The sequence below is a fragment of the Eutrigla gurnardus genome (genome assembly GCF_963514095.1).
Source record: "Eutrigla gurnardus genome assembly, chromosome: 17".
NCBI lineage: Eukaryota > Metazoa > Chordata > Actinopteri > Perciformes > Triglidae > Eutrigla > Eutrigla gurnardus.
This window is the reverse complement of record NC_139928.1, coordinates 2,090,171-2,378,528: the sequence shown is the minus strand read 5'-3', so window position 1 is coordinate 2,378,528 and position 288,358 is coordinate 2,090,171. Positions and strand designations below refer to the sequence as shown.

Sequence of the window (288,358 nt, the reverse complement as noted above, 5' to 3'; positions counted from 1 at the left end):
GTAACCAACAAACAAGCTGAGCAAAGCTCAAATAACAAGGTAGAAATCAAGTGACACATATGAAACGACAAAAGATGCCACTGATGTTGTCAGACAATTTATCCTCAAGTCCGTTTTCTTTTCCGTGTCAGCATATGCTCAAACTGGTACACATGGCCACACATTCAATTCAAAGACATGCAGCACACATGAAAAATACATTTAAAAAAAACGGATATATACACCAGTGAAATGTTTATCTGGTACATACGGAGTGTAGTCATGATAAGCGAAACATGCGAAACAATCACAACCACCATTACAGTCCCATGTGTCTCGTGTTTCTGGAAACTGTCTGTGGTTGCTCCCCTAAACCCAGTTTTAGTTTGCAGACGGTGACAGAATCACATTGTTTTGTGTTAAAGGTGAATAAGAACTTTGCCATCAAATTGGTAGCAGAGGAGCCAGTGAGTGATATCAAGGCCAGAGTGGTGTCATGCGATGGAGGTGGAGGAGCCCTGGGTCATCCCAAAGTCTACATCAACCTGGTGGGAGCTTGCACATTTTGAAATGGTTCATTCTGACAAAAATAATAATAATAATAATAATAATAATAATCCTAGGTTGATTTGCATTTATTTGATTAGGATACTTGAGATCCAGTGATAAGTTTTTTCCAGATTCTGTTTGATTTTTTTTTCTCCAAATACAGTTTTCCCTTTTCATGTTTTTACAATTTTAGAGCATTTATTTTATAATTAGTTCTCTGCGTGTGCGTGTGTGTGTGTGGTGTGGGGTGTGTGTTCTCTCTTCCTCAGGATAAAGACACTAAAGTGGGCACATGTGGATACTGTGGATTACAGTTCAAGCAGAAGCATCATCACTGAAACATTTCCTCCATCTTTGCTTCTCTGTATAAATTACCATATTGGTTAATAAATTATATGTGTTAATTCTTGTCTAAAAGTACTTTTTCTTTGAATGAAGCCTGTTGAAGTCAATGTTACTGTGTAGTACTGTGTGGACAATGCATTAGCTGCTACGTCAGTCAAGTCTAGGTGGCTGGTCGTGCTGTTATGGGAACTCTGGAGGGTGCAGTTCCTCTTGTGACCAGCAGAGGTCAGCACTGGCGTGTAGATGGTTGGTCTGGTCTACAAAGACAGAAAGGCTCCATGTGCAAAGAGAAAAGCCTGTGTGTGTGTGTGTTTACACTTTGTAACACACAAACCAAAGCAATGTATGTGCAGAATGGTTGTATGCAATACAACTATATTTGGTCTGAAATAAGAGCTGCTGAAAGTCGCACACTCTGCTGCATTGTGAGTCGTACTTTCTTTCCTGCAACTTGGGACACAGATATTGAACAGTCCTTGTATCAATAAGCAGGCATGATGTGGCTCTGGGAGAACCTTTCAGCCTCTTTGTGCATCGGCCCCACGCAATCTGCAATGTGGAGTCTCGCTCTGCCAAGCCTGGAGGACGTCAGGAGGGAGCCAGCCTGATAAGACACAGTAGCGCGGAACAATACATGTTTGAAGAAGATCATATATATATTTCATCGGGCGTATTCTCCACAGACCTCTGCATGCCAAATTGGCCCACGCTTGGCTCGGGCTCCAGACAGCACTAGCCTGTTCTGTCCCCAGTGATGCGAGCCAGTGGAACTGCATTTTCCACTCCATAGAGCTCCGGTTGGGAGGAGTAGTCAGGCTGATATAATTGGCCCCGGTGACTCCTGGAAGTGAGGCTTATGCTGTAGGTAACCTCATCTATAGTCAGACCACTTTGGATGATTGAAGGGGAGAGGGGCGCATTGTAAAATGAGGCAGGCGAGCCAGGTCAGTGTCAGAGAGCTGACTGGCTGCTCCTGCGGTCGGTAAGTCTGAAGTGGTGGTTGGTTGAGTTGGAGGCATCGCCGGAGGCAAAGTCTTCAGATGAAACTGAGCATATGAATTGTGCTGAATTAAACAGCGCCGTGTTTTTGTGCCGGATTTAACTGCACCGTTTAATTATTCACCGCTCTTAAATGCATCAGCCGGCATAATAGAACGTTCTTGAACATCATATATGTCAAGCTCCGGATTATGAAGTTGGATTCAACCAGTTTCCAGACGGACTCGTTCATGGGTTCAACCTTTGACTGTCAGATAATCATATTGAGAATCTCCTCACCACCGAGCCACAATAGATATTGGAGTTAAATGCCATTGAATTTCTGAACACAGCGCCCCCTCCACAACAATCACTCACTCCACGCAAAACATTCCTCCTCGTCGCTGTAATTGCCCTATTAAAATATTTCTCCTTGAAGATGTGTCATATTACAGACCCTCAGGCTCATTATGGAGCTCCCTGCAGCCAATTATCTGAACCTCCGTGTCTGGAAGCCACTGCGACCAAAAGGGGCGCGCAGGCAGATCTGGGAGCAGCCCGCTCCTCCTCAAATCCACTCACTGTGTTCGAGGCAAAACAGCAAACTGACCTTTGGTCATTGTCTCGGGGCGATTCCACTCAGCTGCACTTTAGAGTCAGGTGACAGAGCTTCTGACCTTTACCATGGAAATAATGACTTGTACTTGTGCCAGCAGCTCGGAGGGTTACCGCGGGGAGCGACACACCTCTGGTGACATGTGACAGTTTTTGGAGGAGAGAGTTTGCACTCAGCACTTTGATAGCCCCGGGAAACCAAAGTGTGTGTGACAAGACGCAAGAGACTTCGAACTGTGTGTATGTATGGCAGTCTGTGTGTGTGTGTGTGTGTGTGTGTGTGTGTGTGTGTGTGTGCGTGTAGTATGTGACAGAGGCAGACTGTGTTGAAAGGAAATGGGTGTCAGACGGAGGGTGCAGAGAGGAGTAATTTAAAGTTGTCAGTACTTCCTGTGCAGACATTCTATCTGAAATCTTTTAGGAGGTGATTCATGAAAAAGGGGACCACAGAGTATAGAATGAATAGCATGAAGAATTCATTAAAAAAATATTACTTTTGCCTATCACCACGGTGTCAATTCCCCCACAAGGCACAAAAGGCCAAATAAGTGCTGGTGGTGGGCCAGACACGTAAACAGTGGCTCTAACATCCCGACCTGCACAGCAGCACACTGAGGCTTAATCACATGACATGGCCCTTCGTGTCAGACTGCTGCCGAGTGGCGAGAGCACACAGAGGTGAGGCGAGACGAGTTGAGGGAAGGAAGGGGGGGTCGGGAATGAGATGTGAGGTTAGGGAAGGTAAAGAGGAAGAAGAGGAGATGGGTGATTGCTGGAGGAGTGGGGGGGGGGGGGGGGGCAGTGGGAAATAGGGAGGTGAGAGAGACAATGGAAAACTGTAAATTAAATCAGTCATAGTTTTGACAGCATTTTCCTTTACAAACATCTGCACTCGTTTGAATCAACAATGTGATGAACATTTAGCAGCTAAAGAGTCAGTTAGTTGTGACCAAAGACAGAGTTGGATATTAGATGTTTTTGATCTGTGGTTTCATGTCTGCTACACATAAGAAACAACTCCACAGTGTCTGTTCTTAAATCTGTTAGTACGTTTTAAAGTGCATTGTTAAACTTGCTCTGACTTTAAAAACACACTTTAAGTTGATTATTGATCTCAAACGGTGTGAAATACTCACATGATTACAGATTTGAGGAATTCTCTTGTCATCGTTTTTGAAAACTGAAAAGGAATTTCCAAAAATAATTCTCCGTCAACACCGTAAACAAGTGCTTTTTTTGTTTTACTCTTTGAGGCAAAGTGGGCTTTTGCAGTTTTTCCAAAGAGACGAGTCTCAACAGCTGGAAGTGAAACGAGTAAAACCTCATATCTCTTAACCCCACTCAGCACCGTCAACCTCGTATCTGACTGCATCCTTCATGACACCACCACCTCCTCCTTCGCAGCTCAAGACTTGTTGTTGTTGTTAAAAGCAAAATACAATTGTGTAATTTCTAGAACTTTAAATAAAAAAAAAAACAGTAAAAATCTGAGCCAAGAAAGGAAAAATCTATCTGCAGCCGACCACAATGAGATCCTGTCAGACAGCTGCTGGAAGAAAGAAAACTTTACAGAAATAAGAAGTCAGATGTCATTATTTATCATCCTAAATCTTACTTATTTATGATGCAGAAACAGAATGAAATTCTCAGATGAATTCATCCTGAATTATTTAATCTGAAATGGTTAATTCCATACAAAGCCCAGGAAGATCCCTCCTCTGTTCTGATAAATACTTAATCACTGTTCCTAAATCGAAAACAGGAGGAGGAGAAAGGTGGGGGTGAAAAAAAGCAACTTCTTGTTTCTTGTGATGCTTTGTTTAATGAAGTGTTGCTTTAAAAATGTTTTTCAGTGTTAATTTGTAGTTTTCTTAAATTGATATAATAATCTATTTTTATAAAAACATTTTACTCCTAATGATGCCCTCCTTTATTCCTCCGTTTATTGCTACGATGTTCCTTATCATTGGCTGGATGAAATACTCGCCAAAGTGATGAAGTTTGACACTTACTTAAAATTGCTTAAGAGGTCTTATGAAGCGTTTTGCGCCTCGTGGATTTCCTTGCAGTCCCAGGTTGACAAAGTCAAAAGCCGCCTAATGAAAAGGGACGCATCGCTGATTGCAGCTATATCTGGAGCCGAGGTGGAAGTGGCATCGATTTAACAATTTAACAGCACCCTCCTCTGTGTGTTTCCATTAGTCACGGCTGAATACCACCCACTTCCCCCCTTTCACTCCCTCAACACACACACACACACACACACACACACACAGTCAAAGCTGCGGAGGTATATTCCACTATCCCAGACAACATTTACATCATCTAAACTGATACCAGCGGCGGTGCCGGCACCACGGACGGCAGATGTAAGGGCACACTCTGAGAACTTCGCCATTCTACACAATACAACCTTTTTATTTTTGTGACTCAGTGTGTGTGCAGGCTATAGCAAGTGTACAATATTGTAGATTTTTTCATGTGTGTGAACTGTACAACCTTGCTGCAGGGGCGTGTGTGGGGACACTTGTTTTTTTGGCCGTGGATGGCTCCGTAAAGAGTTTGTAAGTTCAAAGGAGAGTAGGGTCTGTCAAAACGTCGGAGTAGCATCACAGGTTTTTTTCATTGACTGTTTCCCCAAAACGCTAACCCCGATCTGAGCGGCTGTGACTGGGCTCACCAGCTCCGTCAAACTATTTCTACACACGTGCATTTGGCCGTCCGTCAAATCATGTTAACGTCTGGCTAGCTTAACTAAGTCACCAAGCCAGTAACCAAGGACCACATCATTAACTCCACGTATTTGTGGTGTTACAATGTTTTTCATTACACAACATCCACCCATTCTTGCTAACACAAACGTTACTGATAGCTCGGGAAGTTTCACTCCAGCAACCCCAGGCCACATTACCTGAGATAGCATTGCATTTGCCTTCTACGTGGACCCTCCACTGAGGAGCATATGCTAACGTTTTGTCCGGGACATGAAGCTTCAGTCTCAGTCTTTTAGCACAATATCACATATGGAGCCAATAAGTGCATATTAAAGAACAATTAAACACGTTAAAAAGTCAGCAGGGGTCAAGTTTTCTCATGTACTCACTAGCTTAATTAGAAAGCTAGCTACAGCTCATGAAATCTGCCAGCAACATTTGTCATTTCAGATAGAAATGTGAAGCTTTTTTTCTACCTCTGTCTGGAATCAAGAGACCATTTACAAAAAGTTACAGTTGGCCCCAAAAACACATTACAAACATTTTCTGATTAGCGCTGTGTTTTCATTGCAAACGGCATACAGTGCTGTGCTAGAATGGAAATCTTGACAGGTGTAGATAGCAACAGTAACTAAGGGATGCAGCGCTTAGCAAACGGTCAATTGGTCAAGTCCCAACAACAAAATATTGACCTTTTCTTTCTTTTTTTAAGTCCAGCAGTCTTATTATATTCCGTTGATGACGTGTTGGTCGGACTACAAACTTGCCGTAGATCTAACAAGTTCAAAGGACGGTCCGTGTGTTCTGCTGTCCATCGCACCGTCGCTCAAGCCTTTCCACGCCTCGGCTGGTTTGGGCTGTTGGAAAGGAGGACCGTGGAAAACTCCATCCACCCATTCTCTGAGCGTGGCGACCGATGACTCCTGCTCCCTGTCTGCCTTGGTAAGTGCCATGTTGGATGGATACCCGGGAGAGGAGGACCTGGTTGCCGACAGCATGCAGGGAGGGTACTCTGGCTGCAAGCTGCCTCCCAAAGACACGGCAGTGTGCGCAATGGACCAGATTTTGGGCTTGGCGTCTGTACTTCGAGGGTCTGGATTGAGATAGAAGGCGTTACTTTGCTGTTGGGCCGGTGTGAGTTTGGGGCAGTCCGGAGACAATCTCTCTTTTCCATGCAGCGGGTCTGGGTTGTGCGTGAGATGCCCGTGTGGGAGGTCTGTGTTTGCGTCGCTGTCCTTGGGTCGAAACTGCGACTTCGGTTCACAGTCGGAGCCATCCGACTCCAGCAGGTCAAAGTCCTCAAGGTCACTCTGCAGGTCTGCACACTGTGGATCTGCAATGGGGAATCGTACAGGTAACACCAGGTCTGTGCATGCTTATTGAAGTACTGCAAACCCCCAGAACAAGCTCAATGTGCTGACTGATTCAGGCTGCCCTGCTTACCGGGAAGGTCTTTGTCGTTATTTAGTGGCTTCTCAGCTTCGTCACTGTCATCGTCACAGCCCCGATCGTCGGAGCTCTTACAAGCCCGCGGTGACCACGTCACCTTGTTCTCCTTCTTCAGCCTCCTGCGGGCATTGGCGAACCACGTAGACACCTGAGGGAAGGAGTAAATTCATCTCAGAGGGGGACATCAAATTATACAAATGGGACATTACAAAAGGAGTGTGGAATAAGTTAAGCAAACACACACAAAAACACAGATGATAGAAATGATGGAAGGAAAACAAAACGGATTATCAGGAAAGTAAACTTTACAGTAAATCTATGATATTTGACTAAAGGCTACCTGTGTGAGGGTCATCCGAGTGATGATGGCGAGCATGATCTTCTCTCCTTTGGTGGGGTACGGGTTCTTCTGGTGCTCCTGCAGCCAGGCCTTCAGGGTGCTGGTCGTCTCTCGAGTGGCATTTTTACGACGGGAAGCGCCGTCAGAGCAAGAATACCTGCGGTGACCATCAAAATGATATTCAGCTAAGTCACGCCAAAAATAAGTGACTTAATTTTGCTATAAAGAGAGGCCTCCCTCATTTATGGCTTGCCTTTAAATCATATATTAATGACGTCTTTAGAGAGAGACCACTCCGTGAAGTACCAAGGAATTACACACATGACCTTCTACTAGTGTAGCACTTGCAATAATGCCAAGACATAAAATAATATGAGGTCACTGTAAACGAGCTGCACATACTAGAAATATATATATTTTTTTTTTACGTGAAGTATTACATTTTTGAAGTGATAATTTAAAGGCAATAAAATGTCTCGGCCAACATGCAGACTTTAACTTACCCATATCTGTCGTATGGATATTGTCCAAATGCATATTCATAGGGGTAATAGGCTGGAGTCTGAGAGGTCCCCACAGAAGCAGCTTCATCTTTGGGATCTAGTGGCCCCTGAAAATATTTGGAAATAACTGATATACATCTCAAATTTTTTTCAAAACATTTTCACATGAATTAAAGAGTGACTTTATTTAAATAGATATTATATTAGCATTTATTTCTATAAAGTCTTACAGAAAAAAAATACCGGGTCACTTTTAGACAGCGTGTGCACAATTATAGACATCTTATAATAAAGAGCAAAACGATAGTAATAAGTGAACTCTGAAACTCACCCTGGGATAGAGCGCGGTGGCGTCGCCGGTGCAGCTGCTGTAGTAACCTTGGCTCTTTGGGTAAGTTCCGCTGTAGACTCCAACGCCGGTGGCAGAGGCGAGCTGGTGGCCCGGTGCGCGCAGCGCCGGGTGCGACGGAGGCGTCCCCGGCTCCAGACACCCGGCCAGAGAGCTGGAGGTCATCAGAAACTTTGGCCCGGAAAAAAAGAACAATTTGTCTTTTAAATGTCCCATTACATTAGCAGTGAGAAAGTTACTGAAATGTATTTATCGAAAACCAGTAAAGTAAAGTAAAAAAAAAAAAGACAGGCAAAAAAAGTCGAAAGCACAAGTTTAGTACTTTAAGCGGTGTTTGGTAAAGTGCTTCTTTTTTATCCTGGTTTTCTCATAGAAGCGAAGCTGATTTCAGTTATTTCTAGAAGGTGGAAAATACGCACAGAACCAACACACACTGCTGCGCTACTGGATGTGTCCCATCTGAAGAAAACAAGTGACTTGTTTGAGTTTCCTCGGATACAATCTGCCAAGCTTGAAAGGAAAAGGAGAAGCCTGTTCTAATGTAGGACGCGAGCGTACCTGCGGCGTGGTGGAGTAGGAGTATCCCAGCTGAGAGTAAGCCATGGCTCAAAGAAGATCAGAGAGGCAAAAGCAGGGCGACCTCCAACAGCATCCGTGCAAAAGGAAGACTTTTCTCCTGTGACACTGTACTTCTCAGCTAGTTTTCACTTTGTTTATCTCTTGGATATCATCTACCGCTGACACATTTACGCGCCACCTTCATTTTACGCACCGCGACGGTCTTCAAAAGTCACTTCTTGGCTTCTCCTTCCAGTCCCGCCTCTCCGCCGAGCTGCTGCAGCCTCCACAGGATCCCCGCTATCACAGGCGAGTGCGTGCGCGTGTGTGCGTGTGATAAAACCATGCGTCTTCCCTGTGATGCTCTCTTTCATTTTAAGGCGCGTCCCTCTGACGTCACTACACCCGGACTCCGTGTGTGCGCCCGCGCGCGCCCGTGTGTGTTCGTATCAAGACGGAGAAACTCACCTAATTAATTCCCTCCCAGGTTTCTTTCAGCTCTTATCCAGGAGAACAACCACCAACAGTCTCCAGGCTTAATGACAATGTGATCAATTCTCCTTCCAAATAAGCATTAACAGCTGAATACGCACGCACGCACCTGCACACACACACACACACACACACACACTCACACACACAGTGTGCTGTGGCCAGGGGGGGGGGGGGATCAGGAACGTGCCTTGACACCACATTGACACAAGATGATTGATGACTACAACCTGGCATTAGCATAATCGTTTTGCCCTGTAGTTTAGATAACTTGTCACCGCGGAGAAATCTCCCTGTCATCCACATATTCATGAGTGGGGGGAAAAACTCAGGTCTCCTCCAAGCAAATTAATCAAAGAATAAACACTCTGCGTTCCCTTGAGTAAGCACCTTTAGCAACCGAACGGCTTGTCATGTTTTTAATAACAAAGTCTTAAGCCGTCCCAGTGAGGTGGAAACATTCCCCCCCATTTCTTCTCAATCCACCCGAAGATCTTTATTCATTTTTTATAGGGGAGGATGACGAGTAGGGCAAAAGGGAGGGGGGGTGTTAGAGGAGTTTGTGGTGTTAAAAATAATTGGATGCTTTTGTGCAAAAGGGGCAGAAGTGAAGGATTTTACAGGTTTAATGATAGATAGAGAAAAGGAGTTGGAGACTGAATGGAAATGATTAGTGAGGGGAGGAGGAAGAAAGAAGGTATTTTTGGTGAATTGTTTGGAGAGAACTATTCTTTTTTTCTTCTCTCACATTCTTGATAGTTTGTTGAGATTTGTTGTATTGTATTGATGGAATAGTTGCATCCCAAAACGTGGCTTCCATAGACGTGTGGAAGAAACTTCTCCAACACTTCCGACCAGGGACGTCACAAGGGTTTAAAGACAGGTTTACTTTCAGTGGCTGCCGTCCCTTTAACTAGTCTGGCTTTGCCAGGCCCATCTCCACATAGAAGGGTCTGGCTACAGGATATCACATCTCTGGGATCAGGGACACAAACGCTGATACTAACCACTAGCCTTGAGAAACAGTTGAATGTTTCTTCACTAAAAGTGAATTTTATTTGGCAGAAAACAGATGGAATACATTTCACTGATATGTCAACATTTGGTTCAACTTGCCCATAGTTAAGGAGCAGTGTTTCCTCATTACATTGATAAAAAAGGGAAATCTGGTTGTTACTTCCAAACATACGTTGCAGGTGGAAATTGGTGGTTTGCTGGTTTGGCTCAGAGCTGCTGCCTTTTTGTCTCCTTCTGTGGTTGTTTTAACCTTTATAACCTTTATAACCTTTTAGTTAGCAGCTATTTTGTGATGATTTCTATTTTTATGAGATATCTTCTGGGGAGTGTATTATGGTTTCCTTCTATAGGTCGGGGGCAGCTCCCGAAGAAAATGTTTCCATAAAAATGATATATAAGAATCATTCCACCTCCCCTCCCCCAAAACCTGTGTACACTCCCTCATATTGGCAGAAATGGAGTGGAGAATAACAATCCAGGAGATATTATGGTGTGAAAGAAGAGAGCGATCAGAAACTTTATGTGCAGGAATCCCAACATGAAGACACAAATGTTGAAAAGTGTGTGTGTGTGTGTGTGTGTGTGGGGGGGGGAGCTTTGGGGAGCAGAAGGAATCGTTAATAGCCAGGGGATCTGCAACGGAGCGAGGGGATGTGGAGGGCTAAAAGGACAAAAATATTCCCAGTGCACCCAGAGTAAGGCTAGAACAACAGAGCCGCATCACCGGAAAGCATCTCGGCACCGCCGGGAGACGCATCTGTGTGCCGCCGCTTGATTGACATTCCAATTGTCCCGTGAAAGGTGCTCATATCCCGAACACGGCCGGCCGTCTCCCTCATCCCTGCTCAAAGCTGGGAGATGAAGTTATCTCCCAGTGCCGGCGTCACACGTCTGCACACAAGAACACGTGTCACTCACAGAGGATGGAAGTTTGTTTAGCCGCTGACAATGAACACGGCGGTGTTGAATCCGGGTGTTTCGAGTCCGCGGGGAGGAAGGACCTGGAGGTGCAGCGACGAAGGAGCAGGCCGCAGCCTGACTTCCAAGCCTTTCTTCCCTTCTTCCTGGGTGCACATGGAGGAGCATATATTATGTTATTTCCCTCTATTTGAATATTCAATAGACTACTTATATATTAATATATGGTGCGTTTATAAATTTATGGCATTCCTCCAGTATATATTTCTTACGGCTCTGCGTTCGTTAGACCGTGATTATATCTTTCTGATCTCGCTCCCCAAACATCAATCATTCATTCAAGATGCTCCTCAAGAAAAGAAAAAAAAGGAGGGAGAGAAAGGAAACACATTCTTCTCCTCTCCTTCCTGCCTTCAGCTCCAGCTATAATGCAGTAGGTGGGGCGCCGGGTTAATGATAGAAGCATGTTAATGTGGGAGGAGAGGAGGCGCAGCGCTCACAAAGTGTTTGGACGTGAGAGGCAAACAACTCCAATCACAAGTTCCTTCAATCACCGTGCGCCGCATTTGAATATTTTTTCGACCCTAAAGTCTGAAATCTATGCAATTTTAATCACTGTTTAACATGTAGATGCTTTTTGAGCCCTCGTCTTTGGTTTAAGCTATTTCACCTTGACAACATTCCCCAGCAGCTCCTGCTGAAAGGCTCACACTGTGAAATGCTGAGTGAAAACATGACTTTATTGTTTCCTCATTGTTTTTGTTTCTTAGTCAGAGTGGAGAGGAACTTGTTCTTTGTGTAATCTCCTATTAAAAAACCCCAAAGAGGTTGACATGTGGGGAAAATATGCGCAGGCTAATTCACATTGTCCTTCATATCTGTTAGCAGCTTAGCTTAGCATAAAGACTGGAAGTGGGGGACGCAGCTAGCCTACCTCGAGCGGTGCAAACAAAGAAAATTAAGGTTTTCACACAGAGAGTTCACGTAGGCCTAATCTCAGAAAAAAGAGCCCTCGATACGCCGCGGCTGCACATTTAGATAGAACTGCACATTTACTTGACACTTCAACCGCAAACCAAGTCACTGTGCATCATAAACATCCTGCTGTGGCCTCGTGGGAGCAACTACCGGCTTTCTATCTTCTTTGGGTCCACCTTCAGAGCTCGTAAATCCTCCGGTGGTACTCTTCAAAACGCCGCCGTCTGTTCCCAAAGAAGCCGGTTCACCTCGTTCCCTCTCAGTCGTGGTTTCTGTCACAAGGCCAGCGCCATGACAGTTTGTGTTGCATGTTTTTCTGTTTTGTTTTGTCACCCTACCTGTTTGTATGTCTGTCTCCTTCCCCCTCCCCCTTGCACTCTGTCACCTCTCCTGGGCCTGCCTGCCTCCCACTCCACACCTGCCCTGCTGCTGCAATCAGGCCACCTGGTTCCCATCAGCTCGTCACCCAGTCTGCACTTCAGCCCTGCTCAACCGTCAGTCTCTGCCGGATCGTCACTCTGTCCACACGGTTTGTCGTAGTCACGTTCGAGCTAAGCCAAGCCTCAGAATTTCGACTAGAAAGTTTTTGTGCTTTTTCTGACTGCTAGTGATGGCGAGATGAAGCCTCATGAGAAAGGGTTCATTTCTCGAAGCTTCATGTGCACATGAAACCACCTACTGGCCAAGTGTATAATCACAGGCAGCTGTATCTGAACCACATAATGTGTGATGCATTGAATTTTTGTGTCTGTTATGTCTGTTGGGAATGACTATGAATTACAAAAAATGGATAACCAAATAATTACTCAAAGATCATTCAAGCTGTTCTATTATTCTATACAGACAGTGTGGTAACAGGGAGAAGACATTGGGGGAAACTGATCCCGGGCCGGTAGTCGAACCCGTCATCGCCGCGTCGCGGACGTTGAGCCTCTGTCCATGAGGCGGGTGCCCTATCCACTACGCCACTGGCCGCTCCATGGTGAAATAATTTCTGTACATAAATTATCACATATGTGTATAATAAATTGTTTGAACGTATTCTGTGTGTGTAAATTTTCCCCAAAGGGTAAAATCATCACTCTCCTAAATCTCTCTCTCTCTCTCTCTCTCTCTCTCTCTCTCTCTCTCTCTCTCTCTCTCTCTCCCTAAACTCTCCAAACTATCTCCAAATTATATAAACGCTATTCAACCTCTAGTATCCAACTCCCCAAACTATCCAAACTCTCAACTGACCGCAACTCTGCTTCAAACCCCACATTTTGAATGGAGCCTGAGGGTTCTATATAGCTGTAAAACCTTGCGGCAAACTCTGAACCACTTTCCAAAGCAGTCACGTGGTACAGCCGGGCAGCGAGGCTTCGGACGTCATCATTTTTGGCCCCTCCCCTAAATGAAGCAAGCCTCGATACGCGCTTCGCGGAAACGCCCCCTCCATTACTCGACACACGCTTCGAAGCCTCGGCGCATCTCGTAACATCACTACTGACTGCTGCCTTTTCCTGCCGCAGTTCTTGCCCTGCCTGCCTGCCTGCCTGCCTGCCTGCCAGCCTGCCTGCCTGCCTGCCTGCCTGCCTGCCTGCCAGCCTGCCTGCCTGCCTGCCTGCCTGCCTGCCTGCCTGCCAGCCTGCCTGCCTGCCTGCCTGCCCAACCAGCACCTCACAACTTCCAATAAAACTTCTCAATTCTGCCAGTTGGTGTCTGAATCATTGGTTCCTAGCAGAGTCGTGACAGTACGATCCGGCCATGCAGGACCAAAAGGACACCAACCCGTTCCACCAGGCAGTTTCCCACCATGGCCAGCTGCTTGGACAGCACACCCATGCACTGAAGGAGCTAATGGAAGGCCTCCGAGAGCTCAACACCAGTGTGATGGAGATTCGAGACCACATGAATCAGCCCACAACCTCTGAGGTTCAGCCTCCAGCCCCAATGCCAGCGGAATCCAGTTCCGGGCCCAGTTCTGTACCTGTTAAGGAGCCATGGGTTCCTCCCCCTGACCGGTATGAAGGAAACTTTGGTCAATGTCGTTCCTTTTTACTGCAATGTAATCTTGTGTTCAGCCAGCAGCCCCAGTCATACTCTACAGAGCAGTCTAAGGTTGCCTACGTGATGGGGCTCCTTCGTGGAAGTGCCTTGGCCTGGGCTGCGGCCCTGTGGGAGAAGGAGTCTCCCGTCACTGCTTCCTACGCTGCCTTCACCTCTGAGATGAGGAGGGTTTTTGACCACCCCATCCGTGGCCAGGATGCCTCGAAAAGGTTACTCACCTTACGCCAAGGTATGCGTAGTGCTGCTGAATTTTCTGTTGAGTTTCGTACTCTGTCCCTGGAGAGTGGCTGGAATAATGAGTCTCTTCAAGCTGTTTTTTGTCAAGGATTAAATGATGCAATTAAGGATGAACTTGTTTCTTACCCGGAACCCTCTGATTTTGAGGGTCTAGTCTCCTTAGCTATTCGTATAGACAACCGGCTGCGGGAGCGGCGAAGAGAGAGGCAGCGGCGGCCACCCACTGCTTCCCCAGGGCACCCTCCATCAGCCTCAGGCTCCCGAGTTCACCAAGGTGGTGGAGGCTCGGCCACAGAGGAGCGTCAGCGCCGTATTAAGACCAACAGCTGCTTGTATTGTGGGAGACCCGGTCATTTCCTGGCCTCATGTCCACATCGCCCGGCAAACTACCAGGCTCGCCAGTAACAGGAAGAGTCCTGGCGAGCCACACCTCCATTCCCCTCTCCCCTCAACCCCGAGCACAGGTGCGAGCAACATTGTCATGGAAAGGTCAGTCCATTGATATTTTTGCCGTTGCGTTATCACTACGCGGAAGCATAATCAGGCCTTTAGGCCTGTGCTCTGTCTCTGCCCCCTCACCGTCCCTATGACTGTGGGATAGATCTCCTTCCTGGTGCTCCCCTTCCCAGCAGCCGCCTTTACAGCCTCTCCAAACCGGAACAGGAGGCCATGGAGAGGTATATTAAAGACTCCCTGGCCACTGGCCTCATTCGTCCCTCTTCATCACCTCTCGGGGCAGGGTTTTTCTTTGTTGGCAAGAAGGATGGGTCCCTCCGCCCGTGTATTGATTTTTCAACGTATCTGCTGTAAAGCCTGTGGTCTCCAGTCCATTGGTCCCCCCTCCTCCCCCCAGAATCATCAACAACCACCCCGCCTTCACTGTCCGTCGTCTCCTCGACAGTCGCCGTCGTGGCCTTGGCATCCAATACCTGGTCGACTGGGAGGGCTATGGGCCTGAAGAGCGGTGCTGGGTGCCCCGCCGCCTCGTCCTGGACCATACTCTTGTTCGGGACTTCCACCGGGCTCATCCGGGGAAGCCCAGGCCTGGTGGGCCACCTGGGGGGTGTCCGTCGGGGGGGGGGGGGGGTACTGTCACAAGGCCAGCGCCATGACAGTTTGTGTTGCATGTTTGTCTGTTTTGTTTTGTCACCCTACCTGTTTGTATGTCTGTCTCCTTCCCCCTCCCCCTTGCACTCTGTCACCTCTCCTGGGCCTGCCTGCCTCCCACTCCACACCTGCCCTGCTGCTGCAATCAGGCCACCTGGTTCCCATCAGCTCGTCACCCAGTCTGCACTTCAGCCCTGCTCAACCGTCAGTCTCTGCCGGATCGTCACTCTGTCCACACGGTTTGTCGTAGTCACGTTCGAGCTAAGCCAAGCCTCAGAATTTCGACTAGAAAGTTTTTGCGCTTTTTCTGACTGCTGCCTTTTCCTGCCGCAGTTCTTGCCCTGCCTGCCTGCCTGCCTGCCTGCCTGCCAGCCTGCCTGCCTGCCTGCCCAACCAGCACCTCACAACTTCCAATAAAACTTCTCAATTCTGCCAGTCGGTGTCTGAATCATTGGTTCCTAGCAGAGTCGTGACAGTTTCATCTTTCACAATGAAGACGGTGCGGAAAAAAGGAATGATACTCCCACAACCAAAAGTCATCAGAGAAGGTGTTTAGGTCCTTTAACATCAGCTGTATTATGTGTTAAGTGTTGATATTGGATTTTTTGTTGACACATGTGATTTCCTCTTTAGAAGATATCACAACTCGATATGATATCTCTCCCTGGGAACAACATCATCATAAATTGGAGGCTTATGTGAAGTTTTTTTCCCGCTTGGCTGCTCGTAATCCCAGTTTGAATGAAAGGACTTGAACGGGGCGTCGTGCCGGACTATTTCTTGGCTGGAGATGGTGACTTCCTTGCCTGTCAACCTCCCAGAGCCACAATTGTTCATTTTTACACTTTGGTTTTTGTTCTGATTAAACACATGAGATACAATGTGTAAATGAGTGAACAGTAGACGAGTTACTTTTGGACAAAGCTAGCTGTTTTCAACACGTCATACCAGCCGTCACATGTTGACAGGGTTGCCAGGGTTTAGAAATAAGTGACGTCCAGATTTTCTTTCTTTTAATGGAGCTTATTCACTCTATTCACTAATTACCGAGGTCCGGACCTTGGTGATCTTATAGCTGGCTACGGTCATGAGGCTGACGCTTAGCAGAATCACTGTCTAACGCACTGGGAAACCCAAGACACTCGCTTACATTCCAGCAACAAAAGAAATACATCTTAAAATACCTATGTAAGTAACAACTGAAATGTTTTTTGTCTTTATACATCATCACACTGGAACATTTTCCCTGAGACTGTGTTAAAGCAGCTATTATGAAGATGATTCTAAAGCTGGTGGACAGACTCCCTTTAGAAACGCTCTCGTTTTCCTGTATCAGGGTCTGACAACTGCCTCCTACAGTCCTGGTTCTGGTTCTGGTCCTGGTTCTACCGTGCCTTCCTTCCCCCCAGAAATACGGTCTCCAGCAGCGTGGTGTCAGTGTTGGTGGAGTGGCCAAGTGAAATCAAATATGGAGAAAAGTAATTTCTGTGTGAGACCTCCTCCTCACAGGGGTAACACAAGGTAACTTCCTGCAAGCCTGAGAAACAGGAGTGATAGTCGGAGAGAGAGGAGAGTAGAGGGCTGGACAGGCAATACATGGATCATGAGGAAAGAAAAAACGCCTTTTTTTTCTTTGTGTCACCACATGACACGGCTGCCTCAATAAGCACAATAGCACCGAGCGAGTACAAGTGCAAACCAGGGCTTCCAGCTGATCCGCCAACAAGGCCGACCAGCACCAGCACCGAGTGCCTGTCTGACCAGCACCAGCACCGAGTGCCTGTCTGACCAGCACCAGCACCGAGGGCCTGTCTGACCAGCACCAGCACCGAGTGCCTGTCTGACCGGTGGCCGCTCCCTCTGCTCCGTCTTAATGAGAGACTGTGGAGGATCTGCAGCTGCTGAACTCTGAATGAGATCCTATAAATGCCCTGGCCGTCCTCATCAATGATGTAGGACACGGGGAACAGAGACAAGCTAACCCTCTTATCCGCCGTGCGTGCACGTAAGCGTGTGTTTGAGGAAGGGGTGGACGGAGACAGACAGGCAGAGAGGGAGACAGGTTTGAGGCTACAAGGCAGCTCTTAAGAGTGTGTACAGTTTGCGTTGAGCCCTGGGAGGCCAGCCGTATTCCTCCCTGTTACTTCCACTTCATTACTCCGGGAGCCGACATACATTATTCAGCTCTTCAAGCCTCAGTCCACAGGGACCGATAGAGCCTTTAACAAACACTTTTAACCTCAACTCTCTCACCGATCTTCTGTCTGCTGCCCTCTCTGTTCATTTGCTGTTAATCTCTCTCCATCTGCCTTGATTTATGTTCATTTTCTATTCTCTCCCGTGGCTTATTTAGCCTGTTTTCTGACCACTTCTTCATTGATCTCATTAGTGTTCCCACAAACCCAACTGCTATACAGTATGTGTACAAAAATAATAAGAAAATGCTAAATACCTTCTCTTTTTAAACATGCAATAACAGGCCACCTGGGAGCAACATTGACATATCACATTCAAATCATACGGGGTTCTCGATGAAGGAGGAACATTAAAAACAAAAGAGGAGTAATGTTCTCATACATGCATGTATACTGCTTTTCTGTTCCCTGTCATTGATGTAAGTAATACTCTGAAAATAAACATGTGTACAGGGGACATTTGTAGCAAAAGAATGTGCTTATTTCCACACGGCAGATGTAGCATTATCATTCATTTAGTGTTTCTGGCCACATGGTGAATATAAGTCTTCACTCTTTTTTGAGTTTGTTTTTTGTTTCTACCAACTCCTTAGGGAAATATCCTCTTCTTTAGCTGCTAAAAACGGTTCCACCGTGTTCACGAGTACTCACTAAGCGTGTCAGTCTGCTGTTTGCTGCTGAGCAGGTAGTGTGTTTCTTCACTGAAAACAGCTGGCTGCGTCGGCCGAAAACAGAGCTATGAGACATCCCACATGTCCCTTCAGGGGCTCCGTATTACTGAACGCCAGTGTGTCGAGTAAGAAAGAAAGTAATCAGGTGATAATCCTTCCTACACTGGGCTTGCAGATTTGAAGAAGTGAGATAATAGAGAAATTAACATTAAAGAATGACTGATATTTGGCCTCCATTTGAGAGCCTTTATCTCTTGTATATAAAGCTCCCACAACAGAAATCAACTCGGATCTGGGAGGGAAACCAATCACAGATATAAGAGCATGTGAATTTGCATAACCATGTTTACAGCTGACAGGAGTATTGTGTCAACTTTCATTTACTGAAGTACTATACTTACAATATAGTAGTACAGTTTTGAGGTACTATTGCGGAGGTAAATATTGTACTTTTCTCCTCCACTACACTACATTTATTTGATAACTTGGGTACATCACAGATTAAAGGTCTTAACACAAATATAATGAACAAATACATCGACATAATATTACAGGTAATAAAGTCTTTATTGATCCCAGGGAGGAATTAACAAGCTACAGTACTTAAGTCATTCAAAACTAGCCAACCTTCATCAGCTGCAATATCAACAGCACTTTAAATGTAATTTGCTGTTAATATTTTTGTATTTTAAGTGACATTCTGAATGACTCTCACTTGTAACAGAGTATTTCTACTGTGGCTGTTGCTAGTTTTACTGAAGTAAAATACATTTTCGTCTGCGACTGTCTGCAACACGCCGCCGAAATCATGTCCACAAGCATAAATGAGGAAAAGCATAAATGAGGAAAAGTGTCAAAGTGATAAAACAACGTTACGTGAGACATGTTTGATGGAACATGTGTTGAGTCACTTATCTTTGTTATTTATTTGCTTCATAAAGACGAAGAATATTATAAGTGAATGTTTCTTAAAAAAACAAAAAAAAACAAGAAAACTGGGCTTTAATCTCACATCATTCCACCTTTAGAGTGTTAGATCAGGGTCCATCTCTCCCCCCAGCGTTTCACATGACCACCTCAGCACCGCTGCTTAGACCTCAGGTGCCATCCTCTGGTGGTTTAGGGAACTGCAACCTCATTGTGGCGTGTGTGCGTGTGTCTTTGTGTGCGTGTGTGTGTGTGTGTGTGTGTGTGTGTGTGTGTGTGTGTGTGTGTGTGTGTGTGTGTGTGTGTGTGTGCGTGTGTCTGTGTGTGTGTGTCTGTGTGTTATTGACCGGGGTGAAAAGGTCTCCCACAGACCGAAGACGCTGCAGACGGTCCGCTGGTGTGCACGCGCACCCCGGGGTGTGACCGTCATGTTGTCACTGACTGGACCCCCAGTACTGGGCTGAGTCAACTCCGTTTGTTTGTTGTTAGATTACAAAATAACTTTTCTCCTTGGCATAAAAACAAAGTGACGATCTATTGCATCAATCTTCATTCTCCGGTGATTATCTCGGTGTCGCTTCCGCCCGGCAGACGCGTCTGATCTCCGGATCCCGCAGATCCCGCGAGCCTCTTCACGTTGTGCCCATGACTGATCACGCATCATCACACGCGCACGACTCCACAGTGTTAATCCGCGGCAAAAAAAAAAGAAGAAAAAAAAGAGAGGAAACGCTCCAAAAAGTCATGCTATGCGGTTGACAGAGAGCTGCGTGTGATAAGTGCTTCTTGCCGGAGCGCCGACATTCCCCGGGGAGCAGCGGGCCAATCATCTCCTCAGATTGGCCCGGTGGGAACGGAGCTGCTGGTTTTCTGTGTCCGCTCCAATCACATCACTAATGGAGAGGCGGGTAAGCATCTGTGACAGGGAAACCAGATCTCTACCCTCCCAGCGCACGCGCGCGCGTGTGTGTGCGTGTGTGTGTGTGTGTGTGTGTGTGTGTGTGTGTGTGTGTGTGTGTGTGTGTGTGTGTCTTGCAGATAAACAGTTGGCAGGTTTTCCACTTTTTCTGTGCACGTGCATGAAAACACACACACGCAAATGTGATGGAGGGGGAGAGCAAGCTGGACAGGGTTAATATACTCCATTAAGCTCTATTACCTTAAACGACTTGGGCAGATGAATGAGGACTCACATTACTCTGCGACCGCGTGCGTTCAATGACAGTGTGCGCGCGCTAGCGTCTCGTGTGTAATTACACTGTGAAGATATGTGACCCGCGAGTCATCCATCATTATCAGCGGGGGGAGAGACAGCAGAGGATTGGTTCCGGGTTTTTTTTTTGTTGCACTCTGTGTGACTGTACACAGACAAAAATATATTATCAGTATATATTTTATTATTATAATTATTATTATTATTATTATAATAATAATAATTATTATTGTTATTATTATTATTATGTAGCCATTTCTTGCAAAAGCATGTTTTTTACACGTCTTCTGCCTAGTGGGAATAAATAAAACAAACAAATAAACTAAAATACAGATGTTTATTTGACTAGTTTGTCTATTTGTGTCTCTAGATTTCCCCTAAATTCACCCCAAAATGACCATTACATAATGTATAATTATCATATTTAAACATAACATTAAACAACAACATGTTAATGCCAATAATCAGCTGGGGAAGTTTCATGGTGATATCAATATGAAACTTTACAATCCAGATGTTTGAAGGCTGTTTTCTCAAAAGGAGTTTTGTCTCAGACTCTGAGTCAGATATCTCCACTTCCACCAAGTTTACACTTTCACTCCTACCTGACTGTTTTTACAGAGAGGTTTGTTCAAACATCATTTTTTATGGCTGTTGACAGTATTTTATGATTCATGAAGCGGTACAAAATAAATCCATTAATATTCCCTCTGTAAAAACATTTGACTGTAATATTTCGACAAAATGAAACAAACATTTTTGAAACTGTCTGAAAATGATCATCTGCATACTTGAACACAACATTTCAGAAAACTTGGGACGGGATACGTTAGTAAAGCCTTTTACCTTCTTCACCTGTGTTGACTTAAAACAAGTAAAAAAACTAATGTTTCTCATATAAACTCAATTTATTTAAATGTTCTGCAATAATCAATCATTGTTCAAATTATTTTAGTTCAGCGTTCTTCTTTATTTTGTGTTTGTTCAAAATACGGACATTTTCCTTCTTCTTTTCAGTAAATTACAAGCTGATTTGTTTTTGCAATAAATATCACTTTCTTTTTGTATCAGTTCTTTTTAAATGCTCATTTTAAATACCACGTATTGAGGTCCCAGTTGCTTTTAATAAACGTTGTTTACGCACCTGTAAATTAGTTTATCCACCTTTACGTCTTCCTAAATATTTTTTGCGCTGCATTACGGTACGTGTCTGTGACCAATCACTGGCTGTGGCAGCTACCAGGAAGCGACAGGTTGTCTATTGATCAGTGGCTCAATGCACGTTGATGTGGTTTGTAGAATGGACTGTTACAATGATATGAGGTGATTTATGAAGCGTCCTGCAGTGTCTCACCTCCTACAGACACAAGCACAAGGCCTCCATTACAAAGGAAGTCCAAAGAGCATCACTTCACCTTTTTAATGTTGTTTTGGATCGTATAACATGAAGCATTCAGTCAGTGACAATGACGTCACCACTATTGTACTCTTTGCTAGCGAGTTCTGTTGAATGCGTTGCTGTCCAGCGTGGAATAGGTCTTTTAGCGACGGGGAGATCAGCCAGGAGGCGGAACAAAGGGACAGGCTGCCTAACAGCTGTACCCAGGGAGAAAATATAAAGGTAACAAAAAATATAAACTTTAAATTTCAATTTACCACCTCTGATTTCACCACTACAGCCCTGAAGGTCATGTGAAGCTGTAGCTGATAGGAATGTCATGATTCAGGTATTTGCTCATAATGTAAGTATATATGGAAGTTGATGGTATGGCATATGGACAGTTAAGGCATCTCAAAAGTTATTAAAATTCATCCTCAAGGGACGAGACTTTGTTTAAGTTGATGAAAGTGTTCTTGTGCTTATTTACACATCAGCAGTTCTGGAGAACCTTTCTCCACTTGCTTCCATCATCATGCTGTTCTCCTGTCTGCTCTTTGGTTCTCCCTATGAACACTGGATGTTTAGAGCTTTTGTCCCTGAGAACAGCTAAATCCAACGTCACGAGGATGGTGGGAGTCAACTGAAACAGTCACGACATGGTCGGACGGCTGAACGTTGAGTTGGAACTCTGTAAAGAGATTCAAACGATTCAATTAGCTTTCACGTTGTCATTTGATACAAGATTGGTGTAAGAAATATCAATTAAGGCCGATTTAAAGTCATGGACGTTCACTTTTTAGAAATCCCTTCCCCGTAGCCGCGAGCTGATTGGCTTTCTCACGTTCCCTGCATGAACGTCTTTGAGCACATTCCCCACAATGTTTCCCAGGTGTCTCGCAAGTTTTCAGAAATGGCATATGAATGAACGTTGCAGCGTCTCCGCCCCGCTCTAATACACCAGCGCGTCTCAATGGAGGCCGAACAAAGACGCAGTGAGTCCTCAGCCCCCTCAGGACTCTCACAGCAGTACACTAAGCTAAGTTGCTACGCTTTACCAAACCCAGTGGATAAACATTGTTTCAAAATGGCTGAAAGGAGCCAGCGATGCGAACACTGTGCCACGAACCCTCCCTCCGTCCTAATCTGCTTCTTCCCTTAGATTGTTGCCGTGAATGGGGCGGGCAACAAGAGAAAGGACTTCTCCCTCGCACCCTTTCATAGTATTTGTTGTGTGTATTTTCCCTGTATATTAAAATTGTCTCCACTAAAAGGCGTTGACACTGTTTGCTGTTTGTCTGCGCGGTACGCAGCTGCAACGCCACAATAACGATGCGGCTAAGAAGCAGCGCTCGGTGAACTCAGAATAGTGGAGCTTGTTGAATTACTCATGAGTTTTGATACGTTGCTTTTGTGGAAACGCTTAATTCCACTAATCCCCATGGAGGAACAGTGAATGGCGTAAATTCCCTATGATATCTTGTCTAGGCTAAACATTTGCTCACTTACGTATACATTGGGGTACAGAAAATTATTCTTTTGACAATATTACAACAGATTTAACCCAGTGGCCTGTTTATCCCGCAATGACACGTATTAGCGTCATTGAGTTGGGAGGTACATTTCCATTTCAAATTACAGCTCAGCGACTAGCATGCACACACACAAGGATCAAACATCCTTCTTTATGGGACTTTGTTCTTTTGCTCCATAGAATCAGTCAGAATAGAATCAATAAAAAGGGTTGTTTTGCAACATTTTTTTGCAAGTGCAGAAAATCAATTAGAAATTCAAGAAATATGAACTGGCATGTTCATTATTTCTTCCACTGGGTATCAGGCCTTTTCTTCTCCGAGGCCTCGAGGTCAAGCTCCGCAAAGCCTATTTGGCAATCAAACACTGTCCCTCCCTAACCCTCTCTTTTCCTCCTTTCTCCACAAACACCTCTCTTGCCCTCTTTCTCTCCCCTTGGCCCTTTCTCTGCCCCCCCACTTCTTTCTCCCCGCCCACGTCTCTTTCTGTCCAACTGGCCTTCTCAGCGGGGGCTATAGAGGCCTAACTTGTCTACATTTACCCCCTGCGTTGGCCGACCAATGAGGCCGTTGCGCAGAGAGTCCCTCCTTTAGCGTCCCGCCATTCTCCCCGAGTCAGCTCATGCTCTGTGTTTTCCCAACCTCTGACCCCAGGCCATGGCAACGGGGGCAGGAATGTCAGGAGTGATTGGCAGGATAAAGAGCGCAGCCCCTCTCTCCCGCACAAGCGGATTTGAGACACTTTGAGGGGCGAACAATGGCGGATTTGGGCTTGATTGGATCACTGATGAGCTGATGACTGTCAAAAGAGCACGTCGTCTTTACATAAGCCTGATTATCTCTGCGTGGCGGAGGAGCGGAGAAGAGCAGGAGGGGTAGCCACCAAGGTGGGAGGAGGGGAGGGAGCTCACCCCCATGCAGGGCGCCTCGAAAGGGGGGATAGATCTGCACACGAGGGCCAGGCTACGGGGGCCTGGGCCTCTCTCATCCACTGGGGGGCCTTTAACAAATCTATTCAGGCAACCGGGGGCCCTCGCACATGTGGAGGACGGCTGAGGGTGAGGGGGGGGATGACACACGGAGGCATCATTGTTCACTCCCTGACCATCCCATCAAGACGGACAGCGAAGCAGAGAGAGAAAGAATGAGGGAAGGGTATATATATATATAAAGAGAGAAGGGAGAGAGAGAGAGAGAGGTGCTGACAGAAAAGAGCAGTGGGACAGGCAAATCAAAGACAAATCCCTTCCATAATCTAGCTCTTTAATAGGGATTAGAAATCACCAAAGGGCTCTATATCAGAATACCAAAGCACCAATGAAGACTCTATTCACAGTGAGAGTTTGAGGGTCGACACAACTCTAAAAGAAGAGTGTTATTCACAAGTGTTTATGGTGGCTGTTTAGCTCACTCATGGCTTGTTTTCACGGTGCCGTAGCCGTCCCACTTTGTGAAAAGTTTTGGGGCAGCTTGGGTGACAGACAACACCAACATGAAGCGTAAACTTTGAAAAAAGTTTTCCGGCAGCGCCCGCCAGAATACACTAATCATATTTTGGATCTGCTCACTTTTTTCCACTCCTTTCATAAAAAAAAAAAAACATGTTTTGGACACGCTGTGATTGAACAGCCATTTGATGTCATTTTCAGCCCCATCATGCTAAGCTCACTGATATCCAACTCTGAAAGAATAACATATTGTTATTGGGTACTTGGAAGAACAGTAGCTGATCTGGCCGGGATGAAGTGTGGAAAAAGTGTGTATAAGAGAGAGAGGGAGAGAGAGAGAGAGAGAGAGAGAGAGAGAGAGACACAGAGAGAGAGAGAGAGAGAGAGAGAGAGAGAGAGGCTGATATTCTCCTCAGTGGTGCTGATGGCAGTCTGTCAGATTTGGCACAGGAAGTGAAAATGGCCTCAAGTGTCTGGCTTCCTTCCATGCTGTTCTCACATCAATGACTCTCACTCTCACTGCATCATCTCTCTCTCGCTCTCTCTCTCTCTCTCTCTCTCTCTCTCTCTGTCTCTCTCTCTCTCTCTCTCTCTCTTTAGATTCCAGTTTGCTTTTTCTGTCTCTGCTTTTCGGACTCTGTCTCAGTGAAAAGGATGGATGGTTGGATGAATTAAGAAATGCATTTTTTGAGTGAAGACAAAACACTAGAAGTCAGAACACTTGTGTCAGGCGATAGTTCAGCAGTTATGAAATCTGATGATTTGTTTGTTTTTCTTGCTGAGAGTTAGATGCCTGCGTCAAAGAGTGGCATTTGGTTAGCAGTGCTCGGCCTCCAACGTGACGCTCTACTCGTTTCGTGTCTTTTCAAAATAAACGTACATCTTCACAAGAAGTTAGGTTGAGCCAACAAAAGCAATTAGTTTTCTTCCGGGAAAAGAGCGTGGCTGACATTGGCTAGCGAGTGACAAACACTCCATGTGACTGACGAGTCACGTGAGTCACTTTTACTTTTGCATGTTACCTGTCAGCGGTCTCCTGGGTGAAAGTCCTGTGTTGTTTGCACCTTTCCACCTGCCCCGGACTATCTCACTCTTTATATGTCAGCTGCTCTGATAATAAAGAGGCTGGTTTTACTTTGGAATTAGTGAAAAAAACACTATTACAATTCTTAAGCTCACTAATTAACACTTTATATTCTTTTTGTTTAATCCACACAAAAACACAACATTTCACATTTTTCACCGGGGATTGTGTAACATCGAACTTTTGTCAAATTACTCCTTTAATACAGGATTAAAAGAAACGACCATAAAGTGATCAATACGAGGACATATCCATTATCATAATAAACATATACTTAACTGTTATAGCCCTGTGATAGACTGGTTACCTGTCTGTCTCTACATGTCTCCCTGTGATAGACTGGTTACCTGTCTGTCTCTACATGTCTCCCTGTGATAGACTGGTTACCTGTCTGTCTCTACATGTCTCCCTGTGATAGACTGGTTACCTGTCTGTCTCTACATGTCTCCCTGTGATAGACTGGTTACCTGTCTGTCTCTACATGTCTCCCTGTGATAGACTGGTTACCTGTCTGTCTCTACATGTCTCCCTGTGATAGACTGGTTACCTGTCTGTCTCTACATGTCTCCCTGTGATAGACTGGTTACCTGTCTGTCTCTACATGTCTCCCTGTGATAGACTGGTTACCTGTCTGTCTCTACATGTCTCCCTGTGATAGACTGGTTACCTGTCTGTCTCTACATGTCGGCCCTGTGATAGACTGGTTACCTGTCTGTCTCTACATGTCAGCCCTGTGATAGACTGGTAACCTGTCTGTCTCTACATGTCTCCCTGTGATAGACTGGTTACCGGTCTGTCTCTACATGTCTCACTGTGTCTCACTGTGATAGACTGGTTACCTGTCTGTCTCTACATGTCTCCCTGTGATAGACTGGTTACCTGTCTGTCTCTACATGTCTCCCTGTGATAGACTGGTTACCTGTCTGTCTCTACATGTCTCACTGTGTCTCACTGTGATAGACTGGTTACCCAATGTCAGCTGGGATTAGCGCATTAGGTGGATGCTGCAACCTGTGGTGTTCACAGTTGTATTTAAGTCATAAATCACTTAAAAGGTATTCATTTTTTAAATGATTATTCAATAAAAGTTGTGTTGTGCCTACGTTATCCTTTGTTTTTGGGTTAGAATTAAAGTAATCACACCTTCATTAGCAGCATGAAATCATTTCTGTCCTGTGAAATCGTCAACGTTTCATGTTTTGGCATTGCAATTATTTTATTTTAAATAATCCACTGGATTTGTAAATGATTCCTTTTGTTTAGATTTTTTTGTGAATTTTAACCCAAAATAGGAATCAAATCACCAAATTTGGAGATACGTGGTTTTCAGAATGCAGCGACAACATTCAGATTTAGCAACGGCATCGGGTTGACGTCTATGTTTGTCAACCTAATGGTAAGTAAACACACATTCACAAGCCTAACCCCAACCCTTGCAGAAAGTGAATTGTTCCTTACCGGGCAGGCACGTTCACAGTTCCATCAAGTATAATTGTGCTTTACTCTTTCTGAGAGTGAGGTGGCAGCAGTGAGTAATTCTGTTTATCAAATCACCACTTCACTGTATACTTTCTTCAGACTGCTGACCTGCCCAACCAGATCCACACCCAAACAAGTCCCCATTATATTGTGGCAAATAATAATAAAGGAAATGATGAGGTGCCCTTCATTTGAGGTGTATGTATTCAACACATTGCCATAAAATGATTTGTAGAAAACTGTCAATTTTGTGCAAACCTGACCCACGTTTAACTTATTTCTAAACATTTCACTAATCTAATCTCATATACTGAACTTTGCTGAGAGTCCTTAGTCTTTGATTATCACACTGAAGTGTGAACCTAAAACAGTTGCTTGGGATGCAGCTTTTAAAAAGATGTCTAGCGTTGTCCACATGCCGACTTTTAATTTGCAATTAAATCCAAATTGTGTGTGTACATGAACCTGAGGCCCCTCGAGAGGCCGGAGGACTCCAATCATGCGGCATGCATGACCTGCTGCTAATCCAAGCGTGTGTATGGGACCACAGCTTTGAGAAACATTCACTGTTACCGGCCCTAGAACCCCCGCCAGCCCCTCTCTCTCCCCTTTTACCCCGTCTTTGGGCCTGTGAACGTCAAGGATGTCTCAGTGACACACAACCCCCCCCCCCCACCCCATCCACCTCCCCCTGAGCTGCCGCCCCCATACTGGCTGCTGGCCTTTCCTGCCGACTGATCCATATTTCAGAGGCGGCAGTGGTGGCACTGAGGGGGTATAATCCAACATTAAAGCAAGGGGGCCTGGGCTGAAAGCACAGTGCAGGTTCATAAGGTCCTGGAAATCTTCAATTTCAATTTCCGCAGCGTTTGCAGTGGCTTCCAAGGCGCTGGCATAAGTCTCAGAGTTTCGGCGAGGGTGCAGATTTCAATAAGGGTGACTTTTCTTGCTTTAAAAAGGGGGCTGACACTGCACGGTTTGGTTGGCAGGGGGAGAAGGAAAACTGGACGGGTGACGAAGGGGTCAATTCAAAAGTGGATGCACTGTGATCATCATTTTGGGAATCAATTGTGTTTTCTATGTGTGTTTTTTTATGTAGATTTCTGAGTCGCCCTTAAAGTATCAAAGGTGGCAAATGTAAAAAATAAGAGAGAGCTTCTATGATGGGACTCATTCTAATGTGCACATTAAACCTGACATCTGTCAGAAAAAAATATTACACTGTGAATTAACATTTATGAATCTCAATCAACTCAAAAAATCTCTCTCTCTCTCTCTCTCTCTCTCTATATATATATATATATATATATATATATATATATATATATATATACTGTATTGTAGCGACCTTGCAGTAATGTTACTGTTATAATGTGTTCTGTGTTCTAAAGTTCTGTGATTTCAGACTGTCAGTGAATGTGTTTGGTAGAGACAGGTATGTGGTTGGATGAGTAAGCAAGGGGGGGGGGGGTGTAGGAAGGAGTGTGTGTTTGCATGAAAAAAGTGTGGGAGCTCTTGAGGAAGGAGAGCTGTAAGATAACCTCAGCGCTGTTGTTTTTTTGGCGTAGTTACGGCCGACAGTAACTGTTGCGTTTCTAATAAATGAGAAAGGTGAGACCAACTCCTCGTCATTCTTCTGACGTCCGGTCAGACGTTACAATATATATATATATATATACATAAATATAAACCCGTTGCACCATTTTTGACAGAACATAAAATATTTCTAATTTGGGGAAAGAAATTCTCCAATAATAAATGACTATAATGACATTTATTTAGTTCCCAAAAAAATATAATCTTTAAAGACAAATTCATATCCTGTATTTACAATTTTTCAAGGTTTCCATTCACAACAGAAGAGGCAAAGAAGAAGAGAAAACATAGGACATAAAGGAGAGATACAAGCAAAACCTGTGACAAAAAAACAACCATCTCTTTTTGCATGTAGAAGCTAAAACAGTAATACTATGACAGGTGGCACTGTCCGAAAATAGTCTTCATTAAACTGTTCTCCGTTAAATAAAATGATTCCTTTCTTCTTCTTTTTGTTTTGTGTTGTTTTGTTTCTTTGTCGTCTCATAATGTGGTCGTGAGAACGCGCTGTGGCGCTGTCCCGTGGTGAGGTCTGAGGGAGAGAAGAAAAACGGATATTCTAAATGCGTCAAATAATACATCAGCTTAACATTAGTTCCATTTTTAAGGAACAGCTAAAACAATGTTCAAATATATTTATATTTAATATAGGATATATATATATATATATATATTGTATATATGTCTTTTCACACTCTACTGCATCCCTGATGTTGCTATCAGCGTTGTCTTTGACATACATTAGCTGCATTCACTGAGGGAGGGGGCGTGAATAAATAACGGCAGATTATTTAAATGACTTAGGTGGCGATAACTCAGCGTTGTTGGGGGGGGGGGGGGGGCGGATATATTACTGCTGCCTGACGAAGCAATAAAGTGGGGACTCAATCACATGATTTATGTGCTGGTCTGCCTTCCATGCAGTCAGGTGTGACGGAGTTTACTCAGCTCTGAGCTTCATTTAGCAGAGGACACGCGGGGGGAAATTGAAGTTGATAATGTCATATTGCCAAATTGATTTCAAATGCATGAGGTTACCTGTCAGTGATCAGCTGGAACGGGGACTTCAGGGAGTCGGGCCTGTGGTCGCTCTCTTCGTCTGTAAAATGAACAGAGACAAAAACAAAAAACAAACAAAAAAACAATTTATTCGTAAGACTCATCTTGAAACGTCCCGCGTGTCGGGGATTATTGATCAGGATTGTTGTTGGATGAGTTGTCGGTGACGCGCCGCGGCCCCGCGCAGGTCTGTCATGGATAGGTGGAGACATTACAATACAATCAAACGCGCTCCGTACCGTCTCTTTTTGGACTGAAACTTCCCGACGACTCTACATCGCTGTCGTCCTCTGTCCCCGAAGTTCCGGGACCCGCCGCAGCCGATGGCCGTGCGTCGTGACGCGCGACCGGCACTGCGCCGTGGAGAGGCAGGTGTCCGGCCGGCGCCCCTCCGAGGAGAGACCTCATGTTCAAAAGAGAGTTGGCGTTCAGAAAAGCCGCGTTGGCCCAATTGTGCAGTTTGCCAATCTGGCACGTGTAAATCCCATGACCCGGGAGCAAGGCCGGGTGGCCGGCCGAGGCCAAAGCCGGGTGGTGCGCGTGGACCGCGGGGGTAAGTTTGTGAGAGCTGTCGGGGGCCGTGGCGGTCTCAGCCAGGGACCAGATTTTGGGTTTGCTCTGCGGCGGTCTCTGGCACTCCTGTCTGCTGGGAGAATGATCCACCGCGAGTTTGACAACAGGCGATCTATTGAGAGAAATGGCCGCCTCCACGCCTCTCAGGCCCTCCACGGAAAGCGTCCTGCTGCTCTCTGAGCTCTTCGGCTCAGAGGCCTGGTCCCTGTCGGCCAGGCCCGCCTCCGCCTCGCCCTCGCCCTTCCCGGAGCCCCGCTCCCCCGCTCGCTGCTCCTCGGGTCTCTCGATATCGACCGTCTCCAAGTCAATTTCCTCCTCTTCGTCCTCGTCGTCGCTGCCGTTCTTGCCGTGCTCGTCCTCGTTGTCGCTGCTGAAGATGCGGCCGTCCCGGTCCTCGGCGCTGCGGCCCCAGGTCACCTTGTTCTCCTTCTTCAGCCGTCTGCGGGCGTTCGCGAACCACGTCGACACCTGCAAGAAGGAAAGGTGGATTTATTTCACGCGTTGTAAATCAGAATAATGACAATTTGTTCTTAAACATGTAAAAACGAGAAATCATAATGTCAGATATCATATTCAGTAATAATAATGAACCATGAGTGGAAGTGAACCAGGCCGCACTGCCCACCTGTGTGAGCGTCATCCGGGTGATGATGGCGAGCATGATCTTCTCTCCCTTGGTGGGGTACGGGTTCTTCTGGTGCTCCTGCAGCCAGGCCTTCAGGGTGCTGGTGGTCTCCCGGGTGGCCGTCTTGGCCCTCGACGGGTCCCCGTACGGGTACTGGCCGTATGAGTAGAAGCCTTGAGCGGCGTGGACCGGTAGAGAGGCCGGGTGGGACCCGGGGCTGTCCTTCAGTTCGTACTGGGAGCCCTGATAAGTGATCAGAGAGAGGTGACAACTTGTTGAGCGATTCGTCTTTACAGTGATTTCCTCTCCAAATTCAGAGGAAACACAAATCAACGTTTGAATTATTATTTATGCAGCAGGAAAGTTTTGGAAAAGTTTCCATATCCAGTCAGTTTGACGCCAAATAGGCTGATTATCAAGTAATCAGTAATTACATACTACATCCTAAATTAAGAAAACAGCCAATACGATCTTTATTTTTGCACATTATTGTATTTCCTTAAATGATTGTCTTTTAAAATGATATATTTTCAAATAATTTTTGTTTCGATTTAACAAACAAATCAGGAAACAGATTAATTTCTAAACGACTCTGAACATGGCGCATCTCACATTATGAATTATTAATTGTGTTGTCTCTTATTAATAAGCCCTGTCTGACACACATACAGTAGAATACGTTGGAATGAGATATTCCCTTTGAAATTTTCACGCAGAAAAAAAAATCGGAAGATTCAAATAAAATTTTAACCTTAAAGATGAGTCGATCATTTTGACTATTTACATATATTAAACATTTAAGCACAAATAAAATAAAGTGTCAACTGGCAATAGGCGGTTTGGACTCCATCAAATATATTTATTAACGTTTTTAAAGCCGCAAATATCCCAGAAAAAGACTGACGTGTATTCCGTTATGAATCACTCCACAGCGGTAGATAATGGCGCATTAGTTTAATATGAAGGCAGCTCGGGCGGACAGTGAGCGGTGATATCGACTATTAACACCTGAACAAGTAACTCTCACCATCTGGGAGATGAGAGCGAGGTCTGTGGCTCCGCTGTACGGCAGGAAGGCACTGTAGTTGTGAGCCGCCCATGGGCTCCCGTACATCCCCAGCATGGAGCCGACAGCCGCGGCGGTGGCGGACGAGCTCACGCCGCCCTCGGTGCCTCCTTCCCGGGCAGAGGCCGGCCGCTCGCCCCCGTACACCTCATGGGAGGCGCTGAGGAACTGGGGGTACCCCAGCTGAGGGAAAGACATGTCCGGGGAAGAAAAACACGCGTACTGTAAATCTCTCACAGCCAAAGTCACACAACAGCAAGCGGAGGCAAGAAGAAGAAGAAAAAAAAGAGAAAGTAGCAATCCCAAGAAAGAAGTGAGGATGAAGGGGTGTCTAAATCACCAGAGTCCCCCTTTAAGAAACTGTCAAGCTTCCCCACTTCCAGCGACCCGGAGTTGTGTCACAGCCGCAGTTTGGCACCTCGAGTGCGGAGTGATGCGTGTTTCTGGCCGCGGGAGCTTCTGGATGTGGAGCTGACTGACTGATTGGCAGCCTACTTAAGCACCAAGCTCCTCCTATGCCCGGGGCAGGCATTAGTGCATTGGTTAGCCTAGGTCGTGTGTGTGTGTGTGTGTGTGTGTGTGTGTGTGTGTGTGTGTGTGTGTGTGTGTGTGTGTGTGTGTGTGTGTGTGTGTGTGTGTGTGTGTGATCTATTTTCTGCAGTCTTCACTTTGTCTATACAGAAAAGAAAACCTGTGAAGTGTCTACGTGTGTGCAGTGTGTATTGGCATTTTTATTATTTTACAAACACTGTCCTTATAAAAATACATCACATATTGTTGTGCACAGATTTGTATACTACTATATAAAATCAAATCAACAATTATAATACCAATAACAATAGTAGTAGTAGTAATAATAATAATAATAATAATAATAATAATAATAATAATAATAATAATAATAATAACAATAATAATAATAATAATAAAAGTGTATTGGTTTAAACAACTGTTGAAATTACGACAGTTAACAATTGAATTACATTTTAATTTCAACGACTTAAGCGCGTTGAAGGCGCCGTTCGTGCTCTACGCGGTGCCGGGACATTGTGTCCAGCAGGTCGGTGCTCGGCCGGAACCGGGAGGGACGTCCGTGATTGTGGACGGAAGTGAGCGGGGCATCGTTTCGGGGAGCAGATAAAGGAGTGTGGAGGCAGCGACAGAGAGATTGACGAGGATAAGAGATGGCAGAGATATGGAGCTCACAGGAGCTGCGGAGTGGAAAATGACAGATGTTTATTGAGAAGAATGGACCCCTGTACTCTGCTGGGCCCGGTGTAAAGTCTTGGGGGGGGGGGGGGGGGGGGGAGATAAAAGAATCGAGTTTGAGAAGTAAAATTATTTGTATGTGGGAAAGCATAAAACATGTTTTTCCTCACTGACAGGCATCAAAACAACAACTCTGTTTGAATCTGCTCCTTTGAACACACACACACACACACACACACACACACACACACACACACACACACACACACACACGTGCACACAGATACGCGCACACGCACGATCGGGGCAGTGCTAATGAGGTTGAGCACCCTGCGCCCTGCTCGGTGGCCCTGTGGCCCTCCTGGGTTCCCTCAGAGGTTAGCTGCGTAATTACTCCATCCCCATAAATACAGATTCATCATTTCACACTGGAGCCCCTGATGAGCTTGGCTGAGCTGAGAGAGAGAGGGGGGGGGGGAGGAAGGGAGGAGGGGAGGATCTAATGATTTAATTACAGTGCTTAAAGCCCACTCTGGCTAAGTGATGGTCCTCTCTGTCTCTTCTCCCTTCTCTCCCTCCTCAGTGCTGGCACCTAAAGGGCTTTACTCATGAATCTCAAAGCTGTTTTCCTAAACACATATTATGACGAGCACCGCCGCCGCCACTGCTGCTGCTGTGTGTGTGTGTGTGTGTGTGTGTGTGTGTGTGAAACAGAGAGAGAGAGAGAGAGAGAGAGAGAGAGAGAGAGAGAGAGAGAGAGAGAGAGAGAGAGAGAGGATGCTTAATCTCCATGGCATTTTAAATGGCATTCATGGAGAGCGACTCTCTCCTCATTGCCAAGGTAAATGGAGCCAGGGGACTCTCCATTTCAGCTCGATAAAAGAGCAATGTTAAAGACCCTCACCATTTCTCCCACTCTCTCTCCCTCTCCCTCTCTCTCCCTCTCTCTCTCTCTCTCTCTCCATCCCTCCCTCTGTCTCGTTCCTCACTTAAAATTAATGTTTTTCTCATGACAGGGAAGGGAAACGAGACATATCCACCATCTAATAGGATAATATAGCCCCATTCACCACCCCCACCCCTCCCTCCCTCTCTCTCCCTCCCTCTCTCTCTCTCTCCCTCTTTCTCTGCCTTTGTAGCTGCCTGATTTCCATAGTGTCTCTGTGGAGAGGCAGTTAATGAATTCCTCTGAGCTGGAGAAAGGGGGAGAATGGTTTGGCGGTTTAGAGAGAGAAAGAGGCAGGGATAGGGGGAGGAAGGCTTTGAGCTATGCCATTCAACTTCACAGCCTCGGCCTGCTTGTGCATTCACCGTGTGTGTGTGTGTGTGCACGCGCGTGCTAGTGTGTGTGTGTGTCTTTTAACATGAACCTGCTAAGACTACCAAATATTTAGACTGGCCTCAGACCTCTTTTTATGGCGACAGTGGATTGAGGGATCTCAGGAGGCAGCTTGACTCTATTTGAATCCCATTCCCTGCTATTAGCTCGGCCCAGACAAAGGAATAACTTACCGCAGGAAACATTCAAATAAAGTCCCACAATCCACTCGCACTGGCCATTTCCTCTCGGGTAATTTGCAGGGAGGTAAATGAAGTAACCCCCCCCCCCCCCCCACATACACACACACACACACACACACACACACACACAAAAACGATTTTTCATGCTTTTGTTTGCTAACAATTCAACAAAGTAGAGGTGACAGCAGTAATGCAATTAAATAATAATTGTCGTTCATAGTTGCAGGGTCTCAGTTCTTCTTTGTGTGAAACCTTGGATTTGCAGTGTTTAATCAGAAACCATGGTCCTCTGGCAGTGATGGACATTATTAAGTATTATTAAGGCATGTGAAAACATGATTACAGTTTCATCCATCCATCCATCCATCGTCTACCGCTTATCCTGTATTCAGGGTCGCGGGGGGGCTGGAGCCGATCCCAGCTGTCATTGGGCGAAGGCGGGGTACACCCTGGACAGGTCGCCAGTCTATCACAGGGCCGACATATAGAGGCAGACAACCATTCACACTCACATTCTATGGGAAATTTAGAGTCGATTACAGTTTCAGAATTAGTAAAAATATTACTAAGCACCGTAACGCTCTGTTACTTTCTACAGGTTGTAGGGTTGTTACAGTAACTGAGCAAGAGGGCTGGAGGGTAGCGTCCTAGGCACTATGTGTATAAATACTAGGGCACTGCATGTACTGCCATTTTCTAGATACGGAAATCCCAGTTGTAAGACACCTGTCAGTGACGACGCAGGAATGACACCAATTTTAGATTTTTCCAACTTTTCCAACCAATTTTTAAGATGTTTTCATTGGATAGATAGATAGATATCGATATTATTTAAATGTAAATGAGGATATCAATCAAACTCACTGGAAGACTAATAACACTATTAGATCCCAAGATGGAGACTGTTCAGCCCAGTGAGAACTGTTCGCCTGGTGCATAAGCCAAAGAACAGTTGGCTTATCATTACCTCTGTCTGCGCCCCCCTAACGATGCCCCAGACTTTACACGGTGATGACATCACAGATTATGAAATCGCTTTTCTCGGCTTGAGAATATAATTAATTCATAAAAGAGTCATAGTTGAACCTTTTCACAATTTCCAATAGTTTCACAGACATCTCTTTTACAATGGTGCTCTACGGGGAAAGCGCTTTTTGGTTCCGCAGTGGGGGTTTTTTTCTGTTGCTATACGGCAAACAGCAGCAAGGCAGAGCGACGCTGTTATATCCAAGCCAGGGACCCCTTACAGGGGAGAACTTTTTCCAAAGACCCCATCATCATCGTAAGACAGATGAAGCACATTTCAACAACCGCTGGAAGTAGGAGTTCTTGTAGGAACCTTCTGGGCTTCCTCTGAAGTTGTGTCCAGGTTCATCATCGTGTTTTCTGTATTCCTCGCTCTCAAGACTGGAATATGATTTAGTTTTGCCTGAAATTGCGGCTGCTTTGTAATCAGATGTGGTTTTAGCTTGGCTGGCTTCATGCCTTCGTTCGCTAGCACCTGAAGACGCATGACGCATTCTGCTCTCCCGTCGATGTTTTCAATAAAATCAAACTCATTACATACATATTTTCTCAGTTTGGCTCAGTGTAACGTGACGATGTGGACTGACTGGGCCGTCCAAAACACGTTTTTTTTATCTCCGTTTTTCCTTGGCATCAATTCAAGAAAATCTGCATCCACACGAATCCATTGTAAACGATGCTGTAGTACATATTCCAGGCCCCTATGTGGCGCTGTTTCTGCTACAAAAATACACCAAAAATGGAGGAGAAGAGACGCAGCATGTGCAGAAAGCTTGTATAAAGCTGCATACAAGCTGTCCGTAATCCTTTCAGCTCAGCGTAGTGGCAGAGGTACGATGGCTTATTAGGGCCACTGTAGTTAAAAAAAAAAAACGTAGTCGAGAGGTGCCAGTATTCAGAGAAAAAAGTCGCAAATATTTAGTAGCAATTTTGTTACGTTATAAAGTCGCAGATTTGCTAGTTTTTAAGTGGCAAATGTGCTACTTTATTATAGCGGTCATAGAGGAAGTAAACATGATGCTTGACCGGATGTTTGCCGTTGCTATGATAACTAGTGAAAGCTACGGCTACATCTTAGCCTAACCATCCGATCAATAAACACCCATTGGATGACAATTTGGCCTCATATAAATAAAACCAACAATAATCATAAACAGCCGTCATCCTAAGGACCTTAATGAGGCGTTGTCACACATTTGATGGATTAATTAGAAAAATAAATGCAACATTCATGGGAAGTTAGCTCACACAAATGCCGGTTGTTTGTTAGCATCGTAATAAAGTAGCAAATCGCCGTCTTTTTTTCCTCCTTTTTATTGCACCCTCTCTCGGCTCTGTTTTTTTCATACAGTGGCGCTAATACGCCATCGTACAGAGGAGCAGAATATCTGCTGCAGCACGATTACAAGCACGTAGTCCGCCATTGTTGTTGTTGTTATGAGACGGGGGAAGAACTCAGGCAAGAGGGTCGAGGGGCGGGGCGATGACATCATCGTATGCATATTTGCCATCTCCACGAACATGAAACAGAGGGGCGTTTTTTTTTTCTTTTGCAATCTGGGACCTGGTTTCAAAAAAGTGTGTTTACAGGCAACAAAAAGCCGTATCCGAGTGGACGTCTGTGTTTACACACAAAAATACGTTTACGTGTGGACGGGGCCCCTCAAATATATCTCCATGGTCACCAGCTAGCTAGCCAGCTAATAGGCCTCTGCCAAGCAAAGCAGCAGTCGGAGTGAAGTGTGATTGACAGATTGGTGTCATGTGTCACAATCATATCAGAGTTTCTATTGGCCCAAAGTTAATGTGGGTGGGAGTAATGGACACAATAAACACTCTCTTAGTGGCGCAAATGGCCCCCATCTGTAGATATGCATTATTTAATGATACAGCACAATTATTAAGCGGACCCATACCTTGGACCCCACCTTGGACCCCCACTTTGAGAACCTCTGCTTTAAAGGCCCACTTCACAGTTTGGCCGATTAACGAAAACAATGTAATGCACGTTGAAACGTATAGTATTACTTTTGCGGTTAAGTAATTAGTAACGTAATTACTGATATTGATTCCATTTTTCAAGTACCTGCTCTCCAGTCACGTATACACTCATTTTTAATCTCCGTGAACTTGTTGAGAAATCTTGACGTTAAGGTCAAATAATACAAATTGGTTTTACTGTCGTTTCCCCAAAACAAAATGTTAATTTCTTGCAAAAGCAAGCAGAAAAAGAGTGAACCATCCACCAAAGACACTTGATAAGAGCTGGCATGCTTTGCAAGTACATCAAGCTGTTGTTTTATTTCGCTCAATGAATTGTCTTTGTGATCGATTCCAGGTTATCAGAGATTGTGGAGAGAGAGAGAGAGAGAGAGAGAGAGAGAGAGAGAGAGAGAGAGAGAGAGCAGGGAAGGAAGGACAATCAGCAGAGATAAAGAAAAAAAACACCTCTCTTCACCTACTTGACAGCAAAGATAAGCGGTGATAGATTCAGCTCTGACCTGATGTTAAAACAGATGGATCGCTCTGACGCATAACGGATAACCTGCCAACCTGAGGTAATACACTCGGCTGCCCGGCGCTTTACAGTCCCTCACACTGAGCCCGCACTGTAGCGGCATCACTCTCCAACACTTTTTTAATCACTATGATATTTGACATACGGCGCGGGAGATGTCATTTACAGTCTTAGTGGCTTGTATATCGCCTATTACACCGACGGCAGTGTGACCTGACAGCCGCTCGCCTGGAGGTGGATCCTGTAGGTGGACCCGAAGGGGAAACACATAGACAAAGAGCCTATCATTAGCAATTAATGGGCGTGCCAGTGTTTGTTTGTTAATAGCTGCTTTAGAGGCCTGGCGGGACTCATTTACAGTGGATGGGGGGCTGATAACAGACCCTGACCTCTGGCGTGGGTCACTTTGAATTGCTTAAAAAGATGGTCGCCCCACCGCTTGTGAAACTTGTCTTTTTAAATCGATTTTTGATTTGCTGACTGCGGCTAAGAGCTGCTGTTAAATACAGTTCTATCATTCCCCGTAGAGAGAGTGATGAAAACAAGCAATGTTCAACAAGATTGCTGACTGAAAAAAAGGTGAATTCCCACCTCCTCCTCTTTACAGAAAGACTTAGCGGGGGGCTTTTCTCATGGCCAGGGATCTGATTGTTTTCTAAACGGATTATTAACTCTTTTGTTACAGTCAGGGTCACTTTAATGCTTCTTAGGGCCCATTAGCATTGCTTTAAAGAGCATGCACACACACACACACACACACACACACACGCACACACACACACACATGCACACACACACAGATTGCCGCGTTCTAGGACTTGGCGTTTCTTGTCTTTGTTGTTCACAGTGGGAGCGGAATGATACCGTTATAATGCTGTCAAAGACAATACCTCAACTTAAAAGGAGCAGTGTTAGGGAAGGGATCTGTGTGTGTGTGTGTGTGTGTGTGTGTGTGTGTGGGTTGTGATGAAAAGGTGCCCTTAGGAAGACCAGTAAGCTTAATGCAATAGTGCTGACTTCAATGGATACCTCAAAGAGAAGTGGCATTACACAGTCCTCTCCACCGAAAATCCCCTACAAGTCCTTGACTGAGAGGCGGATCAGCTCGGTCTTCTCTTCGGGACTGACAGTGATCAGCGAGCTCGAGGAGTTATATCCGATCGAAACCTGTCACCTGTGATAGATATTGTGTAGCTTTTTATTAGCGACATTTGCTTCCTGCTCATCTATTCAGGTAAAAACAAGTTAAAGCTTCAAGATACCCTTGGGAAAATCAAAGACACTCATGGGGTCTCTGAGGGGTTTTGCTGTGTGGCTCATGTTGACCATATGAATGCGATGCTGGTGGTGATGGTGGTGGGGGCCTCCCCCCAGAGACACTCAGAGACCTGGCTGGGTGCCTCCCCCAGCTTTGAGCTCCTGTTCTGGGGGAAGGATAAAGAGGGTATCCCTTACAGGCCTGACCTCCAGCCACCCCCTCCATCACAGTGAGGGTTCAAAGGTCAGATCAATTGGCTCCCCGTGGCCCGCTGTCTGCAACAGGGCTTAATCACCTATTAACTGCTAGTGAGAAGGAGATGGCTCTTTCATCCAGTTCAAAGTGAACCTCCTGGATTTTATAATCATATTCTGATTGTGTGTTTCAAAAACCTTCAAGTCTGATGTTAAAGGCATATTTTGCAGATATTGCAGTGCTGCCTGATTACATTATGACTGAAAAAGAAATCTTTGAAATAAACTCACCAGTATAAGCGATAGTGGTCTGATGAGATGAATTGCTGATATGAGGCAGTGAAGATTGTCTTTATGTACATTTAGAATCTTTACTGTCACATATTGGACTTGACCTGGAGACTTTTCAGAGGTCAAACGTATGGTTTCCTTTTTGTGTTTCTTTGTCATTTGCAAGTCATTATTTCAAGTGTGTATTGACCCTTTGCTAAGACCCGCCCCTTCACTTCTACTCTAGCAAGCTGTCGGAGCTAACACGGAGCCCACACTATTACTAACTGCACTCCCCCGAATATAAATATGAATAAATTCAATCTCATTTTGGAATAACGAGAGAGCGACTCAGAGGGAAGCAGACAGAAGGATATATCCAGGATGTGAAACCGATTCAGCACAAAAACATGTTGAAACGACAGAGACAAGTGAACCGCCACATCACCTGACTGAGACAGAAGGCACTGAAATGAAAGCCGGGTAGGTTTTCACTCGTGGTCGACCGATTGTTCGGTCGGCCGATTAATGACATTCCTACACCAGCAGAGCGCACGTCCCACGGATCAGATGGCTAGCGGCGGCGAGTGCAGGGGCGGCTCTCACGGGGCCAGCAGCGCAACGAACGGAGTGGAGCGGACGCCATTTTTATTCTAAAAGGACCGGTCCAGTTCCGCTTACACCCGAGTCTGAAGTGAGGTCCCACCACTGGTCAGTTATAGGTCTGTAGCATCAGTGGGCCCCGCTCCCTATAGCAATAATGTGTCTAATTTTTTGTTATTATTAATTAAATTGTTGTATTTTGATGCAAAAAAACAAACAAGGTTCAAGGCTCTTTATTTATCACGTGTACAGAGATGCAACATAAAATATGATAATAACAAATCATGATATCGGCAGATACCCTGCTCTCTAAATATCAGCATCAGCTATGGAAAACCCCATATTGGTCGACCGCTAGTCTTTACTCACAGTTATAGTCATTAAAAAGCGAAAGCAGCATGTGTCTACGTTGGATGGCGTAGCATAGATGTGCTAATGCTAGTTAATGATGCGCTTACTTGCTTGTTCGCCAACATCACTCGCAATCTTTATTAATCTGTAGAAATGTTTTTGTGTGTAATGAAGTCTTGCACATTTGGCCCGACCGTCCACTCTTCAGTTCTTACCTCTAACAATTATTTTGAAACCCGGTCCCAGGGTGTAAAAGAAAAAAACGCCGCCTTGTGTTTCATGTTCGTGTACGGCAAATACAGCACACCATCACCCACGCTACTTTAGAAACTTTACTTAAAAATATTTTTTTCTCTGAATACTGCCCACCTCTCTTGGCGTCGTTCTTTTTTCATACAGTGGCACCTCTGCCACTTTGTAGCAGAAACAGCACCACATATAGGCCTGGAATATGTACTACAGCATTACTACACCATGCTGTCATGAGTCAATTGTGTGTAGATTTTCTTGAAACGACACCAAGGAAAAACTATAATAGACCGTAACTTTTTATTTATGTTTATTTAATTAATTAATTTATATTTTATTGTCTTTTTGCATTAGCTCTGCTAATGTGTTTGTTGTATTTGTGTACCTAACCATGGTATTTGTGTTGTATTCTGCTGTCAAAAGCACTTTGTAAACTGTTGTTTTTAAAGGTGCAATATAAATAAAGTTTGATTGAATACTTTGCTTTAAACAGAATATCCTTGTGATTGCAAGATGAGATCTATGTTTGTGAATAATTATTTCATAGATCAGACTCTGGGGTTTATTGAAATCATTTACATAATTGAATTCACGGTACTACATTTATATCTATTTTATTCTGTTCCTTGAGTTAGATAGGACACAACATGGTGCACCTTGACCGTAGCAGTGGTTGAGTTTGGCATGAAGAGGATATGGGGAAGTATCACATTCATCAGTGTTGAGTTTTCCAACTGTGGAGATGGACATGAAAGAGGGCCGAGTTATGCTGAAGACACTGTCCCCATATTCTCGCTCTAGCTTTTAATTTAGTGAATGCAAAGTTTATAGTCAACGTTAACCAGCATTACATCATTATTTATCGCAAAATATGGCTCAGAAAAGTATTTTCCATTTAATACATATATTAGTAGTAGAAATCCAACCCTCAATATCCATATCGTTCATATCCTTTTCACAAGTATTTGCACACTTGAACTCCCACTGCAGAGATGTGCTGGAGGTGTTCACTTTCAGGCTTTAACCACGAGACATTTGGGTGTGCTTCCTGCTCTTAAGCTGTATCAACTTCCTCCTAAACCCGACGCTCGCTCCAAACACCTCCACCCGGCGACGCCGTCGGTCTGACCTGGAGGAGAACGCCCGACCGTTGGCTGCATAACTAGTCTGCCTCACTGCAATGTATAAGTAATATCATAATTATCATACAACACCATTAAAGGTTCCAATATATATATATATATATATATATATCATTAAACATGAAAACTTTAATGATCCGTGTTGGGAAACTGAGATGGTACTATATTATATAATATTAAAATATTAATTGGATATAACAGAGACAAGAATGTAAATAAATGGTGATGAAGAAATGTATCTGCAACATTTCATATAAATAAATGTTTGTTTGGAAATAATATTCAGCTTAGACCCAGTCTATGAATCTTTGCATTTGGTAATCTAAACACCTGGTGTCTGGTAGGGCTTTCCTGGGTGAAATCCTCTGGCACACACAGGAAATGATGGGCTGTGTTTGCTTGTTTGAAATGAACACAGGAGGAGCTGGGTGGTTAGCATTGGCTGTGATAGCCACCGCGGCTAAGTAGATGAGGAAAATAGATGTTCACCTGCAGAAAATCACACTTTGTCAACCGCAAATCCAAGAGAAAGTAAGGCATGTTTTTTCTGTGAAATGTGGTATAATAGACCAACTTTAACCTCAAACAATTTCATCAGTCACATCATATCAAAATATATTCAGAAGTGGTCCAATGCACTTTATTTATACAGCCCGATTTTAACAAACACAAAAAGTGCTGCACAACAAGATAAACACAAAAAAAAAATAGATAACACAATAGAAGCTCAATAAAAAGAGGAAGTACACAATAGAAAGAAAAAAGTAATAAAATAAAATCAAATATAACAAATAAAATGCACTGCCCGCACAAGGTGAAAAATATGCACGTATAGACATCAAACCATAAAAGCAACCCTCTACATGACATCAGAAGCCAAAGAAAAGTGTGGAAATAAAAGCCATCATGATGGTACAGTCCTCTAAGTGGAAGCACACGACGGAGACTGGATGGATGTACGGTGGAGCCCGACAGAAGGCCAGGCTGTCACATATCTGTGCAAAGACTCAATAACACAGAGGCTGCCTTGCTGCTGTCTGTCAAGCCTTTGAGAGGCAACAGTGGAGGTGGGGAGCGTACATTCCTCACAGCGGCTCCATGCAGCTCGGCCAATTAGCGGCTGAGTGGTTTGTTTAAGTCCAAGTGATGATGAGATGTTGTGCTGGGAGGCAGCCCAGTTCATTAAGCACACCGTTGTCTCTGGTTTACCCAGCTTGCCGGCTTTAACAGCCTCTCAGCGTTTGTTTACCCGCTGCAAATATGACAGACTGTATGTCTATTTGACCGTCTGCTTGCGTGAGTGTGTGTGTGTGTGTGTGTGTGTGTGTGTGTGTGTGTGTGTGTGTGTGTGTGTGTGTGTGTGTGAGGACCTACAGCAGTCACTCAGCACAACACTTAACATTAAGAAGGATGAATAAATGTGACAAAAATACACATGAACTTTAAAACTAAAGCCCTTGAAACACACAGTGTGTGTGTGTGTGTGTGGGGGGGGGGGGGGGGGGGGTGATTTGCGTATCAATATATGAATGAATGAAGGCATCAACCGATCACTTTGCCAGGAATGGACACATTCAACAAAACAGAGTGCTTTTTTTTTATTGTTTTTTTAAAATTCATTATTACTTTCAACCTTACCAGATCCACGACTTCCATTCTTACCTTTCAAAATAAAAGCCCAGAGACATACAACTGTCCAGAGGGAACGCAACTCGAGCGTGTCATTAAACCTGATACCTCTGTTAGTATGATTGTATCATCGTAAACAGGATTTATGTAATTTCATGAATGGATGTGTTGCCTCTGACCACACCGGTGTTCTCTTCGTCTCCAGACAAAGTAAAGACTTGGTCTTGTTTCTGTACAACTCAGTGTTCAGGTCGAGTTCAGTGATGTTATTTATTCAGAACTTGCTCTCTTTCTCTCTCTCTGTGTAATTTTCCACAAAATTAAATTTTCAAGAAAATCATATCTCATGTATCCTTTCTCCATGTGTTATGTTCCTAACAGGTAAATCCACTCTGATTGTACAAAAGCGCTGATGTCCGGAGATCCATTTCTGTTCTTTTCATACATTACAAATACTGTTTTACACGTGGCAGTTGAGAAGATTAGATGCAGATGATTATTTTCCAACTGTCTCCTGGTATGGTGAGGACGCTGTGAACTATAAGGTCATGAAGCCTGGAATACTCTCAGCAACACTGTTTAGCTGTTGACTTCTTTCACTCACCAGTTTGTGGATGCTGATTCTGTTAAAACAATGGTGGTTGATCATGTGACCACTAATGAAAGTGCTTGTTGCTGCTTTGTCCAGAAATAGGATCTCCGTGTCTGTGGCCACATTCCCACTAAACTCTAAATGACTTTCCGTCAGTCAGCAGCGGTTGGTCTGCAGGTGGAGCTAAATGACAAATGGTCCTCATTTATATAGCGCTTTTATCCAAAGCGCTTTACAGGAATGACTGACATTCACCCATTCATACACACATTCACACACCGACGGCGGAGTCAACCATGCAGGGCAACAGCCAGCTCATCAGGAGCAATTAGAGTGAGGTGTCTTGCTCAGGGACACCTGGCACTCAGCTAGGAGGAACCAGTAATCTTGTGGTTACCAGCCAACCCGCTCTACCTCCTGAGCTACTCACAGAAGTATGCTGCGTTTACTTGGAATGGGAAATCAGTAACTTCCAACTGCTGAGTCAGGCTCCCTCTAGTCTAAAGTGTTTGACCAGGTACATTTCATTACTGCTGACTCACAATGGAGGATCAACAGGCAGAGAAAGAAGACCATTCAACTTCCAGTCCAAGTAAAAGAAACAACAAACTAATGGAAGTGAAGAAGAAAGTCATCAAGAAGCAAAGTGACGCCAACGAGGGGAAACCACGGACCTCCTTTCAGTATGGAGCATTTGAAGGCATCACACAGATGAGAGACAGTCACACTGTTGGTGAGGGAGATGAGTCCCAGAGGCTCGCCTGCAGTTCCATCTACTGCCACAGAGGTCGCAAGAAGCAACGCATCTCAAATCTTACAGACTGACACTTTAATGCTAAAGGATTCCATAATACCGTAAATCCTCTAATATGGGCCAGTATTCTCATCCTGCTAGTGGCAGCCCACCAAGTGTGCAATACTGGCAAGCGGTAAACGTTGTTTACCGTAATATGGCAGCTGCAGAGCACCTAGTATTTTATAGGTTCATATAGACACAAAATCTTGTTTTTATTCATTCTACTGGTAGTCCATTTGGCTCAAATAGAAATAGGGGCCTGTCTCTAATTCTGGCCTCCTTCCAATAAAGGCCTGGGCCGTGATGCGCTTTAGTAAATAAAGGCCCGGGCCTATATTAAGGATTTACATTAAACATTTTTTCAAGGCAACAGGCATTTAAAAAGTGAGACACCCGAGCCTTGGAGCGGTCTTTAAAAAGCAATGTCAATTATATATGATGCTGCTGTCCATTGTTTTGTTACTACTACTGTCTCTGTCAGATGACTAACAGCTCGAGGAACTTCTTACTTAAAGTTCTTACGATGAATTCAATTCCCAGCATTGCAAAATGTGACAAGCTCAACTATGGGGTTGAATATAAACACATAAAATATTCAATAAAATAATTTTATATTGGTAGAGGTAGTATTTCAAGTGGATATACGGAATGTTAGCAAAAAAAGCTTAAAGGACCCCAGGAAGAATAGCTGCTGCGTGGCAAATGCTAATGGGGATCTAAATAAACTAAACTAAACTAAAGGACAGAAAGAAATGGAAGATATAATGTGAACTAGTTGATCTCAATCTGTGTGAACTGAACCCTGAAACATGCTAGTCGAGGTGAAGTCTGAACAGGTGAGTCTTGAGCCTTTTTCGGAAAATGGCAAATGACTCACCATTCACACTAAATCAATCTACTGCTGATAACAGGCTCGAAGGCTGCATCATCGTTGCCATGGTGTCATCTACAAACAGAATTACTTTTACCAAATGTGAACATCAATCATGTTCAAATATAAACTATTAATATTAATCGATAGCACATAATCAAAATGTATCATATACCAAGCCAAGCCAATGTGAGCCTGAAAGCTAGCTTAGGTTTCCATATTTGCCTATAATTCATCAACAATGATCCAACATGAGCAGCCATCCAGCTCAGCTCATGCACCACCCACGGGTCCATGATGACTCCCAATCAATGTGACGAATGTCTCTCTTCACAACTTGGACAAATATTAGTCCAATAGCAGCAGTTAAAGTGCAATTCTACTCCCCTCGCCCCAAAGTCCAGAGGATGTTGACCTAATGAGAGCCAAGCCCACTCTCTTACTGATAAAACAGCCACTTCACACCCACACAATACCTGGGCTCTTTCTCTGCACAGTATAGAGCCTTTATGAGAGGAAGAGGAGAGACTTGCCATGTGTCCTTCTCCTTCTTCTCTTTTCTCCCCTAACCCCTCCAAACAGTTCTGAAGGGCGGTTTATTCAAGATGTCACAGCTGCATGCGTCTTAGTTGGAGCATTCACGATGGTCACGGCTTTGTGACCGTGAGTGTGTGTGTGTGTGTGTGTGTGTGTGCGTGCGTGTGTGTGTGTGTCAGAGCAATTCTTAAAGGCAGTAATGCAGTGGGCGATGACAGATCACTTCATTCACGCAAGACGAGGGCAATTACTTCAACCATGACAGATTGCCTCAGCAGAAGTGAGTTTAGGATGGAACCTCTCTCTCTCTCTCTCCCTCTCTCTCTCTCTTTATATTTCCCTCACCCCTCTTCTTCCCCCGTTCAATAAGGAATCTTATGGTTTTCCTGGCTAATGACTTCCTCCTCTCTGTTACACCAGCGCGTGTGTGTGTGTGTGTGTGTGTGTGTGAGCAGGGGGTGACAGTACCATCTGTCTGGCTGCTGTAGCCCTTGCCCCTGCCCAGCTGGTGGGCACTGAGTAATGGGAGAGGACTTCCTCATCTCGCCCCCCTGAGAAACACACACATTAGTATGCAACACCCACTGTCAGAGCGAGCGAGAGACTAAGAGACAGGGAGAGGGAGAATTTATTCCCCCGTTTGAGCATTGAAACCTGAGCAACTCGGGGTGTCAAGTGATGAGCACCGAATGCTCCGAGTCTTGAAAAAATGGCACACAGCAACGATTTCCCCGCGAGTGTGTGTGTGTGTGTGTGTGTGTGTGTGTGTGTGTGTGTGTGTGTGTGTGTGTGTGTGTGTGTGTGTGTGTGTGTGTGTGTGTGTGTGTGTGTGTGTGTGTGTGTGTGTGAGTGACAGTTTGAAAAATGTAAATGAGCTTACGTTAACACTGCTTGGCTGCTTATTGAATGAGAGGTTGGAGAAAAGGTGAGAGATATGGAGAAAGAGGCAATTTATGACATAAGAATAAAAATACGGGAAATGTGTGATTAGATATATTTTATTTTGCTGTTGATTGTTTGACTGCTCAAATCCCATCATAATTCCCTCAGAACCCAAAGTGACATCTTCAAATAGCTCCTTATATCCAACTGGCTAAAAAAGGCTTTTGAGGAGCTCATTACATCCTGTACTGTGCATTAACGTTTTTTGATGTATTTTTTGCCGAATAAGTTGCCTGAGTTACCATAAGAGTAGTGAACGTTTAACTCACATAACTGATCAGCTGTTTCTGCTGTTGGTGTCTTCAGTCATATTTATATTGTCTTTATGACATGAAACACGACCAATAACTTTTATTGGTGCTGTTGTCTGTTATCTTCCTCAATCCTGAAGACAACAGAACATTTTCATCATACACAGTTTTGATGTTCATGGTGGTATTTCGGTCCACAACCTGCTTCTTCTACTGGATATATATATATATAGATAGATATAAAAGTTTGCCAAAAGTCTGTCAAAGTTCGCTTGACAGTTAACTGAAAAAATCACCATATGGATTCATGGCAACTGAAGCATCATTGCAGGTTTATGAAGAATGTCGAGCACTCAGTTAATGTTCATCATTGAGGTGTTTTGGTTTGTGTAGCCTGCTTTACAAATTGCGACCATGGAGTTTGAAAGATATGGTCATTTACCGGACAGGATCCTGGGTTCAATCCACGAAGCTGCATCATGGGAATTGTAGGATCCAGTGTTTTCTGGAGCTTGATGCCAAACAAGGGACTGAAAGTCAGGATGTCGGTTTGTGCTTTGATTTTGAGTCTCCGAACATGCAATACAAAATAATTTGCATGCCCCTTTAATTTTCTGATGACGTATTGGATCACAAAATTGCATAAAATATTTGTCCTTTAACTGTAACAGCTAATAACAAAACATGTATTGGTTTTGATAAAATTTTCGGTCCGTATTGTATTTAAGTATTGAAATTCAATTCAAGAGAAAGTGATGAAAAAACACTCTTCCTCACCAACGGGTGCCATGCTACCCTTCACTTACCTATATATATATTTTTTTGCTATTATTATTGATATTTATATTGACTTGTTTGGCTGTATTTTCCTGTATTCTTGTACTTTAATTGCATTGTTAAGCGCCTTGTGGTGCAATCTTGTATTAGAGGCGTTATATAAATAAATAAAGTTTAAGTTTAACCCCCCCAGCCACAATAAAGGTAGCAGAACTGAAACCTGTTGGTCTGCTATTGGACAGGAGCAGTCCTGAATTGGACTCCTCCAACATGGCTGACTCATGATGTGTTTATCTGCACGCTGGACCACCGAGTGTGATGATCCCACACTGGTGCAAACACCTCCTCTCTCCCAATCTATCACTCCATTTCTCTGTCCTTCCTCACGCCGTCCAGCCTCTCTCTCTCTCTCTCTCTCTCTCTCTCTCTCTCTCTCTCTCTCCCTCTCTCTCTCTCTCCCCTCCTTTTTGTCTCTGTATCTCCCCCCTCACTCTCTCTCTCTCTCTCCCTCTCCCTCTCTCTCTCGCTGTTTCTTTCTCCTTTCAAGCGTGGAATCATTTAATTATCGCCTATAGCTTTTTTGGCAGGCTGTTGAATGCCCACCTCTCAAAGCCTGGAGGAAACAATTTACCCTGGGATATCACACACACACACACACACACACACACACACACACACACACACACACACACACACACACACTTCAAGGAGAGGATTTATTACAGCAGGTCCATCTGCAGTTCACAGAAATCCATCACCAATTCCAGATTGAAGAAATATTTTCAGGAGGGGAAAAAAAATTAAGATATTAACCAGACCAAAAAGAAAAAAAATGTTTGGCCATTGCTCAGACTCTGTAACATTTATGCATAGGTCCTGATTGTATGTATTACTGATAAGGTTTGTATTTGAAGCAACAGTTTGTTTGTGTGTGTGTGTGTGTGTGTGTGTGTGTGCGTGTGTGTGTGTGTTTGTGTGTCTGAGCCTGTGTGAGGTAATGATTAAATGTCGTAAAGCATTTAAAGCATTTAACTCCCCATTATCGGAACAGTAGGAGGTGATTAATTTAGGACTCTTGTCTACACGTGCATGTGTGTGTGTGTGTGTGTGTGTGTGTGTGTGTGTGTGTATCAATTGGACCCCTATGGGATGGAGAAACTCATCCCTATAGAGCTGGAGAGGACGAACAAAACTGAGCAAGCAAGAGAAAAGGAGGGAAGACAGGAGAAGAGCTGAAAACAACTGGGAGCCATTGAGAGGAAATTAATGGCCCATCTCATATTGTCAGCATTGTTATTGTATAACGGGCTCGAGAGGGAGGGGAACCCTTTAAAATGATGTCCGTTGAGGGGGGAAAAAGCACTAAAAATGAAGACAAGGCAAAGAGGGGGGATGAAAGGAAAAGGCTGTAAATTTTCGACAGAGCTCTCAGTTCATTACAGGGTGATCAGAGACGAGGCAGGGCCAGACAAAGGGGCCTCAGTGTTGTAAGCCAGCTACGTCAGTGTTACACCGGGGTCAGCTCTTTAACTCACGGGCAATGAATAACCGGGCTTTCAGATGGGACAATGGCCGGCCAGCTCTCCCCAGCTACGGGTAGGACCTGCCTATTGTCCAGGAGCTGAACTGGGGAAGTCACCAATCTGTAGGAACGCTGAGAAGTTAAAAGACACAACGAATGAGTTGAGGAAAGGGAGCTGCAGAGATTCAAGATGTCTGTGTGTGTGTGTGTGTGTGTGTGTGTGTGTGTGGGGGGGGGGGGGGGGGGTCTGGGTGTGTGGGTCTGGGTGTGTGTGTGCAAACCTGGAGGTCAATAGTACTCTATCATCACTATGCCATTAAAGAATAAAGTGTGCAGTGCACAGGGGCCCACAAGAATTCAGAGGCCTCCGTGGGTCTGCTGGGGGTTTCTTTTTAGGTAGCTGCTCCAAATCTGGACTGAAAGAAAAGAAGAAAAAAAATAGTCAGTAACCACCTTCACAATGGAGTTTAACATTTGGCTGGTTGGGCAGCCGTAGCACATACACATCACATTCTCACTCCCCAGCTCGTCAAAAACCAACACTCAGGCCTTGTCCACACGTACCAAAACTATCTTTTTCCCCAGTTTTTCCTTGGTGACGTTTCGAGAAAATCTGCGAAATCCTAACGAAATGTAAACAACTCAGCACGCTGTAGTACATATTCCAGGCCTATATGTGGCGCTGTTTCTGCTACAAAAATACACCAAAAACGGTGAAGAGGAGCAGAGCATGCGCATAAAGCTTGCGCGGTGTATACAAACTGTTCGTAATCCTTTAGCTCAGCGTAGTGGCAGAGGAGCAGAATATGTTGCCATAGTAACCCAAATAGGCTGAATATCTACTGCAGCACGATCACAAGCATGTAGGCCACCATTGTTGTTGTTGTGGGATAAGAAGTAAAAGGCTAGAGGGTCGAGGGGCAGGGCGATGACATCAGCGTATAAGTACCACCATCTACACGAACACGAAACGCAAGAGCAGCGTTTTTGACTCTTTCACCCTGGGACCTGGTTTCAAAAAAGTGCGTTTACGGGCACCAAGAAGCCTGACTACACAGGGACTCCAGGCAACAAAAACACTTGATGTAGTTGACGTAACAAGTGAATAGCTGGTGATTACTGCCTCATGTGACTGCAGTCTTTCACGGGACACAAACGGCGGTCTCCTGGCTGAAAGTCTTGTGTTTGTTCGCTCCAAGTCCCGCCCACGGGGACGATCTCCTCTTTATACTCCATCAGTTGCTCGACCGTCTAATAATGGCGCTGGTGGGTTCACGGCTGAAAGCCTGCCATTCAAGCATCCAAACAAGCAGCAGTATTTGACGAGCTGGGAGTGAGACAGTCACTGTCACTAACATGTTTGGCCCGTTAGAGCACTTTGAGGGACAAATGAACCCTGAATTCCCTCGGGCCCGCCTCGTTCTCAGGAACGGAGGAAGGATATATACATTTAACAACTTTTAGGACCTAATGATTTAAACAAGGGTTACAGACATCTCTTTCCCAATGTGCGTCTATCAGGGAAGTCTTTTTAGACCCCACAGCTTCATGGGACCGGCGTAGATATAGAAATACCTAATTTGGCCTTGAAGTGAACAGGAGACAAATGTTTAATTTTGCACGTGTGTGACAGGGAGGATGCAAATACATTCATCATATCTTTGAGGATTTTTTTGACAAAAATTTGAATCATGAAAAATGTTCTTAATGTTCACTTTTTGTTCTCAAGAAAAATCCACAGGCCCCATTTAAGTGTTTTAAGGGCATTTAGTTCTGTAAAGACAAGAAGACAAGACAAGAAATAAGCTACGTAAGTAAGTATGAACAGTAAATTATAGACCGTAAAGATAATCTGTTTTAAATTACAATGTAAACATTTCTAGGTCATTTTGGATGATTTGGGTTTTCCAGCCAAACGTCAGTGAACTGGTCTAGTAGGCGTCATTCGTGATATTGTAGAAAAACAATGGCAGCAGTGTGATGCGCTAGTTCAATTAACAATCTGATCAGTGCATCTGATGGACCGAAGCCCAATGAAATCAGCAGAAGAATCCTTTGTTAGTACACAAGTTAGTTACTGTTGTGGATAAGGTGGATACCTCGTTTTTGCCAGGAGTTAAAATGTGATAAATGCAGTTAAGTCTAATAGTTTTGTCAATATGTAAATCCCAAATGTCTGCACAAACCATAATAGCTCCGTTTGGTGGATGCTCTGTTATACTGTAATTGCTGTTATTTTAAATTTCATTTATCTAACATATTTTCTCTCATGCCACCGGTTTGTGCTGCTTCTATTCTCTGCATATCAACAGATAAAACTACCCGGCTGCTTGCTTCTGTTTAAAACTCATCCAAATATGTAAATGAACAGAGCTGTCACAGTTGAGCCCCTTTTTGAACCAACAGAGCCCCTCTGCCCATATTATGTTCCTGGTGCTGATGGACACCTGGCTGCTGATGATTACCTGCCATTCACCAGATGATATTTACAGTATATCGGCTTCATCCCACACACAGGCACACACTTCAATTATATTCAATGAAAAGGGTTCTTTCATACACTCTGTCTGATTGACTGCACGCTGCAGTATTACCTCTTAACACCCGATTTAATCCGGCATCCTAAACCAAGACTCTTAGCACCTATTATTTTTTCCCAACAGCTGTGAGATCATTTAATTTGTTTCCTATGCAAATCAAGTCATGTGTGGGATACCAGCTGAAAAACTGATGCCGGAAACGTTTGACGGACGGGCGGGCGCACACACAATTACCACACCTTTACTAAATGAAATAGAATAGACGAAAAAATGATTCCTTGAGCCGGGAATCACACACACACACACATTTTTCATGACATTTGGGGACATTTTTATTGACTTAGATTCATTTGCTGGTGACTTAACCACAACCCTTACCTAAACTATACCTTACCCCACACTTAAACCAAGACTTCACTCTGAAATGTCAGGTTTTACGTTATGGGGACGTGCATTTTCTCCCCCACAAAGAATGTGACATCACATCTATGTCCCCACAAGACTGCTAAAACATCCCCCCCTTCACACACACACACACACACACACACACACACACACACACAGAGCAGCTGTCTGAGGCAGGCAGGGTCAAACGGTGGTTAATTAGTCCCGTCACCTGCTCAGGTCATCACACCTTCAGCTCTGCTCGGCTGAATAATAATTCTGCAATATTAACACTGTCACTTTGGCTGGGGTGTGTTGGAGTGAACCTGTTGTTGATATAATACATTACATCCCGCTGTCTCGCCTCCCTGACACACACACACACACACACACACACACACCTACACACACACGCACACACTCTTACTCTGCCACCTCCCCAGCTGACTGAAGGGCCACGAGAAACTGTCACTTTGCACTAATGACTGCTACAGCAATGTGTGTGTGTGTGTGTGTGTGTGTGTGTGTGTGTGTGTGTGTGTGTGTGTGTGTGTGACAGGTCTCCTCTCCGTCTCTATCCGCGAGGCAGCATCACATGTGATTACTCAGCCACTCGCTTCCTATCTGTTGCTGCTCTCTGTAAATGATATCAAATGTGAACCGTGGTGGTCTGTCAAACTGTGAACCGGTTTTGAAATTTTACTCTCTGAAATGTGTCTCATTAGCTCGATCTGTCTGCAAATTCTGGCAATGGGAGCTAATGATGCATTGGGAATATTCGTGAGGTTGCGAGGAGGTAGATTTGGGCATCAAAGCGTGTGCCGGCGAGGCTCTTTAGTGTTTGTTTCCTCGGCGAGAGGGAAAACAGGCAGGTGCTTCGCGGACGCAGGGAAAAAGCAGGAATGATTTCCCATCTGTCTGTTCCACAGAGAGATAACGGGGGCCGTCTTATCCGAGGTGGAGCGCATCTCCCTGCACCGGGAACCTTTTAATGGGGCGGAAAACCTGCCTTCCGCTCCGAAAATCCACCTTGGAATTCCCATTTCCAACAGCCTGTGACTTCCCGTCTTTCCAGAGCAGCTTTCCCATCGACGCCTGCTCTTTTATCAGATTCTCCATATCCTGATCTCTGCATTAATTTGCCTATAGAAGCAATTTATGTTAATATTTACTTTAAAGCAGACAAATATCACAATAAACATAACCCTGAAGGTGCTTGGATTGCTTCCACGCACACACAAACACACACACACACACACACACACACTCACACACACACACACACACACACACACACACACAACACACACACACACTCACTCACACACACTCACACACACACACACACACACACACACCAGGGGATAGAGGGCTGGATAAACGCCAGCCAAGCCTCATTAGCTTCTTGCTGCTTTTCTGGAAAGACAGGCAGAGCGAGACAGGAGGGGGAGACAGAAAGGGGGAGGTTAGATAAGCAGAGGGGAGTTGAAAGAGAGTAAGAGGAGGCAGAAGGAGAGGGAAACCAGGTTTATGAGGGGCTGCAGCGAGGCAGAGCCCAGCACGGTGACCTGTTGGATTAAGACTATTAGAAACCCATCTGGGGCTGCTTGACCACTTCACTAGCGTATCCTCCCCCAGCAGCCGCTCAGCTGACCCCCACTGACACAATGCACCCCTGGGAGACACACACACACACACACACACACACGCCTTCTCTGTTGGAACAGATGAAATGCTTCATGTCAGTCCTGAATTGCTGCATGTGACCGTATCTATGACAGATGGAGAGGTGACCCCTGAGTCAAATATGGCTCAATTTGCCATCAAATACCCCGGTGGTAATATACTGAACCCCACAATACCTTGTAATATGAACTCGCCTTGGCTGCGTTTGGACACGTAGACTCAAACCTTGTTTATCCTGATAAATCACTGAATTCCCATTTAGTTTTACATTTGCTAGGAACTTAGAAATAGCAGGTAAAAGCGGGTTAAAATGTCTGGAGTGTTTATTGTTTGTGTGTGAGACGTTGTACAGCGATGGCTGTGAAGTTGACAGATGAAACGGATAAACTGAAAGGGTTGGTGAGGCATCATCACGGAAAGCAGTTGAACATTTTGTTTGCAAGTTCAAGCCGTCCATGCTGGGGCTCGTATGTGAGTATTTGAGTTGTAGAGTAATGCTGCACACACACACACACACACACACACACACACACACAAAGAGTGGCCTCTCATGAAGCGGCTGCTCTGCAGTGTGTTGCACTGAGCATCAGCGTTATTTGCATACTCGGCTTAATTTGAGCAACAATCTCAGGTTGTGTTCATCTGTGATGAACTTTGCATTTGGACCATTAACCAATAGCAAGCTGTCTTAGCAGCAATGACCTCAGAGCTGATGGAGAGCCGGAGAGTGTAAAATAAAGAAAGCTATTGGAACTCATGAGCTGTGCGCTGCCGTCCAGTTTAATTTAGTGTAACCTCCTCTGTCAGCAGCCTCGACCTCTGAGACGCACGGGGCTTTCAACTCACTCCATTCTACAGACACACCTTTTTTTTTTCTTTTTTTTTCTGTTTGAATTGCCAATGATGTTTGTTCATCTTTAAAGTGACAGTCCGTAAAATTTTCATCCATTGAATTGTCTTTTAAGTTTGATCATGTGACCACTAATGAAAGTGCTTGTTGCTGCTTTGTCCAGAAATAAGATCTCCTGTCTGTGGCCACATTCCAGCTAAACTCTAAATGAGAAAAATCAGTCAGCAGCGGTTGGTCTGCAGGTGGAGCTACTCACGGAAGTATGCTGCGTTTACTTGGAATGGGAAATCAGTAACTTCCAACTGCTGAGTCAGGCTCCCTCTAGTCTAAAGTGTTTGACCAGGTACATTTCATTACTGCTGACTCACAATGGGGGATCAACAGGCAGAGAAAGAAGACCATTCAACTTCCAGTCCAAGAAAAAGAGACAACAAACTAATGGAAGTGAAGAAGAAAGTCATCAAGAAGCAAAGTGACGCCAACGAGGGGAAACCACGGACCTCCTTTCAATGTGGAGCATTTGAAGGCATCACACAGATGAGAGACTCGCCTGCAGTTCCATCTACCGCCACAGAGGCCGCTAGAAGCAACGATCTCAAATCTTACAAACACTTTAATCTTGCACATTAAGAAAGTCTGAGTTTGTTGTCGGTTTATCATTTAGTGTTGTGTGAAAGGGCTCAGTGAGCTACATCTCTAGTCTTGATCAATGAATGTCATCAACATGGCCAATAACTTGGCTCACAAGCTAGCTCGCTAACGTAGCTACTGTATGTTCCATGCAAAAATGTTATGTTATCTCACCTGATTTTACCATTTATTTACCAGCTGGGAAGCAAAACAACGAGCACACACCAATACAGAACACAGAGGTTTGTGTTTTCATGTGCTGTGATGGTCCACTGGAAGGGGCGGTACCTCACCTCTATCTCGTAAAGAACCGCACATTGTTTTGATTAGTTTGATAATGAGAACTGTATTTGTTTTAAACATCAGTGCTATTTCAGTCCTTGTGCTTCTCATTTGTTTGTCCTGGTTCATGGTCACTTTCTGGTTTTCTTTATTGCTCTATGTCTGTCACTGGTTGTTCATGTTTAGATTCCGAAAATGCATCCAGCCAAAGCTGCATCATGAGCACGCTTGACTCAAGGAAATACGACGGCGTATTAAGGCCAACAAAAATGTAGTCGAGAGAGGTGGGCAATATCCAGAGAAAAATTGCGACTTTATAAAGTCTAAAATTAGCTAGTTTTTTTCTACCGTGGCCCAAATACGCCATCGTAAGTAAAGGTTCAGGTTCAGGTTCAACAGTTTTTTTAATTGCAAACTTGTTAGAGGTAATACAATATTTTAATATTCCACTTTTTTTTAGTGATCTGAGAGTGTTTTTCTGCATCTACGTTATTCAAACAGCGGCAGAAATTGAATATGGGCTCACAACTCCTCGCTGTTTTTTTCTCTGTTCATCGCCTCTCTCTCTTCTCGCTCTCATCTCATTACCCCATTTTGCGTCGCCGAGGAAGGGTACCATCCCTTTCGGGAAACTTTGGTGGGTGGTTTCTTTGGTTTGAGTTCAACTTCGCCAGCTGTAAAATATTTCAGCCAGCTTCAGTTTCCGAGTCATGAAGAGTCTCTCTACATGAGATGATGAGCTGTGGGGCTCAACGCAGACAGACGAGCTCCCAGCTGAATCACTCCACACCAAACCCTTCAATCACTTACCATTTACTGGGCTAAGCACAGATGAGAGGGATCCCCGCTGGTCCGCGCGCACACACACACACACACACACTTGTGTACACACAAACCTGCAGCAAAACGCTCATGCACGCAACAAAAAAAAAATCTGGATGCAGACATACACATTCACACACACACACACACACATACACACACAGACACACACACACACACACACACACACAAACAGATCAAATACGCATCATACATAAAATGAGCAGCCTTTTAAATATGCACTGTGTCTTTGAAAATAGAAAAATCAAATGCAAAAGAGAAATATTTATTAGGTTGATATTGCTGTTTCCGTGTGAAAGTGGAGACTGTACTGGTGAGCGTGTGCATGAGTGCGTGTGCGTCCCGACGGTGTCACCATAGGGACGAGGTGATTAGTGATATCTATCTGGCAAATCATGTGGAAGCACATCATTACCATAGCCCCCCCCCCCTCCCCTCCCCCCCCACCCCCTCTCTCCCTCCTCTCCTCTCATCTCTGTCTCTCTCTGGGGTGCGTTCGCTCCCAGCGCTCCTTAAGTGTTTTAACGTGTTAATAATCATTAGGCACTGTGCAGTCAAGTGGGAGAGGAGCGGGCGGTTGCGGCGGTGGTGGGGTGCATTGGGAGGGGTGTAATGATCGGCTGACCTCTGACCTCTGACCCCCCCTGACTCCCATCTCTCCCCCCTCTGTGTTGAGTGGCTGGCCTCTCATCTTGGGGGTCCATCAGGGACCTATTAAGAGCTGTCTCACACTCTGCCACCTCACTTAACTCTGCCTTGTCAATATGCTACAGCATGTGTGTGAGGGACAGGCAGACAGGGAGTTTGTGTTTATATTCACCTCCCTGTCTAGGAAGCCAGTTTCCTCTCCCCCATTCCTCCCCCCTTCTTCTGTCGATCACACTTATTTTTCGCCTCATTTCTCCCTCCCTCTCTCTCCCTCTCTCTCTCTCTCTCTCTCTCTCTCTCTCTCTCTCTCTCTCTCTCTCTCTCTCTCTCTCCTTCTCTCTGTCCATATTTCTCTGTGGCTCTCCCTCCCTCCCTCCCTCCCTCCGTCCCTCTCGCTGCGTCTGTCTTTGGAGATGCTAATTCCTGGTCCAGGGAGACTAGATGAAACAGAGCTGAGTTTCTCTCATTAGCTGACACAGATGCCGAGGCGTGTGGACCTGAATAACAACACTCTGGCAGGCTGCTGCCTCCTCTTCCCTTCCACATGCTCTGTTGACGATCTCACATTCCAGCCATATTCCCCACAAAGCTCAGTGTGTGTGTGTGTGTGTGTGTGTGTGTGTGTGTGTGTCTGTTTGCTTAAATGTATTGCAAGTTTTCTTGAAAAGTTGCGTGTGCTGTAATATTTTTTTTTTCTAAAGATCTGCGAGATTTCTTTGGGGAGTCCGGCTAATTTTTAAAAGCACCTTCTGTTTCTGTTTGACTTTTTTTTCTTCTTCTAACAAAAAAAGACCATTACTGAGAAGAATTGGCAGCCTATATGGAATATATCAGCCAGAAACGGGATAGGTAAAATAAAAATTTCTGACTAGGATTGTAATATTTAATGTTCCTTAATATGTATGATTTGGTTTACCAAAAACAGCCAGACTGCAACAAAGCTGGAACACACATGAATGCACACACACATTAATAACTTCTACAAAACAGCTACAGGAGCCATGAAATATTAGGGGTGAAGTTATGCTCCTGTGCCTTTTCTCGTCTTAGCTTGATCTTCTGTCAGTCGTGAAACCCTTCAGTCATTGCATTTTTACATCAGTTTACAGGTAGCAGCTAGCATTAGCAGCTAGCATTAGCAGCTAGCGTTAGCGGGCAGACACACCTTGCTCCATCACATCACCTGTTGTGCTCCTTCTCCCACTGATTCATTCATTGGCGCGTTCCCTCCCTGTTGACGTCATCCAGCTGTTTGTGCTTTTGCCAAAATACCCCCCTATCTTTTTAACGGTATGTTGTAGTTGATGCTTTAAACCTGTGAACTGTGAAGACAAACACGTTTACAGCGAGTTATTAAAGTGACCGTCTGTGTCTATGGAAGAGGAAGTGTTTTATCACGATGATCGACGTATTCATTCATCCATGGTCAGTGGTAAACACCACTAATATGCTTGGTGGGACTCCAACACCAACAACAGCTCTGCTGTGTGGATCGCCGTCGCCATGGTGTCATTTATTTACAGGTAAACCTATGTATGGTCCTGAGTCAGCACATTGTCTCGTAGACACAGACTGTCAATTCTACATTACATCTCACCCAAGATTTCACTTTCAGTGGATTGTTAACGATGTTGGTCATTCATTTCAGGATGAAATGTCATTAAAATAGAAATAATAAGAAATAATGTTGATAATGGAAATGGGTGGCGCAAAAATCATAAATCCTGAGAAATATTGGCATCAGTCTTCCAAACTGCTCAACCCTAATAAGGAACAGGGTACACACACACACACACACACACACACACACACACAAGCTGTACTGCACCTAGAAGACAGAACAAAGCTGAGGTAGAAACACAAACAGCGTGTTGCGGCGCTGCGACGGCGGTAATCCAGTATTAAACTACATCCACATGTTGGCCAGATGATGCTTTCTGGTGTTTGGGGGGGGGGGGGGGGGGGGGGGGAGCGGGGGGATTTCCCTGAGAGTCAGACATGACCTCACCAGGCCAATACATGTCACCATCATCATACCTGATCTCCATCTCTCTAGTGAAGGTCTCCCCTCTCACGCACACGCTGCTTTACATAATTCAACAGTGATTTATGGAGCCCGGCTCCTGCCTCGCTGCATAATGGATCAAAGAATAATCTGGTTTTCAGCAGCAAATTTCACTTTATTTTTCTATTTGCACACGCACACACACACACACACACACACACACACACACACACACACACACACACACACACACACACACACAGGACTCTTTAACTGAGAGATTGGTCTGAAGTGACAGTAATGTAATATTAATAGCCAGGGGGGGATGACAGTCTGTCCCCATTGTGTTGATACCCGCAGGCTTGACAGAGCTTTGGTCACACATCCCACTGCTGTACATCTGCTAACACTGGTACAATAAGTCCTCTCTGTCTCTTTCAATCTCTCTCTCTCTCCCTCTCTCTCTCTCTCTCTGTCTCACCCCTTTCTGTTGGCTCTCAGATTTTAAGATTCAAGGCCTTAATTCTTAATTCAAGAAAAAATGAATGTTCATTTCACGATGAGCTTACAGCAACGTCGTTACCTGTAAAGTCACAAAAAAGAAATCACCTCCCTCATGCAAGTTAGTTAAAGTCATGTAAAACAGGACGTGTCCAATGTATCGATTTGTCAAATCTTTTAATAAATATAGGATAAAAAAACAGTCACAGTCGCTCCTAATTGTTGTCATAGTGTGACAGTGTAATATGTGGTGAACTAAAATGTAATGTCATGGAACTATTGTAGCCAAAACACAGTTTATCCCCCAGTATCCAGAAACGACCTTAACCTCCACCTTATGTGCTAAGTTTTCATAATTGTTGCTATAACAAAGATGATTTGACTAACATGTTCACATGTGTGATTCTCATGAGAATATAGTTCTCAGCACTGAAAACCATTGCTGTTTGTTCAAATTAAAATGGGAAATGTTTATGCTCCCAAAACTTAATATTCATATTCTGTGATTATTGTCTGTTCCCTTTACACTCGTGTTACGTCAATCAGGGGTGTTAGAGTGTTGTTGAGGACAAATATGGGTTTCTATGAATAACATTGAATTGAGTTGATATAATATGGAGATATAATAAAAACCGAAAAGTTTTCCCACAGATGACATTGTGTGTCCAGGGTTGCCACATTATCCCGACCTGAAGGATAAAAGCTCTTTTCCTTCAGAGGGCTCATAGAGAGAGAGAGAGAGAGAGAGAGAGAGAGAGAGAGAGAGAGAGAGAGAGAGAGAGGGGCAGAAAGACATCAGTGCTTTGACTTGGCAGTTCTGTGCATGCAGGACTGGAGAGTCACTGAAGGGAGAGGGAGAAAGATGGAGTCCGTCCGGCTTCAATCAGATGAGTACAAGTCAAAATCCACCGTCTGAGACGCAGATGCAGACGAGTGGCCATGGAGATGGGGGGGGGGGGGTTGAAGAGAGGACGAGGAGAAGAGAGGGAGAGCAGCAGGGGAAGTCATTATCACTTCCCAACCTCACTCGCTGTCTAATGTATTCAAGGGGAAACAGTTAGATTTGGTCCTTTTGGCAGCCGACCGTAAGCAAATCGATTTGAATGGGAGAGATATAAAGAGCTGTTTATTGTGCCTCTGAGTCTGTGTGTGTGTGTGTGTGTGTGTGTGTGTGTGTGTGTGTGTGTGTGTGTGTGTGTGTATTGTGGATATACATTTGTGTGACACAGTAAGGAAATGCCATTATGCACGCTCACTGTTCAGCTTTAGCGTCTGCTGTGGCTTTGAACTGTATATTTCATGAAGAATAACTGATGCAGCACCTACATTCCCACCCATGTGTGTGTGTGTGTGTGTGTGTGTGTGTGTGTGTGTGTGTGTGCATATGTGTGCACGGTCCTGTGTGTATTTTCTTCTTCTATGTGTTTTTCTATTTTATTCCCCCACCAGTGGTGGTCTGACTGTCTGCTGCGGCCTCTTGTTCGAGCTGCAGTGAGCCGGCGTCTGGTTTCATCCGAAGTTCCAAAGATCTGCTTCCAGATCTGAACTGAGGGGGATTATTGTAATGACTTAAGAGGACGTGTGTGTGTGTGTGTGTGTGTGTGTGTGTGTGTGTGTGTGTGTGTGTGTGTGTGTGTGTGTGTGTGTGTGTGTGTGTGTGTGTGTGTGTGTGTGTGTGTGTGGGCGTGGGTGTTGCCCACCCCCTTGTTGAGTGAAGGTTCAACAGCCTCATACCCCGTTCAGGTAGACGGGGCTTTGCCGGCCAAACATCCGCACAGGGCGCTGCTTGTCCCCGATTTGATTTTGAACATATTTGGGGATCCATCAGAAAACTGATGAAAGGAAAATATAGAGCTAATCCTTGTTAAAATGGAGGGTCTCGCAGTGCGCACACACACACACACACACACACACACACCCTGTAGGACATGAGTAACCTAAGTCTGTTGTGATTCCTGCACTGGTGAGGCCTGGAGGAGTCTAGGAGAGGTTAAGGAAACACTGCTCAGTGTGAAAACACACTTGTGAGGTGTGCGGCCTGAAATCTGACACGTATACACACACACACACACACACACACACACACACACACACACACACAAGGCTTTGATTAATTGCGTCTGCGCCAGTGAAACAGTATTCATTCAGGTTAAGGACCCTCTCTTAATAAGAGGCCAGTGGATAAACAGCTCAGTAAGGCAGCCATTTTGGGGGGATTAATCCTCGGGTTTGGCCCGTTTACCCAGAGAAGCAGAGGTTCAGAGGTCAGGGTTATGAACTATCGCACAAAATGAAACACAAAATGGCCGCACACATTTACCGACTGATGAACTTTTGGAGTCTGTAATTGAGGGGGGAGAGGAGGGTTTGTATCAGTTCAGCTTCAATGCATGTATTTAAAATAATAAGAAAATCATTCCATTCTGAATCACTATGTTACCAACAACAAAACACGTAGTCACCAACAAGCGCTTCATTTAGGTGATATCTTATATTTTCCCTTTGTCAATAAATTCCATGAAAAAACTCAAATCCACAGTTAATTAATCGTACGAACAAGTACTGTGTGTGTGTGTGTGTGTGGTCCTGCCATCCAGCTGCTGTAAACACTCAACCCTGTGCTCTCAGCCACAGTTTGCTGATACCACAGTGCCCAGCTGTTTTAGGACAAAAATAATGATTTTTTCCCGTATGAAACTGTATATCTGTGACTTGTTTTTAAAGATTTAGATCTTCAGCAGGAACCAATTAGCTCGGGGGCCGAGCGCCACAGACAGGGAAGTGAGAATGTATCGAGAGAAGGACTCTTCCATTGTTGGTTTAGACCTTTTTGATGGTATTTATTGACAATGAGAGAAAAAAAATATAGATTAACTCAAGCTCTATTCTTTAGTATGTGTTTATTTGGAGTTATTAATTCATTAAAAAAAGAAAACACATTTGAGAACTCCTGCTGTTGATAATGATTGTGATGAAACAGCGTTTCTGACGCTCATTAAAAGAAAATATGAAGTGAATTTTCACAAGTAATGTATCATTTTTCTGCACAGATAAGTCTTTGCATGGATTCAACTGTGCATATAAAAGATGTAATGGTGTATGCAGGTGTGTGTGTGTGTGTGTGTGTGTGTGTGTGTGTGTGTGTGTGTGTGTGTGTGAGAGAGAGAGACCTGTGACACACACACACACACACACACACACACACACACACACACACACACACACACACTGGGAAGGCTGTCGCAAATGTTACTTCTCAATTATTCAAGTGCTTTAAATGGCAATCTGCTCGATGGTAGCACTGGAGGAGGAAAGAGCCGAGCCACTAGAATACCACACACCGTATACACACACACACACACACACACACACACACACACACACACACACATATATACTGTATATATATATATACACACACACACACACACACACACACTGCATTTTTATAATTTGGCTTTCACCGTGGGATAAAAAAAAAAACGCGAAAACAACAACACGCAGCAGCAGCACATATTTAAAGAGTGACAGTGTGTGTGTGTGTGTGTGTGTTGCTGTCATTAGATTGTCACTCTGTGATTTGAGGATCATATTGAACCCAGAGAGGAAGCCACCTCGCCTCTCACATGTTGCTGCTTCAGAAAGCAGCAGGAGAGCGTTTCATATTCCTGCTGGACGCATTCTTTTGTTCATGTTTATTTAGGATGATAAACAATCAGACCCCGGCGACGGCGAGGCAGCCACAGATGAATAGTGATGAGGTCAGGGTAAATATTAGTCGTGTGCTGATGGCAGCAACCATGCACGGGGAGAATGCACACACACACACACACACACACACACACACACACACACACACACTGTGGCACCGCTGCAGGCCAGCACAGCTTGGAAACTGTGGCGATAGCGTCAGCCATGTTTTAAATGGAGTTTTAAACATGTTGACTTCTGAATGTGCTTCATTCATTTCATTATCTTTACATGCTGATGTATTTAGAGAGAGAGATGGATGTTTTACATCTTGATTTCTTTCTTGTTTTAAGGTTGGAAAAAATGAACAAATGCTGTGGACTTTCTTAAAATCTCCTAAAATCCATCTGTGATCATCTTCCATTGAAAGCATCACTAACAGAATGAGTCCACTTATGAACCGATAATTAATTGTTCATCTTTGTATTGAGAAGGCTGAAACACACTGCCATAAATAATTTGCACCACTTTGTAAAAAAATATTTTTTTGTTTGGACATTTTTTGTTAATACCTAAACAATGCTACATGGATTTGAAATAAGGCAAAATTAAGGAGAAGCCAAAGCGCCAATGTTTGCTAATATAGAAACAGAAATAAGGATAACATTAATATTTCAATATTTGTGTTGGGTCAAAAAATCACACATAAGCACCCCAAACATTATTCCCTCTCTCAATACTTCCCTACCTGTCTGTTGTTCCCGAACCCAAGACCACCGCTTCCTGCTGAAGTTGTGGATCTATTTTTAAGATGATCATTTATAAATGTTTAAATTTAAAGACTAAAGCTCATTCATCCCTTTAAAAACCTGGGCACTGTAGTTTCTAGAAAACTCAAATTGGAGTTAATAACAGGCTAGTTGGGGACTATTTTCAACACAATATACATCCGGAGCTCCAGTGAGTATTTACACACCAGGATGTGTGTGTGTGTGTGTGTGTGTGTGTGTGTGTGTGTGTGTGTGTGTGTGTGTGTGTGTGTGTGTGTGTGTGTGTGTGTGTGTGTGTGTGTGTGTGTGGAATTGTTTCAAAAAAACAACAGTGCCCTTGTGCATATTAATGAAGGAACGTGTCAGTGTAACAGTGTGGCTCACAATGGAGCGTTCCAGCAGACGTATCCTCCCTGAATGATTGAATAACACGTGAAACACGAAGCGTTGTGTCTGTGAACTATCCAATGACAGGGCAGCGTACTGTATTTAGTGCAGCAGTCAAAAAACCTGACGTGACTGTAATGAGTGGAGATCCAGGTCAGCTGTTGTCGAGGTGAAAGGTCGCGGTCAGGGCGGGTGCTGCGGCTACCTGGTTAACTGGCCTGCCGTCCCCCCCGTCTTTGTATTTAATACAGAGATGATGGGATAATCCTCCCACTTCGACACGATAAAGATGTCTCCATCCGCCGGCCCTTATCATGCACACACACATACATGCGGGGGGGACATCTAAGGCGCAGCCCGGCGTGTTTGAGGTACCAATCTCATAGGAGCAGCTGTAGCCTACAGCCTATATGGAGATGGAGGGGACCCAGTCACCCTGACCTCGTCGTCCCCGCACACACCACACAGTGCTACCAGAACAAGAGGCAAAGGCTGTGGGGGGGGGTTCACTGGAGCTACTTCAAACGGCTCACTATAGAGACTTAGAGAGCATTATCTGATCTAGGTGTCTGCACATGGCGAAGCAGCTTCTGCCATCCGTCGACTAGAATTAAGACACATTTAATGCACGTTGGTTTTTAATACCGTATCAATATGTCACAGATTAAATTAATTCACAACACCGTGGAATCATTAAAGAAATAATCACCGCAATAATAAGGGCAACTGCTATAATCTATTGCCATAATCTATCTAAGCATCGGTTAGTGTTTTTTCGCAATAAAAATAGACTACATTACCCATAAACCCTAAGTGTTTATTACAATGTGTTCTTTCTTCCACTGTCTTTTGTGAATACTTTGAAATAAATGAACACATTGTTCATTTAATGTGGAGGCCATTTGTCTGCTTGGCCATGTTCTGAAGCAAATGCCTCGAAATAACACCTCAATGAATTGTCGCCGCAATGCTACGTGTAGCAGCTGCAAGTAGCCCTAAAGAGTGAGTTCAGTTTCTCAAAATGAAGATTACATTTCTCATAAATCCTCCTTTTTTTTTTACAGTAGAACAGAGGATGGCTTTCACTGTTTTTATCATTTGCTGGTAAGAAGGTTTTTTTCAAAAACATCATTACAATTTTGTAGTGATCTCCCTCATAAAGTATTCGACCAGATTCCACCCCGTTGTCAGCATCATTTAAGTTTGACACCTGACAGAATTAAACCCACCGGTGTTGCATGTGAGTCTATTCAATCAGTAACCCAATAATGCAGTTCAAAGAAGATCGGGCGCCCCGGTGATGGGTTCATATTTCAGCTGATTGTTTGTGTATCCTGTTGCGGTGATGTGTTGTGGAGAGGCTGATGTTAGCAGCAGGCACTGGGTATCATATACCTGTATCACAGCAGAGCGGGGACTGTTGATTATAAGGCTCTGCAGTAGGGATGCTCATTAATCACCTCGCTACTCATAATCTCATTTAGTGCCGCCAAATTACCTCAGGCTATTGCATGTGTGCACGTTTTACGTGTGTGTGTGTGTGTGTGTGTGTGTGTGTGTGTGTGTGTGTGTGTGTGTGTAAACATTCACCCCTAATTATGGCCCATTACTGGCAGTCAACCTCCCATTCTCTCGTTCACACCATGAGCAAACACCCAGACACACACACACATTCGTGCTATTATGGATCTACAGATAAAAGTGGGCCTTCACAGCTGAGGAGGATGCTTGAGGTGTAATGACTCTATAATTACAGAAACAGTAAAACCGAAATCAGTCCCTGGACGTCCGTCAGATGTGTTCTGACGTGTTGGTATCTGCTGCCACCTAGCGGTCAGGGCGGGGAGTGACTGAATAAAGAGCTGGTTGCTCATACAGCCTGCAGTAATGCTGAGAAATACTGTATGTTTGAATGCTGAAATATGACAATGGTGGAATAACATGAATCCTTTAGTTAAATGAGCAAAAGGAAATGTGCAATTTGTATGAGTATATTTAATATTAATTTCTATAGTGTATAGTAAAATGCAGTTTTAATTTGGATGTAAAACTACAACCTGAAACACAATAGACATTTTCTTTCCATGGCTTCTCGAACTGCCATAGTAGGAAAAAGCTGAAACTAATTACGTTAACAATGAGTCAACGAGGGGCCAATCTTTTAGGTTTACCTCCAAACCGGCCCCTTCTCTTATGTTCACCTCCACGAGGAGCCCTTCTCTTAGGTTCACCTCCACAAGGGGCCCTTCTCTTAGGGCGCACTCACACTACACCAAACATACCACGGCCAGGCACGATTGAGCCTAAAGTTCGGATTGTTTGGCCAGTGTTAGTGCTCCGCTCCGTACTTTAGAACGGTCCGCTTCTTCGGCCCTGGCACGCTTGGAAGAGGTGGATTTGAGTCCGGTACGGTTCATGCACGGGTAGGCAATGTGGACATGACGTAGGCTTTAATCGATAGGCTGTCCCTCTCATTATTCAACTCGGATCTCCCCCGCTATTGAGCCGATTTATGACTGAAAATATGTTGATGACTATGTAGGACAAAGCGGGATTCCGGGTCGGGTTTTGGGCTTCAGACTCGTGGTGTGAGCGGTAACGGAGCGGAACCAGACTGGTACTTTTATAATGAAAATGCAGCTGTGTGCTCTGTCCAAACTCCACTCGCTCTCAGCTCCGCTATCATGTTATTTATCACAGTACTATTTATCACAGACCACAGACAACTTAAACAACCCTAGGAAATTTTGGCATACCATAAAATCTCTTTCAGCCAATACCTGCTCTTCAAAGCTGCCTCCCAATATTGTTGTTGACTCCACCCCTATATCAGACAAATCTAAGATGCTAAACTGTTTTAACAAACATTTTATAGCCTCCAGCTCCTTGTATGATTCCTCTTGTGATGGTAACTCACCCGCTCTGTCCTTTGTCAGCCCAGCCAAGATTTCTTTCTCTTTCACCCCCTTTTCTGTTAAAGGGGTTCTTATGGCCTTAAAACACCTAGACCCTCGAAAATTAGCAGGTCCTGATAACCTTCCCACATACTTCTATCGTTGGTTTTGTTGTCTAAAGTTGATGATCAGGCCCTATCAAGGGGAGTTGTTTCAACTCATCAAGATGGTAGCAGCTGGCAGGACGGGTGTAGTTGCAGCTCATTTTTATGTGTTGTTGTCAGGTATTTTAAAACCGACAGTTTTTAAAAGGGCAAAATAACCATTTTTGTGACAAAAAGACAAACTTTGTGACTGATTTGCTAAGCCACTACAAAAATCAAGTCAACAAACATTTTGGATTCGGGAGGGACGTCTCCATCTCTCTACAACCAGGTAACAGATAACACCAAGAACAAGTCCAAACTACAAGAAAGCCATACGCTAATTATTACCATTTGCCTCTTACTATCCGGGGACATCCACCAGTGTCCCGACCCGCTCAACAACCCAGCAGAAGATAGGCCCCCACCGCATTCACAACCAGAAGGAGCACCGCCAGCATTTCTCAGGTACGCACTTTGTATAGTGACATGTCTAACTACAATGGTGAACAACAAACTAACCTGGCTGGTCGTGTCTACTTTCCGAGCGCCATGGACTTCCTGGAATCCCGAGTTCATGGACTTGTCTGAGACAAGGTGGCCACCTTGATGGAGGCATCGATGAGCGGGGATGGCGAGATTCCATGGATCGGACCAGGTGTACCAGTGCCAGCGCTGGCAGAGCAGTCGGTGTTGTTGGGGTGTCTGGACGCCGGTGCCTTATCATTTAATGCCGTAAGGACACAGTTTAACCGTACGAATTCGATCACATCTATCTTTGAAGGTGACAATCTGACTATTACACACCGACAATAATAAAGTATTTCTCTCTCGCCCCGACTGCAGAATGTCCCCGATCCCAAACTGCTCGGCGATCGCTCGCCACAATCCCTCCCCATTCATGTAAATGTGGGGGGTTTCCTACTTGATGGATTGATATTTTCACTGTGCATGGGTCAGTGTATCGGACAGTACAGACTGCTCGAAAATAACTGCACTCACACAGATCTCAAGTAGTTGTGTGTACGGGGGATTGGAATAGCTAGAATGGGATATTTTAGTTAGGGTGTTACAGAATTTGGTGAATTAAACTGAGTGAATAGACTGGAAAACCCTCAACGATCAAGCACAGAGCAATAGACTTTGTGTAGAAGCTTCTTGATCGGTCTTCACTCGGGCGCTGTGCCAGTCACCCTCTCTGAATAAACACGTGTAATAGACACTAGAGCCGGTAAAACAGGCTTATTTAAGCCACAGGAAGTAGTGTGACACTTTCCATTTTGTTTCCACAAATAGTCTAACGTTCTTAGACACCCCGTTGAATGTAAAAGTCCAATGAGGATTTTTAAATACAGTATTCAGTATGTTAGCCAGGTTTTTCATTTGAGTCACTTCTCACGCACACTCGCCTGGTGGTGCATTAAATCAATCAATCATTAGATTTCTTTTAAAACATGCTAAGATACAGTAATGCTTACCATAACCATAATGCATGCTGCTTAATTTGATTGCATTGTTGTTAATTATTGTGTACGTAAACTAAAAGGCACTGAGGTAAAGGTGAAATGGCCAATTCTTTATTTTTGACTTTGTTACATTATCCAGAGCGAAGGTAATGTTGTTTGTTATCCAACATTAGCCGTTCGTAAGTGTTCAACCACTGTGGAGCTAAAAGGGATAATAAAATGCCGACTGCCATGTTTATATTGACCTTTGAACTCATCACTCTATTGGTCTTTGAAAAAGCAAAAAATGTAAACCTTGGTGGCTTTTTAAATATCAAAATGCCAAATACCATAGAAGCATATCACACTCTTAGACATGCTGGAATACACATTTAGCAAATAACAGCCAACAGTTTCATTTTTTAGTTTGACTACCTTATAAAAATCCCCTTCACATGGCATAAAACTTACTTAAGTTCACACAATCTGTCAGTAGCAGTTTGATGCAGAAAGAAGTTTATTATTTATTATTTAAATTTACATTTTTAAAAAACGTTTTAAGAAACAGGGTGGATGGTGTTAGGCAGAACGTCCTGCCTCCGCAGACTCCACAGGCACACTATTCAAATCTAAAAGCTGCAATACGTCACATGGGACGAGATACTCGGCCATGTTGGGGAGTCCGGACACCACACAGCAGCAAAGAGCACTGCAGGCGATCCCCATGTCACAGACCACGGACCACTCACCAGTGGTCACATCGTAGCACTCAACATTGGGGGAGAAGGTGAAGTCGTTGAAGCCCCCGACAACGAAGAGCCGGTAATCCATAACTTTAATGCCAAAGTTTCTGCGAGGGGGAACATGGGGGACATTTCGTTCCAGGTGTCGCTCTGAGGGTTGTAGACCTCAGCGCTGCAGACATGGCTGGTGCCATCAAAGCCACCGACCTTTGGGAGGAAGAGTAAATTAAAAGGTCAAACGGAGATTGAACCAGTTTCTCTGAATCTACAAAAAACAACTGCTGATCAAATCTCTTCAAACTTCAAACAGTTTATGTGTTATGTGAGGGTCAGCAGTGTTTCCTGGACTTAAAGCATAGAGGCAGTCTGCATTGCAACGATGCCAGTCCCACTGCGGGCGCAGGTCATGAGGCCGATGGTCGTCCACTGGTTGGTCTCTGGGCTGTAACATTCAGCCGTTGGCATGTACTCGTTCCCATTGTAACCACCGCAAACGTAAACCTGGGAAAAACAGGAAAAGACTTAAATAGGATTTAACAATTAAATGATTTAAGAATCATTTAAGAATGAACAATTTTCTTGGCTTCTACTGGTAATAAATCATCTGAAATATCGCTAAACAATTCCGTGATAATTTAATAATTATGAGACCCACCTTGTGGAGCGTCGCGGAGCTGGCGTCACTTCGTCTCTCCTGCATGGAAGAAATGAGACTCCACTGGTTTGTCTCAGGACTGAAGCGCTCTGCAGTGGAGAGTTGTGCATGCCCGTCATAACCTCCCATGGCATAGATGCACCCGTTCAGTGCAGTGACGCTCACAAAGCAGCGGTGGAAAAAACATGGGCAACACCTCATGCCAGGTTTTTGAGCTGAGGTCGAACCTGCACACGCTGTTCAAATAGTCCAACCCGTCGAAGCCCCCAACACAGTAGACGTTCCCGTTGAGGAAGGCGGTGCCATGGAAGGCACGAGGACGCTCCAGATTGTGCGTCAAGTTGATCCAGTTGTTCATGTAGACGTTGTATGCCTTGATGCCGTCAGTCGGACCGTCGACACTCCAGCCTCCGATTGCCAGCAGGATGGCGTTTGGAAGGCGAGGACGGGTGAGATGGTTGTAGACATCAGGCTCATTTTGCATGACTTCAATGGCTTCCCTGACCATGCGCTGGCAGTGTGTGTTGGTATTCACAAGCTCATTAGACATCACGTTGATCCTCACGTACTCTGTACCCATCGAGGCCAGCCGCACCTGCACAGAGAAAACAGGACAGAATGTTTGAATTGAAGTTCATGGACGGCAATACTTTAGGCCGGTCCTTTTATCCTACCTAACCAAATCTATTCAAAATGTCACCATTAAAATGTTTGCAACTGTGATATTCTACATTTGTGTTAAACAACACATTCTTTGAAAAGCTCAAAACGAACAATGTGTAAGATTATATGTGTGCATATGTTGCAGACTTTATCAGTTGCTGCTTTCTGTGTGTTCGTGAGGCTTAACAGCATACAGCACCACCAGTATGTGGGATTGAGTGAAACTGGTGCAACACCCAGTGCAACAGTGTGGCTCACTGATGTCTTTTTAATAATGTTTTCGTAGAGCAATGGAGGTCTGTGACTCTGAGGAATAAGCTATATTCAGCTTTGGATACACAGACTTGACAGTAGGATTAGTTTAGTGTCAGTTTTGGTCCCTTCATGGTATTTGTTGACAGTGAGAGCAATATGGAGCATGAAAGCAACATTTCAGGGCAGGACAAGTGATTTCACTCTAGAGGTGGCCCTACAGACTACTGTTGCAATCAGGACGAAACTACGGAGAAGAAATCTAAACATGTGACAGGAAGTCATCGTACCTTAGACAAGAGTACAGCCATGTGGTCTTTCCTGTGTTCGGGTGCGTGGGCGATCCAGCGGAGGACAGCCTCATACACAATTCTCGTTACTCACTCTGAGGTCGTCTCTGTTAAGGATGTCGTTGAGTTGCTGCACAGAGAGCTGTGGAAACTCTTCAGTGAAAACAAGCTCCTCAAAGTGATCAATGATAAAGCTGTAGGCCTTTCAGGGCAGAAGCAGACGGTGGTGAACTGAAAGATGCCAATGCAGTTCTCTGGGCAGGGCTGGCTCTCCAGGAAGTCGCAGCACTTTTGCACAACTCCCATCACATTGAATTGATCGGCTGCTAGAAGTAGCTCCTGTACGTTGTCCTCCGTCACTGAAACGGAGCCGGTGTATGCTAACTGGATGAAGAGCTGCATCATGTCAGCAGTCAAGCCGGGGATCTTGAAGACCTCTTTGTCTGAAGAAGACCAGCGTTTGAAGAGAGCTCTGTGGGTCAGGATGAAAACACAAAGAAGAGGATGAGAAAGTGACGTCAGCTGTTCCTTCTTTGCTTTACACTAATAACTATGATAAGAAATATAGTGTGGCGCTTTTCAAAACAGCAGCAGAGTGAAATATGACTGATATCAAGGATCTTCCCAGTTTACGTGTAGCTTTAAACCACATCACTGACAAACCCAATACGCTGAATGACACACATGAAACCTATTGAATAAGTGACATCTGGAATGAAAATAGTGAATTATATGCATTTTGTAACAGATGTGTAACTTTTCTGAATGCACTACATTCTCCAAATCTGCTTTAAAGTACAGTAGTATGGAACTGAGAGACCAGTAGTTCAAATTCTTCTTCACATTAATCAAAAAGCACTTCATCTGTTGTATTACGCACTAGTCTCTCCACACCTGCAATACTGTGCAGAGGTGTGGGGACACACATATAAAGGCTCCACACAGCCATTGTTAATACTCCAAAAAAGAGCTTTGAGAATCTTACATTATGCCAACTACAGGGCACACGCAAATCAGTTATTTATCGAAGCAAGAATACTCAAACTATATGACTTAATAAACTATCGCACAGTACATGTAATCTGTATGTACTGTCTAGAGCTAGACTTCAGCCCTGTATACTACCTACTGCTGTAACATGTTATGTCAAAATGTCATAAGTAAAAGAAAATGTTATGTCAAAATGTAAAATGCAAAAGATAAGAAAAGTTTATGATGAAGATTTTATCCTGTGGGTAATGGGGGCGGGACTAGATAAGCTTTGGCTTCTCCCGCTTTCCCTTTCGGCCATGTGTATTGTATTATTTGAACAAAGATGAAGTGTGATGATGACGATTTAATTGACATGCCCGAAATAAACAAATAAATAAACAATCAATGTAGAAATTTCACATCTTGGAAGTTGATATGAGATGAATGAAAGCAAGAAACTTCATTTGAAATAATATCCAGTCAAGTCATTATATTTATAAAAACTATACCGACTATGTGTAGACAGACAGGGAAACTACAACACTGGTTGACTTCTTGAATTTTGAATTATCCTTTCAAATATGTTAAAAATATTCTTGTGGCTGTCTATCAGGTGTTTAAGGTCCTCTCCTTGATGACACACTTTTTTTGTTTTTGTTTTTTTTTAATCACAAATGCTCTATGAGCGTGTTACGTGTTGTGGCTGTTCTCTCAGACTTCAGATCCCTTATTGATCAATTTGCTATTACTTTCTGCTCATTTGAAGGATATAAATTCATAAGCATCCCCCCTAATATCAGATAATGTACTCACTGGAAGTAGAGGCCGCATCGACAGAGGATAATCTTGTGGATTTTAAATTCCACATCTTCAACGGTGATGACAGCGTCGCAAAACGTTCCCTCCAGACGTAAATCATCAAACCCTGAGTCAGGAAACAGGAAAGAAGAGTTGCGTTGATCACCCATCTTGATTTTCTCTTGATAAGAGTTGTTGTCTCTGGCGGTTGGCTTGTGTGTAGATCAAGAGAGAGACATTTACATTTAGGTCATTTAGCAGACGCTTTTGTCCAAAGCGACTTACGATAAGTACATTTGTCAAAAGAAGGAAACAAAGAAACCACGACGTATCATTGCCGATAAAGTAAGAGCTAAAAATAGAACAAGTGTTAGGTCCTCATCTGAGTAAAGTAGTACCTTAAGAGCAACAGTGCTATGATCAGTGTGCTATAGGTAAGGTTTTTTTTTTTTTTGGGGGGGGGGGGGGGGGGGGGTGTTAGTGGGTCATGCTATGTAGAGTCGAGGTGAAGTCTGAACAGGTGAGTCTTGAGCCTTTTTCGGAAGATGGCAGTGACTCTGCTGTCCTGACATTAGTCGGGAGTTCGTTCCACCACTGCGGTGCCAGAACAGAGAAGAGTCTGGACTTTGCTGAGCGACATTTGTTTGATTTCAGCGATGGTGGTACCAGCTGTAGATGGGTGCAGTTCCATTGATGGCCCTGAAGGCCAGTGCCATCGTCTTAAATTGGATGCGTGCTGCAACAGGGAGCCAGTGGAGGCCACGGAGGAGGGGGGTCACATGGGAGAATTGGGTAGATTGAAGATAAGGCGTGCTGCAGCGTTCTGGATACGCTGCAATGGTTTAGTCGCAGAGGCCGGGAGTCCGGCGAGGAGAGAGTTGCAGTAGTCAAGGCGGGAGATGACCAGTGCTTGGACCAAGAGTTGCGTTGCGTCCTTTGTGAGGAGGGTCCGAATCCTGCGGATGTTGTAGAGGGCAAACTGCAGGATCGGGCCACAGCAGTGATGTTGGGGGTGCAGGATAGTTGGTCATCGAGGATTACACCCAGGTTCCTCGCAGTTGAGGAAGGTAATACTGTGATGCCCTCGACAGTGACCAACAGGTCCATGCGAGGGCAGTCTTTCCCTGGGATGAAGAGGAGTTCAGTTTTATTCAGGTTAAGCTTGAGGTGATGTGCAGTTGTCCAGACAGAGATGTCAGCCAGACAGTCCGAGATGCGAGTTGCAATGTGAGTCAGAGGTTGGGGGAAAAGAGAGGAACAGCTGGGTGTCATCTGCGTAGCAATGGTAGGAGAATACATGCGATATATATATATATATATAATAACAGAACCTAGTGATCTGGTGTATAGTGAGAACAGAAGCGGTCCTAATACTGAGCCTTGAGGGACACCCGTGTCCAGAGAACAAGGTTTGGACATAGAGCCAGTCCATGTGACCTGAAAGGTGCGATTTGTCAGGTATGATGTAAACCAGGTGAGAGCAGAGTCAGTTATGCCAAGTTCAGCCAGGGTGGATAGGAGGATTTGGTGGTTGACTGTGTCGAATGCAGCAGATAGGTCGAGGAGAATGAGAACGGAGGAGTGGGATGAGGCTCTGGCGTCTCGCAGGGACTCGGTCACTGTGAGGAGGGTCGTCTCAGTGGAGTGAGTCCTGATTGATTAGGGTCAAGGAGGTTGTTCTGCGAGAGATAGGATGACAGTTGGTTGAAGGCGGCACGTTCCAAGGTTTTAGAGAGGAATGAAAGAAGAGATACAGGTCTGTAGCTTTGGATGTCAGTAGCGTCTAGGGTGAGTTTTTTAAGGAGAGGCTTCACTGTAGCTGTCTTAAAAGCTGCTGGAATGACACCTGGGCCCAGTATTTCAAAAGTGATCTGACTGGATTATCTTGGTCGGATTGGATTAAATCTTGATCTTATCTGAAAACTGGGTATTTCAACACAGATCCACAGCTTTGGTAATTCAATCCTCCCTTGAATCCAGATAAAAGGCTGGATTTGGGTATTTCAAAACGTAAGGCAGAGATCTGGATCAGCTCGATACCAAAATTTCAGGATCATTTGGATCCCACCTCAGAGGTGGATTTGACTTGGATTGACAATGTCTCAGCTCATTACTTCATTACTTTTACATTTAACATTTAAGGTGTAGCAAAAGTGTTTGGCTTTATTTCCTGAAACTGCTATAAATAAGGGTTTCCAGCACTTTATTCAAAATCCAACAACTTATCACTGCAATTGAAGCATTTCCAAGGATTTCCAGCACTCATACAGACCCTGTCCTTAATAGCTGAGTGGGCTCCGAAAGTAGAAGAAAATGGAAGGAGTATGATTAATATCTTTGTCTTCATTTGGAATCCACAATAGTCACAGAAATTGTGTGCATGATGATAACGGCATGATTTTCCCAGCATTACTATAGCATTCTGACACTTCTGAATGAACTGCATAATTCATACACAACACACATACACAGTGTAATGTTAGGTTTCCAAAGCACTGTAGCAGTCTGGTCTGTACACATGTAGCCTATTTTCAGTCTGCTGTGTTGCCAATAACGTAACGCTAATAAACTCCGAACAGGTTTCAGATCCGGAGGCGGAGACTTGAGATTTGGTAATCCTTATCCAGCCAGGTCGGGATCACGGTGATCCACCCGGCCAGTGTTTTGAAATACTTATCACCTTGATCCATGACTGAGAAAAGGAGGATTTCATTATCCGGATTATTCTGATCCGGATTACAAATTTTGAAATACTGGGCCCTGAGGTGAGGGAGGAGTTGATCAGGGTGGTGAGGAATGGCAAGATGTCGTGTGAGATGTCTTGGAGAAGAGAGGAGGGAATCGGGTCAAGGGAGCAGGTGGTGGCACGGTTAGATGTAACAAGTGCGTGAACGTCTTCAGAGGTGAGGGGGCTAAAGCTGGTAAAGCCATCAGAGTTGAGTTGGGGGAGATGTTTTCTGGGATGGAATAGGCGTGAATGAGGAGCTGATGTCATTTACTTTCTTGGTAAAGTAAGTTGCAAAGTCATCAGCAGTAAGGGAGGAAGGAGGGGGAGGGATAGGAGGGGTGAGGAGGGAGGAGAACATGGAGAAGAGTTTCCTGGGGTTGAAGGGGGAAGAGTTGATCTTTGCCAGGTAGAAGGCAGATTTAGCTGCCGAAACAGTTGAGGTGAAGTCAGAGAGGATGTGGTGGTAGTGAGCAAGGTCCTCATCCTGGCCCGATTTCTTCCATTTTCTCTCAGACGCTCGCAACAGTGATCTGTTGGTTCGCAGAGGTTCAGACAGCCAGGGAGGGGAGGGCGATGATCGCGCAGGTCGTTAGATGGGGGGGACAGAGAGTGTCCAAAGGAGGAGAGTGAGGACATCAGGATGGAGGAGGCTTCCTCAGTAGGCATTAAGGAGAACTGTTCTGAGGATGGTAGTGAGGAAATAACAGTTGAGGAGAGAGCGGAGGGAGCGAGGGATTTCAGGTTGCGGCGGCTGGTGACAGTTAAAGGCGTAGAGGGGAGGGATGTGGTGGGCTTCATGGGGAGAGAGGTCACAAAGTGGTGGTCGGACACGGTGAGCGGGGTAACACAGAGTGCCGAGATGCCACAGGATCTTGTGAAGACAAGGTCAAGTTGGTTCCCGGCCCGGTGAGTGGGTGGAGAGGGGGAGAGTGTAAGGTCAAATGCGGAGAAGAAGTCAATGAATTCAGATGAGTGCAGCTTTCCCGGGTGGATGTTGAAGTCACCGAGGAGGACGAGTGGTGTGCCATCATCAGGGGAGCAGCTCAGGAGGGCATCCATCTCATCTCATCTCAACAGTCACCGAGGGGACCGGGTGGGCGATAGATCACTATGATGTTGAGCTTGAAAGGAAGGGTGACAGAGACAGCGTGGAATTCAAGTGCAGATCGGGGAAGGTGGTCCAGAGGAAGGACCTGGTAGGACCTCCTGGGTGAGATGAGGAGCCCAGTTCCTCCTCCTTGCCCTGTTCGTCTTGGGGAGTGTGAAAACGAGTAGGCAGTTGAAAGTGCAGCTGTAGTGGCAGTGTTTTCTGGGGTGATCCAGGTCTCCGTAAGGGCCAGGAAGTGAAGAGTCTGCAGGGAGGCAGACATTGAAATGGTGTCCGCCTTCTTGACTGCAGACTGGCAGTTCCACAGCCCCCTAGTACTTCAAGTTCCTTACTGGTGGAGAATGGTGGGTAGCAGAGATTGGATGGGTTACAGCCTTGAGCAAAGGGTGTCTGGTAAAATATTCTCCAGTGTGATGTCCTGATTGGGATAAGACACATGGCTGCGATGGGAGGGGGTTGAGATGTTATGCCTGCCTCAATGGACTGGGGCCCCTCCCTCCAATCAGCTAGTTTCAGCCAGCTCAGCTGTAGTCAATAGACTAGTCTATTGACTACAGCTGAGCTGGCTGAAACTAGCTGATTGCCCACTCAGTATAGACAGCTTCACAAGAATTTAAACAACAAGCTATCAACACAAGACTAAATGTTGTAACTAGCTTTACTCACACAATGCCTAAACCCAAATCTACATTAGTTTCTGACTTACCAACAAGAGACAAAGCAGCTTCCTTCCTTTCTCCAGACAAAATGTGACACCTTCACAGATTTCCATTCTAAATGGTCCTCTTTTATATAGCGCTTTTATCCAAAGCGCTTTACAGTAAGATTCACCCATTGACGCACACATTTACACACCGACAGTGGAGTCCGTGTTGCTTTGATATTATTGTTGTGATATAACAGGGGTTTTTTGATTGCAGTATTTTACTGTAAAATAAGAGTTTAATGCTGTAAAATCCAAAGATACTGTAGTTTTTACAGGTATTCATTGGGATATTACAGGGGAACTTAATTACAACAAGTTACTGTAAAATAATACTGTTAATTATTGTGAAATGCTGGTGATTTCTAACAGTGTGGAATCAAACAGATTACATCAAATTGCTTGAACTTATTGGCCGGGGTCGTTGTGGTGGTCTTCAAATAGCTGGCTAACCGCTAATCTGTCTTGAAGGACAAACATCTCAGGAGTGACATCACACGCAAAGGATATGGCTACTCACGGTCACAAACACCATGTGAAATAGGCCAACATCCATTTCAGGAAGAAAACATCAGGGCCCCAAACAGCTATAGGTGTATTATGATGTCAAGATATGAAAATATGGAATTATGTTAACTTTCTTTCTTCGAGCTGAAAATATTTGGAAGATCATATTTACAGAGATCATCTTTTGTTTGGGGCTGAAGCTTTCTGCCTTCAACCTCGACATCAGTCAGGAAAAATTGTTGCCATTAATTTTACTCATGGCAATCTCTCTCTCTCTCTTTCTCTCTTTGTCTGAGCATAACTATGATTAACTGGAAACGTAACTTAACAATCCTCTGAGCATCTCTCAGTCATTGTGCCCAAATATGACAGAGTGTTAATACTCGAAGATTTTAACATTCATGAGGGAGAAACAAAGAAACTGGAGCCACAAAGTGTGAGCAGAACAGAGATATGACTGGACACTAATGAAGATGTATGTTGCCAATACACCTCACCGTGTGTGTGTGTGTGAGTGCTGCTCATGTGTGTGTGCGTGTCAATTTGGGAAGAATGGACTTGGTTGGGATCTAAATTGCTTCTAAAAGAGCTTTATAAATGCAAGTAGAAAAAAAATACACGTTCAAATACACTCAACAAAAATATAAACGCAACACTTTTGTTTTTGCTCCCATTTTTCATGAGATGGACTTAAAGATCAAATTCATTCCAGATACACAATATTACCATTTCTCTCAAACATTGTTCACAAATCTGTCTAAATGTGTGATAGTGAGCACTTCTGCTTTGCTGAGATAATCCATCCCACCTCACAGGTGTGCCACATCAAGATGCTGATCTGACATCATGATTAGTGCACAGGTGTGCCTTAGACTGTCCACAATAAAAGGCCACCCTGAAATGTGCATTTTTTTGCTTTATTGGGGGTCTGGGGACTCAGAACCAGTAAGTATCTGGTGTGACCACCATTTGCCTCATGCAGTGCAACACATCTTCTTCGCATAGAGTTTATCAGATTGTCAATTGTGGCCTGTGGAATGTTGGTCCACTCCTCTTCAATGGCTGTGCGAAGTTGCTGGATATTAGTGGGAACTGGTACACGCTGTCCTATACGCCGGTCAAGCACATCCCAAACATGCTCAATGGGTGACATGTCCGGTGAGTATGCTGGCCATGCAAGAACTGGGACATTTTCAGCTTCCAAGAATTGTGTACAGATCCTTGCAACATGGGGCCGTGCATTATCTTGCTGAAACATGAGGTGATGTTCATGGATGTATGGCACAACAATGGGCCTCAGGATCTCATCACGGTATCTCTGTGCATTCAAAATGCCATCAATAAAATGCACCTGTGTTCTTCGTCCATAACAGATGCCTGCCCATACCATAACCCCACCACCACCATGGGCCACTCGATCCACAACATTGACATCAGCAAAGCGCTCACCCACACGACGCCACACACGCTGTCTGCCATCTGCCCTGAACAATGTAAACCGAGATTCATCTGTGAAGAGAACACCTCTCCAACGTGCCAGACGCCATCGAATGTGAGCATTTGCCCACTCAAGTCTGTTACGGCGACGAGCTGGAGTCAGTTCAAGACCCCGATGAGGACGACGAGCATGCAGTTGAGCTTCCCTGAGACGGTTTCTGACAGTTAGTGCAGAAATTGTTTGGTTATGCAAACCAATTGTTTCAGCAGCTGTCTGAGTGGCTGGTCTCAGACGATCTTGGAGGTGAACCTGCTGGATGTGGAGGTCCTGGGCTGGTGTGGTTACACGTGGTCTGCGGTTGTGAGGCCGGTTGGATGTACTGCCATATTCTCTGAAACGCCTTTGGAGACGGCTTATGGTGGAGAAATGAACATTCAATGCACGAGCAACAGATCTGGTTGACATTCCTGCTGTCAGCATGCCAATTGCACGCTCCCTCAATGCTTGTGGCATCTGTGGCATTTTGCTGTGAGACAAAACTGCACATTTCAGGGTGGCCTTTTATTGTGGACAGTCTAAGGCACACCTGTGCACTAATCATGATGTCAGATCAGCATCTTGATGTGGCACACCTGTGAGGTGGGATGGATTATCTCAGCAAAGCAGAAGTGCTCACTATCACACATTTAGACTGATTTGTGAACAATGTTTGAGAGAAATGGTAATATTGTATATCTGGAATGAATTTTAGATCTTTAAGTCCATCTCATGAAAAATGGGAGCAAAAACAAAAGTGTTGCGTTTATATTTTTGTTGAGTGTAGTTAAACGTCTATTGCTCTATCATCCATATAATGTCTGTGAATCTACCTGCCATTACCACATCCTACGGATACATACATTATAGGGCTGTAACGATACACCAAACTCACGATTCGGTTTGTATCACGATTTTTGACCCACGGTTCGATACAAATTTCGATATTATTAATTTTTTAAAATTAAACATTTGATTTATGTAAGATGCAGATTTGGCGTGGAGGGCGTGTCTATCTGATGGTCTGTTAACTGCACAGGTCCCTCACTCAACTTACTACAGAGAAATGTCCCACAAAGCAATGTTGCAGAACCAAACTAAGGTAACGTAGTAACTGTAACTGTCTTTGGCAACGGGGAAACAAATACCGCAGCTGTACGTGGAGAAGCGTCCTTCCTCCCGCCCGTCCTACCGACTCCTCCTCACATTTCTGCCCGATAAACAGCGTCTGTGTAGACTATGTTGACAGTCGCTATGGTTACTGCTACGGCGTGCTGACGTCACGTGGACGCACGGCATGCTGGGGGCGCGTTGGTGGTGCTGGTCGTTGTTGTTAAACTGGGCTAATAAAGCTAGTGGGTGTAACACCGTTCGCTGTCTACACTCTTCTTCATTCATGCACATCTACATGGTGTCAGAAGTGAGCCGAATCTAATCTAAGATGGCGAGGACCCTGCTGTCCTGGTAAAGAAATTTGAGGAATTATGCCTGCCGGTAAAGAACGTAATTATGGACAGACATGCATTCAACACGACTGACCAGAAACGGAACGAGTCAATCCAGTCATATGTTTCCACGTTGAAGGTCATGGCAAAGAAATGTGACTTTGGGACACTGCATGATGAACTGATTAGAGATCGTTTGGTCTGTGGTATTCACAGTGACACTGTCCGTGCACAGCTTTTAAAGGAGAAGAAACTGACGCTAAATTCGGCCGTTGAGATCTGCATGCTACACGAACGATCTGGGGCCAAATGCAACGTCATATCCAGGGCTCTTCTACAGTACATTGATCCTACTGCTCACGTCAATCTCAACAAAAGAGCAAATCTTGTAGCATACGGAGGTCATATAATCCAGACTCTTGGTGCGGCGGACATGGTTTTTAGTTTTAGTAGACTAGTTAGAAACGTCAAACCACTGCTGGGTCTCAGAGACAGTGTCAGGCTCGGCTATGTGACTTTTGGACCAGAGGTGCATGCCGTCGTCCAGCAGGAAGCGCCAGGGCTGACGGAGTACAAGGACCTATTCGACACCAGCGCCATTGGCAAGCTGCCAGTAGTGTATCACATGCGCCTGGATGACACCGTGCGCCCCACTGTATGCGCTCCAAGACGGGTGCCACTGGCCATGAAGGACAAGATTGTGGCGGAACTGCATAGAATGACCCGACTCGGAGTCATCACACCGGTTCAGGAGCCCACTGACTGGGTTTCAGCCATGGTGGCTGCGAGCAAACGAGATGGGAGCATTAGACTGTGCATCGACCCCGTCAACCTCAACAAAGCCCTCCTCAGACCCCACCACCCACTGAAAACTGTGGAAGAGGTGATCGCTGACATGCCTGATGCCAAACTGTTCAGCATTCTGGATGCTATGTGTGGTTTCTGGCAGGTGCCGCTCAGCAAAGAATCCTCAAAACGCACCACCTTCATGACTCCTGTGGGCCGCTATGCCTTCCTACGGATGCCCTATGGCATCACCACGGGGAGTGAGGTTTTCCAGAGGTGCATGGAGCAGCTTTTCGAAGGACTGCCGTGTGCAATTGTGATTGATGACATTTTGGTGTGGGGCCGCTCGAGAGAGGAGCATGATCTCCGTCTCCGCCAAGTCATGGACAGGATACGGGCTGTCAAACTCAGACTGAACCCTGAGAAGTGCCGTTTCAGGGTCACTGAGGTTGCTTATGTCGGTCACCTGCTCACCGACCAGGGTGTAAAACCCGACCCTGCCAAGACCGCTGCCGTCCGCCTGATTCCCCCGCCGGAGGACAAGAACAGTCTGCAAAGGTTCCTAGGCATGACCAACTACTTGGCCAAATTTGTACCAGACTACAGCGAGGCCACGGCACCCCTGTGCGAGCTGTTGCGCCAGGATGTAGACTGGTGCTGGCTGGAGCTCCACACAGCGGCGTTCACAAAACTCAAGGAACTTATCGCAGGTCCCCCGGTGCTGCGGTACTTTGATGTGCACCAACCTGTTGTGCTGTCAGCTGACGCCTCACAGCACGGACTGGGTGCTGTCTGCCTCCAAAACGACAGACCGGTGGCTTTCGCTTCAAGGGCTCTCACAGAGACTGAGTCGCGCTATGCTCAGATTGAGAAAGAGCTCCTGGCCCTTGTCTATGCTTGCACAAAATTCCACCACTACATATATGGACGGGCTGTGACTGTCGAGACTGACCATCAGCCGCTCATTACCATACTAAAAAAGCCACTTCACACAGCCTCTGCACGCCTCCAAAGGATGATGCTCCGCCTGCAGCGTTACAACCTCGACGTCATCTACAAGAGGGGCAGGGAGCTCTATGTCGCTGATGCTCTCTCCCGTGCACACTTGCCTTCCACTGACCAAGCTGAGGAAAAGGAGGAGTACGAGGCTATGATGTTGGACGTCGTCTCCTCACACAGGGTTGAGGAACTGAAACGTGAGACGTTGGCTGATCCTCTGTGCCGGCGTCTCGCTGAGGTCGTTTCTGCAGGCTGGCCCGATGCATTTAGGGAGGTGCCACGTGACCTGAGACCGTTCTACGCCATGAGAGAGGAACTCACGAGTGACGGTGGTTTGCTCCTCCGTGGACGGCGGTTCGTCATTCCACACTCCCTCCAGCATTACTACATTCAACAGCTGCACCAGGGCCACCCTGGTCTCGAGGCCACGAAGCGCAGGGCCAGGGAGACAATGTTCTGGCCGACCATCTACACTGACATTGAAAGAGAAGTTTCCAGGTGTGCCCCCTGCAATGCTCTCAAGCCACACCAGCCTAAGGAGCCCCTTCAACTGCATGACATCCCTGACCTACCGTGGTCCCTCACCGCAGCAGATGTTTTTGAGTGGGAGGGGAAGGAGCATCTTGTGCTTGTTGACTCCTACTCTGGCTGGTTCGAGATAGACCGGCTCCCGGGCACAACAAGTGCCACATTGGTGGCCAAGTTTAAACGCCACTTTGCTACTCACGGAGTACCACAGCAACTCATGACAGACAATGCTGCTTACTTCACAAGTAGGGAGTTCCAGGAATTTGCTCGCAAGTGGGACTTCTGTCATGTCACCAGCAGTCCACTGTACCCTCAGTCCAATGGGCTTGCTGAGAGGGCTGTGCGCTCGGCAAAGCACCTGCTGGAGAAATGTGCACGAGATGGAACGGACATAGATGCAGCTCTCCTCAGCCTACGCAACATGCCCAGGGACGGGTTGCCATCGCCAGCTCAATGCCTGCTTTCTCTCGGCGCACCAGGGCTTTCATTCCCATGACCAAAGCCATGTACTCACTCGAAGTGGAGACACAGGTCCAGATGGCCCTGACACAGGCGAGACAGAGTGGAAAGGCCTACTACGACAGATCAGCTAGGCCACTGGCTCCACTGCGAGCTGGGCAGACAGTGAGAATGCAGACAAAGAGAGGACATGACAGGTTGGCAACAGTGCTAGGAACAGCACCACAACCAAATAGTTACCAGGTCAAGGCTGGAGATGCAACATATGTCAGGAACAGACGCCACCTACTCCAGACACCTGAGACCTATGTTCCTGACTCCACGGCAGGGGACCCACCTGCTGTTGCTGCAATCGCACATCCACGAAGCCCACAACATGACAGTGTGGGACCAGAATTGTCACAAGGACAGCAGCCTGTGATTTTTACTCGCTCAGGGAGAGCGTCGAGGCCCAACTCTCTCTACAAGGACTTTGTCACAGACCAGCTCTGTGATGTGCAGGCACACTGACACTTGACCCCCCCCCCCCCTCCCCTCATGTTGCAGCCTGTTCTGGCTGTGTGGACTATTGGACACTCTTTCTAAAAAAAATAACAAAAAAAAAACGGGGAGGATAACAGATACAATATATGTTACATGTTCTCTATTAGATGCTTGGGGTTTCACTAAGTCTGCTATGTTCTATTATGTGCTATGTTCTATTAGGTGCTATGTTCTATTATGTGCTATGTTCTATTAGGTGCTATGTTCTATTATGTGCTGTTTTCTATTATCTGTTATTTCATACTATGTGCCTCGTTAGCATATAACTTAAGAAGGGGGATGTAGACTATGTTGACAGTCGCTATGGTTACTGCTACGGCGTGCTGACGTCACGTGGACGCACGGCATGCTGGGGGCGCGTTGGTGGTGCTGGTCGTTGTTGTTAAACTGGGCTAATAAAGCTAGTGGGTGTAACACCGTTCGCTGTCTACACTCTTCTTCATTCATGCACATCTACAGTCTGTCACCGGCAAAAAAAACTTTAACTCACCAAGTGCTTATGATGAAAAAAAATCTCCGCGACGGTCAGCCCTCCGGCCCGAGACTTCAGTGAACTTTACCCCGGAAGACAGCCTCCGTCGGGTTTTGAGTGACAGGGAGACTCCAGGGAAACCCCTTGAAAACGCACACACGTCATCATCATGACGTGTACCGGGACGTCTCTTTGCGCTGCTTTCTGTGAATTACACAGCGGTTCGTCTTTACTCCAGCGGTGCTTCGCTCCGTGTGAACGAACAACGGCGGAGGATTAGCGAACGACCGCTCATAGTGCTGATCTGGACCGGAAGTTGTGTCGCGATTCTGCCTTCTCGTGGCGCGAGACAGGTTCGTGGATCTGAGTGTCGCGATTTCAGCTTCGATACGTGTATCGTTACAGCCCTAATACATTACCTTACTTTTTTTTGCGCACCACCTCGCTGTGCTGCTGTAGTATTAAAGCATGTTGAAATTAAGTTTACGAATATTATATAGTCCACCCACACGTGTATGTTTTTTCGGCAAACTCCATATTCCTGCCTCGGCTCAATCCCTGCTGCTTGTCACAAAAGCCCCCATGACCTCTGACCTGTGTTCAAGAAACAGCCCACAGCAGGACTTGATGCTGAGGAGGTCTGTCTGCAGCAAAGTCAGACCTAAATAGAAACACAGTCAAACACGTTGCCACATGTTTGTATTGTTGTTATGTTGATGTTTATGTAAATTGAGGAATCTTTGACCCATTAGTACATTTAGGCGGTCACTGCTCCATTCAGGGAGGACAATAAATAGTACTGTGAATGCTGTATACATGTTTAGAAGTAGAGTAACCGACACCTTACCGTGGTGGAGGGGTTTGAGCACCTGAATGATCCTAGGAGCTATGTTGTCCGGGGCTTAATGCCCCTGGTAGGGTCTCCCAAGGCAAACAGGTCCTAGGTGACAGGTTAGACTAAGAGCGGTTCCAAAGCCCCCTATGACAAAGAAACAAACGAGGATGTTTACGTCGCCCGGAATGGCGTCACCAGGGCCCCACCCTGGAGCCAGGCCCGGGGTTGGGGCTTGCAGGCGAGTGCCTGGTGGCCGGGTCTCTGCCCACGGGACCCGGCCGAGCACAGCCCGAAAGAGCGACGAGGGCCCGCCCTCCTGTAAGCTCACCACCCGCAGGAGGGTTCAGAAGGGGCGGGTGCGGTGCGATTTGGGTGGCTGTCCTGGGAGGGTGCCCTGGCGACCCAATCCCCGGACGGTGACACTAGCCATGGGGACATGGAATGTCACCTCACTGGGGGGGAAAGAGCCTGAGCTAGTACGGGAGGTAGAGCGCTACCGGCTAGAGGTAGGCGGGCTCACCTCCACGTACAGTCTGGGTTCTGGAACCCAACTCCTTGAGAGAGGCTGGACTCTCTTCTAATCTGGAGTTGCCCGCGGTGAAAGGCCCCGAGCTGGTGTGGGCTTGCTCATAGCCCCCCAGCTCAGCCGCCCATGTGTTGGAGTTTTCCCCAGTGAACGAGAGGGTCGTTTCCCTGCGCCTTCGGGTCGGGGATAGGTCTCTCACTGTTGTTTCGGCCTACGGGCCAAATGGCAGTGCAGAGTACCCAGCCTTCTTGGAGTCCTTGGGAGGGGTACTGGAGAGTGCTCCAACCGGGGACTCCATTGTTCTACTGGGGGACTTCAACGCTCACGTGGATAACGACAGTGTTACCTGGAGGGGCGTGATTGGGAGGAACGGCCTCCCCGATCTGAACCCGAGTGGTGTTCTGTTATTGGACTTCTGTTCTTGTCATAACGTCCATAACTTGTGCATAACGAACACCATGTTCAAGCATAAGGGTGTCCATCAGTGCACGTGGCACCAGGACACACTATGCCGGAGGTCAATGATCGACTTTGTGGTCGTGTCATCTGACCTCCGGCCGTATGTCTTGGACACTCGGGTGAAGAGAGGGGCTGAGCTGTCAACTGATCACCACCTGGTGGTGAGTTGGATCCGCTGGCAGGGGAGGAAGCTGGACAGACTTGGCAGACCCAAACGTGTTGTGAGGGTCTGCTGGGAACGTCTGGTGGAACCCTCTGTCGGGGAGGTCTTCAACTCCCACCTCCGGGAGAGCTTTGACCAGATCCCGAGGGAGGCTGGGGACATTGAGTCTGAATGGACCATGTTCTCCGCTTCCATTGCGGCTGTTCGAAGCTGTGGCCGTAAGGTTTCCGGTGCCTGTCGTGGTGGCAATCCCCGAACCTGGTGGTGGACACTCGAGTTGGGCGGTATCCAAATTTTGATACCATCAAACCTCCTCCCTATTTTACCCCGGTATACGGATTACCGTGACTAATTAAAAATGATGCCGTAAGGCTCAGAAGACATCACCAAACTCATTCGAGTTTATCTTCTCTGCCCGAGCCCGACCCGAACGGTCGGGCTGAAATTTCCCACCACTACCCTCGGGCTAGGTCGGGCCGAGCGTTTGTGTTCGTTCGTTCTTTTTTTTTTCTATCATTGCATTTATGCCTAGCCTTCTCCCCTTATCTGAGGAGAAGGCTAGGCATAAACATTAAATATTATTGGTTATATGTTTAGCAGAGTAGGTCTACGTAAGAAATGTGTACAAAGTTACACAAAGTAAAAAAATAAATAAAAAAAAGACGCTACACATAGTGCGCATGCATCATTCATAACGGTTCCGCTCTGTGCAGCTAAATCAAAGAATAAAGGAGTTACGCTAAGGTGCAACATGGAACTTGGAGACATGAAGGATAAATTAAAAAGAGGACAATTAACGTTGAGCAAGTCATCAGGAAAGTCTGAGGTACGGGATCATTTCAAGTGACTAGTGGGAGGAGGCGATAACATACGTGTCGGCTTTGTCCAGTCATATCCTAATCGCGGCACTAACGTAGCCTATAAAATGATTTGTATATTTTTGTGACTGAGTAGTGGTGCAGCCGCACCCCCACTTCCCACGGATATGCACATACAGGGCTCTCGGGCTCTTAATTACAGTTAATGTGTCGGGTCGGTCCGGGTTCGGAGAGAACGCGCACGGGCTCGGGTAGGGTCGGGCTTGATTTTCTGTGCCCGAACTAAGCTCTACTTCTCATTAGATCGGAACCCGAAATACTGCCAAACTGCAGAAGTCGTGTTCTTCTTTGAGACCAGGTCACTCGGTGCGCGACTCGCCATCTTTCCTCTCTCTCTCTCTCTCTCTCTCTCTCTCTCTCTCTCTCTCTCTCTCTCTCTCATATAAGTGCATTGCATTTTTTTAATGACGGTATTGAAACTGATACCGTTGCTATTTTTAAGACCCGTGGTATACCGTATTACCTTACCATTACCGCCCAAGCCTAGTGGACACTGGAATTAAGGGATGCTGTCAAGCTGAAGAAGGAGTCCTACCGAACCTGGTTGGCTCGGGGGACTCTTGAGGCAGCTGACAGGTACCGGCAGGCCAAGCGTGCTGCAGCGCGGGCGGTCGCTGAAGCAAAGGCTTGGGTCTGGGGAGAGTTCGGGGGCCATGGAGGAGGACTATCGGTCAGCCTTGAGGAAATTCTGGCAAACCATCTGGCGCCTCAGGAAGGGGAAGCAGCCCTCCACCAACACTGTTCGACTTCGACTGGGGATATCGTCGGGCGGTGGAAGGAATACTTCGAGGATCTCCTCAATTCCACTGACACGTCTTCCATTGAGGAAGCAGAGGCTGGAGAATCGGAGGTTCATCCACCCATTACCCGGGCTGAAGTCACCAAGGTAGTTAAGAAGCTCCCCGGCGGCAAGGCACCACCCTGAGTACCTCAAGTTTCTCCTCAAGTGGTCCCTCTATTCAAAAAGGGGGACCGGAGGGTGTGTTCCAACTATCGGGGGATCACACTCCTCAGCCTCCCTGGGATAGTCTATTCCAGGGTACTGGAGTGGAGAATTCGGCCGATAGTCGAACCTCGGATTCAGGAGGAACAATGCGGTTTTCGTCCTGGCCGTGGAACACTGGACCAGCTCTATACCCTCCGCAGGGTGCTCGAGGGTTCATGGGAGTTTGCCCAACCAGGCCACATGTGTTTTGTGGACCTGGAGAAGGCATTCGACCGTGTCCCTCGTGGCATTCTGTGGGAGGTACTTCTGGAGTACGGGGTTGGGGGCCCTCTGCTAAGGGCTGTTCGGTCCCTGTACGACCGGAGCAGGAGCTTGGTTCGCATTGCCGGCAGTAAGTCAGACCTGTTCCAGGTGCATGTTGGACTCCGGCAGGGCTGCCCTTTGTCACCGGTTCGGTTCATTATTTTTATGGACAGGATTTCTAGGCACAGCCGTGGGCTGGAGGGGATCTGGTTCGGGAGCCACTGGATTTCATCCCTGCTCTTTGCGGACGATGTGGTCTTGTCGGCTCCTTCGAGCCAGGACCTCCAGCATGTCCTGGGGCAGTTTGCAGCCGAGTGTGAAGCAGCCAGGATAAGGATTAGCACCTCCAAATCCGAGGCCATGGTTCTCGACCGGAAAAAGGTGGCTTGCTCCCTCCAGGTCGTGGGAGAGTTCCTGCCTCAAGTGGAGGAGTTTAAGTATCTTGGGGTCTTGTTCACGAGTGAGGGAAGGATGGAACGTGAGATTGACAGGCGGATCGGTGCAGCGGCTGCAGTAATGCGGTCGTTGTATCAGTCTGTCGTGGTGAAGAGAGAGCTGAGCCGAAAGGTGAAGCTCTCGATTTACCAGTCAATCTACGTTCCTACCCTCACCTATGGTCATGAACTTTGGGTCGTGAACGAAAGAATAAGATCCCGGATACAAGCGGCCAAAATTAGCTTCCTCCGCAGGGTGGCGGGGCGCTCCCTTAGAGATAGGGTGAGGAGCTCGGTCACACGGGAGGAGCTCGGAGTAGAGGCGGCCAGTTGAGGTGGCTCGGGCATCTGTATTGGATGCCCCCTGGACACCTACCTCGGGAGGTGTTCCAGGCATGCCCCACCGGGAGGAGACCCCGAGGAAGACCCAGGAAACACTGGAGTGACTATGTCACCCGGCTGGCCTGGGAACGCATTGGGGTCCTCCCGGAGGAGCTAGGGGAAGTGTCCGGGGAGAGAGAAGTCTGGGCATCCCTGCTCAGGCAGCTGCCCCCGCGACCCGGTCCCGGATAAGCGGAAGACAATGGATGGATGGATGGATGGATGGACAAATTTGATTTTCAAGATGGCAGAAAAAAGTTGAAGAGAAAAAGGCAGAAACGTTTTTGGTAGACGGCCAATGTTTTCTGGGAGATATTAAATTCTCCATACAATCACCGTCCTCTGTGCTAACGATACATCAAATGCCAGTTAAAACCTTGACTCCTCCAGAGACACACCGACCTGAGCAAAAGATAAGACTGACACACACACACAGCCTGAGACACACACACAACCCAGAGCTCACCTCCTAGGATAAAAACTATAACTCTCCTCTGCAATGGACAGCAACAGCCGAAACAGCATTCATAGACGTTAAAACAGCATGATCTACAACATGCAGCCTACACTCTCCCATGTTAATGAAAAGAACGGCGTTCTTTTACTAAATATTACTAAATACTAAATAAATACTAAATATTTTGTCATGTGAAATCTTTAATCAGTTGAATCTAAAGGCAGCATCTCATGGACTAGTAGAAAGGGTTAATCCTACTATCAAAGAAGGATTGGCTAAAGTCTGCGCAGACACAAAACTAACCTAAATTGAAGTAGGGAGGACCCCTATAGTGCTATTTAACCTGAGATCCACTCCAAATTCAACAATGAACTTCAGCCCATTTGGACAGGAAGGAAATGCCCTGTCCATTTACTACTGCACCAACAGACCTGTGTTATTACAGTATGAAGATCTGAGTGAGTATTTTAAACAACACATACTCACTCACACAACAACACTGTGATAAGCATCTCTCAACACGTCACGGAAATACTCACCAAAGAACAGGACCTCGACACATCTCCTGTTGAGGTGGGGAGCTGGGTCCGAAGGAAAGTCAACAAGCTCAATTGGTCCTCTCCCAGGTGGAAGGGACCGTACAAAGTAGCAGAGGCTACATCACATTGTGTGAAGGTTTGGTTGTCTGATGACAGACTGAGCAACTGGATCCATGAGACATACTGGAGACCAGGTTGTAGTCAGAAGTAGCTTCATGGCAGTCCACCACCTATCATGACTCTCTCTATTCCCGCAAGTTTAAACGTAGCTCATTTGACTTATAAGTCAAATGAGCTACGTTTAAACTAAACTTAAAATAAGTAAAATGAGCTCTGATATAAATATCAGAACTCTCCGATCTATTTAGATGCAATTCCCCAGAGGTGTACCTGATCAATATAAATTGGTAGATCAAGTCAACGCAGGGTTTGAGTCATCCCTGTTGTGGTGGACCACTATAAACAAAAATATGGACATAATTAATAACATTAATTTTAATGTTCAAAGGCTTAATAATGTGACTAGAGATGCTACAGCCCTCTGAGCCCTCTCTGGCCTCAAAACTAAACAGAGCCTTTGGCAAGTGGAAAACATTAATTACGTCTGTATTACTTTCACTAGTTGTTGCAGTGACTGTGTTAACCTTATGTGGATGTTGCTGCATACCATGTATCAGCGACCTGTGTCTAAAGTGTATTACCACGGCCATTAATGATAAATTCCCCACACCACCTCTTTATCAATTATCAGAGCATGCAGGTGAAACTGTCCCACTGATCTCCCTCTCTGAGCCTGGAGAGAATGAGATTGAAGCTTACAAGGATGCCGACGACTGCTGTTTGTACTCCTGAATAGTCGTAGACACACAGATTTTGCTGAAGTTACCACATGAACATATAGCATTACATTCACGTAGAGGCGTGAGACTCATAATTTTCTCTTATGATTATTGTGCTCATAGCAGACATGTTATCAGTAGAGTTATAGAAGGTTGTATTCTTCTGGGAAAGAGGTTCTGTTCCGGGTACCATGATGGCTACTCCTGATATGAATTGTTTAGTTTATGCTTTTAATATTATGATTGTTTTGTTTGATCAACATTGCTCTGTTTACTATTTCCACATGCATGTGCAGTGAAGAACTGCTTGCTGCGAGTAACTGCAACGAAGAACAGCTTACACATACTGGCATACATATAGGATGCTCACCGCAATGAAGACATGCTTACATACCCACTATATGATTATGAGATGTTTATTTGTGTTGTTGTGATAGAATTGTTTTTAAAGGGGGAATTGTTAGAATCGGCTTTTACTTTGTTCACTTTAGACTTGTACTTTTTCACTGAACTCATATGAATCACTGGTTGTGCTCATTTAATCAGTGTGACAGTTAACCTGATAAGCAGGAACCCGTTGAATCTTCAAGGCCCTCTTTGAACTGTTAGTTAGGTTTGCTAGAATAGATACACGCCTGAAGGACAACACCCATACATGTTTCATATTACATTTCCATAAGTTCACGTCAGAGATAACTGACCAGTAAGACTCAGCTGCATGAGAGTCCAACCTTTGTACGGGGCAGTCCTGGCCCAAGAAGATAAATTGTGACGAGCACCCGGAAACAGGGCTCACTCTGACTGAGATCCTGTGGGAGCTCTGCCATTCCGAGCCCAGCGCTGCCATACAATACCTGTGACCTGAATAAATACTACATCTGTGAACTGAAGAGTTCTCTGGTTTATCTTTGGGCTTCCAACAAAGGACTGGGGGTTAATAAAGTCCTCTGTTTCATTAAGACATTGCATTGAGCTCAAGATTGGTGGAATCACTTCCTTGAACTTATCTACAGCTCTATCCACTCTACACCAAGAGTAGTAGCTTTTTCCTAGAGGAGCGTAGTCCAGTAGTAATAATAAAGTTATCAAGTAATGGTCAGATAAAGAAGAATTTTGAGGAAAGATTGCCATAATGTCACCTTTTACTGGCCGAAATGAATGAGGATTTTATGCATATGTATATATTTTAAATATGTATTGTTATTTTTCTCATTGACTAATTTGCCATGTATGTAAATTTGATGGTCGGCTAATTATGTTGAACGCATGTTCGTGGATAGGAGTGGACTTATATTGCATTGACTTATAACGAAAATGAAAGCCATAGAATCCCCAAGAACACGCAAGAGCGTTTTAAAAGCAGTATGCATAGTTTTAACTGGAATGATCTGCTATTAGGAAAAGACCTGAGTGAGAGCAGTCAAATATTCTCAAGTAAAGTTCCAGTGGCAAGTTACCTGAAACGAGAGGAGAGAAGAATTTTCAAAATAAAACAGGAAACCATGAGACAATATTAACACGAGACAACTAAGCACAGCCATCTTCGGCCATGACAACAAGGGCAGTTTCCAAGTATGTGGAAATCTGCAATTGTCACACCAATTTTCAAATCTGGTGATCATCATTCCACCTGTAACTATCAGCATCCTCCCTATAATGTTGCAGAGAAGTCTCCATAAAGCGTTTGACATGGTGAATCACAGGCTTCTTTTATCCAAGTTATCCACTTTTAATTTTTCTGCTGATGCACTTAAATGGGTTGAATCATACCTAATAACCCATCTCATAACCAATCTCAAACTGTTAAAATAAATAACCAGCAATCTGACACCCTCGCCTTGTCTGCTGGTGTCCCACAGGGTTTCATACTGGGCCCACTCTTATTTTGTTTGTATATTAATGACTTGCCGTCTGTGTGTCCAGAGGCTCAAATTCAAATGCATGCTGATGACACTGTGCTATATGTATATGGATTAACAAAAAACGAAGTGGCTGCCAAACTCACAAATGCTATGGTGAAAATTACAGCATGGCTAAATCAGTGCTGTCTCCAACTAAATATATCTAAAACTGTCGGTATGTTACAAATTACTCTAGTGAAAACCCAGATGTTCTTGTGTGTTCTCTTGGAGAAAAAACAGAAATTGTTAAAGAATTCAAATACCTTGGGATTCTTCTAGACTCCAACTTTGATTTCAGGACACGTGTAAAAACAGTCTGGAAACTGATTCAATTAAAACTTGCCAATTTCAAATTTATAAGAAACTCCATGTCCACCCAGGCAGCCATGATGTACATGCATTCAATGATATTCTCTCACATGACCTACTGTTTAAGGAGCTGGTCTCAGGCTAATCACACAACACTAAAACTATTACAGTCTTTGTATAAACAAACACTTAAAGCTCTGGACAAAAAAACAAAGGCAATTCCACCATTGTGCAATTTTAAGAAAATACAATCTAGTAAGCTGGGAAACCATGATTAAACATGCATTAAGCAAAAACGCATTTTTCTTCTACAAAATCATACATGGCATGTCCCCTTCTCACCCTTCTCCCAACTAATCTACATCAGATCATGAGAGGAGTCACAAGAGGGGACTCGATTATTCCATTAAGGAAAAGTGCTTTAAGTGAGTCAGTCTTCTCTGTCACAGCCTCACGAGAATGGAACAACATTCGAACATATATCAGAGACCTAAAAACATATCGGTCCTTTAGTTCTGAAACAGTGGTTCATTAATATTATGACCTGCCAGCACTAAACCTAAGCCTTGTATCAGCGTGTCTATGAATTTGTCCTGCGATCATGGGCTGCTTCATATACTACTGTTTGTTTGTTTGTTCATGATTGATAGACATGGTTTTTTTTTACTTTCTTTATGCAATGTTGCTGTATGCTGTCCTGTTGTGTACATGTGCTCTCTGCACTGGTGGGCTACTGCCTGTATGTCTAACACATCTTAATGTGCTGATGCATGCCTCGCTGTATGTGTTTACACTATTGCCATGCTATGTTGCTTTTATCTTAATTTATGTGTTTTTTCTTAACCCTGTTTGTAATGTGCTGTTGTTACTTACTTTTTTAGGGAACATATTGTTACATCTGGCCAGGGACTGTAGATGGAAACTAGCCTTCTGGCTAAATCTGGTATATTTACACAAATGTTTATTAATTTGCACTGTCCCTGTCAAATAAAAAAGAAATACAGTTGGTTGGTTTTGTCTACCAAAAACGGATAGATTCAATTTCATGGCTGTTTCACAAACTTGTGAGACTGTGTTGGAATGACATACGTCAAAAAGAGAAAAGAAGTGTGTAGAGAGGAACCATTAAAATGTACTGCTGCAGTCTGTAAACGGATTCCTGTTCCAACAAGCAACAATGATATATACGCATCGTATGCCTCTTGAACAAGTCAGACGGGCTATTTTAGACGCCATGCTGTTTCACTTCAATATGTCAACATATTTAAGGTAAAAAGAAATCATGAACATTATATTTATTGAGAACAAGCAGCAACTATCACAGCTGAGTGCTGAAACCATTTCCAACCATTCCACCTTCCACCAGTCTTTGGTGTCAAATTAAATTATTTCATTTTGAGGGGAAAAAATTGAGATCGATGCCAAGTTGAGGAGATCTTATTGCTTTAATAGGGTATATTTTGTAGTGTGAGTGTTTCCTGTCCAAACCGGTAAACCAGCTTGCTTATCCATCCTCTCAGGTAAAACATTAGCCACATACATACATTCACATACATTAGCCTTCTGTTCAACAAAATGACCCCACAGTGACCTGGACAGCGATGTGACCTCACAGGTCTCATGTGAATCAAACATATGACGCAGCATGATCACAGACTAGACTGTAAAATGGCTTCTCTATTTCCCATAATGCAGTGTTTTTAGTGGTCAACCGTGTGAATGTGCATGTTAAAGTTGAACACACCCAGCTGGGTACCAGCTGCATGCTAGAATTTGCGTGTTTGCCAGCTTCAGTTGAATTAAATGAAAGCTGGGAGGAATATTAGTGTCATGTGACTGTGCCTGAAGTGACAAAGATGTTGGCAAACTGCAAACACAAATTCAAGAACATTGCAGACAGTACAGTCTGTGCTTTTTACAGCAGTGAACCATATGACTCCAGTCACTGAATATGGACTTAAGAATGAAAGGGCTTTTAAAGTTTACCCCACAGAGAGTCACATAGTCTGGACCGACAGGAAATAAAATAGGTCCAATACAAATGAAGTCAAAAGAGAACACATTGTAAAGAAGGGAAAATCCTCTGAGAGCACCTGAAGGAAACAATCCCAGCTAAAACTTTCTGTGACTGCAACGAGGCAGCACTAGCGGTTCAAACTCCAATCCACACATTAGAATAGAAGACGTTACTTTTCTCTCTGTAGTGTCTCTAATTGTATATGTCAAGGGAATAAAAAGTAATGGCATTCATGTACATTTTCCCTGTCTTTAAGCTTATCAACCCGACTAATCTACTAGATGCTCATATGTTGTATTATTATTACAAAACTGGACTGTAACTAAGTGGACAAATTGAAGAGAGTTTCAAATACAAGGAGGAAAAGAAGATTTGAGTCATTGTGTGCATTGGTGGAGGTGAAGGCAGGAACAGACATTAACTTGATGGTGCCATTGTGCTTCAGCTGGGTGAAAGGTCAGCCTGTGTGAGATTTAGTACAAAGTACACACAGTAGTTGTAAAGTAGTAGACTGTGTACTGAATGTATCTGTTGAAAAGCATCAAACATCAAACTGTGAACAGACCAATCGGAAGCTGCTCTGTGCGGAGGCAGTTTTCTTGTTTCTATTCTACAGAGACTAAGCCCTTCCTCTGTTCCCCATGTGACCGTATTTCAGAATAAGTATAGTAGACATCACAAACAAATCATTCATTGATCCCCTCTCAATTGTTCGCTGAATAGTTAAAAGTCAACATGAGACTTTATTGATGTGAAAAAGCATCTTTTAAATGGACAAACATCAGATGTGTAATTCATGGAACAATCCAAACGGGACCAATACATTATTTTTCTCTCTCTGTTCGTACAGATTTATGCTGAAATAAGGGCCCATGGGGAACAGAATTTTTGTTAGTTTAGAGAGCATTGAGAGAGCAGCTTCTTTCAACCCCCTATAAGGTTTTCTTTGATGCATTTCTTTCCTCCTTGTGGTGATGCCTAAATGTCTGTTAATTCAGGCTACGTGTTAAATTGAGTTCAAATTTTTGGTGCAGTGAAACAGTCTCTCTGTGGAGTCCAGATGGAGGAGTCTCAGCCGGAGGAGGTCTAATCCAGCTGGAGGAGGTCTAATAAGGCTGTAGGAGGTCTAATCCAGCCGGATGAGGTCTAATCCAGCTGGAGGAGGTCTAATAAGGCTGTAGGAGGTCTAATCCAGCTGGAGGAGGTCTAATCCACCTGGAGGAGGTCTAATCCACCTGGAGGAGGTCTAATCCAGCTGGAGGAGGTCTAATCAGGCTGTAGGAGGTCTAATCCAGCTGGAGGAGGTCTAATCCATCTGGAGGAGGTCTAATCTAGCTGGACGAGATGTCATCCATCTGTAGGAGGTCTAATCCAGCTGGAGGAGGTCTAATCCAACTGGAGGAGGTCTAATCCAGCTGTAGGAGGTCTAATCCAGCTATAGGAGGTCTAATCTAGCTGGGCGAGGTCTCATCCAGCTGTAGGAGGTCTAATCAGCTGTAGGAGGTCTAATCCAGCTGGACCGATGTTGGTGGACTCCTGTCACCATCTGTGGAAAAGAGAGAGTTCTGTTAGTAAGCAGCTGATCAGGAGAACACAGTGCTGTGATGTGTTCAGATTCTGGTGCTGGCTTCTATCATCACAATACATCAGATCAATACTCCACTAAACTAAACTACAGGAGGCTGTACAAGGTCGTTCAACTTTGGTTTTCATTTTGCAGTTTTGGCGAGAAATCTGTTCGTGCAATAGATGAAAGCTGCAAGTTCAGGACCACATGTCGAGGTCCTCTATTTTTTTTAAAGGGTATGTATGGCAGGGCCCTTCTAAGAGGTTTTCGTGCCTTCTCCATCAGGGCTCCTCGGCTTTGGAATGTCCTGCCCGAGGAGATCAGGCTGCTGAATCAGTGAATTCTTTTAAATCTGTTCTTAAACCCATTTTATTACTTGCTTTTATGTGATGTTGTCTTTTTTTTTTATTACATTTATTTATTTGACCCTATGAGCTGTTAATTTCATTTATTCATTTGTTGTTTTAACAGTCCTTTAACGGTGTTCTCTTATTTCACTAAATCAGGATATATACCAAGCTCTGGTTGAGTGGAAGTGGTGTTTGTGATGAGAAAGTCACTGTTTTCCTTTATTTTTTTATTAACATTATTTAATGGTAAATAAACAAATACACAATATGCTCAACAAATCAAATATACAAGAAAAACAACAAAATGACAGCAAACACGCATGGAATTTAAAATAAAGCTATGACAGTTCAAACATCGCAAATCATGCTGCAGGAGGAGAACACATTGTGACGTTCAACCGCACTGAGACCACAATAGAGAAAATATTAAAAAATAAAATAACTTTATATATGTTATATATTTAATCCATCTCTCTCAGCTTTCTTCAAGTAAATGCATTAGATTTCTAATCCTTATAGTAGTCTTCTCCATTTCATACATTCAATCCACTAGATCTTTCCATTCAGGATTAATTAAGTGGTCATTTTTAAACCAGTTTCTTGTTATTTGTTTAATTATTGCTCCCCTTATCGTTAGAAACAAGTGGGAGTTTTTGTTCAGAATTTCATCTGGTATTTTCCCGAAAAGTAAGCACTGTGGTTTTTTATTTACAAAAGGTGCCAAAAATGTTGATGATTTCTTTTATTGAATTTTCCCAGAGATGATTTAGAGCATTATATGACCAGAAAACATTGGTCAAAACATGACTGTGATTGGCTTTCTCTTCACATCATTATCTCCAACATTCAGCATTTGGTTTGTTTGTATTTTCTTTATATTTACTTATTCATTAATAAATCAAACTGATTTCTTTCTCTTACATCATTTCTAATTTGTTTGATTTCGGATGAGAAGTTCAAAACTCTGATCTCAATTCACTGGTTTCCTTCTTTGAAGTCCATCAGCATACTCTTGAGGTTTGGTCGAGGCTATCCATTTCTCTTTCTGATTTGTATGACGCATGCATTTTCTTTGTCTTGTATTTAGCCTTCAATTCCTGAGTAAGCGGCCCTGATCTCAAGTCCATATCATTCAACAAAGATACTTTATTTACACGTCTGACTTTTTTTTATATCTAGTTTAGGCTGATTCCGAGACTTTTTGGAGATTTTTGTGCAGTCACACTCACAGCGACATCAGCTCCCGTCAAACAGAAGTCCCCCCACTCTTTTCCTTTCAGTCCACTTCAGGATCCTGAGAAACCCGGTAAGACCAGACTTCAACACGTGGTCTCTGGTGGATTATGTGTTGGATTGATTACAGGAGATGCTTGGACAGATTCAGAAAAGATGCCGAGTCTCACTTATCAGAATATGTGGTCGCTAATGAGAGCTGTGTTATTGTCCTTGTTTTCTGAATGGAGTTCTGCTGATCCCGTACCGCTGCTAAGAAAACCGGGATCGCCATACTTTTCCAGTCTCAGTATACTTTCAACACTAAACACTTCTTGCTTCAACTTTTTTGTGAATAAAATGTTTTCATGAGATCTACGATAACAATCCCAATAATAATAGTGAACCACAACTTTACTTTAATAATATTCAAAAGTGAGTCAATAGTTTGCTACAATCGGATCCTGATACCACATAGCACAGTTGTGTTTACTTCAGGTGAGCTCCGTTTGGTCGGTTTTTGGTCACTGCTTGGTGTCCACACCTTCACACAACCAATCAATGGTCACCTTCAAATCCACACTGTAAATGGGTTCACGGTATGTCATAGTATTTACTTCGTCGCTGATGTTTGTCTAATGGTTATCTCAACTGTGAACAGATCATTATGAAAGCCAATGCGGTGGGAGATCAGAGACCTCAGGCTAGTGAACTGAAGGATGTGAATGCTTCTATTCTCAGTCATGGTTTCACACCACTCAGAGAACGTCACACTTCTTTTTCTATGGTAACAGGATCAACATAGATCAAGATGGCCTCGCTGTGTGTGACAATGTGAATGTTGTATGAGAGAGCAGTTCAGTATTGGTATATCCACCGATAGTAATGAAAAAAACACCACAAAATAAGTTCACTTCGTTATTCCTTTCAATGCAGTGAAATTAAGGTATACAATAGTGCATGGTTAACACTCAACTAAAGTATTTGTTTAAGTATCTAACGTTCAAATTCATGAAATCATGTGGAGGAAACACCCTCACACAAAACATACTGGGAGCCTCCAGATCTTCAGCCATAACAGTCGAGATGCTGGTTTAGACCAATTGATTAACCCGCCTTGGTTAAAGCTTTATTGACCGAAACCTGCAGTGACAGTGACTACGTATATGCACCCTCATATTCCACTATTATTCTGAATATGACAATATTCCTAATCCGATATGTTTATTTATTAATTTAATTTAAGGTTTATTTAGTCATAGACAGTGCACATTAATAAACATCAATATGTAAATGCACCAGAATAAGCCAAAATTGCTATTTTGCATCTGTTGTCCATGGGCTGATGTTAACAGGCCAGATGCACCTAAAAAAACAACTATACACACATCATTGTACAAAACATATACTGAAAATATGACAAACAACTCGGAAACAGAGTTGACCTGCCATAATAAAATAAAAGAGGGAAAGAAGAGCAGTATGGGGCAGGGATGGTGTACGTATGACAGCCACCAGATAAAACCGACAAGCAGAGGAATTAACGTGTGCTAATGTGTTTCTTTTGTTCAAAGTTGACAGTAGGGCTGCACGATTCTGGAAAAAATGTGAATCACGATTTTTTTTGCTTAGAATTGAGATCACGATTCTCTTGCACGATTTTTTTTCACAAAATGTTTATTGCACTGATGAACTTTAACAAAACAAACAACATTGCTTTGGCAGAGGCATAGTAGTAGTTCTTTGGAAGATAAATAATTTTTACAAAAGTAAAAAAAAAAATTGAGACATGCGGCTGATAGTGAAATCAGGCACTATAAAATGAACCATCAGGCTTAAATACGGCTCCATGGTCCGACTGGACTATAAATCAGACGTACCTTTTGTACGTAAACTTTGCCTCGACCACTGCCTGCTGCTTATTATACATGTCGGGGAGCACAATGTTTGAAAAGTAGTTACGGGAGGGCATCTAGTACTGTTTGTCGTGAGTGTCTATCATCTTCCGAAATCCCTCATGTTGTACAGTGTTTATCGGGGCCACCTCCACACCACTGAATGCGAACCTTCTTTGGGCACAAGGTCGGTTCGGGTGGATGGGTGACTCTCACCACTACCGCCTGGGTTTTCGTCGCCATCCATTCAACCTTCCTTACCGGCGCTGACTTTCCTCCTTTTAACTCTCACTCACTCTTTCCAAACACTCAACTGCAGGCGGCTTCCTCTACTGAATCACGTGTTGTAAACGCTTTACCATAGGTTAAGGGAGGAGGCAGTGGCAGTGCTGCGTTTGGGGGCGCTTCAAAAAATCCGGGAGGAAATAGGAGCATTTGTGATGCAGCTCGAGATATAAAATGCTTCAGAATAAATGAGATCACGTGTATGTGTGAATCGAGATCGCAATTTTTTAACGATTTTTTGTGCAGCCCTAGTTGACAGGTCTGGTTGCTGATTAGTAGAGGTGTAACGATTCATTCGATGCATCGATGAATCGATTGTCAGTCCTATAGATTCTACTAAATCCATCCATCCATTTTCTACCGCTTATCCTGTATTTAGGGTCACGGGGGGGCTGGAGCCGATCCCAGCTGTCATTGGGCGAAGGCAGGGTACACCCTGGACAGGTCGCCAGTCTATCGCAGGGCCAACATGTAGAGACAAACAACCATTCACACTCACATTCACACCTACGGGCAATTTAGAGTCATCAATTAACCTATCCCCATCCTGCATGTCTTTGGACTGTGGGAGGAAGCCGGAGAACCCACGCTTACACGGGGAGAACATGCAAACTCCACACAGAAGGAACCTGGGCCGACCCGGGAATCGAACCCAGGACCCTCTTGCTGTGAGGCGAGAGTGCTACCCACTACACCACCGTGCAGCCCGATTCTACTAAATCGATCTGGTAAAATAAATAAATAGAATAAATCGTTTTGGCTTCACCAATAATCCATATAATTGCGTTTAATCGGATGAATCGTGATTCTTACTTATGATTAATGTTTTAATACATTTAAGACACTCTCTCCCCTGCCAGCATGTAGTCTACTGAAAATGTTAAAAATAACTGAGCATTACATTTTTGTATTCAGCATAAAATATTATGCAGGGCTACTTTTTTATAGAATAAATATGTTAAATAAGTAATTCTGTGGTCTGTTTATTTTTTCACCTTTCAGAAGAATACAGATAGTCTCACTCGCATTATTGCATGTTTATTTCATGGATATAGAATTTTGGTTACAAGTTACTGAATCGAATTGTGGTTTCAGGGTATATACAGGAATCCTGAAGCTAATTTCAATACCTTTTTAAGACTTTTTCAAGACCATCCCAATATTTTTTAATACCTCACCGCCACTTCAATATGCAACATTTACGTCAGACACTTTTAACTTAACAGTTTTAGTTTGTGATAAAGACTACAGACCACTAAGACCACTATGGTACAACAGAATTCAAAATAGGCTGGGACTCAAGGGCAAAGTTTCTTTAAAAAAAAAAAAAAAAAAAAACATTGCTCCACTCTCAAAAAACAACAATCAGGACAGTCATGACATGTTTCTTTTTTGTATATTTGTTGAGCGACTCATCAAACATTAAGACGAACTGCCCAGCCTTGTTGATTGTGTTGATGAGCTCCTGCTTGAAGTATGGTGCTAAGCCAAGTCGTATAATGTCACCAGATTTGTCCTTACCACAAGCAAAAGTCTTGGCTATGTCTGAATCAGGAAACATGGCCCTGAAAACGTCAGCCAAGTTTTCGTTACTGTTCAGCGAGTGGTGTTTCTCCGCTGTGTGGAGACACCACAACACCTCCGCCGCAGCGTTGCCGTGCCTCCCAGCGCCACCCTGATATCAGCAGAAAATGCGGAGTCAGAGTGAGCCGAGGTCGTAGCCGTAAAGTTAGGTTCAGGTGCGGCTGCCGGTGGTAGTGTGACGGCACTAGGTTGTGGTAGTGCACAGAAAGCAGCAATGGAGAGCTGCCGCTCTCGGCGGCTAGCAGCGGCTTTGTGGCTAGCACAACACATGTGGGACCTTAATGCCTTAATTCCCATAGACACGATGTTAATCCTCTTCTTGCACAGTGTACAATATGGACTCCGCAAACTTGCACTTCCCCATGACCGTTCACCAAGCCTTCTCTTCTGTTTTTTCACGCTGAGAGCATCATGTGACATAGGTGCGTTCGTAATAGGCACTGGGAGCGCAAGAGCGTACTTTGTGAATTTCCGAGTGCACTCTGGCGCTCTCGGAGACGGTTTACGAACGCACCCACAATAGCGTAGTTTTTTATGTACAGGTTCATCTTTGTTTTTTAAGGAAACAAATACATTTTACACGTTCACGATGTTTTTAGGATCCAAACTCTTGGACAGCGAATTCAGAAAAAATACCTTCAAAATTTAAGACTTAGTAAAGTCATGATAATACTTTTTAAATACTTTTTAAGGGTCTTAATTTTCCCAAAATTGATTTATCACCTTTTAATACTTTTTAAGACACCGCGGATACCCTGGGTTTACAGAATCTTATCGAATCGTTAAAAAAAAAAATTGTCCTTGAATCGAATCGCCAACTACTGTATCGTTAATCGAATCGAAGTGAAGCCAAAGATTCCCACCCCGACCGATTAGCCATTTCTTTAGGTTGGATTTGAATGTGTAGTAAGTTTTCATGTCTCTAATATAGAATGGTATTGTGTTCCACTCATGTGCGGCTTTGCAAACATCATATTGTTAAGATATTCTGAATGGATCCTTTTCAGATGAAGACATGTGTGATCTATTGATGTTATTCAGGTTTTTTTCTCTGTGTGTCGGACACAAACCAACAAGTCGACAGTTAGTAAAGCTGAGTAGAGATGCATGGCCAAAAGAGGAGAAACGCACCTAATTTGAATCTTCATGAAGGACTTTGATATCACGCCCATCAGACTTTTTTGATGGTCAAACACACAGCAAAGAATGAGGGATTGACCGCCCTGGTGATGAGCATGTGACCGCGAGCTACTCAAAATGGACTAGATGATGCTGGTGAGAACAGACAAAGACAACTAATGTTAAGTTAAGGCGAATATGAACGGCTGCATGAAAATGGGAATATGAATAGAATATTATTTTTTATCTGCCATGTAAATAGATTAATTGCAATATTGTCTTTTTAGGAATAAGGACAAAACCTGTAATATGTGGTGCATGTGAACCTAGTCAGTGCTATAGCTTCAGCTGTCTTTTCACCTTCATGGTGTGCTATGCTCTTAGATTGTGGTTTGGGAGATTTGATAATGTAAATGTAACTTGTGCAATCATAAAAACAAAATAAAAATGTCAGGAAAAAACAACATCACATCAGATGATAGAAGGGGCTTACCTTTAATTTAACTAGTCTTCACCTTGTCCTCAACAGAAACAAGCTTTTCTTTGTGCTCCCTACTGTCTTTCATTTCTTCAGTCTCCTTGCTGTCCTCATCCTTTTCTTCATTCTCTTCTTCTACGCCGAGGATCACACTCTGTCGGACACTGACAGAGATCACGATTGCCTGGATGATGCCGTAGATCAAGGCAAACTGAGGGAGATATTCCTGGATCAACCAGAGTAATCCTGCCATTCCAACAGTGGAGACAAAAAACATGGCCATCCCATGAAACCACAGCCTCAGTGCTCCCTGGACACCGAGCACCTCCAGAATGAGCTTGGCAGGGGGGGACACGGTCCACAGGAAGCCGACGACAAACAGGTCAAACAAGTGGCGGAGGAAGTTGAAACAGATCTCGTAGTGCTCTGGATGGATTTCCACCTTCCAGCTGTGTGCAAAAAGTCGAAAAGGAGATGTCAGGCAAGAGGAAGGTGGTGTAGGAGACGGAGGAGGCGTTCCATAGTCAGAAAACTCCCCATCAATATCACAGTCTCCACTCCGAACCGTCCTGCGTCTTGGTCCTGGTTTTGTTGGCCACGGGAGGTAAGATGTAGGGAGATATTTATTCCACCATCTAGAAGCATTCTCTGAATGAGTCTCCTGCTTCCCCACACCAAGGACTTCAATTTCCATGGGCTGAAGCTTCTCCTGCGCCTCCCAGTACTCCTCTCCTGGAGTGGTTTGATCACTTTGACATCTCCACCCTCCCCAGATCCTAGCGGTCCACCCTATGCTGCTGTAACCCTGCTTCTGGCCTTTGGCTACCACCATTGTGGTATTCTGGGAGCCTGCACCGCCGCCCCAGGAGCGCACCCACCCCCACGCTCTGCCCACCATAGCAGTCATGTTTCCTCGGAGCTTGTTGGAGGCGATTTAAATCACAGACACTCGGCTCTGTGAGCTTATTGGGAAAGCATGCATGTACCGCTGGTTCAGTGAAGTTGTAATACTTGTTCACAAAGATGCAGGTCCAGGCAAAATGACGTCCTCGGGCCACAGACACACCCGTGGGTGCTTTGAGCAGCTTGAAGGGCCCTCCTTACATTCATGCATTTAAACAGGACAGGCCTCTCGTCTACATATCTTTGGCCTGACAAAGTGCGCTTTCAATGACTCAACGTCACCTACAGATATGCTCAATAAGACAGTTAGCACCAGCACAAGCTCCAGCTCGATAAGCGGCAACTAACTAACGTCAGCGTAATTTGTTGACAAGTTGTTCAACTTTTCAGAGTCCCAAAACTCATGACTTCAATCTTCATGCCTGCAAATAAGACAAAAGACACGTGAATTTGGATTGGCATTAGCTAAATCTTCCTTCCAATCCCACGTAAACATAAATGCAAGTTAGCTAATGTTACACAGGTAGTTGTGAGCAGGTTTGCACCGTTTCTAGAAAGTAAAATTGGTTAGCAAATAACGTCCTGTGCTTTACTGACTAACTTCAGGAAAACAATTCCTGAGTTTCCAGTGTCTCCTAACCAAGTCAGTCTGCTAAATAAATGCTCACCTTTAGCGAAGTTAGCTTGAGTTTGATCGGTCCGATGACGGGCTAGCCCTCCTTGTTAGCATCACGTAATTCGACAAGCACCAAGTTACCCAACTTCTGGATGCGTGTAGTCACGTTAAATACGCGTTCTGGTGAAGTCAGCTTCCGGTCAGAGCTACCCGGTAACCAGTAACGTTACCATCGATGCTACTGCTAACCAGCGAAAGGCCACGGGTACGGATCTGCCTGCCAGGTCCACTGACGGGTTAACGCAACCTCGCTCGTTACGAGAACAAAGAGGACGGACTACCGGTTCTGTTTCAACCTTCAAAATAAAACACCGCGAGTTCATGCTGATGCTCTTTGTCCTCTTCACACAGGTAACCAAGATAATATTTTTTCTTCCAATAAACAAGACATCTACAAACACTACCCCTCCAATCTCAAATAACGTTGTGTATACACATTCCTGTGCTGTTGATGTGCGTTGCTTACGTTTATGGATGAGTCACAAGAAAAACCTATACCTGCATTACTGCAACTCGTATCAAATTATATAAATCAAATCCATGTATACGAGCCATCACTTTCAGCCATAGGTGTGCACTGCATGTCGTGGTTACATTGCAGCTGGCCAAATCTCAGGTTTCTCTATCATTTGGGAACATGTACTGCCTTAAGTTGCGGGTCACATACCATTCCTGCAGCGCCACAACTGATGAAATGGAGTACACTTATTTCACTAACAAATGTCATACATGGCACAAGAATTGTTTTTACATGGGATTTATTCATGCAGGGAGTATGCCATGACTGGGTGAGGTGGTGAAGATTTCACTCTTGCAGTCATTTAAAAGTGTAATGCAACTCTTACTACTCCACTTACTGGCATCCTGGCTGCCATTAAGCACAAAAAACAAACAATTCAGCTTCAGAATACAGTCACTTTGATTTTATTGTATTAAAAAAAAACAAAAAAAAAACAGGAAAAGTCCTTGTTGTCAAACATCTATTTAAATTTCATCACATCAGCATTGTAGAAAGGCAGCCACCTATGAAGGGGGCAGTTAAAGTGGCATTTCCTAGATGAGTTAATGGTCGACAGTTGTAGCAGTCCCAACACAAACTGCAGCACCTGTAGAGACATTAACATTTGGGTTAAATTTCAGCAACAACTTCAGAATCACTCATTCAACAGAAGCTCAGTCAGAGTGTCTCAGTGCGCTGCGAGTAAACTTCAGTAAAAATCAGTTGAACCAAATAACTGCATCATCATCGACCAAACTCTTGACACAAGCTTTTCAAAGCCCCATTTGGATTGAGAGTTCATCATCTCACATAACACAGAAGGCTTCAAGAGTGCAGACTTACCTACAGAGCCATCTCCATCTTTAACACCTGGTGAGGACAGAGCAGAGTTAGAACCAGTTCAAATGGCTACAGTGTGTAATGAGAAGCAGTGCTATGCATGCTCAGTGCACTGTGAAAGAGCTTCATGGTTAATCAGAGACTCTAGTCTAGTGAATCATCACAGTAGCATAGTGGTTTATATAGATCATCCCACCCCGACACTCACCGTGGCTGCAGGTCTCTTGATCCCTCTAGTTAGACCAGTCCTATAGACTTGCCTACACAGCCATTTCTGTCTGGTTTAACACCTGGTGAGGACAGCAGAGTTAAACCCAGTTCAAGTGGCTAGAGTTTGTACCGAGAAGCAGTGCTATGCATGCTCAGTGCACTGTGAAAGAGCTTCATGGTTAATCAGAGACTCTAGTCTAGTGAATCATCACAGTAGCATAGTGAGTTTTATATGTCATCCCATGCCAACACTCACCGTGGCTGCACATCTCTGCTCCCTCCAGGTAGACCAGTCCTATAGACTTGCCGATGGCATCATCACCGTCTGGTTCAAAACCTGGTGAGGACAGAGCAGCGTTAAACCCAGTTCAAATGGCTACAGTTTGTACAGAGAAGCAGTGATATGCATGGTCAGTGCACTGTGAAAGAGCTTCATGGTTAATCAGAGACTCTAGTCTAGTGAATCATCACAGTAGCATACAGAGTTTCATATAAATTCAGCCCACCCCGACACTCACCGTGGCTGCAGGTCTCTGCTACCTCTAGTTAGACCAGTCCTATAGAACCCAGCAGGCAGGACAATGAGATGCTGGTCTGTGGTGAACGGATGTGGCAGTGAACTCGTCTTTAAGGCGGGTCCACACCGGACCAAAAACTCGGCGTCTTTGAGAGAGTCGGCGTCCGTGACATGAGTCTCCTTGGTGTGGTCGCTCGAATCGGCCCACGTCGGCGTTCATTTCAGCCGATTGAAATGTGTAATCCGCCATTCGAGTCGGCCATATTAAGTAGCAAGACTTAATTTACCGACGCGAGTCGGGCAGTCGGTGCGGTGTGGACCCGCCTTTAGTCAGCAGCCCGTCTTTTCAGTCACACAGCCAAGCAGTTGTTGCCTAAATTGAGAAGCACGACATACAATTTTCAGAAAGGCTGTTCATTTGAAGATATAGTATTTCTTTGAAGAAATGCTTCCAGAAAACAGTCTATGGAGAGACATTTGTCTTGTCTAACACACAAACACGACCGTTAGCTCATCTTGCTAGCTAGCCAACTTTGCTTCATTACATCACTAACGTTATCATAGCTGACGCCTTTTATCCAGCAACCTCTTTCTCGTCCCACTGATAAAAACACAATAAGCACACACGCAGACAAATGCAACTTAACTACCACGATAACGTTAATAATTCTTTCAAATTACCATCCGGTTGTTTTTCCCCCCCCCCCCTCTTTCGTGCGCATGTAGCTAACCGGTCCACTGACCAATAATCACTTTAGTCCGCCATCTCTAAACTTCTCCAGGAGTGCATCGTGTACGGGTGGATATCAGCGAGGAGACCATCTTTGGAGCTCACGAGTGTTCGCCCTCCATTACTGCGCAGCCTTCTCGCCGGGCCACGTGCTCTCTTCTCAGCGTAGACGCTGCTCGTCTTCCCATTTCACCGAGTGACTCCGGAAGCCTCATGAGGTGTTAGGAAGGTGCACAAGTGCATCTCGCTTGCCGTCATTTCCATTTCTTTCATCGTATTGTATTTCGTAAAAAGCTTGGAGTGCCGCGTCCACGTCACCAACGCTGGGGAAGCCGCCGAGAAAGGCCGAAATAACGTACGGCAGCGGCTTTTATTCACACGGGTCCTTCACAGCACCCGCCTGCCTTTTGGTGTCCTCAATGATGCCTGTTTGTGCAAACAACAGGCTGTGCGCAGATCATTTAATTTTTTTAAATTAAATTTTCAATATATGATTACTATGACCATATGTTCTTCCTTTTTGGGTACTTGGGTAAACTAAAAATGTGTCATTTTAATTCTTTGGGTTAAGTGAATTTCTTATCAATTTGAGGAGAATTTCATATTAATAAAAATAAATGGTTGAACAGGAATACAGATAATACTACTACACCTGAGAGAGATTCTAAGCGCTGTCATTTTTTAAACTGTTAGTCTGTTTCCTATTCATTCATATCTGGATTTAGAAAGACTTTGGCACATTTAAAGGGCTTTCATTTTTAAAATACACTTCAGTACTGATATTCTCGAAATTAAATAAAACCATCTCAACCCAATTCACAACAGAAGAGTGAATTTGTGCGTCAATTAATTAATCAATTCCTGAGCATTTTACGCATCACTTTACATTTTCTTAAGACCGGTGAACCTGCAATTTAGAAGAGATATACCTTAAGAAATCACAACTTTGTTTTTTGCATCAGTAATTAAAAACATACTTGTTAAAGGAAAACACCACCGCATTTCCATACTGAACTATGTTCTGCCCTGATCTTAGACGAGGTGATACATACCTCCCTCTCCTCTGTGCGTGCACTCAATGGCTCTTGCGCGCACTCCGCGCAGCGCTAATTTGCTAGCATGTAGCTTGTCCTAGTATATTCCTTAGGATCCAAAGGGGGGTGAAGTTAGAAGCGACCAAGCACTTCCACGTTGTCCCTATTTAAATACGGTTACGTGAGTAGTTACACGACCCAAGTTTGGTTACACAAAATGAAACATGCCAATTTTTCTAAGCGGATAACAAGGATAACTATATAGCATGGGCGAGCGGTCATAATAAGCTATAAATGCAGTGCATGCCCAAGCCCTTCAATAAAAATAATTGAAAATATTAATCTGGCAGTGTGTTCAATTATACAATACCTTAGTTTTACTGTTTTGGTCTTAAATCCGTGCCTAATCTGTCCCGTTTTGCTTGCGAAAAGCTGGAAAGCTGACAGCTTGTTTCGCGCATGCGCACTGTGACACCGACTAGTACAGTTACTGCTAAAGGCTGTGTTTACTGTAGATGAGCATTTTGAATGGCAAAAAAGCTGTCAGTGAAGCAGCTTATCTGCCAACGCGCATGCGCAAAAATGACTTGTTTGAATTGTTCAGCGGGAAACTGTCAGTGGTTCATTCATTGTGTAGCCTGGTCAAAATGGCTGAAAATATTAATTATATTCAGGCTTTGCGTTCAGTGCCGTTTTCGCGGAGACCTTTTGAGGAAAAGAAAGCTATAATTTCAAGTGGACGGCCTACTCCTGAAGTAAATATCACAAAGACTGCAAAGAATTCCGTCCGTCACTTTCAAGCTAGCACGTATGAGAAACATAAATGGCTAGCTAGCCGACCCCCCTCCCGTCAAACGATCCGGTCTGACAGCGACATATTGCCTGTTCATTCATGAAAACCATCTCGAAACACTCTCAGTCAAACAAGGTGGGGAATGAGAAATCTGCGGCGCTACTAGCCTAGTTCGTTTTAAAAACACACCGGCAGCAGCGCCTACTGATCTGAGACGTGTCACGTGAGTTACTGTAAATGCTGTGCGGAAAACCAGCTGTGGTCTGTGATTGAGGTGCAGACGGGTGAGTTTGGAGCTGACGAGAGGATCGCGCTGACGACCGCTTCGTTACATTTTTCTCATTGAAAAACTATACAACTGGCATTTAGATGATGTTCTCCATAAAAAAATAAGTGAAATACTGTAATAACAATTCGGTTTTAGTAATCAACCGCTTATAGTGATCAAATGTACTCTGGACCAACGTGATCACTACAAGCTGTTTCCACTAACCATATTATATTTTTTATTCAAAAATATAATGCCCCCCCACGGGCGCGCATGGTATTGACACTTCAGCATGACCACAGTAAACGGTCACCGCTCGCCACTGCTATATAGTATGGCGGAATAACAACTGGAAGCACTTCGACGTCGGCGCAGTAATATCATCACTCCGCTCCCCCTCTTACTTCCGTCAATAGAACCTACGTGACCTGCACGCCGTCGCCTGCACCAGCTGTAGTAGTTTGTGCACAGTTGAGGAAGCATCAGGTTGTAGTAAGATAGTTTGTGAACAATCAAACATCATGGTTATAACGTGCATCGTACAGGGTTGTGAAAAAAAGCAGAAGGTATATAGTCCCGTCATGTTTTGAGTGATGATATTACTGCGCCGACGTCGAAGTGCTTCCAGTTGTTATTCCGCCATACTATATAGTTATCCTTGTTATCCGCTTAGAAAAATTGGCATGTTTCATTTTGTGTAACCAAACTTGGGTCGTGTAACTACTCACGTAACCGTATTTAAATAGGGACAACGTGGAAGTGCTTGGTCGCTTCTAACTTCACCCCCCTTTGGATCCTAAGGAATATACTGGGACAAGCTACATGCTAGCAAATTAGTGCTGCGCGGAGTGCGCGCAAGAGCCATTGAGTGCACGCACAGAGGAGAGGGAGGTATGTATCACCTCGTCTAAGATCAGAGCAGAACATAGTTCAGTATGGAAATGCGGTGGTGTTTTCCTTTAACTAATTTTAAAATGACAATAAATACATGCATTTAGGTGGAGTTAAGAGGCTAAATCTAGTCCCTTTCTACTCATTAGTAAAACAAACAGAATGTAGCTCTAGCTTTTTAGTTTGAAATCAATTAGTATCTACTATTATCAGAAGAAAATTAATACTTCCTAATGTGGCTCAATTGTGAACTGATGATATTAAATATTAAATAAAAGACCATTCAAAGAAATTTTGGGGTGACCATAATGAAATCTTTGACCCACCTGTGGGTCCTGACTAGGGTTGCAAAGGGGCGGAAAATTCCCAGTAAATTTCCGGAAAGTTTCCGGTAAATTTCCACGGGAACTTAAGCTTGGGAATTTTGGAAATATTCCATATTTGGAAACGTTCCATGGGAATAATGGGAATTATGGGAATTAATGGGAATTTAGGGGAACTAACTGGGAATATATTATATCCAAGCATAAATATGAACAGAAGTCATAAGAAAACATCCATACAAAATGTTTTCAACAGATATTTCAACAGATTTATTTGAAAGTAGAACAGAACAGAAAACTGCAAGCTCTCGTAAATCTTTTAAACTGAGCGTTGTCGATCTAAAATAAAGACAGATTCAGCAACTGCATAGCTTATTTCTCCCCTAAAATGTTTTCAGAAACACATTTCGTTGAACTATTTTTCTAATATAAGAGGGAGGTGGGAGGCTATGAGGGGAGAACGATACGAGCTCGGAGGAGCACAGAGGGGGGAGGGGTGTGTGTGTGTGGGGGGGGGGGGGGGGGGGGGTATGCTTTTTTCAAACCTTTCAAATTGTAGACTAGAGCTTTATTAAATATATTTCCCCATAATAGCATCAAAACTTACTTCACTTCGTTTGGTCCAGAAGCTCAAATGTGTCCCTTCAATTGTCTTTGTGCTTCAGGCTCAAAAGTGTGGTCCAGTCTTCTAGTGATATTCTGTACATGGAGGCATGCACAGTGCCAGTAGGGGGTGTGGTCTCAATAGCCGTGCACTAAGCAGTGTGCTCTGTGCATGTGGTTGAGGAATGGCATGGATATTCAAGTGTATTTGAATGGCATCTGTTTGTTTTAGTCAAGATTATGCTACAAAATAACTTTCCTCAAATATATTTAAGTCCCCTTTGAAGAGCCAACCATCAATTTTAAAAATTCCCAGTTTATTCCTGTTTATTCCTATTAATTCCCATTAATTCCCATGGAAAGTTTCCACTTTTGAAAATTCCCGGAATTTTGCAACCCTAGTCCTGACCCAGTCTTTGGGAGGGAGTGACTGCTCTACTCACACTAGGCGAATTCGACTTGATGTAGCCGCCTGCAGCGCGCTACCTAACGTGATGTATTGTGGGTTGAAAGCGATGCATGATGGCTAGAATTGTGTCCGACTTAGCAGCCGACTGCAAAGACGTCACAGGGTCGCGACCATATCACGTGACCCAAAACATCGCGGGAACAAGTTTTTAAGAGGCGCTTCTTGCAGCGCTTGGCAGCGCGGTCCACGGTGGCTGCAACTGGCTTGTCCACACCTCCGCTACAGCGGAATGGTTCTCATTGGTTAAAAGTTCAATGACGTGTGTTCAGGTCCGCACTTGGCGGCCACCTTGTGGTGAAATGATACCTTTTTATTTTGGTCGCATTGATCTCATGGCTTGATCTAAAGTTCCGTGGATTGTGTTGTGAGTCGGCCTATTATATGTGAGGTCTGGTTAATACAAACATAGAATGATAATACAAATATACTGGGAAAAAATAATGCCTTCCACATGTTGCCTTGCGTGTGTGTGTGTGTGTGTATGTATGTATTTATGTATATATGTATGTGTGTGTGTGTGTGTGTGTGTGTGTGTGTGTGTAATATATATATATATATATATATATATATATATATATATAAAACATATCCTCTTTGGTTTGCTGCTGTGTTCTATCGCTTGAGCACCATAGTCACGTTGACTTTGTTGTCCGACTTGACGGCGTTGGCTACGGTCTCTTTTAGAGCCCGCCCCCTCAGACACCTGCAGCTCTCGTCGGCGTGGTAAGTCAAGTCAAGTCAAGCCAAGACCATCCCGAACAAGCCTAAAGGTGCGTGTCCACAGGGGCGATTTTAAATGCGTGTGGACGCGCCGCTTCCCAGTAGGCCTATTGCACGCTTGGTGGGCTGCCACTAGAGGATGATTGACAGGCGCTCTCCTTTAAACAACAATTTTTTGCGAGCGTTCGCGAGCGTTCCCGAGGCGGCGAGTCGAGCCCGGCGCCTCTGATTAGCATAAAGTAGATTCGACTTCAACTTTAGGCAAATGAGGTGCGGCCAACTCGCGCGCCGTCTCTCGACATTCGCCGCGACGCTACCAGAATGCATTGCACAGCTTTTCACATAGACAATGAATGGGACGCGGGGAAACACCGCTGCCTGTGGACACGCACCTTAATGGTGTGTGTCCAGAAAATGTTAGAATTATCACGTGGTATTTCCCACGTGAGAAAATTCCTCAGCCTCCGTCAACAACGGGACTTCAAATGCCTCGGCTCGAGTTCGTCAGCGACGAAGAAAGCCAGCGCCACTGGGCAGGCCATATTCTTTGTGCAAAGTCCGTGAAGTTTCCCCTGGCGCGATAGTTTGTGTTATGTATACAATTATTAATAAAGTTTAAATAAAAAAAATTTAAAAAAAAGTCTGTGAAGTGCACCTGTGTCCGACTTGACGTGGTGAGAACTTGGCGTGTTTATGACGAGTTCCGGCGGATCCTCTCAAGTCTCGTGCATGCATCGGCGCAAATGCATGCGATCCCAAACGCGCCCCACTGGGCGTATCATTTCACCACAAGGTGGCCGCCGAGTGCGGACCTGAACACACGTCATTGAACTTTTAACCAATGAGAACCATTCCGCTGTAGTGGAGGTGTGGACAAGCCGGTCGCAGCCGTCGTAGACCGCGCTGCCAAGCGGCTCTTAAAAACTTGTTCCCGCGATGTTTTGGGTCACGTGATATGGTCGCGACCCTGTGACGTCTTTGCAGTCGGCTGCTAAGTCGGACACAACCCAGTAAACATTTTCTCGACCATCGTCTAGATGAAGACGTCCAATCGACGTTGCGTCACGACGTGACTTTAATTCGACTTTTTTTCGACATCATAAAATAATATCATGGCAAATACGACCTTATTAAATATGCATTTTAGAGAGTTTTAACTGAATAAACACGGCCAGAAAACGTTTGCTCGACCTACGTCTAGATGAAGACGTCCAATCGACGTCGCGTCACGACGTGACTTTAATTCGACTGTTTTTCGACATCATAAAATACCCAGCAAACATTTTGACGTCTATTTGACGTCTAATCAACGTCGGTCAGGCAGGTTGATCTGACGTCTACCTGAGGGGCTGAAATGACCGTCATTTAGACTTTTTTTCAACGACATATCAACGCACGAATGTTAAAAACTATTCGAAATAATGGAAATATGTTCGTGAATTTAAGAAAATAATGTAGTATCATATTGGCAATGTGGGCTAATGTTTGTGATTCTAGCATCCATCTAGGAAATATTTTTCCTCGCGTAGTCAGCGCACCTAGCGGTTTCCTACGCATGCGCAAGAAGAACTTTGCAGCGACAGTTGACGAGGAGGAGACACAGACACCTGTGAAAGGTGAGTTACTAAAAGTACTGTAGTTTAAAATGAAACCGTGTTTGGTAAGACATTATACGTTTATCAGTTGCATGTTAGAGTTTTGATTTTGTTGCTGCATCGTGTATTGTTACAGATAGCTGTTTTTTTGTTGCTTTTATCCGTAACCGAGCGGCTGCTAGCAGCCGAGTTAGCTGCCGTGTGAAACTAGCCCTGAGTTAGCTCACAGGCTACGTGAGGTGCTCGATGCTAAACCGAACTGAACATCTGTGCAACTCTCGGTTTAGCATCGTTACAGAACCATAACACTTTAAGGGGCCGTCCAGACGGGCGAAAACGTTATTTTTTCTCCGTCTTCCTCGGCATTGTTTCAAGAATATTTGCATCTAGACGGATCCACCGAAAACGCTGTAGTTCATATGCCAGGCCTATAGGTGTCGCTTGACATACACCTAAAACGTGACGGAGAGACGGAGCATGCGCAGAAGGTTTTCGCTCTATAATTTGTTCTTGCCATCTATAAAGTGCATTTAACATCTGAATAGGCGCTGAATATTTTTTTATTATGCCCTCTCTCCAGCTGCTGTGAAGAGATGGAGTCCAAAGGCCACAGATGCAGAAATAGAGAGTGTGATTCAGAACCACCTTAAACATGCCCCAGCAAGGAGTGGGGGCAAGGGGCAGACCCCCACAGGACTGCAATAAAAAGGAAGTCAATAAAACATTTGTTCCAATATACATGTTCGTTTTTTATTCAATTATTCAATACATAGATAACTCGTTACATATACCTGGTCCTGAATGCTGTCTTTTTTTCTCTTTTTTTACCTGAGATTAGTCCATGTACTACTTGTATTTTACAGTATGGGTGAACATTACTCGAGTATTTTTAACTTTATCACAGGTGAGTTTATTTACTATGAAAGTTTTGACCAGGTTCACCATTCCTGTGATATTTTAAGTTTGCAAATGTGAAATTTGCTGGTGTTGTCTATTGGACTTTTTGACCTCTGCATTTTAAGGATTTTTTTGCTGAAATTGATAAGTTAATTAAATAGTTGTAGATTAGAGCATTAAGAATTGCACATGTATACAGCACAAGAGCTGTGCTTGTCATAGAATGTATGGATGTGGTAATGCCAGTTATGTAGGCACTAGTTGAAACTAGATTTAGGTAAACATATTTTTAAATGCAATACATTACATGTGTATTTTGACAAAGGTTGATATGCCGTCGAAACTACGTTGAAATGACGTGAATTGATGCCGTCTAAGAGCCGTCGAAATGACTTCCGTCATGAGACCGACGTTGATTAGACGTCACGTAGAGACGTTGAAAAGTCGTCTATACGACGTAATAATGACATAGATTGAAGTAGCCTGCTCTGTGAGCCGTTGATATGTCGTCGAAACGACGTTGAAATGACGTGAATTGATGCCGTCTAAGAGCCGTCGAAATGACTTCGGTCATGAGACCGACGTTAATTAGACGTCAAACAGACGTCACGTAGAGACGTGGAAAAGTCGTCTATACGACGTAATAATGACATAGTAGCCTGCTCTGTGAGCCGTTGATATGTCGTCGAAACGACGTTGAAACGACGTGAATTGATGCCGTCGAAGAGCCGTCGAAATCCGACGTCAGAAAAACTTTCATTTCAGCACCTCTGGTAGACGTCGAATCGACCTGCCTGACCGACGTCGATTAGACGTCAAATAGACGTCAAAATGTTTGCTGGGAATGGGCGCGTTTCGGATCGCATGCATTTGCGTCGATGCATGAACGAGACTTGAGAGGATCCGCCGGAACTCGTCATAAACACGCCAAGTTCTCACCACGTCAAGTCGGACACAGGTGCACTTCACGGACCATTTTTTATTTTTTTTTTATTTAAACTTTATTAATAATTGTATACATAACAAAAACTATCGCGCCAGGGGAAACTTCACAGACTTTGCACAAAGAATATGGCCTGCCCAGTGGCGCTGGCTTTCTTCGTCGCTGACGAACTCGAGCCGAGGCATTTGAAGTCCCGTTGTTGACGGAGGCTGAGGAATTTTCTCACGTGGGAAATACCACGTGGTAATTCTAACCAACTAGGGCAACGTTGAGGGGAGTGTCTTATGTCCGCACTTATTTCAGACCATCTGCATCTGAAAAGCATGCGGAGGGAGGTACCCTGGAGACACCGCGAGTTTTTAAAGTCATGTGACATGTCGCAAAGGGAAGTTATCACCAGCATTTGTGACGTTTTTTTCCCAGAATGCCTTGTTTTGCGAGGCAAATGCATGCGCATGCTTGATTCGAAACAAGCCTAATTCTAGCCATCATGCATCGCTTTCAACCCACAATACATCACGTTAGGTAGCGCGCTGCAGGCGGCTACATCAAGTCGAATTCGCCTACTGAATAGAAACATAGAATGATAATACAAATACACTGGAAAAAAAGAATGCCTTCCACATGTTGCCTTGCATGTGTGTGTGTGTGTATGTATGTATATATGTATGTGTGTGTGTGTTTAGTTTAGTTTAGTTTATTAGTTTATTATGTCGAAGACAATCCCAGTTAATCAACTGTATCAATAACAGTAAAAAAGGCAGCTTTAGCCAACATGGCTAATATCCTGCTGCAGTCCCCGGCCAGATGACAATAGGCACCCTAAAAAGCAAAACAAAAAACAAAAACAATATATTACAGCACATTGATTAAAGGAGAGTGTTAGGACAGCTAGGAGACAGGATAAATCAATGAAGATAGGAGAGAACAGTGAAACATCAGTACAATCATGCAGAGACAACACATAATCGAGACATACAGAAGCAGCACATAAAACATAAAACATAGTCACACAGCAGCAACATAATCACACATCAGCACATAAAGCATAATCACACATCAGCACATACAATCACATTCAGGAGTGCGGACAGACATCACGTGTGTGTGTGTGTGTGTGTGTGTGTGTGTGTGTGTAATATATATATATATATAACATATCCTCTTTGGTTTGCTGCTGTGTTCTATCGCTTGAGCACTATAGTCACGTTGACTTTGTTGTCCGACTTGGCGTTTGGCTGCCGTCTCTTTTAGAGCCCGCCCCCTCAGACACCTGCAGCTCTCGTCGGCGTGATAAGTCAAGTCAAGTCAAGCCAAGACCATCCCGAACAAGCCTACTGAAAGCACACTACAATTAGTACTAGTCCATCATGAGGTTGTATTCTGCTACCTCATGATGGACAAATACACTCACCATTAACATGCACCTTATCATGCTGCTGCATTATTTGCACTGAAGCTTTGCACTAATTCTTTTTTAATTAATATGAATCTGTACATTTTTTGTTGCTTGCCATTTTATGTCAACATTTATTCTTGTACATTTTATTGAGAGGGTCTACTTTGAATTTGAAGAGAAATCAGTTTGTTATTTGACCGTTTTATTTCAATTTTAATCTGAATTTAGATGGAAGTTAGCTAATATAATATATTTTAAGGGCTTTAATTTTGAAATTACACACCACAATGTCCTGATATACTCTGAGTGACAGTGAAGATGTCAGCTATAAACCCCAAGTGAAATGAGTACTATGGAAACATAGCGTTTCTGAAATATGAATCAGAACTGATTAGCTTTGTTTTCTTTAGTGAAGGCTGGATAGATACCTAGCTAGTTGCAGTGGTTGAACTACAAGTACCACCCATCGTTTCGCCTTATGGGTGCCAGGTTCTCCTGCGTTTGACGGGAAACCGGTAGTTTAAGCACTGCGCCCTTCTACGGGTTCTATAACTTGTATCTGGCAACACACACAGAGCCCACTCGCTCTGCTGCTGACGTCACGGAGGTCAGGTAGACGGAGCGAAGATGGCGACTGCCTACGAGAGATACAATTTGTGAGTACATATAGTTTATCGTTTTTAAAATCGGACTTTTCTAAGTGTGATAAAAATGCAAACCATAGGCTAAAGCTTCTGAGTGACGTAAAGCAGGAGCTGGAGTTCCGAACTAGGGCGATCTCAGATGACACGGTGGCTTAAGTTGGCTGACAGGCGGGTTCCGGTAGAGCAGCAGGACGCAGTCAAGTTTCACTCCACTCATTCATTATGAAGGAAATAAAACATGTTGACTTGGTAGGAGATGTACGTGACCTCCTAACGGTCGAACGCTTGTTAGTTAAGCTAGCTAGCAGCTGTTCTGGGTTTGTTGTTCATGTGGAACCAAGGTGTATCGTCGGTTCCGTTCAGCGGTAGCACTGTGGCTGTTGTTTTACGACACATTTATGTGAAACGTAACGTGACGCTGTTTCTCTCATCACTAACTATCCGTTGACCGAACTCTGCCATTGGTGCAATAGTTTTCTGAAAGTTGACAGAGTCGTATCTACCAGACAAACCGGCGGTCTCGTGTTCTGGCGGAATAATTCCCGTTACATATGAGCCTAAAAAGAATAAACCCTTCCTCGTCGGTAACCCACCCCTCCACCGAGTGGTACATCCGCCTCACGTGCCACCACTAGACACACCCTTGTTAAACCCGAGTGAGCCACCAGCGGCCCACCTCCCATTCTTTGTGTCACCGCGCCATGTCACAGCTTGTTGGGGTGGAGTGGGTCTAAATGATCCAAAGGATCACAACAAAATTGATCCCTGCTGTTACACTTATACATTAAACACACCCACATGGTCTGTAAGGCTCCTTTCTCAGCCCAAGAGAGCTTCACTCAAAGGGGCTTTACACTCCACCTCATGTCTGCTGTAGGGAGATTCACTATATTGCCACAAGTATTCACTCACCTGCCTTGACACTTGAATATGAATTTAAGTGACATCCCATTCTTAATCCATAGGGTTTAATATGACGTCGGTCCACCCTTTTGCAGCTATAACAGCTTCAACTCTTCTGGAAGGCTTTCCACAAGGTTTAGGAGTGTGTTTATGAGGCTTTTTGACCATTCTTCCAGAAGTGTATTTGTGAGGTCACACACTGATGTTGGACGGGAAGGCCTGGCTCTCAGTCTCCACTCTAATTCATCCCAAAGGTGTTCTATCGGGGCTGCACGGTGTTGTAGTGCACGGTGCAGTAGCACTGTCGTCTCACAGCGAGAGGGTCCTGGGTTTGATTCCCGGGTCGGGTTCAGGTTCCTTCTGTGTGGAGTTTGCATGTTCTCCCCATGTGAGCATGGGTTCTTTCCGGGTTCTCCGGCTTCTTCCCACAGTCCAAAGACATGCAGGATGGGGTTAGGTTAACTGATGACTCCAAATTGCTCGTAGGTGTGAATGTGAGAGTCAATGATTGTCTGTCTCTAAATATCAGCCCTGCAATAGACTTCCCCTGCTTTTGAAAAAATCCTTTCACAGGGTACACTTGTTGCAGGGACACTTAAAAATGTCTTAGTCAGTTGGTACAAATTAAGGAAGACAGCACGTCGCTCTTGCCAGTATTTCTGGCCCGTCTTGGAATAGCCGTTTCGAAACATAGAGGCGTTCCTTCAATCACTGAACTACAGTCACGTCACATGCGCGTTTCATAACCGCTTTTCGGCACATCGTTTCCAAACGTTTCGATCCGGGACTTCAGAGAAGCGCCAACACGCCCGTTTCGGAAATCACATCACTACCTCCATGTCTTTATGGACCTTGCTTTGTGCACTGGTGCACAGTCATGTTGGAACAGGAAGGGGCCATCCCCAAACTGTTCCACAAAGTTGGGAGCATGGAATTGTCCAACATCTCTTGGTATGCTGAAGCATTCAGAGTTCCTTTCACTGGAACTAAGGGGCCAAGCCCAGCTCCTGAAAAACACCCCACACCATAATCCCCCTCCACCAAACTTTACACGTGGCACAATGCAGTCAGACAAGTACCGTTGTCCTGGCAACCACCAAACCCAGACTCGTCCATCAGACTGCCATATGGAGAAGCGTGATTGGGTTCTCCAGAGAACGTCTCCACTGCTCTAGAGTCCAGTGCCGGCGTGCTTTTCACCTCTGCATCCAACGCTTTGCATTGCACTTGCTGATGTATGGCTTGGATGCAGCTGATCGCCATGGAAACCCATTCCATGAAGCTCTCTACACTGTTCTTGAGTTAACCTGAAGGCCACATGAAGTTTGGAGGTCTGTAGTGATTGACTGCAGGAAGTTGGTGACCTCTGTGACCTATGTGCCTCAGCATCCGCTGACCCCACTCCATCATTTTACGTGGTCTACCACTTCTTGTTGAGTTGCTGTCGTTCCTAATCGCTTCCACTTTGTTATAATCCCACTGACAGTTGACTGTGGAATATTTAGGAGGGAGGACATTTCACCACTGGACTTGTTGCACAGCATCCTATCACAGTACCACGCTGGAATTCACTGAGCTCCTGAGAGCGACCCATTCTTTCACATGTTTGTAGAAACAGTCTGCATGCCGAGGTGCTGTTTTTATACACCTGTGGCCATGGATAGATATCATTCAATCATTGCAAGCAACCTTGTGAGCAACAAAAATACAGGCTCATGATCTCATTTGTTGGCTATTCTGCGACCAATCAGATTCCCTGGTGTACAACAGGCATGAAGAAGAGCTTCATATCATTGTGAATTACCGTCTGTGGAATAGACTTTTGGATATTAATTTAGTTCTGCATAACAATTTTATTTAGTGAACATACTCCTGGTGTGTGCAATGCAGGCTCGCTGCATGGACAGACAATGAAGTCTTAGAGCTTTGTGGATATGGGAGTTTCATCCACCAACATTGCCTGTTTGCAACAGCAGCCTCTACAGTCACAGAATGTCTGATGGGTCACAGAAGTCTGTGCAACACCGGCTCTGTGTGAGACCCTTGTAAAGTAATATATAATATGTAACTTTCATGGATAACCCAAGTCTCTACAACTGTTTTTTATTTTGAAATTAAATGAATCAAAACCAGTGAGTTTCTCGGAACTGAAACACTTCATTTGGAAAAGGGTCAGCAAAGCTGTTATGTAAAGTCAGAGCGGTTTATCATAAATGTGGGAAACATTTTGTTGTGTCTTAGTAAATCTGCTTTATGTTGGTGTAGCACAGGCATGTATGTCACTGTGGTCTTAAATGGGTGGCCAACAATAGCCTGCTGTGTCACTACAGCACCAGGTCACATTCTTCAGCTTCTTACTCAAGCTGCTGCTATGATCTCTGCTCCATTTAAAGCTGCATGTGGTCACGTTTATGAAAAATACTTTTTATCACATTCATTCGAACATTTGGATAATGGTGAGCTCCTAATGTGTTGGCCCTCCAGATTAAACATGAGGATATCTTACTTGGAGACCCCCCTCTCTCCCTATGTTTCCTGTTTATCTGCCAAATACTATAGTATTTCATGATTGTGGAACTCTAAATCCCTAAGTAGGTGCTCTTGAGCATTAGGCATGTGCCGATATGAAAATGTGAGGTCATGATTATCCTGCCAAAATAATTTCTATTCAAGATATCCTGATAATGAATCAAAAATAACTCCTAACCTGGCACTAAAATATACTGGTATCACTTTACATTTAATTAGGGAACAAATATATTTGACTTCTCTACCTTGATAGTGAACTAGACAGCTTTTTCAAGTCACTCGTGATTATATTTCAGTCCCTCCTGGTCTTCGCTGTCTTTGTTTGTAATTGTTGTGGCCTAAAATGCCTGATTTTGTCGCAGCCTTTTTGAAAAGTTGCGGTTAAAGTTGTGATTTTCACATTAGAGGAGCAAGTTAATTTACAAAAAAAGTTGCAACTGTTTTTATTGTAAAAGAGGCACATTTTACGTATTTCCATCATTCAATGTCTATTTGCATCTCTACATTGACTTTGTACGAGGGAGAATAACTTTGCATTGTTGTCTGGCAGGCACACAACCCCAGAGAAGTTCTTCATCGAGGCCTGTGATGAAGGGGTTGATGCTGTGCTGGCGATCGACAGGGTCTCCAATGAGATGACCCTCACAGGTAGGAAGCCTAACGTTTTAATGACAACAACCAAACACGCGTATAGATGCGTGTCAGCCTCACCACCTGTGAGCCCTCGGCCGTGGAGCTGTGTTTGTATTGGCTAGGCATGTCTTCTCAGAGAAAAAGGACCTTTTATAGCTAGCCATCAATTGCCGTGTAAATGGTAGACGGTTTATCTTAATGAACAATATTTTTTTGGGGGGGGGGGGGCAGCTGTGACATGGCGCGGTGATTGGAGGCACCAATAATAAAAAGGATAATGAAGTAATTAAGTAAACATTGGCAAAACATAATCATGGTAAGAATAAACATATAATGGTAGACAGAATGCAATAGTAACTTGATTTACAGAACATATGTAAATTAGCATAATAGGTCCTGTTTAAGGACAAAAATGTATTGCATATTGACATATGTCTGACTATGACTGATAAAAAAAATAATAATAATTTCCACCTGTACAGTATACAGAAAATGTATACATGTGACATTTTTGTCAGTGGGTTTTCCATTATTTGAAGAAATTAGCATTTAAATGGGTAATATTCTGAAAATGAATATTTCATGGCAATTTTTTAATGCAGATTTTTTTTACCCTCAGGACATCAGAGCACGTTTTTAAAAGTGAGGCAAAACCACATAACAACAAGTAAAACTATAAACATATTGTCTATTTTTTAGTCTTATCAATCTGTCTTCCATTTAATAGATGATAGATGAGCATACAGATTCAATAGGAAGTGAAATTATCAGTGATTTTTTTCTAAACATCTGGTGCTTTCACAGGTAAAAAAGACATTCCCCCATCCGCAGTCACCAGGCCTGTATGTGGCATCATGGGAACCATTCGCCTGGTAGCAGGTAGGTACCATATTGTTGTCTTTGAAACCTGTACAGTAAAGCGTATGGAGCTAGAACAGTCTCATAATTCATAAATGCACACAGAAATTCATAAATGCACAAAAAAGATTTACAAATGTATTTGGGGATTTGTATATACATGTGACTCAAAACACAAATACATTTTCAATGCACACACAAATATGTTTCATTTCATATGTAAGTAAAAAATATTCACATATAAAAAACAAGATTCATAAACATATTTCCAATGGACACACAAATCTAAAAAAAAATCACAAATACATGAATGTTAAAGTATTTGCAATCTTCATCAAATACGCATTTGGGGCTTGTTACATTCATATATGAACTGTTGGACCTGTATTTACAAAGTGCTTTTAATTTGTAAACCTCCCTGCATTTGTGTGTGAAACTTTTGAGACTCCCCTGACGTGACTCTGATCCACAAATGCGTTTTTTCTAAGAGGAGGTTGTCTGTAGCCAATCAGATGTCTCCCTCCTTTACAGCCAATCACGTGAGTGCGTTGCGTTGGAGGGATATGGGTGCTAGAGCCAGAATCAACCTTATTTCTGGAGATAATTTCCCTTCTTCCTGTGCTCCCTGTCTTTATGCTGTATAGATTAGGTGTACAGTTATATAAATATCTATTTTTCTTTTATAAAGAAGCATTTTATAGAAGTAATTTATTCCCTCATTCTGGGGAAGATGAACCGGTGCGGGCGGAGTTGTGTTTTAGACTTTTGGGGGAGACACTCACGTGATTGGCTGTAAAGGAGGGAGACATCTGATTGGCTACAGACAACCTCCTCTTAGAAAAAACGCATTTGTGGATCAGAGTCACGTCAGGGGAGTCTCAAAAGTTTCACACACAAATGCAGGGAGGTTTACAAATTAAAAGCACTTTGTAAATACAGGTCCAACAGTTCATATATGAATGTAACAAGCCCCAAATGCGTATTTGATGAAGATTGCAAATACTTTAACATTCATGTATTTGTGATTTTTTTTTTTAGATTTGTGTGTGCATTGGAAATATGTTAATGAATCTTGTTTTTTACATGTGAATATTTTTTACTTACATATGAAATGAAACATATTTGTGTGTGCATTGAAAATGTATTTGTGTTTTGAGTCACATGTATATACAAATCCCCAAATACATTTGTAAATCTTTTTTGTGCATTTATGAATTTCTGTGTGCATTTATGAATTATGAGACTGTTCTAGCTCCATAAAAGCGTGAGTGACCCCTCCCCCTCCACAGGGATGTACCTGATAGTCATCACCAGGAAGAGGAATGTGGGCAGCCTCCTGGGCCACGCCGTGTGGAAGGCTGTGGACTTTGACGTGATCTCTTATAAGAAGACGGTGCTGCACCTCTCAGAGCTCCAGGTCAGCAAGACTGTTCAATCTAAATCTGCATTAGACAATTGTTCTGTAACCTGTTTAGTTGGTGGACCCGGTACCAGGTCCATCTTGTGGTGTAATTACAACACATCACAATAGAAGATACAGTGGGGCAAAAAAGTATTTAGTCAGCCACCGATTGTGCAAGTTCTCCCACTTAAAATGATGACAGATGTCTGTAATTTTCATCATAGGTACACTCACATCACATTGTAGGATTTTTAAAGAATTTATTTGTAAATGATGGTGGAAAATAAGTATTTGGTCAATAACAAAAGTTCAACTCAATACTTTGTAATATAACCTTTGTTGGCAATGACAGAGGTCAAACGTTTAATGTAGGTCTTCACAAGGTTTGCACACACTGTAGCTGGTATTTTGTCCCATTCCTCCATGCAGATCTCCTCTAGAGCAGTGATGTTTTGAGGCTGTCGCCGGATTTTCTATGGGGTTGAGGTCTGGAGACTGACTAGGCCACTCCAGGACTTTGAAATGCTACTTACGCAGCCACTCCTTCGTTGCCGGGGCGGTTTGTTTGGGATCATTGTCATGCTGGAAGACCCAGCCACGTTTCATCTTCATGCTCTCACTGATGGAAGGAGGTTTTGGCTCAAAATATCACGATACATGGCCCCATTCATTCTTTCCTTAACACGTATCAGTTGTCCTGTCCCCTTTGCAGAAAAACAGCCCCAAAGCATGATGTTTCCACCCCCATGCTTCACACTAGGTATGGTTTCTTGGGATGCAGCTCAGCATTCTTCTTCCTCCAAACACGATGAGTTGAGTTTGTACCAAAAAGTTATATTTTGGTTTCGTCTGACCACATGACATTCTCCCAACTCTCTCCTGGATCATCCATATGCTCTCTGGCAAACTTCAGACAGGCCTGGACATGTACTGGCTTAAGCAGGGGGACTCGTCTGGCACTGCAGGAGTTGATTCCCTGTTGGCGTAGTGTGTACTGACGGTAACCTTTGTTACTTTGGTCCCAGCTCTCTGCAGGTCATTCACCAGGTCCCCCCGTGTAGTTCTGGGATTTTTGCTCACCGTTCTCATGATCATTTTGACCCCACGGGATGAGATCTTGCGTGGAGCCCCAGATCGAGGGAGATTATCAATGGTCTTGTATGTTTCTTTTATACAGATAACAAGTTCAAACAGGTGCCATTAATACAGGTAACGAGTGGAGGACAGACGAGCTTCTTAAAGAAGAAGTTACAGGTCTGTGAGAGCCAGAGATCTTGCTTGTTTGTAGGTGACCAAATACTTATTTTCCACCATCATTTACAAATAAATTCTTTAAAAATCCTACAATGTGATTTCCAGGATTTATTTTTCACATTCTGTCTCTCACATTTGAAGTGTACCTATGATGAAAATTACAGACCTCTGTCATCATTTTAAGTGGGAGAACTTGCACAATCGATGGCTGACTAAATACTTTTTTGCCCCACTGGATGCATGTTAAATATGGAATCTTCAACTTTCCGAATCCGTGAAGCAACTGTATGTTGTCCAAAGTGTGCCTTATTAACAAGTGCTTCACATAAGGGAAAAATTATGTGTTGTTAAATGTTAACGTTAAAACTATTTACACAATAGAAACATGCAGTTTTAAAGGTTGAAAAGAGAAGGAGAAATTCAAGAAATACATCCCCTGGTTTCAAATATGATATTATTGTCAGTAACATGAAACATGAATGTTATTTAATGAAGGGGTGGGTGTGGTTTGATCACATGTGTGACAGGGTCATCATGAAATAAATAAATCAGGCAAGACATCTATGAACAAATGTTAATATAAATACACATTCATTTATTTCAGGGGACTTTCATTTGATAATGCATACATTTATTTCACAGCTCTTATTATTTCCACAGTGTGTAAAAACACTAGAGACAGTTTAGTCTCTGGGTTTAGGCCATCTGGTATACCGGGCATTTTCCTGGTGGGCCGACGTGCTTTTTGGGCCGACCACTGACACTTTGGTCAGGCCATAAAAGTGGTAGGCCTGGATCGGTGGCCCATTGTTTTTTGAATTGACACTGGGCTGGTCCAAAACACTTTGGGGAAAAAAAAAAATAAACGTGATATTTTTGACAGACACGAAATGCCAGCACCGAGTTTTGGTCCCAGACCGTTCCTGAATTGAGGATCAGGAGAGAAGAAGTTAACATATACAGTAGCAGTATAGCATGAGTGTGCAGTTCCCTGCTCTCTGAAGTCCATTGTCATGAGTTTTTCTTGAATACTAAAAGTCTGTTTCCTTTCCTCTGCTAGTCTCAGGAGAACAAGTCTTTCCTGTCCATGATTAACAACGTGCTGACGACAGACGGCTTCTACTTCTGCACTGACTACGACCTGACACACTCTCTGCAGCGGCTGGCCAACACCAGTCCAGACTTCCAAGAGATGAGTCTGCTGGAGAGGGTGAGACATCCAATGAATGGCCACACTTGATTCATGTATTTGTTGTCTTACATACTGTCACATGCCAAAATAGGGATCAATTAGCCTTTTTCAATTTAATTATATGTACATTCATTTGGGTCATTCCATGTGAACACAGCCAATATCGGGGTACCATACATAGTACCTCTCAGATTTGGCTGAAAAGCGGTGAAAATATACCTTATGTTACCAAACAAAGGAATCTGAAGTTGCAGGTCAATATCTCACAGTTTGCCCGTGGCGTCCATTTGAAATTCACGGGTGGCACGGCCTTTATTGACGCATTGGAATTTCACATTTCCTTTTTTGGCATTTTTGGAAGCCCATAACTTCTCTTCTAATAGTGGTAGAAGGCTGGAAACTGGTGTGGTAGTGGTTTTGTTCGATGAAACTGTGAGAGACGTGTTGATTAGACTGTATGATCATTTTAGAGGCTGCAGTTTGTATAATGACAGGTGTTTCTATTATTTTGTCCACCCTATTTATATCAATGAGGGAAAGCTAAATGAGTCATTAAATACAGTTCACAGCAACACAATTCCTCTGACATAGTTTCTAACCGTCACAAAGGTTTATTGCTATTAAAATAACATTTCTATTCAAAAATCAAAAATAGCAGAGGAGCTAACATTTCAGCACATACACATTTCTATGCTACACTACTGAAGCATATTGCATATGCTGCTTTTGCATTTTTAATGATTGCAGTGGATCAAATAAAGGATCCTGCAGAGAGTTTTTTCTAACCAGCAACAGCATCTATATCTCTCGCTAAATACCAGACTCCTTTTAAAACAGCCGGAAAAACCCTCTTAATTCAAATTTGACTGAAACAAATACAACTCACCAAAACTGCCTTGGTGTATTTTGTCACTTTTTCAATTATTATCTACCCTGGTTTGTTCAAAACAAACCATAAACAAGCAATATGTGTGAAAATATCAGGAGAGAAGTGAGAAATATTTTCACAAATGCAAATCTAGGTGGCGAGGTTGTAGCCGCTGGTTCAAGGCCATGACATGCTGCTGGACCCTGGAAGCTAGTGCTGCTATTGCCTGCTGTTGGGCTGCTGCTGCTGCTGCTAGCATCTGTGCTAGCTGTTGCCACCTGCTTTCACTTTTTATACATTAAAGATGGTTTTTTTTTTGTAAATTCTTCAAAAAAGCCAAATTATATTCACCATGATTCCACTTATAAAAGCAATAATACAGGTAAACATCCAAGGTGGTGATTACTTTTTGAAGGTGGCGTATTTCCTTAGAACACAGATTGTAGACCCATTTGTATTTCTTTCTTTTAGTTTTCTGCATCATTTAAGAGAGAAGCCCTTCTTCCCCCACCGCTACTAGTTACATAATGTATAATTAATCATAAGAGTTTTGATACTATGAGTTGATGAATCATTTTGCTTGTGGTTTTCAGGCCGATCAGAGGTTTGTGTGGAACGCGAACCTCTTGAGAGAACTGGCTGCTCAGCCAGAGGTAACGCATATGACCGTCGACTGTGTCTCAGTTCATTTTCACTCAGTGTCTCTGTACTATTTCATTTGAATAACATCCACTGTTTCCCCACAGCTTCATTCATTTGCACTTCCTGTTGTCCATGGATGTATCCTATTTCACAGAACGTGTAATATTTTATATACGATATGATTGAAGTGTTTCCTTGACCCTCCTGGTCCAGTCATTGTCATGAAGCCATGTCGTATCAACGGAAAGATCTTTGAGTGGATCCTCATATCCAGGAGAAGCTGCTTCCGGGCTGGCGTCAGATATTACGTTCGAGGTAAAAAAAAGCCCTGAAGTATGACACTAGGTTTATCTCCAAGTCAAGGCTCCTTCCTTGGTCAGACAGCTGCTTCCTTGGTTGGACGGATCCTCTTTGGTCGGACGGATCCTTCTTTGGTCGGACGGATCCTTCCTTGGTCGGACGGCTTCTTAATTGGTTGGCCGGTCCTTAATTGGTTGGATGGATCCTTCCTTCCAATCACTCACTGTGGTTTAGATGAAATCCAGTCTTACTGCTTCAACGAAATTCTGCGTTTTACAGTTGATTCAAATTGAAAAGTTTGAAAACCACTGACGTAGGGTCTACGTTGAAAGATCCTTCCTTGACGTTGAGAAACATCCAGTGTCTGTTTGTGGAGCTGCTCTATAAAGGTACAAGAGGAGACCATGCTGTCCACAGAGTTGCTACCTGCTCATAGATGTCTTGTGTCCCACCTTTTCTAGGCATCGACTCTGAAGGCCACGCTGCTAACTTTGTGGAGACTGAGCAGATAGTTTTATACGAGGGAGCGAAGGCTTCATTTATACAGGCAAGTCTGTTTGGGTTGTGGCTCAGTCTTTTTCTGCATCTTTCTGACCAACTTTTTCCCCAGATTTCAGAAATTCCTTTTAAAAATGAACCGTTTTCCCGCTCTCTAGACACGAGGCTCCATCCCATTTTACTGGAGTCAGAGGCCAAACCTCAAATACAAACCTAAACCTATAATCAACAAAACCACCAATCATGTAAGAGCAGGCGGTTTCATGTTTCTGTGTGTTTTTTAAATGTGTGGTTTGAAAATCGTATGCTAACCTCTTTAATGTTGTACAGATGGATGGTTTCCAGAGGCATTTCGACTCTCAGCTCCTCATCTATGGGAAACAATCTATTCTGAACCTGGTGAGACAACTTTTCACGTTTACTTAATTATTTGTTTAAAGGAAATATTAGCAAGAACTTGTGAGACCAAGTAGTGTTTTCTGATTTGTCCAGGTGAATCAGAAGGGTTCAGAGAAGCCACTAGAACAGGCCTTTGCCAAGATGATGACAGGCATGAACAATGGTATGCTCAAGTAAGTGTCACTCAATGGCCTCTACGGTTGTTCTCTTCACTTATGATGTCATTTAGTGCATTTCTTTAGGTGCTGTGTCTGCTCTCTTCCCTGGTGAACAGTCACAACACTTTATAACAACTAACAACAATCATAATTTTTTTGTACTAGTCAAATGACCACCGATCAGTTCAATGTCCACTGTGTATTGTATATTACAATCTGAGTCTGTCAGTGGCAACGACACGTTTACACCGAGATGTGTAACTGTATCTTTATCCGGTTTGATCAGCTGTATAAAGATACTTCGGTCTGCATCTCTCTGAAATCACTTTCTGTTTCTCCAAAACTTAGTTGATATTTATGCAGGTAGTGCATGACAGAGTAGCAGCAGGGGGTGGGGGCTTAGACGAGAGTCAATTGCCACTCGATGGAAACAATCTGGTCACTGACATTGTGCCCTCAGTTACATAGCCTTCGACTTCCACAAAGAGTGCAGCCACATGAGATGGGACCGTCTCCAGATCCTAGTGGATGCTGTCAGTGAGACACAAGACCAGTACAGGTAAGTCCACCAGCAGCTGTTCTGGGCTCATAGCTGTGGTGGTTTTCCAGGTAGCAATATTCCTACTGCTCTCTGGGTCTCTGCAGTTACTTCATGGTGAACTCAGAGGGGAAGATGGTGGCCCAGCAGAGAGGAGTGTTCCGCAGTAACTGCATGGACTGTCTGGACAGGACCAACGTGATCCAGAGCCTGCTGGCCCGACGCTCCCTACAGTCTCAACTTCAGGTATGTCCAACACGCTGGTGCTTTTACTGCTACTGCTACTGATAATGCTGCTGCTGCTACTGCTACTGCTACTGTTAATGCTGCTGCTACTATTATTGCTGCTCCTACGGCTGCTACTGCTATTGCTGCTCCTACGGCTGCTACTGCTATTGCTGCTCCTACGGCTGCTACTGCTATTGCTGCTCCTACGGCTGCTACTATTATTGCTGCTCCTACGGCTGCTACTGCTATTGCTGCTCCTACGGCTGCTACTGCTATTGCTGCTCCTACGGCTGCTACTGCTATTGCTGCTCCTACGGCTGCTACTGCTATTGCTGCTCCTACTGCTACTACTACTACTGCTGCTCCTACTGCTACTACTACTACTGCTGCTACTGCTACTGCTACTGCTGCTCCTACTGCTACTACTACTACTGCTGCTACTGCTACTGCTACTGCTGCTCCTACTGCTACTACTACTACTGCTGCTACTGCTACTGCTGCTCCTACTGCTACTACTGCTGCTACTGCTATTGCTGTTCCTACTGCTACTACTACTACTGCTGCTCCTACTGCTACTACTGCTGCTGCTACTGCTACTGCTGCTCCTACTACTACTACTGCTGCTACTGCTGCTCCTACTACTACTACTGCTGCTACTGCTACTGCTGCTCCTACTACTACTGCTGCTGCTACTGCTACTGCTGCTCCTACTACTACTACTGCTACTACTACTACTGCTGCTGCTACTGCTACTGCTGCTCCTACTACTACTACTGCTGCTACTGCTGCTCCTACTGCTACTACTGCTGCTACTGCTATTGCTGCTCCTACTGCTGCTGGTACTGCTAGTGCTACTGTTGCTGCTGCTGCTGCTGCTGCTACTACTACTACAGCACATGTAAAGTAAATATTTTGACAATCAACATTCCCTCTGGTTATTATCAATCTGTAGCATGTTGGTGTGTTCACACCAAATGCAAAGCAAACTTTTCCAGCTGCTGTCATAACCCGGCTCCAAGGCCATGACAAACGAGAGAGACACAATTAACGGACAACAACGAATAGTATTTATTGAATCGGATGAACTATTTAAAACAACAAAGCAGAAACAACAGAAAAGGCAAACGAGTGGCAAAAGCCAGTGGCTGCTGGCGAGGTCCATGCAGGTAAGAGACAGAGCACAATGCTGAAGGTTGGCCTTTTTCATTTGGCTGCCAGGCCTCCAATCACCTGGAAACATAGAGGACAAGAGGCTCACCACACCAGTCATCAACAGTCAGGCAGGTCGTCATCAACAATTGAGGGCATAAACATGCAAAAGACAGAAGGATGAGCAGGCAAACAAGGGGAATTGCAGGGACAGACAGATGTAGTATTAATAAGTGAATGTAAATGTTATTATTTCAACCTGTGTTCACTCACACCATGTGTGTGTTGTGTCTGTGTGTGGACAGAGGATGGGGGTTCTGAATGTGGGCCAGCGGATTGAAGAGCAGGCTGAGTTTGAGAAGATCTACAAGAATGGTAATGTGTTCTGTGTGCTCGACTGTAAGCCTGTGTTGTGTGAAGAGGAGGAAGTGTAACTGTTAGTCTGTGTGCTCTTTAACCAGCATGGGCTGACAATGCTAATGCATGCGCTGTACAGTATGCAGGAACCGGAGCCTTGAAAACAGACTTCACCAGGTACAGTGCTGTAACATCCCATAACACTCAGCTCACTGACATGCTGCTGTTGTTAACTGGAGATCAAACTTCGTCTGTCCATCAGGACGGGGAAGAGGACCAGGTGGGGACTGCTGATGGACGGCTGGAACTCAATGATCCGCTACTACAAAAACAACTTTTCTGATGGATTCAGACAGGTATGACTTGTTGCAGATGCATCATCACTGAACAAAGTGAGAAGGTTAATGCCCAATCAGAGACCAGTGTTGGAATTATACTCATACTACAAAAGTATGGTGATCCCCTGCCATTAAAATCTGTCCCATACCCTGTTTTCTTAGCACTTTAAGTCTGACTGTTTTATTAAGAGTTGGTGTGTGACAGCGGGGCATTGATGTGTGAGTAGTTCTGCTAGAGGACTGAACAAATCCACAAGAGGATGGTTTGGACTCTGCAGCAGTCCGAACACCAAGTCCAGGTCCAGGATTTAGCTAGCATAGCTAACTAGAAGGATAGAGTCAACACAAGGGGGCACTTTTTACAAAAGTCTCAATAAAGGCTGTTTTAATGTGATATCTGGTTTATTATGAAGTTAAAGTGTAAGTGTGTAAGATTTGAGATGCGTTGCTTCTAGCGGCCTCTTTGGCAGTAGATGGAACTGCAGGGCCTCTGGGACTCATCTCCCTCACCAACAGTGTGACTGTCTCTCATCTGCGTGATGCCTTCAAATGCTCCACACTGAAAGGAGGTCCGTGGTTTCCCCTCGTTGGCGTCACTTTGCTTCTTGATGACTTTCCTTCTTCTTCACTTCCATTAGTTTGTTTCTTTTTCGTTTTTAGTTGAATGGTCTTCTTTCTCTGCCTGTTGATCCTCCATTGTGAGTCAGCAGTAATGAAATGTACCTGGTCAAACACTTTAGACTAGAGGGAGCCTGACTCAGCAGTTGGAAGTTACCGATATCCGATTACAAGTAAACGCAGCATACTTCCGTCTCAGGTCTCGATGGAAGTCGGAGGTCCCCTGCAGAGTACTGACCATGCCTGCAGCGATGGTCCGTAGTTGTTCGTCTCTTGCTGGTGGCAACATCATTTGGTTTCCACTCTGGCCGTTCCATTTGCACACAAATCAGTTATTGCATCTTCCCATTATTTTGTTTCATTTCACAGTTTTGCTGCACATTACTAGACATTAATTTCTGGTGGACCTGAACCGGTTCTCCTCGCCTGTGCCCTGTTGTACGCTACCTTTTCAATCTGGCTTTATGTGTAATTTTGTTACATGCGGGTCCATTTATTGCTTTTAGAGGTGCACTAATGAGATTGGAGAGCGGAGTAGCGCTGTTTGCCTGATGGCTGTCAGGTTTGATAAATACGACACAAAATCAGGAAGCACAGCGTGCGCTGTTTGCAAGACCGCAATAACAAATGCAGCGCAAACTGCACCAGTCTTAGTACATTTACCCCTGAATGTCCTTAAATCTTGCATAAATGAATATGAGACTTCCACAGAAGCGCAGTGTGCATCTCTTCCTCTAACACGCGTTGGCCTTTGGTAAGCTGGCTGTGAGCTCAGTGTGTCTGATGGCTTCTGTGGTTTCAGGATTCCATCGACTTGTTTCTTGGTAACTTTGCTGTGGATGAGACTGACGGACCGACTCCTCTTCGTGTGCAGAAGGACTGGAAGTTCCTCACGGTCAGTACAGCACCATCCTCTCTCTCTCAGCAGCAGCACGTCATGTGACTAGAGGTCTAATGCTTTGAATCCGACTCTTTTTGCAGTTGCCTATCATTATGCTGGTGGCATTTTCCATGTGCATCGTCTGTCTTCTCATGGCTGGTAAGTTCTTCTCTGCTCATACATCTACATCCAATCAGTCAGTGCTTTCTTTCGAGCTAAACTGTCATTTGTGATTAGATGGCTCCTAACTTTCTATTGGCTCATAGAAATGTTATTTATGGCTGTTCATTTACTTCCTGTTGATTTTCTTACTTGACTTTATTCTCTTGTTAAAATGTTCTTAACCGTGGAGATTTGTGACTTTTACTGCTAGATGAAACGATAAAAAGTAACAAATACAAACAAATAAAAAGAGAATGCAATATAGACAGATTGACGAATAAATAAGTAAATTAAAGCAGCATCTTTAAAATGTATTTAAAGAAGTTCAAAGAGATGACTGCGGGCTGGATCTCCTCAGGCAGGTTGTACCTGTAACTTTGGGCCTAGGATCTGAGTCTGTGAGCTGGTTCATACACCTCTGCTGTAGCCTGGGGCCAATGTTCACACACTATTGGGAGGAGTTTCAAACAAAAGAACATGAGTTGATGCCGGTGAAGAAGCTTTCTAGAACCATTCATCGTTGACCGCTTAGCCCTGTATTCACAGGGGGGACTGGAGCCGATCCCAGCTGTCATTGGGTGAAGGCAGGGTACACCCTGGACAGGAAACCAGTCTATCGCAGGGCTGACATGTAGAGACAGACAGGTCACCAGTCTATCACAGGGAGACATGTAGAGACAGACAGGTAACCAGTCTATCACAGGGAGACGTGTAGAGACAGACAGGTAACCAGTATATCACAGGGCTGACATGTAGAGACAGACAGGTAACCAGTCTATCACAGGGAGACGTGTAGAGACAGACAGGTAACCAGGCTATCACAGGGCTGACATGTAGAGACAGACAGGTAACCAGTCTATCGCAGGGCTGACATGTAGAGACAGACAGGTAACCAGTCTATCACAGGGAGACATGTAGAGACAGACAGGTAACCAGTCTATCACAGGGCCGACATGTAGGGACAGACAGGTAACCAGTCTATCACAGGGCCGACATGTAGGGACAGACAGGTAACCAGTCTATCACAGGGCCGACATGTAGAGACAGACAGGTCACCAGTCTATCACAGGGAGACATGTAGAGACAGACAGGTAACCAGTCTATCTGACATGTAGAGACAGACAGGTAACCAGTCTATCACAGGGCTGACATGTAGAGACAGACAGGTAACCAGTCTATCACAGGGCTGACATGTAGAGACAGACAGGTAACCAGTCTATCACAGGGAGACATGTAGAGACAGACAGGTAACCAGTCTATCACAGGGAGACATGTAGAGACAGACAGGTAACCAGTCTATCACAGGGCTGACATGTAGAGACAGACAGGTAACCAGTCTATCACAGGGAGACATGTAGAGACAGACAGGTAACCAGTCTATCACAGGGCTGGCATGTAGAGACAGACAGGTAACCAGTCTATCTGACATGTAGAGACAGACAGGTAACCAGTCTATCACTGGGCCGACATGTAGAGACAGACAGGTAACCAGTCTATCACAGGGCTGACATGTAGAGACAGACAGGTAACCAGTCTATCACAGGGCTGACATGTAGAGACAGACAGGTAACCAGTCTATCTGACATGTAGAGACAGACAGGTAACCAGTCTATCACAGGGCTGACATGTAGAGACAGACAGGTAACCAGTCTATCACAGGGCTGACATGTAGAGACAGACAGGTAACCAGTCTATCACAGGGCTGACATGTAGAGACAGACAGGTAACCAGTCTATCACAGGGAGACATGTAGAGACAGACAGGTAACCAGTCTATCACAGGGAGACATGTAGAGACAGACAGGTAACCAGTCTATCACAGGGCTGACATGTAGAGACAGACAGGTAACCAGTCTATCACAGGGAGACATGTAGAGACAGACAGGTAACCAGTCTATCACAGGGCTGGCATGTAGAGACAGACAGGTAACCAGTCTATCTGACATGTAGAGACAGACAGGTAACCAGTCTATCACTGGGCCGACATGTAGAGACAGACAGGTAACCAGTCTATCACAGGGCTGACATGTAGAGACAGACAGGTAACCAGTCCATCACAGGGCTGACATGTAGAGACAGACAGGTAACCAGTCTATCTGACATGTAGAGACAGACAGGTAACCAGTCTATCACAGGGAGACATGTAGAGACAGACAGGTAACCAGTCTATCACAGGGCTGGCATGTAGAGACAGACAGGTAACCAGTCTATCTGACATGTAGAGACAGACAGGTAACCAGTCTATCACTGGGCCGACATGTAGAGACAGACAGGTAACCAGTCTATCACAGGGCTGACATGTAGAGACAGACAGGTAACCAGTCTATCACAGGGCTGACATGTAGAGACAGACAGGTAACCAGTCTATCTGACATGTAGAGACAGACAGGTAACCAGTCTATCACAGGGCTGACATGTAGAGACAGACAGGTAACCAGTCTATCACAGGGCTGACATGTAGAGACAGACAGGTAACCAGTCTATCACAGGGCTGACATGTAGAGACAGACAGGTAACCAGTCTATCACAGGGAGACATGTAGAGACAGACAGGTAACCAGTCTATCACAGGGAGACATGTAGAGACAGACAGGTAACCAGTCTATCACAGGGCTGACATGTAGAGACAGACAGGTAACCAGTCTATCACAGGGAGACATGTAGAGACAGACAGGTAACCAGTCTATCACAGGGCTGGCATGTAGAGACAGACAGGTAACCAGTCTATCTGACATGTAGAGACAGACAGGTAACCAGTCTATCACTGGGCCGACATGTAGAGACAGACAGGTAACCAGTCTATCACAGGGCTGACATGTAGAGACAGACAGGTAACCAGTCCATCACAGGGCTGACATGTAGAGACAGACAGGTAACCAGTCTATCTGACATGTAGAGACAGACAGGTAACCAGTCTATCACAGGGCTGACATGTAGAGACAGACAGGTAACCAGTCTATCACAGGGCTGACATGTAGAGACAGACAGGTAACCAGTCTATCACAGGGCTGACATGTAGAGACAGACAGGTAACCAGTCTATCACAGGGAGACATGTAGAGACAGACAGGTAACCAGTCTATCACAGGGAGACATGTAGAGACAGACAGGTAACCAGTCTATCACAGGGCTGACATGTAGAGACAGACAGGTAACCAGTCTATCACAGGGAGACATGTAGAGACAGACAGGTAACCAGTCTATCACAGGGAGACATGTAGAGACAGACAGGTAACCAGTCTATCACAGGGCTGACATGTAGAGACAGACAGGTAACCAGTCTATCACAGGGCCGACATGTAGGGACAGACAGGTAACCAGTCTATCACAGGGCCGACATGTAGAGACAGACAGGTCACCAGTCTATCACAGGGAGACATGTAGAGACAGACAGGTAACCAGTCTATCTGACATGTAGAGACAGACAGGTAACCAGTCTATCACAGGGCTGACATGTAGAGACAGACAGGTAACCAGTCTATCACAGGGCTGACATGTAGAGACAGACAGGTAACCAGTCTATCACAGGGAGACATGTAGAGACAGACAGGTAACCAGTCTATCACAGGGAGACATGTAGAGACAGACAGGTAACCAGTCTATCACAGGGCTGACATGTAGAGACAGACAGGTAACCAGTCTATCACAGGGAGACATGTAGAGACAGACAGGTAACCAGTCTATCACAGGGCTGGCATGTAGAGACAGACAGGTAACCAGTCTATCTGACATGTAGAGACAGACAGGTAACCAGTCTATCACTGGGCCGACATGTAGAGACAGACAGGTAACCAGTCTATCACAGGGCTGACATGTAGAGACAGACAGGTAACCAGTCTATCACAGGGCTGACATGTAGAGACAGACAGGTAACCAGTCTATCACAGGGCTGACATGTAGAGACAGACAGGTAACCAGTCTATCACAGGGAGACATGTAGAGACAGACAGGTAACCAGTCTATCACAGGGAGACATGTAGAGACAGACAGGTAACCAGTCTATCACAGGGCTGACATGTAGAGACAGACAGGTAACCAGTCTATCACAGGGAGACATGTAGAGACAGACAGGTAACCAGTCTATCACAGGGCTGGCATGTAGAGACAGACAGGTAACCAGTCTATCTGACATGTAGAGACAGACAGGTAACCAGTCTATCACTGGGCCGACATGTAGAGACAGACAGGTAACCAGTCTATCACAGGGCTGACATGTAGAGACAGACAGGTAACCAGTCCATCACAGGGCTGACATGTAGAGACAGACAGGTAACCAGTCTATCTGACATGTAGAGACAGACAGGTAACCAGTCTATCACAGGGCTGACATGTAGAGACAGACAGGTAACCAGTCTATCACAGGGCTGACATGTAGAGACAGACAGGTAACCAGTCTATCACAGGGCTGACATGTAGAGACAGACAGGTAACCAGTCTATCACAGGGCTGACATGTAGAGACAGAGAGGTGACCAGTCTATCACAGGGAGACATGTAGAGACAGACAGGTAACCAGTCTATCACAGGGCTGACATGTAGAGACAGACAGGTAACCAGTCTATCACAGGGCTGACATGTAGAGACAGACAGGTAACCAGTCTATCACAGGGAGACATGTAGAGACAGACAGGTAACCAGTCTATCACAGGGAGACATGTAGAGACAGACAGGTAACCAGTCTATCACAGGGCTGACATGTAGAGACAGACAGGTAACCAGTCTATCACAGGGAGACATGTAGAGACAGACAGGTAACCAGTCTATCACAGGGCTGACATGTAGAGACAGACAGGTAACCAGTCTATCACAGGGAGACATGTAGAGACAGACAGGTAACCAGTCTATCACAGGGCTGACATGTAGAGACAGACAGGTAACCAGTCTATCACAGGGAGACATGTAGAGACAGACAGGTAACCCAGTACCTAAGATGTTGCACTTTGGAGATCCATGAAATATGCTGCCTGCATAATGGATGTTAGTACTCTGAGTCTTCAATGTCTCGTGTCGAGTTCACAGCTTTCTGTACTTCATGGTGTGTCCATGTTGGTTTCATCATTCCTCTCAGCAGACTGAGGTAGGAGTAATAATGTTGCTAATATGTTCGTCTTTAAATGGCAAGTTCTTGTTTTACAAGTCTTAAAGGAAAACACCACCGCATTTCCATACTGAACTATGTTCTGCTCTGATCTTAGACGAGGTGATACATACCTCCCTCTCCTCTGTGCGTGCACTCAATGGCTCTTGCGCGCACTCCGCGCAGCGCTAATTTGCTAGCATGTAGCTAGCAAAATCATATCATATATCATATAAAATATATCATCACTCAAAACATGACGGGACTATATACCTTCTGCTTGTTTTCACAACCCTGTACGATGCACGTTATAACCATGATGTTTGATTGTTCACAAACTATCTTACTACAACCTGATGCTTCCTCAACTGTGCACAAACTACTACAGGTAGTGCAGGCGACGGCGTGCAGGTCACGTAGGTTCTATTGACGGAAGTAAGAGGGGGAGCGGAGTGATGATATTACTGCGCCGACGTCGAAGTGCTTCCAGTTGTTATTCCGCCATACTATATAGTTATCCTTGTTATCCGCTTAGAAAAATTGGCATGTTTCATTTTGTGTAACCAAACTTGGGGTGTGTAACTACTCAGGTAACCGTATTTAAATAGGGACAACGTGGAAGTGCTTGGTCGCTTCTAACTTCACCCCCCTTTGGATCCTAAGGAATATACTGGGACAAGCTACATGCTAGCAAATTAGCGCTGCGCGGAGTGTGCGCAAGAGCCATTGAGTGCACGCACAGAGGAGAGGGAGGTATGTATCACCTCGTCTAAGATCAGGGCAGAACATAGTTCAGTATGGAAATGCGGTGGTGTTTTCCTTTAAAAATAATGTGTTCTACTACATCTTGAGAATACTAGATAATGTGTTGTGGTGAAGTCAGCCAGGCAGCCATTCACGCTCACATTCACACCTACGGGACATTTAGAGTCATCAATCAACCTATCCCCATCCTGCATGTCTTTTGGACTGTGGGAGGAAGCCGGAGAACCCACGCTTACACGGGGAGAACATGCAAACTCCACACAGAAGGAACCCGAACCCGACCCGGGAATGAAACCCGGGACCCTTTCGCTGTGAGGCGACATTGCTCCCCACTACACCACCGTGCAGCTTTCTAGAACCAGTGAAATGAAAGCTGAAGAGCTTCAGCTGACAGGTTCTTGTCTGTTTTTTTTTTTTCTAGGGGACACGTGGACAGAGACCCTGGCCTACGTGCTGTTCTGGGGGGCTGCTAGTGCGATTACAGCCACCATCATCCTGTTCAATGGCCAAGACTTTGTGGACTCACCCAAACTGGTTCACAAGGAGAAACTGGACTGAGTGTGTGTGAAGAGTTCCCATACCTGGTAATCTTCAGCGTCTCCCCCCTCCAGGTCTGGACTCTGGTGACTCCATACTGCCCTCCACACTTCCAACAGCAGATTTGACCTTCATTTGTACTGCACACTACTCCTCCTGGTTTACCTTTCATGTCCTACCTCCCTTAAACTGGATCTTTGGGTCCCTGGTTTGTTGCTTGAGGTTGTGATGGCACTTCACAGTTTCTTTAGTTTTTGTTCACCGTTCTGAAGTGAAATCTGTCAAAATGTTACAAGAAACCAAGTGTAGGTCGGACATGTACACAATGTTGAGAAGAGGTCGAAACATGCGAACATCTTTGCTTATATATATATATGGTGTATGGTGTGGTGTGTGTGTATATGTATATGTATATATATATATATATATATATATATGTATATGTATATGTATGTATATATATGTATATATATATGTATATGTATGTATATATACATATATATATATATATATATATATATATATACATGTGTATATATATATATATATATATATATATATATATATGTATATATATATATATATATATATATATATGTTTATATATATATATATATATATATATATATATATATATATATATATATATGTATATATACACACATATACACACACTCACAACTGGTGACCTGATACAGTTTGTACATACACATGCGTTTTGAATGTAACAAGCCTTAAAAAGTTGCATATGAAATAGACCTGTTAGGTGAATCTGTATGTAACTGGAGTGGCATTAACTTGAGAGAGTACCTAAGATGTTGCACTTTGGAGATCCATGAAATATGCTGCCTGCATAATGGATGTTAGTACTCTGAGTCTTCAATGTCTCGTGTCGAGTTCACAGCTTTCTGTACTTCATGGTGTGTCCATGTTGGTTTCATCATTCCTCTCAGCAGACTGAGGTAGGAGTAATAATGTTGCTATTATGTTCGTCTTTAAATAGCAATTTCTTGTTTTAGCAGTCTTAAAAATAATGTGTTCTACTACATCTTGAAAATACTAGATAATGTGTTGTGGTGAAGTCCATAACAGCAGACCTACAAGCTTGTTCGTCACCACAGAGGCTTCTGTAGTTTCTTGTGTTACTGATTGTGTTCGTGTCCCCCCAGCAGAGACACATTCCAACCTTTCCTCTAATACTTTAAGACACTTTTTGACTTTGAAACCTTCCTCTCGTGTCGATTTTCCATGTATAGTTTAATGTTTTCCTACTCCTTCTGTGTGTTATTCCACATGCAGGGTGTGTGGTGTTAGTTTTCCATGATATGTTTAAGGTCATCCTGCAGCAAACACTTTCCCATTGTATTAGATCAAACAGGTAGGAATTGATGAATGATTTTCTAGCTATTGTTCCTTTTAGTAGAACGTTGATCTAACTGTACTCTGCTAGCTTTTCAAAGACGTTGAAACTTGATCTGAACTATGGAACTTTGTGTGAAAGATAAAACGTCCAAAAAATATATATTGATCAATGTATATACATAAGAAAATGTGTAGGTATTAACTTGTGTGATTAAAAAAAAATGCTTTGTTCAGGTTTACTGGACTTTCAGCTGCATCTTCAATCGAGCTCATTCTCAGTTGTGGTGGAGCTGCTGGTCATCTGTTTGTGAGCTGCTAGTCATCTGTCAGGCAGCTGCTGGTGCTACAGTAGTAAGTGGCTCCTTTGGGATGGTGATGGAAGTGATGGTTTTATCATTCAGCAGCACTGCATTTGAAGTATGTTGGGACATTAATATCATTATATGAAGAAGAGAGTGATGTGATCATTCTAATGACTGTGGATTTTGTGTTTGTAAACATAATAAAGGTGGAAGAGATGATGATATTGCCGTGTAACTGCGACTAAAAGACCTATCAGACAAGATAAGATATGTGGTATAACGTGACTTGAGACTTGAACTGGAACCATTTTCCTTTGAGGACACTGATGTAATTTTCTTCTTTTTTTTCTTTTGGGGAGTTCATTCTTCATTTAAGGAAATGGTCTGAAATAAATATTCAAGCATATGAAATGAAACACTTTGTATATCTGTTTGCAAAGTGTGCCTCTTAATTGGGGGGGGGGGGTCAAATAGCATTAGCAATTAGCATAAGTGATTCACAGGCTAACTGAAGGTTCAGGGCTTCTCTTCACTCATGCACCTCTGTCCACAGTCTGCAGGGGTGGGATGTGGTTTAATGGGGGGGGGGGGGGGGGGGGTGATTAAAGCTGCCTCTGTATATGTACCTGACTCCAGATCAGCTAATAACCAACTTGCACAAAATGTGGAATCAATCAACAACTTCGCTAAATACCCAGATGCATTGGTTTCCAGCTGATTAAGGTTGTATTACAAATGGACATAAATGTTGTGCCCCTGTGAAGTACAGCTGATGTAGGTTTTTTATGTCATATATAAGGAACACTGGGGTTATATAGATATTAATGTATTATCTGGAAGCTATACCAACTTTCTTATGTGAGGTGTTGGAAGCCAGAATATTGTTTGTCCTCAGCAGTCTCCAGCCTCCTTCCAGAAGCAGACTTCATCCATCTGTTTCTGTCATTGTCAATAAACACCAGTGAACACGCAGATCTTCATTATGGTACCATTGCTCTTTCTATTGCACTTCTATTGATTGTTCAATTGCATTGCATTATATCTCATAGATAACAAGGAGAACCTATATCAGCAACAACACTATACAGTCCATTTGTGTATTTGCTGTTGGGGTAGTAGAAGTAGTCTGTAGTATTGAGTCGTATCATGAGAAGCTAAAACTGACTAACATAATTTGTTTAATTCATGACACAATCGGGGATCATACATGTATGTCTCTTGCCATTGACTACCATACATATTATTGCCGAAGTAAGGTCCCATGGTGGTCCACCGGAAGGGCGGAACTGCCTCTGTATAGTTTAGTAAATGAATATTTTAGTTTTTTGGGGGGTTTTTGGAGGTTAGCACCGTCGCCTCACGGCAAGAGGGGACTAGGCTCGAGTCCGGGTTCGGGTTCAGTCTGGGTCCGTGTGGAGTTTGCATGTTCTCCCCGTGTCAGCGTGGGTGACTTTTAATTTAAATCCAGCTGGTGGCGCTAATGCATTACACTGGATGTCGGCCTCCATTAAAACCTGTGAAGAAGAATAACACGTGACGTATGTTAGTGGACTTTCCTACTGCGCTACGGTAGTTAACGTTGACCGTTGAGCTTAATTCACAGTGAACCGTGTTCGAGGGGTCCCAACAGGGTCTTTCTTCTCCGGTAGCAGCATGAGCACCTTATGGATGGGCAACGTGAGTTGGTTCCAAGTTTTTACTGACAGAATTCACTGTCTCTACCGTGCTAGATACTTAACACAAGACCCGGAAGTTGCATGAATGGATTGCGATTCAAAACTCCCTTCAGAAAAGCGCCACTTTTATCTTGCGTCGTTTGTCGGGCAACTCTTTGTAGCAAGCAACTTTAGCTGACTAACGACTGCTTCGTGTCGGTTGTTCGGCACAGTAGCGGTTGAACCCGCAGCTCTTCAGGGTAACGTTGTTTAGCAGACAGGCTAACGTTATTAGCACACATGGGTTAGCTGGGCCCGGACCTGGCGGAGGGAGACTGCTGTCCGCTCACACTGAAGACCACTCAGTCTGTTTGATGCGCATGTGAGGGGGGACGCGTTCAACTGTATCCTATGTGGTGGAAACCACGTGTTTCCAGTGTCTCCCGTCTGTGTTTCCATGGCGGTGAAGAGGCACTTGAGTGCCGGGAAACACTTCTACAGGCTCAATGAGTACCGGAGATGAGTTAAACCTGGACCATTTCAGCATGGATACTGTTGAAAACCGTTTAAGATGTGCGAGGAGAATTTCTCAGTGGGGATGGGTCCATATAGGATTATAATACGTTGATGAATGTGAATGACACTCCCATTGTCGTGATAACTGTAAACACGAGTGACTTGTTAAAGCTGTCCAGCTCACTATCATGGTGTTAAAGAAGAATGGGTCAAATAAGTATAAAAATATAACGTTTAAACAATGCCACCAAATATATGTAATGTATGAACATATATGCGTTTATAAAGACACTTTAAAGTATAGTTGTGTATCTGCTGTTGAGGAGGTAGTATCATATTGTGCATTAGGAATGCAACAATACAGTTAGTTAGCCACGGTTCAATACGTACCTCGGTTCTTGGGTTTCGGTAAACATTTTGTGCGCAAGGATAAAACTTAATTGCTGTGTATATATTCAAAAGTTATTTATTTATTTTGCTTATAAGCGAAGCATTTTTTTACATTCAATTGTATTGCATAATAATAAATACATGTGTAAAAAAAAAAAGTCACACTTTCAAATACAAAACTGCTTCTTAGCCTTGGTAACGGATAAAAGTAGGATAATAGGATAAAGTAAAACAATTTCAAAAGTAAATGTACATATTTGAAATATGTTGATATTTTAAACAAAGTCACTGTTTAAAATAAATATACCTGTAAACATAAAGTCTCTGTTTTAAAATAAAAATATCTGTACTTAAGTAGCCTTTTATATGATTTTCATACAGGGGATGGGTTTGGAGTACTGCTCTTCATCTCCTAGTCCAACATATAGCGGACCGTCACAGTGAGATTACCCAAGAGGTCCAACTATCCGTGGTCAGTGCTGGGCTAACCGGTTAGGTCTGGTCTTTGGCTTAGTATCAGACCGGTTAGAAAATGTGTAAACCACCCCAAGCCTACTCACTAGAGGTGTAACGATTCATTCGATTAATCGATGAATCGATTGTCAGTCCTATAGATTATTAGTCTGGTTTTCACCATACTAAGGTCAATCTTTTAAGATTGAACATTAGTCTGGGGAAGCTGCGCTTTGTTTCTACTGCTCAAGAGGCGGGATCAATGGGCATCGTTCAAATGAACGATGCCCATTGCGTTTCGTCATCGTCACGTCACCGGCCAATAGCGTGCCAGGAGAGAATGGCCGGGAAGCTGCGCTTTGTTTCTACTGCTCAAGAGGCGGGATCAATGGGCATCGTTCAAATGAACGAGGCCCATTATGTTTCGTCATCGTCACGTCACCGGCCAATAGCGTGCCAGGAGAGAATGGCCGTTTCTGATTGGAGCCAAAGATTCTGGCAATGTAACAGCGAAAGTAAGCCTGAGGGTGTCCAGCCTAAACTGCCGAGCGAAATCCAAATTTCCCGGAAGTTCAGGCAGGGTTCACCCAGCCTAATAGATTATACTAAATCGATCTGCTACAATAAATAAATAGAATGAATCGTTTTGGCTTCACCAATAATCAATATAAATGCATTTAATCTGATTAATCGTGATTCTTACTTATGATTAATGTTTTAATACGTTTAAGACAATCTCTCCCCTGCCAGCATGTAGTCTACTGAAAATGTTAAAAAATAACCGAGCATATTTTAATTACATTTTTGTATTCAGCATAAAATATTAGGCAGGTTTACTTTTTTATAGAATTAATGTTATTTTTTCACCTTTCAGAAGAATACAGATAGTCTCACTCGCATTATTGCATGTTTATTTAATGGATATAGAATTTTGGTTACAAGTTACTGAATCGAATCGTGGTTTACAGAATCGAATCGAATCGTTACAACAAAAAATCGTCCTTGAATCGAATCGCCAACTACTGTATCGTTAATCGAATCGCTGTGAAGCCAAAGATTCACACTCCTACTACTCACTAACTGATTGTGCACACTCTGCCGATCTCGAGCACTCGTTTGGCGTTCTAGGGGAGCGACTTTACACAGGTCTGAACGAAGGGTGCCGGATTTTGTCGGTTCAGCGATGCATTCAAAGTCGATGGTTTTTCGAAATGACCTTCTTTTGCCTTTAACCAAAAACGACGAGTCTCAACTTTGACACAATAAATTTGTTCCTTAACATATTGTAAAGTGATTCCAGGATGTTTTAGAGCCGTCTTAAGGGTTTTAATCAGATTCTGATGATTATCGGGATAATATCGTGAATCACAATTGTTTTAGCAGAGTAATAATGACATGCAATGTTCATATCATCCCTTTGCTTCTTTCAACTGTTTCGGAATGACCCCTGACCTTTTTATTTTTCCAACGTCTGCTCTGTAGCTGGAAGCCTACATGGATGAGAAGTTCGTCACCAGAGCCTTTTCCACCATGGGTGAGCAGGTGGTTAATGTGCGGATCATACGCAACAAGATGACAGGGTGAGAACTAAATCCACAAGTAGTAGCCGTGGGTCTGCTTTGAGTTGATCTAGTCTGACATTTAAACAGTGTGTCGTCACCCAGGGGTGCTCTGGGTTACTGTTTCGTGGAGATGACGGACGAGGCCACAGCTGAGCGATGTCTCCGCAAAATCAACGGGAAAGCCTTACCAGGAGCCAGTCCGGTATGAAGTCTGTTCATACAGCATCCATGTTTGATGTAGTTCATCTCAGTTGACTAATGGCATGTTTCATCCTCACAGCCCACAAGATTCAAGTTAAACCGAGCCACCTTTGGAAAACAAGACAGTGGGTGAGTCCAAATGGAAGGGGGCAAAGATGACTAAAGGGTCATTTTGGTATTTTCAACCTATTTTGCCGCATTTTTCTGTCTAACTGATGAATTAGAACAACTGTTCCACTATTGCGGTGTAGACGTTGGTGTCCATCCACTAAAGGTGATGGTTTTTGTGTTGGACAAGGTTGTGGAAAACAAATGTTAAGTTCCACATTGTCATTGATTATGTGACTGTGCAATAAAATATTTAGGACCTAAAATTGGTGAATAATTGTGAGGGGTATTTGATGATTATCATTTTGGTCAGTTAGACACAAACCCAAGGTTAAAAATGCCAACGTTTCCCTTCATTGACTCCCCACCATTCACTCCTCCCTTCATTCACACTATGTGGCTGTTTCTCCCTCCTAGTCAGATGTATTCTCTGTTCGTGGGTGATCTGACTCCAGAGGTGGATGATGGGATGCTTTATGAGTTCTTTTACAACCGCTACCCATCCTGTCGCGGTGGGAAAGTAGTGCTGGACAGCATGGGCAACTCCAAGTGAGTATAGATGTCCGAGGTGCAATATATTGCCGTTATATCAAAGGGTTGCACCACTTCTAAAGAAAAGGGGAGCTGAACTCTCCCTGAACACTTCCTGTGTGTTGCTGTAGGGGCTGTGGTTTTGTTCAGTTCCCAGACGAGCGGCTGCAGAAGCGGGCCTTAGAGGACTGTCAGGGTGCTGTGGGTCTGGGGGGTAAACCTCTGAGACTCAGCCTGGCTGCCAACAAGTGAGTTCTTCTTTCAACAAGCTGGTTTATCTATCAGGAGTCACAAGTCAAACTTAAGCTGTGTGTCTCTTCCTCCCTCTGGAGTTTAAGGAACCGGCAGCAGCAGCAGCAGCCGCCATCGGAGCACCGATCCTCGTGGCAGTCCAGTTCAGCATACAGGCCCAGCTATGACCAGTACAACCAGTACCAGCAGCAGGCCTACCCTGGCTATTACTCCTCCTGGGGCTACGATCAGACTGGAGGGGGCTACGGCTACAACTACCAGCAGTATGATTACACACAGTACCCCCCCACACAGGTAAGCTCTCTGCTACACACCGAGTCACTGTTAGCAGTCAGCAGTCACTACACACCGAGTCACTGTTAGCAGTCAGCAGTTACTACAAACCCAGTCACTGTTAGCAGAAAGCAGTCGCTACACACCCAGTCACTGTTAGCAGTCACTACACATGAGTCACTGTTAGCAGACAGCAGTCACTACACACCGAGTCACTGTTAGCAGACAGCAGTCACTACATACGAGTCACTGTTAGCAGTCAGCAGTTACTACACACCCAGTCACTGTTAGCAGACAGCAGTTACTACACACTCAGTCACTGTTAGCAGACAGCAGTTACTACACACCCAGTCACTGTTAGCAGACAGCAGTCGCTACATACGAGTCACTGTTAGCAGACAGCAGTCGCTACACACCCAGTCACTGTTAGCAGTCAGCAGTTACTACACACTCAGTCACTGTTAGCAGACAGCAGTCATTACACACCCAGTCACTGTTAGCAGTCACTACACATGAGTCACTGTTAGCAGACAGCAGTCACTACACACCGAGTCACTGTTAGCAGACAGCAGTCACTACATACGAGTCACTGTTAGCAGTCAGCAGTTACTACACACTCAGTCACTGTTAGCAGACAGCAGTTACTACACACCCAGTCACTGTTAGCAGACAGCAGTTACTACACACTCAGTCACTGTTAGCAGACAGCAGTTACTACACACCCAGTCACTGTTAGCAGACAGCAGTCGCTACATACGAGTCACTGTTAGCAGACAGCAGTCGCTACACACCCAGTCACTGTTAGCAGTCAGCAGTTACTACACACTCAGTCACTGTTAGCAGACAGCAGTCATTACACACCCAGTCACTGTTAGCAGACAGCAGTCGCTACACACCCAGTCACTGTTAGCAGACAGCAGTCACTACACACCAAGTCACTGTTAGCAGACAGCAGTCACTACATACGAGTCACTGTTAGCAGTCAGCAGTTACTACACACTCAGTCACTGTTAGCAGACAGCAGTTACTACACACCCAGTCACTGTTAGCAGACAGCAGTTACTACACACTCAGTCACTGTTAGCAGACAGCAGTTACTACACACCCAGTCACTGTTAGCAGACAGCAGTCGCTACATACGAGTCACTGTTAGCAGACAGCAGTCGCTACACACCCAGTCACTGTTAGCAGTCAGCAGTTACTACACACTCAGTCACTGTTAGCAGACAGCAGTCACTACACACCCAGTCACTGTTAGCAGACAGCAGTCGCTACACACCCAGTCACTGTTAGCAGTCACCACACACGAGTCACTGTTAGCAGTCACTAACATGGTGTTTGTTTCCTCTAGGAAAGTGAAGACGTTCAGGACGATGATGAATTTGAAGGTGAACTTCCTTTTATAGTCATTGACTTATGTATCGATGCAATTTGTAATTGTTAATCTTCAGATTTACTACTGTAAATCTCTAATATTTCAATTGCACAAATATGTGTATTTGAAGCAGGTTTACAGCCGATGTCTTCATGAATATTCCTGTTTTCAACGTTAGTTTGCTTTTGTTAGAAGTTTTAGTTAAAAGCTTTAAAGACTTTTTTTTCCCTCTTGTGAATGTATTCTCTCTGCGGCTGTTGCAGATCCCACTCCAGAGCTGGACGTGGTGGAGGCCAACAGGAAGTTCATGGAGCTCAGTGAGGAACTGTACGATGCTCTGATCGAGTGTCACTGGCAGCCGGCGGAGCTCTCCACAGACCAGGACTGTGTCCCATCCAGCCTACCAGAGCCCATCTACTGCTGAAAACTACACATGCTTTTATTTCAATCGGCTGCTCACCATTTTGGCAGGATGTCTACGTTTTTTAAGGATGTGTTAATGGTTCTACAACAAGAGATTTTAGTTTTATTTATGGATCCACAGAACTCTCTGAATGCAAAGGATAACTTGTTTCAATGTGAAGTCTTATTTCCAACATCGATTAAACCGTTACAAAGTAGTGACGTGACCTGAAGCTAAACTATCAGACAAGGAAAGGTCTGTCTGCAGGCTTGTGTCCGTGTTAAACGGGTGAACTGACATATTTGCCTACTCCTACTATACACCTCTTGCATATGGGGTCATTAAAGCCCCATATGTAGACATCATATGTAATTATAGCGTCATTTAAATGATTCTCATGTCTTCTGTTTCCGTCCCGTGCTGTCAGTCTATTATATTTCCTTTCTGATTCATTGAAGGTACAAATGTTGGCTCAGGTCTAATATCAACGGCTCCTCGTCAGTAACGGATAAAAAATGTGAAAGTCAGTTTGTCCAACTATGAGAGAGGGATAGGTGTAGCATCTCTTACTCGTTCTCTACTATTCTCTACTCTCCACCACTTGGCCAGCCCAATCTGGTTTCACAGATAAACATTGTACTGACACTTCTATGACTTTGGTTATGAATTATAATGTATCTGCTTTGTGAATCTAACTAAAGTGGCAAAGGCCTAAACTTCTTTGACAGGTCAGATATGATTTATTTGATATTTAGTACAATAGAATAACCTCTTTTTGGCTAATCCAAGCTCTCATACAATAACTCCTTGAATAGACTCGTATTAAAATTCAGGTGTTGACTGGACCGAGTCAAGGAGGCTTGTTGACCACAGTGAGAAGGCAGTTGTTGCTGGTCTGTTGCTACCTCCATTGCTTATTGGCTTGTAAGTGCTATTGTGTGACTTTGGTGGTGATTTAACCGTTAGACTTCCTTAAAATAAACTTACACTCGTGTCCAAGTACAAAAAATGTCACCTTCCCAAAAACTACTGTAAAAACATGCTAAATTAATATTTTTCTCCACTTACATTTACATTTAGGTCATTTAGCAGACGCTTTTGTCCAAAGCGACTTACAATAAGTACATTTGGCAAAAGAAGGAAACAAAGAAACCACAACGTATCATTGCCGATAAAGTAAGAGCTAAAAAAAGAACAAGTGTTAGGTCCTCATCTGAGTAAACTAGTACTTCAAAAGCAACAGTGCTACGATCGGAGTGCTATAGGTAAGTTTTTTTTTTGGGGGGGGGGGGGGGGGGGTGTAGTTAGTGGGTCATGCTATGTAGAGTCGAGGTGAAGTCTGAACAGGTGAGTCTTGAGCCTTTTTCGGAAAATGGCAAATGACTGCTGTCCTGACATTAGTCGGGAGTTCGTTCCACCACTGCGGTGCCAGAACAGAGAAGAGTGGACTTTGCTGAGCGACATTTGTTTGATTTCAGCGATGGTGGTACCAGCCGGCCAGCTGAAGTAGAGAAGTGCTCGCGTCGGGGCGTGAGGTTTGACCAGTGTTTGAAGGTAGACGGGTGCTGTTCCATTGATGGCCCTGAAGGCCAGTGTCATCGTCTTGAATTGGATGCGTGCTGCAACAGAGAGCCAGTGGAGGTCACGGAGGAGGGGGGTCACATGGGAGAATTTGGGTAGATTGAAGATAAGGCGTGCTGCAGCGTTCTGGATACGCTGCTATGGTTTAATCGCAGAGGCCGGGACTTCAAACAAGTCAGTCTTATAAAACTACTTCAGCCTGAAATATACACTCACCGGCCACTTTATTAGGTACACCTTGCTAGTACCGGGTTGAACCCCCTTTTGCCTTCAGAACTGCCTTAATCCTTCGTGGCATAGATTCAACAAGATACTGGAAACATTCCTCAGAGAGTTTGGTCCATATTGACATGATAGCATCACGCAGTTGCTGCAGATTTGTCGGCTGCACATCCATGATGCGAATCTCCCGTTCCACCACATCCCAAAGGTGCTCTATTGGATTGAGATCTGGTGACTGTGGAGGCCATTTGAGTACAGTGAACTCATTGTCATGTTCAAGAAACCAGTCTGAGATGATTCGCGCTTTATGACATGGTGCGTTATCCTGCTGGAAGTAGCCATCAGAAGATGGGTACACTGTGGTCATAAAGGGATGGACATGGTCAGCAACAATACTCAGGTAGGCTGTGGCGTTGACACGATGCACAATTGGTACTAATGGGCCCAAAGTGTGCCAAGAAAATATCCCCCACACCATTACACCACCACCACCAGCCTGAACCGTTGATACAAGGCAGGATGGATCCATGCTTTCATGTTGTTGACGCCAAATTCTGACCCTACCATCCGAATGTCGCAGCAGAAATCGAGACTCATCAGACCAGGCAACGTTTTTCCAATCTTCTATTGTCCAATTTTGGTGAGCCTGTGCGAATTGTAGCCTCAGTTTCCTGTTCTTAGCTGACAGGAGTGGCACCCGGTGTGGTCTTCTGCTGCTGTAGCCCATCCACCTCAAGGTTCCACGTGTTGTGCTTTCAGAGATGCTCTTCTTCTCTGTAAACCCTAGAGATGGTTGTGTGTGAAAATCCCAGTAGATCAGCAGTTTCTGAAATACTCAGACCAGCCCGTCTGGCACCAACAACCATGCCACGTTCAAAGTCACTTAAATCACCTTTCTTCCCCATTCTGATGCTCGGTTTGAACTGCAGCAGATCGTCTTGACCATGTCTACATGCCTAAATGCATTGACTTGCTGCCATGTGATTGGCTGATTAGAAATTTGCGTTAACAAGCAGTTGGACAGGTGTACCTAATAAAGTGGCCGGTGTGTGTGTGTGTATACATATATACATATACTTGTATGTGTACATTTCCACAAGGTTTAGAAGTCTGTTTATGGGACTTTTTGACCATTCTTCCAGAAGCGTATTAGTGAGGTCACACACTGATGTTGGAGGGAAGGCCTGGCTCTCAGTCTCCACTCTAATTAATCCCAAAGGTGTTCTATCGGGTTGAGGTCAGGACTCTGTGCAGGCCAGTCAAGTTCATCCACACCAAACTCTCTCATCCATGTCTTTATGGACCTTGCTTTGTGCACTGGTGCACAGTCATGTTGGGACAGGAAGGGGCCATCCCCAAACTGTTGGGAGCAACTGTTGGGAGCATGGAATTGTCCAACATCTCTTGGTATGCTGAAGCATTCAGAGTTCCTTTCACTGGAACTAAGGGGCCAAGCCCAGCTCCTGAAAAACAACCCACACCATAATCCCCCTCCACCAATTTTTACACGTGGCACAATGCAGTCAGACAAGTACCGTTGTCCTGGCAACCGCCAAACCCAGACTCGTCCATCAGATGCCTAAATGCATTGAGTTGCTGCCATGTGATTGGCTGATTAGAAATTTGCGTTAACGAGCAGTTGGACAGGTGTACCTAATAAAGTGGCCGGTGAGTGTACATACCAAATATGAATTATATTTTAAGAATTTTAACCCTTTTAAGGCCAATATGTTTACATAACTCCCCATTTGTTTATCGAAAAAAACTAAAATAATTTCCATAAAACAAATTTCAAATAGTAATTGATTAGTATTATTATTAGGCCCTGAGATGGGTTAATGATTGGCAGCAACAATGATTTTGATGCATTATTTTTCCCACAGTGTCAGATTTAAAAGCAAAACTTACACTCGTGTCCCTAAGTACAGAAAATGTCACCTTCCGAAAAAGGGCTGTAAAAATATGATATATTAATATTTTTTCCACTTTAAACGAGTCAGTCTTACAAAACTACTTCAGCCGGAAATATACATACCAAATATGAATTATATTAAAGGCCAATATGTTTACATAACTTCCCAGTTTTTTTATCGAAAAAAAAAATAGTAATTGATTATTAGTATTATTATTATTAGGAGCTGAGATGGGTCAATGATTGGCAGCAACATAGATTGTACATATGTTTACATAACTCCCCATTTTTTTATCGAAAAAAACTAAAAAACAAATTATTTCCATAAAAATAAAATACATTTCAAGTAGTAATCGATTACTATTACTATTATTAGGCCCTGAGATGGGTCAATTATTCATTTTTTGACCGGTAAACACCTGCAAAAATGAGCAGCCCCACATAAACTAGTTCTACCAGCTCAACATCTCGCCAGTCTCGGATTGAGCTTCTCCCATGCTGGTTTGTCAGGTCGACAATATGCTGCAGGATTTCCTCTGTCAGCAGCACTGGAGGCCGGGTCAGTGCAGTGGCATACTGTGTCAGTCCCGGGACCAAACCTCTGGCTGCTGGGATGTAGCGGAGCATCGCAGAGTTCATTGGAGACCAAAACAATTCTTCCATTTTTGCTCCCCTGATGATGGCACGCCACTCGTCGTCCTCGGTGACTTCAACATCCACTCGGGAAAGCTGCACTCATCTGAATTCATCGACTTCTTTTCCGCATTTGACCTTACGCTCTCCCCCTCTCCACCAACTCACCGCGCCGGGAACCAACTTGACCTTGTCTTCACAAGATCCTGTGGCATCTCGGCACTCTCTGTTACCCCGCTCACCGTGTCCGACCACCACTTTGTGACTTTCTCCCTCCCCATGGAGCCCACCACATCCCTCCCCTCTATGCCTCGAATGGTCACCAGCCGCCGCAACCTGAAATCCCTCACTCCCTCCGCTCTCTCCTCAACTGTTATCTCCTCGCTACCATCCTCAGAACAGTTCTCCCTAATACCTACTGAGGAAGCCTCCTCCATCCTGATGTCCTCACTCTCCTCTTCTTTGGACACTCTCTGTCCCCCTATCTCACGACCTGCGCGATCATCTCCCCCCCCTCCCTGGCTGTCTGAACCTCTGCGAACCAACAGATCATTGTTGCGAGCGTCAGAGAGAAAATGGAAGAAATCGGGCCAGCACGAGGACCTTGCTCAGTACCACCGCCTCCTCTCTGACTTCACCTCAACTGTTTCGGCAGCTAAATCTGCCTTCTACCTGGCAAAGATCAACTCTTCTGCCTCCAACCCCAGGAAACTCTTCTCCGTGTTCTCCTCCCTCCTCACCCCTCCTACCCCTCCGCCCCCTTCCTTCCTTACTGCCGATGACTTTGCTACTTACTTTACCAAGAAAGTAAATGACATCAGCTCCTCATTTACGCCTATTCCCTCCCAGAAGACATCTCTCCCAACCCTCAACTCGGATGGTCTTACCAGCTTTACCCCCCTCACCTCTGAAGATGTTCACGCACTTGTTACATCTAACCGTGCCACCACTGCTCCCTCGACCCGATCCCCTCCTCTCTTCTCCAAGACATCTCACACGACATCTTGCCATTCCTCACCACCCTGATCAACTCCTCCCTCACCTCAGGTGTCATTCCAGCGGATTTTAAGACAGCTACCGTGAAACCTCTCCTTAAAAAACCCACCCTAGACGCTACTGACATCCAAAGCTACAGACATCCAAAGCTACAGACCTGTATCTCTTCTTTCATTCCTCTCTAAAACCTTGGAACGTGCCACCTACAACCAACTGTCATCCTATCTCTCGCTGAACAACCTCCTAGACCCTAATCAATCAGGATTCAGGACTGCTCACTCCACTGAGACGGCCCTCCTCACAGTGACCGAGTCCCTGCGAGACGCCAGAGCCTCGTCCCACTCCTCCGTTCTCGTTCTCCTCGACCTATCTGCTGCGTTCGACACAGTCAATCACCAAATCCTCCTCTCCACTCTGGCTGAACTTGGCATAACTGACTCTGCTCTCGCCTGGTTTACATCATACCTGACAAATCGCACCTTTCAGGTCACATGGAATGGCTCTATGTCCAAACCCTGTTCTCTGGACACGGGTGTCCCTCAAGGCTCAGTATTAGGACCGCTTCTGTTCTCACTATACACCAGATCACTAGGTTCTGTTATCACATCGCATGGATTCTCCTACCATTGCTACCAGATGACACCCAGCTGTTCCTCTCTTTCCCCCCGTCCTCTGACACCCACATTGCAACTCGCATCTCGGACTGTCTGGCTGACATCTCTGTCTGGACAACTGCACATCACCTCAAGCTTAACCTGAATAAAACCGAACTCCTCTTCATCCCAGGGAAAGACTGCCCTCGCATGGACCTGTCGGTCACTGTCGAGGGCATCACAGTATTGCCGTCGTCAACTGCGAGGAACCTGGGTGTAATCCTCGATGACCAACTATCCTGCACCCCCAACATCACTGCTGTGGCCCGATCCTGCAGATTTGCCCTCTACAACATCCGCAGGATTCGGACCCTCCTCACAAAGGACGCAACGCAACTCTTGGTCCAAGCACTGGTCATCTCCCGCCTTGACTACTGCAACTCTCTCCTGGCCGGACTCCCGGCCTCTGCGATTAAACCATTGCAGCGTATCCAGAACGCTGCAGCACGTCTTATCTTCAATCTACCCAAATTCTCCCATGTGACCCCCCTCCTCCGTGACCTCCACTGGCTCCCTGTTGCAGCACGCATCCAATTTAAGACGATGACACTGGCCTTCAGGGCCATCAATGGAACGGCACCCATCTACCTTCAAACACTGGTCAAACCTCATGCCCCGAAGCGAGCACTTCGCTCCTCTACTTCAGCTGGCCGGCTGGTACCACCATCGCTGAAATCAAACAAATGTCGCTCAGCAAAGTCCAGACTCTTCTCTGTTCTGGCGCCTCAGTGGTGGAACGAACTCCCGACTAATGTCAGGACAGCTGAGTCATTTGCCATTTTCCGAAAAAGGCTCAAGACTCACCTGTTCAGACTTCACCTCGACTAGCATGACCTCCCCCCCGCCCCCCCCCCCCCCCCCCCAAAAAAACACCCTTATCTATAGCACTCTGATCGTAGCACTGTTGCTCTTGAACTACTAGTTTACTCAGATGAGGACCTAACACTTGTTCTACTTTTAGCTCTTACTTTATCGGCAATGATTCGTTGTGGTTTCCTTGTTTCCTTCTTTTGACAAATGTACTTATTGTAAGTCGCTTTGGACAAAAGCGTCTGCTAAATGACCTAAATGTAAATGTAAATGTAAATTTTTGGAAGTCCATCCTGCCGCTGCTTCATCCATTTCCCCTCTGCTCTCATCTTCCGATGAGTGTTCCGATGAGTCGGAGTTGGACTCCAGCTGGTCTTCTATCTCTGAGGCCTCCTCCGTGTCAGCCTCAGAGTCCTCGGAGGAGGATGAGGAGCCATCCTCGCACTCGGAGTGCATGATAATGCCCAGAGCCTCCTGTGTGCTGTAATGTCTGTCTGCCATCTCCAAAATGACAACTCCTGCACTACTTCTCATACTTTTGACCATGGACCTGAGCAAGAACCAATTTTGTTTTGGTTCTCGTACTTCTCATTGTTTTTATTATTGAATTAGTTTAGAACGCAGAGTGGCTTCTAAGAGAAAAGATTTATGAAGACGGACACACACTCACACACACACACACACACACACACACAAACAAACACCATTATCCAACATAAAAGACGACACACACTTGTCATTTTAGTAGCAAGGCCCCTTGGAGAAAACAGTAAAAAGAGTGACATTTTGCAACATGCTTAAAATGGGGGAAAAGTAGCGCCACCTGGTGGACAGATATAAAACTGTTAAATGAAAAGCCAGTAGTCCAAAAGAGGATATTAACATAAAGGAATGCATTCGTTATGTTAAAGTGATGGTTCGGAGTGAAATGCACCCTAGGTAATTTCCACCATGACATCCAGCCAAATACCCCCTCGGAAGCATTTTTAGCGATTGTCAGCATTGGTCAAGATAGCCGCTATCAGCCGAATGGCTTAGTACTAGCGCTATAGTACATAGAGTATATTTCGTAAATTACCCCACTAATAATGTATGGAATGTAACCAAACTTCAGCAGTAGTACACATAGGGTCTGTACTCACAAAACGAGGCATTTGAAAGTTTGTAAGTACACAAGGAGTTTATTTAAAAGAACACTTGCCTGATAGTTTCTATCCTCGGCTGCTATGCTACCGCAGCGTAGACGCCACTTCCGTGTTTACCCAGCCGATGCCGTGACGCGAGTTTCATGCGAGAGTATGAAAAAGTTTCGCTAAATGTTTATAAATGCTTGTATTATCAGGTCAACACTTGTCAACACTTGTTGACCTGAAAATACAAGCATTTATAAAAATGTGTTGACCTGATAATACAAGCATTTATAAAAATGTGTTGACCTGATAATACAAGCATTTTTAAAAACTCAGCGAAACTTTTTCATACTCTCGCATGAAACTTGCGTCACGGCATCGGCTGGGTAAACACGGAAGTGGCGTCTACGCTGCGGTAGCATAGCAGCCGAGGATAGAAGCTATCAGGCAAGTGTTCTTTTAAATAAACTCCTGGTGTACTTACAAACTTTCAAATGCCTCGTTTTGTGAGTACAGACCCTATGTGTACTACTGCAGAAGTTTGGTAAGATTCCATGCATTATTAGTGGGGTAATTTACAAGATATACTCTATGTACTATAGCGCTAGTATTAAGCCATTCGGCTGATAGCGGCTATCTTGACCAATGCTGACCATCGCTAAAAATTGAGGGGGTATTTGGCTGGATGTCATGGTGGAAATTACCTAGGGTGCATTTCACTCCGAACCATCACTTTAAGATAAATGTGGGATAAAAAAGCCATTTTCAATGGTTTTCAATGGGAATTTTTTTTGTCGCTAGGAACAAATGTGTCGGTTTTTGTGTAGCTTAGCCATTTTAGGCTAATTTAACAAACTGAGATGACAATTCTAAAATGTTTCAAAAATGAATATCTTCTGGAAAATGTGAGCTATATTAATTCAAAACAGACAAAATGGCTTGAAAATAAAAAACAGAATGGCAAAAAAATTTCCCCAGGAACTCTTAAGGGTTAAACACCAAAGTCGCACAATAACCTCATGGCAGTAAAATAAGTGTTTGTGTCAATGAAGTCGCTTTAAAGAGAGCGATTTAATGTCCGTTTCTCGTTTAACAGCAACTGAAATGCATCCAGTTCTAGTGTCCCCTAGTATCAGACGGTGTCTCACTGGGTGAAGGGTGGGGGTCATGGATGAGGTGGACCGGGTGTCCGGAGGCCTGTTCACGTCGGCCTGATAAGTAACTGCCTCAATGTACTTCTTCTGTACAGCTGTACTGATTGCCGTTAAAGCTACCAATATTATTTTACCTCTCACATTTATTATCCATAGTGTACAATCTCATTAGTATTACAGACACTACATTGCTGGCTGACTCACTCACAATGTCACACTAGCTGCCCCATCATCCTACTGATAAATCGCACCGGAAACAAGATGGGGGTAGCGCCTCCGTGAACACAGATTTCAGTCAATATTCTCAAGTTTCATTCAATATATTCAAGTTTCACTCATTCCATATATTAAAGGTATGTTCAATATTCTCGGTGAATAATGAAGTCAGCACTAACATTATAGCGTGAATGTAGCAGTGCATTGTGGGTATACACATATACTTGCATACACACACACACACACACACACACACACACACACACACACCGATCCTAAATATTCCACAGTCAACTGTCAGTGGGATTATAACAAAGTGGAAGCGATTGGGAACGACAGCAACTCAGCCAAGAAGTGGTAGACCACGTTAAATGATGGAGTGGGGTCAGCAGATGCTGAGCCACATAGTGCACAGAGGTCACCAACTTTCTGCAGTCAATCACTACAGACCTCCAAACTTCAGGTGGCCTTCAGATTAGCTCAAGAACAGTGTAGAGAGCTTCATAGGATGGGTTTCCATGGCGATCAGCTGCATCCAAGCCATACATCAGCAAGTACAATGCAAAGCTTCGGATGCAGTGGTGTAAAGCACGCCGGCACTGGACTCTAGAGCAGTGGAGACGTTCTCTGGAGGGACCAATCACGCTTCTCCGTCTGGCAATCTGATGGAAGAGTCTGGGTTTGGCGGTTGCCAGGACAACGGTACTTGTCTGACTGCATTGTGCCAGGTGTAAAATTTGGTGGAGGGGGATTATGGTGTGGGTTGTTTTTCAGGAGCTGGGCTTGGCCACTTAGTTCCAGTGAAAGAAACTCTGAATGCTTCAGCATACCAAGAGATGTTGGACAATTCCATGCTCCCAACAGTTGCTCCCAACAGTTTGGGGATGGCCCCTTCCTGTCCCAACATGACTGTGCACCAGTGCACAAAGCAAGGTCCATAAAGACATGGATGAGAGAGTTTTGTGTGGATGAACTTGACTGGTCTGCACAGAGTCCTGACCTCAACCCGATAGAACACCTTTGGGATGAATTAGAGTGGAGACTGAGAGCCAGGCCTTCCCTCCAACATCAGTGTGTGACCTCACAAATACGCTTCTGGAAGAATGGTCAAAAAGTCCCATAAACACACTCCTAAACCTTGTGGAAATGTACACATACAAGTGTATGTGTTTCCTTTATATTATATATATTATATATTATTATATATATTATATTATATATATACATAGCACTCTCGCCTCACAGCAAGAGGGTCCTGGGTTCGATTCCCGGGTCGGCCTGGGTTCCTTCTGTGTGGAGTTTGCATGTTCTCCCCGTGTAAGCGTGGGTTCTCTCCGGGTTCTCCGGCTTCCTCCCACAGTCCAAAGACATGCAGGATGGGGATAGGTTAATTGGTGACTCTAAATTGCCCCTGGTGTGAATGTGAGTGTGAATGGTTGTCTGTCTCTACATGTCGGCCCTGTGATAGACTGGCGTCCTGTCCAGGGTGTACCCTGCCTTCGCCCAATGACAGCTTGGATCGGCTCCAGCCCCCCCGTGACCCTGAATACAGGATAAGCGGTAGAAAATGGATGGATGGATGGATATACATATATATTATATATATATATACATATATATATATATATATATATATATATATATTCACCAGCCACTTTATTAGGTACACCTGTCCAACTGCTCATTAACGCAAATTTCTAATCAGCCAATCACATGGCAGCAAGTCAATGCATTTAGGCATGTAGACATGGTCAAGACGATCTGCTGCAGTTCAAACCGAGCATCAGAATGGGGAAGAAACGTGATTTAAGTAACTTTGAACATGGCATGGTTGTTGGTGCCAGACGGGCTGGTCTGAGTATTTCAGAAACTGCTGATCTACTGGGATTTTCACGCACAACCATCTCTAGGGTTTACAGAGAATGGTCCGAAATAGAGAAAATATCCAGTGAGCGGCAGTTCTGTGGGCGCAAATGCCTTGTTGATGCCAGAGGTCAGAGGAGAATGGCCAGACTGGTTCGAGCTGATAGAAAGGCAACAGTAACTCAAATAACCACTCGTTACAACCGAGGGTTGCAGAAGAGCATCTCTGAAAGCACAACACGTGGAACCTTGAGGTGGATGGGCTACAGCAGCAGAAGACCACACCGGGTGCCACTCCTGTCAGCTAAGAACAGGAAACTGAGGCTACAATTCGCACAGGCTCACCAAAATTGGACAATAGAAGATTGGAAAAACGTTGCCTGGTCTGATGAGTCTCGATTTCTGCTGCGTCATTCGGATGGTAGGGTCAGAATTTGGCATCAACAACATGAAAGCATGGATCCATCCTGCCTTGTATCAACGGTTCAGGCTGGTGGTGGTGGTGTAATGGTGTGGGGGATATTTTCTTGGCACACTTTGGGCCCATTAGTACCAAATGAGCATTGTGTCAACGCCACAGCCTACCTGAGTATTGTTGCTGACCATGTCCATCCCTTTATGACCACAGTGTACCCATCTTCTGATGGCTACTTCCAGCAGGATAACGCTCCATGTCATAAAGCGCGAATCATCTCAGACTGGGTTCTTGAACATGACAATGAGTTCACTGTACTCAAATGGCCTCCACAGTCACCAGATCTCAATCCAATAGAGCACCTTTGGGATGTGGTGGAACGGGAGATTCGCATCATGGATGTGCAGCCGACATATCTGCAGCAAAAGCGTGATGCTATCATCTCAATATGGACCAAACTCTCTGAGGAATGTTTCCAGTCCCTTGTTGAATCTATGCCACAAAGGATTAAGGCACCTAATAAAGTGGCCGGTGAGTGTATATATACTTGGATATATACTGTATGTAAATATATATGTACATACAGTTTATATACATAAATATATATTCATATGTATAGATAGATATATACCTGTTCGGGTTCCTTCTGAGTGGAGTTTGCATGTTCTCCCCTTGTCATCGTGGGTTTACATTTACATTTAGGTCATTTAGCAGACGCTTTTGTCCAAAGCGACTTACAATAAGTACATTTGTCAAAAGAAAGAAAACACAACATATCATTGCCGATAAAGTAAGAGCTAAAAAATAGAAACAAGTGTTAGGTCCTCGTCTCAGTAAAGTATTAGCTGTTCAGCAAACATACCTTAAGAACAACAGCGCTATGATCAAAGTGCTATAGGTAACAACTAACAATCGATCGTCAGTCCTATAGATTCAACTAAATCGATCTGCTAAAATAAATAAATAGAACCATTTTGGCTTCACCTATAATTTATATAAATGCATTTATTCGGATGAATCGTGATTCTTACTTATGAGTAATGTTTTAATACATTTAAGACACTCTCTCCCCTGCCAGCATGTAGTCTACTGAAAAATGTTAAAAAATAACTGAGCATTACATTTTTGTATTCAGCATAAAATATTATGCAGGACTACTTTTTTATGGAATAAATATGTTATTTTTTCACCTTTCAGAAGAATACAGATGGTCTCACTCGCATTATTGCATGTTTATTTAATGGATATAGAATTTTGGTTACAAGTTACTGAATCTAATCGTGGTTTACAGAATCGAATCAAATCGTTACAAAAAAAAAATCGTCCTTGAATCGAATCGCCAACTACTGTATCGTCAATCGAATCGCTGTGAAGCCAAAGATTCACACCCCTAGTAACAACATAGAAGTGCTTTTTTTTGTGGAAGTGGGTCATGCTATGCAGAGTCGAGGTGAAGTCTGAACAGGTGGGTCTTGAGCCTTTTTCAGAAGATGGCAGTGACTCTGCTGTCCTGACATTGGTCGGGAGTTTGTTCCACCACTGAGGCGCCAGAACAGAGAAGTAGAGCAGCGAAGTGCTCGCGTTGGGGTGTGTGGTTTGACCAGTGTTTGAAGGTAGACAGGTGCCGTTCCATTGATGGCCTTGAAGGCCAGAACCATCGTCTTGAATTGGATGCGTGCTGCAACAGGGAGCCAGTGGAGGTCACGGGTTCTCTCTGGCTTCCTCCCACAGTCCAAAGACATGCAGGATGGACCTGTCTGTCTCTACATGTCTCCCTGTGATAGACTGGTTACCTGTCTGTCTCTACATGTCTCCCTGTGATAGACTGGTTACCTGTCTGTCTCTACATGTCTCCCTGTGATAGACTGGTTACCTGTCTGTCTCTACATGTCAGCCCTGTGATAGACGGGTTACCTGTCTGTCTCTACATGTCGGGCCCTGTGATAGACGGGTTACCTGTCTGTCTCTACATGTCGGCCCTGTGATAGACGGGTTACTTGTCTGTCTCTACATGTCGGCCCTGTGATAGACGGGTTACCTGTCTGTCTCTACATGTCGGCCCTGTGATAGACGGGTTACCTGTCTGTCTCTACATGTCGACCCTGTGATAGACGGGTTACCTGTCTGTCTCTACATGTCGGCCCTGTGATAGACTGGTTACCTGTCTGTCTCTACATGTCAGCCCTGTGATAGACGGGTTACCTGTCTGTCTCTACATGTCTCCCTGTGATAGACTGGTTACCTGTCTGTCTCTACATGTCGGCCCTGTGATAGACTGGTTACCTGTCTGTCTCTACATGTCAGCCCTGTGATAGACGGGTTACCTGTCTGAATATAGGATAAGCAGTTGAATCCCTGCTGGTTGTCTTGAAGTCTGTATTAGACTTGGTTTGTACTGTGTAACATTTCTTTCCAGCCATTAGGTGGAGACAAATAACTATGTTGTTGAAACCAATCTGACGACAGTATTCTATAAAATTGGACATCATCTTTTTGACGTCACGTTTTTGACATCTTACGGCACAACAACTGAAGATGTCTCAACGTTTCAACTTGTTTCCCGTTTTTCTGCCGCCACAACTGTCTCATGAGGATCCACCGGAAGATGCAGTTATTATTGGATGCTTTTATTTTGAAAAGCACAGTGCATTCTCCAGCGGACGAACTGCTGCTAGCTTGACGAAGCTGGTCCAGCCAGCACAGACCGACAGACGAGAGAGCGGCGGGGCTGGGCTCTGCTGGATCTAACGGTCGGCAGCAAGTCTTCTGTCAGACAATCCGGAGGAGTTAGTGAAGACGGCCAGCGCTGTGATGGACTACGTCGGGATCGGGTTCCCAGCCTGGAGACTTCTTCCCAAATGAGCAGGATGTTGTCCTCTAACAACAGACGAACAAGCTGCAACAGAGATTACGGGTAAGTTTCCAGAAGTGTGTGTGAACTGGTCGCGTCCTCCGACAGGTCGAGACACGGTAGAGACTCGCTGCTCCGAGTGCTGCAGTCCAAGTGCTGCAGTCCAAGTTTCATGATGACACGGTGAGAGGAATGCAGCACCCTCAGACTCGGTCCAGTCTGTAAGGAGCCTCCACAGGCTGCTGTTGCACACCGTTTTTAGAGGAGGTAGTCCGGCCGAGCCATCCCATCCAATCCCATCCCATCCCATTCTTAAGGTCGGCAATATTTCTGTCGGTGGAAGAAGCTACATGCTGAAACCTTGATTAAAGATGATTCAATCGGCCTCTGTTGGGATTCAGATATGCATTACATTTGATAGGTCGTCTACACGCTTCCACGCCCTGCTGCTCCAACGTTATTATCAACAGACACTCGGATCTCCCAGCATCAAGCACAACTTGTGGCTTCCCAGGAGTCAATTGGTCCTCTGGTGGTTGGAAGGCAGACGATGAACAGTTAGGATGGCCAATGCAGTAAAAGATGGTGGGCCAACAAGCTACTTTGCACGCATACAAAACCAGAAAATACCACATTTTACAATTTGACATGATGTGCATTATCATACGTGTGATAATGGGTTCTCCTTAATTTGATGTTTCTGCTCAGTTCCCTGTTTGGGTAAAGCTCTTAGCTCTGCTGATGTATGGAATGCCATTGAAGACAATATTCATTTTTAAATGAATGAATCTTCAATTAAGCCAAGGAGGCACTAAATGTATAAATGTACTTATATACACATTTATTTCAGGGAACATTTATTTCACAATACCACATTTATTTATTTCAGGACACTCTAATTTAATGTAAAATGTTTTCATTTCAGGGTACTTTTATTTCACAATACCACCTTTATTTATTTTAGGACACTTTAATTTAATGTAAAATCAAACCAGATTTGGCCAGATGGGGTCAAGAAATATCTTCCCAGCATGTGTCATCCACTACAGCCTGGAGGATGTAGGAAGGTCAGCCTTGGCTTTGGTAGGTATGAGTGGACCATCACTCCCATTATTGGTGGGATGAAATGTGGTGCCTCAAATATCCTGCTGATTTCTGGTGCTTCTTCTTTTCTTGGCCCTTTTAAAATTCATATTCATATCGTTAGCAGTGGGATGATATGCTTTTGTTCCGATTTGATACTTGGGTGCCGATTCAATTTGTATTGCGATTCTGATTTATTGCGATTCTACAAGTAATGTGATTCGATAGTATCGATTATTGCTTTTTTTTTTCCTTCTTAAAAGTTTAATTATACTCTTCAGGAAACAATATATCATGAGTGACATTTCCAAAAACAATGCACATCAAATGTAATTGAGTCTTTTAGTTATTTCAGCTGCAGATCTTTAATAATTAATGTTGAGAAGAGGACTCACACTGAACTAAATTCAACTGAAATGTTTACTTTATTTTGTTGTTCTTGAACCCTGAAAAGTCCTTTTTTATTGTTGACTCGATTTAAGGGACCGTTTCTGTTGGTTCATGGTGTAATCCACTGGTTTAAACTGAGTTGACAGTGTGGCTTTGATTGTTGCTTGTGTCTTGGTGATCATTCTGTCTGGTGGCTTTTGTAAAGTGGGTTCATGACAGTGTTCAGGGGTCCGTTACACAAAGCAGGTTTAGTGAAAACCTTGAGTTAGTTAACCCGGAGATGAGGGAAACTCTGGTTTTTCGGTTTCACAAAGCCAGTTCAACATAACTCTGAGTCAGTTACCCGGGTAACATGCTCCGTGAACCTAACCTGCTCGCTAGCAGGTTTGCTTCAACAAACTGTGAGTTTCTCCCTACATGTCTCCGCCTTTTTCCGGAATCTGAACCAACTCTGAAAAAATGTGCAGTCCTTTCATCATCAACCTAATCGATATGGAAATAAAAGTGATTGTGTTGGGAGAGAATTTTGATTACCTTTCCTTCCAATCACATTATCTAAACAATATTCTCCGACATTTTCAACATTTCATATCGCGGACATAATCCGCAACCAGATTCTTTTCGTTTTTGCGAACGGGAGATTTATGAAATGTTTAAGTACATTTCTGTGTTGAAATACCTGCTTATATTTACTGTTTAATATGTGAAATATGATTAAAATCATATGCCTTAGTCAACGTATTTGCGCAATATTCTTATGCTTAATTTTCAACTGAAGCCACTTTCTTTTTGTGCCTGGGGGGATTACACTTAATGAAAATGATAATTTGTTCATTGCACTGTGAACTACAGGAGTTGAACCCCTGTCGCCTGCACCTTGGGCGGCGTTGCTAACCATTACACCACAGTGTCGCTGTTCAAGCCTGAAAATAAAGACTTATTACCTTTAGATCAATCGACTGTTTCATTCAGTTATACACATTACATCGGGCAGTAATTGTCTGCCACGCCAACTATCTCTACTTTGCTGCAGTTACGTTGCTCCGCTTTCTCAGCATGAGCTAATTTTCTACATAAACACTCAGTAATATCTAATAACTCTCTCCCAGCTGCCATGGTGAATCATAGTATCTCAGAGTTCAGGGTTAAGTTCAGAGTTTGTTGAACCTGCTTTGTGAAACGGGCCCCAGGACTGACTCATTTATCCATGTGGGGATTGACCTTTCTACAGAAACTAAACTTTAAATTGTCAGTTTAAATGCCGGCTGTCATCACCAATCATCGAAAATGCTTCATAGTACTGGCCTTCTCTTCTTTAGTGCTTCCATTAAGAGTAATCAAACATTGTTATCAAGCTCCCAAGTACCTTCTCATTAATACAGTTCTTTCCGACTATAAGAACTATAAGCACATTATCAACATCCCACTTTTTGCAAAACACTACACACAGTGATTTTAAAACCCTAAAATACCAGCACTGACTGAAATGACCACACCCTCCAACTACCTGGTTCCAAAGCCACCAGGGGCCCATTCCAGAAAGAAGGTTTTTCTGAAACTCTGAGTTTGTTAACCCTGAGAAGAGGGATACTCTGAGTTTTCCGTTCCAGAAAGAGAGGTAACTCAACCTTTAGGTCAGTTACCATAGTAACTAACTCTGTGAACCTAACCTGCTCGCTGGCAGGTTTGCTTCAACAAACCCTGAGTTTCTCCCTACATGTCTCCGCCTTTTTCCGGAATCTGAACCAACTCTGAAAAAAATTGCCGTCCTTTCCGCGTCAACCTAATCGATACGGAAATAAAAGTGATTCTAACAGCTTTACATCGGGAGAGGATTTTGATTATTTAGAAGGAAATTACCGTTTTTCCTACTAATCACATATCTAAACAATAATCTCCGACATTTTCGACATTTCATATCGCGGACATAATGCAGATTCTTTGCAGAGCTCTTAAGATTTTTTTGCGAACGGGAGTTTTCTGAAAAAGGACATTTCTTTATTGAAATAGCTGCTTATATTTACTGTTTAATATGTGAAATATGAATAAAATCATATGCCTTAGTCTATGTATTTGTGCAATATTTTAATGCTTAATTTTCAGCTGAAGCCAGTTTCTTTTTGTGCCTGGGGGATTACACCTACAGTACATAAGAATTATTCATTTGTTCATTGCACTACTTTGAGATTGACGGGAGTTGAACCCCTGTCGCCTGCGCCGTAGGCAGCGTTGCTAACCATTACACCACAGTGTCGCTCTGCATGGCTGAAAATAAAGATTTATCACCTTTAGACCAACCAAACTGTTTCATTCATACACATTAAGTTGGGCCGTAAATGTCCGTCACGACAACTGTCTCTACTTTGCTGCAGTTACGTTGCTCCGCTTTCTGAGGATGAGCTCGTTTTCTACATAAACACTCAGTAATATCTAATAATGCTCTCCCGGTTGCCATGGTGAATCGTAGTATTGGAGCTCCATTGATGATGGCTTTGTAGAGTCGGCAGGCATGCGCGTAACTCACAATTGTCATACTCAAAGTTGATTGAACTAACTCAGAACTGCTGTTCTGGAACCGAAAACTCAGAGTTGCCCATCTTAGAGTTGGTTGACTCAGAGTTCAGGGTTAGGTTCAGAGTTTGTTGAACCTGCTTTCTGGAACGGGCCCCTGGTGTGCAAACACTTGTTTGCTTCATAATGTACACACTAATCAGGTTTATAAGTTACACACTAATAAGGTTTATAAGTTAAAGATATACACACCAATCAGGTTTATAAGTTAATGATATACACACTAATCAGGTTTGTAAGTTAATGATATACACACCAATAAGGTTTATATGTTAATGATATACACACTAATCAGGTTTATAAGTTAATGATATACACACCAATAAGGTTTATAAGTTAATGATATACAGACTAATCAGGTTTATAAGTTAATGATATACACACTAATCAGGTTTATAAGTTAATGATACACACCAATAATAGGGGTGTAACGGTACACAAAAATCTCGGTTCGGTACGTACCTCGGTTTTGAGGTCACGGTTCGGTTCATTTTCGGTACAGTAAGAAAACAAAATGCAAAATATAAATGTGCTAGTTGTTTATTACTTTTGTGCTTTTAACAGTAGGAACATGCACTGGAGCTAGAATGCTGCTCAAAAATATAAATACAAGTATTTAAAATATTTATTTAAAAAATAAAAATAAATAAAAATAACAGACTGTTTCTTTAAAAAATTTAATTATTTTCTCCATCTGATGTGCAAAATTGAACAGTTGCAACACTAAATAGTTTCAAGTTGTTGCTCAGATTAAATAACATGAATAAGGCTCAGACTGTTTTTTTAAAAACAAATCTTTTCTCCATCTGATGTGCAAAATTGAACAGGGCAGGGAGAGGCTGTTTAAATGCGGTGGGGAGCTGTGTTTGAACGTTACGCTCGTCTTTCTCCCCGTTGTAGCGATGTTCACGTGGGGGTGGTGCCGTTTCAAATTCGTCAACAGGTTTGACGTGTTGCCAGAAACATACCCGACCTCACATGAACAATGTCGGCAAACCGCTTTGCCGAAGTGTTCCCAAACGGGAGACCTTAATGTCGCGGGAGGGTCCTCCAACTCTGGCGTGTTGCCAACGCTAGCGGCATTAGCCATGACGTCCGCTACGACTGCTGTTTATTGTGTCGCGGTGTGCGCAACTGCGCATGTGCGGCTGCAGCACGCTCCACAAATGCGGTCCTCTACTTAATATGTCCGTATGGAAACTCGTTCGGTACGCCTCCGTTCCGAACCGAGCACCCCGTACCGAAACGGTTCAATACAAATACATGTACCGTTACACCCCTAACCAATAAGGTTTAGTTAATGATACACACCAATAAGGTTTATAAGTTGCACACTAATCAGGTTTATAAGTTAATGATATACACACCAATCAGGTTTCTGCAAATGGGGTGTGTGATTCCATTAGTTGTGTGTAGAACTTCTGTTCTAGTAGTGATAGAAGGCTGAAAATTGGTCTGTTAGTTCATTGTAGTTTGTACTACACAATTCTGCAGGCAGAATCAGAATTCAACATCAACATTCCTTACTGTTTGGGTGAGAAGTGGGTCACCAAAGTCCTACATTTTTTCGACGGCATGTGTGATTTTTTACCTTTGTGGGTGCCCCTAGCACCACGATTGATGATCATATTTATTCTAAACAGGATTATTTGTTATATTTGGGAACTTTGCTCTTGCTAAAATGAATTTGAAGGGTATGGTACCACTGGTGGGGGTTTTATGGGGGTCCAAAAACCCTTTCGGGCTGAGGTGACTCTTTTGGAACCCCATATTTGGAGCCCAAATGACCACGTGGGCACTTGATGATCCTAATGGGATTTATACCAGATAAAGATACATAGTTCTTTTTAATGAAATAAAACCTTTGACTATAAAGCTCCATAATATGAATTTTATTCTTCATAATGCACCATTTTTTCCAGAAGTCTGGAATGTAGATCAGGGAGAATTTAGTGATGATAAAGCATGAAAATAGTGGAAATAACTTAGTATTATGCTCAGTGATGGCAAGCAATTAAATACTGAGACTGTCACGGATTAACCCCTTATCCTCCATGAAAGAGACCCGCCATCAAACTTTTAAAGAACTAAATAACAAGAATGTTACATAGTGTAAGAACACTACAAATAGAAGGGAGTTTTTTCTTGCCCGTGTCACTCTCCAAATATAATTTAATTGAAAATTAAATTAAATAGTGTCTTTAACTATTATCCAAGAAATTGTGGAAGCAGTGACATCATTTTGTCATGGTCCTTTTGGTCAAGTTTGTATTGGCGAGCACTGCGTTCATAGATGTCTGGCACACTGACACAACAAATGATATGTTGGAATGGCACCCAACAGGGGATCTGTCTTTGGTCCGATGGCCATGTGAGGATGTTGTTGACACGCTTCATGAACTTCACAAAAAGGTCACCATGTTCATCTGAACGTTCAACAATGTTTCCAATGAACCAGTCACACACCTTAAAAGGCACAAACAGAAGCGGGCATTAATACTCAGCAGAAAAAACACCCTCCCCCTAAAAGCAGGTCTGGAATGTCCGGAATCAGGCACTACTTGGAGAGAGGAGTGGAGAGGACGCTGGCGCTGTCTGTTCGTCGCTTCTCCCCAGAAGCCTCAAGCTTCAAGTGTTTAGTTTTACTTCTTAAGTCTTGCAATTTTTTGGAGCGATTCATCGGTGAAACTGCCAGGTTGATGCACGGATCTTACCGACTTGTGCGATCTCTCTATCCATCCTGCGGCTGGTAGCAAGTGTCAACGAGCAGGTACCGGTGGTTAGCAAGACAGCTAACCAGCCCCGGCACTTTCAATCCTGCCCGTATTTCCTGCTCTTGGCTCCCTGGACGCCTGACACGCGTCAAACTCTCCGGTCTCGAACTCACCGGCCATGTCCCTGATGTTCCATCGGTGCAGAGTGACTCGCCCCAGATTGTTTCTCCTCCTGTGTGTGCTACCTCTGTGTCTAACGGCTAACAACAGGCGCGGAGCCTAAACGTCAGGCATAATGAACTTCTCTGCTGCCCAACTGATGAAGCTCAACAACCACAATGCTCCTGCTTGTTTGTCGGTCATAAAAGAACTTGGTCTCCTAGGTCGGCCCCGGTACATCCACAGAAGCTCTCGAAGAAAGTTTGTTTTCTCCTGGTCTGATGATGCCATTCCCTCCGTCTGGTCAGCTGTTTGCCCTGTCGCGTCTCTTCATCGTCATCAGAGCGCTGTCACTCAATGGACTTGTAGCAGTGACACTGGAGCGGCTGCAACAGCACCACGCATGGACACAGTCAGTAAGCGCGGGGTGAATCTCAGTCTACTCAAACGAGTACAGAGACTCATCACTTCATCCAACATTAAAATCAAACTTTTCAATGTCCAATCCCTCACAAATAAATCATGCCTCATACATGATCACATACGGGACACATGCTTGGATATGATGTGCCTAACAGAAACCTGGCATCAACCAGATGTATTTTCTGTTTTAAATGAGACCTGTCCTCCTGGCTACTGTTACCTCCAACAAGCCTGCAGCTCTGGTCGTGGTGGTGGCTTGGCTGTCATCTACCGCAATCACTTGGTCCTGTCTCCCCTGCCCCTCCCTGAACTGTCCTCTTTTGAATGTCTTGCTTTCAATAGCAAGCATCCTCTCCCCATGACTGTTCTTTTAATCTACCACCCACTAGGGTTGCACGGTATACCGGTGCTAATTTGGTACCGGGGTACTGAGGCATTTAAAACGGTACTATATTGCATTTGGACGGGACCTGTACTTGCAGTGCCGCCGGCAGCGCCCGCAACAGCGCCCGCAACAGCGCGGCGAACTCGCCGCGTGACGTCACCGCGTTGTAACTACAGCTGAGAGGACGAGGAGCGAGCCGCAGCTTGTAGAGATAAAAAGAAAAAGCAAGCAAGCCGGAGGAAACCGCTAGCAAGTTAGCGAGCAGCGTGGACTGGAGCAACAAACGGAGCAGGAGGAAAGCTTGGAGAGAGCGAGAGAGCGCGAGAGAACGCGAGCGAGCGAAGCACGGAGAGGAGACTTTAAACACTTAAAGGACAAGCCCCCAGACCTGCACACTGAACTCAGGGAACGACAGGTCATTTACTCAGGAAGAAAAGCCACATTCAGTGCTAAAAGCAAGCGCCACCCCCTTCACTCTTAACAAAAGTAGCTCTGGAAGAAAAAAAATAGAGCTGGTTTATTTATATTATTATATTTTATATTATATTATTGTATTTATATTTTCACATTTTTAAAATTGTGTGCATTAGAAAAGCTTGTCTTTGTGGTATTTTATTTTATTTGCTGATTAATATGTTATTGTTCTAAGATTTTCTATTAAAATAAAGTCAGTAATGACATTTTTTACATTCACTTTTTATTTGAAAAAGTATCGAAAAGTATCGAAAAGTACCGAAACACATGTTGGTACCGGTACCGGTACCAAAATGTTGGTATCGTGACAACACTACCACCCACCTAAACCAAATCCACGTTTCATCCCAGAGATGTACAATCTTCTTTCCACCTTCTGTTCAACTTCCCCCAACATTATAATTCTTGGAGATTTTAACATCCAAGTCAACACCCCCTCCTGCCACCTTGCCTCCGAGTTCCTACAGCTACTGGACTGTTTAAACCTCAGGCAACATGTTGACTCCCCCACACACATCAGAGGCAACATCTTGGATCTTGTTATCACTGACTCTGCCCCTGTAACTGCACCTTCTGTGTATGATATGGGTGTGTCTGACCATAAGGTAATCTCCCTGGAGTTACGCTTTCCATCATCTTATATCAAGCCCAAACGTGAAATATGTTTCAGAAACCTGAAAAACATTGACACAAAAAATGTGGCTTCTGACCTCAAACACCTCCATCCTGTGCCTATGTCATCAGTCACTGAAACTGTAGACTTCTACAATACAACCCTGAGAAACATTCTGGATTTCCATGCACCCATCAAAGTCAGGACTGCAACATTCTCCTGCTCTGCTCCGTGGTATACAAGTGTGCTGCGGAAAATTAAGGCAGCTGGACGTGCCCTTGAGCGCCGATACAAGACTTCTGGACTTACTGTCCACAAGCTGGCGTATTGGGATCACCAAAAGATCTATTCCAAGTCCCTTAAAGACGCTCGGTCTCAGTTTTACTCTAACATCATCCAAAGCAGTCCTGGAAACTCCAAGAAATTGTTCTCCACTATAAGCAACCTCCTTCAACCTCAAAAAACCCTCCACTTACAGGAATCACAGAAGATCACTGCAATGACTTCATAGACTTTTTCACAACCAAAATTGATACGATTCGCTCATCCCTCTCCGTTCCTTCCCCCTTGTCTTTTCCAGCTGTCAGCCCTCAGACTGGTATCAGGTCGCCCCTCTGCTCCTTTCCAGAAGTCACACAACTTGAGGTGCAAGACACCATTAAAAGATGAAACCCTCCACTTGTGCCCTCGACCCCTTTCCCACTGCCTTGGTGAAAGCGCACAGCTCTGCCCTCTGTCCTCTGATTACCACAGTGATAAACCAATCTCTTCAGACTGGCCATATACCATCTGCACTAAAAAAAGCCATTATCAAACCACTTCTCAAGAAACCCACCCTTGAGCCTCAGGTACTTGCTAACTACAGGCCCATATCCAACTTGCCATTTCTCTGCAAACTTCTAGAGAAAGTAGTTGGTGGTCACCTACAGGATCACCTCCAATACAACATCTTTGAAAAGTTTCAATCTGGCTTCCGCTCCGCCCACAGCAGGGAAACAGCTCTACTGAGAGTCACAAATTACCTGCTGATGACTGCTGATTCTGGTTCACCATCCCTCCTCACCCCTCCTCATCAAGGTCTCGCTCACATGCTGTTGGCTGTGGGGTTCCACAAGGATCAGTGCTTGGACCCATCCTATTTATTCTCTACATGCTCCCCCTCGGTAAAGTCATCAGATGTTTCGGGATGTCATTCCACTGCTATGCTGATGACACGCAATTGTACATCAGAACAGACACTCATCCATCACCATCAACAGCATCACCTCTCTCCATCCTCACTACATGTCTGGAGGAGATAAGGGCGTGGATGGGACATAACTTTCTCCAGTTGAACAGCTCAAAAACCGAAGCCATCCTCATCGGTTCCCCTCATCAAATTCGAAACTCCTCCATAACTTGCATTACATTCTCTGGCAAGGACATCCCTCTTTCATCAACAGTCACTAACCTTGGTGTCAGGCTTGACCCCAATCTAACCTTTGAGGCCCACATAAATCACCTCTGCAAAATCTAATTTTTCCACCTGAGGAATATAGCCAGACTTCGTCCCACACTCACCCTACGAGATGCAGAGAAGCTCATCCACGCCTTTGTCTCCTCCAGACTTGACTACTGCAATGCACTTCTCAGCGGGATTCCCGGCAAGAGCATTCAAAAACTACAACACATTCACAGCGCCGCTAGAATCCTGCTGAAAGTACGCAAATATGACCACATCACACCCATCCTTCACTCGCTACACTGGCTACCCATCTCCGCCCGGATCGACTACAAAGTCTCCCTCCTCACATTCCAGTGCATCCATGGCAAAACCCCCCAGTACCTCAAAGAACTCCTCACCCCCCAGACCTCAATACGCTCACTCCGCTCCACCAACAGCCACAGACTTCTCCCCCCACGGACTAAGAGCCGCACACTGGGAGACCGAGCCTTCTGCTCCTCTGCTCGGCCTTCTGCACCCTCCCAGAACACCTGAGGGTTCCACAGTCAGTTGATTGTTTTAAAAAGGGACTCGAAACATACCTTTTTAAAAAATCTTTTCAATCTGTAATTTTTTACTTGTTTAGGGCTGCAGCTATCGAATATTTTAGTAATCGAGTACTCTACTGAAAATTACATCGATTAATCGAGTAATCGGATAAAACGTATTTTTGCTTGGTTAAAGAGCAATTATGAATACACAAGAGAAAATAACATATTTCACTTAATAATGAATGACCAATTGGTTTCCTTTTTTAGAATCAACTGTTTTTATTTCTTAAATTCACAAGCAAGTATTTTCTGGTCTTGAAACATTACCAAAGAGGCAACTGCTAACATAAATAAGAATAAATAAAACACAAATAAAAATAAATGAAATTAAATTACTTTCAAGATATCAAAAATAAATAAAATTACATTACTTTCAAGTTATCAAAAACATAAGGCATTTATAAAAAAGAAAGAAGGCAAAATAAGCCTTTATGTTGTGCATAACATGCACATAACTGTAAAACACAAGATGCTATTTTGGCATATAGGAGGGGAGACAAAAACAGGAACTTTGAACAAGTAAGTCCATATCAAGGCAACAGCCACCCTCTTATTTCTCTCTCTCTCTCATCGTGTGTGTGTGTGTGTGTGTGTGTATGTGAGTGTGTGAGCAAACCTTTAAAGGAGCTCTTTATTGTAATGTAAGAAGGTAAGCATATCAACATGGTCAGGGCTGAGGCTTGCCCTCTTCTTAGAGGCAATGTTGCCTGCGGCTGAGAACAGGCGCTCTGAAGGTGTAGATGTTGCCGGAACACACAGCAGAGTCTTCGCCAGTCGTGCCAAATGTGGATACCGCGCTGCATTGTTTTCCCACCAAGACAGTGGGTTCTCCCTCTTGGATAGGGGCCGTTCTACGAAGTACATCAAGACCTATGGAATAAGACACACACACACACACACACACACACACACACACACACACACACACACACACACACAAACACTTCATTATAAATAACTGCACTGTAATGAGTCCTGCTGATGTATCTCATCTCATATTAATAGCCAAATGTAAAAAATAATTTAGTTACCTCCTGCTGTACAGAATCATTTAACTGCTGCTCCTCATCTTGTTCTTCGTCACTTGTGTTGGAGTCTGAGTCGAGGAATGACGTAGCCCCCTTGGCCTTTGCTGCTGGTGGGGAGTCCTGTGCTGTGCTGGATGCTCCATGGTTACTTGCAGTGGGCTTCCTCACTTGCTGGCTGGCAGCAAAAGCCATGGCTCGCACTGTGTTTTGGATCTTCAATACTTCGTCAGCAGGCAAGAACTTCATTTTTCGGAACCTGGGATCTAGAGCAGCAGCAAGCAGGGTCATGTTTGGAGATTCAGGAGTAAACTCAGTTAGTCCTTCCCATCGTACTGTTATCTGCTCTGCTGCATGAGTTTGGAACGACCTCACAGGTGCAGTCTCAAGTTCTGGCTCCTCTATGTTCTGCTTAAGTTTGCACACAAGATGTGGAAGTGCAGACAGTGTGACATATTGTTGTCCACTCAAGAACACTGTGGCTGATTCAAAGGGTTCAAGGACCTGGTTCAGCTCTTCAATCAGGTTCCATTGTTCAGGTTTGAGGTCCAGATAGTGTTTCCCTCTCTGAGTCACTGCAGGGTCAGAGAGTGTGGCTGTCACTGGCCACCTCTGTTCTCGTAGCCTGGACAACATGGCGTACGTGCTGTTCCAACGGGTACAGACATCTTGCACCAGCATATTCTCCTTAGCACCCATTTGTTTTTGCTTGTCCTTCAACTTCGTGCTCGCCAATTCACTTTTTTTAAAGTGTTCGACAAGGCATCTCGCAGCCGCGACACATTTGGAGATAGCCTGATGGATCTTAAGAGAGCTTTGCACAACTAAGTTGAGGGTGTGCCCGGCACAACGCACTGATGCCCATCCGTGCCTTTCTTGCAAAATCTTTGCTGCTGCTACAACATTAGCGCCGTTGTCGTGGACGACAGCCTTGATTTTCTTCACTGGGATGTCAAATTTTGTTATCACCTCCTCAATCCATTGTGCAATATTTGCAGCTGTGTGTCTCTCCTCAAGGGGCATAGTTGTCAGGCAGTGGGACACCATGCGCCAATTCTCCCCTATGTAATGGCATGTCACCCCCATATAAGCCTCTGTTGCGATGCTCGTCCAGATATCAGTGGTGAGTGCAATGCACTCAGTCTCTTGCAGCGCCTGCTTCATCTTCACTTTGACATCCTCGTACTTTTTCTCCATCTCTTTTGTGAAGAATGTTCTTGATGGAAGCTCGTACTTCGGATGGAAAGTTGCAACCATTGCTTTAAAACCACTGTCCTCTACCATACTCAGTGGCCGCATGTCTTTGACTAACATGTTTAAAATGCTCTTTGTTAGCTCAGCTGCTTGCTCAGGGCCACAGAATGGTGCTTTACAGATAAATTTGTCCATCCGAGACTGTGATGATTTACTGAAAAAAGAAGAGAAATAATAATTAGTTAAATGATATTACTATGAATAAATTACTTAATACAGTAGGTTCATGGCTGTGCATTTATGAATTTACACCAGCTGACAAGGGATAAATATTTTTTTTAAAGATTTTGAGTTTTTGCAGTGTCCACAATTAAGACAACTACTGTATTGGAACACAATCCTTTTAAATTTTAAATCAACCCTCTATGAAGTCATGTCGTCACGCTCATAATAAACTAACCACAAACTTGACAGTAGTCAGTCATAATTAACAAAAACCTAGCCCTCTGCAAGGCTGGCGTTTATGTTCGTAAAATACATTCACGTTGATCACACTGATTTGCTACGTTAATATTACCTTGTCTCCGGTCCTCCGCTCGAGTCCGGGTGTTTTCTGCGGAGATGCTGCAATATAGAAGACGTGCTGTTGTGGTATGCAAGGACCGTGTTACAACGAATACACGTCACGGTGTTCTCCTTTCTTTTCAGTCGTAAATGCTCCCACACTTTCGACATTTTCTGTCTTTTATTATCGCCTTTTTCTTCTGTTTCATCGTCGCTATTTCTCCTCGCCTCTGCCATTTTCCCGCTCCCTCAGTCAAACACCTGTACGTCCGCTTCCTCCTCCTCCTCCTTTCTTCTCCGGTCTTCCTTGCGTAGGCGACGTAAGCACGTTGTGCCAAATTGAAAGTAGTCCGTGCGGCCGCTTGAACTACAATTAAATTAACGATTCCTCGAGGCAGAAAAAAATCCTCGGACCATTTTTTGTAATCGAGGTACTCGAATTACTCGAGGAATCGTTTCAGCCCTATACTTGTTACTTTGATAACTGCTTTTAACTCTTGTTTTAACTTATGTTTCTTTTATGCTGTTGTAGCACTTTATTTTTTAGTAAATATAAAGTGCATTACAAATAAAATGTATTATTATTATTATTATGTCCGAACCCCAATAAACCCAAAACACCCTCATAAGTGCCTATAAGCCTATTAATAACACACAGTACATCCAACAGTCAAAATAGTAGTTCATAGATACAGAAAGTACAGAAAAAATATACTTAGCATGCAGGACATTTTCCCACCCCTCACCATCACCAGCACCCGGGTAGCTAAAGGCTGAAGTGGGAAATGGCAGAAAGGAGACTCGCACGCATACTAAAACACACACCCAGCTAACAGCATGTACACACACACACACACCCTACAGCATCTGCCCAAACTAACACGCGCCCACAGATGAGCACGCGCACACAAGTACCTACTCAGACGCGCACAAACATACTAGCCTATTCTGCTAGGGGCTCGTGACAACACATCCGTGACTACGTTCTCAGAGCCCCTAATGTGGCGAATAGGGGTGGGGGAAAAAATCGATATTGCAATATATTGTTGTGCTCTCTGTCGCAATAAATAAATCGATACACTGACGGAAAATATCGATATTTTGGGTCTACGGGTTTTTTTAGACTCCCGTCGGTGCGTCTAAGAGTTTACGGTTCTCCGGAGCGGATCCGCGGGGGCCGCCCGCTGCCCGGTCTGATTGCCTATTTACGGGCAGGATTCCGAGCGGCGCGCTAGAGTTTAGAGGCTCACGGACTCACGGACTCTGGCATCGGGTACCCCGAGGCGGAGGAGGGTCCGCCGACATGACCCGCCGGCTCCCCGCCGGTGCTGCCCTCGTTTCCCCCGCTAGAGCAGCACCGGTTCAAAAATAAGCGTCATGTGCGAATGAAGCGAATGAAGCGAGTAGTCCAAAATGATCAAGCGGCGCGATACACGCGTCTCACGCGATTGTATTCGCGTCTATCGCGTCCGGTGTGAACGCCGCATAAGCGTGGCCGTGTGCTGGCCGGTGCTGTTGTGAGCTTCAAGCGCTTTTCACACAGCATTGAGGGCATGAGGACCCACTTTTCGGCCGGGCTCGATTGCCTATTTACGGGCAGGATTCCGGTCGGCGCGTGTTTACCGTCCGCCGGAGGGTCCGCATGTGTGGATCCGCGGAGCCGTGTGCTGCCCGGTGTTGCTGTGAGCTCCAAGCGGTTTTCACCCAGCTCTGAGGGCATGAGGCCCGACTTCCCAGGTACTGGATGGGTGAACATAACTCTGCACATAATTGGTTGCATACTGAAATGTGCCCAATATTTCATTTAATTCTGATGTTATTCTTATCTTGTTTAGCTATTGTTAAACTAAAACGGGCCCAAGTTTACATAAAACAAGTTGCTACTGACTTTTCAGTATCAGAAAGCACTGTCCTGGTTTACATAAGACATGTTATTAATGTTCATGCACTTTAATGTGTCCAGCTGGACAGTGTTTATTCATTTGTACATTGTACGAAGTTTTGGAATTTATTTTTTATGCATATTTTTTCTTTTTCAGTCACATATCGTGATATATCGTTGATGAAATTTCTTGCAATATATCGAATATCGCAGATATCGTGTATCGTGATATTATCATTATCGTGGGCCAAATATCGTCACAGTATCGAATCGTGAGCTACCCGTATCGTCCCACCCCTAGTGGCGAATGTCCAAATTGTAGGGCTGGGGGAAGAGACACCACCTCATCAGCCATGGAGGAATCATGGGAGGAATGTCAGTGGGTTGTGGTCGCTGTAAATCACCACAGGTCAACCACACCCACTTACATACACTTCAAAATGCTGGAGCGCCCAAATGAGCCAGAGGGTCTCCTTTTCGATTACCGAGTAGTTCAATTGGTAGCTCGTGAATTTTTGTGAAAAGAAACAACATGTTCCATGCCAGAATAATTTTCCTGTATAAGCACCGCACCCACATTGCTGGCATCCGCCTGGATTTTAAATGGCTTATCCAGCTGTGGAGCCATCAAGATGGGTCCGGTGCTTAACAGAGCTTTAACGCAGTCATATGCTTTTTGACAATTTTCAGTCCACGTAAACGTGGCTTTTGCTTTCAGCAAATTTGTTAATGGTGCGACTACGGTCAAAACGTTTCTGCAAAAGCAGCAGTCAAAGCCAACCATACCCAAGAAGCGCATCAACTTAAGTTTTGTAGCAGGGACAGGGAACTCGTCAATAGCCTGCACTTTTGCATGAATGGGGCGAACTTGCCCCTGCCCCACTACCTTGCCCAGGTAGGTCACGGTCCCTCTAGCGAACTCACTTGGCTAGAGTGACCGTGAGCCGTGCCTGTGCAAGGTGCGCGAGGAGCAGTCGCAAGTGCTCTTGATGTACGGGCCAGGTATCACTCACAAGAACCACATCATCCAAATACACAGTTACACCGTCCAGACCGGCTACAACGCGATTCATTAGCCTCTGAAATGTAGCGGGTGCATTACACAACCCAAAGCTCATGACCCGATATGAAAATAAACTTTTTGGCATGATAAAAGCGGAAACTTCACAAGCTCTCTCAGTTAGCCTCAGTCAGCACTTGCCAATATCCTTTAAGGAGGTCTAGTTTGGTAACAAATTTGGCAGCGCCTACCTGATTAATACAATCCTCTGTTACGCCCCAGGCTAGCAGAGCTGGACAACAACAAACAGGAGCGCTCACTCGGGCCTAAATGCAAAATCTATCAGCTGGGGGCCGTATTCGTGGTAGACGGAACTAGTCCGGTTTGGTTACGGCATTGAGCTTCCTGTAATCAGTACAAAAGCGGAAAGTCCCGTCTGACTTTTTAACCAACAAACAGGGCGATGACCAACTAGAGAAAGACAGTTCAGCCAGCCTGTTATCCAACAAATACTGAACCTTTGTCCTGAACTTCCCTCTTCTCAATGGGCACACGATAAAAACACTGGCGGATGGGTTCAGCATCCCCAACCTCAATATCGTGCTCCAACAAATCAGTCTGCGTAGGCACGTCAGAAAACAAATCACTGATCTTGCCAAGCAAATCAGTGAGCTCGTTTAAATGTTTAACAATGGTGGACATGTTTTGCAATGTCTCCGAATTCTTTAAATGACCTTGTATCACACAATCATTGGCTGTATTCAACTCATCACCCTCCTCTTCTGCCGCCATCAACGGCGAGCGAGTCTGAAAGGAGCTGTCCACTAGCACCACGGGGTCAGCTCTTTGCAAGGCACCGTTATAGAACATTCTTGTGTTCTCTTCCTCCTGTCGGGGGTCGAGATCACGTAATTATCATTGGGACCACAACGCAGGACTTCATGGGGCCCAGTGTATTTAGCATGAAACGGTGAGCCAATAATCGGAAGCAGTGCAGGCACCTGATCACCAACACAAAACGTTCGGTGCTCAGTGCGACGATCAAACAGCGTTTTAATTTTTTCCTGGGACCCTTCCAAACGTTCCCTAGCCACTCTCCTGGCTGTGGACAGACGGCAGGAGAAACTCAAGACATACTCACACAAGTTATCAGGCAGCTCTGAGTCAGTCCACTGATTGTGTAGCGCGGACAGTACCCTTCGAACACGGTGCGCTAAAACGAGGTCATTCGGACTGAAACCAGTACTTTCATGAGCAACCTCCCTGGCTGCCAACATCAGCCAGGGCAGGCCCTCCTCCCAATCGTGATCCAACTCGACACAGTACACCCGAAGCAGTGATTTAAGTGTGGAATGAAACCGCTCCAGAGTGCCCTGGCTCTGAGCGTGATAAGCGGTTGCCAGATTTTGCTTTATCTGCAATTGTCTGAGAACTTCTTTGAACAATTAGGACGTAAAATTACTCCCACGATCAGATTGGATGATTTTTGGCAAGCTGAAAATAGAAATAAACTGACTAATGGCTTTAACGATTGCTTTGGAGTTGATCGAACGTAGTGTATAAACAGCTGGGTATCGAGTAGCCTGGCACATAACCGTGAGCAGGTACTCACAACCTGTTTTTGAGCGAGGGAGAGGCCCAACATTGTCGATGATAAGATGTTCAAATGGTTTACACGCAGTTGGAATTGGACGCAAAGTTGCAGGTTTCAATGCCAGGTTGAGTTTTCCCGTCAGTCGGCACGTTTTGCACGTTGTTACAAGACTGGCATCATCGTGCTTGACTCGCGGCCAGTAGAAGTAGCGCAAGATGTGGTCATGAGTTTTCTTCGCCCTGGCATGACCAGCGAGTTTATCGTGAGTGGTCTGGAGTACCAGTGGACGAGACTTAACAGGCACCCCCACCTGGACAAATGGATCACCAACAAAACAATCGGCGTGCGGAGACCACTTCCGCAACAACACACCGTGTTGGCTGAAATAGCCCCCCGCTTTATCCCAAATTTCATTGTCAAAGTTAACAAGTTCAAACAGCTGTTTTAACGTCTCATCTGCTTTTTGCTCTTCTGCCAATTCCTGACGAGAAATAGAGACAGGGTAATCTGCAAGTGAAAAAGACTTTTCAAATTTGGATAACTCTACTTTAACAGTTTAAGTATTTTGACTGGCAGAGTGCCTCAGAGCACAAGCGGTAAAGACTTTTGGATATTTTTGCACACTATCGTCGGCAGCCAGCAACTCCTCTGTAACAACCTGTTGAGGGGAAATCAACATGCATCTCATCATATTTCTTTTCCATGTGACGGAAGCGATGACGGTAAGCCTCCGGCACCAATTCGTAGGCTTTTAGCACTGCAGTCTTCACGGTGTCTATCACCTGACACACCTGACTATCGGCAACAGACAGAAACGAATAGGCAAGCTGAGCTTGGCCGCTCAGCACACATTGAAGGAGCAGAGTCCTTTCCACATCTGACCAAACGTGCGCATTGGCTACGCGCTCGAACAGCTGGAGGAACGAAACGCAAATATTTGACCACATGGTGAAACTTGATCTGTAATTCTGCCGCGAATAAGATCGAAGCGCTGCTGATCAAGTCCAAGGCGTATTTTCTCAATTTGCAAACTACCAACTTCCGCGTCTTTCATGAAACAAATTTTCTCGAGTTCCGTCTCACGCTGCATCATCAGCAGAGCTTTTTGCTTATCAAATGAGAGCACATACGGAACGGGTGGCTCAGCGGCCCTGGTAGCAAGTAGCACCTGCTGACCCAGCCACAACTCCACACCTTACGCTCTCTTTCAACCTCCTTTGTAACAAGGATACCCCGATACCATAGTTGTAGCGCAGATGAAATCAGTGACGATTTGCGAAGCCATAATCAACACAGCTGATCACGTCAATATAGCGTACAAACAAATTAATCACTCAATCAACTCCAATTTGGTATGCCAATCAACAAATTTACCCAAGATCTAACTAAAAGTAGACCCTATCTTCAGGTGCCATGAGACCGGGGATTTTAAGCACAGGACCGGCAGGTCCGACAGCCCGCAAGTCCGAAAGAGCCACCAACTAATTAGCGACTCCACGGACCTCGGAAGTGCCCCCGAGACAAATGTTCTAAGCCTCGTACCACCCAAAAATAACAAACTAAAAAAAACAAACCACGCATCCAAAGACACACACAATTGAAGTCAAATACGAAGACCTACTCAATCGATGTCTCACAATGAGATGTGGCCAAAACTAAACCAAATTGTGATAGCCTACTCAATATAACTTGTTAAAATAGCAGATAAGTTACATACACACTAGGCCGCAAAAACGTACCATACTTCGCCCCCCCCCCCCTTCGAACAAAAGAGTGCAAGCACTCATCAGTTGACGCAAACAAATTAAGTCTCCGACATTACGGCAAACTCTAAATCCAATCCATCAAATGATGCCAATTTACAAAAATCTAGTTTTAGGACGAGCCCCAATATGTCACACTCTAAAAGAAGGCAACATATGAAGGGAGAGGCGGACAAGGTTTTTCCAATACAAAAGTTGTTTTTTATTTACAACGCTCAACATTTGCAAAATAGTCCAATCGGCGCAAAAACGTATGCGCCATTCTAAATCACAAATCAGCCAAAGGAACAAACGAACGGACAAACGGAGCGGCGCCAGGTCGTCGGCCTTCCACACGAAGGCAACCCAGCTGCCAGTGTGCCGGTGTTTGGCTCTGCTGCTCACCCCCGATGGGCGGAGCGAAGGATGTATTTAAAGGTGACAATCAGCCTAATTACCGTCACACACCTTAAAAGACACAAACAGAAGCGGGCATTAATACTCAGCAGAAAATAGGGCCAGAGGGCCGTCACAGTCAGAATATGGTTTGCATCAGTGGCCTGCAGACTTGCTCGTGCTGCAAGTCGCTTGACAGTTCCGCTGATTCCATCACATGGGCTTTTCCCATGCAAGTGCATGTGATGGCAAAGGTTGGAGAAGTTCTTAACATTTTTATATTGAGATGCTGCTCCATCGCTAAAATAAATCACATTTTGCAAATTCGGGATGACCTGTCTGAGATGAGGCAGCAAACGTGAGAGGAAACAATGAACGTCAGTTGTGTCATGCTTTAGGCAGTCCGAAATTACAGACAGGCTGAGACACTGCAGTCCCTGTGCATCTTTATAGTAGACAGCGAACGGATAAAGGGTTGCCTGGCTGTTATCCCAGTGATAACCTTGCATACCATCTTGGACGATAAAATTGTAATTTTCTGCAAAATCCAAGAAAATAACTGCTGTATCTGATGTAAGGGCATCAGCGATCTCAGATACAAGTGTCTTAAACCACCTTTGCATGTGTCACAGGCGGGTCTCTTTCATTGGGGATAAAGGGTTAATCTGTGATTTTCAGGAAATTAATGGCCAGCAGTCTTAATATTTAATTGTTTGCCATCACTGAGCATAATATGAAGTTATTTCCACTATTTTCATGCTTTATCATCACTAAATTCTCCCTGATATACATTCCAGACTTCTGGAAAAAAGGCTTGTGTGCGCACACACACACAAACACACACACACACACGAAATGCTGTAGGAGGTAGGGAGGGAGGTTATGGCCATCGCCCAGGAGCACCTCATATTTGGATTCAATCCATATTTCTGGGGACGGGGCAGGCTGTTCACAAACAGGAATGTATCTGTTTATTAAAAAAATAATCTTTACAAGGGGCATCGATCCCTGATGAAATCTACGTGTGCATGTGCCTGCTTGTAAACTAAACAGTCCATCCAAAATGGTTTCTGAACGTATTTGAGGTGAGAAATTGGCAGTCGTGTTGCTCACTCATATTTGATCTACAGTGCGTAAGTGATTGTTGAAAGTGAAAAGACAAGACTAACCAAGACTCTTTTAATGAAGTCTGGTGTCTTTGAGGAGAGATTTTTTATCGTTAATTGTTTTTATTGTTGTTCTTGTTCTTGTGTATAAATCATAATAATTGTAAATATATACAACTCTGGAAAAAAGGCTATATCATCTGTATGATTTGCAACAACTTTACCTATCAGCTGCAGGGTTTCCCCCAGAAAACTTGCTAAGTCTGTTGGTAGGGCCGCTAGAGAAGCCCACCGGCGGCCCACCGTGTTTTTGTAAAAAACAAAATGTTAAAGGTTGACAGGAATTTTGGAATTATGACTATTATGTTAGTGTAAGCCATTTATTAACAATACTTAAAAATGGGATTACTGATGAAATAGCCTTGTCATAGGCAATGATAAAAAAAAAACAAAGCCTACTGACGAAATAGTCTTTATGGTATATGAAAATCCTTAAACAGACCTGATATATTTGTCAGAGCCATAGGCTGCTTCCCTTTGATCAGGCATGAAGGCCGCCGGCTTATCAATGTTGGCAGACCCAGAGGAAAAATGTACTGCTCAAAGCTTGCTCTTCTGTAGCTCCGGAGACAAATTTGAGATTCTCATCTCAGCCTCATTTTAGTTTCTATTTTGACTAAAATGTTTCTCATATGTTTTCTCCTAAAATTCACTAGGAGCAATAGGTGAGACAGAGTAATTAGAGGGAGTCATACTTGAGACTTAAGGGAGATACCTTGCTAATCTCAATTAGCATGAGCAATGGCTCCTTTATTTCTCCTTGGAGAAGAAAATGAGCAATACTGGAGCTACTATGGAGCAATATGGCGCACACGCATGCACGCACACACCTTATAAATACTGCAGCAACTAAACATTCTGAGGCACATATACATACACATACACATACACACACACACACACACACACACACCAACAGCCGTCAGGCTTTATAATTCTATAGCAAATGAGCTGACAGACAAATTGATTTCCCTTTTGGAATGAATAAAGTAATCTGAATCTTTATTCAAATTCAAAACAGCAGGACTTAATTGTTAAGTACAATGACTGAGTATTTTGAGTATTTCAAGTAGCTGTAATAACATTAACAATTACAATAATTTTTACAATAAAGTTAACATTGAAATACAGCAAAAGCTATTCTTACATTGTCATTATAAAACCTGAACTATAAATGTCTCTTTTCAGTAAAACTGTTTTTAAAACAGTAACAAGGTCTCCAACAGTGTTTTGAGCAGTATCAGCACAACTTTACAGTGCACATTGCACAACATTTTAAGGGATAGTTCACCCAAAATTCAAATTTCACTCATTATCTACTCACCCTCATGTCGACTAAGGGCTAGGAGAAGTTTCAGAGTCCTCCGTTCCTTCTCTGAGTTACGGGGGGGTCCGTGCAGCACTGCATGTCCATATGACGGTAGCGAACGGGGCTCACTTTTCTTCGTCCAAAAAGACACACCAAAAGACATCCAAATACCTCCACACAGCTCGTCTATAATGTCCCTCTTGTATTGAAGCAGACGAGCAGCATGGAGGTATTTGGAGCCACGGAGGACTCTGAAACTTTTCCCAGCCCTTAGTCGACATGAGGGTGAGTAGATAATGAGTGAAATTTACTATAAATGTGTCTCTTTTCAGTAAAACTATGTTTTTAAAACAGTAACAAGGTCTCCAACAGTGTTTTGAGCAGTATCAGCTCAACTTTACAGTGCACATTGCACAACATTTAACAACTTTAGAGTCTTTAAGGCCCTCATGCAGCATTTGTATACAGGGGCTTTTTTTTTAACATGGTCATTTCAACAAAGGTCTATCAGTATGCCACATGCAATACTTTACAGTGTTGTGGCCCTGATGCGGCATTTGTTTAGAAGGCTTTTTTGACCTTACTTTTCCCCACCGGTGTCCATCCATCCAGGGTACTACAGCGCATGATGTAAGCTGCAAGAAGAAGAAAAAACAGAGAAAAGAAAGCACAAATTACAAATTTCATAATGTAACAGCAGTTACAACGACAGTACTGAGAGCTTTTTTTATCCAGATGTCACATAATTCACATTGAAATATCTCTATGGTTCACACGAGGAAATTCAGTAAAACTGTGAGGTCACTGACACAATCAAAACATTAAATGTAGCTATGTGATACATGGGGTTCCAACACATCAGAAACTATACCAAATTTTGCCAGATATTGTGATGAATGTGAGAAGGGGCAGAAAAAAAGAGGGGAAACCAAACTAGAAATAAAAAGTAGAATTACAACAAATTCATTTTTGAAAATAATTTGTGCTTCTTTATATTATATATTTTTACTGATGGATTTCCACAACCTTTCCATATTTCCATAAATTGTTAACAATGAGCAATGTACTTACTTAGAATCCCATTGACTTTGAACTTATCCAGGACTGTCTTCCCATCTGGCACCTTCCCGTGCTTCCCAAAGGCCACAGCATTTCGGCACTCCTCTGCAGTAAAAAACTCATCAAAAAGAAGATGGAACAATCTGAGGCAGTCCTTCTTTGCTTCTGCATGTATTGCAGCCAGGCGGGTAGAAGACACGAATAGGCCACTTTCTGGATACAGCTCTTGCTTCCCAGATCTGTGTTTTGGAGCCCCAACACCAGCATGAGGTTGGATCTGTTCCACTTTGTGCAGAAAGCTTTTTAATGCCTCGAGGTGCTCACCACCTGTGACACAAAATATGAATTACCTTATTTTATTTATTTGTTTATTTCGGGCATGTCCGTTAAAACATCATCACACATCTTTGTTCTCACAGTAAAAAAGAAAATACACATGGCCGAAAGGGAAAGCGGGAGAAGCCGAGGCTTATCTAGTGCCCTGTAGTTGGCGTAGTGTAAGATTCTCAAGGCTCTTTTTTGGAGAATTAACAAGGGCTGTGTGGAGCCTTTATATGTGTGTCCCCACACCTCTGCACAGTATTGCAGGTGCGGAGAGACAAGTGCACAATATAACAGATGAAGTGCTTTTTGGTTTAGTATTTTTTGTACTTTCCAAACTATGGACACACTCCTGGCCAACTTCCTTTTTAATTGTGTTATGTGTGGCTTCCAACTTAACATGTCATCGATAATCACTCCCAGAACCTTATTCTCACGGACCCTCTCAATATTAACTCCGTTTACTTGAATGTTGGGACTGTTGTTGCAGCCTCTTTTACCATATAGCATGTATTTCGTTTTTCCAAGATTTAATGATAATTCATTTATGTTAAACCACACTTGAAGTTTGGCCATTTCCTGATTTACTGTTTTCACAAGTTGGTTCAAGTCACTCCCCGAGCAGAAAATATTTGTGTCATCCGCGAATACTATTAATTTCAGAGTATCTGACACTTTATATATATCATTTATGTATAATATAAACAGCTTTGGACCCAGAACTGACCCTTGTGGGACCCCACAGACTATGTCCAAGCTAGTCGATGTGTTATCACCTATTTTAACATATTGGGATCTCTTGGGTAGATAGCTCTTGATCCACTGCAGTGCTACACCTCTAAGGCCACATCTCTCCAGTTTAGCTATTAAAATATCATGATTAACAGTGTCAAATGCTTTTTTCAGGTCTATGAAAATTCCTATGGAATATTGTTTTTGGTCAATAGCGTCGGTAATGATTTCCACAGACTCTGCTAAAGCTTGAGCAGTCGAATGGTGCCTTCTGAAGCCGTATTGGCTGTCATATAACAATTTATGTTTGTAAGTTGTCGAGCCTATTGTTGAATAGCTTCTCTAGGATTTTTGACAGTTGTGGCAGTATTGAAATTGGTCTGTAATTGGTAAACTCGTGTGTGTCACCATTCTTAAACAGTGGCACAACCTTGGCAACTTTCATTTTGGTAGGAAACGTCCCAGTTTGAAATGACAGATTGAAAATGTAGGTCAGGGGTGAGATGATTCCATCTAATACTTCCTTGATTAATCTCATGTCCAGGTCGTCAGCATCAGTAGAAGTTTTGGCTACGCATTTGTTGACTAGGTGTCTAATCTCTGTGTCCTTCACTGGTGTGAGAAACATTGAGCTGGGATTTCTGACTCCATCCTTATCAAAATGACTCCAGGGCAGGGGTGAGTCAGGGATGTTATTAGCTAACTCTGGCCCAATGTTTACAAAGAATTGATTGAAACTATTTGTTATGACCTCCGGGTTATCCTCCTGCGTGTTGTTATGCTTGAAGTAGGGAGGGTAGTTTGGTTTTTTACTTTTATTATTAGTCACGTTGTTTAGAATATCCCATTATTTTTTAGTATACTCCATGTTTTCTGCAAGTAAATTGCTGTAATATTCTTTCTTGCGTTCATTTAGGATAGTGTTTAACTTGTTCCGATACATTTGTATCTCATTTCTGACTGGGCTGTCCTAGATTTAAGGAACTGTCTGTACAGAGTATTTTTTTTTCTGCAGGCGTTTATCAATGTTTTGGTGAGCCAAGGTTTCTGTTCCTTGTTCCGATTTGGGTGTCTCTTTTTCACAGGACAGTGTCTGTCGTACAGTGTTTTAAATATTTGCAAAAAGGAATCATATGCATCATTCACATCTGTTTCATTGTAAACATTATTCCAGTTTTGTCTCAGTAGCTCATTTTTCAGTGTATTCATTCCTTCTTCAGTTCTGACCCTTATGTATAAGTTTTTGTTCGGTGGCTGTCCCACAGTAAATTTGCAGTCATTGTTTTGGGTTGAGCAAGTCAATATTTATGTCACCACAGATAAAAACTCTCTTCTGGCTTGTTTCAGAGAATATTTCACCCACACATTCATTGAAGTCTTCTATTTTTGAGTCAGGAGCTCTGTAAGCTTATAACTATATTTTTGCCTTTCGTTACACAGATTTCAATTGTCACACATTCCAACAAGTGATCCACAGCTTTAGACATATTTTGTACTGTCTCATACTTGGTGTTACTGTCAATGAATAGGGCCACTCCCCCACCGCCTTTGTTCCTCCTGTTAATGCATACAAGATTATACCCATCCAGGAAAAAATCTGTGCCTTTGTCTTCATTAATCCATGTTTCTGACACCGCGATGATGGTGAAAGGGATTTTGAAGTGATTTAGATATTCCTTGATTTGGACAAAGTTGGTGTATAGACTCCTGCTATTAAAGTGAATTAGAGACAGTTTCCCATCCATCTCAATGCTATCATTGTATTGAACTTAAGTGTAGTACTGACATTTCCCAGTCATGTTGAAATAGAAATGGTTGTCTGGGTCAATTCCTTCATTCGGGTCAGATAAGGTATCCGATAAGGTATAATCCACATCGATTTGTAGTAAGCTCCACACTTCCCTGCTCAGCAATCCTTTCAGATATTCCCATCAGTCTTTCAGTCCGTGTAAGAACCGTTGAACTTTGCTGTGCTGTAATTAGGGAGTGTTTATGAGTCATACCTTAGTTATCGTATTTCTCCAGCTCATCCTTACTCCTGATCTGGATTACTTTGACTTCTTCTGCTGATGCTCCCTTTGTTTTGATGTAGATTCTGCAGTTTGCCGTCCAGGTGTGTTGTATATTGCCATCCTTCCTCAGTTGACGAGCTCTTTTGGCGATGTCTGCGTTCTTTTTGGTGAGGTTATTGTTGATGTAGACGTCCGAGCCTTTGAGCTTCCTGCCCTGCCTCAGCAGTGCAGTCTTGAATTTTCTGTTGGTGAATTTCAGCACAACAGCTCGAGTTGCAGTCTCGCTCCTTCGGGGTAAGAGGTGACATACCTCGACGTTGTTGAAGTTTACCTCGATGTCTTTGCCAGACAGGATCTCGGCCACCTGCATCTCCACAGATTTAATCTCAGTTTCATCCGGCTCCGAGGTTGTAGCCGCAACCGCCTTTGCGTAGGTTGGAGGCCTGATTTTGAGGCCAGTCAGAATCACCTCATTCAGTTTACCCTGTTGGTCCAGCTCCTCCACTCTGTTCACCAGCTCCTTTATCAACTCGTCTTTCTCCGCAACCTCCTCCCGGAGTTGTTTGACTTCAGCCATCAACTTTTGGAGAGGTTCCATCTTTTTCTTCATGTCTTTCAGCTCCGCCATCAGCTCTACCTTTATTGCCTCCAGGCTTCCCTTCACTGCCTCCAGGCTTTCGGTCAATAAGTCCAATTTAGAGTCAGTTTCAGCGTGGTTTTTCTTCGGCGGCGCCATTGTCACACTTTTATTTTTAAGAACAAGAAGAAGTTATCTCAAAACTTGTTTTTGTCTCAGCGCGCTCTCTGCTGCTGCTGCTGCTGTCTCCCTGCTGTGTACCTTACAGGGACACAGAAGCAAAAATAAACTAAGAGACTAGTTTTTTAAAAAAAATCAAGAGATTTCATGATGGGCTCAGATTTTTTACTAAATTGTTAAAAGCTTTTAAGTTTTAGTTTAATTTGGTACATTAGGAAAATTGTGAGAGAAAAAAGTAATAGTGTTAAAGGAACAATTAACTGCAACAGAGAGACAAAATGTACTTACTTATACCGCCCAGCACATCCTGCAGTTTGGCCTTCTCCTCCACTAATTTTTCCACCTCTGCCTCGCGTGCCCTGTATGGCTTCCATGATCTGTCTTCTCTTGATTCAGGGAAACTGAAAATTGGCTCTCCAGATTCTGGAAGTGGATCACGCTCGATGATGAAAGTATCTGCAGATGACGAGCATGAAGAAGTCTCATGTTCAGACGTACTAGGCTGGCTCTGGTCCCCAAGAACATCAGGTTTTTGGTTTTTACTAGGACTGTACACTATTTTGAGAAAGCTTTCTTTGGGTGTTACAGTCGGAGCTGGTGGCTGTCTTTGGTGATCCAAATCCACCAAAACACGTTGTTCTGACAGGTCTGAAAATGTGGGCAGTGCCGTGTGAGATTGGTGATGCTTTGGATACTGCGAAAGGTTGGAACAATGTGTGACTGGAGACAGAGTGGGTGCATACTGGTGGAGCGGCTGGATATGTGGATGTGTATGTGGTGATGACTGGGAAACTGGAACCTGGTACTGTGGCCAAGCAGTTACAGGCTGGTGCTGTGGCTGGATAGGTAAAGATGACTCGGTAGGTGGAGGTTGGTACACTGGCCAGGTAGTTGGAGGCTGGATGACGTTGTGGTCCACAGTATTTGGATGATCCTGTACTGAGGTGGACTGACCTGCTTGAGGTAGTGATGGAAGGTTGTAGAATCTTTGAGCAGCTGCATCTCTTTTTTTCATGTCTTTCTTTGTGGCCTTCTTGGCATCCACTGTCTTATTAACTGTTCCAACGAAGTCCACTGTGGCGCTGTAGAACTTGTTGTCGGACCATCTTGCAAGTACTTCTTCCCCAGGCTTCAGATCTCTAAGGCAGGCGGTGGGTTTATCATCTTTGCTTAGTATATGACAGGCATTAAAAATCTTTGCCGTGTATCCATCTTCAAAGGTAAAAAATACAAAAAGTCCTGAAAATGAACAGAGAGTAAATAAAGGAGATTTTGAGTAAACCAGTACAGGCTAAAAATCAATCTTACTTAAACATGCTACTATATCTTATTGGTCTCAATTCTAATCCTCTTAGACCTTAGCAGAGATAAAAATTCATCTCTTCACTTTAGCCTTCAACTAGCATTAACTTTATTCTGTTTGCATTTGCTTCACACTTCTTCACTCATGCAACACTTTACAATAACAATGTATTTGAATCATGCACTCTGTATTCTATCTTTTCACTTTGTTTTTATTCTATTTCATTATTTAATGATTACTGTATGCATTTTATTATCAATGAGATCAACAAGATTCCCGCGAGTCTATGCATGCGTTTATTATTACTAATTTCTCCAAGATGTCCGCCTTCTCCAGGTAAACAAACACCTGGTTGCATGTTTGTATAACTATTTGCTGTTGTCTGTGCAATAAAAAGGGTGGTGTGTGAGTTGCAAATAGCTTAAACGGCAGTAGAACGCACTACCTCCATTTTCTGCTGCTGCTCGGAGGTGGGGACAGAGAGATCTGCTAGATAACAGGAGACATTGAGAGAAAAATCTGCACATTCATTATTCTAGAGGTAAAATATTTGCTAAATATGGCCCATGGTTGTTTTTGCCTGGAAATGTCCTTTAAGCTTTATTGTCTTTCATGCAGACACTGTAATGCAACTGCGCCCTCTCATTCATTTGTGGTCTCGTACTGCCATCTAGTGGTGCAAATAAATCGCTAGGCGACATTGTTTGCGACAGCGGGTGGTAACGGAAACACCTTTCCTCAGGCAGACACGCCTGTAAGTCCGCCAACATTAAATTGTAGATAAAAGCCAGATAGCAGCTGCTAAAACCTTAGTCACAGTGCAGCAAGAAGTGACAACCATCAAGCTAGACGAAGAACCGACGTCAGGACTGCTATAACACCGCTGCTCAGGTTAGGCTGTAACAACTTAAGATCGTACTCTTTGTTTACATTGTGTTGTGCGTGTGTGTTATTTTAATAACCTAGCTTTCTTTGTACCAAAATCAAAATTTACATGTCGTTGACTGACTCTTATAGATCCTACCATTGAGAATTGAGACCACTAAAGTTTATGAGACTGCTTTTAATAACGAGACTTTATTATCTTGTGATATTGATTAATTTGGGTTATACAATTATTGTTAAGCTTCCTAGTAGATTCCTTTCGCCTCCCAAGGACATAGCTTCAGGAAGGTGATGCCCCGAGGTTTTGTTTAACCCTATATCATTAATCAATAACTTGATAATACGATAATTTATGAATAGTGACCATAACTGGTCATGAATCATTATCCTCCATATACCCTACATTGTCAATACATTTTAAAGAATTAAATTCTATAATCTGCAATAAAGCGGCAACAGAGTTTCTGTAGGTATCAACAATTAGAGACCTATTTGCAATTTCATGCCTACCCTGGAAAAAAGTTGCTACTTTTTCTGATGAGAGAATTTTATTTTATTTTAAAAACATTTTTTTAAATCAATTTCCCAGCCCCAAATGTAGTGATAATTTGACCAATAGAGTTGTAAAATTCTGTGACTAAAATGTATACAGTTTCAAGTGGGGGTTACTCTCACCTTTCTTGACATTTCTTTTTAAAAAATCCTGTAAATCAATGTTTGCGGCTGAAGCTGCCAATATATTGATAATAATAATCCCAGTGATAAGAGACCAGAGACTGAGATTTTGGTTATTATAGTGTCCAAAGTAAGTTAGAAATGACAATCATGCCAAAAAATTAGCTAAGCCATGTAGTGAAATAATAACTCAATTACCATCTGAGTCATCTTTGGGTGAGCCGGGGTCTGGTTCATAATAACACATCTTCTTCGGTGGGTTTCGCGCTCTTTTGGGCATCTCTTTCTTGGTATTTCCTGCTGGGCCATCCATTCTGTTAAATACATAAAAGTACAATATTTTAATTATTTAAAAAGGTGGTTCAATGTCTTATTTTAGTTACTAGTTTACTAGTTTTATCATGTCATTATATCTCATAATTTGGTACAGCAACTTGTTGAAACATTTGGATACAGAGATGTGTTACTGTAACCATATCAGACAACTCAGGAACTGAAAAACATGGTCTTTAAGAGGATATATCCTCTTAAATTTCAACACGTAACAATTTTGTCCACAGCAAGCACTTTAAATATGCATGAGGCTCCAATGCAAATATCTTAATTGCCAAAAATCATACATCATGTTAAGATTTGATCACCAAATCAAACTTGCTGTCTTCTTTGCTAATTATATAATAAAATATGATTAACCACCCACAGAAATCTGAAGAATGAATTATGAACACATGAATAAGTATATAAAATTATGATTAAGTCATGAAACAATAAGCAGAATGATCTGCTCTGAAACGCTGGAGGTGTGTGCCGGAGATGCTGAACTCTGTCCAGCTGCCTGCAGAACTCCCTTTTAAACATACACCATTTACAACAAGCCTTGTTTCGAGCAGTCTTAGGATAAACAACATGGATAATACTGAAAAAATAACATTCATTAGCCACTTCAATGTAATTCGGCACATATTTTGTAGGTAAATGTGGACTCATTTCTAAATGAACAGCTAGCAGGCGATCCATCACAATCATCGTTGTGTTAATTTGAAGATTTTTTCAATGGAGTTCAGTATTATTTTACTCACTTTGTGAAAAAAAAATCCCAAAGAGCATATTCTTTACATAAAGATATTACCGTAATAAGTTAACCAGTTAACATTAGCTAACAGTTAATCATAATAAGTTCATGGCCACATGGTCCGGGCCTAACTAGCTAGCTTCACTGTTTGCCGCATATGCCGATCAGTTTCTTCGAAAAAAGTATCTGAACCAACATAAACACTCGCCATCTAAATTTTTACAAAGTTTTACCCAAATTACGCTTTACTAAGATATCGCTTACCTTCTTTTACGTTCCGTAACGGTTCCTTCTGCCTCCATCTTTTTTTTTTTTCCTTCTGCCTCCAACCGTTAACGTAAAGCCCTGATTATGCTTCCGCGTAGTGATCACGCAACGGCCACGCAACGACCACGCAGTTGCTTGGAGACCGTGATGGTTCTGCGTTGGGTTTACGTGTCGAAATGCAATTCAATGCCACACCGGTAAAGGGCGCTATGTTTTTTGTAAAGAATGACCGACCGACCGAGACTCTTGACGTATATCGTCGTTAGCCTCGTTATAGCCTATTTGTTTACTTTCCGGCTTTAAACATCCACTATTTTTCAGAACTTGGTGTTTTATTTCTTTGTGCAAAAGCGACAAGGTGCAAACAATAAAACGAGGTGCAAACAATAAAAGTAGCCTTTTAAAAGTTTAAATGGCGGTGTTTATGAGTGGAAACCGGATAGCGGTCTCCAGCGGATGTAGTTAGCGGACCAATCACAGGCAATGCCGCTGCGTTGGTGTTGCGTTGGTGTTGCGTCGCCTCGACGCGCGTCTAGGATTTTTGGGAGGTGCACGTCTGGCCCTTGCGTTGGACGTAAGGGGGGTCCGCAAGGACGTAAGGGGTCCGCAAGTCCCCTTGCATTGTGTCGACGCAGAAGCATAACTTGGGCTTAAGACTTTACGTCAGTCAGACCTAGAGTACCAATCTATTAACCAATCATGATGCAGCACTTGTGACGGATGGCGCTCTCTCCCAATGAAATGTTGACGTTAGGGCTGCCATCTACTGGGTTCAAAGTTCACAATTTGTTTGAGCCGAATCTTTACAGTCTATGCGCAAAATGCAACTTGTTGAAGAAAACAAAGATGCAGCTCCTGTAAGTGGTAAGTGTATGAAGCTACACTTTTTCTTTATGAGTTTATCTTGTTTTAGTTACTTTTGCATGTACAATATATGCAGTTATTTCTTGAGTTTTGTAAAGCCTCATTTTAGTTTTTTAATTTCAGTTAACTGAAATTATTTTTTTTTACTAGGGCCTGGATTTTAACGTGTTACTTAAGATTAATTGACTACACAACAGCTTAACATGAGAAGATACAGACATCTGAATATACTACATTGACACCACTAATGGTCTGAGTTTTTGAAGTTTTTGTTGGCATTTTGTCAAATTAATTTCTGCAATGCAAATGTCAAAAGTGTGGCTTTCTGTTTACTTTTTTGATAGTTATTTTCCTAACTATTTTCACAAATGTGTTCACTATTGGAGGCAATGGTAGTGGTAGTAGTATTTTTAAGTGATAAAAAGTGCTATATTCTGATATTGGACTTTGTTGAAATAGTAATTTTATTGCTCTCAAATTACCAATAAATTACTGTTGTTTTTATTTTACGTTTTATGTGGTTCATGAAAAGAACCTGAATTATGTGCATTGGAATACTTAAAATCATTCATAGAAAATATAATTAATATAAAAGCAGAAGGTCTTTGCAACCTACAATAATACAATAATACATTTTCAATCAATTCAGTTATACATAATTTAAAAAAAAAAATGTGGATTACAATAAAGTCAACATGATTAAAAACAACCAAAACATTGATCTAAGTCTGAGAAGTCAATGAGTGCTTGTGGAGAGCTCTTCATTTGTTCTGTCTGAACTTAATATGAGATGGATTAACTGAAGCTGGAATGAGAATAGATTGAGTTTATAGAGAGAGCTCTCTACATACAAGTTGAGAAACTCTGAGAATTATATTAGAGCTTGTTGAGATCTCTTCTGAAACTTAAAAAGAGACTAAATTGAGATTTAGTGCATCTTATTGCTCTGGAGAAAAATCCATCTATCCATGGATGGATGGATGGATTTTTGAATTTTCTTTTCCTCTGGGGACAGACAGAAATAATTAAAATTATAATTAAGTTCCAAATCAAGAAACGTCTCAAAATTCTCTCCTTTTCGTTAGGCCTGGGCCTACACGATGTAGCGATGTCATGGAAAAAAGAGCAGAGGTTTTAGAATTTCCTTGAACATTTGGAAGCTGCAGGCGCAATGACATTTCCTGAAGCTTAATAAACACGTAAAACTTCATAATTAGCAGAAAATTATACACCAGCATTCTGTAGGAAAATAAGGGTAATGCCTAATGGTAGGTAAACTGTGTATGTAAGGAAACTAAGGACGATATTAAAATATGTATATCAATGTGTATTAATATCCAATTTTAATACCTGCTCTCGTAAAAGGGGCACCATCTGTTGGTCAGACAGAACTTTATAGAGTTCACATTAATGACTCTAATGACCACTTATTAAAGGGATAGTTCGGAATTTTGGACATAAGACCTATTTTCCAAGTCAGCCGATGTGTTCGAGACGTCTGGAGACGTTTTCAAGAAATTTCATTCAGTTCTTCTAGTTGCCAAGTTCGCTTGTGCTATGGCTAGCGCAAGTCAATCGTTCTAGTTTTAGCATGGAATTAAAAACACTCATACTGACTCCACAGTGCACCCGAGGCAAATCAATTAAAACACTAGACTGTCGATGTACATATCTGTGTTGATAGAATAATATTTGAAACATGTCTAACCTCGCATCGCATAAATCATCCATTTTTTGAGGGACTAGTTTCTCAGCAGCAGTGGAATTTTACTTTGCTCCGTCAGACTCAAAACTCTAGGACGCGCTGCTTGGAATCCAGCCGGTAAATACACACCTGAACATCGCCGATTTGTCGGCACTTATGCCCCCAAGGCTGTCTGAAAAGCCCTCGGAGCTCACTCAAACACCGGGCAGCACACGGCCACGCAAACCCACAATTACGCACCGCGAACCCGGACCTCTGCTCCGTCTGTAGACCCGTAAACCCTCGGACGCGTTGCGGGGAATCCCGCCGGTAAATAGAGACCTGACCCACGTCGAACAGTCTGGCCTCGTGCCCTCAGAGCTGGGTGAAAAGCCTTTGGAGCTCGGACCAACACCGGGCAGCGGGCGGCTCCGCGAATCCACACATCCACTCCTGGCACCACCAGTCTCCGTTTGTTCGGTCCCGGTTCTCAGCTCCAGCGGGGGCTATTTCGGTCTCCACAGACACTCGTTCACGTTCTGCCCTTTGAGCATCCCTCTCGTGCAATTCTTCCTCTGTATATTCAGGCTCGTACAGGTACGGTTGGGTTTGGGTGGAAAAATACTCATCAGAGTCTTCAAAAGTTTCACTATATTCTCCAAAAGTGGCCATTTCTGTGAGATTGAAGAAACTAACACTGCAGGCTACTCTGCGTCTCACTGCATGAAAAGTGGGATTTTCGTCAGTTAGCGGCCCTGTAAATTGACGTGGAAGTTCAGGTTTACGACTGCAAACGGCAATTTGCAGGAAACACCGAAAACTGACGTAAATTGCCGGGAATTGACGTGGGCCTTGCTTGGCAGTTGTCCCCCCATGACCCCCCTCCCCGTAATCCTAGGGGAAGCTTTAACATGTAAATGAAAATGCTGTGAGCTATACAAATGCAAATCAGGGTAGCAGGGGGAGTTTTCCCCCAGGTGACATTTTTCTGAAAGGTGTTAACTTCATTTCATCTTCATTCAAAGATATAACTTAATTTCATCTTCATTCAAAGATACACAAAACAATTTGCTTCAACAATTACTTTTGATCAGGCTTTGCCACAAAGGTAAAATGTACATTCATGCAAACAACATCACAGTCTCCTAGAGCTCAACCACTGTGCATAGTGGCATGACTACAGTGACCCTTTCTTTGGTCTTGCTTAAAAGCACAGTGGATGTGTTAACCACACATCTCCCAGCAATGCGCTCAACAGGCAGAAATGATGCTGGGTATGACGTGTCTGTTCCCTGCAAGCTCCAAACTTCTATTGGCTTTCCACAAAAATGTCTGTCCGGATGGGGATGAAGCCAGGAAACTTGCGCAGTAACATGTTTAAATGCAGTACCTTTTGACACAACATTAACAACTATAAACTGCTTTATAATGGCTGGTCGTAGTTCTGCTAGAGGGTCAAGGATGGGTTCATAGATCATAGATCTCGGCTGTGTTCGAAATGCCATACTAACGTCCTACTCGTATTTAATTGTGACGTAAATTTGAGTACGTAGTGCGTTCACATACAATAGTATGTGAATTTGTGCACGCGAGAAATGCCCGGATGTATACTGCATTGGCAAGAATTTCTGAGTACAGCGGACCTTGCTAAATCTACTCAACTTCCCAAAATGCATTGCGGCTCGTCTGACTTCACAAGTTTTGGATAATGGCGGACGACTGCGGTGATTCTGGCGAGGAGCCCGACACAAACCGCGTACACATGTAAGTATACTGTAACATGACTTTTACATTTCCAGCTGACTTTTAAATCGTATTGATAATGAACGTTACTTTATTGTTGTTGGCATTGTACGTTAACGTTACGAATCGAAGGTCCTGCTAGCCGGCTAGCCTACTGACGGTAATTTACCATTTAGGGGTTAGCGAGCGCAAGCGAAGCGGAAAATGTGCCGTTTTTACCGACGTTAACTAATAATATAGTGCTTATGTTAAACCGTGGTTATATATTTACTAACGGTGATTAATAACGCCGTGCACCGTTGTCCGTTAAAGGGGCGGATGCAGACACCGGGCGCCTCATTCAGTGGGGGGAACTATGAGGAGGAGACGTTCACGTTCACCGGCAGGAGGGATGCTGCTCTGAGAGGCTTCACTTAAGAAAATGTGGTTTAAATGTTATAATTCTTATATCCAGGACTGCTGGAGACTCTCAGGATGATTGCGGTAAGAATATGTTCGGTGACTGCTAGCTAAGCTAAAATTAGCAAAGCAAGCCCAAGCTAAAAGTAGCTTAAAAGCTAATAGTCCAAGCTAAAAGTAGCATAGTAGCCTTGTAAAAGAACAAGAGAGAGGAACCAGTGTAACGTTAAGTTGCTTTGTTAAGTGTATGTTGTTGGTCTTTTACAGGAAGCAGTACGCCGTCTTCACAACTCGGAGACGAATTGTAGGCGCTACGAACCGGAGCAAGGGTACGATTTAAAGAATGTGCTTTCATTCTGCTGTATAAGGAAATAGATGCGTTAACAGTAGATACCGATCTTAACTGTTCATTTTGTTTTCACAGACGAACCTCGCCTCATAACGAAGCTGTGACCTCTTACTTGCTCGGAGCTTTGTCCGCAAGTCCGGATTTCTATGACGCTGATAGTGACGCCATTGTGTGTAAGTAACTTTTACTGTTTTCTTCTTCCTTGTTTTAATTTTACTGTGACTTAAGTTTTCTTATTCATACCACTCATTTAATTGTTTTCCAGCTGCCTGTAAGACATACTATGAAACGGTACGCAGGAGCTTCAGACACACACAGCCTGATCTCGCATCGCAGGCGGAAGCTGTGAAGACGTCAGCTCGGAGTCGTTCTAGGAGAAAGAGGGATAGACTTATTAGATTCATTAGATCCGTTTTTGGTCAATGTGACCAAACCTACCTAAACCTATTTTCAGGTGCATTAATAGATGTGTTGTGTCCATGCGCAGTGCATCGCGCAGTACTGATTGTCTTTATTGATTGTTTTACAGCTGCCGGAAGCGAGACGGAGTGTGCTTGCTGGTGATGAGGTGGACCGTTGGAAGTGCGCCACCACAGACATGAGGTCTGATGAGGAGGACGGCGTCGTTGGCGGGGTGTCTGGATGGATTGTGCGACCTCCATCCTCTCGTAGCCAGGAGCTCACCGAGCTCTGTGCGACTCTACAGTCGCGATTAGAGAAGACTCCCAAGTACAGGGCCACGCACAGCAGGCGGCTGTAAAATTGACCAAATTCGGACAGAATGTCGCCAGTTCATTTGTTTGTTGTGTGGGCAAATTTGTACAGTTGCTCTTTCTTTGAATACTTCCTCCTGGCAATTTTTCCTTTCCTCAATAAATTCATTCATATTTATATCTATAAATATATAAATAAATAAAAATAAATGTGTGTACATATATGTATAAATATACATATATATATATAAACATGTATATATATATATGTGTGTGTATATATATATATATATGTATATATATATATATAGTGATAGATCTGCTAACCAATCACTAGTGATTATTCTTGTTTAAAAGACCCAGTGTGACCAATAGTAACACATCTGCCAACGGGGGTGGGGTTTACATTTATAATGACTCATCAGGTTGACCAATAGTGACAGATCTACCAACGTGGGTTGGCTTTACATTTATAATGACCAGATCTGCCAACCAATCACGAGCGATTATACTTGTTTAAAACTAGTGGTTTCATCCAATCCTGAGTGAGGATATTCAAGCCATCTCTGGCCAGGCGGGGTTTCGCCGCTGTTCATATGCTAATTAGAGCCTTCGCTGTGGTTCGTTTCCGACAATTTTCGGCACAGACGAACGCGGCGTTCGCAGCCTGTAAATTGTCGTTAACTCCCGAAAATTAGGGAGATTTTCGGGCGTTTACAGGGACGAAAATCCGACTTTTCATGCAGTGTCTGTAGCAATGACAGCAGGTAAACAAACTATTATAGAACCGGTAACTTATAAGTGCTAGGTGATATCAGTCCGCCGCTGCCATAGCCTACTAGGAAGTATGACACGCTGCTGCTGAGACTTAAATCCTTAAAAATGCAAGGTTGGTTTTATTTCAATATTCTATCAACACAGATATGTACATCGATAGTCTGCCGTTACAATTGATTTGCCTCGGGTGCACTGTGGAGTCGGTATGAGTGTTTTTAATGCCATGCTAAAACTAGAACGATTGACTTGCGCTAGCCATAGCACAAGCGAACTCGGCAACTAGAAGAACTGAATGAAATTTCTTGAAAACGTCTCCAGACGTCTCGAACACACCGGCTGAGTTAGAAAATAGGTGTTATGTCCAAAATTCCGAACTATCCCTTTAATTAATTAACAATTAATCAATTCAATATCATTTAATAAATCAGTCTCATTTCCTTAGATCAGGGGTTTTCAAAGTGTGGGATAGTGGACCTCCCCTAAGAGAACTCAAAAGCCGCCGCTGAAAATTGACCGGATTGTCTCGTGTGTCTTTGTGTGATTTCCTGCCAGAATTGCCGCGTTCGCTCGCGGCACGCGCAAAAAATAGAGCAGATGCCGAAACGATCGCTTCACGGCCGCGCCTATTCGCGGCGCTCCGCGTGCTTTCTTTTCGCGTCTCCCCTGAAGTCCTCTCGCGCCCCCCTGGGGAGGCGCGCCTCACACTTTGAAAACCGCTGCCGTAGATCATAGGTTCTTGAAATAGTATTCTGCACAGAAGAAATATCCACGGACAACCACTTTATGTTTTAGGGGAATTTATTGACTAACTAAGGATTAAACAAAGGGAATAACAGAGTATAAGTGGAATCAACATAAACACACATAAAACACGAGAAGTATTACTGGAAGAAACGGGTTAACCATGAATATAGGAAGTTTGGCGATAAGGACAAGTGTGTGTGCCTCAACGGATATAAAATATTAGAGAACGCTATTAATTAGTTTCACCATTCGCTTCAACTCTGGTCACCAACTGAGTGTAAACTGTGTCGGTCTTACGTTCTGCAGCGTGGTCTCAGGTTTTCCTCGGAACCCCAAGCAGTCACTCTTCCCGTCGGTGAATTAGGGCACTGCCGTTTGCAGGCCGTCTGCCGAGGGATGGTTCGGTAACCGTGAGCACCGCTCTGCGGTGGTTTCGTAGCTGTTCGTCTGGTTCGGAGGCCGTCCCTTCCTCGGGTTGCTGCTGCTGGGAGTGACCGGTGGCGTGACGTTGGATCTTGGATAACTAATTATATAGCTTACTCGTAATACTTAGTGATCTTCGTAGGGACTCTTAGTTGTTAAGAGTAAAAATGTTACTGATAGTCAGTGTTGGGAGTAACGCTTTACAAAAGTAATGCATTACTGTAATGCATTATGTTTTGCTGTAACGCGGTAATGTAAGGCATTACAAAAAAAAAGTTGGTAATATTTTACTCGGTACAAATCTCAGTAACGCGCGTTACTATGCATTTTAAACCCGAAATCAATTGGTGTGTTATTTTTATACAAATTCGCCATCACTGCGAGATCCACAGAGGAGAAATAAATCCGCGCAAATGTTTACTTCCTCTTACTGCTATTGATTGAGGAGAAGATGACGGCAGCAGAACACAAGAAGATCTATTGAAAACACAGGATCCATATTTCCTTTTATTTTGGCGAAAAGTAATGCAAAAGTAATGTAAAAGTAGTGTAATGCCTTACAATTCAAAGACAGTAATATTGTAATGTAACTAATTACTTTGAAATGACAGTAACAAGTAATAAATAATGCATTACGCTTTTGAAGTAACTTGCCCAACACTGCTGATAGTAACAATTCCCGAAAAATGCAAAAAGGGAAAAAGGAAAGAAAATGAAGCAAAGAGGGGGGGAGCCAGCCAAGCGTGAGCTTTGACCTCGACCCCCTCTCCAACCCCTTGGAAATGCTCTGTCTTTATGCTACACGCAGGGGGCGTGATTTTAGCTGAACCCGATCCTGAGGAGGAGCCGGTCCAGGAGGACCTCCAATAGAACCACTCGTAATGTGATTCCCTAAATGTATAGGATATGCTGATCACACACAATCTTGCCCTTATGGTCAAAGTTGGCTTCTTCTAATGTGGCGTTCACACCGGACGCGATAGACGCAAATACAATCGCTTGAGACGCTTGTATCGCGCCGCTTGATCATTTTGCACTATTTGTGTCATTCGCGTCATTCGCTTCATTTGCGCATGACGCTCATTTTTGAACCGGTGCCGCTCTAGCGGGGGAAACGAGGTACCCGATGCCAGAGTCCGGGAGCCTCCTCCGGGAGCCACGTCCCTCACACCTCTCCCCAGGGAGAGTCGGGGCCACATTCGACTACGACCTCAGATCAGACGAGATAACCCACTGAATTTAAGCATATTACTAAGCGGAGGAAAAGAAACTAAACATTATTCCCTCGGTAGCGGCAAGCGAAGAGCCGAATCCGACGGGCGGACGTGGGAAATGTGGCGTACGGAAGGCCGCTTGCCCGGTGTCGCTCGGGAGTCCTTCTGATTGAGGCTCAGCCCGTGGACCGTGTGAGGCCCCCGTCGCGCCGGAGTCCGGTCTTCTCGGAGTCCGGTCTTCCCGGAGTCGGGTTGTTTGGGAATGCAGCCCGTCCATCTCAGCTGTGGAGCGCCTGTCCATCTGTCTGTCGGCTTGAACTCGTCGCTGATTGGATGTCGCGGCGCGATGCCGCCTGAAAAGTTCGATATTTTCAACCTTATTCGCGTCGCTTCAGACGCTCCATTCGCGTCGCCGCCGCCTGAATCGCGTGTCATCTCGCCATTTACATTGATTTTCAATGTAGAGTTGCCGCTCAATTCGCGTCTATCGCGTCCGGTGTGAACGCCCTTAACACATTGCATATAGTTCTCACACAGAATGATAGGTCAAAACAAATGAAACATGAACTGCAAACATTTCTCTGTACAAATCATTTTGAACTAAATATTTTTGGTAGAGTTGAAAGGAACTTTGATCCAACACATACAATGCAAACCTATCAAGCTAGCCCAAACAAGTTTGGTAACTTAGTAAGCATTTTGTCCTCGGTGATGCGGGCAGATTAATGAGAAAACATATTTTCGTCTGACTGCGTGAGTGTAGTAGTTAAGTCCATTACAATGACAATGTTAATTTTTAGCATTTTTGGTAACTCCTCTGTTCTTCGGCGTAGAATGATGGGAAGGTTGCCAGTATGCTTATAGTTCCTCAATGATTATTATGGATGGTTTTAAACTAATGTTGAACACATATCTCATCCTTTTCTTGGATTGGTCAAAATGTGAATATGATTTCCCGCAGAGTTCATGTGACCTCTCTCTGCATGCCAGCAGACCAGGTCGTTAGTTTATGACTCCCAGAGGGGAGGAAGGGGTCTTCAACATGACTTAGGGCCTGTCCACACGAAAACGTTTTCAGTGCCTAAACAGTGCGTTTCGCCCTGCTGTCCATACGGATCCGGCGTTTCCGCGGCGTGAAAACGCACTTTTTTGAAACCAGTTCTCAGGGTGGAAAAGAAAAAAATGGCCCCCCTCCGTTTCGTGATCGTTTTCGTGTGGACGGCGAAAACGAATGCGCTGACGTCATCGCCCCGCCCCTCGACCCTCGAACCTGACTTCTTCCCCCGCGACGTCTCGTAAAAAACAACAATTGCGGCCTCCCTGCTCGTAGCAGATATTCTGCTCGTCTGTACGACAGCGTATCAGGGCCGCTGTATGAAGAAAAACGGAGCCGAGAGAGAGGGGGGCGATATTCCGGGAAAAAAGCTACTTTATTACGATGCTAACAAACAACCGCTAGCTAACTTCCCATGAATGTAGGCATTTATTTGTCTAATTAATCCATCCTAACGTGTGACAACGCCTCGTCAAGGTCCTTAGGGTGACGGCTGCTTATTGTTGGTTTTATTTATACGGGCCAAATTGTCATCTTATGGGTGTTTATTGATCGGGTGGTCGGGCGGAGATTAGCTGTAACTCTCACGTGTTGCCATAGCAACGGCAAACATCCGGTCAGGCTCCGTCTCTTCTTCTGCATTTTTGTAGCAGAAACAGCGCCGCATAAGGGCCTGGAATATGTACTACAGCGCGCTGAGTCGTTTTCAGTGGATTCATGTGGACGCAGATTTTCTTGAAACGACGCCAAGGCAAAACGGAGAAAAAAAGTTTGTTTTGCTTCGTGTGTACGGGGCCTTAGGAGCAAATGGTGAGGAAGAGATAAGGTGTTATCCTTTATACTTCAATCGAGGCTCTCTGTCAAACAAAGGTGTTAATCAGTTTCCAGCTGTGTTTAGGTGCCTCAAAGTCTGGTGACTCTGATGGCCCTTTTCCATCGAGGCATTTTGAGGGCCGGTTCGGAGCCGGTGCCCAATCGCGAGAACCGTTCGCAAACCTACGTCAGGGGCTGGGGGTGGGGTTAACGCTCGAGGCGACGGGGGGAAAATACGCTGCTGCAGAGTTTTACTAACGTTACTGTTCCCGGTAAGTTTTCACTTTTAAAAACCAAACCAACGACACATTTCTGTTTAGTTTACCAAGCTAGTGATTACATTCGTAACAGCAGCAACTAGTGGCTATGCTTCCTCGGGTAATGTAAGCTGACCGGCTAGCTAGCCAGCTAGCGTGATATTGCTATCAATAATGTTAGCATGCCACTTTCTGACTGCCGTTGGCTCACTAAACGTTACCAACTACCAACGTAACATAATATCTGTGTTCGCAGCGTCGTGGACAAGTTTGTGATTAAACCGCTGTTCTCTGGTTTGTGTTTGTAGAGTTGTCGGGCATCGGCGATATTGAATGGAGGTCCTACCTGCAGATGACATCAAACAACATCAAACACATACTGTTCTACACTTTAAAACATTTTGTGATTTTAGTATTTTGTGTATTTTATTGTTATTGTATTATTTGCCAAAATAAACACTTTTTCTGAAGAGACATGTCTGCTATGCTTGAAATGAGCGCTGCGGGGAAACCTCAGACGTATACAGTGACGTAATGACGTGGCTCTCTGGGCTCTCTAGCCCGTAGAAACGCAAACAGGTTCTCAGAAGGTTCGCAAGTTGAACCAACTGCGAACCAGCACAGGCACCGGCCTGCTTCTTGAACTAGGTTCGCGTTGGTGAAAAAGGGGTAATCGTCGGAGCTTGTATCAAACACCAGCGTCACGATGACCAACTATCCTGCACCCCCAACATAACTGTTGTGGCAGATTTTTTCTGTCCTGCAGATTTTCTCTCTACAATATCCGCAGGATTTGGACTCTCCTCACAAAGGATGCAACGCAACTCCTGGTCCAAGCACTGGTCATCTCCCGCCTTGACTACTGCAACTCTCTCCTGGCTGGCCTCCCGGCCTCGGCGACTAAACCATTGCAGCGTATGCAGAACACTGCAGCACGCTGCCAAACCAAATTGTCCCATGTGACCCCCCTCCTCTGTGACCTCCACTGGCTCCCTGTTGCAGCACGCATCCAATTCAAGACGATGGCACTGGCCTTCAAGGCCATCAATGGAACGGCACCCATCTACCTTCAAACACTGGTCAAACCTCATGCCCCGAAGCGAGCACTTCGCTCCTCTACTTCAGCTGGCCGGCTGGTACCACCATCGCTGAAATCAAACAAATGTCGCTCAGCAAAGTCCAGACTCTTCTCTGTTCTGGTCCTCAGTGGTGGAATGAACTCCCGACCAATTTCAGGACAGCAGAGTAATTTGCCATCTTCCGAAAAAGGCTCAAGACTCACCTGTTCAGACTTCACCTCGACTCTACATAGCATGACCCACTAACACCCCCCCCCCCCCCTAAAAAAAAACCTATAGCACTTTGATCATAGCACTGTTGTTCTTAAGGTATGTTTGCTGAACAGCTACTACTTTACTCAGATGAGGACCTAACACTTGTTTTCTATTTTTAGCTCTTACTTTATCAGCAATGACATGTTGTGATTTCTTTGTTTCTTTCTTTTGACAAATGTACTTATTGTAAGTCGCTTTGGACAAAAGCGTCTGCTAAATTACCTAAATGTAAATGTAAACGTGAATCTTTTGGAATTTGATTGTTTTCTGAATAAATTTGTCATAAAAGGTGATCTGATCTTCATCTAAGTCAAGGGTATTGACAAACATAATGGCGCTCATTTATCAATCTTGCGTGAAAACGGGCGCAGATCTGAGCATAGATTTGGTCGTACGACAGGACACGTGTGATTTATGAAACGTTCGTATCTGACCAATCTCAGCGTAGGAATGAGCGGGTCTTGATAAATGCGGCGGCTGAATTCAATCGTCATTAACATGTTATGCCCTTAAATATTCCTGGTTCGGAGGCCTCGCCCATTGAGGTCAAACATGGAGAGACGAAATACTGGTAAGAAAAAAAACTTTTCCGACACGGAGATCGGCATCCTAACATCTGAAGTGGAGCGAAAAAAAGATGTGCTTTTCGGCAGTTTGAAGAGTGGAGTGAAAGGGGCCCATAAAAACGCTGTCTGGAAGAAGATCACAGAGGCATTCAACAGTGTTGCCGTAGAGGAACGGACTCCGGCTGAGGTTTGAATATATTATCAATAACTTAACCAATGTCTCACAACTTAAATTAATCTTTTCATCCGCAGCCTAAAAGCTTATGCCTGCTAATTAATCAAGACTATTCTTTACATTTAGGTCAAGAAAAAGCGGTCCGATTTAAAGCTGGCCACCAAAAAGCGCGTTGCTGCACTGAAGCACAGCATCAGGCAGACTGGAGGAGGCCAACCAGACTCCAGCCTGATCCTGACGGGGACCGAGGAGAAAATTGCCTCATTGATAGGGTCAGAGTCCATCTCTGGCATAAGCGGTGGAGGAGACACGGACACACTCGCGTCAGAGCCAGAGCAGAATGGTAACCAACAAGCCCCTTTTGCTTGCATTGTAAAAATCAAACTGTACACAATTTCTTACAAATAATTAGGCTTCCACATGTTACATGGGTGACATTTTTATTGTATTAAATGTTTCAGAGCCAGGCACCAGCATGATGTTGGCCAGGTCTCCTCCCCAGAGCGGTCCCACTGCTGCCCCCCGTGCTGCGCCCAGACCAAACATCATCACTGCAGAGGTTCTGGAGAGACAGGCGGAGATATGCAGTTTATTGACAGCAGTTGTCGGCGCACTTGGGGCAATAAATGACACCCTAAAAGAAATAAATGAAACTCTAAAAAAGCCACAATAAAATGTTCAAATGACTATACGTTGTCCGTTTAGTATGCCTTTTTCACCAACAATATTTCACATTACTGATTAAATACTGCAGAGCATTTGCACGAGTTTAAGGTATACTTTACGTTTTAAAAGCGCTGAATGAGGTCCTGTCTCCTCCGTATAGCCCCCAGTGGAGGCTGTGCTGGCCACGGTTCCATGGGCATTGGCGCGTCTGTTTAGCCTATCATATTGTTTTTTAAAAAGTGGTATCAGTGAAAATGTGGGCTTTCAAAAAAAAAATGTTTGTTTTATTCGTTTTAAGAATCCGTTTTGATCTGTTCTTAATATGTGACTTCTTATGCTTAATGACAGCTGAGGTTTGTTATTTTTATATTTTGCTGTACTGCACCGCAAATCCACAGACTCAGATTTGCGTACACGAGCTCAGACCTAACGTGAGATCTGATTGTAGCGTCCGCTCACGTCCAAATTGATAAATGCCGAAGTTTGCGTAGAAATGGTCGTACGCACGTTTTTCTGTCGTACGTTCGTTTGATAAATGAGGGCCAATGTGTCTAAAATAACACAAAATAAATCTGATCTCTTTCTATGTCTTTATTGAACACACACATTCAACATTCAAAATGGCAGTGGAAAAAGTAAGTGAACCCATAGAATTAATAACTGGTTCACCCCCCTTGGCTGCAATAATCTCAACCAGGCGCTTCCTGTAGCTGTGGATCAGACCTGCACATCGTTGAGGAGGAATTTTAGCCCATTGTCCTGGCAGAACTGCTTTAGCTCTGTCACATTCTTTGGATGTCTCATGTGTTTGGCCCTCTTCAAGTCAATCCTAGCATCTCTATTGGGTCGAGGTCTGGGCTCTGACTTGGCCACTCCAAGATTTTGTTTTTCTGAAGCCATTCTGTTGTGGACTTTGTGTGGCTCCGGTGTTTTTTGGTCGTTGTCCTGTTGCATCACCCACCTTTGACACAGTTTCAGCTGATGTACAGACATTTTCACATTATCCTGAAAAATTGTCTGATATACTTGGGAATTAATCTTCCCTCATTGAGTCCAAGCTGGCCAGGCCCTGATGCAGCAAAGCAGGCCCAAATCATGATGTTTCCTCCACCCTACTTTACGATTGGGATGATGTTTTCATGATGATATGCCGACGCCATATGTAGTGCTGTTTTTTTCAAATAGTTCAATCTTAGTTTCATCAGTCCACAAAACATTTTAACCAATGGAGTGTCAATGTGCTCTTTTGAAAACTTCTGGCATGCAGCGATGTTCTTTTTAGTAAGCAGTGGCTTCTTTCGTGGTGTCCTGCCGTAGATACCCTGCTTGTTCAATGTTTTACGTATTGTAGACTCAAGAACAGAGATGTTAGCCAGTTCCAATTATGCCTACAAATCTTTGGCTGTCATCCAGGGTGTTTCTTTACCTCATTGATTAGTGTTCATTGTGCTCTTGGTGGCATTGTGACTGGGTGCCCACTTCTTGGTAGAGTAGCAACAATCCCAAATTGTCTCCATTTGTATATTTGTGTTTACCTCACTGCAGACTGGTAAATTTCTATAGTCTTTGAAATAACTTTGTAACCCTTGCAAGCTTTATGTAAATCAACGATTCTTGATTGTAGATCCTCTGAAAGCTCTTTTTGGCGAGGCATGGCTCACATAAGCGTGTTCTTCTTGTGCAGGGCAAACTCCAAAATTTTAAGGGGTTTTTATCAGTCAAGGTAGCTGTAGTCCACACCTCCAAACTTATCATTCTGACGAGACTCCAGGTCTGCTAAAACCTGACTCCAATTAGCTTTTTTGAGCTCATTAACTCAAGGGTTCACATACTTGTGTAAGATGCCCGGTGCTGTCTCACCCGACTCTCAGCCAGTGTCACAAAGTGGGCGGTCCGGTCGGTCGTGGTTTTAAGAACTGGTCATTTGATTCGGTCTCCGCCGCGGGGGGTTAACTTGGTTCAAAGAATCGACTCTATCCAGACACGTGTGTCCATGTGTGTTTCAGAAGGAACGGCTTGTCCAATTTCCTTGGCTCAGATATGACAAAACAGCTGACAGCATGCATTTATTGCAAAGAGTATGGCCAGAGCACAGCTGGAATGCTGCTTTGGCTGTCAGAGTATCGACGTTCACAATCGCAACATTGTAAAAGCACAAGAAACACAACCTGCACCGTGGGTGGTGGGACAAGCAGCCCTCCACCCCTCCCCAGGCAGCCACAAACCGAAGCAGTTAGAAATGATAATTACATTTAACACTGCTTACAATATCACCAAAGAACAACATTTTATTGCTCTTATTGTGATTGCTTGTTAGTGTTGAGATGAACATTATCTTGATCTTTTTTTTTTAAATTATATTTATTCCTGTTTATATACATTTACATAATGTGTACATTTCGTAAACTTTCGGCGACAGAGCCTTCTCCTCAGCAGCACCCCGACTCTGGAACTCACTCCCCCAACCAGTCCGTGACACTTCCCACATTCAAATCCCGTTTAAAAACCTCTTCCCGAAAGCATACAACCTCCCCTATCCATAACCATCCCCTCCCTTGCCCTCTTCCCTCCTCATGCCCCTTCATCCCCACTCCCCACCCGCCACTCTCCACTGCATCTCTGCCACCATTGGACTGTTATTGCTCCTGTCTTGTCTTTTATGTCTTGTCCTGGTTGTCTGTACTATTATTATCTATTCCTCATTCCACCATTGCTCCTGTCCTTGTTGTTTGTACCATTATTATTTATTAGTTATTCCCCACTCCACTACTGCTCTTTGGGTCTTTGAAAAGCGCTATATAAATAAAATGAATTAGGGACAGGTGAAAAATATTAGGGCAGGTAGGGTAATCAACACAAGAGGGTGGGGGAGTCAAGACAGCGGAAACAACAAGGACCAGGAAGTACAAGACAGGAAATGGCACATGGGACAAAATTACAAAATTAAACAGGAAATTAAATCAAGAAAAACACAGCCCCCCCCCCCCCCCCCCCCCTTAAGGGACAGATCCCAGACGTCCAAAAGTCAATAGTCTAGGAGGGCGGGCAGAGGGGGCCTGGAGGAGGGGCTCAGGGTACGCAGGGTGGGTGGAGGGGGCCAGGAGGAGGGGCTCAGGATATGCAGGGTGGGTGGAGGGGGCCTGGAGGAGAGGCTCTGGAGGCAGAGCAGGAGGGCGACCAGGCGGACGGGACCGCTCGGGAGGCTGGGCAGGAGGGCGTCCCAGCGGGCGGGGCCGCTCGGGAGGTCGGGTAGGCACTGGCGGCGCAGGGACAGGAGACGGATCAGGCTCTGCCGGTGCAGCGACTGGGGATGGCTAAGGCGCCACCAAGACCGGAACTGGCAACGAGCGAACCCCCGGCAGGATGCGTGGTGCAGGCGTCGGACGGTCCCCCGTCGGGACAGGAACTGGCGACAAGCAAACCCCCGGCAGGATGCGTGGTGCAGGCGTCGGACGGTCCCCCTTCGGAACAGGAACGGGTGACGAGCGGAGTCCTGGAGGGCTGCGTAAAGCAGCCTTTGGACGGTCTCCCGTCGGAACTGGTGACGGACGGGCCACCGCTGGAACTGGTGACAGACAGGCCTCCACCGGAGCTGGTGACGGACGGGCCCCCGCTGGAGCTGGTGACGGACGGCCTCCGCTGGAGCTGGTGACGGACGGCCCTCCCCTGGAACTGGTGACGGACGGCCCTCCCCTGGAACTGGTGACGGACGGGCCTCCGTCAGAACCGGTACGGGCTGGGCACCTGAGAGCAGCATTGGGGAGGCTCGCTTCCTCGAGCCGCCGCTTCTCCTCGAGGCCGGCGGCCGACTATCCAACTGCCGGTTAGCCATCTGGACACTCCTTGGCCCTCCCAGGGCCAGGCGAGTACCCCGAAACGGGTTAGGGCAGGAGCTGGGAAGCTGTGCTGTGGCTGAGGCATGGTCTGATAGCTTGGCTGTGGCTGAGACATGGGCTGATAGCTTGGCTGTGACTGAGACATGGGCTGATAGCTTAGCTGTGGCTGAGACATGGGCTGATAGCTTAGCTGTGGAGGATGGCCGGGGATCAGGGGCGGAAACAAAGTCCTTCACCTAGGCAGGCAGTGAGCCCTTGAGGAAATTAGCTCCCTCGCCTTTGTCAGGGCTGATTCCCTTTCTTCCTCTGTGTCAGCGTGAGTTCATAAGAAACCTCATAGAGATCCTCTTTACAAAAAAAACCTGCTCCATTTTAGTGGTCGCGTCATTCTGTCACGGTGGGACTCGGAAAAAGGGAGGTAAGGACCCAAATGCAGTTAAAAAAAAAGATTTATTTTAATTATAAACTAAATACAAAACTAAAACAAAGTATCAACTAAGGAAGACCACAAAGGCAAAAACGACTGTCAAAGAAACACTTACGAAATTAAACAAAACAAGAAGGGACACGGGAGGCAGGACGCAGGAACACAGTAATCCAAATAACCGGGGTGGTGAAGCATGCAGGGAGTGACATACAATACAATGACGCGACAGCGAGACAGGGTGTCCACAAGCTTTTCAAAGCATTGAAACAAACAATAAATTGGCCAAAAGTGAATAATTGTAAATATAATCATAGGCCCCCTGACCCACTCAGCTACAGCCCTGCATCAAACGTGCAGAGCTGCATTCTCAGTCCGGCTCACACAGCGAGTCTGCTGCGGTGGAAAAAGTGGAGCGACTGAGCTGCCCCCCCGAGCATCTGAAGGTGCAGTTAGTTTCCCCCGCTGAAGTTTTAACAGGCCAATTTAACTCAGTTACATTTGTAATGAATGTCATGTATGCTAAAGGTGATTCAGCATCAGCAATAACAGCGTGTGCTTTATGTAGCCAAACGTGAAATCACTCGCTTGTGATTTGTGAGAGCATGTTGCCCTTTGATTAGTTTTGTTTTTAGTAAAGAACAACAGCAAAAACAGCTTCATACAAAATATTAAAACCTGTCATGTTTCAATCCATAATGTTTACAGAGGGTCGCCGTTTTGCGGGCGTAAGGTTACAATAACACAGTTCTAGCTAGGAGATCAATCATTTTGATTTGATTAGCTAATCAGTACTATAAATCTCTTACTGTCACAGTACTGGCACCAGGGTTGGAATTTCGTCATTTTAGGGGCAAGGCCATTTAGCCTTCACTTTCATAATTTTTTTAGGGGCACAAAGGCCATCGAGTAAAAAGAGATGGTTTTACCTTTCAGATTAATACCATAACATCCTAATTCATAACAAAACATGAATTATGTATTAAAATATGTTTAATACCAATATCAAGTTAATGTTGCATTGGATTTGTTTTCAATAACATCTTACAAAAGAATTACTACTTGAGAGCAATAAAACATATTCTTTATGAAACCACTAAACATTGTTTTATATGCAAATGTTATTATTGTTGCTGCTATTATTAGCAGTATTATTATTGTAATGATTAATACTACCAGTGGTAGTTGGTTGTAGTAGCAGATAGTAGTAGTAGTAGTCATGGCCTGTGTTGAGGGACAGATAAAAAAATCACACTTGAAAGAAAATAGTCCAATATCAACGATTTATTTATTTGAATGCCCCTGGAGAATATTTTGATCAACAAAATATGACCATTTTGGTCAACAACAAAAACAACAGCACTACAGCAAGTGGTGCACAAGAGGAAAAAAGGATTGTAGAACAGTGGAGTTAATGATCTTTGTTTGCAGCGTTTTGCTTTTGTCTTGCAATTTGCAGACGGTCCCTGCGCACTCGCCCGGCTGCCGGCTGCACATATAGATCAATGTTCTCCGTCCAGCTCGGAGGACAGAGGCATTATTTGTGTTTGAAAAATGTTTCACTTCAGATTTATTGATCCCGGAAGTTCGAATCTGTGAATATATTTCCAACTTTACCAAACTTTTTATTTCACCTTATGGCAGATTATTGCAGTGTCACTGGGTCCGCACGGGCCGGACACTTTGTTCTTGCAGGCTGGATTTGGGCTGCTAATTGGGGATGGCTGCCCTACAGTGTAACATAATATAAGGATAACCAGAGCTTTTCCCATCTTGACTATTGCAGGCAAAAGCTGGAGAGAGCAGAACAATGAAAAGGAAAGCAAAAGGTGGGGATATTGACAGTTTTTTTTTAGAAAGAAAAGTTCACAGCAGGAAGAGAAGGAGGGAAATGAAGGAGAAGGTAGAGAACTGGAGAGACCAGGAGGGTCAGAGCAGGAGAAGGCCACAGAAGGAGATGAAGAAATAAGTGAAGGAGAAGAGGATGTGAGGGATGAAGAGGAGGCTGCTGTAGATTCATAAAGTGGGACAGAGGCAGGGAGTGACTACCAGGCAGATGAAGATGACAGGGAGGGTCCTAGGCCTACAACAATTCCCCCTGGACCACATGGTATGTTTTTATTCTCCTTCCATATAAATTGCAGTACAGTAGCATCACATATCATGTCACTCAGTAAAATAACATGTTGGCAGTTATTGGCTATTTTCTGTTGCATATGTTATAGGGTTAGATATTAAAATATTTACAAATGTGTCTTATTTCATCAGTTTATGATCAAACAAAAGGTAAAAGTAATGCTATGATAGAGAAAATGGTATAACTGCATTAGATCATTAGATTATATTTTTTTTTTTAGATACATCAAAATGTAAAGGTGATTCAGCAGTGCAGCCTGATTTAAAGACATTCCCAAAGACAAACAATAAATAGTTTTATAGTATTTTTGTGTTTTTTGTTTTTGTTTTTGTTGAATCCATTTACATTTTGGTATTCCTACCGTCCTCCCATGCCACCCTGCCAAGACCTCTTGCCACCACTTTGCCACCCCATGTAGAATTTTCTAGATGAGTGGGGCTAGTCAGAGTTTCATACAAAAATACAGAGAACACGGAGGAAGGCGTGATGAGTGGATGGGAACTAAAAAGGGTCAGAGCTATACTTCACTAATAATCCTCTCTCCACAGTCTGCAGAGTTATTCATTTTATTGGGGGGGGTGGGGGTTTGGTTGGTGACTAAAGCAGTGTAGGTCTTTTGTCCAACAGAGACAAAAGACCTACACCAACATGAATACAGTATGTGCATACAAATGATGACTGGTGACAGAAGTTAGCCTAAGGGTGCAATCCACAAATGTCTCAAGATGCTGCAGTATAAGGTCCCCATATTTTCATGTATAAGTCTTCTTTGTCTTGCAGCCTATAGCTAAGACTTTCGTAGGAAGCAATCTTGGCCATCTCATCAAACCATTCCTTCACGTGTAAAACTTCTTTTGTTTTCCAGTGTCGCAGTACTATCCTGCATCCAGTAATAAGTGCTGTTCTACACCATATCGTCTGGTGGACAGTTAGACCACTTCCCTTTGGTAGCACACCTAGTAAACAGAGCAGCGGTTGTTGTACCAGAGTAGAGGACATTACAGTGTTAATAAAGGAGATAATCTTAGACCATAGTGAGTCTATCATGGGGCATGAATACAACATATGAACAAAAGTACCACGAAAAGCATCACATCTCTGTAGGAAGATAAGGGTTAATACCTAATGGTACCTACGTTAACTGTGTATGTAAGGAAATTACGATATTAAAATATGTATATCAATGTATATTAATCTACAATTTCAATACCTGCTCTCGTAAAAGGGGCACCATCTGTTGGTCAGACAGAACTTTATAGAATTCACGTTAATGACTCTAATGACCACTTATTAATTAATTAACAATCAATCAATATCATTTAATAAATCAGTCTCATTTCCTTAGTTTAGTTTAATAAGTTTATTTGTATCAGGGACAATGTACAAAATAACATTAGTCTCGAGATGAGACGAGATGCCTTGTACCGGATTTAGCTTACTAGCTACTTTCCATCCGTAGTCCCTGGGCAGGTGAATAAGAACAATAGAAATATAAGAATTATCAATTTACATAGCATTCTAAACATCCATACACATATGCATATACACCCTCTCACACATCACAAACACTCAGGACATAGTCCTATTTCATATCAGTTAACAAAACATACAGTTATTAAAATACTTCACACTTTGCCAAGGTTAAGAATAATTTAGGCTCATGATTAATGCTTAGATCATAAGTTCTTGAAATAGGGATCTTTGTATTCTGCACAGAAGAAATATCCACGGACAACAACTTTATGCTTTAGGGGAATTTATTGATTAACTAGGGATTAAACAAAAATGAATAAAACAATAACAGATGTAATAAACAAAACACCAATACAACGCCAGAAATATAACTGAAATGTGATTAACAGCTCATCTAGCACGCTTGGCGATAAAGGCGAGTGGGTTCTTCCTAAGAATTTGGACTCCTTAGTAAGAGGAAAAAGTGAATAATGGGATAAATGACTTCACAGATATTAGATATTAACAGACGCTATACTTAGTTTCACCCTGCAACTCGGTCATTACTGTTGAATGCGGATTCGGTCTTACTTTGGGACGCTTCTTCTTGGCTTACTGAAACTCCAAGCGGTCTCTCTTCCGTCGGTGACGTAGACCCGGAGGGATCTTCCTTGCCGTGGACCGAGGGAACCGTTAGCGCCGATCTGCGGTAGTTTCGTAGCGGGCGTCCGTCTTTGCCGTAATCCGTCTTAGATAAACAGCTGTCTTCTCCTTGAATTCGGCCTTGGGTGGCTTAGGTATAAGCGTTAGTCAATATGCCAAATCTTGCGGCCGCTGGTTGAATTAGCATTGATCAAAAAGGCTTGCAGAAAAAGAAAAGCTAAAAATGCAAAAATGAAGAATATAACGTTGAACGAACTATTCTAATAAAAGGAGTAAAAATTGGGAACTAAGAAAAGTACGAAACTTGAAGAGGGTAAGAGCAAAGGCGAAGGCCGGATGGCCAGCGCCTGGTGGCACGAGCGGGGAGGCAAGAGCGCCTGGATGCAAGAGCTCGGAGGCCAGCCGGGAGGCCAGAGCCGGGAGGGAAGAACGCGCAACTGGTGTCTCTAACACGCAGCTTTTATGCTGACCGAGGGGCCGTGTCCAGGAGGGACCCGTTCAAGTTACAGTCCGAAATCTTTGTGATTTAAACTGTTAAACAAAACGAAATGCAATCCTATGACTAGAACGTTTGAACACCATCTCGCCGTTATGGTCAAAGTTGGCACATTGCATATAGTTCTCACACAGAATGATAGGTCAAACAAATGAAACATGAATTGTAAACATTTCTCTGTACAAATCATTTTAGGTAGAGTTGAAAGGAACTTTGATCAAACACATACAATGCAAACCTATCAAGCTAGCCCAAAAAAGTTTGGTAACTTAGTATGTTAGGGAGGGTTAGCTCAGGAGGTAGAGCGGGTTGGCTGGCAACCTCAAGATCGCCGGTTCGATCCCCGGCTCCTCCTAGTTGAGTGCCTGGTGTCCCTGAGCAAGACACCTCACCCTAATTGCTCCTGACGAGCTGGCTGTTGCCCTGCGTGGTTGACTCCGCCGTCGGTGTGTGAATGTGTGTATGAATGGGTGAATGTCAGTCATTACTGTAAAGCGCTTTGGATAAAAGCGCTATATAAATGAGGCCATTTACTTAGTAAGCATTTTGTCCCTGGGTGATGCGGGCAGATTAATGAGCACATTTTTCATTTTCGTCTGACTGCATGAGTGTAGTAGTTTAGTCCATTACAATGACATTGTTCATTTTTAGCAATTTTGGTAACTTCTCTGTTCTTCGTCGTAGAACAACGGGACGTTCGCCAGTATGCTTATAATTCCTCAATGATTATTATGGATTATATTTAAACTAATATTGAACACATATCTCATCCTTTTCTTGGATTGGTCAAAATGTGAACATGTTTTCCTGCAGAGTTCATGTGACCTCTCTCTGCATGCCAGCAGACCAGGTCATTAGTTTATGACTCCCAAGAGGGGAGGAAGGGGTCTTCACCATGCCTTTGGAGCAAATGGTGAGGAAGAGATATGGTGTTGTCCTTTATACTTCAATCGAGGCTCTCTGTCAAACAAAGGTGTTAATCAGTTTCCAGATGTGTTTAGGTGCCTCAAAGTCTGGTGACTCTGAAGGTCTGGTCCTCCTTGTTCGGGGGTGCGTGGAGATCTTGTAGATGCTCTGATTTAAGGGTTCGTAAATACTCTAACCGAGCCATAAAGCGGCCTCCATTTCCTCCAGGTCGGTCCAGTGATCTGAAGGAGAATGTTTACTCATCTGCTGCGAGGGGACCTTTGTCTGTATATCTTTTAAAGGTGAATAGTTCATCTTTCGTTCGTTGAGAAGTCACATCCGAGAATCTTGGGGCTGTGGCCCCTACATCTCCAACACAAGTCAGAATTTCTAAGTCCCAACTGTGCCATTTTACATGGGGTCCAGTAAGTTCTATTAATAATTGTATAATTAATCAAACGGGTCTGCATTTCCCTTGATACTTTAAACCATGATTCAATAATTTGCGCCCATGTTTCACCAGATATCTCTTCCTCTATATCCCTCTCCCAGCATCTCTTAAGACCTTCATAACTGGGTGACTGAGACCCCCTTAGTAGGTTGTAAAAGCATGCTGATTTCCTCTTGAAGTGCACATCCTGTTCCAGTCTGGTTTGTATTTCAGTTCTAGATGTAAGCAGTAATTTTTTAAGATTTGACAAGATACAGCTCCATAACTGGAGATATTTCCAAAAATCCTTGTTTGAGAGTTTGTACTTTCCCCTTAATTGTTCAAAAGAAAGAAACTGGTCTCCATCAAATAAATCCCCAATATAAACAATTCCCAACTTGACCCAACCAGCCCATGAAAATATTTTTAATCTTTTATTGTACCACAAGGAAGTTTTGTTTGTAAAATTAGGATTTAAGCCCATGATTTTATGCGAGGCTTGCCATGTCTCCTGTGAGAAGGCAAGGATTGGATTATCATAGGGGATCATATCACTAGTTTGAGTAATAAAGGCCTGAGTCGGGTAGGGGTATGTAAGTTCCTTCTCTATAGACACCCACACAGGCGCTCGGTCAGCTGACATATATAATTTCGACAATTGTTTGAGACAGAAAACATAATGATACCAGGCTATGTGAGGGAGGCCCAGACCTCCATCCTCCATAAAGTTTTGTCTGATTTATATGTTTTTTTACCCGCCCATAAAAAGCTGTATACAGCTTCATTATATTTCAATAATGCATTGTGTGGCAAGCTTAATGGTAGCATATTACTTATTTAATTAATTTTGGGAACTATTAACATCTTTAAAATATAAATTTTACCTAGAAGTGACAGTCCTAATTTTGTCCAATTTTGTAATATAAGCTCAATTTTATGAATTAGAGGGAGAAGGTTGCTTGTCATAATACTATCCAGCCGTGGAGTGATCTTTATACCCAGATATGTCAGGCCAGCTGGCTGCCATGAAAATGGCCATCCCTGCCTGATACTAGGTGGACAAATTCTTGATAGGGGCATTGCTTCAGACTTTGACCAATATATTTTATAACCCGAAACACCTGAAAATGAGTCGATCAGAGTGAGGATATGAGGTATAGTTGTTGATGGACGCCTGCACAGTAATAAAATATCGTCCGCGTACAAAAGTAATTTGTGCTCCTTGCCACCCGCCTTAATGCCAATTATATTATTATTTTGCCTGATCGCAATTGCTAATGGTTTGAGGACCAGAGCAAATAATAAGGGGGACAGAGGGCAACCCTGCCTTGTCCCTCTATGAAGCTGAAAAGGAGGAGAGCTCCTGTCATTTGTTACTACAGATGCCTTGGGGCTATAATATAATAATCTAAGCCAGTTAATAAAAGAGGAACCAATCCCAAATTTTTCTAATGACTGAAAAAGGAACGTCCACTCCACCCTGTCGAATGCTTTTTCAGCATCCAGCGAAAAAGCTACTGTTATGTCTGTTTCGTTTCCAGCTTGCCACATGAGGTGGAGCAGCCTGCGTAGATTTTCTGAAGATGTCCTATTCTTAACCTCTTCCAATGTAATGTCTGCTCCAATTCGATCTCGTTCCTCCTGTGATAGAGTTGGACAATTCACATTGGATAAAAAAGAAGTGATATCTTGTGTATTAGGGTTGTCTGATTTATAAAGACTTTGATAAAATGTTGCGAATACAGCATTTATGTCCATGTCGTCTGTTTTCAGTTCACCTTTATCATTCTGCACCCCAGATATAACTGATTGAGTGTACTGCTGCTTTGCTCTCTGAGCAAGAAACCTCCCCATTCTCTCCCCTTGTTCATAATATTTTTGTTTAGTTCTGAATAATGTATATTCCACTTTCCTCTGTAATATAGAATTGTATTCTACTTTTAATTTGATTAGTTCCAGAAGCATGGAGTGGTCAAATTGAGTGGAGTGCATATTTTACATTTGTTTAATATTCAACTCCAGTTCATGGAGACGTTGAACAGACGTCTTCTTCAAGTATGAACAGTGTTGGATGAGTCGCCCTCTAATAACCGCCTTAAAAGCATCCCACTCCACGGCTGGATTTAACACTGAGCCTTCATTGTTCAACCAATAATCCAGTATCTCGTTTTTAATAAATTCCACTGAATGTTCATTCCTGAGCAGAGATGAGTTAAATCTCCACCTAGTGGGCCGGCGCTTTGGTAACTGGCCCAAACGCAGTGCCATCCCCACTGGTGCATAGTCGGATATTAAAATAGTACCTATCGTTGTTTGTTCAGTAACAGAGAGTAATGATTTTGAAATCAGAAAATAATCTATTCTTGAATAAGAAGTATGTGGATGGGAATAAAAAGTAAATTCTTTGTCTGAGGGGTGGAAAAATCTCCAAGCATCTACTAAATCTAGCTCCTCTTCCAGTGTATCAATTGCTTTTTGTGCCTGTGAGGGTCGTGTAACACCCCATTTGTAAGTTTTATCTACCTTAGGATCTCTAACTTTGTTAAAGTCCCCACCCAATATTATATATCAATTTCCAAACTGTAATTGCATTACTGATACCTACAAAGAAACCTGGCAGGTCTGCTGTTGGACCATATATGTTCATAAAAGTACATCTAATTGATATTAAAATTCTTCCGTATTAGAATGGCGACTCCCCTCTGACTAGAGCACCCGGCGCTATAAAGAATTTTCCCTACCCAATCCCTTTGCTGTAATAACGAATCATTCTTTTCCAAATGAGTCTCCTGCAGAAAGACCAGATCTGGGTTTTTCTGTTTAAGATACGAAAGAATCTTTCTCCTTTTGATGGCTGAGTTTGCACCCTTAACGTTCAATGATGTCAGTCTAACCACTTCACCCACATTTAGTTATTAAATGTAAAATTAAACCAATACTTATAAGCATTTATCCGAAGATATTCACAGATCTCCTGTCCTGTTAGGATTCTCCCTCGTGAAACGACTAACCTTACATAAAACTCAACACTAATTACCAAAGCCCAACACAAGATACATAAAAAACAACTGTGAGCCAAAACAGAACTTGAGGCTCTCCTACTCTAACTAAACTGCGATAATGCATCCGCGTGAAAGGGGCACCTGTCCCATTTTTTCCCTTTTCTTTTTCTTCCCATTTATCATATAGATGTGCTTTTCATATGCATGACCCATGATAATTAGTTAACCACAGCTGAATATTATTATGTCTTCCAGGAGGAAATAAAAATAAAACGCATAAAAAAATAATAAGTAAATGAGTAATACAACAGAACAGAGAAAGAAAAAATAAATAAATAAAATAAAAACTGCACATTCTATACATGCACCGGCTACTCAAAATAATAACCAAAATGACTTTATATTCACTTCCTGTAAATACACGTCTATTAAAAATAAGAATATGCCAATAGCGTGTATGTCTGTGTAAGAGCAAGTCATTCTCAAAGACAGTGTATAGTCCTCTCTGGAGACAGGTGTGGAAGTAACACACTATGAGTCTGGTGCTTTATAATAAACACCCAGAAGAATAACTAATAAACATACCTATATTGGCCATCGTGACTTTCAACACAGTCCTATATTCTGATGTTTAGCCCTGTGTTGTGAGGAAGGCAGCTGCTGCATCTGGCGAGGTGAAGGTGTGGGACCTGTTTTTTACAGAGACTTTCAGAGTCGCTGGATACGCCATGGAGTATGACATCCCCCGCTCCTGGAGCTGTTTCTTTACCATGTTGAACTTCCTTCGCTGCTGAAGCACATCTTGAGAAAGATCCTGAAAGAAGGAGATCCTGTTGCCTTCCCATTCGACTCTCCTCTTCTCACGGGCTGCTCGAAGAACTGCTTCTCTTGCGCTGAATCTCAGAAAGCGAGCCAGGACATGACGGCTGCGCCCATCGTCTCGCTTCGGGCCGACACGGTGAACTCGTTCCAATTTGAATCCTGCAACCACTTAGATCCTGTTTCTCTGTGTTTTCGGGTATGCCTGCCACATGTTCTTTGATGCTGCCAAGCTCGGACCTCGTGTCGTCAGGTGTGGTCGGTGTTACGGCCGTAAAAGTCTGTTTTGGGCTCTGTGCCATCTTGTACTCCGTTGCGTTCTTTTGAAGTTGTTTCGCTGAACGAGGATGGTTTTGTCTTGGGTCTTGTGACATATTTATTGCTCGCCATTTCCAAAACTATCTGGCAAAGTTTAGTCGATATATGACGGCTATAACATGTGGGTAGGGAAGCCTAGCAGAGCGGAGCCAGAAGCTACGCAGCCATGCTTGTGTCGCGCCTCACCGGAAGTCCTCATGTTTATCAATTTCAAAGATATTTATTGTGAATTGTTCCCCTATGAAAAGAGTAGCATATTTTAATACTATTAGAATGTATTAATTGTGATTATGCATATTTGCATGGTCTCTGAATGACAAGGAATTAGAATTAGGACTAATAGAGATTTCAATAAAGTTCTTATTTTTGATTTGATTCATCCACCACATTAGACAACTTCTGATGAAAAAAAACATCTGAAATTGTTAAACACAGAATTCAGAAAAATGTAAATGAAAAACATAATTTGGGAAAAAATAAAACAGAATCTGGAAAAAAACGATTTCATAGGGCCCTATGTGAACTACATAGCTCATTAGCTTGTCTTGCTAGCTAGCTAGCTAACTTAGCTATGCTCCATCACACATTACCTGTTGGGCCGTCAATCTTTATTGTTTTCTGTATTCTAGTCGTCTTAAACTTCAACAGTTATACAACAAAATTAGACTTTCTTGACATCCATTATCTTTTAATTTGACAAACAGCATTACACACAAATATGTGTAAAAAGGGTCAAATTTATACGGGATCAAAAAATATTTGTTAAAAAAGCTGGTTTCAATACGTATATTTATACCACAATATGTAAAATTCAAATACATTACGCTTAAATGTCAAGATGTGAACCTGACCGTGATTAAACCTCATCTGAACCAGCCACAGAATTGGACCTGAAGAGTTTTTTCCCACAGGGACCAAGTGTGAGAATGGATTTATGTTGTATTTATAATCCATTTATAATCCGTTGTCGATTGTTGATTTGTAGACATCACATGTCTTGCGATGGGACTATTGTGCATGTGCAATGTTGATGCTGAGATTATATATTATTAGGGCTGTCAAAAGATTGATTTTTTTAATCGCGATTAATCGCATTTTGTCCATAGTTAACTCGTGATTAATCGCAAATTAATCGCATTTTTTGGCACATTTTTTTTTCTACTAAATGTACCTTAATGTATTTTTTTCATATTCTTAATACTTTTAACAACATAAGGCAAATATACTTGATTTATGAAAATGTTTATTTAACACTTCAAATATCCCCTTACCAAAACATGGGATCAAAACAGGGTTATAAGAATATTTCACAAACAATTAAAGTGAACATGTCACAGGAGATAGTGTAACAGGAGATAAGTACAGTTAGGATATAAGTGCATTGGCTTGCAAGTGATATCTCAGACTGGACGTACTTCTATGGTAGCTCATTTCATACCCACAGTACGCGCAGATGACTTTGGTATTATCGACTGAACCATCTGGCAGTCTTTTGAAGGTGAACAGCTTTTCACATAAGGTGCGTGTCCACAGGCAGCGGTGTTTCCCCGCGTCCCATTCATTGTCTATGTGAAAAGCCGAGCAATGCATTCTGGTAGCGTCGCGGCGAATGTCGAGAGACGGCGCGCGAGTTGGCCGCTCCTCATTTGCCTTGAAGTCGAATCTACTTTATGCTAATCAGAGGCGCCGGGCTCGACTCGCCGCCTCGGGAACGCTCGCAAAAATCTGTTGTATGAAGGAGAGTGCCTGTCAATCATCCTCTAGTGGCAGCCCACCAAGCCTGCAATACTGGGAAGCGGCGCGTCCACTCGCGTTTAAAATCGCCCCCTGTGGACACGTACCTATAGACAATGAATGGGACGCGGGGAAACACCGCTGCCTGTTGACACGTACCTTCCCTCTGGATCAAGACTACAGGTGCCACCGACGGCCATAAATCATACAATGCGCGTTTTTTTTTTTTTTTTAATACCGAGCGTTAATCGTGCGTTAAAAAAATTAACGGCGTTAAGAGGATGTTGCGTTAACGCGTTATTAACGTTATTAACGCGTTAACTTTGACAGCCCTATATATTATATAATATGACGTCAGTCCATAACGGCTATAAGAGCTTTCCACAAAGTTTAGGAGTGTGTTTATAGGATTTTTTGACCATTCTTCCAGAAGCGTATTTGTGAAGTCACACACTGATGTTGGACGGGAAGGCCTGGCTCTCAGTCTCCACTCTAATTCCTCCCAAAGGTGTTTTATCGGGTTGAGGTCAGGACTCTGTGCAGGCCAGTCAAGTTCATCCACAGGGCAGTCTTTACCCGGGATGCAGAGGAGTTGCAATTGTAGTGTCAGAGGTTGGGGGAAAAGAGAGGAATAGCTGGGTGTCATCTGCGTAACAATGGTAGGAGAATCCATGCGATGTGATTACAGCGCCTAGTGATCTGGTGTATAGTGAAAACAGAAGCGGTCCTAATACTGAGGGACACCCATGTCAAGAGAACAGGGTTTGGACATAAAGCCATTCCATGTGACCTGAAAGGTGCGATTTGTCAGGTATGATGTGAACCAGGTTAGAGCAGAGTCAGTGATGCCAAGTTCAGCCAGGGTGGAGAGAAGGATTTGGTGGTTGACTGTGTCGAATGCAGCAGATAGGTCGAGAAGAATGAGAACAGAGGAGTAGGATGAGGCTCTGGCATCTCGCAGGGAATCGGTCACTATGAGGAGGGCCGTCTCAGTGGAGTGAGCAGACCTGAATCCTTATTGATTAGGGTCAAGGAGGTTGTTCTGCGAGAGATAGGATGACAGTTGGTTGTAGGTGGCACGTTCCAGGGTTTTAGAGAGGAATGACAGAAGAGATACAGGTCTGTAGATTTGGATGTTAGCCGCGTCTCAGTGGGTTTTTTAAGGAGGGGCTTCACTGTAGCCGCCTTAAAAGCCACTGGAATGGCACCTGAGGTGAGGGAGGAGTTGATCAGGGTGGTGAGGAATGGCAAGATGTCGTGTGAGATGTCTTGGAGAAGAGAGGAGGGAATCGGGTCAAGGGAGCAGGTGGTGGCACGGTTAGATGTAACAAGTGAACGTCTTTCAGAGGTGAGGGGGCTAAAGCTGGTAAGGCCATTAGAGGTGAGAGTTAGTGGAGATGTTTTCTGGGAGGGTATAGGAGTGAATGAGGAGCTGATGTCATTTACTTTCTTGGGTAAAGTAAGTTGCAAAGTCATCAGCAGTAAGGGAGGAAGGAGGGGGAGGGGTGAGGAGGGAGGAGAACATGGAGAAGAGTTTCCTAGGGTTGGAGGCGGAAGAGTTGATCTTTGCCAGGTAGAAGGCAGATTTAGCTGCTGAAACGGTTGCGGTGAAGTCAGAGAGGAGATACGCAGAGGTTTGGACAGCCAGGGAGGGGAGGGAGATGATCGCGCTGGTCGTGAGGTGGGGGGGACAGAGAGTGTCCAAAGAAGAGGAGAGTGAGGACATCAGGATGGAGGAGGCTTCCTCAGTAGGCATTAGGGAGAATTGTTCTGTGGATGGTAGTGAGGAAAGAACAGTTGAGGAAAGAGCAGAGGGAGTGAGGGATTTCAGGTTGCTGCGGCTGGTGACAGTTTGAGGCGTAGAGGGGAGAGACGTGGTGGACTTCATAGGGAGGGAGAAAGTCACAAAGTGGTGGTCGGACACGGTGAGCGGGGTAACAGATAATGCGGAGATGCCACAGGAGTCAGGCTGGGCAAGGAGGGAGGACTCAGATGCAGGGCAGAGGCAGCAAAAACAGGCTTTATTTCTGTTGGGGATGTAGCAGGAGCAGATTTGGTTATCAACAGTTAATCATTAATGTCAATATGATTAATAATTATATTTAATATATTATCATGAGGCTGCACGGTGGTGTAGTGGGTAGCACTCTCGCCTCACAGCAAGAGGGTCCTGGGTTCGATTCCCGGGTCAGCCTGGGTTCCTTCTGTGTGGAGTTTGCATGTTCTCCCCGTGTAAGCGTGGGTTCTCTCCGGGTTCTCCGGCTTCCTCCCACAGTCCAAAGACATGCAGGATGGGGATAGGTTCATTGATGACTCTAAATTGCCCATAGGTGTGAATGTGAGCGTGAATGGTTGTTTGTCTCTATATGTCGGCCCTGTGATAGACTGGCGTCCTGTCCAGGGTGTACCCTGCCTTCGCCCAATGACAGCTGGGATTGGCTCCAGCCCCCCCGCGACCCTGAATACAGGATAAGCGGTAGACAATGGATGGATGGATAGATATTATCATGATATAATCATGAATAAACGGGGCACCACCCTGGGATCAGGGAAAAGATAACCTAAAACTGTATTCAGTCTCAATATAAAAGGTTTTATACTCACATGCCAATCATCGTGATCATTGGCATAGAAGTATAAGAACAATCTAACAATTAAAAAGGCGTGAAATTCGAGCACTAGCCTTCACAACCTGCTGTTATCCAGTGACATATACACAACAAGCACAAGAGGCCGCTAGTTATAATATAATAAGATTGATCAAAATCAGTAATAATGATCACAATCAATAACACTGCAATTAACAAAACCTTATTACCTAACTACCTAACACACAAAACTAAGCTAAACAGAAGGAGAGACACACGTGGAGTGTGTGTGTGTGTGTGTGTGTGTGTGTGTGCGTGCGTGTGTGTGCGTGTGTGTCGAGAGAGAGAGGGAGAGATGGCCGGGTGCGGCCACCAGATGGAGCTATTCCTCACAGCGTTCAGGGGCGCAGCCACTGACGTCCGATGGAGTAGCGAGAGAGGGAGAGAGAGATATGGCCAGGCGCGACCACCAGATGGAGCTATTCCTCACAGCGTTCAGGGGCGGAGCCACTGACGTCCGATAGGATCGAGAGAGAGAGAGAGAGAGAGAGAGGGATATGGCCGGGCGCGACCACCAGATGGAGCTATTCCTCACAGCGTTCAGGGGCGGAGCCACTGACGTCAGATGGCGTAGAGAGAGAGGGGGAGAGATGGCCGAGTGCAGCCACCGGATGTAGCTATGTCCTTAGCGTCCGCCGGGAACAGCTGGTGTAGGACACGTGTGGGGCGGCGTATGTGTATGTGTGTGTTAGCGGGACACAAACAAAGAGAGGGGGAGAATGCGCGCGCAATATTCTGAGGCTCAGAAGGTGTGTTACTACGGGGCTTGTGAATGAACTGGCGTCCATTCAGCGGGACCAGTCTCTTAACTGATAGTAGACGCCTACTGGGCCCGCGAATATGGCTGAGGTTTAGTCAAAAACACTGTTTACAGAAATCAACCCAGCGGCGTGGGTACACGATCAGCATTCAAATACAGCAGTGTAACAGAGTTAGAAATAACCTATTATGAATTTCTACAAAATCGATGTGCTTGTCCTTTATATGTGTTTTGGAGCCACCTGGTGGGTTAAACGCGCAACTGCATATGTAGTGTCCCTTCTCCGGCACCGTAGCCTACGTGACTCGGCAAATAAAGGATCTTCTAAGCCGGAGACCTGAACGAATGCAGTTGGTTAACATCATTGATGACAGCATTGTGTGTTGCTGCTTTCTATACCAGATTAAAAGAGGATAACCAGAGTGAGAGCAAGACCTGTGTGGCCGTGACGTTCTTCTTGCACCACATACCAGACACAACCCGTCACAGCAGCACATTAACAACAGACTCGGCGGTCCGTGATCAGAACTTAAAACACATTAACAAGAATTACAAGCATATCCTACACTATCACTTATGTCTCTGCCCAGACTGATAGCCTCTTACTGGTGTCGTTGCGCAAGCTGCGAGTCCGTCCTGGCGATGACAGCGTTCCGTAACGCGGCGGCGGTAGTTCGGGAATCCCGGCGGCAGCGGGGGTCGTGATGAGTCGGCTTAGTCCAGACGAGAGCGGAGCGTGTTTCCTCTCGTTGATCAAACTCGAATAAAGAAAACAGTTTGTGTTTCTTTCTTCCGCGGGTGGCAATATAATCGCGGCTTGGCGATTTAGTCAGCTTACTTCAGACAGCGTCTGGTAGCTGGAAGGCAGGAACCGGCTTGGTTCCTCTTGTTGCTGCGGTGTGCTGCGGGGGTCGTGTCCACCTCCTGTTGGTGGAGGGGTCGCCTCCCGTGGCAACGTGGTGTTGCGTTGGAAGTAGGAAGAGAGACGTAAGAGTAAGAGAGCGTTCTTAAGGCGGCTTCGGTTTATAAAGCTCACGGCTGCTGCCGGGGGCCCCCTGGGGTTACCTGCGGGTGTCAGCCAATAGGGCACCAGTTGTGTGACGTTGCACTTCGCACTTAGGTGAGACGTGAAACTAAAATGGCGATGTAGTTTTTAATCCCCTTTGTCTCTTTGTTCTGACCGCATGTGTAGGCTTTTGTAGGCCACATTGTGTAGTCTTACTAGTGAGGTCCCAACATTTCTAAATTAAAAAGAGAACAAACAAAAGACCGCTCCACAGGGAGGAAAAACACAGCTAACAGCTACAAACAAAAGAACGCAAAAACACAAACTTAGCTTCACAAGGCTATGGCTCATGGCTGAATCTTGTCATGACGAAAGACGAAACGAACTGGCACAAGACAAGGGGAGACGCAGACTTAAATACACAGAGGGATAATGGGCCACAGGTGAAAACAATCAGGGATCAGGGATGACATCAGACCAGGAAACACATGAGAGAGTGCAAGTGACCTGAAACGAGAGGGGAGTTACTTTCAAAATAAAACAGGAAATGACAAGACAAAAACCAAGACAGGAATAACCTCACCTGCGTGACAACAGGATCTTGTGAAGACAAGGTCAAGTTGGTTCCCAGCCCGGTGAGTGGGTTGAGAGGGGGAGAGTGTGAGAGTGTGAGGTCAAATGTGGAGAAGAAGTCAATGAATTCAGATGAGTGCAGCTTTCCTGGGTGGACGTTGAAGTCACCGAGGACGACGAGTGGTGTGCCATCATCAGGGGAGCAGCTTAGGAGGGCTCCATCTCATCTAAAAAGTCACCGAGAGGACGAGGTGGGCGATAGATCACTATGATGTTGAGCTTGAAAGGAAGGGTGACAGAGACGGCGTGGAATTCAAGTGTAGATCGGGGTAGGTGGTCCAGAGGAAGGACCTGGTAGGATCATCTGGGTGAGATGAGGAGCCCAGTTCCTCCTCCTCACCCTGTTCATCTTGTGGAGTGTGAAAACGAGTAGGCAGTTGAAAGGGCAGCTGGCAGTGTTTTCTGGGGTGATCCAGGTCTCCGTAAGGGCCAGGAAGTGGAGAGTCTGCAGGGAGGCATACGCTGAGATGGTGTCCGCCTTCTTGACTGCAGACTGCTGAGATGGTGTCCGCCTTCTTGACTGCAGACTGGCAGTTCCATAGCCCCCCTAGTACTTCAAGTTCCGTACCGGTGGAGAATGGTGGGTGGCAGAGAATGGTGGGTGGCAGAGATTGGATGGGTTACAGCCTTGAGCGATGGGTCTCTGGCGAAATCTTCTCCAGTTTGATGTCCTTACTGGGATAGGACACATGGCTGCGACGGGAGGTGGTTGAGATGTTATGCCTACCTCAATGGACTTCCTCGATGGACTCCCACAGATAGACTCCCTTTGTCTTCGTTCGGCTGTCCTGATGCTGCAGCTGACGCTGTAGTGACAAGCTCTTAAGTGCTTGGTTTGCCTCATGCGCAGACTGAGGCCCCTCCCTCCAATCAAGTCTATTCACTACAGCTCCCAATCTCTTCCACTTTGTTATAATCCCACTGACAGTTGACTGTGGAATATTTAGGAGTGAGGAAATTTCACGACTGGACTATCACAGTTCCACGCTGGAATTCACTGAGCTCCTGAGAGCGACCCATTCTTTCACACGTTTGTAGAAACAGTCAGCATGCCTAGGTGCTTGCTTTTATACACCTGTGGCCATGGAAGTGATTGGAACCCCTGATTTTAATTTGGATGGTGAATGAACACTTTTGGCAATATAGTGTATGTAAAAAAACTTGTTTCTACTCCATACTGATGTGGACAGTGATTCCAGCCTCCCTGGTCTCTTTGGTCCTCTTGGTAACACAGTTAGGTTCTGCCCCTCAGGGGCAATTGGAAACAATATCCAGGTACGATGGCGGATGTTTATATCATGAATTATGACGTAATGTTGCATCTACTTTGTTATATCTATGCTAACATCAGTGTGCATCAGTCAGAAGTTTACAAATTGTACACATAGTGGCTTTTACATTTGATAAAAATGTTTCATAAATAAATTATTGTAACCAAGAAATGAAGGCCGAAGCTGAAATCAGTAGCTTGCTGTAAAGTGCCTCATTTTTCTGTATTCACATCAAACACAAAGAGACTGCATACAAATCAATGAGCCAAATAGACCATAATGCGAATGAGACATGTATGCAAACCAAACAAGGTTGCATCTGTATTTATTTTGAGATTACGTTATTTGGAGTATTGATGGAGCAGCTACAACTTTAGTATAGTCTAGCATTTGGTGGGAACACGGCATTAGATGCAGACTGTTTTGTATTTGGATTGAAATTAACAAAGCTGAACTAACTCTTAAAATGTCCCCTTCTTCTGACAGGGTGTAACGGCAGCTCTGGACTGGCGTGAGCGATGAACACCCAGAGGTCCTCTCCCTGCCGACGGAAGTCTCGCTTCACCTTACGGAGCAGAAAGAAGAAGGATGGGGTGATACAAGGCAAGCTTCGCATCCGCTCCATACCCGGAGCCTTCCTGGTGCTGGGGGTCATTGTAGTGGTTGTTGGCACCGCCTTGGCCGTGGCTGGATACTGGCCCTACCGTATATCAAGATCATCCATCCTGGAATCTGTAGAGGGGGAAAGTGTCTCAGAGTCACAGATGTCTGGCTGGACTCTGGGAGCTAAGGGTCTTCGATCCACAGACAGCCTCATTCACAGTGAGCGCATGAAACTACTGGGACCTGTCATCATGGGGGTGGGACTCTTTATCCTCATATGTGCAAACACAGTCCTGTACGAGAACAGGGACAGAGAGACCCAGATGCTGCTGGCTCAAATGCGAAGTGTAATCTGCTCTGTGTCTGCTGCTGTTCCCTCAGCAGACCTAAAAGACATGGCAGCAGCCAACTCGATGGCCAAACGCTACCAGTTTGTAAGCAGTTTACCGGCCGCCCATCTCAACATCCTCTGTCTGCAGCAGGTGGCCAGCTCTGAGCCTCTGCTCCAGACCAGAGAACAGGAGGACGGTGTGGAGGGCATCCACCAGAAATCTGTTCTCCACCACAAGGAATCAGAGCCTCCGCCATCCTTCCACTCCTCCCACTCCAACTCATGTAACTCCAGTCAGATGGACTTAAACATACAATCTGGTGCTGATTGTCTGGTTCAATCCCCCCCACTAGTCAACTGCCTAGTGTCTGCCAGCTCTATGTCCACCCTGGATGAGGTAGATACCCCAGCTGTCCAGCCGAGACGCTGTCACAGTATGAGCTACAGGACTAAACCTTATACACATCAAAGTGGTCTCCAGGATGGACTCCACACTCCAGGAAAGGATGCTGAAATTAATGCCACGATGAAAGAGGTTGGTTCACAGGTTTGTGTAAACATCCCTTGGCAGATTATGGATCCTGCAGAGGATCAAACTCGCCGAAGCTGGCCTCGACTAGACCTGGGTGGCGGGAGAAGGTATCTGAAACTAGAGAACAAAGAGGACTCAGTGGACAAACTGCTGGACCAGTTAGAGCAGCAGTGTTATCAGTGGGATAAGAGTTTTGGCTCTGGGCCTTTCCAGTGATTGGGAGTACTTCTGGATACAAACAACCAAGGATTATAATGATAGTTGCCCATGGATTCCAAAGCCTTGGACCAGCCGGAGTACATTATTTTCCACAAGGATCTTCCAAAACTTGATCTCATTCTCAATCTTAAATTGAGTAATGATACCCAGAGGTTATGGTCTTTATATCCAGTTGGATGTGGCTAATGTTTTATATATATAATTGAAGGTATATACAGACCTACACTGTCACAGCTGAGAGAAGCAATTCGGCAAACTGTTAACCTCTGCCGGTTGTGTTGGGAGCAATGCGTGAGAAACTTGTATCTTTATGCCAAAATGGGTTTCCAGGACACTATGTGCATAACCTATTGAAGGAGCGATATAAGGGGGATTGTTTTCACTGTGTTATCAAGTCTGAACCAAACTACCTGGACTCCAGAGTCCATAAAGTGCTGAAAGCTCTTGACAAATGCAACTAGTATATAAAAGTGGGATTTCTTTCCCCATCATCCAAATGCAATGCATGGCAGTGATGTAGTCTGCTACATCTTAATACTTATGCAGAGTAATGTCACTGTTGGTTTTATGTGTATAACAAGTAAAAATAGTTAAAGGACAATTCTGGTTTATTACAACTTCAGCCATTATTTCTACAGTATCAGTTAACATTGCACTCTCCAAGCTGATTGCTGAGATCTGAGAAAACAACGACATCGAGAGGCAAAGCCCTTCCTGTGTTCCCAATGGGAAGTCTCAGTGTGTCGTAGGTTTTTCATCATTTTGGTTAGTTAAATGACCTAAATGACCTAAATGTTAGTGTGAAAATGCTCAGTGAACTACATCTCTGGTCTCACACAATGTACGTCACCAACACCGCCGTTAGCTTGTATTACTAGCTTGCTAACTTAGCTAGGTACGTAACCAATGTGGCGCTCAATGTTGATATTGTGGCAGGCCGCCATAAATAAATCAATGTATGGGAAACACTGCTGTTGTTAGTGTGAGTAACGTTACATCCTGGTACCGACCACACAAAGCGACCTGTTGTTAGTGTGATTAACGTTACATCCTGGTACCCAACACACAGAGAGACCTGGGGCCTTATTTATAAAGCTTGCGTATGCACAAAACGGGGCTGGAAACGTGCGTACGCCACATTCCACGCAAATGTTGTGATCTATAAAAACCAAACTTGACGGGAAATTGTGCGTACCCGTAAGCAAACTCTGAGGCATGCGTACCGGTACGCACTTTCTGGAGACTGGAAGGGAATCAGCAGTAAACGTGAGAAGAACTATATATTTTTGATGACTCGCACACATTTAATTACACTCCATATCACCTCCGTTAGATCTGCGTTATCATGATGAACTCCAGCAATGTTTTTGACGCTTTTAATGAGTGATAGTTTTTTTCATGTTAACACCTTCTTTTAAAATCTGACTTGTATCTTAAATCAAAATAATTTTAAAATATTGAATCAGCGCTGTCACCGCAGGAGGAGGAGACGGCCCAAATGCATGTAATACAGTATACAATAAATACCTTCCATTAGATTACACAGCGGGAATAACTAAATATTCTCCTTATTTATGTGCATATATCATCAACGCACATACATACAGCCATTAAGTCATCGTATAATTGTTACACTTATCCTCGTTTTTAAACCACAAGAGCGCAGAGGAAATGCACTAAAATGAGTGGCACGCTCGTGCGCGCTCAGTCGTGGAGCGTGGAGAGCGCAACTTTACCGAACTTCAGGATGCAGACTCCACCCGGCAAAGGTGGTAGAGACCCCAGCATGATGAGCCTCGGCCCCCTGCCCGACTGGAGGGGTATCAACAGGGCGCAAGAATCCGTGAGGATGTCATGCTGCGTTTGTAATATAAGGAAGACAACAATCAATGTTCATTGTAAACGTATTATTTTATTAATCACAGTGCGCGTTTGCCGTTGTTCATCTGCAACGTTGTTGATGGCGGTGATTGTGTCTCGCTGAAGTTGCTGGATGGCATCAGTGAGCACCCGACCGCTTGATGTGCCATGCGCCCGGGGTGCACTGCTGCTTTGCGCCGGACCCGGACGCTGTGCCGAGGGCCCGTCACCGTCACCCTCCTCACATCACCCTCCTCACCGTCACCCTCCTCTACGCCCAACGCTGCAGACTCTGGAAGGGCAAAAACTATTTAACGTTTTGTTTTATATACAATAAAAGTTTAAAATCTGTTTACCCTTATACCTCTGGTCTCAGTCGCGTCTGTGTCTCCCTCCTTTTCAGACACAATCCCCGTCAAAGTCACATCAAAATCAAACCTCCTCAAATACTCTAGCAATACATTAAATCCATGTTAGGAGCGGAAAGATGTCATTTACCTTCAGATCACCGTCTGCTCTGTCCCACTGACACCGTGGACAGCAGCAGCAATGTGTTGCCACTCGCACTGCGTCTTTTTATTCGTGATCCCGCTGCTGTGGCCACTAAATTAAATTATTGTCCGGGCCTCCACCTCCCCAACAAGTGTCTCTATCTCCGTTTCTGAAAAGTTACGTTTCTTTGCTTTTTTTCTGACCTGTCGCCATGATTCACCACACAGAAACGATTGCATGCCGGCTCAGTAACATAGTAAAATGTGGGCGTGTACAGGGCGGGATTCAGGTACGCACACTTGTAGGTGATCCTGTGATTTATAAAGGGAACATTGCGTACAGCTTGCGTGCGCACAGTTTTATAAATCAGATTTTTTTTTGGCGCACGCAAACTTTTAGTAAGGATCCTACGCACAGTTTTATAAATGAGGGCCCTGTTGTTTATGTGAGTAATGTTGCATCCTGGTACCCAACACACAGAGAGACCTGTTGTTAGTATGAGTAACGTTACATCCTGGTACCTAACACATAGAGAGAGAGACGCCACTTAACTCCCTGAAACGCTTTACTAGTATGGATCCACAGTCTGAGACGTCAGCACTCAACATGAGACATGAGAATTCATGGTACAATTCAAACTGGAAAAAAATGTATTTGTCTCTCACCTTTGACTGCTGTACATATTTTTTCCAAAATCAGATCCCATGATGGTCCATCAGAAGGGCCTATATAGACATAGCCTTTCTATAGGGCAGGTCAATAGTCTTTAGGTGACACGCACCCATGGAGAGGCAGGGAGAGAGAGGTAGATTTAACAAGCTAACGTTAAGTTTGATAGATTGTAGTTTAAAAGTATGTTCACCATTAACGTATTTATCTTTTGAATAGTGTTGCATGTTATACTAGAAAAGTATTGTGATACCCTGCAGTTAAAAACAGTACTATACTACTTGTATTAGTAGGCTATCGGTACTTAAAGTATGACAGTGAGTCACATGGATGTGTGACAATGAGTTGCATGGATGTGTGACAGCGGGGCAGTGATCCTGAAATGATCCACAAGAGGACGGTTACAACTTTGCAGCAGTCAGAATCTAAAGTCCAGGTCCAGATTGTTTCTGTATCGGTATCAAGATATTTAGGCAGGGTTGCCTGCCCCCTCTGCTGAAAATAATCCTAGAGGAAACACTGGAAAGTAATATTTTTTTCTTCTTCACTGGCTCAGTCGATCTCTCTAGCTGCATTGTCCCTGCCTGCACTTAACTACGTAACAGCCTATGTACACGCGAATGCCACACCGTTGATGAACATTCCATTTAACAATCCAGTTACCGGTGTGTTTTCAAAGATGAAGCGCTTCAAACCTGACTACTGTAAGAGTCACCAGTGTGACTATGGATTAATTAACCTGTCTGACTTTGTTTTAGTCCTCACTCATTTCCCAGATCTCAGCTATCTATTAACTTGGTGATTACAGTTTTATTATTGCTCATAAGAAGGATGGTCAAGAGCCAAGTTGTAAACAGATTGATCCTGATAATAATGAAGGAGTATCTCTTTGTGTTATCTTGTAACTTGTGTTAACTTCCAACCTCCTTTGACAGAGATGGAATGGATAAATGGCTCCTGTTAGATTTAGTGAGTTGACCTGTGTCATAGAGGGAAGAGAATATAAATTACAAGCCCCTTTTAGACTGCCTTTTCGTTGCAAGAGTATTCCGCCTTTATTCTGCCCCGTCGTCAGTCTAAACGCTCGCCAAGGCCGAAAGGTGTAACCGAATATTACGCCTCTGAGATGCCAACGGAGGTTGTCACAGAGCTTGCCGACGGCAGATTTGACGAGCTCAAAAGCAGAGATCCAAAGAAGATAAAACGCCTTGTCATGTTTATGATGCACAGCAAATTAACTTTGAAGAGTCGTGTATATGCAAGACAAGCAAAAGATCACCTTTCTTAGTTGTTTTGATGCATTGAGCTAATCAGATTTCCGACGCTCATTGAATATGTATTTTGACTCGCCTTTCCGTCATTACGGTGTCTAAAAGGGGCTATACAGTCTCCCTCGTCCTCCCTCCCCTCCCTTAACACCATGTGCGGAGGCCCCTCCATGTTTGAAACAATTGTCTGGTTTTCTCTGTCTGTGCTGCCTGTTTTGTATGCCGTGTGTGACACATTGTGTTCTATATGTATACAAAGCAATACGAACAATCAATAGCTGTGTCTTGCACTGTGTCGACCACAGAATTAAAAAAACATGCCTGTGATGCAAGTACAAGGCAAAGCAGCTCCCATTTGCTGTTGTCTCATTTATTCAAACTGTCAATGTCACCTGGATTGATATGTATGCAGCATATAATCATCACGCTTCTGACGACCCCTCTCATCCGTAGTTCTCAGGCTGTGAACAACCAGCTGGGATCTGGACCCTTTATCACCCAATGAATGAATATGCAAAACATTTAATTCTTTCCTTTTCCTGCTCCAGTATTAGTTTGATGTTTTGAAGCAGTCCCCATCATCAGGATGTTAGGGATGGAGTAGTGGGAGGAATTCCCCAGCTGCAATTATGCTCAGCAGAGCCTCCTGCATGCTCCAAGTTTTGCCTTCTTATTAGATTTTATGGTTCCTTCTGGGCAGGTATGCAGTCCCTTGCCATCTCTTTTCATTTAAATGGTTGTTTACAAGATGACTTCTGGGTTTCTAGCAGCTCATAAAGCTACCATAAGGCTGGCAGCACCTCCTCCCCTCTGCAGCAAACGCACAGGAAGGTAGAAGATTACGTGGCTGCAGGAGGGCAAATATCATCTAGCTCAAGCTACGGCAACCAAACCGGAGCAGGTTTTCTGGGATTAGGGATCATTAGTGGACTAGTACAATAACCCACTGAGTCACCAGAAATACTACTCAGTTAACGTTACTATTAAGATTTTTATGCTTTTATTAATTTACACATTTAAATTACATATTTACATAATTTGCACCTGATTTCCACATCTTCCTCCTGAAATGTTTATTCATAAAAAAGGAATGTTCACAATGCCGGATTAAGACGCAAACACACCTTGGTCTGTTGGTGGGAATAAATTATTGTAGAACCAGCACAGCTTTGATTTGCTAGAAAATGGAAATAAAGTTGTATCAGAATAAAGTGGAATAAAACCACATGGCTGGAGGAATGTATAACTACATTCAACACAGGCATGTGGACGTTGTGCCGTGTGTTTATATTAGTCACTCCCACTAGTTGCGCCAGAGAAAAGGTCGGGCTTACCTCCATGTAGACACAAACGGGGTTTCATTCATCATGGCTGAAATAACCACTTTTGCTACTTTTATTGCTGCCGTGAAACCAAATGCCGTCCTGTCTGAGGCCACGTTTACACGTTTAAAAAACGTGAACCTTTTTCCTTTGTGTTATAAAAACTCCCCACTTGTGCCTATTATGTTGAAAACATTGTTGTTTAGACACCCCCTGCTCTTACATCATCCAGAGTGCTCAGTGGATTTCACCAAGCTGGATTCACTGGATCTAACAAGACACACGTGGGCTTGTTTACCACAGCTGGAGGAACCCAGAATAAACTATTTAGCTGTGAGCAACAACCAGATTGAAAGAATGCTGAAATAACTCCATAATGATGGTGATCAGTAAAAAGTGTGAAGTCATGCTTTGTTAGGTCTGTCTGCAAGACGACAAGCTAACAACTTTTAAAATGCTTGTTTTCTGAATGGAGTTTGGATTGATCTCCTTCTCACCCCTGGTGGGGTGGTATCTGTGTCATCCTCAAGCTCGGGTCCTCTACCAGAGGCCTGGGAGTTTGAGGGTTCTGCGCAGTATCTTGGCTGTTCCTAGGACTGCACTCTTCTGGACTGAGGCTTCAGATGTTGTTCCTTGGATCTGTTGGAGCCACTCTCCCAGTTTGGGGGTTACTGCCCCGAGTGCCCCCACTACCACGGGGACCACGCTAGCCTTGACCTTCCACATCTGTTCCAGCTGCTCTTTCAACACTTGGTATTTCTCAATTTTCTCGTGCTCCTTCTTCCTGATGTTGGCGTCAGCTGGGATCGCCACATCTATCACCACCACTGTCTTCTGCTCTTTGTCCACCACCACTATGTCCGGTTGGTTAGCCAGGAGCTGTTTGTCAGTCTGGAAGCTGAAGTCCCACAGAACCTTGGCCCTGTTGTTCTCAGTCACCTTCTGTGGTATGGCCCATTGGGATTTGGGTAATTCTATTCCATACTGGTTGCAGATGTTCCTGTGTACTATCCCAGCCACTTGGTTGTGCCTCTCCATGTACGCAGATCCAGCTAGCATCTTACACCCTGCTATTATGTGCTGGACTGTCTCAGGGGCTTCTTTGCACAGTCTGCACCTTGGGTCTGATCTGCTCTGGTAGATCCTGGCCTCTATGGCTCTTGTGCTTATGGCCTGTTCTTGTGCTGCCATGATTAGTGCCTCTGTGCTGTCTGTCAGTCCTGCATTTTCCAGCCACTGGTAGGATTTCTTGATATCAGCCACTTCCTCTTCCCCTACATGGTACATGCCATAGGGGCTTGTCCCTCCAGGTTGTCTGCTCCTCCTCCTCCGCACTCTCATCAGGGTTCTGCTGCCTGAGACATTCACTTAGCAGTTCATCCTTCTGGGCCATTTTTTCGATGTAATCTCGAATTTTCGATGTTTCATCCTGGACCGTGGCCTTGACGCTCACTAGCCCTCGGTCTCCCTCTTTCCGCTTAGTGTATAGCCTCAGGGTGCTGGACTTGGGGTGGAACCCTCCGTGCATGGTGAGGAGCTTTCTAGTCCTGATATCTGTGGCTTCTATCTCCTCCTTTGGCCAGCTTTTGATACCAGCGAGGTATATGTATATATATGTGTGACGGATGTGGCTCATGTTGAAACTTGCTCCACAAACCACAGATGACGACCAGGTGGATTACAGGACTTTTATTCTGCAACACAGCGTTTTTCCAGTGGGGAATGACGAGGGAATCTGCAACACAGCGTTTTTCCAGTGGGGAATGACGAGGGAATCTTCAGTCATGGGATACACACACATTGAAATGCTTCGTCATACTGAGTTTCTTTTAACTAAAAAGAATACAAATCGAATGTTTCAACACAAAACAGCATTATTGAACCTTGCTGTGATCGTATAGTGGATATATTGTGTGCAAACTACATCACATTACAATGAAGGTGAACATAAATAACATGACAGCATTCACAGTTAACAGGCTAGTCAAAATCTTAAGCTAGCGAGGATAACGTGGGCCTTTTAAACCAACGGGTAAAAAGGCAACTCACACCAAAACAAAACAATCATACAATTTATAACATGAACATATTACAACAAAATATATTACCTGCAACACAGCGTTTTTCCAGCGGGGAATGACGAGGGAATCTTCAGTCATGGGATACACACTATGAATGAGTACAATTAAGCTAGTTTAGCTTAATATAAGGTTAACTTAATCACTGAATATTTTTGGAAACTAACAAATGTGGTCTCTGGACTAATATGAGCTACTATTGTAGACCTCTGTGCCCATTAACATCTTTGTGTTAATCATCCTTGTATGCAGTTGCACCATGCTTCACATTTTGGTGTGAACACAGCATTAGTCTCTCCACAGCACTGTGTATGTGCTACACTCATAATTTTTCTGGTATAGAGCAAAATACCCTGGATGGTTTTTATCCCATTAAACCCTTCATAATAGTCTTGGTCTGCATTAAGCACAGCACCAACAGTGCTCTTACTTCATACATACACTATATTCAAAAGTATTCACTCGCCAATCCAAATAATTGAAATCAGGTGTTCCAATCACTCCCATTGCCACATGTGTATAAAAGCAAGCACCTAGGCATGCAGACTGTTTCTACAAACATTTGTGAAAGAACGGGTCGCTCTCAGGAGTTCAGTGAATTCCAGCGTGGTACTGTGATAGGATGCCACCTGTGCAAAGTCCAGTTGTGAAATTTTGTCGTTCTTAATATTCCACAGTCAACTGTCAGTGGGATTATAACAAAGTGGAAGCGATTGGGAACGACAGCAACTCAGCCAAGAAGTGGTAGGCCACGTAAAATGATGGAGCAGGGTCAGCGGATGCTGAGGCACATAGTGCACAGAGGTCACCAACTTTCTGCAGAGTCAACCGCTACAGACCTCCAAACTTCATGTGGCCTTCAATATGAGCTCAAGAACAGCGTAGAGAGCTTCATGGAATGGGTTTCCATGGCAATCAGCTGCATCCAAGCCATACATCAGCAAGTGCAATGCAAAGCGTTGGATGCAGTGGTGTAAAGCCGCCACCACTGGACTCTAGAGCAGTGGAGACGTTCTCTGGAGGGACCAATCACACTTCTCCATCTGGCAATCTGATGGGTTTGGTGGTTGCCAGGACAACGGTACTTGTCTGACTGCATTGTACCATGTGTAAAGTTTGGTGGAGGGGGATTATGGTGTGGGTTGTTTTTCAGGAGCTGGGCTTGGCCCCTTAGTTCCAGTGAAAGGAACTAATGAATGCTTCCGCATACCAAGAGATGTTGGACAATTGAATGCTCCCTTGTGGAAACAGTTTGGGGAGAGCCAGACGTCCAACTCCGACGGTGGACCGACATCATATTAAACCCTATGGATTAAGAATCGGATGTCACTTAAGTTCATATGCGAGCCAAGGCAGGTGATCGAATACTTTTGGACAGCAAACAGCAAAACGTGGTGCCAAGTCTCTTCAGCTAAGCCGAATCGTGACAAGCTGGTGTTGGTCTCGTAGAGGGCCTGCTGAGTGCTGAAGGGACCGTGGTCTGTGGTGGGATCAGAGTATAGGTGAAAATGCTTCAAGGATGGCCAACTTTGAATGTCCAGTGTGCTCTCCTAAAAACTAGGTTCCCATGCCACTAAACTACATCTACAATTAAGTTTGGAGTGAGCGTACTTGGTCATGGATTACGCTTCTCTTGATGTATCACAAATTAGTTTCAAAGAGTCCTGGAAGTCCACAAAAACAAAAACACAGAACTTTAACCAGGAGACTGATGTTAGTGTAGTGAACCAAGAAGTTTAGTTGTGTTTTGTTTCAATTTCATGGTAATTTTAAGTCAAACCATGATTATTAAGTTAAGACATTTTTCTGTCTAAACCTTGTTATGTATTTGTGTAGTGTGTTTTGTTTTGTCTGATAATCACGTTTTCAAACTGTGTAAAACTGTGACCATGTCCTGGTTGCATGGGAACGTAATTTTGTAGGAATGTTTTGTGTTTACAAGCAGCAACCACCAAATGTAACAAATTATACATTGAAAAGAATATATGGCACCTGAATAAACAATTCAGGGGCATAGAATGATCCTGTGGGGCTTATGATACACATAATATTTGTGGGACAATGTTTAACCTGAAGATTCAATTGTATTTCTTCTTTCTTTTGGACTTGTTTAAACACCCCTAAACCTCAGGGGAATAAGTTACAAGGAACGTGTCTATCTGTAATGAATGGCTGTAATTGAAGATGCAGCCAGGATTATTTAGGCTGGTACATTGGTGCTGCTCTCCAGTAGTTTATAAAGCCAATGCATTAGTATCTGGCAAGCAGCTATACATGAAAAGTGGAATCTTAAGACATCATGGACTCAAATTCCACTGCTAGGCTGACGACACCCGGCTGTATCTCAACACCACTCCATCAACGCAGCTCCCCTCACAGTCTTTTGTCAACTGCCTTCACGAAATAAAAACCTGGATGTCATCCAACCTACTTCAACTCAACAGCAAAAAAACTGAGCTCATGGTTGTAGCACCCAAGGCACTGCTCCAGAAGGTTGTCACCATATTATATCCTATATTTGCATCTAACAAATTGACAAATGTTTATGGGTTTGAACTGTATTTTGTCACTATAACAGACCTAGCACTTACCTAACCATACTCGTAACAATAGCCAACATGCTAGCAATTAGCATTAGTGGTCAGCGATTAGCATTAGTATACTTCCAGTGATTAGCGTTATCCCGTTGATTATCATATGCTCACTGAAAGGACCACCATGGACGGTAAGTCCAGTTCTATGTTAAAGTAATGTAGACTAAGTCCAGCAGTTCATGTGGTGCTTTTTAAAGTTCTGCAACCGTAGCATGGAATAAGCAAGCTAGCTAGCTAATGAATCAGCCCCTAAATGAGGAAAACTGCACACCTTAATGCTTCAACAGAGAAAATGCCTGTGCTGTGACACTGGTTATATAAAATGATCCAATGATAGACAATACTGGACGGGTCTCCACCTGCACATACTTTTCTCTCCTTCATGCATTTTTAAAATTTCCAGGCTAGAGACACTTGAGCCTAAATGCTGGGGTTAAATTATTCTTTCAAGCGATTTGAGACAATTATCTCAGTTGAAATGGTTAAAATTCCCTGACAGTCACTGTGTAAATCCTTGTTGGTGTTTAAATGACAACTCCTCATTACATGTCAAAATTGTGTCAACATTGCATGGAAGTCAGGGACAGTGCCTAAGGAGTGGCAGACCGGGGTGGTGGTTCCCCTGTTCAAAAAGGGGGACCAGAGAGTGTGTACCAATTACAGGGGTATCACACTACTCAGCCTCCCTGGTAAAGTCTACTCCAAGGTGCTGGAAAGGAGGGTTCAGCCGATAGTCCAACCTGTGATTGAAGAGGAACAATGCGGGTTCCGTCTCTCGCAAGGATCCTGGAGGGGGCCTGGGAATGTGCCCTTCCAGTCTACATGTGTTTTGTGGACTTGGAGAAGGCGTATGATTGGGTTCCCCCGGATATCTTGTGGGAGTGCTGCGGGAGTATGGGGTGAGGGGGGCACTTCTTAGGGCCATCCAATCTCTGTACTCCCAAAGCGAGAGCTGTGTTCGGGTACTCGGCAGTAAGTCGAACACTGTAAATGATTGTCTTGTAAATTAACAGTAAAATACTGGCAGCAGGGTTGCCAGCATTCTACTGTTAATTTTACAGTTCACCTACTGTTATCTACTTCACAGTATGTCACTGTGATAAAACCACATACTGAATTACAGTACAATCCTTTATTTCCTTGATTTTTACAGTAGACTACAACAGTATAGTGCTTTATGAATTCACAGTATACTAGTTCTAGGTAGTGGCAATATTATTATTATTTTTTTCATTAATTGCATTTCACCATAATCCCATATATATGTCTGAAAGCCAATTACTATGAATTAAGCGCTGTCTTCACTGTAACCGCGTTTAGCAATTTTAATATACCGTATACTGAATGAGTTAGTTAATTAAAATACAGCCATTATAAATGTGTACAAGAAGAGACTTAGAAAATATCAGTTATATAACCTTTATTTTAAAATGATCACCATCTGCAATACCTAACTGGTTAACAATTGAATAAAATGAATTCAACTGTTTTAGCGTAACTGGTTCGCTTAGTTTTAGAGGCAAGAGATACTTTGTACAATTGAGCTGAATCGGTTTGTGCCTCTCAAGGTCCTAAATACATAATACATACAAAACTATCTGCAATGGAACACTGATTTTCAGTTAAGTTATTTAAAGTGCTTGCATTGAAACTCTGAGTTGTGCTAAAACTAAACATAATATTAAAATATAGAATAAAAATAAATAATAAAAAACAAACAGAAGGCTCTGAGTCCTCAAAGAATAACTGAGATCCAAGATCTCTAAGAAAAACCAAGATTTTGCTGACTGTTCTATAGGCAATGGCAGCAAAAGGCAAAACAGAACATGTATATTATACGACAGCATGAAGTGAACATACAGTATAATCCCTGCTTGTTTACTGTAGCTGCATATGTTTTTCTGCAGCGTTCAACAATATAAATATCCAAGTTTTTTAAGTGCAATATAACATATTTAGTCAATGGAACGAGAACACATACATAACTGTAAACAAAAAATGGGCCAAAACAGTGACTGCGACGATGACTCACTCACCTACACTGAAAACACTGAAAACACAGTAGTCTGAGATTAGAGGGATAGCAATAATGTCTGCTACTATATAAAGATGACTGGGTGATATGGACATAATCAAATCAAAATACCTTTGACCAAAGACAACCCTAAAAGAGTGTTCACTCACAATTTCATATCAGAATGACTGCTTTGAAAAAGGTCTGTTAGGTAACACAAGTCTTACCTTTAAATTAACTTAAGAGTGCAGGCAGCCTCCTCTTGGTACTGCAGGTTGAAGATATAGTACAGGGAAAACAGAAGGCCCTGTCACAAAGGTGGGCTGGATGCCCTCACACAGGACATGACCTTCAAGACTGATCATCCAGTGTCCAATATTCACATGCTCTGTTCCACCTGAAACGTGAAATACAAGTGATATCAGTATTGATTGAAAATCCTGGATAAATATCTCTACTTGGAAGAACTTTCATGCTGTGTTGCGATACAGAGAACTCACTTATCAACTTAAAGCTCATCTGATATGAAATATACAGTATGTCCATTAACTGAATACATACAGAGGAGGATTAGACGAGGAGTCGGTGGTAAGGTGATGGTCTTCTCGACGTCATCAACTGTGGCAGACAACTGCAGGGCACAGAAAATATAATCGTAGTAAGAACAGTTTCGTAAGAACTACTGTAATGGAGTTTTTTCACATTTTTTCAACTTCTGGTTTTATTTTTACTGACCTTTGTAATTTAACTTTTTTATATGTACAGTGTCCATGAGTCTGAGAAAGGTTGTCCAGTCACCGCATGGCAAGTTAAGATGACCATATACTGATTAATCACAGTTTAACTAAAATAAAATAATAGTATGATAGCAAGCAAACATCATCAAACAAATAAAATATAGTTCAACTTACCCTGTGATTTGCTCATGAAATGCAGGAAAAAAAAGTATTTGGGGGTTCATGTCTTCCTGCACCACCAGTAAATACCAACCACTGCTATGCGCTATACAGTCACACAAGATAAGTAAAATATAATACAATACGTTCTTGGACACACACCAGAGCCGCGATGGGCTCCTGAGACAAAAGTTCTTAAAACATCCTTGCAAGAGTAAAATTATGCAGTAGGTCGACAATTCACTTTGGTTTTCAGAAAGTGAACAGGCATGCCAGGCTGACACAGTGGCACTGCTAAAGTTTTTAGCAGCACAAGGCCACAAAGTCAGCCTCTCAAAATTGTAGTGGGTAAAACAGGAAGTAACCTTCCTAGGCCACATTATTTCCCATAAGTTAAAAAAAACAACTAACTAACCGATAATCGGATCCAAGCCATCTTTAAAATTATGCTGAGATGGCACAGCCTCTGCAGAGCATGACACATGATCATGGACATCGACCGACAAACACATGGACTTGGACAACGACGGACATGCCAGCTTTGTTTAGCTTGTACAAACCCTGACTGCCGCCCCGACCTTGGGCTGACCCGACTCAGAGCAACCTTTTGACACAGACTGTTTGTAAAAAGAAAGAATGCATTGCTAAATCTTTTTGTTCCTCAGGTAGTTGCATCCATCCTCCTGGAGTGGAGAATGAGCCACCTTACTCCAGCACAGATGATGCATTACCATAATGTTTTCCTCTCACTCCCTAATGTCACTATAACCTGATGCATTGTACTTAACCAGCAAGCCTTTTGTCTACAGCAGTGGATGGTGAGCCACACGACTGCATGGTGGCAATTGTGGAAACCCGCTCACCATGACCCATTCAGATAACAATGTAAAATGTGAAAATGCCTAACCTTTCTTCCCAAATAACACCTCCTCTCTCCTCCAAAGGGCAACCTGGGTTTGCAAAGATGTTTGTATCAGTGCCTGGCTAGATAAAAACAGCTGACAGTTCCTAGTGTACACGGGACTTCTCTAACCACTCACAAACATTTTGTTCTAAAGTTTTCTTTTCCCAAAGTGATTAGTGTGCCTCAGTCGGGACAAGACAAGGAATCCAGCCGTCTTATGCTATGCTTGACCACTGCATTAACCTCTCCAACTCTCAAGTCTGTCCACACACAGGTCAGAGCAGCTCTACCAATCCCATTGCAAGGACCATTGCATTCACTACAGCCTGGAGACTGGATGGTGATAAAAGACTGCAAGAGATGTCATTGGAGAAAACCACGATGGACAGGACCATTTCTGGTACTCCTGATAACCAACATGGCTGTGAAGATAGCAGAGAGAGCCACGTGGGTCCACGCCAGCCACTGCAGGAAGGAGCCACCACTCAAGGCAGAGATCCGGACGGGGGGAACAGACCCGCAACCCTACAAGGACGAGAAGAAGAAGACCCAGCAAACCACAGGTGCGACTGCTGTGATGCCGACGGAAAAACAATGGCTGTGTGACCAATTTGGTCCGTGGGGAACAGTGGTGGTCCAGTTTTCCACCCGTCTTGATGGTGCTCTGTACACTTCTGCGGACCGGCATTTGTGCTCCGACGTGCATAACAACACCGACGAAGCAGGAAAGATAGTTGAGCAGTACGTTCAGCTCTGCACCACGGCTTGGGATAAGAAGGAACACTCTTGAAGAGGAAGAAAACAGGATCCCGATCATTGAACAATCGTATCACCTGACCGAAAGAAATACAATTGTATAACACGTAATACAAATCCGGCAACTTATATTAGTAACGATTTAGATTCCTGTAACCCCAATGTGATCCTTTCATGACAGTACCTATTGATTGTTGATTTAATTGTTTGATTTACAAATTAATCAAAGGGGGGGAATGTGAGGGAAATTCCTATTTAATCATGTATTTCTGTGGGCAAATGGCTGTTTGTCCTCAATGCGTATTGCAGGACCATTTGCCACCAGGGGCGTCACCAAACAAGCCCTTTGGTGCAGGATAAGACAATGACCCTTTGATCAAAGATAACATCTCGGGACACCTGGAGAGGGGGGGCTGCAGGATGTCAGACCTGTATGTAAATTCAACTGCATTATAAGTGCCCATAGAAACAGTGACTCTTCAGTCATTCCTGGGTCGCACTGGGGAATGGCTCATGCTGCAGCATTAAAAGATCTTCAGATTTGGATATTATGTCTACTGGTATTTCATTGCCAACTCTCACCTGCACTAGACTGAACTGGTATTTCAGTTGCAACGACACCTCCCTCTCTCATAGATCCAGCATTTAAGCTGTGGAAAAGTAGAGGTCTCATATGTGTAAAGGATTTCTTTAAAGATGGCCTTTTTTTCATTTGACTATCTAAAGGTGGGTTTCGACATTCCAAACACCCATTTCTTCAGATATCTGCAGATTCGAAATTACACTAGGACATGTTTTTCACCTTCCCTAGTAGCCATAGAGGAAGATTGGATCCATGATTGTGTTAACAGGGATCCACAAACAAAAGGCTTTATTTCATTTGTATATGATACAATCCAAAATGCAGCTGCTCCTTCCCTTCACCATATAAAGACCAAATGGGAGGAGGATCTTAATCTGCAGATACCGGTTGTGAACTGGCAATAAGTCGGGTGAATGCATCATCTATCTGTATCAGACATAGTCTAATTCAGTTTAAGTTATTTCACAGGCTTCACCTTTCCCAGAGCAGACTGGCTAAGCTATATCCCAATGTAGATCCAAGATGCGAAAGATGTCACCAGGTGTCATTGGCCACATGTTTTGGTCGTGCCCAGTGTTGAGCCCCTTCTGGCTATCTATCTTTGATGGCATCTCTTATGTTTGTAAGAAAAGGATCAGCCCCAATCCAATTATGGCAATATTTGATGCTTCACTGGAAGGGATCACACTCTCAGCAAATCAAGCAAGTATGGTTGCTTTTGTCACACTTCTTCCCAGGAAATGAATTCTTGTTAATTGGAAAAGCCCTAATGCTCCAACACATAAACGCTGGCTTGAGGAAATACTCGCACATTTGAAGCTGGAGAAATTGAGATACTCCTCTCAAGGCTGTACTCAGAAATTCTACAATGTGTGGCAGCCATTTATTGATTATTTCAATGATACATGTTCTGTGCCTGCACAAGATAATGGTAACCCTGACGCTTAGACCCCCCCCTCCTGTTGTAGTAATGTGTTGGGGTTTTTTTTGTCTTTGATTGTTTTTTTATTTTTTTTTTATTTATCTATTCATTTTTTGGTGCATGGTCGTATATGTATGTAATAATTGTTGAAATGTTGAATTGAAAACTCATTAAAAATATTTGAATAGGGGCGGTCGGTGGCGCAGTGGATAAGGCAGCCGCCCCATGTACGGAGGCTCAGCCTCGACGCGGAGATCAGTGGTTCGACTCCTGGCCCGGCATCTCTTTCGCGCATGTCTTCCCCCTCTATCTCCCCTTTCCACACTGTCTCTCTGCATTGCATAAAAATAAAAAAGGCTTGCATGGCACTCCAGCCATAAAAAATAATCTTTAAAAAAAATATATATATATTTGAATATATATATATTTGAATATATATAGATGTGTTTTTTTTTTTATTTCATCCAAATTGCTACCCTGTTGCCTTAGGAATTAGCCAGGAAGCCAAAAGCACAGTGTTTTTTCTGTAATTTTGGTATTATTAGCGCCAGAGCACTATTTGGTGTGCAATTAGCATAACTCCATAACCTTTGGGCCAATCATCACGAAAACTATGTTGACATAGCTTAAAAGAACAAACATCTCAATTTTCATCGAAATAGAATAATCTGGGGCGCTTCCAAAATTTTTTAAAAATGGCCATTTTTGGCCGTTTTTGCCCTGTCACAGGGGTTGTACTTGATCAATGTTGGACTATACGTTACGGACGTTGATCCGATTGATAACAAAAGTGGATATATGGTTGGAAAGGCCTTAAAGGAGAAATCCGGTCATTTTTGACCCCATTTCCGTTGTCCTCAGGGTCATCCCGATTTATTAGAAGCAAAAAACCCGACAAAAATTGACGTTGCCAAGCCCGAGATCTGTACCTGCCTGGCAGCCTTCCAGACTCGCTCCAATGCTAACCCATTGGGACACGTTATATCTGCTTTCCTGGGCCTCAGAAAACAATTCCAAGACCTATGCAACACAGGTTGGGTCCGTACGAGACACCACGGCGCTCGTTTAGCTCAAATAGTGTTGCAAAACGACATAAATGTGTGTTTTAGCATGAAGTTACTCACCTCAAATCACCCTGTAGACATTAGCAGTAGATAGCCGAGCGCCTGTCGTCCCTCCCAGTCACCGCAGAAACGAAAACGTTTTCCTCGTAGTTTTGATTTTGTATCCATAAAGAAACGACCGAGCAGTGCAGTCGTCCTGTCCGTAATAAATCCAGGAAGCTGTTATGTCCATATGTATGACTATGTTACAACATAGCAACGATAGCTTACAGCTAGTAACGTGCCGGGCGCTCGTCCGTCCCAGTCACCACAGAAACGAAAACGTTTTCCTCGTAGTTTTGATTTTGTATCCATAAAGAATTGATCAAGCAGTGCAGTCATCATGTCCGTAATAAATCCAGGAAGCTGTTATGTCCATATGTATGACTATGTTACAACATAGCAACGATAGCTTACAGCTAGTAACGTGCCGGGCGCTCGTCCATCCCACTCACCGCAGAAACGAAAACGTTTTCCTCGTAGATTTTGTATCCATAAAGAAACGATCGAGCTGCGCAGTCGTCCTGTCCGTAATAAATCCATGAAGCTTTTATGTCCATATGTATGACTATGTTACAACATAGCAACGACTGTTTACAGCTAAACAGTAGCCTGGAGCCAAAACAATGCAAGTTTCGCGCAAGTTCCCGTCTGCCGTCCTCACTCTGGAGCTGTTTTCAAGCCAGTACAGTGAAAAATCTTGGACAGTCGCGCGAGGGTCACTTTGATCTCACTCTGTTGATGAGAGACTGCAGTCTGCACACGCGACTCGTGCTGTCAACACAACTAGCCTACTGAGACTGCGCGAGATTTGTTGTCTTTGTAGCAGGTTCAACTGTCACAAAGGCTTTTTTTTTTTTTTTTTTTTTTTTTTTAACCTTTATTTAACCAGGAATAATCCCATTGAGATCAGAATCTCTTTTGCAAGGGGGTCTTGGCCAAGAAAGCAGCACAGTACATCCAAATTTAGACAACATCAACAAAACAAACATAAAAAACAGCTAAAACAATAACAGCAAATCGCATCAATACATTATAATCACCAGCTGCGTTCGGCTAAGCAATCTTACTATGTAGGCTAGCGCTAGTTACACTGTCATATGGACATGACGGCACTGCTCGATGGAAAGAAGTTTGTCACTGTATTGGCTTGAAAACAGCTCCAGAGTGAGGACGTCGGGAGACGGGAACTTGCGCGAGACTTTTGGCTCTCGGCTACTGTTTAGCTGTAAGCAGTCGTTGCTATGTTGTAACATAGTCATACATATGGACATAAAAGCTTCATGGATTTATTACGGACAGGACGACTGCACTGCTCGATCGTTTCTTTATGGATACAAAATCAAAACTACGAGGAAAACGTTTTCGTTTCTGCGGTGACTGGGACGGACGAGCGCCCGGCACGTTACTAGCTGAAGCTATCGTTGCTATGTTGTAACAGTCATACATATGGACGTAACAGCTTCCTGGATTTATTACGGACATGACGACTGCACTGCTTGATCAATTCTTTATGGATACAAAATCAAAACTACGAGGAAAACGTTTTCGTTTCTGCGGTGACTGGGACGGACGACCGCCCGGCACGTTACTAGCTGTAAGCTATCGTTGCTATGTTGTAACATAGTCATACATATGGACATAACAGCTTCCTGGATTTATTACGGACAGGACGACTGCACTGCTCGGTCGTTTCTTTATGGATACAAAATCAAAACTACGAGGAAAACTTTTTCGTTTCTGCGGTGACTGGGAGGGACGACAGGCGCTCGGCTATCTACTGCTAATGTCTACAGGGTGATTTGAGGTGAGTAACTTCATGCTAAAACACACATTTATGTTGTTTTGCAACACTATTTGAGCTAAACGAGCGCCGTGGTGTCTCGTACGGACCCAACCTGTGTTGCATAGGTCTTGGAATTGTTTTCTGAGGCCCAGGAAAGCAGATATAACGTGTCCCAATGGGTTAGCATTGGAGCGAGTCTGGAAGGCTGCCAGGCAGGTACAGATCTCGGGCTTGGCAACGTCAATTTTTGTCGGGTTTTTTGCTTCTAATAAGTCGGGACGACCCTGAGGACAACGGAAATGGGGTCAAAAATGACCGGATTTCTCCTTTAAGGACAAAAAGTTATCAAAAGATGCTCCAAAAGTTTAGGGTGTGGCCAGGGCGACACCATGACTGTTACTATTTTGAACCTTCTCCAAAGGCATTAAAGCTGTTATAACTTCGGCATTTCTTCTCCGATCTCCTCCAAAATATTCATACTTGATAGGAGTCCCGTCCTGAACACATCTGCACTGCAATATTGACTCACAGTCAGAGCGCCACTTAATGGCGAGATGAAATGTGACTGATTTTATGCCATTTTCTGAGTAACAGCCCCCCCTCTAGGTTGGGCGTACACGCATGGAATATTTTTTTCCTAGATAGACAATGTGGAGATGTACAAAAAATGTGGAGATGCCTCTTGGACCCACTGCCTAAGGTCAACAGGAAGTGGGCAAAAAAATATTTGAACCACCTGCGTATCAGCTCTGTGACTGTAAATAGTGGGGGAGGGGAAAGAGAAAGGAGACTCAGAGAGATGTCAGGAAGGCATAGAGAAGACGTGACCTCTGTCACTGTTTAACACCAAATCAGCAGTCATGAAATTTTCCACACCTAATAATATTTTATTCATTGTCTGATCTGCTCCGTTCGCTTGTGTCTAAACTTGCGCCACGAGGAGGCGGCCGCAGCACAGGTACTCTGCTGCTACACTGCCGTGTGATCGCAGGCACTCCACGACCGCACATGAGAGATAGATGACTTTGAATGGCGATCACTTGTGTCTCAACTTGTGCCACAAGAGGCGGCCCAGCAGGGGTAGGCGGCCATGACACTGCCATGTGACTGCAGGCACTCCACGACCACATATGAGCGAGGGCCCGTCATGACACTGCTTGCAGTTTTAATTTATTATTATTTTTGATAACTCAGATTATTTTCCTGACTATCTGATCAGTTGTCTGGTCAATATTTTAGATATATTAAGTTAGTTAAACTCAATTTAATTGAGACAAAAACGTTTTTAGGTACACAAACTCAACATATTTGACGAATGTGTACTTAAAACAATGGAAACACAAACTAATAAACCTTGAGTTTGGTTAACATAAAATTGGTTGTGTACTTATTTTTTAGAGTTCTGTGAACTTATTCCAGTGGTTTGCAAACTAAAACTTTAAGACATAATAACTGAAAATAATTGAGTTGCCTTAAGAGAAAACTGTAAGTCATAATAACTGAAAATGATTGAGTTGCCTTAACAGAAAACTGTAAGTCATATTAACTGCAAATATTTGAGTTGAGCTAAACGGGCACTTTAATTTCACTGTTTTCAAAAAGTACAAGTAGCAAGTAAGTTCTGGAAAACTTTGACTTTTAAGTTAAGTTAATCAACTTAAAAAAATGTAGGCAATTGTTTTCGGTTTCAGAACAGCGGTTTGGAATTAGTTCAATCAACTCTGAGTATGTAAACTCTGAGTTACGCGCGTGCCTGCTTGAGTTGTGACGTTCACAAACAAACTATCAATCAAGCCGTTCAATCTATTGAACAGCTCTTTAACATGAACGATGGGAACCGAGTCGCAGTGGTGAGCCGTTCATTTTCTTTTTCGTTTTTTTTTTTTTTTAATCGTTGTCACGCTCACAGCATGCGCAAACAAGCTCCTCCTCCTGCTCCACTGAGATGGAGACAGCATGCAGAGTGCACTCGCATTGTATACAAAGATCCAAAATAGTCAAAGCAGAGGGATATAGCACCACCTTGTGGAATGTTTACAATGAATGCAGATCAGACATTACAATCTAGTCCACAAATTAAATTATAATCAATATTTAAAATATATCAAACTCAGATATCCGATGTCTAAGTCTGAATAATTCAGATCCAAATCTTACCCTATCATTCCTCCCAGTGATTATTTCCCAGATAAAATGGGTTACCACTAGGCTAGCTTCTTAAAAATAAATTTGTATAAATGAGCCAGTCTTTTGAACGGCTCTTTGAAAAGAACGGCTCCTCAAGATCCGGATTAGCTATAATGCCTATGGTGCAGGCGACAGGGGTACGACTCCCGTAGTTCACAAAGTAGCGCATTGATCAAATAATAATTTTCATATAGGTGTAATCCCCCCGGGTGCAAAAAGAAAGTGGCATCAGTTGAAAATTAAGCATAAGAATATTGCGCAAATACATAGACTAAGGCATATGATTTTTGTTAAAATAATTACCCGTTGGTATAGAACTGGAGGAAGGAGATCGGAGTCAGCTCAAGGTCCAAACAGGGATTTAATCTTGATCAAGAGGAGAATCCACAGAGCAACATGCTGGTCTGTTACAATGTGTAGACTCAAAATGTTGTGAGACGAACATGATATTTATCCATCTTCTTGTGGGTGTGTTTTCACTCAGTTCACAGGGATGGAAGTCATAAACTCCGATGTTTATCTAAACCTTGCATGGGTCGCAAACCCCACCTGGGTCATAAACCACACCCATGTCGCAAAACACCCATGGGTTGCAAAACACACACAAATGGCCACAGGCCACAGGACACATTTACATTCACCAAACCTTCTCATGTGTAAGTCTTCAGTTCAGATATCTCTCATCAAGAAGTACAAAATTTCCATATCATATCCCTCCTGTTTATGCTGATTCTAAGCATAATCATAACATACATTTTGTGAAGTGTGAGAGCGAAAACCCTGTCAGGCAGTTCAAAACATTCTTATTATCCATTATCCTTCTAGAAAGGGAAACTCTCTCACGGTCCCGCTGCCCCGGCAACCACCCGCAGATACTCCATTTAACAAGGCACAGAAATTATATAAAAATAAGCATAAATTCAAAAGCATTTTGATTACATTGTTGCCCCCAAAAACAAAACATAAATGTCCTCGCCAAGCTAGTCAACCTATCGGGCTTGGCTACGGACCTATCCCTACCTAGTTAAACTATCCCTTGCACGTAAAAAGAACAAAAGAAATGGGGTCACCTTCAATATGTACAAATGCTGTGAATATTTTTCTCCTAAGTGGCTCTAGTCGGCCAATTCAGAAAACTACAACTTCAGTTAGATTTTCTGTAGTCTCATCATAATCAGTAGAATAAACATATAACAGCAATTATCTCTTAGTCCGTAGTGTCCTTATCCTCATCAAAGAGGTTACCATATAAATCATCATCTGTCAGATCAGAAGTAACATTTTCTTGTGCTGCATTCTCATAGTCCCCTCGGTGATCATCGGTGATGGGGATCCTTTCGTACAGCATAGTTGTTTTAGTCACAGCAGTGTCAATGAGTCTCTGTAACAGTCCTCTCAAACAGGGGATACAACAACATCCACAAACGATTAGAATGGCAATCATTACGGTTACAGATAACATCATAGTTTTTATAGAACCTGCCCATTTTCCAAAAATGTCCTGGAGCCATCCTGTCAGAGGATCTTCAAAACCAGAGTTTTCAGCTAACTCTGCAGATAGGGAGGTTAATCCATTCAACGCCTTAGTGATGCTGCCATCAGGTGCTGTATTGTTAGGAATAAACGTACAACACATATCTCCAAACATTTTACATACTCCTCCTTTTTCAGCCAACAACATATCTAACGCCATCCTATTCTGCCATGCCATTAAACTAGTCTTATCTAACTGTTGATGTATGCCCCCAATTGCTTCCTTAGTGTAATTTAAAAATCTTTGTTGGTTATAATAGACGTAATTTATCCAATCCACATTTTTATTAACGGTTACCCACCAAGCCAGGAGTGATTCAAATCCTGCAGCAACCTGATTTCTGGCTTTAAACTCATCAGGAACACCTCGAGGAACACCAATTGCATCTATATAAACTCTGTTGTCAAAAGATCCTGCTGGTGCATTTCTTTTTGTTCGTGAATTATGTATCGCCACTTTTTCTAATGCCATTGTGTCATATGGTAAAATATATGTCGGCATTAATAATTGTACCATAGCACAAGTTCCCTTCCAATCAGTTGGTAATTTTGCTCTGAGTATCTTACCTCCACAGAACCACCATACATCAGCTCTGGCCATGGTTTGATCATTCACTATGTCATCAGTGACATTGCTCTCGCCCTTAATTACATCAATGATGGTTTTACAGGTTGTCAATACTCCTACTGACACAGTACCTCTGCTTCGTGTCAAGCAGGTATAATTCCCGGTGTATGGCGTAAACCAAGGTGGTTTAATCTGTGATGACACTGGAGGGAACAGAAGTTTCAAAGTGGTGCAGTTTGTAGCACTCTCTGATTTGTATAATTCTAGCATGCAACGAAAACCTTTTGGATCATTATCTGGATTAAGGGGAAAAGGCACTGTGCCTAACCCCGGGCTGGCTGCTGCACATGCTAGACAATTGGAAGAGGATAACTTGCTGTTTCGGGCTGTGTGAACGATCCATTGTAGCCATACATTTGAGTCTGTGAATCCTGTTTCTAGGGCATACGTTTCCTTCATATTTCTTATGTCTATATATTTTACAGGATTATTTTTCATCGAAGTCGGTTTGGTTGGTGTGGCTGTTACAGATGTTGTCTGATTTCTCGGGCTTGGGGACACTATTATATGGAATATCCCAACGTTGTTTATTCCACTCCCCCATGCTCCCAACACATATGTTCCGTTATCAGTGCGTTTAGGAGTCTTAAGTGTTATTATTACAGGCATGCAATTGTTTGTTTTGCAAATATTTTGTTTCGCAAATATCTTGATAATTTTCAGTCGGTTTTTCAAGTTAGAATTTGGGTTGTATCCCCAATCCCGTGGTCCTGTATTAGCAATTACCCAACTCCACTTCTCGCACGCACACCCACCTATATGAACAGTTCTACCCCACGCTTTTCTATATGCGCTGCATACCTCCGTGGTGACACAGATATAATTTTCTGTCTCCGGCCAGTGAAAGTGTTGTCCTGAACCGGGGAAAACCTGACATGCATCAATCTGAGCAATGCAATTCATCCCTTCAGTACATTTTATTATCACTACACCTCTACTAGTGTCCCACCTGGATTGTATTCCTATAGCTCTTTCCCTCATTTTATCGTATACCTGGCCTTGTGTCACTATATTTGAAATAAGGAATGCAATTGTGGTCACACATAAAACAGTTATCAAGCATAGCTTTAAATCCGGCATGGTGAATGTTTCTACTTATCTGACAGTGGTATTTGTGCTCTTTTGCAGTGTGTGAGATGGATCCAAGTCTTTCAGCTATGCGGACTGCTGTGGGTGTAGACAGTAACACTTGATAGGGTCCTTCCCAGCGGGGAGCTGACCAATTCTTTCGCCTCAGGACTTTGATAAACACCCAATCTCCTGGGTTTATTGGCCCTCCTATTGGTGCTGGATCTGTAGGAGGAGATACTGTAGACATAATACTCTTGTTCTTCATCATTTTTGACATGTAGTCAACGATTGTTTCAGTCAATCTTGTATCATCTCCCTTCGTATCTATTAGCGGTACCCTAAATGGCCTTCCATATAATATTTCAAATGGTGATAATCCTGTACTGTTAGGTTGAATGTGTAAGCTTAATGCTACAGCTGGTAGACATGTTACCCAACTCTTCCCTGTTTCTTCCATAGCCTTCCTCAGTTTTGCTTTAATAGTTCCATTGTTTCTTTCCACCAGTCCTGCTGACTGTGGATGATAACTACAATGGAACCTGAGTTGGATTGAAAATATTTCCGATAGCTTTTGTATTACTTGATTCCTAAAATGAGGACCATTATCACAATAAATCTTTTCTGGAAAACCATACCTTGGAGCTATTATTGTAGCTAAAATTTTGGCCACAGTTATTGCATCATTGTTCACTGTTGGTGTAATTTCTACCCATTTGGAGAACATATCCACTATTACTAAACAGTATTTCTTTCCTTCAGCTTTGTTTAATTCAATAAAATCCATACAGATACATTGGAATGGGTATGTCGCTTCTGGGAATTTATCTGGTTTAGGACGTAGTCTACCTTGAGCATTATGTTTAGAGCAAATCAATCATGAGGCACAAAATTTTTTTGTGTAATTGTGAAATCCATATGTAGTAAAAATGTTCTCTATTGTGGATACCATCCCTCCTGTTGAGACATGGGTAATCCCATGACTCAATATCGCAGCAAATCTAAATACATTTTTTGGTAGTATAGGCTTTCCGTCGAGGCTCTCCCAAATCCCCGTTTCTGTCTGTGTGGCTCCTTTATTTCGCCACATGTTTTTCTCAGTCTCAGGTGAACTATTTTGCATGTCTCTCAAAATGTCATGATCTATATGTGTAAGCGTAGTCTCAGTAGTATAAATGTCATCTACATTTTTCTGAGTAGCAGCCGCTCGTTTTGCTTCCTCGTCCGCTTTTTTATTCCCCATTGAAATAAAATCTTTACCCGTAGTATGTGCAGCACACTTGCATATTGCAACTTTTCTTGGCAGTTGAATGGCATCCAGTAGCTGCAAAATGAGATCTTTATGTGTAATAGGTTTCCCTGTAGATGTTACCATGCCTCTATTTTTCCACTGTTGTGCAAACACGTGAAGTGTCGAGAATGCATACTGGCTATCTGTATATACAGTTATATCTTTATTTCTCCCTATTTTGCACGCCTCTGTAAGTGCAACAAGTTCTGCTGCCTGCGCAGAGAAATGCGACGGTAAGGAGCCTGACTTCAAAACCTTGTCAGATGTTACTACAGCATATCCACTTACATTTGTCCCGTCAGGATTCTTTTTACATGAGCCATCTACAAATATCACAATATCAGCAGCATCAAGTGGTACATCAGTGAGATCTGGTCTTGGTAAAACTCTAGCACTAGTTTCTCCTACACAATCATGTGCTATTCCATCTGTTTCATTTGGTAGCAGGGTTGATGGGTTTAATGTAGTGCATCTCTCTATAGTGAGATGTGGCTGTGACAGTAGGATAGTCATACAACTAAGATGTCGCGCTGGTGACATAAAGGCTATTTTGTTCTGCATTAGAAGTGCTGAGACCGCATGTGACACTAGAAGTGTCAGTGGGTGAAATAACACTATAGAAGCAGAACTCTGCACACTGAGTGCAGCTGCCTGTACTGCCTGCAAACAAGGTGGCATAGCCTTTGTGATGTTATCAAGTTTTGATGAATAATATGCAATAGGTCTCTGTTTTCCTCCAAATGGTTGTGTTAGAACACTAGTCATAAAACCAGATCTTGCATCGCAAGTCTGAACAAATGGCTTTGAGTAATCAGGGAAAGCTAATACTGCAGAGCTCACTAGAACTTGTTTGAGTCTAACAAAAGCATCATTAGTTTCTTGAGTCCATGTTATTTTGTCTTGAGCTGCCATAGGTTGGTCATATATAGTATTTTGGAGCGGTTGTGCTATTTCAGCATAATTAGCAATCCATTGTCTGCGAAAATTAGTCATACCTAAGAAAGACATCATTTGTTTTTTGGTTGTAGGTTTTGGTGCTTGTAAAATAGCTGTTTTCCTTTTTTCGTCTAGATGTTTACCTGACTGTGAAATATTAAAACCTAAATATTTTACAACCGTTTGCCACAATTGTAATTTATTTTTGCTGACCTTATGTCCTTGTTCAGCTAAGAACTTTAATAGAGCTAAGGTATCTGTTTTGCAATCTATTTCAGTTTTAGACGCTATTAAGATGTCATCCACATATAATAGTATCTGGCTTTTACACGGGGGTTCAAATTTTGCTAAGTTTGCAGACATGGCCATAGAAAAGATAGTTGGACTTTCACAGTAACCTTGAGGTATTCTCGTGTATGTATATTTTCTACCCTCAAACTGGAATGCAAACCAGAATTGTGAATCTCTATGTACTGGAACTGAGAAGAATGCGTTTGCCAGATTTATTACTGAGAAGTATTTTACTTTCGGGTCCAGATCGTTTAATAAAGTATGTGGATCAGGAACTAAAGGAGCTCTTGGTATTATTGCTCGATTTACTGCTTGCAGATCCTGAACCATGCGCCATCCTTGTGACGGTGCAGCCTTCTTTACAGGGAATAATGGTGTATTACATGGTGAATCTGGACACTCTCTGATTATCCCTCCAGCCAATAAATCCTTGATTATTGGCCGTATTCCTGTTATTGCTTCTTGTTTCAATGGATATTGTCTTTGGTAGGGCCTAAATGAACCCTTCGGGGTTATTTCTACTGGTCATATACCCCGTATTAGCCCTACATCTGCTGTCCCTTTAGACCATAGTTTTTCAGGAACAACTTTCAGTTCCTCTTCTTCTTTATCAGTCAGTAAGTATCATTCTGTCATTTGAGACATTTGTATTTTTGTCATCCTGCAGGCTTCCATGCCCAACGGGGTTGGAATTACTCCTATTCCTAATTTTTCCATTAAATCTCTCCCTAACAGATTCACTGGACACAGGTTTGAGATTGCAACCACTGCTAAGACTGTTGTATTTGTCTTTAGATCGGTAATTGACACCGGTTGACTAAGTGGCTCAGTGACTATGTGTCCCGTCGCAGATTTAACCTTCATGCCTTTACCGTGTTGGAGTGGCAGTCTACTACCGCCTTCATCTTTTCTGATTATTGTTCTACATGCTCCCGTATCGCATAGAAAACGAGTTTTATGATTATTAACCAACAGAGTGACTATCGGTTTTTGATTCATGCTTAGAAATATTTCAGCGCTTTCTAGTGAACATACTTCTTCCTCCTCATCTTCTGTGTCTTGGTGTGTGTGTGTGTGTGTGTGTGTGTGACTGTGCATGACCTGATTTATTGGCTAGTCACGCCGATGAATCATCAACTCGTCTGGGTCTCCCTGCTCCTCCTCTCCCCCGCCAGCCTCCTTGACCTCTGCCCTTTGGAGCTCTACAGTCTTGAGCCCAATGTCCAAATTTACCACAATTGTAGCAGTTCTCATCTCCTCCAAATCTCCGTCTTCCCCGTCCTTCTCCTCTTCCTCTCCCTCTCCAGCCTCCACGATTGACATTGCCTCGGAAATACACATCAATGAATGAATTAGCATAATTTTCATCATCATCATCATCCATGACAAATATTTCACTTGCCTTTTTTGTTCCACCTTTCTTGTTTTTCTTTTCTTTCAGTACGTTCTCTGCGTGTACTGCATGGTCAGTCGTAGCTTGTATCCCAGCAGTTCCAACACCAATTAGGTGCTTCCTTATAAACTGTGAGATCTCTGGCTTCATTCCATTCAGGAATGCGTTTTTTAGCTGCATATTATAGGGACCGTTGTCTGCATTATCCTGTTGTAAGCCGCTGTTTGCTGCAAACACTATTTTCAGTCTCTCTAGGTAAATCAACACACCTTCATCTGCATTCTGTACACACCGTGCTATTTTGCTATAGTCTGCTCTTCCCTGAAAATGAGTTATTATTCTTTGAATTAAAGCATCAATTCGGACAGTCCATTGAGCGTCGGTATATGGTATGGCAACATTGTTGCGAAATGGGTCCCATGTTCCCTTAATCAAACACCAATCTTGTTTTACAATGCACCTTAGTATTCTTTCTGCCTCTAAAGTGTTCAGCTGGAAACTGTTACACAATCTTTGAAACTGTTCTCTAAACTCTCCTGTGTTTTCCCTAGGGTGTGGGACCCCGCATGCTGCGTCTTTCACGTCTCCCTCTGTCCACGCTCTATACACTCTTATTGTTGCACCTTGCCCATCCCCAGCTCTCGGGTTAGGCATTTCTATCATCGGATACATTTCTTCTTGTATGTTCAAACTCAGTGACTCCCTTGGTGGGGAGAGTATAGGCATGGTAGGAAGGTTATAAGAGTCATACAACTTACCAGACCTCGTTGTTTTTGGACTTCCTGTAGCTGTTTCTGGCGGTGCAGGAGCGGTGAGAGTAGATGCAGAGAGAGAAGGAGGGCGAAGGACTTGAGCTGAGGCTTGGGCATGAGGCGGCGGTGGCTGAGGGATGTTGTACGGGGGAGGGTGGAGACCCAGAGGCACATACTCGTTTATCTCGGTTGGAGTACAAAACAGGATAAAGTTTATTACCTACTGAATCTTTTTCCTTTTCCTTTATCTCTTTTTCTTCCTGTCTTTTCCTTTCTTCAACCTCTCTTTTCTCAATTTCTTCTTTACATTGTCTCACTTTCTTTTCTTTCTGCTTCTGCATTCCTCTCTTCCTTGCGTCTGCCTCTTCTAACCATGCTTTCGCCTGTGTGTATCCCTCTTTGTTCTGCCTTTTCTCACTTCCCTTTGACCTTTCCTCTATTTTTTCTACCAATTCTTTGCACTCTTCCACCTGCAACTTTCCTTTAAACCCATACTTCTCTTCCCACTTCTTTATATATTTTACATTATCTAGAGCTTTCTGGCTCATTCGTTTTGCATCTCCTTTATATTGAACCTCGTCAGGTTTATGTTTATAACTATTACAATTTCCCATTTTGGATGTATTTATTTATATATATATTTTATTTGATTTATTTTAATACGTATTTTTATTTAAACGTTATTTCTATTTTACCGGTCTTTTCATTTCTTTCCTTTTGAGTACTCTTACCTATGGGTCTCTAACCCTCCCTGACGTCTTTTTGTTTTCGCAGGCCTTCGGGATTAGTTTAATCTTTGTCCTTCCAAAGACAGCTTACCTGGATTTAGGGTCCTGCCCTAAATCTAAGAGAGTCCTGCTCCCCCAAGCCTTGGCTTGATTCTATTTATTTCCTTTTTCCTATTAGGTCCTTTGACCTATTCTAAGAGATCGATCCCCCAAGTTCCCGACTTGCTTTACTTATTAGAAATTTCTTACCCTTTCGATGAGTCCCTGACTCTGTTTGCCTGGCTGGTCCGTCTCCCCTCTGTGGTTGGCCCCGTCACCGCCCCCTCTTCAGAGGACCTGGCCTCCTGTCCCAAACGAGGCTATATGAGCCCCGCGGTGGAGGTCTTTTCAGAGGATTTCTATTTCCTCTGCCTTAAGGTCTTCAGGTCCTCTGGTACGAAGAGAGGGAAAGATATTGGGGCCCCACGTTGGGCGCCAAAGTGTTAAAATAATTACCCGTTGGTATAGAACTGGAGGAAGGAGATGGGAGTCAGCTCAAGGTCCAAACAGGGATTTAATCTTGATCAAGAGGAGAATCCACAGAGCAACATGCTGGTCTGTTACAATGTGTAGACTCAAAATGTTGTGAGACGAACATGATATTTATCCATCTTCTTGTGGGTGTGTTTTTACTCAGTTCACAGGGATGGAAGTCATAAACTCCGATGTTTATCTAAACCTTGCATGGGTCGCAAACCCCACCTGGGTCATAAACCACACCCATGTCGCAAAACACCCATGTCGCAAAACACCCATGGGTTGCAAAACACACACAAATGGCCACAGGCCACAGGACACATTTACATTCACCAAACCTTCTCATGTGTAAGTCTTCAGTTCAGATATCTCTCATCAAGAAGTACAAAATTTCCATATCAATTTTAATCATGTTTCACATATTAAACAGTAAATATAAGCGGCTATTTCTATCACGACCGAGCAGAGGGTGGACCCAAAATGCAGGACACAGGCTTAGAGAAGACAAAAGACTTTAATCCAAAAAACGGGTTCGGTACACAGAATAGCAGTCCAAGACAGGCAGACAAATCCAGAGGGGGTCAGGCAGAGGCAGGGTCGAAGAGATCGGGCAAAAATCCAGTAACCGGGGAGAAACACTATGACACAAGGAATAACGCTGGAACGATAGACGAGGCTAAACGAACTGGCACCGAAGGTGAGGGGAACAAACTATTTAAGCACACAGGGGAGGAGTGACAACGAGACACAGGTGAAACACATCAGGGCAGGGACAGGTAATCACACAGGAGGTAAGGACACAGGGGCAGGAAGTGACGGACCTAGAACAGAGACAACAGGGTGAGTGACAAAATAAAACACAGAAGCACAAGACAGAAACTGACAAAATAAGAGGGAAACACTTAGCTGGGGAGATATGACAGTACCCCCCCCTCAACGGCCGACACCTGGCGGCCTCGGCTCCCCAGGATGTTCACGGTGGAAGTCTCGGATAAGGTCTGGGTCCATGATGTGTCTAGCAGGCACCCAGGAGCGTTCCTCCGGACCGTAGCCCTCCCAGTCAACCATGTACTGGAAACCACGTCCCCGTCGGCGAACAGCCAGAAGCTTGCGGACCGTGAAGACAGGGCCCCCGTCCACAAACCGGGGGGGAGGTGGGGGTCTGGAGGCAGGGACCAGAGCGCTTTCTCTGGAGGGTTTCACCTGGCTGATGTGGAACGTCGGATGCACCCTCATGGTCCTGGGGAGTCTTAGCCTCACAGCAACAGGATTAATAACTTTGGAAATCGTAAATGGACCCACAAACCTGGGGGCAAGCTTCCTGGCTTCCACACGGAGGGGCAGGTTCTTTGTAGAAAGCCACACTTTTTGTCCCTCCTGATAACTGGGTCCCTTGGAGCGTCGCCTGTCTGCCGCCACCTTATACTGGTCCGAGTGGCGCAGTAGAGAGCGTCTGGCGATGGCCCATGTACGGCGGCAGCGGCGGATCAGGGCAAGAGCTGATGGGACGTTGACCTCCTTTTCCACGGCAGGGAAGAGAGGGGGCTGGTAGCCGTAGACACAGTGGAAGGGTGAAAAACCAGAGGAGGAGCTGGGGAGAGAGTTGTGGGCATATTCAGCCCAGATTAGTTGTTTACTCCAGGAGCTGGGGTTCTGGGTGGCGAGGCAACGAAGGCTGGTCTCCAGGACTTGGTTTAAGCGTTCCGTCTGACCGTTGGATTGAGGGTGATAACCCGAGGACAGGCTGGCCGTGGCTCCCAGGAGCGAACAAAAAGTCTGCCAGAACTGGGCCACAAACTGGGGACCTCGGTCGGAGACAATATCCTTGGGCAGACCATGGAGACGAAACACATGTTGCAGCATTACCTCCGCCGTCTCCTTGGCTGAGGGCAGCTTAGGCAGGGGAATAAAATGAACCATCTTCGAGAAACGGTCTACAACAGTGAGAATGGTTGTGTTACCTTCCGAAGGTGGGAGTCCAGTGACAAAGTCTACAGAGATGTCCGACCAGGGCCGTCGTGGCACCGGGAGAGGGCGAAGAAGGCCTGAAGTGGGGCGACGGGAGGTTTTGCACCGAGCGCACACAGGGCAGGCAGTGACGTAGTCCGTGATGTCCCTTTCCATGGCGGGCCACCAAAATCTTTGCCTTGTCACAAAGAGGGTTCGTTTGACTCCTGGGTGGCAGGAGAGTCGGGAAGCGTGGGCCCAGTGAATGACCTGTGAACGAAGCTGATCAGGGACAAATAAACGATTCGGCGGACAGCCGACTGGTGGGGGATTATTAACATTAGCTCTTAAGACCTGGTCCTCTATTCCCCAGGAAACAGCCCCCACCACACAGGACGGAGGGAGAATCGTTGAGTCAGAATGATCATTACTCTCGGCTGAAAACAGACGAGACAGAGCATCAGGTTTGGTGTTCTTGGAGCCAGGACGGTAAGACAGGGTGAAATTAAAGCGGGTCAGGAAAAGAGCCCACCTTGCTTGACGAGCATTCAGTCTCTTGGCCTTCTTCAGGTACTCCAGGTTCTTGTGATCAGTCCATACGAGAAAGGGGCTCTGTGCTCCCTCCAGCCAGTGCCGCCACTCCTCCAGTGCCACCTTCACCGCCAGCAGTTCTCTGTTTCCCACGTCGTAATTTCTCTCTGCAGGGGAAAGTTTTTTAGAGAGATAAGCACAGGGGTGCAGACGGCCGTCTGCTGCAGACCTCTGGGAAAGGACTGCCCCAATGCCCACGTCCGATGCATCCACCTCCACAACAAACTGGCGTTCCGGATCTGGCACGAGAAACTTTTCTTGAGGGAAGTGTAGGCGGAGTTGGCACGGCTAGTCCACTGGAAAAGAGTCTTAGGAGAGGTTAGAGCATGTAAAGGTGCAGCAATAGAGCTAAAATTTCTTATGAACTTCCTACACTCTCAGAAATAATGTGTTAAATTTGTACCTTTGAGGGTCCAACAGCTCGTCACTGGGGCAGTACCCTCAAAGGTACACCGATTGTACCCCTTAACAGGGGGACATTTTAGTACCCTTCCTATTAGTACCCCATGGGGACATTTATGCACCCTGGGGTACAAAAATGGACTTAAATGCTCTGGGTACTAAAATGTACCCTTTGAAATGGTACAAATTTGTTCTTCTAGAGGGTACTGCCCCAGTGACGAACCATTTGTACCTTATGCTGGCAAATTTGTACCCAATACAACACAAAATAGTCAAAAAATGTTTCATCCCATTTATTTATCAGGAAAAAATATTACACATATATTGAAATATAAAATCATTGCATCTAAAACACATTCAATTACAAAATGATACAATTTTTTATAAAACACAGTAACACTGCAGTTAAAGGAGAACTTCGGTCGATTTCAACATGCATCTTTATTGCTCAAGCTACTCTTGACTTGCCAGCACCGAATGCGAACACTTCTGCTCCTTACAACACAGTGTAAAGTTCTTCCTCCGTGCTGTTAGCTGTCAATGCTAACTCTCCATTCAAGGAGCCTGTAAGGAGCGGACCAAAAGTGTTCGCGTTTTCGGTGCTGGCAAGTCAAGGGTAGCTATAACGATAAAGCTGCATGTTGAAATCGACTGAAGTTCTCCTTTAACACTGCATTTAACACTGCATGTGTTACACTCTAAAATTAGAAACCAAATACAATAAAACACACTTTTAAATCCCCTCAGCTTCAAACACTTCTCAGGGTAACATATAACTTCTCATCAATATGGTACAAGTCAAGGGACTGATGGTCCATTTCTTGTCCTGGTTTGATGACACTCCAGTCTGCATCAATTTGGACTCTAAATGCATGCAGGTGTGAATCATAAAACGTTGGGACAAGAAGCTTACCACAGAGAAGCCACATTGTGTTGATATTTAAAACATATTTGATCAGGAAAAAAAGAGGAATATCCTCTGCATGTAAGTAATCAACAATGAAAACATCTTTACATGCATATTTCACACTGTCAATAATGACCTCTGACACACGTTGCATGTTCTTAAATGCATCTTCACTCCCCTGTACATCAGCAAGACATCTCTGTAGCTCAAGTGGAAGAGATGAAAGAAGGGTATGTGTACTTGTCCCTTTCACAATCTCAAATTCACCAAGAAAGTTGGTTTGGGAAAACTCCCAGCATTGTCGCATCTGGTGCCTGTCACTCAAAGTTTTTGATACATTGATATAATTTCTGCAAGTACTCGCAACAGTCTTAAAATATTGATGCTTTGCCTCAAAGCGCATACACCATACCCTTCGTAGGGGGCCATACATGGTGATAAGTCTTGCATAATGTATCATGTAATGACATTTTGGAGTGATGACATTTCCAAAAACATTCTTAAGTTTTGTAAGGAATTCACAAACAAGCAGATTCAAAACAGACAAACTTTCCCTTTTGATTTTAGGGGACATCACAATATCAACTATGTCCCGACACAAAAGGAACACTTCCCAGTAACCACAACTGGGTGGAATGCGGTGTGCTATTAAAAAGGCAACAGCCTAAAAAGACACCATTTCTGAGAAGCAGACCCTGAAATTCCGGAGCCCTGCATTAGTCGCTCTGAAAGTTGTACTGGTCTGTTTTTTTTGTCATTTTGACCAATTGCTAGATGTTGTAGTTCTTCGTTAATTTCTTGAATGGTTATGTGTTTCTCTTTGTGTGCTTGGCACACAACTAGTTTCAATATAAGCGGAATGACTCCTTCTAGCAAATCATGCATTATATCAGGTGGAAATGCCTTTGTCACATCAAAATAACTTAACTCACTCAAAGGAGAGGGACCATTTACTCCATATGTCACTTTATGCTCAGGGTTTTCAGTACACGATTTCAGATGATACTCGTGTGCCTCTGGGCTTCTCAAGACAAAATCATGCTCGTTGAATTTTTCTTTAATGTCTGTGTAAGTTGCCATGCAAAAGCGACAAACTCTGTGCGAGTTAAAGGACATAGAAAAACCACCCAACATGTGGGCCGAAAGATTATCTGCTGAAAATGTTGCTATTGCAGCATACAAAGTCTGCTCAATCCCATTAATTGTGATCGTGATGCCATCTCTTTCAAGTTTTTTAAGATCATCTAACATGGCTTTTAAAATAGTTTGTAAACCACAACGTTTCACAAATGTTTGACGAACTAAAAGAGCAAGATGGATGTGCTTGAGCTTAGATTGATGTTTGATATCAAGGTTGCCAATAGTATAGTAGAAAGCACATAGCTTATGCTTGGTTCGCTTTGAGCCTATGGGATTGGTCACTTCAAATTCATCTTCATAAAAATGAAGACGTAATGCATTTGGATTAACTTTGAAGAAGGGATGTTCCATGAAGTAAATACAATCAGAGAAGTTGCTTAAGTAATCAGGATCTCTGTCCATATGCCTGTTAGCCTGAATTTCATCTGCTATGTCCTCGTGTGAACAGTAGCGTGCCAACACCTCTGTGATGGGCACGTAAGAGTATGTACCTATTTTGTGTCCACTTTCTGACCTCAAAATGTGATGCAAAGGTTCAACCAAATTCAACTTAGACTTACAATGTTCTTTCAACATGTATGGCGATCTGACGGCTGCTGAAGCTTTTTCAAAAAAGTCATTAGATTGTATCACCTCTCTAAGTTCAGGACACTCCAAAATACTGAACCTATTTTCTTGAAGATGGTATGTAATAAAAGCATCGTAATTTTCCTTAAAATAACAAAACAGAAAATTTATGTCATTTAAGATTTCCTGCTGGACAGCCTGTGGAATGTTATTCTTCTCTCTACACTTTAGAATAAAGCTACAAAGATTTTCTTTAAAGTTTGTAAACAATGCATCCATTGTAGGTGGTACATCATTTTCTGAGTTATCGCCATCACTTAAATCAGTGTCATTTCCGTTGTTTACATCAGTGTCATTTCCGTTGTTTACATCAGTGTCATTTCCGTTGTTTACATCAGTGTCATTTCCGTTGTTCAGATCATCGTCATCGCTGTTGGTAGGTAGCACATGTTTCCTGTGCTTGCGATACACGTGACGTCTGTAGGACTCATATAATGAAAAAGATGACTTACAGTCATTTAGACCACAGGTTATATTAAAGTTGGATTTGTGTGCATGGATGAGACCAACATGCTGAATCAACTTCATTAGGGTGAAGGTAGTTCTTCTACACCTGGTACATCTGTATGGTCGAGGCATATCTAAAAGAGTAGATTGATAATTCTGGTGACAGTGACTGGAAGATCCTTGTCACCTACTTCAGTAATGTTCAGTATAACACGCTGGAGGAAGGTCAGTGTCTTCTTAATGTGGGGTGGGTAGGCCAGATTGAAAACAAAGTAGGCACAGAAGGCTGCAATTACCCCATGCTCAACTCCTCTTCCTTGGCACAGCTCCACACCGTCCACAGCGACTGAAACCGGAGCATTCCTGGTGAAGGCCATCTTCCAGTCACTGTCTACCAACCGTACAGTTGGATAGGGACTCTGACCGTCACACTGCAAAAAAATGTCAAAACGATGGTGAAGCAAACAACTGAAACAGATAAAGCTTCATTATCAAGGGTCAAACCTTCACATTAATTAATCAAAAACGTGAAAAGTGTTTCAAACAGTAGTTGCAACAGTTTGACAAGCACTTTGTAAACCTGTTTTTTTAAGTGTGCTATATAACAGGGATCCTACAGCTTAATGCAAGTTAAATTTAAGATGTTTTAAGACTTTTATAATGCCACTTGAAATGAAATTTAAGACTAACGACACAATCAACACAAATGGCAAAAAAATATTTGAACATAAAAACATGACTTTTTGACCCAGTGAAAAAAGTTTCATTTTGAAAAACATAACACATTCCATGGAGCTGCAGGCTTTCTTTAGTTCCTCCTCCACCTGTTGCAATTCTGCCATTTTTTCTTTGATTAAATTGAGTAATTATTATTAATAAAATTGTTTAAAGTAAGCCTCTTATTGTTTAACAGAAAAATACATCCTACAAACAGCAACTTTCCAGCCTTGTCAGTCTGATGGCGAGTTATCACCTTTCTGTCATCACTAACATGCTGTTAATAATCAAAGAAGCTCTGAGGCTTTACATTTGTTCAATATGTTATAATACAAGCTTTCGGCATTGAGCTAACGTTTCAGGGCGTTCCTGTAACCATGGTTACTCACGGTGCCAGAGGGGAGGTAGAGACGCTGAATGAAGCCGTTTACACAGATACACTCCAGACAAAGTCCAGACTATAATTGTTATTTCGCACATGTAGCACTCCTCCAATCTAAATTGTTCTCATAAATCGCCTCTGTGAAGTTTGAATGACGGAGAACTGCAATCCATGTTTTTAAAACTTTTGAAAGATTGATTTAAGACATTTTAATGCCAATTGACCTATGGCTAAGCCCCGCTCCCAAACGCGATGAGCCAATCACAGTGCACATAGCTAACCCAATACACTCGGACACTCTCTGCTTCCACGTTCATTGAAATGCATTGCAGTTAGTCAGTTTTCACTCGTTTTTCTATGTTTTTTCTTGAAAATTTTAAGTTTAAAATGGTCAAACGGTGTGCATGGGGTACATGCAGCTCTGACACCAGGTATCCTGAGAGGCGACGGGGTGTATTTTTCACCCTTTCCCAAGCCGCATCTCAACCGAGATAAGTGGCTGCTCTGGATAAAGTTATGAGGTAACTTAGACCACAACACCAACTAAACGTGGATAAAATTAACAAGGATGTCGACATCTGTTCTAAGGTCAGTCAGCAACTTATTTGAGGCAACATATTGTCACTCTGCTAGAGATGTTAAAGTTATCTTTAACATCTCTAACGTTAGCCTAGCGTTAGCTTCCAGTTGCGTTGAACATCATGTCACTTTGTTTGCCGGGAGTTCATTGGCCTGTTATGTGCTAGTTTTTCTACTTTGGCAATCATACATCATTGTTGCTGTTGTCCAAAGGGCTCTAGTTGTACTAACGTTAACAAATGTTAGCAATGTTGTGCTGAATGATTTATGTAAATACTGTAGCACCAAACTAACGGAGAGGTACTCTTGGTGAAGATGATAAAAAGACTTGTCCTGGAAACGTTTGCAACTTGGACCTTTACATATTTAATTAAGGCCCTTTAAGTGACTTCGAGATGATATATAATCTTTCTGTCTCCAAAAATCATTAACTGCCTCCTGTGAAATGTCTGTGACAGCTGTCATCGCGCTTGTCACCGAATGTTGACAGTTTGTCCGAGTGAGTGGAGGGGCTTAGCCATAGGTCAATTAAGGCCTTATTTTTAGATTTATTAATTCAGTGCTTTTTAAGACTTTTTAAGGATCCACGGGAACCCTGCATATATTCTTACAAATATAATAACAACAATAATAATAATAATAATAATAATAATAATGATAATAATAAGAATAATGAAAATAATAATGTAATGTTTCCAGTGAGAGATACAACCAAGGATTGTCCCTAAACTTTTTTCCAGTTGGAAATAAGAACTGAATCCATACCTGTCCAACTGTAATCAAGTGGTCCACTTTCTCTCTGAATATGAGGGGCAGAAAGATGAGCGCCGCACGAAAGTCAACTTCTGTAAGAGATGATGAAATAGGTCTGTGACACCACAAAAGGGGTACTTTGTACTATCAATTAACCTGAAGGTGGTGGTAAGAGAACAAATGAAACTCATAAAATGACAAAAGTGTTTCAAGCAAAGTACTGACAATATTATCATTGTGCTTATGAACACCAAAATAAAACTGTAGTGTACCTGGTAGATCTTCAGCCAGCAGTTCCTCCCTAGTTTCTGAATATAGTTTTGCCAATGGGGATTTTCCTTCCACCAGCTTGATTATCTTTGGCACAATGTGGGCGAAGCCCTCTTTCCAGCGATTGCACATGCACACCGGAGATGGATGGATCCTGTCAACCTCTTCCCACAGCTGAAAGAGTTAATAGAGAGGGGAAATTCATCGCTCATTTAGCCAAGTAATCTTAACATTCAAACACAAGACCAGTACCAAAGTATTTTTCTTGCATTCCTTGCATATACATTACATTTTTAGTACTCCAAGTGGTACGATTTGTTTACACAGACATTAACTATAAGCTTTTAACAGCTGAAAATTGACTTGAAGTAAATCATATCACTTACGCCTGACGGTGTTCTCAGGAACGGGTATTTCCTCAGTACATCCTCAACTATCATGCCATCCGCGATCTCTTTTCGACGCCATGCAAATGTTCGCTGCATGCGGTCTTTGACCACAGAGCTGTCTGGTTGGACCTTTTCATACTGGATATGAAGATCATGCACATGCCTCTCAATAGAGGTTGCATCCTCACCAATTACAGCAGGCACCTGCTGGAATTAAAAACAGAAAACTAAAACAGTGCAACTTCATAAGTGCATTTGAACTAGAATATTGCCACCATACCAACATTAATATGCAAGTTAACCAAAGGATTAATTAACTAATGAGAAAATAACAACAATAGCCATTAGTGAACCTAACCTTTTTACAGACACCTACGGTAAATACTATTGTGGGCAATAACTTTTGTAAAAATGCACGCAGCTACATGAGTCCACTCACCCCTGACACAGATCTGCGACAGGTTCCTGCAGCTTCAGTAGACTCTCTCGATCTCCTGTGCCCAAACTTTTCCTTACTTCTTTTCACCTCATCGTCATCTATCAAAGGTGCACGCTCCGCTTTGAATTTGCGTTTGAGGGACTGATGCCAGGTATGCTAATAAAAACAATAAGGAAATGATAACTAATAAAATAATAAACACATCCAAGAAAAGTTTAACACACATGCATTACTGTATTCAGTCATTGTTGTTTTGCATTACATCAGACAATATACAGTACCATAATAAACCAAACTTTGTAACTTACATAGCCATTTCCCTCAAGATCCTTGAGAAAAGGGTACTTCGCAATAAGTGCTTTAACTACTTGCACATATTCTGCATTAGTAGGATACCTGTGAGATAGAATGAATGAAGGAAAAACACTATAAATACTTTACCATATAACTGCTCTTTAAACGTCATCATAACTGTTAATATTCATCATGGAATAGGCCTTAAACTTTCAGGAAGGAGCAAATTTGGCTGTGCAACTTAACAGCTTGAAGTATATTACTAAAGTGATAACAGAGTGACACTGTGGCAAAATCAAGGGCTACCTCTAAATTGTGGACATTTTTGACTCACATTGTGTATTCTAACATTGCTTCGTGGAGAAAACGAATTATCCTGTGTCGATCTCTGGATGACTTCTGACATGCTTCCTTATTATCAAGCTTGGTCTGAAGATCTCTTGGTAAAGGAGGAATAATGAATACAGCAGGAAGTCTCCTATTTGCCTCGTTTCTGACAGGGTGGGAAAGGGAGAGAAAGTTGTGTTACCAGTAGACATGGCAACACAAAAGGAACATATTAGTGGTGGAATATGGCTAAATACATTTAATCAAGTGATTTTCATAAATACAAATTTGAGGTTTCCATGTTATGCTACTTTATAGCCTACTTCTACTCCACTATATCTAAGAGGCAAATGTTAAACTCGAAGTCATCTGTCTGAAAGTGAACTGTGGCTCAAACTACCCAGCTGTGTCTATATAATTTAAAACTAGTATTACCTTAAAACCATCTACGGGAGTAAAAACAAAAATACAGATAAGTGTAGCAGTAAAAGGAATCAAATACCATCAGATAAATACAACACTGACTGGGAGCATTTTACTAGATAATTTGTATGTATCATTTGTGGTACTCTAGGACCATTTTGCTGATAAAACTTAAGTTAGTTTGAAAGTTACTTGTGGTGAAGAATTTTAATTATGTGATTGTGACTGAGGTAAAGGATCTGAACATCACAGATTATTATTGGCACCTATGACAACAGTATATTTCAGCATTCAACAACATACAACATTCAACTCATTAACACCTTGAAATACATTTCAACACACATTTTAAATTCTTTATATTGCATAACTTACCTTTCTTCAGCCAAGGGCTGGACATAGAATTCTTCAGGCACTGGTTCTAAAGTTAGTACAACAACATGCTTCAGCTCCTGAACAAATTTGTTGAACTTCGCTTGCTTTTTGAATGACCCAGGAAAAAGGTATGAGATCATGTTATCTGTCAAGCCACAGTCTAATGTTTCTCCATCCACGTCATTGTCTGAAATAATTGAGAGAGAAGAGAGAGAGAGTAAAATAGTCACTTTTCTTAAAGAAAAAATTTAGTAAATGTACTACTTTTTTTCCCCAATATGTTGCTGCAAGCTATTATTTTTCAAAATTATTGCCACCGCCCATATAGAACAACAGACAGCAATTACTTTGTCAGTTTTAACACTGAAACTGCAGGTCTCCGACATCATAACGTTACTGTAGGCAGGGAGATGAAGACAGCGGAGCCGCTACTGTACGCCGTTAATGTGATTTGGGTAGTAGAAGATCTGTTTTGGCGAGCTGTTGCCGTCTTTTGATTTTTTATTCACTCGCTCAGACCTTGAAAGACTAGCCGGGTGCTTTATTTCAAGGTGCCGTTTCAGGTTTGCTGTTGACGTTGTTGATGTACGGAGTTGCTTCTTGAAACCCGGCGAGTGAAGTTTACACAAAAAGGTCAGATTTTTCCCACCTGGATCATCACTGACCTATTCATTCAAGTTCAATTCAAGTAATCATACAAAGATGCTGTATTAAAGGTGGTGGCAGAGTCTGAGGTGAGGTTCTGAAAAATTGTGGACGTTTAAAGCCGGAAAGTAAACAAATACGCTATAACGAGGCTACGACGATATACGCCAAGAGTCTCAGTCGGTCGGTCAGTCTTTACAAAAACCATAGCGCCCTTTACCGGTGTGGCTTTGAATTGCATTTCGACACGTAAACCCAACGCAGAACCATCACTGTCTCCAAGCAACTGCGTGGCCGTTGCGTTGCCGTTGCGTTATCACTACGCGGAAGCATAATCAAGCCTTAATGCTGCAGCCTTCATTTGTTGTTGTCGCCATGCTTCGCATATTGATGACGCACCGGCGGTGCGACTCTGTGGTAGTTGGTGTTGCCAGATTGGGTGTTTTTCCGCTACATATTAAGGCCTGTTTACGGTGTGTTTTAGCCAGTTTTTCGACTGGAAGGCCCGATAGAAATCTGGCACTCGCTTGAACGAAGCTAAACTGTAAGAGAGCAGCATTCACAAACTCCAGAATGAACGCGTTCAAAATAACGTTCATCAGGCAGAATACAGTACGATCAATTCACGTTCGCCCAAAATATGAACGAGTTTATCAACGATCGTTCACTGAACGCGTTCAGCCACAACACGTAGGCCTATTACCTTAATTACTGATAAGCTTCACGTCGCGTCCATAGCAACGGTAACTATGCAGCGAAGCCTACTTAGCATTATTCACAGCCAGAACATTTCCATTGACAGTAAAGAGGTACAGATGTGGACCCTGAGGGTACAATTTACGCGCCACAGCTAAGTTCTGTTAAAAAGCCGCGAAATGATCTCAGCAGTTTTTAGCTAACGTTGGGTTAGCTAACCATACCTAACGGTTACAAAATTAATTCCATTCAGCAGCACAACACCAATAAAATAAACGTAAGGTTAGAAGGCACATGAGATCGTCTCAAAACGGCATCTTTTGGTCATGTTAACCTGTTATTTTTTAGATTACGTTAAAGTTTAATGTCCGACTAGCTAGCTAGCGATGCTAGCTAACGTTAACGGTTTAGTCACTTGGTTTATTCAATTTTGACAAAAGGCTTCATAGACCAAATAAAGCACTAACGTATATTTTCAACCTTCCAGTTCAATTTAAAATGAACTTACCTCTAAATCTCTGGGCCTCTCCCTCTGTCACCATTATCCCAGCCTGCTCCAGCTTTACAAGGAGCTCCTCTGTGGAAAAGTCCATCTTTACGTTACCGAACTCCAAACGGTGACTGCCGGTAGTACTGCGTACTGAATGTGGGATTCAGTATGCTACTTCAGCAGACAGACGCCGTTCACACCGCAGTATGCAGTATGCAAGTTTCCCAGAATGCATTTCGTGGCGACCGGCAGCGGTAGTTGTAACACAGGCGCAAAGCTGTTTTATTTCCCGCTGTAGCGCTGTTATTATGTCACTTTATTAAATTTTTATATTTTTTCATGCGAGAAAGTAACCGTTTAGATCCCCAATGTGCGGTTAGTTTACCCAAATGACGGCTGTTTAGTAATTTGCCTCGATGTTTTCGGAGAAGTGAAGCTCCGGAAGGAGCGGGTCGTCTCAGAGGCAGCAGCCCGTCTCAAGAGGTGTTTTGCCGGCCAACATGCGTCGTCGTCCCGGGGGAGACAGCAAGCCAGTTATCTTAACCGCTGTTTGTAGTGGACAGTATACAGTATATAGCGCTGTCTCGGGAGCTCTGCATGTACAGAAATCACCAAATATTAATAAAAGTTTGCATTAACAGAGTACTTTTTTTCATTTCATATAGCCTGGATTTCTATTGTACCTATATAGCTTTCGTTACAATAATCAAGTAGCCTATGCACTGTACTTATGTAAACAAATATAACAAATATAAACGGCGTACTGCTCCAGCGTTTTTTTTTGTTTTTGTTTTTTCGTCCCAGCTCCAGCGTTTGTATTCCCCTGGAAACGCTCTCTTGCTCCGTCATTACTCGATTTATCCAGGCTCCAGCGCATTGCATTGTGGGAAACAGTAGGCAGAGAAGACTGGTCGGATGCATACTGGAAATATCCTCCTAATCAGTACGACATCCGGGAACTTTTCGCATACTGCAGATTTTGCTTTTGTTTGCATACTGCATACTGCATACTACATTTTGGCCAAATCAGTACGTACTAGCAGTATAGTATGCGGTTTCGAATACAGCCGTTGATCCTTGTTCATCATCAGTTTATCTCCAGGATGCACTGAGGCTTTTACTGTAAAATGTCAATATCACCAGTCTGTAGCTGGCTTCAACTTAAATATTATTGATGTTTCTTTCTGATCCATTTAGAAGTAAAACCAAAAGTGGTAATGCTGATACCAATAGGATACCCATATTTTGTACAAAAGCTTATGTTAAGATAACAGAAATAGTTATAATTAATTAATCAATAATTAAGTATTTATAAATAATGTTGTGTGCAATGTTATTTAGTCCGACTTTATTGTTTAATTCACTGCTGTGTTATCTGGGGTTCACTTGAACATTAGGTTTAAGAATAAGATTGTGAATAACTAAATTTCCAAATTCTGATGCATAAACCATCCCAAAACTGTATTAGTGGCACTGACTTAGTGGCACTGACAGTCTCACATTGTCATTGTACCCCTGTTTGTGGAAAAAATGGTACAGATGTGGACCCCTGATCATTTTGGAACTTATATGTACCCTTTTAGCCCAAAAAAGGTACATGTAAGTACCTTAAGGAACAACTAGGGACCTGTGAGGGTACATCACCAGCAGTTGTACCTTAGAGAACAAAATTGGACCTCAGTCGTACCCTTTTTTCTGACAGTGTATAGAAATTGGCGAAGCCCAGAAATCGCTGCACCTCCTTCCTGGAGGTGGGAATCGGCCATTCAGCCACTGCCCTCACCTTCTCCTGATCCATCGCCACCCTTCCTTGGGTAATCTTGAAGCCGAGGAAGGACACAGAGTCAACATGAAATTCACACTTCTCGGCCTTGACATAGAGCTGGTGCTGGAGGAGCCGCTGTAGGACCTTGCTGACATGCTGGATATGAGACTGCTCGTCAGGAGAGAAGATCAGGATATCATCCAAGTAGACAAACACAAAGTCATTCAAAAAGTCCCTTAGGACGTCATTAACCAGTGCCTGGAAAACTGCTGGTGCATTAGTTAGGCCAAAGGGCATCACCAGATACTCATAATGGCCGCTGGGTGTGTTAAAAGCAGTCTTCCACTCATCCCCCTCCCTGATTCTGACCAAATGATAGGCATTGCGGAGATCTAATTTGGTGAACCATTTGGCTCCTTGTAACAGTTCAAAAGCAGAAGAGATCAAAGGGAGGGGGTACCTGTTCTTAATGGTGATGTCATTAAGTCCTCTGTAATCAATGCAGGGCCGTAGAGATTTATCCTTTTTGTCCACAAAGAAGAACCCTGCTCCGGCAGGTGAGGAGGAGGGACGGATGATTCCAGTGGCGAGGGATTCCTCAATGTACTTCCTCATGGCCAAGGTCTCTGGTCCAGACAGGGAGTAAAGCCTCCCCTTAGGCGGAGCAGCTCCTGGAAGGAGCTCAATAGCACAATCATACGAGCGATGTGGAGGAAGGGAAAGGGCTCGGGCTTTATTGAACACCTCCCTAAGCTGGTGGTAACAGGAGGGAACCTTGGAGAGGTCGGGATAATCAGCGTCAACTGAGGGGGTCAGAGCCTTGGTGGTGGGAAAACAATTTCCCATACAGTCTTTACCCCAGGATATTACTTGACTAGTGTTCCAGTCTATGTGTGGGTTATGTGAGGAGAGCCAGGGGTGACCTAAGACTAATGAGTGCTGAGGAGCCTTGAAAACATGAAAACTAATTCTCTCCGTGTGGGAGTCTGGAAAGGAGAGAAGGAGAGACTGAGTGTGATGAGTGACCTTACAGATAAGTCTGCCGTCCAGAGCGAAGGCCTCTATGGGTCTCTGAAGCCGATAAGTCTTTAGCCCGAGAGAACTAGCAAGGGAAAAGTCCATGAAATTAGCATCTGAGCCTGAGTCAATAAACACTGGGGTTACTACAGTTTGTGAAGGAGAGGTAAGGGTGACTGAGACTTGCAGTTTAGCAGGATTAGAGATGGATAAGGTACTGCTAGTGAGCACCCTTACCTTGCTGGAAGGTGCCGAGTCTCTTAGAGGGCAGGTGGCGATATAATGTCCGTTCTGCCCACAGTAAATGCACCTCCCCTCCACCATACGGCGCTGTCGTTCCTCCGGAGAGAGGCGGGTACGTCCCACCTGCATGGGCTCCTCCGCCGGTGAAGAGGAAGTAGTCCTGGGAGGAGAAGGGCGACGCCATGAAGAAGACGGGGATCTCCCTCGGGAGAACTGGCGCCTCTGCTGGCGGGGCGGAGAATATGTTGACCTGCGGCGATCCCGTTCCCTCTCATATAGACGCTTGTCTATCTTAATAGTTAGGGCGATGAGAGAGTCAAAGTCTGCAGGCAAGTCGAGTGGGGTGAGTTGATCCTTGAGGGAGTCAGAAAGGCCCTCGATGAATGTGTCGAACACGGCTTCCTGATTCCAGCCGCTCTCCGCTGCCAGGGTCCGGAACTCGATGGCGTAATCAGAAACGCGGCGTCCTCCCTGCCGCAATCGCACCAGGGCCCGCGCTGCCTCCCGGCCGGGGGCAGTCAGCTGGAAGATCTGGGTAAAAGTCTTGGTGAACTGAGCCAAAGAATTGCAGATTGCGGTACCTCGGCTCCATTCAGCTGTAGCCCACGCCTCGGCTCTACCCGTCAGGTGGGAGATGATATACGCCACCTTGGATCGGTCGGAGGGAAAAGCCGCCGCCTGGAGCTCAAAGTGGAGTTCACACTGCGTGAGGAAGGCGGAGCAATCCCCCGAATCCCCGGAGAACATGGCAGGCTTGGAGAGGTGAAGCGGCACGGGGAGAGACAAAGGGGCGGTGTAACCAGCCGGAGACGCCGCGGCGCTGGTGGCGGGAGACAAAGATGGTGACTGTGTCTGCTGCAATTTATCCACCAAAAAGGTAATCTGGGCACTCATAGACGACATGAAGCTTTCCTGTCTGTCAGAGACTCCCCGAACCTCATGTCTCAGAGCGCTGATGTGGTCATCTTGACTCTGAATCTTCTGTGCGTGCACCTGCAGCACAGAGCCAGCGTCCGCTGGGTCCATACTGGCCAGTTCGTTCTATCACGACCGAGCAGAGGGTGGACCCAAAATGCAGGACACAGGCTTAGAGAAGACAAAAGACTTTAATCCAAAAAACGGGTTCGGTACACAGAATAGCAGTCCAAGACAGGCAGACAAATCCAGAGGGGGTCAGGCAGAGGCAGGGTCGAAGAGATCGGGCAAAAATCCAGTAACCGGGGAGAAACACTATGACACAAGGAATAACGCTGGAACGATAGACGAGGCTAAACGAACTGGCACCGAAGGTGAGGGGAACAAACTATTTAAGCACACAGGGGAGGAGTGACAACGAGACACAGGTGAAACACATCAGGGCAGGGACAGGTAATCACACAGGAGGTAAGGACACAGGGGCAGGAAGTGACGGACCTAGAACAGAGACAACAGGGTGAGTGACAAAATAAAACACAGAAGCACAAGACAGAAACTGACAAAATAAGAGGGAAACACTTAGCTGGGGAGATATGACAATTTCAACACAGAAATTACCTTAAACATTTCATAAATCTCCCGTTCGCAAAAAATCTAAAGAGCTCTGCAAAGCATCTGGATGCGGATTATGTCCGCGATATGAAATGTTTAAAATGTTGGAGAATATTGTTTAGATAATATCTAATGTGATCGGTAGGAAAGGTAATCAAAATTCTCTCCCAATGCAAAGCTGCTAGAATCACTTTTATATCGATTAGGTTGACGAGGAAAGGATGGCACATTTTTTCAGAGTTGGTTCAGATTCCGGAAAAAGGCGGAGACATGTAGGAGAAACTTGTGGTTTGTTGACTGACTGAACTGGCTTTGTGAAACCGAAAAACCAGAGTTTCCCTCATCTCAGGGTTAACTAACGCAAGGTTTTCACTAAACCTGCTTTCTGAAATGGGCCCCTGGTCTGGTCGGTGAATCAGTGAGTTATCCATGCAGTGAGTCCTCCCCTCCTCTGGTCTGGTCGGTGAATCAGTGAGTGATCCAAGCAGTGAGTCCTCCTCTCTTCTGGTCTGGTTGGTGAATCATTGAGTGATCCATGCAGCGAGTCCTCCTCTCTCTGGTCTGGTTGGTGAATCAGTGAGTGATCCGAGTGCACGAGTCCACCTCTCTTCCGGTATGGTCGGGTGAATCAGCGAGAGATCCATGTGATTGTACGTGTCCACAGGGGCGTTTTTAAACGTGAGTGGACACGCCGCTTGCCAGGATTGCACGCTTGGTGGGCATGCCACTAGGCAGATGATTGACAGGCGCTCTCCTTCCCGGAAACAGGAAAGGTTTCCCCGGCTTCTTTCCCGGTTTATTTCAAAACATTGGAGGATTGTATACATATCGTATTGCAAAAAGCCCATTGTCGCTTGTCATCATGGACAGAAGAAGAAAGCGAATCTTCACCATTGCCCTGCTGTACTTGTAGTACAAGAGGTACCAACTATAACGTTACCGTTTCTGCTTTCCTATATAAATGGAGTGAGGAAATCACATTATCAACATGTATAGAGTTATAGGCATAATATTATTACTTTTGTTGTTTAATTCCTTATGTAGTGTGGATGAATGTGGTTGGGCCAATTTAGTAGCCTGCGGGCAACATGACTACATAACTATTGTTATAATATAATATTCCAATTTCAACCTTAGTTAGGACAAATATTGCAGTAATACTGTGTATGCCACACATCTACATATTTCAGTGAAAACAATGTTAATGTCTTCTTCCTACATGTATTTACAGATATCTAGCTACTGGCAATTTGTTCTGCACGATAGCCACTATCGTGTGGGGTTCTGCACAGTGGCCAGGATCTTGAAGGATGTGGCAGCAGCTATCTGGGAGTCCATGGTGAATGAGATGATGCCTGCTCCAACCCTGGAGGACTGGAGGGCCATATCGGAGGAGTTCCATTGTCGCTGGAACTTCCCCAACTGCGTTGGCTCCATAGATGGCAAGCACGTCGTCATAAAGGCCCCCTCCAACACCAGCTCACTCTTCTACAACTACAAGGGGACATTTTCTATTGTCCTCTTGTAGTTGTAGATGCACAATACAGTTTCCTGGTCGTTGACGTTGGCGGATACGGGAGAACCAGTGACGGGTCTCTCCACAACTCTGCTTTCGGAGAAGGCCTCCGAGATGGCACCCTGGACCTCCCACAAGATTCTGTGGTTCCAGGAGCAGAGCACAGAGGCTCACTGCCCTATGTCTTTGTGGGAGATGAGGCCTTTCCCCTCCACAGGAACCTGATGAGGCCATTCCCAGGCTCCAACATCACCAGAGAGCAAGGTTATAATAGTTTTGGATTTTTCATTATAGTTTAGTTTTATTTCGTTTTGACTTTTTAATAATCTAATTCAGTTAGTTTTAATCCGTTTTTAGAGTGGGTGTGCTAGTTTTTGTTAGTTTTCATTTTTTCCTAAATGGTTAGTTTTAGTTTAGTTTTTATTAGTTTTAGTGTTAGTTTTAGTTTTTTCATACTTTGGGTTATTTGTCAGGTGCAGAATTTAAAAAGATCAGAGTACGTACTGTGTAATAAAACTCAACACAATATACCATTTTAAAAGATGTATTCAGTCACTGTTGAACAACCAACCGTCCACAACAACAATAACATGCCACAGGATAGCAGCCTTACAGTTTTTCTCGATTGTTTACACACATTTTCTAAAAGCATGCCTCATACTCTCAGAACTCTGCACACAAATAAAAAAAACACACCACAATGGGCAAAACCCTTCAATTCTCCTGCAAAATGAAACTTTACATTCAAAACAATGTTATTTCTTCTCAAAATGGTATTTTGTTGTCAAATGACACACACAAACCATCATATGAATAGACATTTATAAGAACCAGTTGAACACTGATGTGCTCAATGTAAAACACGATGAACACTTCTTCTCCATTTACCATAATGACTTAGGCCTTTTTTTGTTCAGTGTTACACTCAATACAGACGTAGTGTGTTGTAAAATATTTTAGAATATTGTTTTTATATATTTTATTTTTCCCACAAGAATACTGTAATGTACACAGTTTTCATCCCAACCAACACAAAGTTGCATACATACAAAACCAGAAGAATTTACTGTATACAGTTACAAAAAAAAACAACAACAACAACAACTATCCCGCATCCTCTCTTTTGTTTCGGTCTGGCCACAGCACCTCATCCACATCACAGGCAATGCAAGCGATGGCCAAGCAGCGGGGGAAATATCGCCTAGCATGGCTAGCTCCTCCTCGTACTCTCACTCCTCTGGCTCTGCCTCTGTTGCATCCATTGCTCCAAAAAAAGAAGAGCTCGACTGTTGCCCTTTTATGCTAATGCTCTGATTGCAAATTGTAAAACTGTGTTGCAGGTGTTTGCCCATGTGATGAGTCAGTGTGCATAGTAGGGAAATTAACTTTAGAATTTTGAATGGCAGTGTGTTCCTTGTGAAAACAACAGATTTTCTTCATGAAAATTGTGCCCAATGCAGAGAATTGTGTGTAGTGTTTTGAAAAAAGTGTGTTTTAAAACTGCAATTTCAGTGTAAAGCAGGAATTGTGCTTGCAGTTTAGCAGAGCTAGTTCAGGGTGTTGGTGCATGAGTTACATGTTGTGGTCATTGTGTCTCAAGTACCAGTATTTGTGTGTAAACAATTGAGAAAAACTGTAAGTGCAAAATGTGTGTAACACTGCTTCTGGGGTCAAATACAGTTGGTGTGCCTGCCTGGTACAAATCAGAATACCCAACAGACTAAAGACACACATGAACAAAAGAATATAGACCCATTCATGAGACACACATCACATTTCTTGACAGCCAGGAGTCTCAGGGAGCTTAATCTGAGAATAACATGAATAAATTAAAAAACCCAACACTCAAAAGGTCGGAGTAATTTTTTGACCAAAAATACCAACTCAAAAATAAATGAAGAAATAGGCTTCTCAGCACTAGATGAAGGTGTGTGTGTGTAAGGCTTCTAATGTCTTATCAATGCACCGAGCAATATTCTCCCCAGTGTGTGGGTGCTCCATTCGGTGTAGGTTGAGCAGAGCATGGTAAACCTGGACTCCAGGTGGATGATAAAAACATGCTGACACACCCTCTCTTGCTCCAGCCATCCACACAGAGGGTCAGCTTCCTCGCGTCCTTTATGATGTCTTTTAATTTGTGCTTTGCCTTCTCCATTTTCGCTCCAATGAGGTTATTCACTCGTGCAGCACCGGGTGATTTGAATTTTGGCTCGAGTGAAAAGCTAAACTTTATGAAGGCAGTCGAGTCACACAATCTTGTAGACATACCAGTCTCAATAAACATATTTACGAGCGCATCTTCCCGCTTGTGGTGTTCTTGCGTGTTCACTGACCAGCAGCTATTTGGTCGTCGGTTACGGTGAAAGCAGTCCATAAGTGTTGTCTCCCCCTTCCCGCCGGTGCTACCTCCCAGCCGACATGTTGCTTCGGCTTCAGGGGAGCTACTCAG

The 288,358-nt window shown here is 43.9% G+C and overlaps 7 protein-coding genes, 3 long non-coding RNA genes and 1 pseudogene across 15 annotated transcripts in view; 4 read left to right on the top strand and 7 right to left on the bottom strand.

Annotated features, from left to right (window-relative positions):
* ndufs6 (NADH:ubiquinone oxidoreductase subunit S6) overlaps positions 1-932 on the top strand; it is a 1,773-nt gene extending 841 nt beyond the window's left edge. The window contains exons 3-4 of the mRNA XM_084031975.1: positions 405-527; positions 798-932. Coding sequence (XP_083888101.1) covers positions 405-527; positions 798-866 — 192 coding nt within the window. The 3' untranslated portion in view covers positions 867-932. The remainder of the gene's footprint in view (positions 1-404; positions 528-797) is intronic.
* Positions 933-4,856: 3,924 nt separating this feature from the next.
* Positions 4,857-8,687, bottom strand: LOC311028292 (iroquois-class homeodomain protein irx-4-like). The gene is made up of 6 exons (XM_084032752.1): positions 8,380-8,687; positions 7,804-7,992; positions 7,473-7,579; positions 6,970-7,126; positions 6,624-6,777; positions 4,857-6,513 (listed from the first exon to the last, which is right to left on the bottom strand). The coding sequence occupies exons 1-6, from the start codon at positions 8,422-8,424 to the stop codon at positions 5,936-5,938; spliced, it is 1,230 nt and encodes a 409-aa protein (XP_083888878.1). The 5' UTR covers positions 8,425-8,687; the 3' UTR covers positions 4,857-5,935.
* Positions 8,688-28,859: 20,172 nt separating this feature from the next.
* irx1b (iroquois homeobox 1b) lies at positions 28,860-32,490 on the bottom strand. The gene is made up of 5 exons (XM_084032751.1): positions 31,985-32,490; positions 30,958-31,200; positions 29,999-30,800; positions 29,739-29,799; positions 28,860-29,232 (listed from the first exon to the last, which is right to left on the bottom strand). Exons 1-5 carry the CDS (start codon positions 32,219-32,221, stop codon positions 29,184-29,186), a joined length of 1,392 nt encoding a protein of 463 aa, XP_083888877.1. The 5' UTR covers positions 32,222-32,490; the 3' UTR covers positions 28,860-29,183.
* A 38,580-nt stretch (positions 32,491-71,070) lies between these two features.
* On the bottom strand, positions 71,071-74,522 carry LOC311027450 (kelch-like protein 10; annotated as a pseudogene). Its single transcript has 5 exons — positions 74,368-74,522; positions 72,928-73,054; positions 72,677-72,784; positions 71,378-71,972; positions 71,071-71,223 (listed from the first exon to the last, which is right to left on the bottom strand). The product of its transcript is annotated as a kelch-like protein 10 (transcript).
* Positions 74,523-96,500: 21,978 nt separating this feature from the next.
* Positions 96,501-107,515, bottom strand: cUnh6orf47 (chromosome Un C6orf47 homolog). Its single transcript, XM_084032629.1, has 3 exons — positions 107,153-107,515; positions 105,597-106,906; positions 96,501-98,637 (listed from the first exon to the last, which is right to left on the bottom strand). The coding sequence occupies exon 2, from the start codon at positions 106,486-106,488 to the stop codon at positions 105,604-105,606; it is 885 nt and encodes a 294-aa protein (XP_083888755.1). The 5' UTR covers positions 106,489-106,906; positions 107,153-107,515; the 3' UTR covers positions 96,501-98,637; positions 105,597-105,603.
* Positions 107,516-108,061: 546 nt separating this feature from the next.
* Positions 108,062-110,429, bottom strand: LOC311028485. Of its 4 annotated transcripts, none has more exons than XR_014598725.1 (6): positions 109,970-110,429; positions 109,228-109,599; positions 108,960-109,046; positions 108,696-108,777; positions 108,503-108,529; positions 108,062-108,266 (listed from the first exon to the last, which is right to left on the bottom strand). It is a non-coding gene; the product is annotated as an uncharacterized lncRNA (long non-coding RNA). The 4 variants fall into 4 exon arrangements; XR_014598726.1 differs by having other exon boundaries at positions 108,708-108,789; positions 108,966-109,046; XR_014598727.1 differs by having other exon boundaries at positions 108,062-108,777; positions 109,970-110,426.
* A 10,013-nt stretch (positions 110,430-120,442) lies between these two features.
* Positions 120,443-143,194, top strand: LOC311028211 (phosphatidylinositol-3-phosphatase SAC1-A-like). Its single transcript, XM_084032586.1, has 20 exons — positions 120,443-120,547; positions 124,518-124,615; positions 125,405-125,479; positions 126,748-126,875; positions 129,175-129,324; positions 130,768-130,827; positions 130,921-130,954; positions 131,030-131,131; positions 131,578-131,663; positions 131,773-131,859; positions 131,945-132,013; positions 132,107-132,186; positions 132,632-132,730; positions 132,817-132,955; positions 134,392-134,461; positions 134,548-134,620; positions 134,706-134,799; positions 136,202-136,294; positions 136,381-136,438; positions 142,701-143,194. Exons 1-20 carry the CDS (start codon positions 120,519-120,521, stop codon positions 142,835-142,837), a joined length of 1,761 nt encoding a protein of 586 aa, XP_083888712.1. The 5' UTR covers positions 120,443-120,518; the 3' UTR covers positions 142,838-143,194.
* Positions 143,195-143,840: 646 nt separating this feature from the next.
* LOC311027958 lies at positions 143,841-145,444 on the bottom strand. Its single transcript, XR_014598662.1, has 2 exons — positions 145,140-145,444; positions 143,841-144,984 (listed from the first exon to the last, which is right to left on the bottom strand). It is a non-coding gene; the product is annotated as an uncharacterized lncRNA (long non-coding RNA).
* Positions 145,445-146,007: 563 nt separating this feature from the next.
* LOC311028227 (tRNA selenocysteine 1-associated protein 1-like) lies at positions 146,008-153,193 on the top strand. 2 transcript variants are annotated; one of them, XM_084032628.1, is made up of 9 exons: positions 146,008-146,157; positions 148,977-149,074; positions 149,159-149,258; positions 149,337-149,386; positions 149,783-149,914; positions 150,028-150,144; positions 150,229-150,442; positions 151,773-151,809; positions 152,060-153,193. In XM_084032628.1, exons 1-9 carry the CDS (start codon positions 146,134-146,136, stop codon positions 152,218-152,220), a joined length of 933 nt encoding a protein of 310 aa, XP_083888754.1. In that variant the 5' UTR covers positions 146,008-146,133; the 3' UTR covers positions 152,221-153,193. The 2 variants fall into 2 exon arrangements, with proteins under 2 accessions (XP_083888754.1, XP_083888753.1); XM_084032627.1 differs by having other exon boundaries at positions 149,144-149,258.
* Positions 153,194-166,517: 13,324 nt separating this feature from the next.
* Positions 166,518-237,471, top strand: tmem200b (transmembrane protein 200B). Its single transcript, XM_084032624.1, has 2 exons — positions 166,518-166,698; positions 235,233-237,471. The coding sequence occupies exon 2, from the start codon at positions 235,265-235,267 to the stop codon at positions 236,426-236,428; it is 1,164 nt and encodes a 387-aa protein (XP_083888750.1). The 5' UTR covers positions 166,518-166,698; positions 235,233-235,264; the 3' UTR covers positions 236,429-237,471.
* Positions 189,867-194,796, bottom strand: LOC311028495. The gene is made up of 3 exons (XR_014598729.1): positions 194,523-194,796; positions 190,425-190,739; positions 189,867-189,988 (listed from the first exon to the last, which is right to left on the bottom strand). It is a non-coding gene; the product is annotated as an uncharacterized lncRNA (long non-coding RNA).
* Positions 237,472-288,358: the final 50,887 nt, after the last annotated feature.

Bases quoted from the DNA above. Each gene is read 5' to 3' on its own strand.
- LOC311028292 (XM_084032752.1), bottom strand. From the start codon at position 8,424: ATGGCTTACTCTCAGCTGGGATACTCCTACTCCACCACGCCGCAG. The intron at 6,778-6,969 runs GTAGCCTTTAGT...TCCTTCCCTCAG, and splicing joins CTCGGATGACCCTCACACAG to GTGTCTACGTGGTTCGCCAA. The intron at 6,514-6,623 runs GTAAGCAGGGCA...TCCCCATTGCAG, and splicing joins TAACGACAAAGACCTTCCCG to ATCCACAGTGTGCAGACCTG.
- irx1b (XM_084032751.1), bottom strand. From the start codon at position 32,221: ATGTCTTTCCCTCAGCTGGGGTACCCCCAGTTCCTCAGCGCCTCCCAT. The intron at 29,800-29,998 runs GTACGGAGCGCG...TTCATTTTACAG, and splicing joins TTTCAGTCCAAAAAGAGACG to ACGAAGAGAGCGACCACAGG. The intron at 29,233-29,738 runs GTAACCTCATGC...TCTCTCCCTCAG, and splicing joins TTCCAGCTGATCACTGACAG to ACCTCACCACGGGACAGCGC.
- cUnh6orf47 (XM_084032629.1), bottom strand. From the start codon at position 106,488: ATGACTGCTATGGTGGGCAGAGCGTGGGGGTGGGTGCGCTCCTGGGGC.
- LOC311028211 (XM_084032586.1), top strand. From the start codon at position 120,519: ATGGCGACTGCCTACGAGAGATACAATTT. The intron at 126,876-129,174 runs GTCAGCAAGACT...TTCCTCTGCTAG, and splicing joins TGCACCTCTCAGAGCTCCAG to TCTCAGGAGAACAAGTCTTT. The intron at 132,731-132,816 runs GTAAGTCCACCA...GGGTCTCTGCAG, and splicing joins GAGACACAAGACCAGTACAG to TTACTTCATGGTGAACTCAG.
- LOC311028227 (XM_084032627.1), top strand. From the start codon at position 146,134: ATGAGCACCTTATGGATGGGCAAC. The intron at 149,075-149,143 runs GTGAGAACTAAA...ACATTTAAACAG, and splicing joins ATACGCAACAAGATGACAGG to TGTGTCGTCACCCAGGGGTG. The intron at 150,145-150,228 runs GTGAGTTCTTCT...CTCCCTCTGGAG, and splicing joins CTCAGCCTGGCTGCCAACAA to TTTAAGGAACCGGCAGCAGC.
- tmem200b (XM_084032624.1), top strand. From the start codon at position 235,265: ATGAACACCCAGAGGTCCTCTCCCTGCCGACGGAAGTCTCGCTTCACC.